Source organism: Salmo salar, chromosome ssa09 (genome assembly GCF_905237065.1).
Source record: "Salmo salar chromosome ssa09, Ssal_v3.1, whole genome shotgun sequence".
NCBI classification, from domain to species: Eukaryota; Metazoa; Chordata; class Actinopteri; order Salmoniformes; family Salmonidae; genus Salmo; species Salmo salar.
Window position 1 is genome coordinate 95,987,924 of NC_059450.1, and position 288,358 is coordinate 96,276,281.

General features: G+C 43.1%; 7 protein-coding genes and 2 non-coding genes across 24 annotated transcripts; 1 reads left to right on the forward strand and 8 right to left on the reverse strand.

Annotated features, from left to right (window-relative positions):
- Nucleotides 1-14,709: 14,709 nt before the first annotated feature.
- Nucleotides 14,710-78,312, reverse strand: LOC106612275 (kelch-like protein 4). 4 transcript variants are annotated; one of them, XM_045724248.1, is made up of 12 exons: nucleotides 78,030-78,312; nucleotides 71,769-71,851; nucleotides 37,078-37,221; nucleotides 33,731-33,819; nucleotides 32,449-32,645; nucleotides 29,459-29,671; nucleotides 25,573-25,759; nucleotides 22,358-22,582; nucleotides 20,562-20,724; nucleotides 18,732-18,944; nucleotides 17,450-17,621; nucleotides 14,710-17,300 (listed from the first exon to the last, which is right to left on the reverse strand). In XM_045724248.1, the coding sequence occupies exons 2-12, from the start codon at nucleotides 71,846-71,848 to the stop codon at nucleotides 17,241-17,243; spliced, it is 1,743 nt and encodes a 580-aa protein (XP_045580204.1). In that variant the 5' UTR covers nucleotides 71,849-71,851; nucleotides 78,030-78,312; the 3' UTR covers nucleotides 14,710-17,240. The 4 variants fall into 4 exon arrangements, with proteins under 4 accessions (XP_045580204.1, XP_045580203.1, XP_014068767.1 ...); XM_045724247.1 differs by having other exon boundaries at nucleotides 33,731-33,867; XM_014213292.2 differs by lacking the exons at nucleotides 71,769-71,851; nucleotides 78,030-78,312 and adding an exon at nucleotides 55,744-56,618.
- Nucleotides 78,313-80,962: 2,650 nt separating this feature from the next.
- Nucleotides 80,963-137,553, reverse strand: ahnak (AHNAK nucleoprotein). The gene is given in 11 exon segments (XM_045724258.1): nucleotides 80,963-91,035; nucleotides 91,337-91,726; nucleotides 91,880-93,820; nucleotides 93,981-96,377; nucleotides 96,531-98,457; nucleotides 98,575-100,470; nucleotides 100,922-101,151; nucleotides 102,835-102,992; nucleotides 104,645-104,704; nucleotides 119,138-119,191; nucleotides 137,242-137,553. Coding segments are annotated over 8 exon segments (19,011 nt in total). The 5' UTR covers nucleotide 102,992; nucleotides 104,645-104,704; nucleotides 119,138-119,191; nucleotides 137,242-137,553.
- A 33,026-nt stretch (nucleotides 137,554-170,579) lies between these two features.
- On the reverse strand, nucleotides 170,580-198,542 carry eef1g (eukaryotic translation elongation factor 1 gamma). Its single transcript, NM_001141640.1, has 11 exons — nucleotides 198,528-198,542; nucleotides 197,241-197,318; nucleotides 196,865-196,945; nucleotides 196,061-196,124; nucleotides 187,905-188,047; nucleotides 181,200-181,343; nucleotides 179,407-179,536; nucleotides 178,693-178,912; nucleotides 173,616-173,788; nucleotides 172,347-172,471; nucleotides 170,580-171,839 (listed from the first exon to the last, which is right to left on the reverse strand). The coding sequence occupies exons 1-11, from the start codon at nucleotides 198,537-198,539 to the stop codon at nucleotides 171,681-171,683; spliced, it is 1,329 nt and encodes a 442-aa protein (NP_001135112.1). The 5' UTR covers nucleotides 198,540-198,542; the 3' UTR covers nucleotides 170,580-171,680.
- On the reverse strand, nucleotides 194,022-194,094 carry LOC123724155 (small nucleolar RNA SNORD36). Its single transcript, XR_006756835.1, has one exon. It is a non-coding gene; the product is annotated as a small nucleolar RNA SNORD36 (small nucleolar RNA).
- Nucleotides 196,420-196,492, reverse strand: LOC123724156 (small nucleolar RNA SNORD36). Its single transcript, XR_006756836.1, has one exon. It is a non-coding gene; the product is annotated as a small nucleolar RNA SNORD36 (small nucleolar RNA).
- Nucleotides 198,543-198,863: 321 nt separating the features above from the next.
- Nucleotides 198,864-202,248, reverse strand: LOC106612273 (DNA-directed RNA polymerase II subunit RPB7). The gene is made up of 8 exons (XM_014213289.2): nucleotides 202,029-202,248; nucleotides 201,583-201,692; nucleotides 201,082-201,241; nucleotides 199,821-199,871; nucleotides 199,665-199,730; nucleotides 199,471-199,542; nucleotides 199,293-199,326; nucleotides 198,864-199,206 (listed from the first exon to the last, which is right to left on the reverse strand). The coding sequence occupies exons 1-8, from the start codon at nucleotides 202,038-202,040 to the stop codon at nucleotides 199,193-199,195; spliced, it is 519 nt and encodes a 172-aa protein (XP_014068764.1). The 5' UTR covers nucleotides 202,041-202,248; the 3' UTR covers nucleotides 198,864-199,192.
- Nucleotides 202,249-202,314: 66 nt separating this feature from the next.
- On the reverse strand, nucleotides 202,315-215,551 carry pld7 (phospholipase D family, member 7). 2 transcript variants are annotated; one of them, XM_014213278.2, is made up of 12 exons: nucleotides 215,161-215,551; nucleotides 213,646-213,768; nucleotides 212,142-213,125; nucleotides 211,477-211,664; nucleotides 206,751-206,934; nucleotides 206,231-206,345; nucleotides 204,855-204,982; nucleotides 204,322-204,525; nucleotides 203,988-204,127; nucleotides 203,594-203,759; nucleotides 203,318-203,417; nucleotides 202,315-203,107 (listed from the first exon to the last, which is right to left on the reverse strand). In XM_014213278.2, the coding sequence occupies exons 1-12, from the start codon at nucleotides 215,245-215,247 to the stop codon at nucleotides 202,914-202,916; spliced, it is 2,613 nt and encodes an 870-aa protein (XP_014068753.2). In that variant the 5' UTR covers nucleotides 215,248-215,551; the 3' UTR covers nucleotides 202,315-202,913. The 2 variants fall into 2 exon arrangements, with proteins under 2 accessions (XP_014068753.2, XP_014068754.2); XM_014213279.2 differs by lacking the exon at nucleotides 215,161-215,551 and adding an exon at nucleotides 214,983-215,134.
- Nucleotides 214,322-228,611, forward strand: dctn4 (dynactin 4). Of its 7 annotated transcripts, none has more exons than XM_045724249.1 (15): nucleotides 215,713-215,881; nucleotides 216,671-216,741; nucleotides 216,895-216,930; nucleotides 217,984-218,162; nucleotides 218,746-218,789; nucleotides 219,402-219,509; nucleotides 220,233-220,253; nucleotides 220,755-220,828; nucleotides 221,530-221,642; nucleotides 225,073-225,182; nucleotides 225,314-225,387; nucleotides 225,503-225,557; nucleotides 225,800-225,907; nucleotides 226,618-226,715; nucleotides 227,089-228,611. In XM_045724249.1, exons 1-15 carry the CDS (start codon nucleotides 215,747-215,749, stop codon nucleotides 227,303-227,305), a joined length of 1,443 nt encoding a protein of 480 aa, XP_045580205.1. In that variant the 5' UTR covers nucleotides 215,713-215,746; the 3' UTR covers nucleotides 227,306-228,611. The 7 variants fall into 7 exon arrangements, with proteins under 7 accessions (XP_045580210.1, XP_045580207.1, XP_045580205.1 ...); XM_045724253.1 differs by lacking the exon at nucleotides 215,713-215,881 and adding an exon at nucleotides 215,926-216,365; XM_045724254.1 differs by lacking the exons at nucleotides 215,713-215,881; nucleotides 216,895-216,930 and adding an exon at nucleotides 214,322-214,341.
- A 12,121-nt stretch (nucleotides 228,612-240,732) lies between these two features.
- LOC123744683 (uncharacterized) lies at nucleotides 240,733-264,705 on the reverse strand. Of its 6 annotated transcripts, none has more exons than XR_006771094.1 (3): nucleotides 252,499-253,051; nucleotides 242,237-244,945; nucleotides 240,733-240,773 (listed from the first exon to the last, which is right to left on the reverse strand). XR_006771094.1 is itself a non-coding variant. In XM_045724257.1 (3 exons), the coding sequence occupies exons 1-3, from the start codon at nucleotides 263,498-263,500 to the stop codon at nucleotides 244,527-244,529; spliced, it is 603 nt and encodes a 200-aa protein (XP_045580213.1). In that variant the 5' UTR covers nucleotides 263,501-263,551; the 3' UTR covers nucleotides 241,561-244,526. The 6 variants fall into 6 exon arrangements, 1 of the variants encoding a protein (XP_045580213.1); XR_006771093.1 differs by lacking the exons at nucleotides 240,733-240,773; nucleotides 252,499-253,051 and adding exons at nucleotides 262,441-262,598; nucleotides 264,664-264,705 and having other exon boundaries at nucleotides 241,561-244,945; XM_045724257.1 differs by lacking the exons at nucleotides 240,733-240,773; nucleotides 252,499-253,051 and adding exons at nucleotides 262,441-262,598; nucleotides 263,475-263,551 and having other exon boundaries at nucleotides 241,561-244,945.
- Nucleotides 264,706-288,358: the final 23,653 nt, after the last annotated feature.

Consider the following 288,358-nt stretch of genomic DNA (forward strand, 5'->3'; position numbering starts at 1 on the left):
AGCCAAAAGAACGGGGCTGAGATGTGAATCTGAGAGCCTCAAGGCTGAATTTGAAAGGAAAGTGGCTTCCCCAAGCTGAAAGCTGTGCGATATGCAGGCGTTACTCCACAACGTAGCAGCATAGCTAGAGCTCACCTGTAAAACGTGTAGTAACATCAAATGAATCTCTTAAATTGTTAACAACCGAGGTTCTGCTTTTTTTTTTATTACCAGATTCAAACAGAAGCAGGCAGGATAAGTATAAGGAGGGTTCAGGTTTTCTCCGCTGTTGGAAGGTCTACTGGCACCCACCGTGTCTGCAGTGTGGGTTTTGTCTGAGTGATGCCATTAGCCGGAGGTATAGCAAGAAACAAAATGCTCTGAAAAACTGATGAAGTCAATCCTGTGTGCTGCTGTTCAGATCCTGTAGGTACTTTTACACAAATAACCTGAAGCAAGAACACTAACTTGAGCTTGATTCAGTTTTGCGTCACCACACCCCATTCTTCGTAGTTGCTATCCTTGAAGCAGAGTTTGAAGTGTTTCTCCCCTCAATTGTAAGTCTCTCTATTATGGTATGGATGACAAATGTAGACGGCGTTGCCCTGTAGAGCTCTTCTTCCCTCAGGCTGTTAAACATGAGACCTAACCTTCCATTGAGAGGAACTAATGGCCCCCAGCTTTAATTGTCATGGCTCGTTCATCTTCACTAACAAAATCAGTAGAAAAACCATCCCAAATGGCACCCTATTCACTATACTGTATATATAGTGCACTACTGTTGACCGGGGCCCACAGGGTCATAGTGATCAAATGTAGTGCACCGTAGAGAAAATAGGGTGCCATATGGGACTCAGTCGTGAGCAATGGGTCTGGAAAGAAAGCCAACCACTCTGACAAAGGAAGTGATTAAGTTCTGCTTGGCATTTCTGTAAAAAATGTGTTGCAGAGGTGGGCCACAGACAGTGGGATGAGAAAGTGGGCTATTTTAGTTAGGTAACACACCTATGAGACGAAATTGCGATATAAAGCTAACAATGGTCTTTCTTAGTCAACGATTGAGGGAGAAGAAGAAGAAGAAAAAAAATCACAATGTTGGATTATTTGTCCTTGGAAGGAAAAAAAAATGGTGGTTATTCTATTAAGTGTACTGTACCAGGGATGGTATTGAATGGTAAGATACATTCTCCGGAAGAGGAAGTTGGTGAACAAACTGATAGGAACAGACTGGATCTTTGTAAATCATTGCAGAGCATACCCCGCACTACCATTCAGCTTTCATTACTACTATATTTGCTTCAAACTTTTTTTGTCAAGTAGAGGGAGTAGACAACATCAAACAGCAAAGCTCCATGTAGCCACCAAATGACAGAATGTCCCTCAGGAAAGTTGAGGCCCATTAAAATGATAGATTGCACTGCGTCATGGTTTATGCAAAGGGACGTTTTACACTCACAAAGCAGTCTAATTGCATTCATTCCTGTGAGAAGTCCACAAATGTTGAATTTAGGTTCTCGGGCGTATTGGCAGCAAGCTGCTTGACAGCGGCTGGCTGGAAGCTTCAAGGGAAAGGAAGAGAAATGTAAATCTTGACAAACAGAAAGCCAGTGTCCATATTATCATCTATCGCCCTGACAGGTCTCTTCCCGTGCATAAATTCAAACCGTGCCTGCCTGGATGGTTGCATGGTAAAACTATGGGGAAGGAGGATTCATTCTGATCTGACATCCATCAGGATTCATTCTGATCTGACATCCATCATGCAGATCAAATAAAATGGAATTTTATTTGTCACATGCTTCGTAAACAACAGGTGTAGCCTAATCGTGATATGCTTATTTACGGGCCCTTCCCAACAATGCAGAGAGAAAGAAAATAGAGAAATAATTACACAAGGAATAAATACACAATGAGTAACAATAACTTGGCTATATACACGGGGTACCAGGACCGAGTCGACGTGCAGGGGTACGAGGTCATTGAGGTAGATATGCACATATAGGTAGGAATAAAGTGACTAGGCAACAGGATAATAAATAATAATAATAATAAACAGTAGCAGCACAATATGTGATGAGTCAAAAGAGTTCAATGCGGATAGTCAAGGTAGCTACTTGGTTAACTATTTAACTAACTGTTTAACAGTCTATTGGCTTGGGGGTAGAATCTGTTCACGGTCCTGTAGGTTCCAGACTTGGTGCATCGGTACCGCTTGCCGTGCGGTGGCAGAGAAAACAGTCAATGACTTGGGTGAATGAGCATGGTCCAAAAGTTTCCAACAAGAGTTTCTATTGAACAAATTCAGGTATGTTTATCCCCGTTTCGTTCCGTTTGCTGCCGTTTAAGAAACGTTTTTCAACATAAACGGTGGAATCAAATTAAATCAAAGTTTATTTGTCACGTGTGCAGAATACAACAGGTGTTACAGTGAAATGCTTACTTACAGGCTCTAACCAATAGTGCAAAAAAGGTATTAGGTGAACAGTAGGTAAGTAAAGAAATAAAAACAACAGTAAAAAGACAGTGAAAAATAACAGTAGCGAGGCTATATACATTAGCGAGGCTACATACAGACACCGGTTAGTCAGGCTGATTGAGGTAGTATGTACATGTAGATATGGTTAAAGTGACTATGCATATATGATGAACAGAGAGTAGCCGTAGCATAAAAGAGGGATTGGGGGTTGGGGGGGGGCTCACAATGCAAATAGTCCGGGTAGCCATTTGATTACCTTTTCAGGAGTCTTATGGCTTGCGGGTAAAACTGTTGAGAAGCCTTTTTGTCCTATACTTGGCACTCCGGTACCGCTTGCCATGCGGTAGTGGAGAGAACAGTCTATGACAGGGGTGGCTGGGGTCTTTGTCAATTCTTAGGGCCTTCCTCTGACAACGCCTGGTCTAAAGGTCCTGGATGGCAGGCAGCTTAGCCCCAGTGATGTACTGGGCCATACGCACTACCCTCTGTAGTGACTTGCAGTCGGATGCCGAGCAATTGCCGTAAAAGGCAGTGATGCAACCAGTCAGAATGCACTCAATGTTGCAGCTGTAGAACGTTTTGAAGATCTCAGGACCCATGCCAAATCCTTTTTGTTTCCTGAGGGGGTACAGGCTTTGTCGTGCCCTCTTCACGACTGTCTTAGTGTGTTTGGACCATTCTTCAAGGAACTTGAAGCTCTCAACCTGCTCCACTACAGCCCCGTCGATGAGAATGGGGGCGTGCTCGGTCCTCCTTTTCCTGTAGTCCACAATCATCTCTTTAGTCTTGGTTACGTTGAGGGATAGGTTGTTATTCTGGCACCACCCGGCCAGTTCTCTGATCTCCTCCCTATAGGCTGTTTCGTCGTTGTCAGTGATCACTGTTGTGTCGTCTGCAAACTTAATGATGGTGTTGGAGTCGTGCCTGGCCATGCAGTCGTGGGTGAACAGGGAGTACAGGAGGGGACTGAGCACGCACCCCTGGGGACCTCCAGTGTTGAGGATCAGCGTGGCAGATGTGTTGCTACCTACCCTCCCCACCTGGGGGCGGCCTGTCAGGAAGTCCAGGATCCAGTTGCAGAGAGAGGTGTTTAGTCCCAGGGTCCTTAGCTTAGTGATGAGCTTTGAAGGTACTATGGTGTTGAACGCTGAGCTGTAGTCAATGAATAGCATTCTCACATAGGTGTTCCTTTTGTCCAGGTGGGAAAGGGCAGTGTGGAGTGCAATAGAGATTGCATCATCTGTGGATCTTTTTGGGCGTTATGCAAATTGGAGTGGGTCTAGGGTTTCTGGGATAATGGTGTTGATGTGAGCCATGACCAGCCTTTCAAATCACTTCATGGCTACGAATGTGAGTGCTACGGGTCTGTAGTCATTTAGGCAGGTTGCCTTCGTGTTCTTGGGCACAGGGACTATGGTGGTCTGCTTGAAACATGTTGGTATTACAGACTCAATTAGGGACATGTTGAAAATGGCAGTTGGTCAGCACATGCCCGGAGCACACGTCCTAGTAATCCGTCTGGCCCTGCAGCCTTGTGAATGTTGACCTGTTTAAAGGTCTTACTCACGTCGGCTACGGAGAGCATGATCACACAATCGTCCGGAACAGCTGATGCTCTCATGCATGCCTCAATGTTGCTTGCCTCGAAGCGAGCATAGAAGTGATTTAGCTCGTCTGGTAGGCTCGTGTCACTGGGCAGCTCACGGCTGTGCTGCCCTTTGTTGTCTATAATAGTTTGCAAGCCCTGCCACATAAGACGAGCATCGAAGCTGGTGTAGTATGATTCAATCTTAGTCCTGTATTGATGCTTTGCCTGTTTGATGGTTCGTCGCAGGGCATAGCAGTATTTCTTATAAGCTTCCGGGTTAGAGTCCCTCACATTGAAAGCGGAAGCTCTACCCTTTAGCTCAGTGCGAATGTTGCCTGTAATCCATGGCTTCTGGTCGGGGTATGTACGTACAGTCACAGTACGTCCTCGATGCACTTATTGATAAAGCCAGTGGCTGATGTGGTGTACTCCTCAATGCCATCGGAAGAATCCCGGAATGAATACACCCCTGATCATGCGTAAACACAGTTAACTTTCATAGCAGCCATGAATGGTGCAAAGTACAGAGAGATCATTGATGAAAACCTGCTCCAGAGCGGTCAGGACCTCAGACTAGGGTGAATGTTCAACTTCCAACACAGGGTGAAGGTTCCCCTTCCAACAGGACAACAACCCTAAGCACACAGCCAAGAGAATGCAGGAGTGGCTTCAGGACAAGTCTCTGAATGTCCTTGAGTGGCTTAACCAGAGCCCAAACTTGAACACGATCGAACATCTTTGGAGAGACCTGAAAAAAGCTGTGCAGTGACGCTCCTCATCCAACCTGACAGAGCTTGAGAGGATCTGCAGAGAAGAATGGGAGAAACTCCCCAAATACGGGTGGGCCAAGCTTGTAGCGTCATACCCAAGAAGACTTGAGGTTATATTTGCTGCCAAAGGTGCTTCAACAAAGTACTGAGTAAAGGGTCTGAATACTTACAGTATATATGTGATATTTGAGATGTTTTATTTTTAATACATTTGCCCCAAAAAATTGCTTTGTCGTTATGTGATATTGTGATGTCATTATGGGGTATTGCGATGTAATTATGGGGTATTGTGATGTCATATTGTGATATTGTGTGTAGATTGATGAGGGAACATTTTTTTTCATCAATTTTAGAATCAGGCTGTAACGTAACAAAATGTGGAAGAAGTCAAGGGATCTGAATACTTCCTGAATGCACTGTACAGGGATTACCAACTGGGGTCATTTTGACCACAAGAAGAAACTATTGGAAAAAGCAACAGTCATAGCAATATATCAACTGAATTCTTATCAAAACATTCTTACACATGTACAGGTGAAGTCGGAAGTTTACATACACATTTAAACTCAATTTCACAATTCCTGACATTTAATCCTAGCAAAAATTCCCTGTTTTAGCTCAGTTAGGATCACCACTTTATTTTGTGAATTTGAAATGTCAGAATAATATTAGAGAGAATGATTTATTTCAGCTTTTATTTCTTTCATCACATTCCCACTGTCAGAAGTTTACATACACTCAATTAGTATAATCGTAGCATTGCCTTTAAATTGTTTAACTTGGGTCAAACGTTTCGGGTAGCCTTCCCCAAGCTTCCCACAATAAGTTGGGTGAATTTTGTCCCATTCCTCCTGACAGAGCTGGTGTAACTGATTCAGGTTAGTAGGCCTCCTTGCTCACACACACTTTTTCAGTTCTGGCAACAAATGTTGTATGGGATTGAGGTCAGGGCTTTGTGATGGCCACTCCAATACCTTGACTTAGTTGTCCTTAAGCCCCTTTGCCACAACTTTGGAAGTATATTTGGGGTCATTGTCCATTTGGAAGACCCATTTGCGACCAAGCTTTGTCTTCCTGACTGATGTCTTGAGATGTTGCTTCAATATATCCACGTAATTTTCCTTTCCTCTTGATGCCATATATTTTGTGAAGTGCCCCAATCCCTCCTGCAGCAAAGCACCCCCCCCCTCACAACATGATGCTGCCACCCCCGTGCTTCACGATTGGGATGGTGTTCTTCGGCTTGCAAGCCTCCCCCTTTTTCCTCCAAACATAACAATGGTCATTATGGCCAAACAGTTCTATTTTTGTTTCATCAGGCCAGAGGACATTTCTCCAAAAAGTACAATCTTTGTCCCCATGTGCAGTCGCAAACCGTAGTCTGACTTTTTTATGGCGGTTTTGGAGCAGTGGCTTTTTCCATGCTGAGTGGCCTTTCAGGTTATGACGATACAGGCCTATTTTTACTGTGGAGAAAAAAACTTTTGTACCTGTTTCCTAAGCATCTTCGCAAGGTCCTTTGCTGTTGTTCTGGGATTGATTTGCACTTTTCGCAGCAAAATACGTTCATCTCTAGGAGACAGAAAGTGTCTCCTTCCTGAGCGGTATGACGGCTGCGTGGTCCCATGGCGTTTATACTTGCGTACTAATGTTTGTACAGATGAACGTGGTACCTTCAGGCATTTGAAAATTGCTCCCAAGGATGAACCAGGCTTGTGGAGGTCTCCAATTTTTTCTGAGGTCTTGGCTGATTTCTTTTGATTTACCCATGATGTCAAGCAAAGAGGCCATGACATAATTTTGGGGAATTTTCCAAGCTGTTTAAAGGCACAGTCAACTTAGTGTATGTAAACTTCTGACCAACTGGAATTGTGATACAGTGAATAATAAGTGAAATAATCTGTCTGTAAACAATTGTTGGAAAAATGACTTGTGTCATGCACAAAGTAGATGTCCTAACCGACTTGCCAAAACTATAGTTTGTTAACAAGCAATTTGTGGAGTGGTTGAAAACGACTTTTAATGACTCCAACCAAAGTGTATGTAAACTTCCGACTTCAACTGTAAATAATGTTACTTTGCATATTCTGTCATATTAAACTATACATTTTTCCCTTAAATAACGTGCAGCTTTTTTCAAAAATATATTCCAAATAAGTACTAAAAGATGATTTACTGTAATTTCATTGTCGCAGGATTACATTTTTAGAATTTTGAAGTGAATAAACATTTAGTGATATTTTTGTGGTAAAAAAAATTAAAATGTAAAATATACTTCATTTTAATTGACAAAAAGTAATTGATTGATTGATCTTGAAAGACAGTGACCAAAAATATGGCTTAGTTTTCTCTATTTGCTTACTCCACAGCCAGCACTTTTATTGCTGCTAGTGAACAATGAGAGTGGTAGGGCCTATGGAATGCTTAAAAAAACATACCTAAATCATCAAAGTCACATCAAACCAAATGTTATAGCAACCCAAATACAATAACAAATTGCACATAGAGCACCAGTCCCTTCTCATTCAAGGGTTTTTCTTTATTTTACTATTTTCTACATTGTAGAATAATAGTGAAGACATCAAAACTATGAAATAACCCATATAGAATCATGTAGTAACCAAAAAAGTATTAAACAAATCTAAACATATTTAATAGTTTAGATTCTTTGAAGTAGCCACCCTTTGCCTTGATGACAGCTTTGCACACTCTTGGCATTCTCTCAACCAGCTTCCCCTGGAATGCTTTTCCAACAGTCTTGAAGAAGTTTTCACATATGCTGAACACTTGTTGGCTGCTTTTCCTTCACTCTGTGGTCCAACTCATCTCAAACCATCTCAATTGGGTTGAGGTCGGGTGATTGTAGAGGCCAGGACATCTGATGCAGTACTCCATCACGCTCCTTCTTGGTCAAATAGCCCTTTCACAGCCTGGAGGTGTGTTGGATGATTGTCATGTTGAAAAACAAATGATAGTCCCACTAAGCGCAAACCAGATGGGATGGGGTATCGCTAAAAAATGCTGTGGTAGCCATGCTGGTTAAATGTGCCTTTAATTATAAATAAATCACTGACAGTGTCACCAGTAAAGCACCTCCACTCCATCACACCTCCTCCTCCATGCTTCATGGTGGGAACCACACATGCAGAGATCATCCATTCACCTACTGTGCATCTCACAGTTTAGAACCCAAAATCTCAAATTAGGGACAAAAATCTCATCAGACCAACAGATTCCCAAGTGTCTATAGTCCATTGCTCATGTTTCTTGGCCCAAGCAAGTCTCTTCTTCTTATTGGTGTCCTTTAGTATTGGTTTCTTTGCTGCAATTCGACCATGAAGGCCTGATTCATGCAGTCTCCTCTGAACAGTTGATGTTTAGATGTGTCTGTTACTGTAACTCTGTGAATCATTTACTTGGGCTGCAATTTCTGAGGCTGGGAACTATAATGAACTTATCCTCTGCAGCAGAAGACCCTGCGTCTTCCTCTCCTGTGGTGGTCCTCATGAGAGACGGTTTTATCATAGCGCTTGATGGTTTTTGCGACTGCACTTGAAAAAACTTTCAAAGTTCTTGACATTTTCCCAAATTGACTGACCTTCATGTCTTAAAGTAATGATGGACTGTCGTTTCTCTTTGCTTATTTCAGCTGTTCTTGCCATAATATGGACTTGGTCTTTTACCAAATAGGGCTATCTTCTGTATACCACCCCTACCTTGTCACAACACAACTGATTGGCTCAAATGCATTAAGAAGGAAAAAATTCCCCAAATAAACTTTTAACAAGCCACACCTGTTAATTGAAATGCATTCCAGGTGACTACCCCATGAATCTGGTCGAGAGAATGCCAACAGTGTGCACAGCTGTCATCAAGGCAAAAGGTGGCTACTTTGAAGAATCTCAAATGTAAAATATATTTAGATCTGTTTAACACTTTTTTGGTTACTACATGATGCCTTATGTGTTATTTTATAGTTTTGATGTCTTCACTATTATTCTACAATGTATAAAATAGTACAAATAAAGAGAAACCCTGTAATGAGTAAGTCTGTCCAAACTTTTGACTGGTACTGTATACAATATTGGAGGATATTACAGGAATTCGGGTATATATACTGCTCAAAAAAATAAAGGGAACACTTAAACAACACATCCTAGATCTGAATGAAATAAATAATCTTATTAAATACTTTTTTCTTTACATAGTTGAATGTGCTGACAACAAAATCACACAAAAATAATCAATGGAAATCCAATTTATCAACCCATGGAGGTCTGGATTTGGAGTCACACTCAAAATTGAAGTGGAAAACCACACTACAGGCTGATCCAACTTTGATGTAATGTCCTTAAAACAAGTCAAAATGAGGCTCAGTAGTGTGTGTGGCCTCCACGTGCCTATATGACCTCCCTACAATGCCTGGGAATGCTCCTGATGAGGTGGCGGATGGTCTCCTAAGGGATCTCCTCCCAGACCTGGACTAAAGCATCCGCCAACTCCTGGACAGTCTGTGGTGCAACGTGGCATTGGTGGATGGAGCAAGACATGATGTCCCAGATGTGCTCAATTGGATTCAGGTCTGGGAAACGGGCGGGCCAGTCCATAGCATCAATGCCTTCCTCTTGCAGGAACTGCTGACACACTCCAGCCACATGAGGTCTAGCATTGTCTTGCATTAGGAGGAACCCAGGGCCAACTGCACCAGCATATGGTCTCACAAGGGGTCTGAGGATCTCATCTCGGTACCTAATGGCAGTCAGGATACCTCTGGCGAGCACATGGAGGGCTGTGCAGCCCCCCAAAGAAATGCCACCCTACACCATGACTGACCCACCGCCAAACCGGTCATGCTGGAGGATGTTGCAGGCAGCAGAACGTTCTCCACGGCGTCTCCAGACTCTTTCATTTCTGTCACGTGCTCAGTGTGAACCTGCTTTCATCTGTGAAGAGCACAGGGCGCCAGTGGCGAATTTGCCAATCTTGGTGTTCTCTGGCAAATGCCAAATGTCCTGCACGGTGTTGGGCTGTAAGCACAACCCCCACCTGTGGACGTCGGGCCCTCATACCACCCTCATGGACTCTGTTTCTGACCGTTTGAGCAGACACATGCACATTTGTGGCCTGCTGGAGGTCATTTTGTAGGGCTCTGGCAGTGCTTCTCCTGCTCCTCCTTGCACAAAGGCGGAGGTAGCGGTCCTGCTGCTGGGTTGTTGCCCTCCTACGGCCTCCTCCACGTCTCCTGATGTACTGGCCTGTCTCCTGGTAGTGCCTCCATGCTCTGGACACTACGCTGACAGACACAGCAAACCTTCTTACCACAGCTCGCGTTGATGTGCCATCCTGGATGAGCTGCACTTCCTGAGCCACTTGTGTGGGTTGTAGACTCTCATGCTACCACTAGAGTGAAAGCACCGCCAGCATTCAAAAGTGACCAAAACATCAGCCAGGAAGCATAGGAACTGAGAAGTGGTCTGTGGTCCCCACCTGCAGAACCACTCCATTATTGGGGGTGTCTTGCTAATTGCCTATAATTTCCACCTGTTGTCTATTCCATTTGCACAACAGCATGTGAAATGTATTGTCAATCAGTGTTGCTTCCTAAGTGGACAGTTTGATTTCACAGAAGTGTGATTGACTTGGAGTTACATTGTGTTGTTTAAGTGTTCCCTTTATTTTTTTGAGCAGTGTATATATGTTATTCCCCGTAGAATAACACATTTTCTGAGAATGCTCACCAATACATCACCATCTTTTTTCAAAAGGGTATCTGGTTTCTCTATCACAGTTCTACCAAGTATTCATACCACTGACTGACTTTTATGAGCTGTTTTGACTGCATCTAAGCCTATATGTAAGGTCCTTTAGATGTTGTACACAGTCATACCGCGGTACAACCATAAGCGAGTCCATAAGGTGTACCATCTCTGCAGGGGATGTCTATCTGTTCAAAATCACTGATACAGGTCCCCCCCTTTAACCTCTGGTGACGTGTATTATATCTCTCACCGGGATAATGAGAATGTACTCGGCCAATCTACCGCCGGTTCACTTTATGGTGAGAGACATAGCTCCTATTTTTTTTCAAAGATAATGAGGTGACAATGTATTCAACCGACCTTAGAGAGAAGAGGGGGGGTGACATTCTACAGCACTTATCCACAGTCTTTGATCAGAGATCCAGCTGTCTCTCTGGGTGTCTGCGGACCATGAAAGCTGTGCCTGTGTCCCAAATGGCAACCTATTCCCTTATAGTGCGCTACTTTTGACCAGGGATCATACATGTAAGGCTGCTTTCATTAACACTATGTCCTTTTGGAGGTTGCATTGTTTCATTCTGACTGATATCCAATATGATGTGATGCTTTATTCTGACTGATATCCAACATGATGTGATGCCTTATTCTGACTGATATCCAACATGATGTGATGCTTTATTCTGACTGATATCCAACATGATGTGATGCTTTATTCTGACTGATATCCAATATGATGTGATGCTTTATTCTGACTGATATCTAACATGATGTGATGCCTTATTCTGACTGATATCCAACATGATGTGATGCCTATTCACCGTTCAAAGATTTGATGCCTTATTCTGACCGATATCCAACATGATGTGATGCTTTATTCTGACTGATATCCAACATGATGTGATGCTTTATTCTGACCGATATCCAACATGATGTGATGCTTTATTCTGACCGATATCCAACATGATGTGATGCTTTATTCTGACCGATATCCAACATGATGTGATGCTTTATTCTGACCGATATCCAACATGATGTGATGCTTTATTCTGACTGATATCCAACATGATGTGATGCCTTATTCTGACCGATATCCAACATGATGTGATGCTTTATTCTGACCGATATCCAACATGATTTGATGCTTTGCTAATATGTATTTTAAGGTAGCACATTACAGTCGGAACAGCACTGCGTGGCATCTAGGCCTCCTCCAGTCCTCTTCATCAGATGGGATTTTCTTCAAGCCCTTTATTCATGAATATGAAGATCTCCATCACATCACAGAGACCATGAATATAGATGGATTCCCCCCCATCTGCTCCATGTGTTGTGATGCCAACATGACCACCACACTCTACTCCACTGTAATTTCTTATCCTTTTACTCTCCCCCTTTTTCTTTGAGAAATAAACATGCTGTGTTAGATAGATTTTTTTGGCATTGGTCAACTGACAATATGTCAATATCAAGCTGGGCGTTTTCCCCGTTTTTATATATCATATTGACAAAAGAGTTGAAATCTGTGCTCCCAAAAAAAATCTCAAATGTCAGTGTGAATGTGTCAGTGATTTCAAAAAGCAGAATTCCCATGTCTTGTAAGGCTTTAGGGCTTAAACCCTTTCAGACCACCTGTTTGTTACCAAGTAGATTTAGAGCAAAAACATATTGTACATATTAGTAATGTCTCCATTCAACAAGATAAAGATATAGATTGCGTGCGTCAAGGATGAAGTTGGAATTAGCACTTGAAACTGGAAGCCTGTGCTAAATGAACTCAGTAAAAGCTATACAGTGTCATATCTGTTTAGGATCTCTTCCATACCGGATGTGCTAGATCCATCCAATCCAAATTTAACTTGGCTTTGAGTTATAATTCTTATAACTCAGTAAGAGGCTCATTAAAAAATGTTTAAAAAAAACTTTGCATCCAATTTCCTAATATTTCATCACAGTACCTCAATAATTATGCAGGGTTATTAGCTGAAGCTTTTGTCCTTGGTTCACTTAATTCAGGTTGACGTTTCTTGCTAACAGTAGTGGTAGACTGGGATCTTTGATTTCCCCAGTCTGTAATGGGTATGTATCAGCAAGTCCTCCACAATACAACAGTGCCATCTGCCGGTGCTTTAAAATATAACACCAACATCTGGAGAGCACTATTCATGTCAATATTACAGAGAACCACTCAATATTACAGAGAGCTCTTGCATGTGTTTACAGACAACAACAGCATCATAATAAACACCATCTCCCCAAACCAGAAGCAGTTTATTTTAAAGACAAAGCAGATAAATGGATGTCTTCCTGCCTGTGTAGAATGGTTGGTCTGAGCACATGGAGTGTTCAAATGGACAGAGAACTTCAGGAGTGCTTTCAGAGCATTTTTCATATGCAGAAATGTTGTAGAACAAATCTTGCAAACATAAATGACTGTTATCAGAGGCCTCTTTCAAACTAAAAAATACGTGACAATTACACAGATACAGTAGTCACATACATAAAGGACAATTGTTTCATTTTTCATATATTCTCATTCCTATTATGGATTGATGCTATTTTTTTGGTTCAAGTAACAGCTAGAGATCACTGCTGTTATCCTGTACTAGGGTGGTTTCCATCTAAACTTACACTGAATATACCAAACATGAGCAACACCTTCCTACTCTCTGTTTATCATATATGCATAGTCACTTTAACTATACATTCATGTACATACTACCTCAATTAGCCCGACTAACCGGTGCCCCCGCACATTGGCTAACAGGGCTATCTGCATTGTGTCCCGCAACCCACCACCCGCCAACCCCTCTTTTACGCTACTGCTACTCTCTGTCCATCATATATACATAGTCACTTTAACCATATCTACATGTACATACTACCCCAATTAGCCCGACTAACCAGTCCCTGTATACAGCCGCACTACTGTTATTTTCACTGTCTTTTTACTGTTGTTTTTTATTTCCTTACTTATCTATTGTTCACCTAATATCTATTTTTTACTTACAAATGGCATTATTGGTTAGGGCCTGTAAGTAAGCATTTCACTGTAAGGTCTACACCTGTTGTATTCAGCATTTCACTGTAAGGTCTACACTTGTTGTATTCAGCATTTCACTGTAAGGTCTACACTTGTTGTATTCAGCATTTCACTGTAAGGTCTACACTTGTTGTATTCAGCATTTCACTGTAAGGTCTACACTTGTTGTATTCAGCATTTCACTGTAAGGTTTACACCTGTTGTATTCGGCGCACGTGACAAATAAACTTTGATTTGATTTGATAATAATGAGTTTTCAAAATGGGAATTACAAACTTCAAAAGCTTTTTTAAACTTCAAATACACTACAAGGTTTACATTTCCTGCATAGAAGGAAAATTCTCCTGCAACCGGGTGATCAAATTAAGGTCCTACATTTCTACCAGAAATAAGATTTTACCCTTTAAATTGGTTTCCTTGTAGAAAGTATCGGACATAAAGACAATCACCTGAAGGGAGGTATGATTCAACTCACTGCTTGGACCCCATTTCCACTCTCCACTTACACTTTTTTGAAACACAAAAGAGGAAGAAAATGTACAACTTTAAAATGCTGTCACAGACGCCGTAATGGCACAGATACGAAGTTGAAACCTTCCCTCGGAAACATGGTTCCTACCTTGACACATAAGCATAGTTTACATCTTGCGCTAACATGTGGGTTTTCTGATCTGATAAATATGATCCAATCACTATCTGATCAAGGATTGCCACCTCTAGACATGGTATTAAAATGTGTCTCTTGTCCATTCAGTGTCCGCATTGTGACCAGATTTCCTTGTATGCTAATTATTTCGCAGGTATATTTTTCTAAATAATACTTATTTATTCATTTTTAGACATTGATGCCATAAGTCAATGGTGTCACCTGTCAATGATTTTGATAATTCCGATTTAAATGGTTTCACCGTCTAGATCCGTCTTCACATGTGGTCAGGAAGATGTGTCTGTTAATCGTTTACACCTGTCTAAAAATCTGGGCACAATCAGAATATTGACAAAAATCATGAGAAAGGAGTCATGTAAACACCAGGTATGAACGGGGTTTAAAAAATAGCAGAAACTCATATCCAGGGCAACTTACAGACACAAAAGAGGACAATGAAGTTGTTTTATTTCTAGATCTGTATGCAGTGTAAAAAATCAGGATAAAAATCTACATTTGGCCTCAGAGCACGTCAATACATTTGTAATATTCCAAGCTGAACGATCCTCAGTGTGTAAACAGAAAATAAGTAATGTTGTTTACAGATGAACTCAACAGGCCATGATGTGAAAGAGTCTGTACACATGGTGATAATGTAGTAACTCAAAGCTGTATTTAATGTTCTCAACGTCATATAGGGACGGATTCCCAGACACAGATAAAGCCTAGGTCCAGTCCTAAACAACGACAAAAACAAAATGTGTTTCATGGAGATTCTCCATTGAAAGTGTGTCTTAGTACAAGACTAGGCTTAATTCCTGTCTGGGAAACCAGCTCACAGTTTATTCATAAGTCAGTAGCAAACATGAAGTGAAATAAAGAAGAAGGGCATATTGTTTACTTACAACGTAATGTTAACTAGAATTCCAAAATATAAAACCAACATCTGGAGTTGATGGTTTAATGGTTTAGGAATGATGTGAGGTTATCAAGATGACTGCAATTTTGACAAACTTGCAAAAAAATCTTTACAGTAATGACAAATATCAATATGATATATTTATATATTCACGATTGTGTAAACTTAATTTTTTAAAACATGTACGGCACATTTTGTAAGACAGGCTAATGACTTTGGTGTAATTCATCTATAGCTTCCAAGAACAAAAATAAGAAAAAAAAACAATTTGAAAAATGTCCTTTAGATTTCTTTCCTTGCTAAAAAACTGATATACATTATGAGTAACTTCCTCAAATTGGTCTGACAAAGCATCCCGGTATTGTACTTTACAAAACTCATCATCTTCAGTATTATTCACAGTGGTCTTTCTTAAAAAACTGTTTGTCCAAGAGTAGAAATCATTGGTACACAGAGCACCTTCACCCAGATATGAAGTGAACCAGTTAATAACAGAGATGTATTCATTTCCAGGTGGCTAAAAGAGAGATATATATATTTTAGAATATAAATCAAAAAAATATTCATATGTGATGAGACAAATATAGAATGCTACTGTATAAATGTAAAAGTATCAATTAAACCCCTAAGGTCCATGTCCGTGCACCCGCGGAAATCTAATTAGCATAATACAATATCCCCCAATCAAATTCAGTCAGTTTAAGCTTGGGATATCAGGTTTTTTTTTGTTTGTTTTTTTGCATTGGATGCATCTCAATCCATCAAATCCACCTACTTCAACAGAGCTAGACTGACGCTTGTCAGACCATGAGACCCCCCCCCTCTCGCAAAAACTTGTTTTTTTCTCACAAAATCTTATGCAACTATTATGACCCCTCTATATAAGGATGAGACTCTCACCCACAAGTTTCTTGGGACTTCTCTGAACTCGGTACAGCCGATTATGCCAACTTCTGTCTGTAGCGTCCGAACAGTTTGGGCTACACACTAATATGACCCCCCATGTGGAAAGGTGAGACTCTCATGAACACGTACATGTCTCGCAAGACTCGTCTGAAAGTCCCACGGTATCAGTTGAAAATATGTATGGAAGTATACTGTATATGGAGACTGTTCAGTGCCAAAAATAAGGGGTTAAATACATGTCCCCCAAAAAATAACAAATGTTTCCTGATCTTTCTTATAGCTCAAACTTCCTTTAGATGTTTTTGGGGGTGACTATGTGTTGTTCTATGTAGTGAATCTGTTATTCAATGTTTATATTGGCTAATAGCAGTCAGGCCAAATACAAATGTTCATCAAATATTTTTTTTTACATAATTTTTTGATACTTCAAGGGGTCTTAAAATTCCAAATAAAATAGCTAAACGACCCTTGATATGACCTTCTTAAAACAATTCCATATAGCTTTGTAGAACCCCCCCTCCACCTGCTTAGACAGGGCTTAGACTGTTCAGTGTGCTAAAAATAAGGGGTTAAATACATGTAAAAAAAATTACAAACGCTTCCTGATCTTTCTTATATCTCTCAGATATAGGACAGACACTTCAAAACAAACTTCCTTTAGATTTTGTTTTGGGACTATCTGTTGTTCCGTGTAGTGAATCTGTTATTCAATGCGTTTTGTATTGGCTAATAGCAGGCCAAATAAAAATGTTCATCAAATAATGATTTTTTTATACTTTAATGAGTCGTAAAATCCCCCTTTTGACTCTTATGGGTTAAATGTAATTTCTTTCTTTTTAATCATATAGAAAACATTATTTTCTGACAGACCATTTTAACAGAGCAACCATATCAACAAGAGTTTGGCAAGGTTTCCTACTTTTTTAACCACTACTATGCAGATTGTTGATCCGTAGATATGGTAAAGTGCATTCTCATAATCAAAAAGAAAATCCTTGGATAATGAAAATCACTGTTGACAGAAACAATGGTTTGTGAGGAATGCAATATAGGTTTGCCTTTACAGTAGAAAAAAACATATTCTTAGCGACATCAGTGGTGACATTATATCCTGTTTCCTGTGTGGCATTCCAGTGGGTTGTATGGAGTTGTAGTCCTCAAGGTATTCTCACAACTACAACACAGGCTCCAGCCCTTCCAATGTTGAGATTGACCTCCTATTGGAGACATACAGTACAGGTTGATGCAAGGTCATACAGTCTGTCTTAAAAATGGATTACAGTAAGGAATTGTGCCAGGCTATTGGAATTGAGAAATTATGGTTCGAAAAGCATTGTAAGAAAATCTAAGAAAGAATTCAAGTTACCTCAGTCCATTCATTGTTCTGTGCATCATAGGACTCAACACTGTTCAGGTAGGATGTTCCATCGTATCCTCCGACAGCATATAGCCTGTCTCCTAGCAGACAGATACCTACAGCATCCCTGGGGACACTCAGAGAGGACACCGTGGTCCATGTGTCTGTTTTGGGATCATACCTGCAGTGACATACAAGGGTAAAGGGAAATACCTGAAGAAGTATATCCCAGCATCCCTGGGATATTTAAGAGATACAGAGCAAAGAGTACAACTTGTATATGGATGAATTCAACAATATCTTGTGACTTTTTTCATGTTGTTTTCAATTTAATTGTTTTGACATGATGGTATTCTGTTCATTGATAGGGTCACATGCAGTGTGTATCAGATACAGGTAGATTTTTTACAGAATTAGCCAGCAGAGGGTGACAGAAGCCAGATAATCACACTGCTAAAAAAACAACTCCCATGGAAAGAATGACTTGTATTGGGTTTGCCCTGTACTTGCAGACAGACAGAGACAACGGCCATGTTTGAGAGCATCAAAACTGTGATGCATTATGTGTAAATTGTGACTGACTGACTGATCTACAAATAATAATGAGTAGTTATTTATGATGCAACGTTTTTTTTTTTGGAGATCAGTCTGTCGGCAGTTGCCTGCACCGTCAACTGCAATTTCAAACAAACTTAATGGGCGCGTTCGACATTGCAGCCGACTTTAAAGGCGAGTAGAGACTGACTGATCTACAAATCACCTTGCATCAAAATTAACTACTCAGTCTTATTTGTAGATCAGGCAGTCAGTCTTATTTTACCCATGATACGTCACAGTTTTAATGCTCTTGAACATGGCCAAAGCCTCAGAAAAGCACCACACACACCCACAACCTAAAATGTCTCTGTGTCTCCATTTGTATAGCTATACTTCATCATCATAAAATCCATGAGTCTATAACAAGACACTTGGAAAAAACGATGTTGACTTTTTTGTTGTTGCTCTAGTACAGTACTGACATAGGCTACATTCCGATTCTCTGCCCTACTCCCAAAAGTGTGCACTTCCATTTCTGTCATGGATTTTAAAGCATTGGATTGGTGTAAGCCTAGGCTAGAGAGAGTTTCCACCATTGTTGAATGCATTTCAGGAAGTGTGCAAGTCCCAAGAATCGAAATGCAGCCATACTGTAGACTAAAGCTATGTTTTTTACCTCTCTACACAGTCTGAGAGTCTGGGAGCAGTGTTTTTTTTACCTCTCTACACAGTCTGGGAGCAGTGTTTTTTTTACCTCTCTACACAGTCTGAGAGTCTGGAGCAGTGGTTGGACGCCGGGGCATCATGACCACCCACAGCATAAAGGAAACTGTTGTACGTGGCCACACCCACCCCTCCTCTCCGCTTCGCCATGGGGGCACACATACTCCACTTGTTGGTGTGTGGATCAAAGCATTCCATCGACCGCAGACACGAGCTCCCATCCCGACCGCCAACTGCAAACAATCTGTAAGGACAATAAAAGCATTACAAATCTGACTTTGGATGCTGCTCAGAAATGATGCTCATTTCTCTTCAAGAAATGTTGTGTCGGTCATTCCTAGAAAGTATTGTCTTTTAAGGGAGGGCGAATCCCAGGTTTCCTTAGCAGAGAGGGATGGAGGGGTGGAGAAACATATTCCTTAGCAGAGAGGGATGGAGGGGTGGAGAAACATCTTCCTTAGCAGAGAGGGATGGAGGGGTGGAGAAACATCTTCCTTAGCAGAGAGGGATGGAGGGGTGGAGAAACATCTTCCTTAGCAGAGAGGGATGGAGGGGTGGAGAAAGATCTTCCTTAGCAGAGAGGAATGGAGGGGTGGAGAAACATCTTCCTTAGCAGAGAGGGATGGAGGGGTGGAGAAACACCTTCCTTAGCAGAGAGGGATGGAGGGGTGTAGAAACATCTTCCTTAGCAGAGAGGGATGGAGGGGTGGAGAAACATCTTCCTTAGCAGAGAGGGATGGTGGGGTGGAGAAACATCTTCCTTAGCAGAGTGGGATGGAGGGGTGGAGAAACATATTCCTTAGCAGAGAGGGATGGAGGGGTGGAGAAACATCTTCCTTAGCAGAGAGGGATGGAGGGGTGGAGAAACATCTTCCTTAGCAGAGAGGGATGGAGGGGTGGAGAAACATCTTCCTTAGCAGAGAGGGATGGAGGGGTGTAGAAACATCTTCCTTAGCAGAGTGGGATGGAGGGGTGGAGAAACATCTTCCTTAGCAGAGTGGGATGGAGGGGTGGAGAAACATCTTCCTTAGCAGAGTGGGATGGAGGGGTGGAGAAACATCTTCCTTAGCAGAGTGGGATGGAGGGGTGGAGAAACATCTTCCTTAGCAGAGAGGGATGGAGGGGTGGAGAAACATCTTCCTTAGCAGAGAGGGATGGAGGGGTGGAGAAACATCTTCCTTAGCAGAGAGGGATGGAGGGGTGGAGAAACATCTTCCTTAGCAGAGAGGGATGGAGGGGTGGAGAAACATCTTCCTTAGCAGAGAGGGATGGAAGGGTGGAGAAACATCTTCCTTAGCAGAGAGGGATGGAGGGGTGGAGAAACATCTTCCTTAGCAGAGTGGGGCGGGGGTTGTGGATTCTTTTTTTTTTCCTTAGTAGAGAAGAGTGGAGGGTTGTAGAAATGTCTTCCTTAGCAGAGAGGGATGAAGGGTTGTAGAAGCATATTCTTTCCTTAAGAGGAGAGAGATGGAGGATTGTAGAAAAGTCTTCCTTCCTTGTTTTCAATTTTTCACCCAGATGCAGGAAGAAAATCTAAAAAGGTTTTATAGAGTGAAAACACACCGCAAAACAGTACTTTGTTGTCTGCCATTATGTAATGTAGAGCTGTTGTAGTCTAGGCCCAGGCTTACACACAAAGAAAAGCCTTCTTGTTTTTATATACGAAGATTAGACCTTAACCAAAATGTGTTACATAACAAGAAACAGAACTTAGTTTTCCTGTTGTGCTGGTTATTAGCTTCTAGTGTGTATATACATAATACATTCTCCTTTCATTTTGTGCCTTATGTCATAAATAAGCTTGTGTTTTAGTAACAACTGTTACTGTATGCTGTCATAATGTTTTAGTACAGCCACTTACTTTCCGTTGAGTGCGGTGACTCCCATAGTGCTGCGTGGGGTGGACATGCTGGCCACATAGTTCCACTGTCTAGCCTGGGGGTCCCACCTCTCCACTGTATTCAGGTAACTCCATCCATCATGGCCACCTACTGCATACATGGGGCCCTCCAACACTGTTATACCTGGAGAGTTAGAAAGAGGGGGGAACCATCAACCAGAGCATACTCTGTGTGTGTGTGTGTGTGTGTGTGTGTGTGTGTGTGTGTGTGTGTGTGTGTGTGTGTGTGTGTGTGTGTGTGTGTGTGTGTGTGTGTGTGTGTGTCCACAAGAATAGTAAACAAACAAAAATTGGACCAACTGGGGACATTTTGTTAGTCCCCACGAGGTAAAATGCTATTTCTAGGGGGTTTAGGGTTAAGGTTAGAATTAGTGTTAGGGTTAGAATTAGGTTAAGGGTTAGGGTTAGGATCTAGGGTTTGTTTTAGGGTTAGGGTTAGGTTTTTGGGTTAGGGTAAGAGTACGGGTTAGGGGTTAGGGAAAATAGAATTTTGAATGGGACTGAATTGTGTGTTCCCACAAGGTTAGCTGTACAATACTTTCTGTCTGTCTGTCTGTCTGTCTGTCTGTCTGTCTGTCTGTCTGTCTGTCTGTCTGTCTGTCTGTCTGTCTGTCTGTCTGTCTGTCTGTCTGTCTGTCTGTCTGTCTGTCTGTCTGTCTGTCTGTCTGTCTGTCTGTCTGTCTGTCTGTCTGTCTGTCTGTGTGTAAGATGCTCAACCAGAGGCATCAACCACGATGCTCATTCTAGAACAGTTGAAGTGCTGTTAGATGAGTCACCATTGTGTGGAACTGAACGAATGTAGTCTATTCTATTCTCTTAAACAGACTTGGGATCTAGTACTATTTTAAATCATTTAAAAAATATATCATTTTCCGTTTGATTGGTTTAATGGAACCAATATAATATCCCCAAAACTACAAAACCGCCCATCAAGCACCAGGCAGGCTTGGGAAAACGTAGTATTAGAAAGATTTCAAATAGTATTTCAACACAGGGTCTGTTCTCCAAACAGAATATAAAACAACTGTGTTATTCCTGTTATTGCTGGGGTCACAGAGGGGAAAATGTTTTCCAACAACAATGAATATAAGATGTTACTGTACAACACAATAAATGGATTTATATAATGGCTGGTAATGTTCTGGTTTAGAGTACAACATTATTCTAAAGGAACATCACCTGTAAACATTCTACCTTCCGTATGAATAAAAGTTCAACTGAAATAGCCATTTTAAAAACCAGTTATTGTTGATTTGAAAATATGAATAAGTAGTTCCTTCTTTGCTGAATGCACACAGCAGGACAAAGCCTTAGCAGGGAGGCTATGTAGCTCCTCACAACTTCACAGTTAAACCGTGCTCACCACAAGCAAAGTATGAGAGCTATCTGCTACAGCCCCGATCAAAGGAGACTAGGTAATACTATTCACTGTAATCTCTAGGGCAAGCGTGATCACCCATATCTCAGAAAAGCCAACCACAGACAATTGAGATGAATACTTGACTACATCGCCTCAGTTCACAGGCATAGACCTATTTCAACTGTGAATCAAACCATTCCTCTGACATGAAACGTATGAGAAACGGCCAGGGAAAAGAGACAATCAGAGCAGGCGTACGGTAGGCTGACAAGGTTTTATATAGGAACAGCTTGTGCTACAATAGTATAGGTATGAATTGTAATCCCACTGAGTTTGTGCTACAATAGCATAGGTATGAAATGTTTTTTTTTATTTTTTTTTTTTACTGTAAACCCACCGAGTCCATGTCTGTGCGTAGACATGGGAGGCATGGTGGACCAGACATTGTTGAAAGGGTTGTAACACTCCACCATGTTGGATGTCTTCAGCCCGTCTCGGCCCCCCACCACGTACAGCTTGTCGTCGATCACTGCCACCCCAAACTGAAGCCTCCGGCCGTTCATCACTCCCACCTGGATCCATGTGTTAGTCCGCAGGTCATACTTCTCTATGGTCGTAGATCCTATAGGAACATACAAGGAGATCTATAGATCCTATTGGAACACACAAGGAGATCTATAGATCCTATAGGAACACACAAGGAGATCTATAGATCCTATAGGGACACACAAGGAGATCTATAGATCCTATAGGAACACACAAGGAGATCAATAGCTCCTATAGGAACACACAAGGAGATCTATAGATCCTATAGGAACACACAAGGAGATCTATAGATCCTGTAGGAACAGACAAGGAGATCTATAGATCCTATAGGAACAGACAAGGAGATCTATAGATCCTATAGGAACACACAAGGAGATCTATAGATCCTATAGGAACAGACAAGGACGACGCTGACGACTTCAGGTGACCCCCCCCAAAAAAAAAAAGTTTATTTGTCACATACGCCAAATACAACAGGTATAGACTTTACCGTGAAATGCTTACTTACAAGTCCTAAACCAACGACGCAGTTCAAGAAATAGAGTTAAGAAAATATTTACTACATAAACTAAAGTAAAAAATTAAATAAAAAGTAACACAATAAAATAACAATAAGGAGGCTATATACAAGGGTTCCTGGTATCAAGTCAATGTGCGGGGGTACAGGTTAGTCGAGGTCATTTGTGCATGTAGGTAGGGGTAAAGTGACTATGAATAGATAATAAACAGATACCGTAGTAGCAGCAGTGTAAAAACAAGGGCGGGGAGGGGAGGGTCAATGTAAATAGTCCAGGTGGCCATTTGATTAATTGTTCAGGGTAAGCAGGTTTAAAGAGGCTGAGCATTGAATTATATTCTGTTCTGATTCCTATTACCCTCCATATCTATCATAGTGTTTGAGAAACACCTACGTTTTAATATATTGTGTTTCTCAAACACACGCTGTAATGTGTTCTATTAACTGTATATCTAAACTGTATAGGATCCATTTTAGTATCAGCTACAGTGGGGCAAAAAAGTATTTAGTCAGCCACCAATTGTGCAAGGTCTCCCACTTAAAAAGATGAGAGAGGCCTGTAATTTTCATCATAGGTACACGTCAACTATGACAGACAAAACGAGAAGAAAAAAAATCCAGAAAATCACATTGTAGGATTTTTTATGAATATATTTGCAAATTATGGTGGAAAATAAGTATTTGGTCACCTACAAACAAGCAAGATTTCTGGCTCTCACAGACCTGTAACTTCTTCTTTAAGAGGCTCCGCTGTATTAATGGCACCTGTTTGAACTTGTTATCAGTATAAAAGACACTTGTCCACAACCTCAAACAGTCACACTCCAAACTCCACTATGGCTAAGACCAAAGAGCTGTCAAAGGACACCAGAAACAAAATTGTAGACCTGCACCAGGCTGGGAAGACTGAATCTGCAATAGGTAAGCAGCTTGGTTTGAAGAAATCAACTGTGGGAGCAATTATTAGGAAGTGGAAGACATACAAGACCACTGATAATCTCCCTCGATCTGGGGCTCCACGCAAGATCTCACCCCGTGGGGTCAAAATGATCACAAGAACGGTGAGCAAAAATCACAGAAGCACACGGGGGGACCTAGTGAATGACCTGCAGAGAGCTGGGACCAAAGTAACAAAGCCTACCATCAGTAACACACTACGTCGCCAGGGACTCAAATCCTGCAGTGCCAGACGTGTCCCCCTGCTTAAGCCAGTACATGTCCAGGCCCGTCGGAAGTTTGCTAGAGAGCATTTGGATGATCCAGAAGAGGATTGGGAGAATGTCATATGGTCAGATGAAACCAAAATAGAACTTTTTGGTAAAAACTCAACTCGTCGTGTTTGGAGGACAAAGAATGCTGAGTTGCATCCAAAGAACACCATACCTACTGTGAAGCATGGGGGTGGAAACATCATGCTTTGGGGCTGTTTTTCTGCAAAGGGACCAGGACGACTGATCCGTGTAAAGGAAAGAATGAATGGGGCCATGTATCGTGAGATTTTGAGTGAAAACCTCCTTCCATCAGCAAGGGCATTGAAGATGAAACGTGGCTGGGTCTTTCAGCATGACAATGATGCCAAACACACCGCCCGGGCAACGAAGGAATGGCTTCGTAAGAAGCATTTCAAGGTCAGGATTAGCCTAGCCAGTCTCCAGATCTCAACCCCATAGAAAATCTTTGGAGGGAGTTGAAAGTCCGTGTTGCCCAGCGACAGCCCCAAAACATCACTGCTCTAGAGGAGATCTGCATGGAGGAATGGGCCAAAATACCAGCAACAGTGTGTGAAAACCTTGTGAAGACTTACAGAAAACGTTTGACCTGTGTCATTGCCAACAAAGGGTATATAACAAAGTATTGAGATAAACTTTTGTTATTGACCAAATACTTATTTTCCACCATAATTTGCAAATAAATTCATTAAAAATCCTACAATGTGATTTATTGGATTTTTTTTCTCATTTTGTCTGTCATAGTTGAAGTGTACCTATGATAAAAAGTACAGGCCTCTCTCATCTTTTTAAGTGGAAGAACTTGCACAATTGGTGGCTGACTAAATACTTTTTTGCCCCACTGTAAATAAATAGTGTTAGTCCGTGGAATGAAAGGGTTAACCTCAGTCGTGTGGATTGAGCTGCATTACATTAGTAGCCTAATAGACCTGAAGTCTGTAACAATAAAAGCGTCGTCGTGGTCGGGCGAGATCGACGGTGACATCACACGTTAGTGGGCATCCATCTTGGTAATGAGGCTCATTGATCAAAACCTGTGGGCTTTTATTAATAGTAGCAAGCCATTAGGGTCCAATAGACATAATGGATTTACTGAGCTTTATGTCTCACACTGGGGCAAACTCCATAAAGACTACGAATGCACCTGAAATGGCAACCTATTCACTATATCGGGCTTAAGTCAAAAGTGGTGCACTATATAGGGAGTAGGGTGCTATTTGGGATGCAAAACCCTATATAGGGCACTTCTTTTGACCAGAGCCCTATGGGCCTAGTGCACTATATACATTAGGGGAGTAGGGAATAAAGTCTAGGTCTAACCCTTGGTAGCGTCCATGCCTCCCACAGCGTAGAGTACTCCTACGGTGGACTTCCTGGGTTTAGTCCTGGGGCTCTGGAACATGAGACGACGCTCCGGCAGCAGATGGTACTTCATGGCTTCCATTAGAAGCTTCTGGCATTCCAAGTCATCTGAGAACATTGTGTTGTTCTCCAGGTCAGCTAGGAGCTGGAATTAAAGGAGAGTTCAGTTCAGTTCAGTTCAGTAAATCTTCATTATCCCCAAAGGGCAATGGTGAGTGCAGCATAAAAATATGTAGGAAACAAAACAACAAGAAAAAAAATATATATATAATTATTACATTGTATTAGCTAAATGTATGTCTTTCAACCAGGAAGCAGTAACAACATTCAACCAGGAAGCATTAACCAGCTCATTGTCCCCTGGTCAAATGTAATGCACTATATAGGGAATAGGGTGCCATTTGTGATGAAGTCATTGATAACCTACTGACTGCCCACCTGTGGAGGTAGAGAAGGGTACCATTTGTGTTAAAGTCATTGATAAATAATTTTTTCTACATTTTTAATGGGTGGATCAGCTTTGCGGATTGCGGATAGATTGTTACTTCCTTCAATGTAAATGTCTGCATCCTGTCCAATCCCCCATATATTTTTGTTTAGGTAACTACAGTTGAAGTTGGAAGTTTATATCCACCTTAGCCAAATACATTTACATTTACATTTAAGTCATTTAGCAGACACTCTTATCCAGAGCGACTTACAAATACATTTAAACTTAGTTTTTCACTATTCCTGACATTTAATCCTAGTAAAAAATTCCTGTCTAAGATCAGTTAGAATCACCACTTGATTTTAAGAATGTGAAATGTCAGAATTAGTAGAGAGAATGATTTATTTCAGCTTTTATTTCTTTCATCACATTCCCAGTGGGTCAGAAGTTTAAATACACTCAATTAGCATTGGGTAGCATTGCCTTTAAATTGTTTAACTTGGGTCAAACGTTTCGGGTAGCCTTCCACAAACTTCCCACAATAAGTTGGGTGAATTTTGTCACATTCCTCCTGACAGAGCTGGTGTAACTGAGTCAGGTTAGTAGGCCTCCTTGCTCGCACAAGATTTTTCAGTTCTGCCCACACATTTTCTATAGGATTGAGGTCAGGGCTTTGTGTTGGCCACTCCAATACCTTGACTTTTTGGTCCTTAAGCCATTTTGCCACAACTTTGGAAGTATGCTTGGGGTCATTGTCCATTTGGAAGACCCATTTGCGATCAAGCCTTAACCTCCTGACTGATGTCTTCAAATGTTGCTTCAATATATCCAAATAATTTTCCTTTCCTCATGATGCCATCTATTTTGTGAAGTGCACCAGTCCCTCCTGCAGCAAAGCACCCCCACAAAATGATGCTGCCACCCCCGTGCTTCACGGTTGGGATGGTGTTCTTCAGCTTGCAAGCGTCCCCCTTTTTCCTCCAAACATAACGATGGTCATTATGGCCATTATGGACATATTTGATTCATCAGACCAGAGGATATTGCTCCAAAAAGTACAGTCTTTGTTCCCATATGCAGTTGCAAACAGTAGTCTGCTTTTTTTATGGCGGTTTTGGAGCAGTGGCTTCTTCCTTGTCCCTAACATCTTTTACTCTCTCGCAACAGTTGGGGAATACACACACACACACACACACACACACACACACACACACAACCCAACTCAAGAAAGGTCTTGATTTACAAATGCGTGTACAGTTGCAGCTGTATGAGAAGGCCAGCAAAACTGAGCAAAAAAAAGGCAGAAATGGGGAGATTTGATTAACCATTGTCAAATCCTAGGTGATGGAGGCCAGATATACACCCTACCCCTGAAACACCTGGTCCCCCGTAGTGACCATATTCCCTGGCATTTTTGTGCAGTCAGACCTTTGATTTTGTGCCACCAGGGCCACAATAATATGCCCCCTCTCTGAATGTCTGAGTGTGACCCCCTCCCCATGGGTTACTGCAGCTAGTGTTGCCAGCTCTGCCACTTCCTGGGTCGGGGCACCAAACCGGAATCCCCACCGGCTAGGTACAAGGTCGTCAAGGTTCTCATTAGCAGCTTTGAGAGTTTTCTTGTATATTATGCTCTCCCTTTAGGGGGTTTTGGCTTTGCAGGACCAACCCTGCCAAGCAGGCTCAGAATCTTGATGGGGTGGTGCTGCTCTAGAAGGTCTCTGACCACATTTTGGCTGCATACAGGCAGCTTACAGCAGGCCCATAAAACAGTTAGGGACTTCTCTTTAGTATCTGGGTCATTCAGGTTGGTGTCTAGAGTAGAGGGTAGTGGACCGTTCCATCAAGATAGGACCATAAATACATTAATTACATTTTAGAATTTATTTTTTAAATGTAGTTCCCCATGATTGGACAATAAAATACATTAGATGTATAATTTATTTTAAAATGCAGTTCCACCAAGATAGGACAATAAATAAATAAATAAGGTGTATAATTCATTATAAAAATGTATATCCCTCATCTGCACAACATTGAAAGCTCTCTCACAACCCCTGCTCACAGATACATTGGTTCTGGGATATGCATCCATTTTCTTTCTCACTCACTTATCGCCACACTTTCCCAAACACCATAAAACACACACACCACACCATCCATCTCAATACATCCACACATACTGTGCCTTCTGTCTGCTGTGTTTTTATCACCACCATGTTGCATTTGTGCTTTTGTGTTACAATCACGATAGATAGAAAAGCTATATATTTTTTGGTATCATTACGATTCATACCATGGCTAGTATTGTGTGTTTCATTATTTGCCTCCTCTATGAGAACTTTGTAATTTTTAGAATAGCCATGGAGTAATCTTTGTGTCTCTGAACAACTGGTTATTAATATATAGTTTATCGACTACTAGAGCTACTCTTTCTCCTTTCAATCTATTTTCCTTGAATATTGGATACAGAACTACAGACCTCCGTTCTGTAATTTCCTTCGGGAACTGATCATTCATGCCTATTTTTGTGCCAGCAAGTCTTTTACCCAGGCTTTTAACCATTATTTTATCTTTAAAGAAAGCAAATTTTGTAACGATTGGGCGTTCATACCTCTGCCCTCTCTATCCGAAACGACGTACCACTTCGAGTTGGATTTTGTCGATAGCTTCACGTGGGATCTGAAGAGCTGTAAGGAGGAACTCACTAACTACAGATTCAGGAACTTCTCCTTCTTTCTCTTGGATACCTGTAAGTACCAGATTCTCTCTCATGGATCTAGTCTGTATGTCAAGTAAGGCTTCTCTCAGAATGATGTTCTCCTTTTTAAGTTCATTAACTTCGGTTTTAATCTTGTTGACTGTCCCTTTCAGCTTGTTTGTATCTTTCTCCAATGTTGCAGGTTTTTGGTCACTCATCTCGAGGCCTTCAACTCTTTTATATCCTTACTGACTAGTTCTAGTATACCCAGTTTGTCATTTATTGATTTTAACAGATGCGTTTCGACCTTTACCATTCCCGGTGGTGAAAAGATTAAATCTTCTGTGTCTGTAGAAGAATCACGTTTTCGTTTTTGAAATAGGTTCCCATCTCTTACTCTCCGTCATCTTTGAGTGTTGCTTGTTTTCATAATATTTGTCGATATATTTGTCTAGCCTTATGATTTGTTTTGTGTTGTTATCCAGATTGAAGGTTATTACCCACCAGATTGTGAAGTGCTAATATTTAGTCTAATTTATCGATATTGAATATTATGTTTTTATCTTGAGGTGAACTACACTGCTGTGTTCAGTCCGCCATCTTTTCCAGTCTAGTTTTGATGAAGTCATTGATAACCTACTGACTGCCCACCTGTGGAGGTAGAAGAGGGTACCATTTGTGATGAAGTCATTGATAATCTACTGACTGCCCACCTGTGGAGGTAGAAGTGGCAGGCGGATGTAGGCCAGGAGAACCCCAAGGTCCTGCTGGCGATGCTGAACATCGAACCGCACCCACGTCATCAGAGCCTGGAAGATGGTCTCCTCATCTGGTACGTTTATGTCGTCACTGGCCAAGAGTTTGACGATCTCAGCTGTAGGAAGCAGGAGAAACTCCTGGTTCTGAATCACCTCTAGGAAGTGCTCCTGAAACAGGGATGTGACAGGGAGGAGGACTTACTGGTAAAGGGAAAATACTACAACCCAACCTTACAGATGACGGTCGGCAAAAACCTGGGCTCGTTTTCATCTGGACGTTGGGTTGCAAAATACTTACATCCAATTTTCAGGTGCTGCCTGGATAAAAAATACAATTAATAAGTGAAAGAAGACATTACTTATTGCATGTAGAAGTTAGTCATTCATTGGGTATATAAGTAGATTAGGTAGAGAAATTGCTTACGTAGATCTAGTGTAAACGTCTTACCAGTAGATGGTTTAAATGTGTTGTTTACAACAACAAATACATTTTCTATATACTGAAATCAGGAGTATGATCATACATTCTCGGACAACAGTGTTAAGAAATGGTCTGAGCTGTCTGTCTCAGGAGCAAAATATACAGTCAATACGGACCGAATGCCTCATTTGTTTCTCGGTTAATTGATTCTCAGTATTTGACTGACACAGGAAGGAATCAGTGGATAAATCGGGCGGTGAACTTATTTAAACCTAATGAACAACACATTATAACATCAATGTTGCTAACATGGGCCAACATGACAGCTAAGCCACAGAGGGGCTTCCCCTTGAAGGAACGACGGGAAAAGGGGGATACTGAGTCAGTTGTACACCTGAATGCATTCAACTGAAATGTGTCTTTCCGCATTTACCACAGATTAATCGTGTTACCAGGTCTCTATGCTAGTCGAGAACATAGTGAAAACACACTGCCAGAAATGTAATTAATAAAAATCATTGCATAGCAAGTGATTAACTGTGGTCTTAAACTTAGTCAGTATGAGGTCAAATACACAGTAACAGTCACATTGGACAATAGACAATAAAGATTATGTTCAATCTGGAGCTCGGTATACATCTTTATATAGATTCAACTTCCATTTGTTGGCCATCATCCCGGGCAATACATATATATACATATATACATACATACATACATACATACATACATACATACATACATACATACATACATACATACATACATACATACATACAGTATGGCTTTGTGTGATTGCCTCTACGAGCCTCTTCAAGGACTCTCTCTGGATAATATCGTTATAGAGATGATTCTATATAAAAGCTCTTTATGCTGCTCTGTTATGTTCAACATAACAGGGAACAAGACACTGAGCTGTTATTTATTGCACCAGCAAGAATAAACGTTGACACATTTAACATTGCTTTGGGGAAGTGCCTTACAATTATGAAAAAACAAGCATGCTATTGATCCTTAATCTGTTGCAAATTATAGTTGGCTCACAGAATCTATCACGAGTCTTGGTTTAGGATCTTAGCAGTGATAAGCCTAATGAAATGAGTCTCCTTCATTGATCTGTTCTGGTAATTCAGAAAGAGAGATCCTACTTCCTACACACTGTAGGAACATCTATACCAATGTTGTTTGACATTCATTATTTGTAATTACCATCAGCCAGAATGCTGACAACAAATTGAATACATGAATTATGCTACACTGCAGACTCTTCGATTCACAGACATTTAAAAACAAAGGATGACTCAGAAATGGCACCCTAATTCCCTATATAGTGCACTACTTTTTGACCAAAACCATGTGGGCCCTGGTCAAAAGCAGTGTACTTTATAGTGAATCGGGTGCCATTTCAGACACACCCATTCATTATACAAGAAGACAAACCTGCGGTAAGTAACTGTTTGAGAAACAAGAGCAGTGGAGAAAAGTTGTGTGTTGATCTATAGAAGAAACACAATTCCATAAGAAGATGAAGAGGTTTTGGCGAGAAAAAAACACATCATAATTCAAAATGTGCATGAGATGCTTTGATTAAGTTTGTTAAGTTGAAACAGAAATGCTAGCATGAATAATAGAGCACTAATCTGAACCGGTCGTTTTTAAAGTAGGCTAATTCTGGGAGTAGCCTACTGAAATCTAACATGAGGACTTTAACAACAGGGCTCAAAGATAGCAGGGCAAGGTTTAGGACACTTATAGGAGAAAAAAATACACTTCTCTCACAAAGGAACAGGATGTCACAAAACATAGAACATCCATCCAGCGTAAACTAGCGACAAAAATATCCTTATCAAAATAACAAGCTGTTGATTCAGAACCCAGAGGACAGTGGTACAGGAAGCTCTGTGACTCTCCGACTGCGTACAAAATGATGCCCTATTCCCTATATATAGTGCACTATGGGCTCTGGTCAAAGGTAGTGCACTATCTAGTAAATTAGGTACCATTTGGGACGCTTCCTCCATGTTCTTTATTGGAGGGATTGAACAGGAAGCGGTCGTGCTAGTGTTGTGATTAGATGAGCCTCACTGTTCTGGACAGAGCTCTATTTAAACAGAGCCTAGCAGATGTCTTTCAGGAGATAACAGCTATCTCCATAAGTTGTTTACTCCGTCAGCCGGGGACATTATCTAGCAAATACTGCATCTTCTTGATCCCGTAGAAAAAAGTGTGAAAATAAATAATTCAGCTGTATTTAAAAAAAAAACACTCAAAATGTTAGTTGATATGTCTCAACATTGATAGCCACAAAATAGCTAACCTTGACCAAACATTTTTAAATAAAATCCTAAAATGTAAAATGATATTTGCACTTTAGCTAAGCATTCAATGGTCATCCAACCCTAAAAATGTGATGTAGACCTATGGCAACCTCCAAAAGGAAAATATGCAAATAGCAACAGACCCCCCAAATAATTGAAGGTGATTCTTTGGAGTTTTGGCTGTGTAAACCTGGTTGGATTCCTACCATAGTGTAGTTGTGAGCCACGTTGAGCAAATCCATGCATCCCTGGGCGTCAGCGAAGGAGTGTATCCCCAGGCAGTTAGATGGATGGAGTTGTTTCATAAGGAAGTTACAGCAAACCTCAATGACTTGTGAGAGCTGTAGAAGGCAGGCTGCAGCCAATAAACTCTCTATGGTCTCCTCCTTCAATTCAAGGACACCTGCAACATTAACAAGATATGTTGTTACAGAGAACAATGAAAGTAGAGCATATTATGAGCTCCAAAAACATCACCATGCCTGGGGCACAGGGGATAAAATAACTAAAAACATCACCATGCCTGGGGCACAGGGGATAAAATAACTAAAAACATCACCATGCCTGGGGCACAGGGGATAAAATAACTAAAAACATCACCATGCCTGGGGCACAGGGGATAAAATAACTAAAAACATCACCATGCCTGGGACACAGGGGATAAAATAACTAAAAACATCACCATGCCTGGGACACAGGGGATAAAATAACTAAAAACATCACCATGCCTGGGGCACAGGGGATAAAATAACTAAAAACATCACCATGCCTGGGGCACAGGGGATAAAATAACTAAAAACATCACCATGCCTGGGGCACAGGGGATAAAATAACTAAAAACATCACCATGCCTGGGACACAGGGGATAAAATAACTAAAAACATCACCATGCCTGGTGCACAGGGGAGAAAATAACTAAAAACATCACCAGGCCTGGTGCACAGGGGATAAAATAACTAAAAACATTACCATGCCTGGGGCACAGGGGAGAAAATAACTAAAAACATCACCATGCCTGGTGCACAGGGGATAAAATAATAAACCATGCCTGGGGCACAGGGGAGAAAATAACTAAAAACATCACCATGCCTGGTGCACAGGGGATAAAATAACTAAAAACATCACCATGCCTTGGGGCACAGGGGATAAAATTACTAAAAACATCACTAGGCCTGGGGCACAGGGGAGAATATAACTAAAAACATCACCAGGCCTTGGGGCACAGGGGAGAAAATAACTAAAAATATCACCAGGCCTGGGGCACAGTGGAGAAAATAACAGATTGACAGATGTGGAGATTTGATGCTGCCCTTTATGCACCAGCCGGCTCCATGGGTATGACTGGGTGGATATGTTCAAATGGCATCATATTCCTAATTTAGTACATTATTTTGACCAAGCCCTTTGGGTCGTGGTCCAAAGTAGTGCACTACATAGGAAATAGGGTACCATTTGAGATACATAAATGAGTGTTTGCGAAGTACTCACCAGTGTAGGCAAAGTGGACCAGAGATCTCAAGGCTTCTGGATCCACCCCCTCCATCTTGATCTCCTCCTGTTTGGCCTCTCTCACATCGCTGGTGAACATGGCAGCAAAGTAGTCAGATACTGCACTAAGGACCAGTCTGAATAGGACAACAACAATGAACTAGTGGTCAGAGACTGCACTAAGGACCAGTCTGCACACAGCAACAACCAGCAAATAAATCAGAGGGCCGTCACAAATGGTACGCTATTCCCTATTTAGTGCACTACTCTCTGGTCAAAAGTAGTGCACTACAGTATATAACTGTAGAGGGAATAGTGTGCCATTTGGGGGACAAGTCACTGCACTGAGGATCAGTCTGCACACACAACACAACCAACAGCCTTGTATTGACGTCTTCATATGCATTGATTATCCGTTACATAATGTCATGCTGATAGAGCTGTGAGGGACCTGTGAGAGAGATGTGGCGGAGCTGAGAGGGAGATGTGAGGGAGCTGTGACGGAGATGTGCGGGAGCTGTGAGGGAGCTGAGAGGGAGATGTGAGGGAGCTGAGAGGGAGATGTGAGGGAGCTGAGAGGGAGCTGTGAGGGAGCTGTGAGGGAGATGTGAGGGAGCTTTGACGGAGCTGAGAGGCTGTCCTGCTGTACAAAGGCCAGTTTGACAAGGAATGTAACCAAATGCTCTGAGTTTGAGTTGCAAGTTTTATTGTTATACTATGGCCTGTATTTACTATCCAAATGCTGCTCCATGACAGACAGTATACCAGGTGGTATATCAGACAGACAGTACGCCAGGTGGTATATCAGACAGACAGTATACCAGGTGGTATATCAGACAGACAGTACACCAGGTGGTATATCAGACAGACAGTATACTAGGTGGTATATCAGACAGACAGTATACCAGGTGGTATATCAGACAGACAGTACACCAGGTGGTATATCAGACAGACAGTATACCAGGTGGTATATCAGACAGACAGTATACCAGGTGGTATATCAGACAGACAGTACACCAGGTGGTATATCAGACAGACAGTATACCAGGTGGTATATCAGACAGACAGTATACCAGGTGGTATGTCAGACTGACAGTATACCAGGTGGTATATCAGACAGACAGTATACTAGGTGGTATGTCAGACTGACAGTATACCAGGTGGTATATCAGATAGACAGTATACCAGGTGGTATGTCAGACTGACAGTATACCTGGTGGTATATCAGACTGACAGTATACCAGGGGGTATGTCAGACTGACAGTATACCAGGTGGTATATCAGACTGATTTGTGTGTATTGTTGTGAATTGTTAATTTCGCTACACCCACAATGACATCTGCTAAATATGTGTATGTGACCAAAACATTTTGATTTTATTAGATTTTTTTATTAAAAGGTAGAATGGCTGGCTGGCTGGCTGGTTGGCTTTCTGGGTATTGATGTTAGAACACTCAGCTCTGTGATTTACAGGTAGAAAGGTAGGCTGGGTGGGTGGGTGTTTAAGGCGATGTTGGAACACTCAGCTCTGTGATTTACAGGTAGAAAGGTTGGCTGTCTGGGTATTTAAAATGATGTTGGGACACAGCTCAGGGATTTACAGGTAGAATGGCTGGCTGGCTGGCTGGCTGTTTCAGAGGATGATGGAACACTTAGCTCATTGATTTACAGGTAGAATGGCTGGCTGGCTGACTGGCTGGCTGGCTGGCTGGCTGGCTGGGTGTTTCAAAGGATGTTGGAACACTCAGCTCAGTGATTTACAGGTAGGCTGGCTGGCTGGCTGGCTGGCTGGCTGGCTGGCTGGCTGGCTGGCTGGCTAGGTGGGTGGCTGGGTGGCTGGGTGGGTGTTTCAGAGGATGTTGGGAAACAGCTCAGTGATTAATATGTAGAATGGCTGGCTGGCTGGCTGGCTGGCTGGCTGGCTGGCTGGCTGGCTGGCTGGCTGGCTGGGTGGGTGTTTCAGATGATATTGGGACAGAGCTCAGTTATTTACAGGTAGAATGGCTGGCTGGCTGGCTGGGTGTTTCAGATGATGTTGGGACAGAGCTCAGTGATTTACAGGTAGAATGGCTGGCTGGCTGGGTGCATGGCTGGCCAGCTGGCTGGCTGGCTGTGTGTTTCAGATGATGTTACGACACAGCTCAGTGATTTACAGGTAGAATGGCTGGCTGGCTGGGTGTTTCCGAGGATGTTACGACACAGCTCAGTGATTTACAGGTAGAATGGCTGGCTGGCTCGCTGGGTGTTTAAGTGGATGTTCAGCTCAGTGATTCTCTAACCGCCCCTAACAACCCTTTGTGTTCCCCATGACTACATCCTATTTGTTGAAGCAGCATATTAAAAAAATACAAATGAAAGTATCTCATAAACAACATTTACAATTAATTCTAATAGAGAAAAGACTCAAGAGCTCTAATCATGTTTATGTCTCCGTCTGGTTTGTTTCACAAGTCTGCTAATGTAAGAACTGAAGTGGAGAGTAATCAAAATCTGCTATCACAAGGAAATGAGTTTTCTTTGAAATGTGTTATTATATGAAACAGAGGATATTATGGTCTGTCCTCAACAGAGCAGATAATAAAACTTTTGTAAATACATGTGTAATGATCGTGTCAAATTACACTTGTACTAAGTGTTTAATGAATGCTTATGGCAAGGAGTCATGACTCGTTTTTTTGTTTTTATTGCCCTGTTGAGGCTATGCAACATGTTTTATCAAAGTGTATGTTTTTCTTTTGCTTTCTTCACTCACACCCACTCAGTAAACAGTCATTAGAGCGTTGGGCCAGTAACCGAAAGGTTGCTAGATTGAGTCCCTGAGCTGACAAGGTAAAAATCTGTCGTTCTGCCCCTGAACAAGGCAGTTAACCCACTGTTCCTGGGCCATCATTGTAAATAATAATTTGTTCTTAACTGACTTGCCTAGTTAAATAAAGGTTACATATATTTATTTTTTTATTCCTCTGGATTTTCTGGACCCTCAAATTGCTATCTGAAGCAGGCCCTTCTGAAATAAGAGCAGCCCTGGTTTATTAGATAGTACTATTGATTGTACCGATAACCTAAGTCTTGTGGTGGTCTATGGTGGTAATCTATGGTGGTAATCAGTGAAAGGATTCCCACAGGTGGCTATCATAATAATATTGATCCTGATTAATCATATAGGCTGTGTCCCAAATGGCACCAAATTCCCTATATAATGCCCTACTTTTAACCAGAGTCTTATGGTCCGTGGTCAAAAGTAGTGCACTTTATAGGGAATAAGGGTGTCACTTGGGACACTGCCAGTAGAGCTCTAACCCAGTGGGCAGGTGAAATTACATTTAAGAAGAGCAGCAGGCACTGACCTGTGAGCCTGGATCTTATGATCTCCTGCTATCAAGACAACATCACACAGCTGCTTGTGCTGAAGATAAGTCTCCATCTTGCGAAAGGTCTGTTCCGCATGGTTTGTAGCCTGGAAGAACTCATCCGAGCCGTTGGAGCTCATCCTAGAGTAGGAGGAGGTAGAGGAAAAGGAGGAGGAGGAGGAGGGGGGAGGACGAGGAGGAGCAGAAGAAGAAGAAGGAGGATATGTGTAAGTAATCATGGTTATAGCCCTACATGGAAGAAGCTATATGACCATATAATGCAACAGATATCAACATTTCTGAGACCACATATGGACTGTGAATAGAACATATTATTTCATAAGTGGAACGCAATTCCCCCCCCATAAACAAAAACTGAGAGACGTACAGTATCACGTTAATGTTTTGTTTAACCAAGTATGAGAAGTTGGATACAGCATACACTCTTAGAAAAAAGGTGCTATCTAGAATCTTAAAGGGTTCTTTGACTGTTCCCAAAGAAAACCCTTTGAGTAGAACCATTTTGGTTCCAGGTAGAACCCATTTGGTTCCATGTAGAACCCTTTACACCAAGGGTTCTACCTGGAACCCAAAAGAGTTATACCTGGAAACAAAATGGGTTCTCTTACGGGGACAGACAAATAACCTTTTTGGAGCAAAGAGTGAACCTAGCAGACCTAAAAGGTATATTCTATCACAATCAAAGTAACACAATTATAGTGATTTGATGAAACACAACTTGCTATGCGGCAGGCAAACATAATTTATATTGACTAAACCGTCTTCTTTCTCCACCAGTCTGAGCCGGATTAAAAGTGTAACAACTAAACTGCGTACCTAAGTGGTAAAGAAACTGAGCGCTAACTCCAACGGGACAGTCTGTTTACAATCTGAACAAATCCGCCTCGCCTTCCAAACACATTTTTTTGAATTTTTTTTTTATAGACATGGACTAAGCAAGTGAGCTGGCTTCCCCTTCACAGTATTGTGGTGAAGCAGTATTCTGAGCCCTGCTCCCCAAAGACTGGTAGATTACATGCTGTTTTACGGAGTCAAAATAATCCTTCAGATTTGTGGCAAATACTTCAGACCAGTTACTTTAGTGTCCTTCAAGGGAGAAAATCCACTTGCTGACATTTTAGTTGTTTGTTACACTGCATAAACAATCTCAACTCTCAGGGGGAATGAACTGATCCTAAAAGCTTTTTCTATGAGGAGATTCATAGTTTTCAAAGAACAACACTGTACATGGAGACTGTAAGAAATGTCAACATCTATGACGTTATGTTATCAGTCCACACCACCATATAAAAAGTGAACAGGAACAGAATTCACACACACAGGACAACATATGGCTTTCCTCTTTTCAGAAACAAAATTCTGTCAAACTAATTTTGCTGAATGGATTTTTTTTTATACAGTTGAAGTCAGAAGTTTACATACACTTTAGCCAAATACATTTAAACTCAGTTTTTTCACAATTCCTGACATTTAATCCTAGTAAAACTTCCCTATCTTAGGTCAGTTAGGATCACAACTTGATTTTAAGAATGTGAATGATTTATTTCGGTTTTTATTTCATTCATCACATTCCCAGTGGGTCAGAAGTTTACATACACTCAAATAGTATTTGTTAGCATTGCCTTTAAATTGTTTAACTTGGGTCAAACATTTCTGGTAGCCTTCCACAAGCTTCCCACAATAAGTTGGGTGAATTTTGGCCCATTCCTCATGACAGAGCTGGTGTAACTGAGTCAGGTTTGTAGGCCTCCTTGCTCTCACACACTTTTTCAGTTCTGCCCACATATTTTCTATGGGATTGAGGTCAGGGCTTTGTGATGGCCACTCCAATACCTTGACTTTGTTGTCCTTAAGCCATTTTGCCACAACTCTGGAAGTATGCTTGGGTTCATTGTTCATTTGGAAGACCCATTTGCGACCAAGCTTTAACTTCCTGACTGATGTCTTGAGATGTTACTTCAATATATCCACATCATTTTCCTACCTCATGATGCCATCGATTTTGTGAAGTGCACCAGTCCCTCCTTCAGCAAAGCACCCCCACAACATGATGCTGCCACCCCCGTGCTTCACGGTTGGGATGGTGTTCTTCAACTTGCAAGCCTCCCCCTTTTTCCTCCAAACATAACGATGGTCGTTATGGCCAAACAGTTCTATTTTTGTTTAATCAAACTAGAGGATATTTCTCCAAGAATTATGATCTTTGTCCCCATGTGCAGTTGCAAAACGTAGTCTGGCTTTTTTTATGGCAGTTTTGGAGCAGTGGCTTCTTCCTTGCTGAGCGGCCTTTCAGGTTATGTCGATATAGGACTCATTTTACTGTGGATATAGATACTTTTATACCTGTTTCCTCCAGCATCTTCACAAGATCCTTTGCTGTTGTTCTGGGATTGATTTACACTTTTCGCACCAAAGTACGTTCATCTCTCAGAGACAGAACGCGTCTCCTTCCTGTGTGGTATGACGGATGCGTGGTCCCATGGTGTTTATACTTGCAAACTATTATTTTTACAGATGAACGTGGTACCTTCAGGAGTTTTGAAATTGCTCCCAAGGATGAACCAGACTTGTGGAGGTCTACAATTTGTTTTCTGAGGTCTTGGCTGATTTCTTTTGATTTTCCAATGATGTCAAGCAAAGAGGCACTGAGTTTGAAAGTAGGCCTTGAAATACATCCACAGGTACACCTCCAATTGACTCAAATGATGTCAATTTGCCTATCAGAACCTTCTAAAGCCATGACATAATTTTCTGGAATTTTCCAAGCTGTTTAAAGGCACAGTCAACTTAGTGTATGTAAACTTCTGACCCACTGGAATTGTGATCCTGTGAATTATAAGTGAAATAATCTGTCTGTAAACAATTGTTGGAAAAATGACTTGTGTCATGCACAAAGTAGATGTCCTAACCGACTTGCCAAAACTATAGTTTGTTAACAAGAAATGTGTGGAGTGGTTGAAAAACGACTTTTAATGACTCCAACCTAAGTGCATGTAAACTTCCGACGTCAACTGTACATAGGAGGCCGGGTCCACAGCCTATAGTATAAACATTTATTGGGATGCTTTATGGTAAATACAGCTGTAATTTATTGCCATGTCACATTTATCCCTGTCTGACTCAGAGAGTCTTGAGCTCGTTCCAAATAGCACCCTATTCCCTATATAGTGAACTACTTTTGACCAGGGACTACAGGGGACCATTTGGGACACAGCCTTTGTTGGCAACACTAAACTAGACTGAATAAGGGACTGGGGCTGTAAAACCTAGATGTATCACCTCTGTTTGGGCTCAAAGGAACGCTGTAAGGGTTTTTCATGCCTACCAATCTCCAGGACACTAATTGCTTTGGAACAGCGCTCTAGGGAGCTGTACATTTCCATGAGGTGTTTATTTTCTTTTCAGAATGGTGTTGTTCATTAAGGGCATACTCAGCCATTAAATTAGCCTCTAAACTAGGAGCATCTATTGAAAACTCTAACAATAATTTTTAATGCCACAATACCTAGGCATTGTCTCAGGTTATATGTGAGGTGGTAGCATACAGTATGTAGGCAGAAATACAAGAAAATACAATGAGGTGAGCACAATGTTCATATTACAGAGGGACAGTAAGTTACTATTACAGAGGGACAGTAAGTTACTATTACAGAGGGACAGTAAGTTATTATTACAGAGGGACAGTAAGTTACTATTGCAGAGATACAGTAAGTACCTTCGCAATAGGTCTCATGTGTCTGTATCTACCAGAGGTATCAGGTCTCTTTGTGTCTGTATCTACCAGAGGTATCAGGTCTCTTTGTGTTAGTATCTACCAGAGGTATCTGATCTCTTTGTGTTTGTATCTACCAGAGGTATCAGGTCTCTTTGTGTCTGTATCTACCAGGGGCATCAGCTATTAATGGAGAAGGATTATTGCCCCAGTATACTGTATCAATATACTGTATCAATATACTGTACCAATATACTGTATCAATATACTGTATCAATATAGTATATTAATATACTGTATCAATATACTGTACCAATATACTGTACCAATATGCTGTATCAATATACTGTATCAATATACTGTACCAATATACTGTATCAATATACTGTACCAATATACTGTACCAATATACTGTATCAATATACTGTACCAATATACTGTATCAATATACTGTACCAATATACTGTATCAATATACTGTACCAATATAGTATATTAATATACTGTATCAATATACTGTATCAATATAATGAATCAATATACTGTATCAATATAGTATATTAGTATACTGTTTCAATATACTGTATCAATATACTGTATCAATATACTGTATCAATATACTATATTAATTCACTGTATCAATTTACTGTTATCAATATACTGTATCAACATACGGTACCAATATAGTGTATCAATATACTGTACCAATATACTGTATCAATATACTGTACCAATATACTGTTTCAATATACTGTATCAATATACTGTTATCAATACACTGTATCAATATACTGTATCAATATACTGTATCTCTCCCTCCCTGCTATTATGAACCCCCCTGACTGCATCCCAAATTGCACCCTGTTTCCTATAGAGCACTACCTTTGACCAGGTACCATAGCGTCCCAAATGGCACCCTGTTCTCTGGTCAATGGAAGTGCACTGTATATGGAATAGGGTGCTATTTGAGACAACACTGTGTGTTGCAAAGCGTATCAGTAAAGTCATCTTGTCAGCGTAATGTCTCCCCAGCCTTGATACATAATGTAGGATATAGCCGGTAAGATATTGATTTATAGTACGTCAGTTCGGTTTAAATGAAGAGGCATACAATCAGACATTTATTTACATTTACATACTCATTTAGCAGATACTCTTATCCAGAGCAACTAGGGTTAAGAGCCTTGCTCAAGGGCACACCGGCAGTTTTTTTTTTTTTTATCTAGTTGACTCAGGGACTCAAACCAGCAAACTTCCAATTAAGGGCCCAACGCTCTAAACTTCTAGGTTATCTGCCACCCTTTAGAATGTGTGGTTTCACAGCCCATTCAACCGTTCATATTTACAGGGGTGTGAGTGTTCGTAGTGCTTGCTGATATGTCATATGTGTGTGTACTATAAAATATGCTGAAAATGTATTGCATGTAGAAATATAGGTTTTGCCTTTGGTAGTGAAAATTACATTCAATTCCTCAGTGAGATTTGGCATTCCACATCCATAGATTACCTATATGATCACTCTGCCAAGGACTGGGGGACTTCAGGAAAGGGGAAATATATATTTAAGTGGAAAATTAGCAGTTGTTAGCAAACCACTTCCCCTAGTTGGCAAAATATGCACAATAAGACTGTTCCTACAGGGATACCTGTTGGGATAGGTCCATAGCAACACATTTAATGTATTAGACCCACAATAAAAGCAGCTCCTACATATACCTGTTTGGATAGGTCCCTAGCAACACATTTAAAGGATATAAACATAACATTTTAATTGGAAAAGGGGGTTGTTAGATTTTTATTTTGTTGTATCTTGCAAATTCTTTAACAATTCCTTTCTTACTAGGTAATACATCCTCCTACTGCTTGCTTATTCCCTATGTTTAATGGGATCTTAACATCAGACTGGGTGTCAACCACCAACTGAGAGCCTATAAGCCATCATGAAAAACAACTGAGTTACTGCCATTGACAGGGAGATGGTGGTGGTATTTCTCTTCCAAGGCGATTGAGGGTGGAATTGAGATATCATTCATGGGAACAGCTGCTGACTCAAACCTCTTGTTAGAATGTTATAAGGAAAAGGGGTCAGGGTTTTCGATTTTTTGGGGGTTATGTCGTATATTTTCAGAGAAAGCAGGTTGAGACATTGTTTGTTAAAGCGGCAATGAGAGGATCGTTTGGATGTCAGTGATGTGGAGAAATCCAAGTCGTCCAAGGAGAAATCCAATGGTACACTGTGATATATTGGTTGGGGGTGGGTTTATTGAGAGAAACCAAGTTTGACTAATGACTATGACTTAAATGTGCTGGTGGCAAGAGACTGGAATTCATGTTTTTTGACATCCAGATTCTGATTTGGTAGATTTATGAGTTGTCCGAAATTACACGTCAACCAATTTATGATGTGAAAGGTAATTGGATCACCACCCAGATGTCAGAGGGAATCAATGTGAATATCTTTATCAAATACTACGTACATTCGGTTAGCTTTTGATGCGTGTGAAACCGATGATGGAGCGGCAGGTAGCCTAGCGGTTAGAGGCTGGTAGCCTAGTGGTTAGAGGCAGGTAGCCTAGCGGTTAGAGGCAGGTGGCCTAGCGGTTAGAGGCAGGTAGCCGAGTGGTTAGAGGCAGGTAGCCGAGCGGTTAGAGGCAGGTAGCCTAGCGGTTAGAGGCAGGTAGCCTAGCGGTTAGAGGCAGGTAGCCTAGCGGTTAGAGGCAGGTAGCCTAGCGGTTAGAGGCAGGTAGCCTAGTGGTTAGAGCGTTAGACTAGTAACCGGAAGGTCGCAAGATCAAATTCCCTAGCTGACAAGGTAAAAATCTATTGTTCTGCCCCTGAATATGGCAGTTAACCCACTGTTCCTAGGCCATCACTGAAAATAAGAATTTGTTCTTAACTGACTTGCCTAGTTAAATAAAGGTAAAATAAATGTTTATAATAGACAGATACCACTGTGCATTAAAATACATCAGAATACATCTCCAATCATCTGTTTATCTCTCCATCCTGGGATAGATGTTATTGACTTGATATTACAAGATATATTTTTTTAAAGTACATCATATCTATGTTATCTGATCTGTACCGTCAACTTGGAAGGTCATTTAATTTTTGAGTTCACTAACGGCCCCTTATCATGGGCCACTGAAGGAGCTCAATGGAATTTCATTAGAGATGATTGAGAATAGCACAGAGTAACAGGGTATTTGATCCTCATGGTAGAATAACACCGAGTAACAGGGTATTTGATCCACATGGTAGAATAACACAGAGTAACAGGGTATTTGATCCTCATGGTAGAATAGCACAGAGTAACAGGGTATTTACATAATTTAGCAGACACTCTCATCCAAGAATTTTACAGTAATGGATGCATTTTTTTATAACTTTTTCCATACTGGTCCCCCTCGGGAATCAAACCCACAACCTTGGTGTTGCAAGCGCCAGCCTCAACGAACTGAGCCACAAGGGACCATTTGATCATGTTGGAAGAATAGCATAAAGCAGCGGGAGAAAAATGATTCTGCTGTGTTTTTGATCATGCTTGACCCATTCTGTTTGAGTCCATATTATTAACATAATAACCAGTTCGTTGAACGAGCAGTTCAAGAGTTCTACAGCATTGCCTACCCAAAGACTTGACCATACTAGATATAGTTCACTTAGACCACTGCCTGCCCACCATCATCACCACAAAGACTTTTCCATACTAGATATACAGTGCCTTCAGAAAGTATTCAGACCCCTTGACTTTTTCCACATTTTATTAGGTTACAGCCTTATTCTAAAATGGATTAAATAAATAAAGATCGTGAACAAGCTACACACAATACCCCATAATGATATAGACAGAGCTTTGAAATTGAGCTCAGCTGCATCCTGTTTCCATTGATCATCCTTGAGATGTTTCTATAACTTCATTGGAGTCCACCTGTGGTACATTCAATTGATTGGACATGATTTAAAAAGGCACAAACCTGTCTATTTAAGGTCCAACAGTTAATAGTGAATGTCCGAGCACTCCACCAATCAGACATTAATGGCAGAGTGGCCAGACGGAAGCCACTCCACAGTAAAAGGCAAATGACAGCCCGCTTGGAGTTTGCCAAAAGGTACCTAAAGAATCTCAGACCATGAGAAACAAGATTCTCTGATCTGATGAAACTAAAGATTTAACTCTTTGGTCTGAATGCCAAGGTCATGTCTGGAGGAAACCTGGCACCATCCCTACAGTGAAGCATGAAGGTAGCAGCATCGTGCAGTGGGAATGTTTTCAGCGGCAGGGACTGAGACTAGTCAGGATTGAGGCAAAGTAGAGAGAGATCCTTGATGAAAACCTGCACCAGAGCACTCAGGACCTCATACTGGGACGAAAGTTCACTTTCCAACAGGACAATGACCCTAAGCACACAGCCAAGACAATGCAGGAGTGGCTTCGGGACAAGTCTCTGAATGTCCTTGAGTGGCCCAGCCAGAGCCCGGACTTGAACCCGATCTAACATCTCTGGAGAGACCTGAAAATAGTAGCTGTGCAGCAACGCTCCCCATCCAACCTGACAGACCTTGAGAGGTCCTGCAGAGAAGAATGGGAGAAACTCTCCAAATACAGGTGTGTCAAGCTTGTAGCGTCCTACCCAAGAAGACTCGAGGCTGTAATCGCTGCCAACGGTGGTTCAACAAAGTACTGAGTAAAGGGTAAATTAGGAAATATTTCTATAAACCTGTTTTTGCTTTATCATTATGGGGTATTGTGTGTAGATTGATGAGGGGAAAAAAACAATTTAATCCATTTTAGAATAAGGCTGTAACCTAACAAAATGTGGGAAAAAATCAAGGGATTTGGATAATTTCCGAAGGCACTGTAGTTCACTACATTAAACAGCATGCAGCCTGATAGAAAATTTGCTTTTAAATATGTTTTTGCTGATGATGTTTCATATAAAAAATATCAAATATTTACATTTACACTACATGTAATTTTATATTTATGTTTAATTCCAATACAACTCATCCTACAATGTTTCACTGATCGAATAAGTGCTGTACCAATGAATCATACCAACAAGTAGCTACCGGTATTCCAATTAAATAATAATTGAAAACAGATACAGAGTAATCAATACATTTTCATAGGAGGAGATGATGTAGGCTAGTGATTTAACCATTTGTCTCAAATCAAATGTTATTTGTCACATGTGCCGAATATAACAGGTGTAGACCTTACCATGAAATGCTTACTTACAAGCCCTATGTAGAGGGGGCACCGGTACTGAGTCAATATGCGGGGGTACAGGTTAGTAGTGGTAATTGAGGTAATTTGTACATGTACAGTGCCTTGCAAAAGTATTCATCCCACTTGGCGTTTTTATTATTTTGGTGCATTACAATCTGTAATTGAAATGGATTTTTATTTGGATTTCATGTAATGGACATACACGAAATAGTCCAAATTGGTGAAGTGAAATGAAAAAATAAACTTGTCTCATAAAATTCAAAAAAATTCAGAAACAGAAAAGTGGTGTGTGCATATGTATTCACCCCTTTTGCTATGAAACCCCTAAATAAGATCTGGTGCAACCAATTACCTTCAGAAGTCACATAATTAGTTAAATAAAGTCCACCTGTGTGAAATCTTAGTGTCACATGACCTGTCACATGATCTCAGTATATATATGCACCTGTTCTGAAAGGCCCCAGAATCTGCAACACCACTAAGCAAGGGGCACCACCAAGCAAGCAACATAATGAAGACCAACGAGCTCTCCAAACAGGTCAGGGACAAAGTTGTTGAGAACTACAGATCAGGGTTGGGTTATAAAAAAACATCAGAAACTTTGAACATCCCACGAAGCACCATTAAATCCATTATAAAACATTTGAAAGAATATGGCACCACAACAAACCTGCCAAGAGAGGGCCGCCCACCAAAATTCATGGCCCAGGCAAGGAGGGCATTAATCAGAGGGCCAACAAAGAGACCAATGATAAACCTGAAGGAGCAGCAATGCTCCACAGCGGAGATTGAAGTATCTGTCCTTAGGACCACTTTAAGCCGTACACTCCACAGAGCTGGGCTTTACGGAAGAGTGGCCTGAAAAAAGCCATTGCTTAAAGAAATAAATAAGCAAACACGTTTGGTGTTAGCCAAAAGGCATGTGGGAGACTCTGTAACTGTATTAATATTGGTAACTCTATTAATATTGGTAACTCTATTAATATTGGTAACACTCTATTAATATTGGTAAAACTCTATTAATATTGGTAACACTCTATTAATATTGGTAAAACTCTATTAATATTGGTAAAACTCTATTAATATTGGTAACTCTTAATATTGGTAACACTCTATTAATATTGCTAACACTATTCATATTGGTAACTATTCATATTGCTAACACTCTATTAATATTGGTAAAACTCTATTAATATTGGTAACACTGTTAATATTGGTAAAACTCTATTGACATTGGTAACTCTATTAAAATTGGTAACACTATTAATATTGGTAAAACTCTATTAATCTTGGTAAGACTATTAATATTGGTAACTCTATTAACATTGGTAACACTCTATTAATATTGGTAAAACTCTATTAATATTGGTAACACTATTAATATTGGTAACATTATTAATATTGGTAACACTCTATTGATATTGGTAACTCTATAAATATTGGTAACACTATTAATATTGGTAACATTCTATTAAAATTGGTGGCTCTATTAATATTCATAACACTATTAATATTGGTAACCCTATTAATATTGGTAAAACTCTATTAATATTGGTAACCCTATTCATATTGGTAAAACTCTATTAATATTGGTAACACTATTGATACTGGTCGCACTCTATTAATATTGGTAACACTATTGATATTGGTAACACTAGTAATGCTGGTAACACTATTAATATTGGTAACAGTCTATTAATATTGGTAACACTCTATTAATATTGGTAACACTATTGATACTGGTAACACTATTAATACTGGTCGCACTCTATTAATATTGGTAACGCTAGTAATGCTGGTAACACTATTAATATTGGTAACAGTCTATTAATATTGGTAACACTATATTAATATTGGTAACACTATTAATATTGGTAACACTATTAATGTTGGTAACTCTATGAATATTGGTAACTCTATTAATATTGGTAACACTATTAATGTTGGTAACACTATTAATGTTGGTAAAACTCTATTAATATTGGTAAAACTCTATTAATATTGGTAACACTATTAATTTTGGTAACACTTTATTTTGGTAACACTATTAATATTGTTAACTGTCTATTAGTATTGGTAAAACTCTATTAATATTGGTAATACTGTTATTATTAGCAACCGTCTATTAATAATGGTAACAGACTATTAATATTGGTAAAGCTATTAATATTGGTAACCCTCTATTCATTTTTGTAACACCATTAATATTGGTAACACTATTAGAAGTTCAGGCCAAAAAAAATGGGTTCCCTGCTGAAAAAGTTTGAATACCTCTGATCTCCAGGCATAGAAAGCCTTGTTTTGGGATCAGTGTCTGTGAAGGGCTCATCTCCTGAGTTTGCCATAAAGAGGATAAAATCCTCTTAAGGATCGTACCCTTTTTTTCAATTTTCACTTAAAATGACATACCCAAATCTAACTGCCTGTAGCTCAGGACCTGATGCAAGATATGCATGTTCTTGATACCATTTGAAAGGAAACACTTTGAAGTTTGTGGAAATGTGAAATTAAAGTAGGAGAATATAACACATTAGATCGGGTAAAAGATAATACAAACATCTTGGAAATGCAAGAGAAAGGCCATACTTTCAGATAGGAGTCTAGGTGTAATTTAGATGTTGGCCATCAGATGGCAGCACTGTGTGTGCAAAGTTCCAGACTGGTCCAGTAAAGAATTACATTACTGCGCAATATTTTGAATCAAGTTTGCCAGGAGTTTGCCCAAATGTGCCGAATTGGTCAATCGATACATTTTCAAGTACATAACTATAGAGAACATACAAAAATGCTATGGTAATAAAAAAAATTAAGTTTACACACTCCCAGGAATGTCGTACATGATGGATAATTAGCTTATACACTAACTATCACACCTCTAGATGGCAGGGCGGGGTGGGTGTTGAGCCAGAGACAGCAGTGGGGTCAAACTGTAGAACCCAGTTCCTACATTTGAACATAAAAATTGATTAAAAAAAAAACATGTTACATTTTATCTCTGGGACCCTCAGAATGTCAAATCAGAAAAAAATGTCTTCTTTTTTGTAATTTTATTTACCTAGGCAGGTCAGTTAAGAACAAATTCTTATTTTCAACGACGGCCTAGGAACAGTGGCTTAACTGCCTTGTTCAGGGGCAGAAAGAGAGACTTTTACCTTGACAGCTCAGGGATTCAATCTTGCAACCTTTCGATTACTAGACCAAAGCTCTAACCACTAGGCTACCTGCCACCCCAAGATTACTGAATGTAAGTACATTATTTACCTTCAGAGGTGAATGTATCAAACTAGTTGCCGTGATAAAAATGTTTTGTTGTTGTGCACTCTCCTCAAACAATAGCATGGTATTTTTTTCACTGTAATAGCTACTGTTAATTGGACACTGCAGTGAGATTAACAAGCATTTATAAGACATGTCTATATCCCAGAAAGTTGACTGTTGTACACAACGTCATTCTAGTCACATTAGCGCACGTTAGCAGCAACCTTCCCGGTTTAGGGACAACCAAACTTCATAGAGGATAAAGGGAAACAGATCCTCTTCATCTCTGATTGGCCTTTAGTGCTCACCTTTCAATAGCAACACCTGTTTACTTCCCTGCAACAACACAAGCAGAACAAGATATCACCCCAGAAATTACCTGGAATATAAAATGGGCTAAAAATTGTACACAACAACACAAGATAACACACCCACAAACTCCTAAGTATGTATTTGAACATGATCCTTTTATAGGTTACTTTACGAAAAAAAATTATATGCCAGAGATGAACTAGCAAACGGATAAAGCATAAAAAAGATATATGGGAGTGGGAGTTTAATATCACAATCTGAGATATTACTATGTTTCTGGAGAACAATTGAAAAAAACTATTTTCATAAGAACTGTCATATTTTGATCCTCTAGTGTGGATAATTGATATTCATGTATTTGTCCTTCTCTTTTCTCTCTCTTACTGTTCTATAAGGCTTGTCTGTCTGCCTGTATTCTCTCTTTCTCTCTCTCTTTCTGTTTTATAAAGCCTGTCTGTCTGCCTGTTACTGTGTTCTCTCCTCTCTCTCTTTCTGTTTTATAAGGCATGTCTGTCTGCCTGTTACTGTGTTCTCTCCTCTCTCTCTGTCTGTTTTATAAAGCCTGTCTGTCTGCCTGTTACTGTGTTCTCTCCTCTCTCTCTGTCTGTTTTATAAAGCCTGTCTGTCTGCCTGTTACTGTGTTCTCTCCTCTCTCTCTGTCTGTTTTATAAAGCCTGTCTGTCTGCCTGTTACTGTGTCCTCTCCTCTCTCTCTGTCTGTTTTATAAAGCCTGTCTGTCTGCCTGTTACTGTGTTCTCTCCTCTCTCTGTGTCTGTTTTATAAAGCCTGTCTGTCTGCCTGTTACTGTGTTCTCTCCTCTCTCTGATGTAATGGGTGTTCTTCCTGTAACCACTTTAACTCCCAGGATGAATACATTAAAGTGCACTAAAGTCTCTATTGCTGCTGACTGAGCTGAAGACCATGTTGAGTCAAACTGAATATATACTTTTTTATTCTCACAGGAATAAAGCAAACGGCTTTGGAAGCCTTATCTGCACAAAAACACAAAGTCGTCTGTGATACCATGCATAACGACTATAACGTCCATTGAATAATTTTAAGATATTCTAGTGGTTTGTGTATCTTTGTCCTGTAGAGTAGATTGTGTGAGTGAACTACTCTCCAGGTGAGTTATAAAGACAGCTGTACCAGTGAACTACTCTCCAGGTGAGTTATAAAGGCAGCTGTACCAGTGAACTACTCCCCAGGTGAGTTATAAAGGCAGCTGTACCAGTGAACTACTCCCCAGGTGAGTTATAAAGACAGCTGTACCAGTGAACTACTCTCCAGGTGAGTTATAAAGACAGCTGTACCAGTGAACTACTCCCCAGGTGAGTTATAAAGACAGCTGTACCAGTGAACTACTCCCCAGGTGAGTTATAAGGGCAGCTGTACCAGTTGGAGTTTAGTAACTACACAGCTAATTTAGTAGCTACTGTATAGTTAATCATGGGGAACTGCATAGTTAATCATCATGAGGAACTGTATAGTTAATCATCATGAGGAACTGTATAGTTAATCATCATGAGGAACTGTACAGTTAATCATGGGGAACTGTATAGTTAATCATCATGGGGAACTGTATAGTTAATCATCATGGGGAACTGTATAGTTAATCATCATGAGGAACTGTATAGTTAATCATCATGAGGAACTGTATAGTTAATCATCATGAGGAACTGTACAGTTAATCATGGGGAACTGTATAGTTAATCATCATGGGGAACAGTATAGTTAATCATCATGGGGAACTATATAGTTAATCATCATGGAGAACTGTATAGTTAATCATCATGGGGAACTGTATAGTTAATCATCATGAGGAACTGTACAGTTAATCATGGGGAACTGTATAGTTAATCATCATGGGGAACTGTATAGTTAATCATCATGGGGAACTGTATAGTTAATCATCATGGGGAACTGTATAGTTAATCATCATGAGGAACTGTATAGTTAATCATCATGAGGAACTGTACAGTTAATCATGGGGAACTGTATAGTTAATCATCATGGGGAACTATATAGTTAATCATCATGGAGAACTGTATAGTTAATCATGGTGAACTGTATAGTTAATCATCATGGAGAACTGTATAGTTAATCATGGTGAACTGTATAGTTAATCATCATGGGGAACTGTATAATTAATCATCATGGGGAACTGTATAGTTAATCGTGGGGAACTGTATAGTTAATCATGGTGAACTGTATAGTTAATCATCATGGGGAACTGTATAGTTAATCATGGTGAACTGTATAGTTAATCATCATGGAGAACTGTATAGTTAATCATGGTGAACTGTATAGTTAATCATCATGGGGAACTGTATAGTTAATCATGGTGAACTGTATAGTTAATCATCATGGAGAACTGTATAGTTAATCATGGTGAACTGTATAGTTAATCATCATGGGGAACTGTATAGGGAATCATCATGGGGAACTGTATAGCTAATCATGGGGAACTGTATAGTTAATCATCATGAGGAACTGTATAGTGAATCATCATGAGGAACTGTATAGTTAATCATCATGGGGAACAATATAGTTAATCATCATGGGGAACTGTATAGTTAATCATCATGAGGAACTGTATAGTGAATCATCATGAGGAACTGTATAGTTAATCATCATGGGGAACAATATAGTTAATCATCATGGGGAACTGTATAGTTAATCATCATGAGGAACTGTATAGTTAATCATCATGAGGAACTGTAAAGTGAATCATCATGGGGAACTGTATAGTAAATCATCATGGGGAACTGTATAGTTAATCATCATGGGGAACTGTATAGTTAATCATCATGGGGAACTGTATAGTTAATCATGGGGAACTGTATAGTTAATCATGGGGAACTGTATAGTTAATCATGGGGAACTGTATAGTGAATCATCATGGGGAACTGTATAGTTAATCATCATTGGGAACTGTATAGTTAATCATCATGGGGAACTGTATAGTTAATCATCATGAGGAACTGTATAGTTAATCATCATTGGGAACTGTATAGTTAATCATCACGGGGAACTGTATAGTTAATCATCATGGGGAACTGTATAGTTAATCATGGGGAACTGTATAGTGAATCATCATGGGGAACTGTATAGTTAGTCATCATGAGGAACTGTATAGTGAATCATCATGGGGAACTGTATTGTGAATCATCATGGGGAACTGTATAGTTAATCATCATGAGGAACTGTATAGTTAATCATCATGGGGAACTGTATAGTTAATCATCATGGGGAACTGTAAAGTGAATCATCATGGAGAACTGTATAGTTAATCATCATGGGGAACTGTATAGTGAATCATGGGGAATTGTATAGTGAATCATCATGGGGAACTGTATAGTGAATCATGGGGAACTGTATAGTGAATCATCATGGGGAACTGTATAGTTAATCATCATGAGGAACTGTATAGTTAATTATGGGGAACTGTGTAGTTAATCATCATGAGGAACTGTATAGTTAATCATCATGGGGAACTGTATAGTTAATCATGGGGAACTGTATAGTTTATCATGGGGAACTGTATAGGTAATAATGGGGAACTGTATAGTGAATCATCATGGGGAACTGTATAGTTAATCATCATGGGGAACTGAATAGTTAATCATGGGGAACTGTATAGTTAATCATGGAGAACTGTATAGTTAATCATGGGGAACTGTATAGTTTATCATGTGGAACTGTATAGGTAATAATGGGGAACTGTATAGTGAATCATCATGGGGAACTGTATAGTTAATCATCATGAGGAACTGTATAGTTAATCATGGGGAACTGTATACTGAATCATCATGAGGAACTGTATAGTTAATCATCATGAGGAACTGAAAAGTTAATCATGGGGAACTGTATAGTGAATCATCATGGGGAACTGTATAGTTAATCATCATGAGGAACTGTATAGTTAATCATGGGGAACTGTATAGTTAATCATCATGGGAACTATATAGTTAATCATCATGGGGAACTGTATAGTAAATCATCATGGGGAACTGTATAGTTAATCATCATGAGGAACTGTATAGTTAATCATCATTGGGAACTGTATAGTTAATCATCATGGGGAACTGTATAGTTAATCATCATGAGGAACTGTATAGTTAATCATGGGGAACTGTATAGTTAATCATCATGAGGAACTGTATAGTTAATCATCATTGGGAACTGTATAGTTAATCATCATGGGGAACTGTATAGTTAATCATCATTGGGAACTGTATAGTTAATCATCATGGGGAACTGTATAGTTAATCATCATTAGGAACTGTATAGTTAATCATCATGGGGAACTGTGTAGTGAATCATCATGGGGAACTGTATAGTTAATCATCATGGGGAACTGTATAGTGAATCATCATGGGGAACTGTATAGTTAATCATCATGGGGAACTGTATAGTTAATCATCATGGGGAACTGTATAGTGAATCATCATGGGGAACTGTATAGTGAATCATCATGTGGAACTGTATAGTGAATCATCATGGGGAACTGTATAGTTAATCATGGGGAACTGTATAGTTAATCATCATGGGGAACTCTATAGTTGTCGTCATGGGGAACTGTATAGTAAATCATGGGGAACTGTATAGTTAATCAATGGTAACTGTATAGTTAATCATCATGGTGAACTGTATAGTTAATCATCATGGGGAACTGTATAGTGAATCATCATGGGGAACTGTATAGTGAATCATCATGGGGAACTGTATAGTGAATCATCATGGGGAACTGTATAGTTAATCATGGGGAACTGTATAGTGAATCATCATGGGGAACTGTATAGTTATCGTCATGGGGAACTGAATAGTTAATCATGGGGAACTGTATAGTTAATCAATGGTAACTGTATAGTTAATCATCATGGTGAACTGTATAGTTAATCATCATGGGGAACTGTATAGTCAGTCATGGGGAACTGTATAGTTAATCATAGGGAATTGTATAGTTAATCATCATGGGGAACTGTATAGTGAATCATCATGGGGAACTGTATAGTGAATCATCATGGGGAACTGTATAGTGAATCATCATGTGGAACTGTATAGTGAATCATCATGGGGAACTGTATAGTTAATCATAGGGAATTGTATAGTTAATCATCATGGGGAACTGTATAGTGAATCATCATGGGGAACTGTATAGTGAATCATCATGGGGAACTGTATAGTGAATCATCATGTGGAACTGTATAGTGAATCATCATGGGGAACTGTATAGTTAATCATCATGGGGAACTGTATAGTTAATCATGGGGAACTGTATAGTTAATCATCATGGGGAACTGTATAGTTATCGTCATGGGGAACTGAATAGTTAATCATGGGGAACTGTATAGTTAATCAATGGTAACTGTATAGTTAATCATCATGGTGAACTGTATAGTTAATCATCATGGGGAAAAAGTATCCAATTGTCATACTTGAGTAAAAGTAAAGGTACCTTCATAGAAAATGGCTCAAGTAAAAGTGATAACCCAGTAAAATGGATAAAAAATCTAAAAGTATTTGGTTTTAAATATATTTAAGTATTCAAAGTAAATGTAATTGCTAAAATATACTTAAGCATCAAAAGTATAAGTAATTTCTAAATCCTTATATTAAGCAAACCAGGCGGCACCATTTTCTCGTTTTTTTTATTTATGGAAAGCCAGGGGCACACTCCAACACAGACATAATTTACAAATGAAGCATGTGTAGGAATGACCAGGGATGTTCTCTTGAAAAGTGTGTGAATAAGATCGTTTTCCTGTCCTGCTAAGCATTCAAAATGTAACAAGTACTTTTGGGTGTCAGGGAAAATGTATGGAGTAAAAAATACATTATTTTCTTTAGGAATGTAGTGAAGTAAAAGTAAAAGTTGTCAACAATATAAATAGTAAAGTGAAGTACAGATAGCCCAGAAAACGACATACTGTAAGTAATACTTTCCAGTATTTTTACTTATTAAGTAACTTACACCACTGGCCTACTGTGCATGTAAACAAGGTGCTAAAGCAATTACCTCTTGGAAAATACAACTGCCTCTGGCTTTACCGAACTTGGTTCTTAATCTGACTATGATTGTTTTGACTCAGTTTCATCCATACGTGTCTCTTGCGTTGCCATACCTGTGTCTTGCTTCCGCCTCCGAGGACTCCTCTACACTCTTCACATTCTCCTGGCTGCTCTTGGAGCAGTCCTCCTTCCTGGTGTTGTTAGGTGAGCTGCTGTTCTTAGGCAGCTCGTGGCCGTCATGCTGCTGCAGGTGCTGGATAATGTTCTGCTGGTGCCATGATTGATTACTGCCTCTGACATAGACAGGCGTGGGGGCCAGGATACTATGGACCGGACTGTTGCTGTTCTGCTTCCAGAGTCCCCCTCCGCTGCCACCTTTGTCCCGGGAGTGACTCTTCAGCCTGCCCTGGACTGGGGTCCCTCTGTGATCAAAGCTCTCCTGGAGGTATCCTACTCCTCCTCCTCCTCCACCTCCTCCTCCTCCACCGGCAGAACTCTGGGATGAATGACTAAACCAGCGCCAACGCAGCCTGAGGATCTGTTTCACGTCAAACTCTTTCTTCCCCGACATCCTTCTTTCTTTCTTTCTTTCTTTCTTTCTTTCTTTCTTTCTTTCTTTCTTTCTTTCTTTCTTTCTTTCTTTCTTTCTTTCTTTTTAGAGCTGAAGAAGAAGCCAGCAGTCAAATTTACTAGTGTAGAATCCCCCTAAAACATGGTGGAGGGAAAAGATAAAGGAGCCTATGAATTCAGTTCCAGTATGTTCAGTACTGTACGCCTCCCTCCTCCTTTTGTCTTCTTCCTCCTCCTCCTCCGTTGTTCTTTGAGTGGAGGGCAAGAAGGGAACAGTCTTCTCTCTCTCTGCAGCTTTTGTCTCCCTGTGCCTGGGCTTAATTTCCTCCTCCCTCCAACTCTCTCTATGTCTCTCTTTCTCTCTATGTCTCTCTCTCTCTATCTCTCTCTCGCTCTCTCTCTCTCTATGTCTCTCTCTCTCTCTCTCTCTCTCTTGCTGTCTCTCTCTATGTTTCTCTCTCTCTATGTCTCTCTCTCTCTATCTCTCTCTCTCTCTCTCTCTCTCTCTCTCTCTCTCTCTCTCTCTCTCTCTCTCTCTCTCTCTCTCTCTCGGTCTCTCTCTCGCTGTCTCTCTCTCTATGTTTCTCTCTCTCTATGTCTCTCTCTCTCTGTTTCAGCTGCTGATCCTCCTGCTGCTCCCTGTAAGCTCAGTTAAAGCGCATACATGACACACGCTCCCTCCCTCCCTCGCTTGTCTTCTTGGTCTCTCTCACTCGCTCCGTGTCCTCACTGCAAACGCACACAGAGGAACCGAAACAGAAATGCCCATCCCAGTATCCAGTAGCTGATAATGTTGGACTAGGCAGCCCCAGCCCCTCACCAAAGGGAGGGGAGAGAGGGAGAAGGGTGTGGGTATCATACACACAGCATGATGAGGTCACAGCTTTAACCAAGTAAATCATCTCTTCTCTGAGGGGAAGGGAAGAAAAGAACGACAGCACTATATCCTCCATCTCTAGTAGCAGGGTTCCTCAATACAAGCCTCACGCTATGCTATCATACAAGATGCACACACACGCACATGACCATATACACACACACTCACACACAGACACACACATACACACACACACACAAACACACATCACATCACATCTGCCTACACACTACTGTCCCCCCACGTCTCACGGCATCCCATAGGGAAAGAGGCTCTATCTCTCAATGCAGGCACTCAACCATGCAGAATAATGATTCTCTCCGTTCAGTCCTCCTCGTACTAGTAGAAACGCAGCATTAGTGATGAACCGTCAAGGTCGATAAGCTGCCACTGCTGATCACTTTTCAAAGACATCAAATTCTTACTTGTAAAATAAATGCAGATTAAAATGTAAATAAGTGATGTAAACATGTAGCCGCTTCCTGTATCACATGGTCCTGGATATGGACTCTAGGGTACGGAATAAAGAGACGGTTTGATATAGTGTGCAGGGTAATCTGAGGACAATCCAATCGGTCTTGAAAACATCCACAGCATAGGAAAATAAGAGTCCAGTATAAGTTGCAGTATGATACATTGTCCACAGTGATTCTTGTTCGCTCTAGTTATTTTATTATGGGAAATTAGAAATTAGTGGTCAGCAAAAAATTAAACATGCCCGAAAAAGGCTAGTGAAGTAATTGATTTCAATAATGAAGGAACAATGTGTAATGCCAAGTTAGATATGGACGCCACAGACAGACCACGAGCTATATAGCTCTGTAGTTGTGGTTTCTATAGTGATATGTTATTTTCGCTCGTACATTATAGTTGTTACTGTCTGGACAGGAGGTCTACTAATGACATTATCACCAAAGGACAGAACATTAAAGGGGAAATGTCGGATTCAATCAACAACAATGTAATTCATTTAGAAGTCCAAAGAATGCCCCTTTAAGCATTTCATGTGGTTTATTTTGACACAGACAGTCACACCTTGTCAACGCACTCTATGTTAATATATTGTCAACATACTGTATATATTATTACCTTGTCAACATACTGTATATAATATATTGTCAACATACTGTATATAATTATATCTTGTCAACATACTGTATATATTAATATATTGTCAACATACTGTATATATTATTACCTTGTCAACCTACTGTATATAATTATATCTTGTCAACATACTGTATATATTGTCAACATACTGTATATATTATTACCTTTTCAACATACTGTATATATGAATTTATTGTCAACATACTGTATATAATATCTTGTCAACATACTGTATTTATTAAAACTTTGTCAACATACTGTAAATATTAATATGTTGTCAACATACTGTATATATTAATATACTGTCAACATACTATATATTATTACCTTGTCAACATACTGCATTTTAATACCTTGTCAATATACTGTGTATATTAATATACTGTCAACATACTGTATATATTCAAACCTTGTCAACATACTGTATATATTAATATACTGTCAACATACTGTATATATTCAAATCTTGTCAACATACTGTATATATTAATATACTGTCAACATACTGTATATATTCAAACCTTGTCAACATACTGTATATCTTAATATATTGTCAACATACTATATATATTAATACCTTGTCAACATACTGTATATATTAATGCCTTGTCAACATACTGTGTATATTAATATATTGTCAACATACTGTATTTATTAAAACCTTGTCAACATACTGTATTTATTCAAACCTAGTCAACATACTGTATATATTAATACCGTTATATTGCATAGATTGAATAACAAATACATATGTATGGCAGTGGAGATTGTCATAAATATTTTACGCCATGAATCATAAACTGAGATCAGAAGTTATATGCTTTCCCCAAACCCATATCAATATCTGGAGATATATACTATTAAAGGTGGGTAACACTTTACAATAATCCCATATCAGTATCTGGAGATACAGTATATACTATTAAAGGTGGGTAACACTTTACAATAATCCCATATCAGTATCTGGAGATATATACTATTAAAGGTGGGTAACACTTTACAATAATCCCATATCAGTATCTGGAGATATATACTTTTAATGGTGGGTAACACTTTACAATAAGGTACCTTTTATAAAGCGTTTATAAATGGTTTATAGTTACGTTATTGACGGTTATTTTAAAAAGGGTAATTTATTGTAAAGTTTTACCTAAAGTATATAGTATTTACAGTATGCAATTTCCTTTGTCAATATGCTCCTGTGCGTTCAAATATGAATGCTTTTATACTGTACACCAGCAAAGATGAATGATTTCTTGCTCATACATGCTTCTGAGAGGGAAAGAAAGCCTGCTGAAATGTTGACAGTAGATTTCAATGTGCTGCAGCGGTGTGTCTCATCTTTCTCCTAGCCTCATGCTCTGTATATAAAGGGTTACATCCCAAATGGCACCCTATTGCCTATATAGTGCACTACTTTTGACCTGAGTCCTATGGGCCCTGGTCAAAAGTAGTGAACCAAATAGGGAACAGGGTGCCATGTTTGTAGCTCAGCCTTATATACAGAGGAGAGGAGGAATTTACAGCTCTTGTAGCCACTACACTCAATGACTTATTCATATGCTGTGAGCCATCAGTTGACCGTTATACTGATGGGCCAAGAAAATATTAAACAATTCTCTCTCTCTCTCTCTCTCTCTCTCTCTCTCAAACAAACAAACAAACAAACAAACAAACAAAATGATAATGAATCAAAGCTAAATGTAAATTAAAATGAATAAAAACTCAAACTAAATGATAATGAATCAAGGCTAAAACAAAATGATAATGAATCAAGGCTAAAACTAAATGATAATGAATCAAGGCTAAAACAAAATGATAATGAATCAAGGCTAAAACTAAATGATAATGAATCAAGGCTAAAACTAAATGATAATGAATCAAGTCTAAAACAAAATGATAATGAATCAAAGCATAAACTAAATGATAATGAATCAAAGCTAAATCTAAATTAAAATGAATAAAAGCTCAAACTAAATTATAATGAATTAAGGCATATTGTTTTAGCCTTGATTCATTATCATTTTGTCTAAGCCTTTAATATTTTATCCCTTCTAAAATATTTACTGTGGCTTCAGAAAGTATTCACACCCCTTTACTTTTCCACATTTTGTTGTGTCAGAAAGTGCGATTAAAATTGATTTTATTGAAATGTTTTGTCAATGATCTACTCAAAATACTATGTAAGGTCAAAATGGAAGAAATATTAAAAAAATTAAACACATCTTGATAAATATTCAACCCCCTGAGTCAATACATGTTAGAATCACTTTCGGCAGTGATTACAGCTGTGAGTCTTTCTGGGTAAGTCGCTTTGAGATTTGCACACCTGGATTGTAGAATGTTAGCACATTATTATTTTGAAAATTATTCAAGCTCTGTCAAGTTGGTTGTTCATCATTGCTAGAAAGCCATCAAGATTTTCAGGCAGATTTACAGTTGAAGCCGGAAGTTTACATACACCTTAGCCAAATACATTTAAACTCAGTTTTTCACAATTCTTGACATTTAATGTTAGTAAAAATTCCCTGTCTTAGGTCAGTTAGGATCACCACTTTATTTTAAGAATGTGAAATGTCCGAATAATAGTAGAGAGAATGATTTATTTCAGGTTTTATTTATTTCATCACATTCCCAGTGGATCAGAAGTTTACATACACTCAAATAGTATTTGGTAGCATTGCCTTTAAATAGTTTAACTTGGGTCAAACATTTCGGGTAGCCTTCCAAAAGCTTCCCACATTAAGTTGGGTGAATTTTGGCCCATTCCTCCTGACAGAGCTGGTGTAACTGAGACAGGTTTGTAGGCCTCCTTGCTCACACACACTTTTTCAGTTCTGCCCACACATTTTCTATAGGATTGAGGTCAGGGCTTTGTGATGGCCACTCCAATACCTTGACTTTGTTGTCCTTAAGCCATTTTGCCACAACTTTGGAAGTATGCTTGGGGTCATTGTCCATTTGGAAGACCCATTTGCGACTAAGCTTTACCTTCCTGACTGATGTCTTGAGATGTTGCTTCAATATATCCACATAATTTTTATCAACATGCCATCTATTTTGTGAAGTGCACCAGTCCCTCCTGCAGCAAAGCACCCCCACAACATGATGCTGCCACCCCCGTGCTTCACTGTTGGGATGGTGTTCTTCGGCATACAATTTTCTCCCTTTTTCCTCCAAACATAACGATGGTCATTATGGCCAAACAGTTCTATTTTTGTTTCATCAGACCAGAGGACATTTCTCCAAAAAGTACGATCTTTGTCCCCATGTTGTCACGTCCTGACCAGCAGAGGGCATTTTGCTTAGTCTTGGTCAGGATGTGGCAGGGGGTTTGTGTTTGTTAAATGTTGGGTTGATGATTGGGACTTCCAATTGAAGGCAGGTGTGTATAGTTGCCTTTGATTGGAAGTCCTATATAGGTGTGTGTGTTTGTCTTTGGGGTGGTGGGGAATTGTTTTTGCACTGCGTTTCATAGCCTGCAGAACTGTTGTAAATCGTGAGTACCGTTCATTGTTTTGTTTTCCCTGTGGATGCTTTTTTTCATTTACCAATTAAAAGAATGAGTGTCCACACTTCCGCTGCGTCTTGGTCCTTCTCTCTCCTGTCTGACATTTTCGCCGAAGAGTACGACTTATTTTGTGACACATGTGAAGTTGCAAACCGTAGTCTGGATTTTTTATGGCATTTTTTTTTTCACCTTTATTTAACCAGGTAGGCCAGTTGAGAACAATTTGTCATTTACATCTGCGACCTGGCCAAGATAAAGCAAGCACTGCTACACAAACAACAACACAGAGTTACACATGGAATAAACAAGCGTACAGTCAATAACACAATACGAAAAAATAAGTCTATATGCAGTGTGTGCAAATGGCTTGAGGAGGATAGACAATAAATAGGCCATAGTAGCAAAGAAATTACAATTTAGCAAATTAACACTGGAGTGATAGATGTGCAGATGATGATGTGCAAGTAGAAATACTGGTGTGCAAAAGAGCAGAAAAATACATTTAAAAAACAATATTGGGATGAGGTAGGTAGATTGGATGGGCTATTTACAGATGGGCTATGTACAGCTGCAGCGATCAGTTAGCTGCTCAGATAGCTGATGTTTAAAGTTAGTGAGGGAAATATAAGGCTCCAACTTCAGCGATTTCTGCAATTCGTTCCAGTCATTGGCAGCAGAGAACTGGAAGGAAAGGCGGCCAAAGCAGGTGTTGGCTTTGGGGATGATCAGTGAGATATACCTGCTGGAGCTCGTGCTACGGGTGGGTGTTGTTATCGTGACCAGTGAGCTGAGATAAGGCGGAGCTTTACCTAGCAAAGACTTATAGATGACCTGGAGCCAGTAGGTCTGGCGATGAATATGTAGCGAGGGCCAGCCGACGAGAGCATACAGGTCGCAGTGGTGGGTGGTATATGGCACTTTGGTGACAAAATGGATGGCACTGTGATAGACTGCATCCAATTTGCTGAGTAGAGTGTTGGAGGCTATTTTGTGAATGACATCGCAGAGAAGTCGAGGATCGGTAGGATAGTCAGTTTTACAAGGGTATGTTTGGCAGTGTGAGTGAAGGAGGCTTTGTTGCGAAACAGGAAGCTGATTCTAGATTTAATTTTGGATTGTAGATGTTTAATATGAGTCTGGAAGGAGAGTTTACAGTCTAGCTGACACCTAGGTATTTGTGGTTGTCCACATATTCTAAATCAGAACCGTCCAGAGTAGTGATGCTAGTCGAGCAGCTGGGTGGGGGCAGTGAATGGTTGAAGAGCATGCATTTAGTTTTACTAGCGTTTAAGAGCAGTTGGAGGCCACGGAAGGAGAGTTGTATGGCATTGAAGCTCGTTTGGAGGTTTGTTAACACAGTGTCCAAAGAATGGCCAGATGTATACAGAATGGTGTCGTCTGCGTAGAGGTGGATCAGGGAATCACCAGCAGCAAGAGCGACATCGTTGATATATACAGAGAAAAGAGTCGGCCCGAGAATTGAACCCTGTGGTACCCCCACAGAGACTGCCAGAGGTCCGGACAACAGGTCATCCGATTTGACACACTGAACTCTATCTGAGAAGTAGTTGGTAAACCAGGCGAGGCAGTCATTTGAGAAACCAAGGCTGTTGAGTCTGCCGATAAGAATACGGTAACTGACAGAGTCGAAAGCCTTGGCCAGGTCGATGAAGACGGCTGCACAGTACTGTCTTTTATCGATGGCGGTTATGATATCATTTAGTACCTTCAGTGTGGCTGAGGTGCACCCGTGACTGGCTCGGAAACCGGATTGCACAGAGGAGAAGGTTCAGTGGGATTCGAAATGGTAGGTGATTTGTATATTAACTTGGCTTTTGAAGACTTTAGAAAGGCAGGGCAGGATGGATATAGGTCTGTAACAGTTTGGGTCTAGAGTGTCACCCCCTTTGAAGAGGGGGATGACCGCGGAAGCTTTCCAATCTTTAGGGATCTCGGACAATATGAAAGAGAGGTTGAACAGACTGGTAATAGGGGTTGCAACAATGGATGCGGATAATTTTAGAAAGAGAGGGTCCAGATTGTCTAGCCCAGCTGATTTATACGGGTCCAGGTTTTGCAGCTCTTTCAGAACATCTGCTATCTGGATTTGGGTGAAGGAGAAGTGGGGAGGCTTGGGCAAATAGCTGCGGGGGGTGCGGAGCTGTTGGCCGGGGTTGGGGTAGCTAAGAGGAAAGCATGGCCAGCCGTAGAGAAGTGCTTATTGAAATTCTCGATTATCGTGGATTTATCAGTGGTGACAGTGTTACCTAGCCTCAGTGCAGTGGGCAGCTGGGACGAGGTGCTCTTATTCTCCATGGACTTTACAGTGTCCCAAAACTTTTTGGAGTTAGAGCTACTGGATGCAAATTTCTGTTAGAAAAAGCTAGCCTTTGCTGCCTAACTGACTGTGTGTATTGGTTCCTAACTTCCCTGAAAAGTTGCATATCACAGGGACTATTCGATGCTAATGCAGTACGCCACAAGATGTTTTTGTGCTGGTCAAGGGCAGTCAGGTCTGGAGTGAACCAAGGGCTGTATCTGTTTTTAGTTATACATTTTTTGAAAGGGACATGCTTACTTAAGATGGTGAGGAAATTACTTTTAAAGAACGACCAGGCATCCTCTACTGACAGGATGAGGTCAATATCCTTCCAGGAAACCCGGGCCAGGTTGATTAGAAAGGCCTGCTCGCAGAAGTATTTTAGGGAGCGTTTGACAGTGATGAGGGATGGTTGTTTGACCGTGGACCTTTGCTATTGTTCTGGGATTGATTTGCATTGATTTGCAAAGTACGTTCATCTCTAGCAGACAGAACGCGTCTCCTTCTTGAGCGGTATGACGGCTGTGTGGTCCTATGGTGTTTATACTTGCGTACTATTGTTTGTACAGATGAACGTGGTACCTTCAGTTGTTTGGAAATTGCTCCCAAGGATGAACCAGACTTGTGGAGGTCTACAATTTTCTTTCTGAGGTCTTGGCTGATTTATTTAGATTTTCCCATGATGTCAAGCAAAGAGGCATTGAGTTTGAAGGTAGGCCTTGAAATATATCCACAGGTACACCTCCAGTTGACTCAAATGATGTCAATTAGCCTATCAGAAGCTTCTAATGCCATGACATCATTTTCTGGAATTTTCCAAGCTGTTTAAAGGCACAGTCAACATAGTGTATGTAAACTTCTGACCCACTGGAATTGTGATCCTGTGAATTATAAGTGAAATAATCTGTCTGTAAACAATTGTTGGAAAAATGACTTGTGTCATGCACAAAGTAGATGTCCTAACCAACTTGCCAAAACTATAGTTTGTTAACAAGAAATGTGTGGAGTGGTTGAAAAACGAGTTTTAATGACTCCAACCTAAGTGTATGTAAACTTCCGACTTCAACTGTAAATCAAAACTATAACTATGCAACTACGGAACATTCAATGTCATCTTGGTAAGCAACTCTGTTGTCTATTTGGCCTTGTGTTTTAGTTCCTGCTGAAAGGTGAATTTGTGTCCCAGTGTCTGTTGGAAAGCAGACTGAACCTGATTTTCGTCTTGGATTTTGCCAGTTCTTAGCTATATTCCGTTTCTTTTTATCATGAAAAACTCCCTAGTCCTTGCCGATGACAAGCATACCTATAACATGATGCAGCCACCACCATGCTTGAAAATATGAAGAGTGGTACTCAGTGATGGGTTGTGTTGGAGTTGCCCTAAACATAACGCTTTGTATTCAGTCCATAAAGTAAAACATTTTGCCACATCTTTTGCAGTTTTACTTTAGTGCCTTTTTGCAAGCAGGATGCATGTTTTTAAATATTTTGTATTCTGTACAGGCTTCATTCTTTTCACTCTGTCATTTATGACTCAAATGACTCAAATGTAAATGTAAGTTAGTATTGTGGAGTAACTACAATGTTGTTCATCCATCCTCAGTTTTCTCCTATCACAACCATTAAACTCTGTAACTGTTTTAAAGTCACCATTGGCCTCATGGTGAAATCGCTGAGCGGTTTCCTTCCTCTCACGTATCTGAGTTAGGAAGGACGCGTCTATCTTTGTAGTGACTATGTGTATTGGTACACCATCCAAGTGTAATTAATAACTTCACCATGATCAAAGGGATATTCAACGTCTTCTTTTGTTGTTTTTACCCATCTACCAATAAGTGCCCTTCTTTGTGAGGCAGTGAAAAACCTCCCTGGTCTTTGTTGTTGAATCTGTGTTGGAAATGCACTGTTCGACTGAGGGACCTTATATATAATTGTATGTGTGTGGTACAGAGTTGAGGTAGTCATTCAAAAATCATGTTAACTGTATCTTTCAAGCCTCTAGTCAACAGAACTGTATCTCTTCTCATGGAGCAAGGTTGAGGTCAATTTCATTTCAATTCCTGTCAAATCAGGAATTACACTGACATTCACATTCAGATTCTCTTTAGTGCTTCTTAATGAGAAGCATTTTGAATTGGAATTTTGTTTACTTTCTGAATTGACTGGAATTGAAATGGAATTTACCCCAACCCTGTCATATAGCATAGCTCCCCTTAGATTTGATGCTACTATGACTTTCATTTCCATCATACAGTACATTTTTATTCACTTTTACACAAAATAGAAAAAGTGGTTTACCGTAAGTAGGAGCAGTAAGATTTGTTTTATATGTTTTCTCTATAATACATTGTATGCTGCATATTAAATATATGCAAGTAACAGCAGGGAGTCCAGGTCACGTGTGGAGTACAAGGATCATAATTTTTTATGTTTCTGCTTGATACCCCTTCTATCTAACTATATCCAAGGGGGCACAGATATTAAATTATTAAACAGGAATTCTCCCTCTGTAAGATATCATTGAATAACTTAAAATTCTAGACTTCATGTTCAAAAGCATTGTGCTGCGTATACTGTAACGTATTCAGAATGAAAGGTTCCACTGATGAAGTTTTCAATAAGTGTAATACTTTACAATAAGTAACACATTTACACATGTAGAACCAGTTTCACAGACAGGGCTTAGATTAAGCCAGGAGTTCGGCCTTAATGTGTACTAGTTAAACTAGGACATTTAAGTATCTTTCATGAACGTGGCTTAAATGTGGCTTAGTTAGTTGGAGACTATGGAGTCATGGAGTAAGGTAAATAAGCCTAAATGAGAACACCTATGTTAAGCCTGATTAGGTTAAGTATGAGCACACGCTGTTGGTTTCCTCTCTGAAACTGAGCAACAATGTTTGAAAACTCTAAATTGGGAGTGCATACATTGAACATTGATGGTAAACCAGTTGTTATGGTTACGGTACTCCTCAGCATCAGGAGTTGATGGTAAACCAGTTGTTATGGTTACGGTACTCCTCAGCATCAGGAGTTGATGGTAAACCAGTTGTTATGGTTACAGTACTCCTCAGCATCAGGAGTTGATGGTAAACCAGTTGTTATGGTTACGGTACTCCTCAGCATCAGGAGTTGATGGTAAACCAGTTGATATGGTTCCGGTACTCCTCAGGAGTTGATGGTAAACAGTTGTTATGGATACGGTACTCCTCAGCATCAGGAGTTGATGGTAAACCAGTTGATATGGTTCCGGTACTCCCGTCAGGAGTTGATGGTAAACAGTTGTTATGGATACGGTACTCCTCAGCATCAGGAGTTGATGGTAAACCAGTTGTTATGGTTACAGTACTCCTCAGCATCAGGAGTTTATGGTAAACCAGTTGCTATGGTTACGGTACTCCTCAGCATCAGGAGTTTATGGTAAACCAGTTGCTATGGTTACGGTACTCCTCAGCATCAGGAGTTGATGGTAAACCAGTTGTTATGGTTACAGTACTCCTCAGCATCAGGAGTTGATGGTAAACCAGTTGTTATGGTTACAGTACTCCTCAGCATCAGGAGTTGATGGTAAACCAGTTGTTATGGTTACGGTACTCCTCAGCATCAGGAGTTGATGGTAAACCAGTTGTTATGGTTACAGTACTCCTCAGCATCAGGAGTTTATGGTAAACCAGTTGCTATGGTTACGGTACTCCTCAGCATCAGGAGTTGATGGTAAACCAGTTGTTATGGTTACGGTACTCCTCAGCATCAGGAGTTGATGTAAACCAGTTGTTATGGTTACGGTACCCCTCAGCATCAGGAGTTGATGGTAAACCAGTTGTTATGGTTACAGTACTCCTCAGCATCAGGAGTTGATGGTAAACCAGTTGTTATGGTTACGGTACTCCTCAGCATCAGGAGTTGATGGTAAACCAGTTGATATGGTTCCGGTACTCCTCAGGAGTTGATGGTAAACCAGTTGTTATGGATACGGTACTCCTCAGCATCAGGAGTTGATGGTAAACTAGTTGATATGGTTCCGGTACTCCTCAGGAGTTGATGGTAAACAGTTGTTATGGATACGGTACTCCTCAGCATCAGGAGTTGATGGTAAACCAGTTGTTATGGTTACAGTACTCCTCAGCATCAGGAGTTTATGGTAAACCAGTTGCTATGGTTACGGTACTCCTCAGCATCAGGAGTTGATGGTAAACCAGTTGTTATGGTTACGGTACTCCTCAGCATCAGGAGTTGATGTAAACCAGTTGTTATGGTTACGGTACCCCTCAGCATCAGGAGTTGATGGTAAACCAGTTGTTATGGTTACATTACTCCTCAGCATCAGGAGTTGATGGTAAACCAGTTGTTATGGTTACAGTACTCCTCAGCATCAGGAGTTGATGGTAAACCAGTTGTTATGGTTACGGTACTCCTCAGCATCAGGAGTTGATGGTAAACCAGTTGTTATGGTTACAGTACTCCTCAGCATCAGGAGTTGATGGTAAACCAGTTGTTATGGTTACGGTACTCCTCAGCATCAGGAGTTGATGTAAACCAGTTGTTATGGTTACGGTACCCCTCAGCATCAGGAGTTGATGGTAAACCAGTTGTTATGGTTACAGTACTCCTCAGCATCAGGAGTTGATGGTAAACCAGTTGTTATGGTTACAGTACTCCTCAGCATCAGGAGTTGATGGTAAACCAGTTGTTATGGTTACGGTACTCCTCAGCATCAGGAGTTGATGGTAAACCAGTTGTTATGGTTACGGTACTCCTCAGCATCAGGAGTTGATGGTAAACCAGTTGTTATGGTTACGGTACTCCTCAGCATCGGGAGTTGATGGTAAACCAGTTGTTATGGTTACGGTACTTCTCAGCATCGGGAGTTGAAGGTAAACCAGTTGTTATGGTTACGGTACTCCTCAGCATCAGGAGTTGACGGTAAACCAGTTGTTATGGTTACGGTACTCCTCAGCATCAGGAGTTGATGGACACTTCATGGGAACATGACATCCATCTAACCAGCCAATCACTCCTGGGAAGTGCCCATATTCACAGAATTGCACTTTATAGTTGGCTTGGCCAGCAGCATCAGGGATATTTATTGTAGAGACTCCTCAGTTCACAAAATGGCCCCTGCAGACTTTGAACTATTCTACACAAGGTTGCGTCACTGGCACCACACAAATCACCAGTTTCATGATGAAAGATTCCAGATGCCAAAAACCTCAAAGTGATCAGAACTTGGAGAGAATTTCCTCTTTGAGACAGAGAGGAAATTCTAGGCTCAAGCAAAGATATTATCTCCAATACATTTTCTTTGTACATACGAAAGCGGTCTCGAAAAGCTATTTCATCAAAGTATAATTTAATGGATTACTCCTATTCACAAGTACTGGTCTGGCTGTCCTCTGTAGTGCGTGTTGGTCTTCATTTAGACATTACAAATAGTCCAGGCTCCCTCACAAACAGCACTAAGCAGAAGTTAAACCTGCCTTTTTGAAAGATTAATTTAAGCTTCAATTTAGTCCTAGAGTAGCTCTAATCCTCCCTCTTGCAATCGACTTTGTTTAATCCAGAACAGGCTAAATCTACGACTATTTTAAGATAAGTCTGTGCAAGTCTCTTTGAGTTAAGACAGCTCAAAACAGGCATTTTAGTCTGAGGCTTAATCCTTGTGTGTGAAACCGGCCTGTAAATCAACGGTCAGTCCTAAGCAACTGTAGCCTACTGATCTAATTTTCCGAAATAAAAAGGATGTATTTTTTGTCCACAGGAGACGTCTTAATCACGAGACCATGATACATTGTTACCCTTTCATAATTACCCCAAGTGGTCTTAGCTACAACACTAATTGATGAGATCTAATTATCAAAGGACAACACAATTAGGCTACACGCCTCCTTGATAAAATATGTTCTGAACTGACCTATTCAAAGTGATGTTTCTATAAAGTGATGTTTTCTCCACTGACTTTTATTTAACCTATATTTATTTGTATTTGTTTTCATTATGGATCCCCATTAGCTGCTGCCAAAGCAGCAGCCAATCTTCCTGGGGTCCAGTAAAATTAGGACCGTTTGTACAGTTAATACAAAATTGATACAGGTAAGTCAATCTTAGATGTTAAGTCCCCTATTTGAGAGGTTCTGGACTGGTTCCGACAGGGTTCCCGAGTGGCGCAGCGGTCTAAGGCACTGCATCTCAGTGCTAGAGGTGTCACTACAGACCCTGGTTTGATCCTGGGATGTATAACAACCGGCCGTAATCGGGAGTCCCATAGGGCGACGCACAATTGGCTCAGCATCGTCCGGGTTAGGGGGTTTGGTCGGGGTAGGCTGTAATTGTAAAATCTGAATTTGTTCTGAACTGACTTGCCAAGTTAAATAAAGTTTCAAGTGCTCTGTGGAAGTTGTAGGGTCCAGTGCCTTATAGCGCCAGGAAGCCCCACCTGTCTGCTCTCCTCCAACACTCTGTCAGTGGACCTGAATTCAAGTGCCAGGTTTCACACCCCACATTTGCGTAGGGAGAGACGTCACATTTTCTGGCCTTTCCTGACAAAACCTAGCCTGGGAGACTATATATGAAAGGTGACAGTCTAGCAAATTGTAGCGGCCGTTGAAGGGAGTAGACCAAGGCGCAGCGGGTTGAGTGCTCATTTTTAACTTTTATTGAACACGTAAACAAAACAAGAAACGAACGACAGCTTAACAGTTCCGTCAGGTACAAAACACTAGACTGAAAACAACCACCCACAAACACAAGCTGAAAAACCTCTACTAAATAGGACCTCCAATCAGAGGCAACAAGAAACAGCTGCCTCCAATTGAAGGTCAAACAAAAACCCTAAACATAGAAATAGAAAAACTAGACACGGACATAGAAATATACTAACATAGAACATAAACCAAAAACCCTGAAACACATAAAACAAACACCCCTGCCACGCCCTGACCAAACTACAATAACAAACAACCTCTTTTACTGGTCAGGACGTGACACAAATCCAGAAATCGTCGTTTCATCCTGCTGTGATTCTCCGCCGGATTTAGAGCTCTCAACATGAAAAGATATTAAATAATTTTGTAGAATTGAAATTCGATCCCTTTCTCTTGGTCAGAGAGGGATGAAATCTACACAACATTAATTGGAGTATAACGGTGACAAACGGCAGTCCCAACACCTTACCACTGCTACATCTGGCTATTAGCAGGGCCTTGTCTGGCAGTGAAACAGTTCATTCAGCCTCATTTACTGCCTTTTAAAAAACATAGCTGATATGGCTGAGTTGCTTAGACAAATGTGGTTTCTACTGACAATTGAGATGTACAAACTATGGCATAAGGGGACGACAAGTGGATAAGAGGCAAGCCATAATTTCGAATAAGTAATTAATGAGCAAGCTAGGACGGACATAGTCAATATAATTATTTGTTCAGACGTTATTACAGTATTCTTCCTGTACAGGAAGTCAGAACTGCAGGATAAATATAGTGGGCATATAAGTAGACAATGAAAGCCCTTACAATATTCAATGATGACATTTCTCTAAAACAGGCTATAGGCTACATGTGCCCCACCAAGTCAGAACAGTAGGCTAAATTATGAGGGGAAATGGGCCAAAGTATTAGGGTGTGGCACATGTGCTACTAACAGCTTAATACACAACATATACTTAGTACTACTTTCTTAGCAACAGTATACATTTCTCCCTTGCATATTACATAATTTATGCAGCAGCGTACTGTACATACATTTTTGGACTCACCTTGTTGTGCTGGGCTCAGTTGAACAGGAAGGTGGCGCAGCGGTCCTTCGTGGGCAAATGTTGTCATCAAAGTCTGGCATTCTCTGAAAAACACAAGGTCAAATCATGACGTTAGTGATCTTCAGGTCAGAGCTCTAGAAAGAGGCTCGAATTGCCGAGTTGGATGACCGTTTAAAACTTATTTGCCCAGTCGAAGCTTGTTTTTTCCCAGAGTTCCCAGTTGTCTTACATTTACATTACATTTAAGTCATTTAGCAGACGCTCTTATCCAGAGCGACTTACAAATTGGTGGATTCACCTTATGATATCCAGTGGAACAACCACTTTACAATAGTGCATCTAAATCTTTTAAGGGGGGGGTTAGAAGGGTTACTTTATCCTATCCTAGGTATTCCTTAAAGAGGTGGGGTTTCAGGTGTCTCCGGAAGGTGGTGATTGACTCCGCTGTCCTGGCGTCGTGAGGGAGCTTGTTCCACCATTGGGGTGCCAGAGCAGCGAACAGTTTTGACTGGGCTGAGCGGGAACTGTGCTTCCTCAGAGGTAGGGAGGCGAGCAGGCCAGAGGTGGATGAGCGCAGTGCCCTTGTTTGGGTGTAGGGCCTGATCAGAGCCTGAAGGTACGGAGGTGCCGTTCCCCTCACAGCTCCATAGGCAAGCACCATGGTCTTGTAGCGGATGCGAGCTTCAACACTGAAGTCTGTTCTGAGCTTCCAGGTGTTCTGAAAGCGGCAGAAGTCATGCTGGATTGACAGCATGGCCAATGTTGAATGTTTATCCTTTTAAGCTTGGAAAAGAGACCGTTAAACAGATTTGGACCACACACCCACTCCACTGAATAGCAGGCTAGTGATTGCTTTGCAATGCTTGCAGTTAGCCACTGATTCCTTCCAAACCACTCTTTGATGAATTTGCGATTTACAACTTGTTGTGTAATGTTTATGTCCAATGGCCGATGAGCACCGATACATTTTATCTATAATTTCTCTTCATTATTTCTCGTCATATGACAAGGATTGAAAAGGATTTGCCAGTAGATTGTGGACTTGATTCATGATGAGGACTGCTAGCATGCTAGCTAAGATTTTGAAAGTATGATGTTGACATGGTCGGTCCAATCAAAGCTACTGTAGATATAACGTGATATGATGTAATTTTATCTGTGGCCAATAATCTTGAGCCTTTTTGGATGGGCACTTCTAATGTAACTCTATGGCAGCACCCAAGGGGCTTGAATTTTCTCCCCGTAGATTTTACGGCGACGTAGTGTCCCTATGAGTGACAGAACACTGAGGCAATCACAGCGCAACTACAGAACATTACCAACCCCTACGCTCCGTATTTTCCGCTGGTTGCCCCAACACCACAGAAAGCACTGAGCTAGGTTGAAACACCTGCATTTTGGAGCTACATTACTCAAGAAAGCAAAAAGAGACCATATTTGTATGTGGCTTTATTAACTAATTAATTTGTCATTTTTTACATTGTTTGCAAACTGATATGTGACACGTATTAATGCCAAAACAACATGCAAAACAAGCACAAAACAGTTATTGTTTTGCTAAACAGCTGGGGCTCAAAACAGGTGGGAATCTGCCCCACCTGCCCTGAATGACAGGTTAAATCTTGTAGTAAGTTGTTTATGATTTGATTACTGTTATATTTAGAAAGCAGTTAAGTCATTTCAAGCCCATTTCCCCCACTTTTGTTAAATAGGGGGAAAAAACAATATATATATATGATGTTTTGATTGATATCTTTATTTATTTTCATATTTGTACTAAGTACTTGAGGTTGTGTCCTCAAAAGTGACTACACCTCACCAATTTATAAGATTTTTCTAGACATTTCTAGAACTATCCAGCATTACCAGTTATTGTTTATGGCCATCTCAGGAAACATAATTACTTTTGTCTATTTAGGCAGAACTATACATTTTGCCATAACATTCAAGAGGAACACATTCTTATTTACAATGACGACCTGTTACAGTACCTAGCATTAGTGACCCAACGGTAATAGAATTGCCTAAGAAAGTGTACAAGTGAGAATGTTCTCTTAAACTACATAAAACTGAAGCTGAAAACTGAATCTGAAAAAAGCAATAGACTGTAAATACAATGGATCTGAAACTGAATTGTAATGATATCACTTTATTATCGATACATTTTCCTACCTTAAAACAAACAATACCACATTCTAACAGTGTTATCTGTTAAGCTGTCAAGATAAAGAGCAGGCAAACTAATACAATTAACTCCAATGAATATATTGCACTATCCTCAATTACCAATTTTATTCCTGCAGGAGTCAAGGACGACATCTTCTCTAATCACTAGGCTACCTGGGGTGGCAGGTAGCCTAGTGGTTAGAGCGTTGGGCCAGTAACCAAAAAGAGGCTGGATTGAATTGCCAAGCCGACAAGGTAAAAAAATCTGTCCCCGGTAGACTGTCATTGTAAATAAGAATTTGTTCTTAACTGACTTTCCTAGTTAAATAAAGGTACAATTATCATTGTTTTTAATCCCCGTGACACAACACGACAGAAGTCCAGAGCTGGGCTAGCTACTGACATTATCATCCAAGATTTACCTCGATGAGCGGCTGTGTCACGTCCTGGCCAGTAAAAGGGGTTATTTGTCATTGTAGTTGGTCAGGGCGTGGCAGGGGGTGTTTGTTTTGTGTGGTTGGGTATTGTGGGTTTAAGTTCTAGTTTTCTTATTTCTATGTTTATCTAGCTTTTCTAGTTCTATGTGAGTTTTGTCAATGACCTCCAGTTAGAGGCAGCTGGTTGTTGTTGTCTCTAATTGGAGGCCATATTTAGTTGTGTTTGTTTTCACTGGGTTTTGTGGGTGGTTGTTTCTAGTATAGTCTATGCACCTTACTGGACTGTTTTCGTCATTTGTTTTGTGTTGATTAAGTGTTTTCTTTAATAAATAAGAGGATGAGCACTTTACCCGCTGCGTTTTGGTCCCCCTGCAATGACGAGCGTTACAGAACCACCCAGCAAAGAAGGACCAAGCAGCGGAGGAAGGAGCAGCAAGAGAGCTATTTGGAGTCCTGGACATGGGAGGAGATCCTGGATGGTAAAGGACCATGGCACCAGGCTGGGGAGTACCAGCGCCCGAAGGAGGAGCTGGAGGAAGCTAAGAGGGAATGACGGAGGTATGAGGCATTATATCCTCCATTTCAGCAGGTGAGGAGGCAGCCCCCCAAAACATTTTGGGGGGGGCATACGGGAAGTTGGGCTGAGTCAGGGGGGAGCCCTGACCTAACTTCCTGGGCGTACAGGGGAGAGCCGTGGAGCAAAGAGGAGCCAGTCAAGGAATCAAGCGAGGAGCTTGACGCAAGATTCCGGAGAGAGGTACTGGCGGAAAGGGCGCGAAGGAGCACCTGTGCTTACTATGGGGAGCGACGGAGCAAGCAAGCACCGTGTTATGCGGAGATATGCACGGTATCGCCAGTGCGCAGCTACAGCACGGTGCGCTTGGTGACAGCTCCTCACAGGTGTCATGCTAGAGCCAGCATTGAGCCAGGACCGGTGATGCAAGTTGCAAGCATCAGACTGCCGGTGAGGGTTCATGGCCCAGTGTATCCTGCTCCTCGTACTCTTCCTCCAGTGCATCAGCCCAGTCCAGTGTGTCCTGTTCCTGCTCTCCGCACTAGCCTTGTGGTGCGTGTTACTAGTCTGGCGCCTCCAAAGCCAGTCCCACGCATCAGGCCTCCAGTGCGCCTGCCCAGTCCAGTACATCCTGTTCCTGCTCCTCGCACTAGCCCTGTGGTGCGGGTTACTAGTCTGGCGCCTCCTAAGCCAGCCCCACGCATCAGGCCTCCAGTGCGCAGTCCCAGTCCAGAGCTTCCGGCGACAGTTCCCCGTCCAGAGCTTCCGGCGACGTCCTACAGTCCGGAACCGACAGAGATGGCCTACAGTCCAGAAACGACAGAGACGGCCTACAGTCCGGAACCGACAGAGACGGCCTACAGTCCAGAACCGACAGAGACGGCCAACTGTCCGGAACCTGCAGAGACGGCCTACAGTCCGGAGCCTGCAGAGACGCTCCTCAGCCCTGAGCCTCCAGCGACGCTCCTCAGCCAGGAGCCTCCAGCGACGCCCCTCAGCCCGGGGCCTCCAGCGACGCCTCTCAGCCCGGGGCCTCCAGCGACGCTCCCCAGTCAGGAGCCTCCAGAGACGCTCCCCAGCCCGGAGCCTCCAGCGACGCCTCTCAGCCAGGGGTCTCCAGCGATGCCTCTCAGCCCGGGGCCTCCAGCGACGCTTCTCAGCCCGGGGCCTCCAGCGACACCTCTCAGCCCGGGGCTTCCAGCGACGCCTCTCAGCCCGGGGCCTCCAGCGATGCCGCGCAGCCCTGAGTCTGCTGAACAGGAGCTACGGCCAGAGCCACCTCCGTGGTGGGAGGATTGGGAAGGGGGGGTGAAGCACAGGAACTCTTCCCTCCCTTTAGGTTTGGGGTTGTTTTTGTGTGTTTCGTTTTGAGGTGCATTCGGGGTCTGCACCTTTGGGGAGGGGTACTGTCACGTCCTGGCCAGTAAAAGGGGTTATTTGTCATTATAGTTGGTCAGGGCGTGGCAGGTAGTGTTTGTTTTGTGTGGTTGGGTATTGTGGGTTTAGGTTCTAGTTTTCTTATTTCTATGTTTATATAGCTTTACTAGTTCTATGTGAGTTTTGTCAATTACCTCCAGTTAGAGGCAGCTGGTTGTTGTTGTCTCTAATTGGAGGCCCTATTTAGTTGTGTTTGTTTTCACTGGGTTTTGTGGGTGGTTGTTTCTAGTATAGTCTATGCACCTTACTGAACTGTTTTCGTCGTTTGTTTTGTGTTGATTAAGTGTTTTCTTTAATAAATAAGAGGATGAGCACTTTACCCGCTGCGTTTTGGTCACCCTTCAACGACGAGCGTTACAGGCTGGCTGTACCTAGCCTACTCACTTGCCGTTTCTCCCAATATGCGACAGTATGAAGATAAAATGACTGTGTGTGTGTGTGTGTGTGTGTGTGTGTGTGTGTGTGAGAAAGTTTCAGCCTGGAATTCAATCCAATCTGCGTTATAGCGCATTTGACATTTAAAGGTAATATGCAGTATTTACTGTGAATGCTTCTCTGTGAATGCTTCTCTGTGGATGCTTCTCTGTGGATGCGGAAACATTGCCTTGGAAAGGTGCATAGCTAACAAAGCCAATGGAATTGAATCCCGGCCTCGGTCTTTAGTATTTGACAAAAGAAGTTGTACAGAGAAATGCTATGAATTAGCTATGATATCTAATATTTTTTACCAAACTGTAATTTCTGTAATACATGTTGTAATATATTCTCGGTATTGTTCAAGACACGTGCCATGTGTACTGTATGCTCTGGTTGAGTTCATATCCATGAAGTCCAGGCAGGTCAGACAGCAAATAATCAAAATGCAACATATTTGTAATTCACACTCTCTCTCTCTTTCTCTCTTTCTCTCTCTTTCTCTTTCTCTCTCTTTCTCTCTCTTTCTCTCTCTCTCTCATCCAATTAGTAAAGAGTACAGTTGCTTGATAGTGATCTAACAACACACTGACAATTTAAATACAAAAATCAGTCTTTTGAGGTTATTTGAAACAACTCCCAACATCGAGTCTCAAAGAAAAAAGTTAATTTATGAAAATAGGCTTCCTCTCACTGACTGAGTCACTATACTCTCTGTAGTACACTATATAGGGGATAGGGGGACATGTGGGACTCTGAACGTCAGAAGGGAAAAATGTATGAAAAAATTACATTTAATGTGCAGTTTGTGTCTGGGCCTGCATCTGAGGTTTTTCCTTGAATTAATACTAAGACACTTAGTAATATAGTTTATTCATAATGGTGGACGGCCAAGCCAAGGCAAGGACACGGGGCAATGGGAGTTTATTAATGACGGTGGATGGCCAAGCCAAGCCAAAGCAAGGACACAGGGCAATGGGAGTTTATTAATGATGGTGGACGGCCAAGGCAAGGACACGGGGCAATGGGAGTTTATTAATGACGGTGGACGGCCAAGCCAAGTCAGGGAAAGGACACAGGGCAATGGGAATTTATTTTAGGCTCCTGTCAGAGAAACCCTAAACACGATAATGATTTAAGTATTATCAGTATCCTCAGTGACAAATATTATTAGATAAAATTATAGAACGAAAGAAGTCAAGATTATCCCGGATCAGTGTTGATCTACACCTCGTGAAGCAGCTCAAGCATTACACGTCTAGTCACTAACTTCAAACAGAACATAGTTCTTACCTGTCAAAGGAATCCAGCTGGTTATTGCATCCAGACGGTCTTATTTTCCTCTCTAACCGACTATTTGGTATCTGGAAGTTTCTAAAAGTCTTGTAAACCAGTACTACTACAAACTACTACAAGTCTCCAATGAAATGTTCCGTTGTGTTTTAGTTCCCAATGTCCTCTTTAGCTGACAAATATTTTGGCTTCACAAAGGGAAAAAAGCACTTTCCTCTTTTAAAGGAAATTCCTGAAGAGTTCCTTCCTCTACGCTGCCTCAACAACAATTACATTCAAACAACCAGGAACAGGGAAGACTTCCTGTGTTCCTGCCAAAACACTGGGTGGGCAATGGTAGGCTACAGCTATACTACATACAGAATATGTCCCAAATAGCACCCTATCACCTATATAGTGCACTGCTTTTGACCAGGACCCATTAGGGCTCTTGTCAAAAGCAGTGCACTATTTAGGGAATAGGAGATGGCAGGCCTTATACATTTTACATTTTAGTCATTTAGCAGACGCTCTTATCCAGAGCGACTTACACTAGTGAATGCATATATTTCATTCAAAAAAAAATGTTTTCTCTGCTGGCCCCCCGTGGGAATCGAACACAAAACCCTGGTGTTGCAAACACCATGCTCTACCAACTGAGCTACAGGGAATTTCTTATTTCTCAATAAGTTAACCACAACTCTGACTACTCCTCTTGCCACATGTAGTAATATTAATACAGATCAGTCAGCAAATAATCAAAATGCAACACATTTATAATTCACACACTCTCTAACCCTCTGCTCTCTGTCTCTCTCTCTCTCTCTGTCTCTCTCTCTCTCAGTATCTGTCTCTCTCTCTCTCCCTCTCATCCAATTAGTAAAGAGTACAGTTGTTTGATAGTGATCTAACAACACACTGACAATTTAAATACAAAAATCAGTCTTTTGAGGTTATTTGAAGCAACTCCCAACATCGAGTCTCAAAGAAAAAAGTTAGTTTATGAAAATAGGCTTCCTCTCACTGACTGAGTCAGTAGTACACTCTCTGTAGTACACTGTATAGGGAATAGGGGATGCAGGCCTTATAAGCTATTTCTCAATAAGTTGACCACAACTCTGCCTACTCCTCTTGCCACGTAATAATATTAATACTGTTGTAAAACCATTTCAACGTCACCGTTAAGTTCTCTCCCGTTAAGTTCTCTGAAAGTGCACTACACTCCATAGGGTGTGGCTGAATTCTCTGTACTCTATAGGAGAGCCTCAGTGTGATTTCCTGAGAGCATAGTCCTTCATGTGGTATTTTCCATGTCACGTATCCGTTATATGTCTAAACACATTAGGTTGTATAATATAATTGTTTATCATGACACAAGGCGAGACCCAGATGCAGACACAGGAGGCAGATGGTTGGAGTCTTACAATGTTTATTCATCCAATAGGGGAAGGCATGAGAATGGTCGTGGACAGGCAAAATGTCAAAACCAATTCAGACTCCAAAAGGTAACAAAGGGCAGGCAGAATCAAGGTCAGGGCAGGCAGGATGACCAGGCAGGTGGGAAAGAAATCCAGAGTCAGACAGGGGTCAGAACCGGGACGTCTTCAAAGAGAGAATAGCAAAAGGAGTATGGTGAAAAACACGCTGGTTGCCTTGACTAAACATACAAGACGAACTGGCACAGAGAGACAGGAAACACAGGGATAAATACACTGGGGAAAATAAGCGACAGCTGGAGGGGGTGGAGACAATCACAGGAACAGGTGAAACAGATCAGGGCGTGACATTGTTAAATAATAGGGTGGGGATGATAAAGACGGTGATATAAAATAAAATCAGGGACAATTGGTATGTTAACCGTTTATTTGATTTATTTTGCACAATGAAACACATGAAACACAATAGATGCAAATTAATTAAAAACTCCGTCAAATAAAAGCAAATTACATTTTTTTCTTTCTTTATCTGTTATTGACATTTGCAGATATTTATTTTGCTATACAGGTACAAATATAGCATGACTCTTTTATTCATGATAGTCATACATTTTCTTTAGTACAACCAAACACCAGAGACTTACATTAAGTGAGACAGTGAGGGAGAGAAATAGAGAGATGGTGAGAGAGAGAATGTCTCCATAAAAAAAGCATGATTTGCTTCTTTACATTTCTAAATATCTTGATTGTACAAAAATACAAATGGATTCTTCAGCATATGGTGTACTAATTGTAATAATCAAATTGGATGTTAAAAAAAGAAAAAAGCCTGCTCTCTCTCAAAGATTAATAACAACAGTAAATAGAGTTTATTAGTAAACAGAAACATTGTTTTTATTTGCAATTATGGTCTCTAACTGCATTGGTATGCAGGGACGGCTTTATGTTGAGTAAATATGCTTCTGCAACGATTACATATCCAAAGTTTCATAAACAAAAGTAAATCATTTCATACATAAAAACAAAAAGTAGTTATAGCAGTTGTTGTTTTTGCTGTGTGTATAAACATACTTTTCTTAAAAATAACAATTGAATCTATACTATTTTTTGTGCAATAGAACCCTGCATATAAAAATACCACACCTAATCTTGACAAAATGCATTTTAACAGAATGCAATACAACAGTGGGACTAAACATGTGAGGCACTATTGGTATGAATTTGGTGAGATTTATGTTCAATAAATTTTGACTATGTACAAAAGACAATACTTAATATTACAATACAGATTTATCTTATTTACAGTTAAATTGTAGTCTGAACAATATCATGTACCCCATATGTAATAAGTAAAATGTGTGGAGAAAGTCCAAAGGGAATAACACGGTTTGTTACATTAAGATGAGATGTGAACTCATCTGTCAAGTTTTAAATTCTTGAGCAGATAGGGCTGTTGTGTATATGGAGAAGATAATTGGGTAGTATATGAGAGAGTTTTTATTAGCCTCAACAATTCATTCATTTCTTTGGTGACATAGAAAACTCAAGTTTTGGGAAATGGAAACCACCTCTAGACCCACTGTCGCTGCTGGAAGATGAGGCGATTCTCGACTTTTTAGAGGGGAGAGATACACCACCACTTCCCTCTACTCTCTCTTCACTATCTTCACCCAGTGTCACTTCATATGAGCCCGTTGACTTTGAGCCAAAACCACCAAAGGTGCCAAACTTTGACTTGCTCTTCTTTCCTTTCACCTTGGCCCCCCCAACATCTACAGAGATGTCGCCACCCTCAGCACTTAAGTGACTTGAGGGGGAAGATACAGACAGATCTCCCTCGTCACTCGCCACAGAGGAAGACCGATGCCTTGATTTCTTAAAAAGATCCAGTGAGGCTGACTTGCTCTTAGGGGACACACTAAGCCCAGATCCTCCCTCTACTGACAACTTGCCACTTACTAACTCTCCATGACTTAAACTCAACTCTTTGGAGCCCTTAACGCCGCCACTACCACCGGCTCCCAGTTCTGCATCCGGCCCCTGGAAGCTTAGATCCGCTGCACTACCTCCCTTTGCTTTTGACTTGCCAAAACCGAACCTTGGCATCTTCACATTCACTTTACCACCACTGTTCTTCACGTCTGGGCTGTGCAACTCCAGGCTCGGAGAACTAACTCTACCACTAACCGAAGGAGTCTGCACATCAACCTTCTCACCCCCCACTGCTAACCCTGCTCCTGCCCCTGCTTCTAACCCTGCATCAACATCTACTCCCATCTCTGGTCCATGGTACTTTGGAACACTGATTTTGGGGAATGATACATGTCCCTCTGGGAAATGTAGTCCAACGTATCCTGAAACATTTGAGTCTACTTCTACTCCTCCTCCAATATCTGTCTTAGGACCTTTAAAACCTCCTGAGAGGCTTGCCTCTCCTTTCAGATTTTGCCCGTTCACATTCACATCAACATCAGGGACATTTACCTGGGGCCCTTTGATTTTCATCCCTGGAAATTTAATGTTAGACTTAGTTTTTACATATGGGACTTCCATGTTTACATCTGGGCCCCCAATGTTGGCTTGTAGGCTCCCAGATGACAAGCCACCAGACAGAGAGTCATCACCTTTAACTTTGGGAGATTTTACATCAAATTCCACATCGGGGAAATGAAGTTTTCCAAAGAAGGGTTTCTTTACTTTTGTTCCTTTCAGGTGAAGCTCAGGAGAGTCAACATCTAAATCTACACCTGATGTTTCAAGGTCAATATCAACATCAGGTTTCTTTGTTTTCCCTTTGATTTTGGGTAGTTTGAATTTGCCTTTCTTTCCTTTGACATGAACGTCAACATCAGGGGCTTCTAGACTACTGTCAACCTCTGGCAAATGAACATCTAATTTGGGGCTCTTTCCTCCCATATGGATCTTTGGTGCATTGAATTTAGGTCCTTTGATATTTGCATCCCCTAGGTTAAGGTCAACCTCAGGTGCTTTCACATCAATCTTTCTGTGAGAAATATTCAGTTCAGGACCTTCAACTTCTGGGGACTTAATACCAAATGTGGGACCTTTGAACTTTGGAAACTTGATCTCTGGTTTTTCAATACTGAAACTGGGACTTCCCATATCAAGGGTACCACCTGACAACTTTGCATCAGGACCTCTGATGTCGAGATCTGTACGTGAAATGTCAACACTAGGTACCATGATGTCAATATCAGCTTTAGATAGGTTAAGATCGACGTCTGGACCCTCCAGTTTAGGTCCTCTGAATCCAAATGATGGCATCTTCATCTTTGGCATCTTAAATCCTCCTGAACCTTCAACATCTGGACCTTCGATGTCTACTTTGGGTTCTTTGAGGTCTCCTGACATATCAAAATCTCCCTTCACCTTTGGACCTTGCAGGTTGAAGTCCATATCAGGCATGGACATCTTTGGTCCAGATACGGAAGGCTTCTTGAATTTTGGCCCTTTGATTTTACCATCGGCGCCTTCAATGTCTAGGTTTGGACCTTTGACGTCAAAATCAGGTCCTTCAATGTTAATGTCAGCTTTAGGTAAGTTGAAATCGACATCCGGACCATCCAGTTTAGGTCCTTTGAATCCAAAGGAAGGCATTTTCATCTTTGGCATCTTAAATCCTCCTGAACCTTCAATGTCAACATCTGGACCTTCGATGTCTATTTTGGGTGCTTTGAGGTCTCCTTCGATCTTGGGGACTGACACATCTCCCTTTGCCTTTGGACCTTTCAGGTTGAAATCCATATCTGGCATTGAAATCTTTGGTCCTGACATTGACGGCATCTTGAATTTTGGCCCTTTGATTTTACCATCATACCCTTCAATGTCAATTTCTGGACCTTCAACGTTAATATCAGCTTTAGGAAGGCTGATATCAACATCTGGCCCCTCCAGGTTAGGTCCTTTGAATCCAAATGATGGCATCTTCATCTTTGGCATCTTAAATCCTCCTGAACCTTCGATGTCAACATCTGGACCTTTAATGTCTACTTTGGGTGCTTTGAGGTCTCCTGACATATCAACATCTCCCTTCATCTTTGGACCTTTCAGGTTGAAGTCCACATCTGGCATTGAGATCTTTGGTCCTGATATGGATGGCATCTTGAATTTTGGCCCCTTGATTTTACCATCTGGGCCTTCAATGTCCAGTTCTGGGCCTTTGATGTCAACATTGGGCCCCTTAATATCAATGTCAGCTTGAGGAAGGTTGATATCAACATCAGACCCCTCCACTTTGGGTCCTTTAAATCCAAAGGATGGCATCTTCATCTTTGGCATCTTAAATCCTCCTGAACCTTCAATGTCAACATCTGGACCTTTAATGTCTACTTTGGGTGCTTTGAGGTCTCCTGACATATCAACATCTCCCTTCATCTTTGGAACTTTCAGGTTGAAGTCCATATCAGGCATTGAGATATTTGGTCCTGATATGGATGGCATCTTGAATTTTGGCCCTTTGATTTTACCATCTCGGCCTTCAATGTCCAGGTCTGGACCTTTGATGTCAACATTGGGACCCTTAATATCAATGTCAGCTTTAGGAAGGTTGACATCAACATCTGGCCCCTCCAGTTTGGGTCCTTTGAATCCAAAGGATGGCATCTTCATCTTTGGCATCTTAAATCCTCCTGAACCTTCAATGTCAACATCTGGACCTTGAATGTCCATTTTGGGTGCTTTGAGGTCTCCCTCGATCTTCGGGACTGACACATCAAAATCTCCCTTTACCTTTGGACCTTTCAGGTTGAAATCCATATCCGGCATTGATATCTTTGGTCCTGACATTGAAGGCATCTTGAATTTTGGTCCTTTGATTTTACCATCATAGCCTTCTATGTCAATTTCTGGACCTTCAACGTTAATGTCAGCTTTAGGTAGGTTGACATCAACATCTGGCCCCTCCAGTTTGGGTCCTTTGAATCCAAAGGATGGCATCTTCATCTTTGGCATCTTAAATCCTCCTGAACCTTCAATGTCAACATCTGGACCTTTAATGTCTACTTTGGGTGCTTTGAGGTCTCCTGACATATCAACATCTCCCTTCATCTTTGGACCTTTCAGGTTGAAGTCCATATCAGGCATTGAGATATTTGGTCCTGATATGGATGGCATCTTGAATTTTGGCCCTTTGATTTTACCATCTCGGCCTTCAATGTCCAGGTCTGGACCTTTGATGTCAACATTGGGACCCTTAATATCAATGTCAGCTTTAGGAAGGTTGACATCAACATCTGGCCCCTCCAGTTTGGGTCCTTTGAATCCAAAGGATGGCATCTTCATCTTTGGCATCTTAAATCCTCCTGAACCTTCAATGTCAACATCTGGACCTTGAATGTCCATTTTGGGTGCTTTGAGGTCTCCCTCGATCTTCGGGACTGACACATCAAAATCTCCCTTTACCTTTGGACCTTTCAGGTTGAAATCCATATCCGGCATTGATATCTTTGGTCCTGACATTGAAGGCATCTTGAATTTTGGTCCTTTGATTTTACCATCATAGCCTTCTATGTCAATTTCTGGACCTTCAACGTTAATGTCAGCTTTAGGTAGGTTGACATCAACATCTGGCCCCTCCAGTTTGGGTCCTTTGAATCCAAAGGATGGCATCTTCATCTTTGGCATCTTAAATCCTCCTGAACCTTCAATGTCAACATCTGGACCTTTAATGTCTACTTTGGGTGCTTTGAGGTCTCCTGACATATCAACATCTCCCTTCATCTTTGGACCTTTCAGGTTGAAGTCCATTTCAGGCATTGAGATATTTGGTCCTGATATGGATGGCATCTTGAATTTTGGCCCTTTGATTTTACCATCTGGGCCTTCAATGTCCAGGTCTGGACCTTTGATGTCAACATTGGGACCCTTAATATCAATGTCAGCTTTAGGAAGGTTGACATCAACATCTGGCCCCTCCAGTTTGGGTCCTTTGAATCCAAAGGATGGCATCTTCATCTTTGGCATCTTAAATCCTCCTGAACCTTCAATGTCAACATCTGGACCTTGAATGTCCATTTTGGGTGCTTTGAGGTCTCCCTCGATCTTCGGGACTGACACATCAAAATCTCCCTTTACCTTTGGACCTTTCAGGTTGAAATCCATATCCGGCATTGATATCTTTGGTCCTGACATTGAAGGCATCTTGAATTTTGGTCCTTTGATTTTACCATCATAGCCTTCAATGTCAATTTCTGGACCTTCAACGTTAATGTCAGCTTTAGGTAGGTTGAGATCGACATCCAGACCCTCCAGGTTGGGTCCTTTGAATCCAAAGGATGGCATTTTCATCTTTGGCATCTTAAATCCTCCTGAACCTTCGATGTCAACATCTGGACCTTTAATGTCTACTTTGGGTGCTTTGAGGTCTCCTGACATATCAACATCTCCCTTCATCTTTGGACCTTTCAGGTTGAAGTCCATATCAGGCATTGAGATATTTGGTCCTGATATGGATGGCATCTTGAATTTTGGCCCTTTGATTTTACCATCTGGGCCTTCAATGTCCAGGTCTGGACCTTTGATGTCAACATTGGGACCCTTAATATCAATGTCAGCTTTAGGAAGGTTGACATCAACATCTGGCCCCTCCAGTTTGGGTACTTTGAATCCAAAGGATGGCATCTTCATCTTTGGCATCTTAAATCCTCCTGAACCTTCAATGTCAACATCTGGACCTTCAATATCTATTTTGGGTGCTTTGAGGTCTCCCTCGATCTTCGGGACTGACACATCAAAATCTCCCTTTACCTTTGGACCTTTCAGGTTGAAATCCATATCTGGCATTGATAACTTTGGTCCTGACATTGAAGGCATCTTGAATTTTGGCCCTTTGATTTTACCATCTGGGCCTTCAATGTCCAGGTCTGGACCTTTGATGTCAACATTGGGACCCTTAATATCAATGTCAGCTTTAGGAAGGTTGACATCAACATCTGGCCCCTCCAGTTTGGGTCCTTTAAATCCAAAGGATGGCATCTTCATCTTTGGCATCTTAAATCCTCCTGAACCTTCAATGTCAACATCTGGACCTTCAATATCTATTTTGGGTGCTTTGAGGTCTCCCTCGATCTTCGGGACTGACACATCAAAATCTCCCTTTACCTTTGGACCTTTCAGGTTGAAATCCATATCTGGCATTGATAACTTTGGTCCTGACATTGAAGGCATCTTGAATTTTGGCCCTTTGATTTTACCATCTGGGCCTTCAATGTCCAGGTCTGGACCTTTGATGTCAACATTGGGACCCTTAATATCAATGTCAGCTTTAGGAAGGTTGATATCAACATCTGGCCCCTCCAGTTTGGGTCCTTTGAATCCAAAGGACGGCATCTTCATCTTTGGCATCTTAAATCCTCCTGAACCTTCAATGTCAACATCTGGACCTTCAATATCTATTTTGGGTCCTTTGAGGTCTCCCTCGATCTTCGGGACTGACACATCAAAATCTCCCTTTACCTTTGGACCTTTCAGGTTGAAATCCATATCTGGCATTGATAACTTTGGTCCTGACATTGAAGGCATCTTGAATTTTGGCCCTCTGATTTTACCATCTGGACCTTCAATGTCCAGTTCTGGACCTTTGATGTCAACATTGGGCCCCTTAATATCAATGTCAGCTTTAGGAAGGTTGATATCAACATCTGGCCCCTCCAGGTTAGGTCCTTTGAATCCAAAGGATGGCATCTTCATCTTTGGCATCTTAAATCCTCCTGAACCTTCGATGTCAACATCTGGACCTTTATTGTCTATTTTGGGTGCTTTGAGGTCTCCTGACATATCAACATCTCCCTTCATCTTTGGACCTTTCAGGTTGAAGTCCATATCAGGCATGGAGATCTTTGGTCCAGTTATTGATGGCATCTTAAATGTTGGCCCCTTGATTTTACCATCTGGGCCTTCAATGTCCAGTTCTGGGCCTTTGATGTCAACATTGGGACCCTTAATATCAATGTCAGCTTCAGGAAGGTTGATATCAACATCAGGCCCCTCCAGGTTGGGTCCTTTAAATCCAAAGAATGGCATCTTCATCTTTGGCATCTTAAATCCTCCTGAACCTTCAATGTCAACATCTGGACCTTGAATGTCCATTTTGGGTGCTTTGAGGTCTCCTTCGATCTTGGGGACTGACACATCAAAATCTCCCTTTACCTTTGGACCTTTCAGGTTGAAATCCATATCTGGCATTGATAACTTTGGTCCTGACATTGAAGGCATCTTGAATTTTGGCCCTCTGATTTTACCATCATAGCCTTCTATGTCAATTTCTGGACCTTCAACGTTAATGTCAGCTTTAGGTAGGTTGAGATCGACATCCGGACCCTCCAGGTTAGGTCCTTTGAATCCAAAGGATGGCATCTTCATCTTTGGCATCTTAAATCCTCCTGAACCTTCGATGTCAACATCTGGACCTTTAATGTCTACTTTGGGTGCTTTGAGGTCTCCTGACATATCAACATCTCCCTTCATCTTTGGACCTTTCAGGTTGAAGTCCATATCAGGCATGGAGATATTTGGTCCAGTTATTGATGGCATCTTGAATTTTGGCCCCTTGATTTTACCATCTGGGCCTTCAATGTCCAGTTCTGGACCTTTGATGTCAACATTGGGGCCCTTAATATCAATGTCAGCTTGAGGAAGGTTGAGATCAACATCTGGCCCCTCCAGGTTAGGTCCTTTGAATCCAAAGGATGGCATCTTTATCTTTGGCATCTTAAATCCTCCTGAACCTTCAATGTCAACATCTGGACCTTCAATATCTACTTTGGGTGCTTTGAGATCTCCTTCAATCATTGGCACAGACATGTCCACATCTCCCTTTATCTTTGGACCTTTCAGGTTAAAGTCCATATCAGGCATAGAGATCTTTGGTCCTGATATTGATGGCATCTTGTAATTTGGGCCCTTGATTTTGCCATCAGGGCATTCAATGTCAATTTCCGGAACTTTAATGTCAACATTGGGTCCCTTAATGCCAACATCAGCTTTGGGTATGTTAATATCTATATCTGGTATCTCTACCTTCGGGCTTCTGAATCCAAATTTTGGCATTTTGAATTTGGATCCTTTGACCTTAGGGCTGGTAGCCCCAACATCAAGCTCAAGGTCTGAAACACTAACTTTCGGTCCTTTGACATTAATATCTGCTTTTGCTAGATTTACATCAACCTCAGGAGACTTGATTTTTGGCCCTCCGAATCCAAACTTTGGCATTTTGAACTTAGACTTCTTTGGTGTAATGTCAGGACTCTCAATTGAGACATCCAATCCATCAAATTCAGCTTTGGGTGTACTGATATCTCCCTCAACTCCCCCTTTTAACTTTGGCCCTTTGAGATTGAAATCAATATCAGGCATTGATATTTTGGGGCCAGACATAGAGGGCATCTTCATCTTTGGCATCTTAAATCCTACTGAACCTTCAATGTCAGCATCTGGACCTTCAATATCTACTTTGGGTGATTTCAGGTCACCTTCAATCATTGGCACAGACATGTCTACGTCTCCCTTCATCTTTGCACCTTTTAGGTTGAAATCCACATCAGGCATGGAGATCTTCGGTCCTGAAATTGATGGCATCTTGAATTTTGTCCCTTTGATTTTACCATCAGGGCCTTCAATTTCAAGTTCTGGACCTTTAATGTCCCCTTTGGGAGATTTGATGTCTATATCAGCTCTTGGTAGGTTAACATCAACATCTGGACCCTCCAATTTAGGTCCTTTGAATCCAAATGATGGCATCTTCATCTTTGGCATCTTAAATCCTCCTGAACCTTCAATGTCAAGATCTGGCCCTTCTATCTCTACTTTGGGTGCTTGGAGGTCTCCTTCTATCATGGGCCCTGACATATCCAAATCTCCTTTCATCTTTGGACCTTTTAGGTTGAAATCCACATCAGGCATGGAGATCTTCGGTCCTGAAATTGATGGCATCTTGAATTTTGTCCCTTTTATTTTTCCATCTGGACCTTCAATGTCAAGATCTGGACCTTCAATGTCTACTTTGGGTGCTTTAAGGTCTCCTGACACATCGAAATCTCCCTTCATCTTTGGACCTTTCAGATTGAAGTCCACATCGGGCATGGAGATCTTTGGTCCTGACATTGACGGCATCTTGAATTTCGGCCCTTTGATTTTACCATCAGGGCCTTCAATGTCAAGTTCCGGACCTTTAATGTCCACTTTGGGTGCGTTGATGTCTATATCAGCTTTTGGCAGGTTAACATCAACATCTGGACCCTCCAATTTAGGTCCTTTGAATCCAAATGATGGCATCTTCATCTTTGGCATCTTAAATCCTCCTGAACCTTCAATGTCAAGATCTGGCCCTTCTATCTCTACTTTGGGTGCTTTGAGGTCTCCTGACACATCAAAATCTCCCTTCATCTTTGGACCTTTCAGATTGAAATCTACATCTGGCATGGAAATCTTTGGTCCTGACATTGACGGCATCTTGAATTTCGGCCCTTTGATTTTACCATCAGGACCTTCAATGTCAAGTTCCGGACCTTTAATGTCCACTTTGGGAGTTTTGATGTCAATATCTGCTCTTGGTAGATTAACATCAACATCTGGACCCTCCAATTTAGGTCCTTTGAATCCAAATGATGGCATCTTCATCTTTGGCATCTTAAATCCTCCTGAACCTTCAACGTCAAGATCTGGCCCTTCTATCTCTACTTTGGGTGCTTTAAGGTCTCCTTCTATCTTGGGCCCTGACATATCCAAATCTCCTTTCATCTTTGGACCTTTTAGGTTGAAATCCACATCAGGCATGGAGATCTTCGGTCCTGAAATTGATGGCATCTTGAATTTTGGCCCTTTGATTTTTCCATCTGGACCTTCAATGTCAAGAACTGGACCTTCAATGTCTACTTTGGGTGCTTTAAGGTCTCCTGAAATATCAAAATCTCCCTTCACCTTTGGGCCTTTCAGATTGAAGTCCACATCAGGCATGGAGATATTTGGTCCTGACATTGACGGCATCTTGAATTTCGGCCCTTTGATTTTACCATCAGGGCCTGCAATTTCAAGTTCTGGACCTTTAATGTCCCCTTTGGGAGATTTGATGTCTATATCAGCTCTTGGTAGGTTAACATCAACATCTGGTCCCTCAAATTTAGGTCCTTTGAATCCAAATGATGGCATCTTCAACTTTGGAATCTTAAATCCTCCTGAACCTTCAATGTCAAGATCTGGCCCTTCTATCTCTACTTTGGGTGCTTTGAGGTCTCCTTCAATCTTGAGCCCTGACACATCGAAATCTCCCTTCATCTTTGGACCTTTCAGATTGAAGTCCACATCGGGCATGGAGATCTTTGGTCCTGACATTGACGGCATCTTGAATTTCGGCCCTTTGATTTTTCCATCTGGGCCTTCAATGTCAAGTTCCGGACCTTTAATGTCCACTTTGGGTGCTTTGATGTCTATATCAGCTTTTGGTAGGTTAACATCAACATCTGGTCCCTCCAATTTAGGCCCTTTGAATCCAAATGATGGCATCTTCATCTTTGGCATCTTAAATCCTCCTGAACCTTCAATGTCAAGATCTGGCCCTTCTATCTCTACTTTGGGTGCTTTGAGGTCTCCGGCCTGACACATCAAAATCTCCCTTCATCTTTGGACCTTTCAGATTGAAGTCCACATCGGGCATGGAGATCTTTGGTCCTGACATTGACGGCATCTTGAATTTCGGCCCTTTGATTTTACCATCAGGGCCTTCAATGTCAAGTTCCGGACCTTTAATGTCCACTTTGGGCGCGTTGATGTCTATATCAGCTTTTGGTAGGTTAACATCAACATCTGGTCCCTCCAATTTAGGTCCTTTGAATCCAAATGATGGCATCTTCATCTTTGGCATCTTAAATCCTCCTGAACCTTCAATGTCAAGATCTGGCCCTTCTATCTCTACTTTGGGTGCTTTGAGGTCTCCACTTGGGCCTGACACATCAAAATCTCCCTTCATCTTTGGACCTTTGAGATTGAAGTCCACATCGGGCATGGAGATCTTTGGTCCTGACATTGACGGCATCTTGAATTTCGGCCCTTTGATTTTACCATCAGGGCCTTCAATGTCAAGTTCCGGACCTTTAATGTCCACTTTGGGAGTTTTGATGTCAATATCTGCTCTTGGTAGATTAACATCAACATCTGGACCCTCCAATTTAGGTCCTTTGAATCCAAATGATGGCATCTTCATCTTTGGCATCTTAAATCCTCCTGAACCTTCAACGTCAAGATCTGGCCCTTCTATCTCTACTTTGGGTGCTTTAAGGTCTCCTTCTATCTTGGGCCCTGACATATCCAAATCTCCTTTCATCTTTGGACCTTTTAGGTTGAAATCCACATCAGGCATGGAGATCTTCGGTCCTGAAATTGATGGCATCTTGAATTTTGGCCCTTTGATTTTTCCATCTGGACCTTCAATGTCAAGATCTGGACCTTCAATGTCTACTTTGGGTGCTTTAAGGTCTCCTGAAATATCAAAATCTCCCTTCACCTTTGGGCCTTTCAGATTGAAGTCCACATCAGGCATGGAGATCTTTGGTCCTGACATTGACGGCATCTTGAATTTCGGCCCTTTGATTTTACCATCAGGGCCTTCAATTTCAAGTTCTGGACCTTTAATGTCCCCTTTGGGAGATTTGATGTCTATATCAGCTCTTGGTAGGTTAACATCAACATCTGGACCCTCCAATTTAGGTCCTTTGAATCCAAATGATGGCATCTTCATCTTTGGCATCTTAAATCCTCCTGAACCTTCAATGTCAAGATCTGGCCCTTCTATCTCTACTTTGGGTGCTTGGAGGTCTCCTTCTATCTTGGGCCCTGACATATCCAAATCTCCTTTCATCTTTGGACCTTTTAGGTTGAAATCCACATCAGGCATGGAGATCTTCGGTCCTGAAATTGATGGCATCTTGAATTTTGTCCCTTTTATTTTTCCATCTGGACCTTCAATGTCAAGATCTGGACCTTCAATGTCTACTTTGGGTGCTTTAAGGTCTCCTGACACATCGAAATTTCCCTTCATCTTTGGACCTTTCAGATTGAAGTCCACATCGGGCATGGACATCTTTGGTCCTGACATTGACGGCATCTTGAATTTCGGCCCTTTGATTTTACCATCAGGGCCTTCAATGTCAAGTTCCGGACCTTTAATGTCCACTTTGGGCGCGTTGATGTCTATATCAGCTTTTGGTAGGTTAACATCAACATCTGGACCCTCCAATTTAGGTCCTTTGAATCCAAATGATGGCATCTTCATCTTTGGCATCTTAAATCCTCCTGAACCTTCAATGTCAAGATCTGGCCCTTCTATTTCTACTTTGGGTGCTTTGAGGTCTCCTTCTATCTTGGGCCCTGACACATCGAAATCTCCCTTCATCTTTGGACCTTTGAGATTGAAGTCCACATCGGGCATGGAGATCTTTGGTCCTGACATTGACGGCATCTTGAATTTCGGCCCTTTGATTTTACCATCAGGGCCTTCAATGTCAAGTTCCGGACCTTTAATGTCCACTTTGGGTGTTTTGATCTCAATATCTGCTCTTGGTAGATTAACATCAACATCTGGACCCTCCAATTTAGGTCCTTTGAATCCAAATGATGGCATCTTCATCTTTGGCATCTTAAATCCTCCTGAACCTTCAACGTCAAGATCTGGCCCTTCTATCTCTACTTTGGGTGCTTTAAGGTCTCCTTCTATCTTGGGCCCTGACATATCCAAATCTCCTTTCATCTTTGGACCTTTTAGGTTGAAATCCACATCAGGCATGGAGATCTTCGGTCCTGAAATTGATGGCATCTTGAATTTTGTCCCTTTGATTTTTCCATCTGGACCTTCAATGTCAAGATCTGGACCTTCAATGTCTACTTTGGGTGCTTTAAGGTCTCCTGACACATCGGAATCTCCCTTCATCTTTGGACCTTTCAGATTGAAGTCCACATCGGGCATGGAGATCTTTGGTCCTGACATTGACGGCATCTTGAATTTCGGCCCTTTGATTTTACCATCAGGGCCTTCAATGTCAAGTTCCGGACCTTTAATGTCCACTTTGGGCGCGTTGATGTCTATATCAGCTTTTGGTAGGTTAACATCAACATCTGGACCCTCCAATTTAGGTCCTTTGAATCCAAATGATGGCATCTTCATCTTTGGCATCTTAAATCCTCCTGAACATTCAATGTCAAGATCTGGCCCTTCTATTTCTACTTTGGGTGCTTTAAGGTCTCCTGACACATCAAAATCTCCCTTCGTCTTTGGACCTTTCAGATTGAAGTCTACATCTGGCATGGACATCTTTGGTCCTGACATTGACGGCATCTTGAATTTCGGCCCTTTGATTTTACCATCAGGGCCTTCAATGTCAAGTTCCGGACCTTTAATGACCAGCTTTGGGTGCTTTGATGTCTATATCAGCTTTTGGTAGGTTAACATCAACATCTGGTCCCTCCAATTTAGGTCCTTTGAATCCAAATGATGGCATCTTCATCTTTGGCATCTTAAATCCTCCTGAACCTTCAATGTCAAGATCTGGCCCTTCTATCTCTACTTTGGGTGCTTTGAGGTCTCCTTCTATCTTGGGCCCTGACACATCGAAATCTCCCTTCATCTTTGGACCTTTGAGATTGAAGTCCACATCGGGCATGGAGATCTTTGGTCCTGACATTGACGGCATCTTGAATTTCGGCCCTTTGATTTTACCATCAGGGCCTTCAATGTCAAGTTCCGGACCTTTAATGTCCACTTTGGGAGTTTTGATGTCAATATCTGCTCTTGGTAGGTTAACATCAACATCTGGACCCTCCAATTTAGGTCCTTTGAATCCAAATGATGGCATCTTCATCTTTGGCATCTTAAATCCTCCTGAACCTTCAATGTCAAGATCTGGCCCTTCTATCTCTACTTTGGGTGCTTTAAGGTCTCCTTCTATCTTGGGCCCTGACATATCCAAATCTCCTTTCATCTTTGGACCTTTTAGGTTGAAATCCACATCAGGCATGGAGATCTTCGGTCCTGAAATTGATGGCATCTTGAATTTTGGCCCTTTGATTTTTCCATCTGGACCTTCAATGTCAAGATCTGGACCTTCAATGTCTACTTTGGGTGCTTTAAGGTCTCCTGAAATATCAAAATCTCCCTTCACCTTTGGGCCTTTCAGATTGAAGTCCACATCAGGCATGGAGATCTTTGGTCCTGACATTGACGGCATCTTGAATTTCGTCCCTTTGATTTTACCATCATGGCCTTCAATGTCAAGTTCCGGACCTTTAATGTCCACTTTGGGAGTTTTGATGTCAATATCTGCTCTTGGTAGGTTAACATCAACATCTGGACCCTCCAATTTAGGTCCTTTGAATCCAAATGATGGCATCTTCATCTTTGGCATCTTAAATCCTCCTGAACCTTCAATGTCAAGATCTGGCCCTTCTATCTCTACTTTGGGTGCTTTAAGGTCTCCTTCTATCTTGGGCCCTGACATATCCAAATCTCCTTTCATCTTTGGACCTTTTAGGTTGAAATCCACATCAGGCATGGAGATCTTCGGTCCTGAAATTGATGGCATCTTGAATTTTTTCCCTTTGATTTTTCCATCTGGACCTTCAATGTCAAGATCTGGACCTTCAATGTCTACTTTGGGTGCTTTAAGGTCTCCTGACATATCGAAATCTCCCTTCATCTTTGGACCTTTCAGATTGAAGTCCAAATCGGGCATGGACATCTTTGGTCCTGACATTGACGGCATCTTGAATTTCGGCCCTTTGATTTTACCATCAGGACCTTCAATGTCAAGTTCCGGACCTTTAATGTCAGCTTTGGGTGCTTTGATGTCTATATTAGCTTTTGGTAGGTTAACATCAACATCTGGTCCCTCCAATTTAGGTCCTTTGAATCCAAATGATGGCATCTTCATCTTTGGCATCTTAAATCCTCCTGAACCTTCAATGTCAAGATCTGGCCCTTCTATCTCTACTTTGGGTGCTTTGAGGTCTCCTTCTATCTTGGGCCCTGACACATCGAAATCTCCCTTCATCTTTGGACCTTTCAGATTGAAGTCCACATCGGGCATGGAGATCTTTGGTCCTGACATTGACGGCATCTTGAATTTCGGCCCTTTGATTTTACCATCAGGGCCTTCAATGTCAAGATCTGGACCTTCAATGTCTACTTTGGGTGCTTTAAGGTCTCCTGACATATCAAAATCTCCCTTCACCTTTGGGCCTTCCAGATTGAAGTCCACATCAGGCATGGAGATCTTTGGTCCTGACATTGACGGCATCTTGAATTTCGGCCCTTTGATTTTACCATCAGGGCCTTCAATGTCAAGTTCCGGACCTTTAATGTCCACTTTGGGCGCTTTGATGTCTATATTAGCTTTTGGTAGGTTAACATCAACATCTGGTCCCTCCAATTTAGGTCCTTTGAATCCAAATGATGGCATTTTCATCTTTGGCATCTTAAATCCTCCTGAACCTTCAATGTCAAGATCTGGCCCTTCTATCTCTACTTTCGGTGCTTTAAGGTCTCCTGACACATCAAAATCTCCCTTCATCTTTGGACCTTTCAGATTGAAGTCCACATCTGGCATGAGATGTCTCTTGTAAAAAATTCCCTTCATTTGGACTTTAGATTGAAGTCACATCGGGCATGGAATCTTTGGTCCTGACATTGAAGGCATCTTGAATTTCGGCCCTTTGATTTTACCGTCCTGGCCTTCAATGTCAAGTTCGGGACCTTTAATGTCCACTTTGGGAGCTTTGATGTCAATATCAGCTTTTGGAAGGTTAACATCAACATCTGGTCCCTCCAATTTAGGTCCTTTGAATCCAAATGATGGCATCTTCATCTTTGGCATCTTAAATCCTCCTGAACCGTCAACGTCAAGATCTGGCCCTTCTATCTCTACTTTGGGTGCTTTAAGGTCTCCTTCTATCTTGGGCCCTGACATATGCAAATCTCCTTTCATCTTTGGACCTTTTAGGTTGAAATCCACATCAGGCATGGAGATCTTCGGTCCTGAAATTGATGGCATCTTGAATTTTGTCCCTTTGATTTTTCCATCTGGACCTTCAATGTCAAGATCTGGACCTTCAATGTCTACTTTGGGTGCTTTAAGGTCTCCTGACATATCAAAATCTCCCTTCACCTCTGGGCCTTTCAGATTGAAGTCCACATCAGGCATGGAGATCTTTGGTCCTGACATTGACGGCATCTTGAATTTCGGCCCTTTGATTTTACCATCAGGGCCTTCAATGTCAAGTTCCGGACCTTTAATGTCCACTTTGGGCGCTTTGATGTCTATATCAGCTTTTGGTAGGTTAACATCAACATCTGGTCCCTCAAATTTAGGTCCTTTGAATCCAAATGATGGCATCTTCATCTTTGGCATCTTAAATCCTCCTGAACCTTCAATGTCAAGATCTGGCCCTTCTATCTCTACTTTGGGTGCTTTGAGGTCTCCTTCTATCTTGGGCTCTGACACATCGAAATCTCCCTTCATCTTTGGACCTTTCAGATTGAAGTCCACATCGGGCATGGAGATCTTTGGTCCTGACATTGACGGCATCTTGAATTTCGGCCCTTTGATTTTACCATCAGGGCCTTCAATGTCAAGTTCCGGACCTTTAATGTCCACTTTGGGCGCTTTGATGTCAATATCAGCTCTTGGTAGGTTAACATCAACATCTGGACCCTCCAATTTAGGTCCTTTGAATCCAAATGATGGCATCTTCATCTTTGGCATCTTAAATCCTCCTGAACCTTCAATGTCAAGATCTGGCCCTTCTATCTCTACTTTGGGTGCTTTGAGGTCTCCTTCTATCTTGGGCTCTGACACATCGAAATCTCCCTTCATCTTTGGACCTTTCAGATTGAAGTCCACATCGGGCATGGAGATCTTTGGTCCTGACATTGACGGCATCTTGAATTTCGGCCCTTTGATTTTACCATCAGGGCCTTCAATGTCAAGTTCCGGACCTTTAATGTCCACTTTGGGCGCTTTGATGTCAATATCAGCTCTTGGTAGGTTAACATCAACATCTGGACCCTCCAATTTAGGTCCTTTGAATCCAAATGATGGCATCTTCATCTTTGGCATCTTAAATCCTCCTGAACCTTCAATGTCAAGATCTGGCCCTTCTATCTCCACTTTGGGTGCTTTGAGGTCTCCTGACACATCGAAATCTCCCTTCATCTTTGGACCTTTCAGATTGAAGTCCACATCAGGCATGGAGATCTTTGGTCCTGACATTGACGGCATCTTGAATTTCGGCCCTTTGATATTACCATCGGGACCTTCAATGTCAAGTTCCGGAGCTTTAATGTCCACTTTGGGTGCTTTGATGTCTATATCAGCTCTTTTTAGGTTAACATCAACATCTGGTTCCTCCAATTTAGGTCCTTTGAAACCAAATGATGGCATCTTCATCTTTGGCATCTTAAATCCTCCTGAGCCTTCAATGTCAAGATCTGGCCCCTCTATCTCTACTTTGGGTGCTTTGAGGTCTCCTTCTATCTTGGGCCCTGACACATCGAAATCTCCCTTCACCATTGGGCCTTTCAGATTGAAGTCCACATCAGGCATGGAGACCTTTGGTCCTGACATTGACGGCATCTTGAATTTTGGCCCTTTGATGTTACCATCAGGGCCTTCAATGTCAAGTTCTGGACCTTTAATGTCTAATTTGGGCGCTTTGAGGTCTATATCAGCTTTTGGCAGGTTAACATCAACTTCTGGACCCTCCAATTTAGGACCTTTGAATCCAAATGATGGCATCTTCATCTTTGGCATCTTAAATCCTCCTGAACCTTCAATGTCAAGATCTGGCCCTTCTATCTCTACTTTGGGTGCTTTGAGATCTCCTTCTATCTTGGGCCCTGACACATCGAAATCTCCCTTCATCTTTGGACCTTTCAGATTGAAGTCCACATCGGGCATGGAGCCCTTTGGTCCTGATATTGATGGACCTTTAATGTCAACTTTGGGAGCCTTGATGTCAATGTCATCTTTGGGTAGGTTGAGATCAACATCCGCAACCTCCAGTGGAGGTCCCTTGATTCCAAATGACGGCATCTTCATCTTTGGCATCTTAAATCGTCCTGAACCTTCAATGTCAACATCTGGACCTTCAATGTCTACTTTGGGAGCTGTTGTATCTCCTTTTATCTTTTGCACTGACACATTGACATCACCCTTTAGCTTTGGCCCTTTAAGATTGATGTCCATATCAGGCATTGGGATCTTTGGTCCTGACATTGATGGCATCTTGAATTGTGGGCCCTTGATTTTTCCATCAGGGCCTTCGATGTCAAGTTCTGGACCTTTGATGTTAACATTAGGTCCCTTTATTTCGATGTCACCTTTAGGTAGTTTGACATCCACATCTCCCTCCCGTTTAGTTCCTTTGATTCCAAATGATGGCATCTTCATCTTTGGCATCTTAAATCCTCCTGAACCTTCAATGTCAACATCTGGACCTTCAATGTCTACTTTGGGTGATTTGAGGTCTCCTTCTATCTTGGGCCCTGACACATCAAAATCTCCTTTCATCTTTGGACCTTTCAGATTGAAGTCCACGTCAGGCATTGAGATTGTTGGTCCTGATATTGTCGGCATCTTGAATTTTGACCCTTTGATTTTACCATCTGGGCCTTCAATGTAAAGTTCTGGACCTTCAATTTCTACTTTGGGAGCCTTGATGCCAATGTCAGTTTTTGGTAGGTTGACATCGACATCAGGACCCTCACGTCCCGCTCCTTTGATTCCAAATGATGGCATCTTTACTTTGGGTATCTTGAAACCGCCTTCTGGATCATGAACATCAACACCTGAAACTTTAATGTCTACTTTAGGTGTTTTGATATCAATACCACCTATCTTCTTTCCTTCTTTAACATTCATAGATGGGCCTGATACATCTACATCTACTCCAGGAACCGAAACATCTACACTACACTTCACTTTCGGTAGTTTAACATCTCCATCGCTTTCTGTACCTGCAGTGTTCAGTCCCAATGATGGCATTTTGATGCCACCTTTAAGTTTGCTTTCATTTTCAATGGTTGTTCCTTTTACTGACGGTCCTTTTACAGACATTTTCACTGAGCCAGACTCCTTTATGCCTGGGGTATTGATGTCAAGTTTTGGCGCTCTTATGTCTTTTGATATCTTGTCTCCATTCAACCCTGTATCAATGCCTGGCATGCTGGGTAAGGAAACCCCACCCTGGTTGCCTCCGGAGTGACCTACGCTCCCAGACGCTTTCATCTGTTGATCACTAATGGTTATTCCCGGTACTGAACCTCCGACCCTACCCTGCCAGTCTGCACTGCCTCTACCAGGCAAATTAACGTCTACTCCTCTCACCTCCCCTTTACCCATTGCTATGGAGCTGGAGGAAATATTTGTTGTTCTTCCAGGGACCGTGACATTGACTGATCCTGCCTGGTAGTCAGCTGAGTCACCTGAAACCTGAAATCTCCCGTCTCCCTGCTGACCCTTCACCCCCGACATTCCAAAGCTAGGTCCTTTGAATCTGATCCCTGCTGCTCCACCATCTCCCCCCTCTATCTCCCTCGTAACAGTGGTGGTCTTCACCCCTCCAGTGCTCCAGTGCTTCTCAGAAGAGCTAGTTACATGCGGCCCAGTGAAGGAAACCCCATCACCTCCTAGTTCAAAATCACCCCCCTCCAATCCACCTCCTATACCTGAAGAGCTTCCGCTTCCGTGTAAAACTCGGATTTGAGACGAACTGTCCCCTTCTGACTGCTCGTATCGTTTCCCTTTGAACTCTGTGCCGGTGAGCTCAAGCTGCTCGTCCACACCCCCTGGCATGTCTACAGAGTAGGTAGTGATGCGACGGGTGATAGTGGTGATCGTGCTGCCATCAGTGCTGGTGCTGCTGTGGCGCTCCGTATGGACGTCCACGCCCTCAGCCAGATCCTCAGACTTCAGTCGGGGCTTAATCTTCTTGGAATATATTCGCTTGTAATCTTCATCATCCCCACTCTGTTCTCGTCAAAAGAAGGTGAAATCAGTAATTGCAGTAATTCATAAATTTATTACATTGAGTAATAATACTATTGTTGAAAATATACAGTATGAACATTTGATATGGAAGTAAGTATATTTGAGAAGATATGTGTATAGTCTGTATTCAAGAAGGCTGTGTTCACTAGAGTTGGGGTTCAATTCAATTTCAATTCCAGTGAATTCCGAAAGTAAACCTAATTCTAATTACAATTCTAAATGTTCCTCGTTATAAAACCATTGAAGATAATTGGAATTCCAGTGTACTTCCTGAATTAACTGGAAGTGAAATAGAATTGACCCCAATCCTGGTGTTCACATAAAAGCTACTGAAAAGTTTATTCAAATCCTGTAAAAGTCCAATCTTTGCCGCACCATCACACAAGTAAATACACTTAAAATTGCTTGCACAGTAAACATAGCTACATACCAGGATACTGTCTTGGCTGGAGCCTCCAAACCTTCCCTTCCCTTCATACGACAGTGTTCCCATTGGGGATCGGCAGGGTGACAGAGTGCCCATGGGGGAGCGGCATGGTGACTTGTCCTTGTTCTGTAGTTTCAGTCCAACCTTGTGTTTGTTTAAGGTCTTAAGGAGCTCCGCTGTCTCCTCGGAACTCATGTTGTCAAAGTAGATGGTGGCACCCACAATTTGATCACCTTTAGGGGAAGCCCACAAGAGAACATTGATACCATGTTAAAATCTGTCATGACGTTGGCCTGTGGGTAAGGTTTATGACCCCCCCCCATAAATACCTTTCTCCCTTCCCTCTCTCTCTGACTCTACTAAAGGACTCTTGAAAAGCCTTTGTTAAACATAGAGAGTCTGGGAACATCAAACAAGTGGGGGGAAAGGAACCATATTTCGGTAATAGAACCAGTTGAAAATATGCGTTGGTACTTAATGAATATGATGTCAGTTCGGTTGTCATCTGAGACATTATGACTGATGACAGGATGACATAAACTGTATCTGGGAAAGTCTACACATTATAGTTATCAGATTCACATGGAATTGTTGTGCAATTTAAAGGTTTGAATATGAAACTATTTGTGGAAAGATTAAATATAATTTTAGCTTCCAATTGAGAGAATTAGGTTTTCAGAAGGTTACAGCTCTGCTCAATCAGTGGCCCGCCCCTGTGAAGAGACATTGGTTATAAACTATGAAACACGCCCTTCTCTCCCTCCACTATATAAGCCTTGACGAAAATATAACTTTCTGTTCCGAGTCCGCTTCGCCGGCAGTCTCTGCGTTAAAAGGGCGAATAACTTTCTGTTCCGGGTACATTAGGGCGACGGTCCGATGTCAGAAGGATTCAGATAATAACTACAGAACTAAGCCAACCTCAGTGTGAGCTTTGGTTGCAAATGGTATGAACTTTGAACTCTTATTCACTACAGAAGTGATACCTCCTAGCCGTTGAGTTAGCAGCGGGGGCTAGGAACGTGGGCTAGGAAAGGACGGACGACGTATCCAGTCTAACACACAACGACGATACTACAACGTATACCATTTACCACCAGAGACATTCTTCCGAGGACAGCAAGATCTCTGTTGGGCAACACGGCCAGCATCTACGACCAACCTACCGAAGCGCAGCTCTGAGTGAATATTTATTGCATTTCCCTTTTCCAAATGGGCGGTAATTTAGAATGCATAAGATACTGTATTTACGATAGCACAGCTTCTACCTTTGTTCCTCAGTCTTCCCGCTCTTTCACTCAAACCCAACCCCCTTTCCTTTGTGTAACCAGCCGCCATGTCGGCTCCGTCCACCAGGGACGTTTTCTGTATGACATAATTTGCATTCTGTGTGTATGTAATTCTGTGTGATTAGTTAGGTATTTAGTAAATAAATAATTAAACCCAATTTTGTATTGCTGATTCAACTTGTTAGCCAGGGTTCGTAAAGATAACCAAGAATTTACAACTTTCAGATGAGACTGAAATAAGGTGACGATTAATATTGACTGCTATTGATGTAAAATATTACTAGGTCTTTAAGAGTTTATTTGGAAGATAACAGCTCTATAAACACTATTTCGTGGTGCCCCGACTTTCTAGTTAATTACATTTACATGATTAGCTCAATCAGGTAATATTAATTACAGAGAAAGGATTTTATAGAATAGCATGTCATATCACTTCATCCGGCATAGCCAAAGACACGACAAATCCGTCAGTCAAAATGGATTTTGAATACAACAAAGGTAGATCAAACAAATCTTACTGTATATCAACTTACATAAATGATATGATATCAGGAATTTAAATAACTGTAGAAATCAATTAAGTTAATGAATACCTTACAGAAGAACAATGCTAACTCCGTTACATACCCTCGTGTACTCTTCCAGTGCGTCCAGCAGGCGACTCCATTTTCACCTCTTTGACATAGATCTCTCCTTCACCTGACTGCTCAAGGGTCATTCCCTGTTTCTCTGGACCCGACCAGTCAGAGAAGAGCACCTCCCTGGTTTCCTCCTCTTCGGCCATCCTTTAATAACGATAGATGTTAATGGGGCTGTTTCAATACAAGAAGAATCTCAAAGACTCTTTGAGGAACAACAACATTAAGTTAGTTAATGGGCTGGACTTTAGAGAAGGGGGGAGAGAGGGGGAGAGAGAAGGAGGGGGAGAAAGAGAGAGAAGGGGGAGAGAGAAAGGGGGAGAGAGAAGGAGGGGGAGAGAGAGGGGAGAGAGAAGGGGGAGAAAGGGGGGGAGAAGGGGGGAGAGAGAGGGCGAGAGAGAAGGGGGAGAGAGGGGGAGGGGGAGAGAGAGAGAGAAGGGGGGAGAGAGAGAGGGGGAGAGAGAAAGAAGGGGAGAGGGGGGAGAGAGAAGGGGGAGAGAGAGAGGGGGAGAGAGAAGGAGAAGGAGAGAGAAGGGGGGAGAGAGGGGGGAGAAAGAAGGGGGAGAAGGGGGAGAGAGGGGGAGAGAGAGAGAGAAGGGGGGAGAGAGAGGGGGAGAGAGAAGGAAGGGGAGAGGGGGAGAGAGAAGGGGGAGAGAGAAGGAGAGGGAGAGAGAAGGGGGGAGAGAGAGAGGGGGAGAGAGAAGGGGGGAGAGAGAGGGGGGAGAAGGGGACAGGGGGAGAGAGAAGGGGGAGATAGAAGAGGGGGAGAGAGAAGGGGGAGAGAGAAGGGGGAGAGAGAGAGGGGGAGAGAGAGGGGGATGGAGAGAGAAGGGGGGCGAGAGAGAGTGGGGGAGAAGGGGAGAGGGGGGAGAGAGGGGGAGAGAGAAGGGGGAGAGAGAAGGAGGGGGAGGGGGAGAGAGAAAGGGGGAGAGAGAAGGGGGAGAGAGAGAAGGGGGGTGAGAGAAGGGGGAGAGAGGGGGGAGAAGGGGAGAGGGGGAGAGAGAAGGGGGAGAGAGAGAAGGGGGGAGAGAGAGGGGCACAGAGAGAAGGAGGGAGAGAGAAGGGGGGAGAGAGAGGGGGGAGAGAGAGGGGGAGAGAGAGAGGGAAGAGAGAAGGAAGGGGAGAGGGGGAGAGAGAGGGGGAGAGAGAAGGGGGAGAGAGAAGGGGGAGAGAGAAGGGAGTGAGAGAGAGGGGAGAGAGAAGTGGGGAGAGAGAGAGGGGGAGAGAGAAGGGGTGAGAAGTGGAGAGGGGTAGAGAGGGAGAGAGAAGGGGGAGAGAGGGGGAGAGAGAAGGAAGGGGAGAGGGGGAGAGAGAAGGGGAGAGAGAGAGGGGGAGAGAGAAGGGGGAGAGAGGAGGGAGAGAGAGAGAGAGCGGGAGAGAGAAGGGGGAGAGAGAAGGGGGAGAGAGAAGGGGGAGAGAGAAGGGGGAGAAGGGGAGAGGAGGGAGAGAGAAGGGGGGAGAGAAGTAGAGAGAGAAGGGGGAGAGAGAGGGGGAGAGAGAAGGAGGGGGAGAGGGGGAGAGAGAAGGGAGAGAGAGGGGGAGAGAGAATGAGGGGAAGGGGTAGAGAGAGAAGGGGGAGAGAGAGAGGGGGAGAGAGAAGGGGGAGAGAGAGAGGGGGAGAGAGAAGGGGGAGAGAGAAGGGGGAGAGGGGGGAGAAGGGGAGAGGGGGGAGAAGGGGGAGAGAGAGAGGTAGAGAGAGTAGGGGGGAGAGAGAGAGAAAACAAATCACATGAAATAGAAAATAAATGCAAACAAAGACTATAGTATTTCTTAAGGTGATTTCTAAGTAGGTGAAATACCTTTGTTTTTCCTTGTCCTTTGCCTATGCTCTGGTGTGGTCAGTTTCTGCCTTGGTTTTACTGAAAAACAAAACATGAGATAACATCAGTACTGTTGACTCATGAACATGCTTCAGCAAACCATTCACCTTCAGCAAACCACTCAGCTTCAACAAAACCACTCAGCTTCAGCAAACCACTCAGCTTCAGCAAACCACTCAGCTTCAGCAAACCACTCAGCTTCAGCAAACCAATCAGCTTCAACAAAACCATTCAGCTTCAGCAAACCACTCAGCTTCAGCAAACCAATCAGCTTCAACAAAACCATTCAGCTTCAGCAAACCACTCAGCTTCAGCAAACCAATCAGCTTCACCAAAACCATTCAGCTTCAGCAAACCACTCAGCTTCAGCAAACCAATCAGCTTCAACAAAACCATTCAGCTTCAGCAAACCACTCAGCTTCAGCAAAACCATTCAGCTTCAGCAAACCACTCAGCTTCAGCAAACCACTCAGCTTCAGCAAACCATTCAGCTTGTCACCTGTCACTCACTGCATGGTTACAACAAGTTCTTGTTATAATGCAATGGCCAAGATGTGCACATTCATCCTCTGCACATCCACCATTCTAGTGTTTTAATTGCTATATTGTAATTACTTCGCCACCATGGCCTATTTATTGCCTTAACTTACCTAATTTGCACTAACTGTATATAGACTTTTTGTTTTCTTTTGTTCTACTGTATTTTTGACTGTATGTTTTGTTTATTCCATGTGTAACTCTGTTGTTGTATGTGTCGAATTGCTATGCTTTATCTTGGCCAGGTCGCAGTTGTAAATGAGAACTTGTTCTCAACTAGCCTACCTGGTTAAATAAAGGTGAAATAAATAAAACATACAAATGTATGAAATGGCCATTAGATGGCGCTAAAACTCTGGGTAGGTGAGTCGTACTGCCTTGTCCTATACAACCACCCAAGTCTGTTCCCTCCATTTCTCTCCTGTGCTGTGTTTTGTGGAAATTGGGTTGGAGTTGGACTGAGACCACACCCTTACCCTGAGGAAAGCTGCCTGATCCTGCAGCCTACACCTCTGCTCCAATGTCAATACTGAGAACAATGATGGCTGTAGCTTCCATTCTTTAGACACACACACACACACACGCACACGCACACGCACACGCACACGCACACACGTACAGGCTTGTATAAAAAAACACACACACACACACACACACACACGTACACGTACACACACGCACACACACGCACACACACACACGTACAGGCTTGTATAAAAACACACACACGCACACACACACACGTACAGGCTTGTATAAAAACACACACACACACACACACACACACACACATACACACACGTACAGGCTTGTATAAAAAAACACACACATACACACACACACGCACGCACGCACGCATGCACACACACACACACACACACACACACACACACACACACACACACACACACACACACACGTACAGGCTTGTATGAAAAAACACACATGCACACACACACGCACGCACACACACACACACACACACACACACACACACACACACACACACACACACACACACACACACACACACACACAAAACAACGCACACGCACACGTACAGGCTTGTATAAAAAAACACACACATACACACACACACACACACATACACACACATACATAAACCAAACCTCTTGTTTTGTACACACGGCATCAGGCCCTATAGAAATAGCTCAGTCAAGGTAAGACCAAACTGTCATTTCCCATGTTTTTATGTAGCGCCCTGGTGTGACTCCTGACAGACTTATTTTCTGTCAACTATTTGTTGTGAAATTGACCTCCTCATTTGTAACTATCGTCACTTTGCTGGGCATGTTCAAGGTTTGTTCAAGGTTGTGGAAGCCTATAAATAATATGTCTGAACTGAGGAGTAAATTTAATAGAGGAGAAAAGTCTTACAGAGAAGGATTAGTGGGTCCCACCCTTTGATTTCACAGGTTTAGCAAGGCAAGTTTTAGGAAATTAACTGTGACTGCTTAACCCTGTGATGCAACAGACAAAATGCATATACAACAGATATCCAGCCTGATCTCATAGACTAGATGTAACATAGTAAAAAGTAAATCCGGGACACTCGAATGAGTATGTTACGTTTGGTACTGTTACATAAGATAAAAGTTTACTTAAGGCAAAAAATGAAAGGAAGCTGGTTGGTCAGGGTGGATGGGTAGGCGTAGAACGCAAAAACATCTAGCGACCCATAAGTTCAAAATCTCATCACAGACAAATCTTGCATTTTAGCTCATTTGCGACTTTGCAAATACTTTGCATTTTAGCTCAACCTTCCCCTAACCCTAACCTTAACCTTAACCCCTAGAGCTAACCTTAGCCAACTAGCTAACGGTAGACACAAGGTTTTCGTAACGTATTGTACAAATTGTAATTCATAACATATCGTACGATATGCAATTCATAACATACTGTATTCATACAAATTATAATTTACGTACAGAATAATACGAAATGCTCTTAAGGCCATGTTGAGATATAATGCACTTTGACAGGGAGGACAATCAAAGACATACGTGGCTTATAACTCATTATTTGCACCCTTGCTCTCCCCTTTCTTACAATGGCACTGTACCATTTGAAATGTCAAATATACAGTAGGCCTACAAAAAGCCAGCTACATCATATACAATTTGACAATATTCAGTGCTGTGGAACTAATGTACTACACATCACATCAACAAAACAGTATGCTACAAATACAACACAGCAAGAAAGTGATTTGTTTACATCATTTACTTGCCAGGGTGAGTGCCTGTCCCGTCCAACACATGCTGACAAGATCTAGCCTACACTACACAGTCCAACGCACACATTGGGGACAGACAACCCATTGTTTCATTAATGTCAACTCCTCGAACATCCCACCCCTTGTAATTACATAAGCCATGTCTGTGCTGTATCAACCTCCACCTACGCAGACAATTGTAGGCCTATGTTACACCACGCTTTAGATTCTGACAGACAATTATGTCCGTTTTCAAAGGGACCCTAATTCATCAAGAAGACTGTGTTGCTTGCGTCCAAAATTACACCCTATTCCCTACATAGTACACTACTTTGGGCCGAAGTCCAGGGTGCCATTTGGGACACAGCCTGTGAAGAAGAACTATCCAGTGTCCAGTGTTCAATGTTCATTCCTGACCTTTATGGGAAGAACGTTCTGATGAAAACTGTACTGTGAGTCAACTTAATGACAGGCAACATTGAACGTTTACTGAGGGATTGTGCTGTACATGTACATGAACATATAAACTGTAGACTTGTATGTTATACAGTGTGGCCGTATCCATTCGGGGTCCAATTGACTCCAATTGAGATACGTTCATCTAACTTAAATTAAATCAAGGCAAATCGGTTTCCTTACTTTTTTTAACATTACATTATATTTTACAGTGTAAACTTGTATTGGAAAAAAAGAGTTCTGTGGCCGTATCCATTTGGTCCAACCAATCCGTAGAACAGGGTTCCCCAGCTGGCGATGCATTTGGTCCAATCAACCCATACAGCAGGATTCAGCAGGGTGGTTGTATTTGGTCCAATCAACCCATACAGCAGGATTCAGCAGGGTGGTTGTATTTGGTCCAATCAACCCATACAGCAGGATTCAGCAGGGTGGTTGTATTTGGTCCAATCAACCCATACAGCAGGATTCAGCAGGGTGGTTGTATTTGGTCCAATCAACCCATACAGCAGGATTCAGCAGGGTGGTTGTATTTGGTCCAATCAACCCATACAGCAGGATTCAGCAGGGTGGTTGTATTTGGTCCAATCAACCCATACAGCAGGATTCAGCAGGGTGGTTGTATTTGGGCACCTATGTTTTATTTTTTACATTTTCATTGTTGGACACACACACACACGACAGAAATCACCAGGATATCAGCTCCAAGTATTTCCACGCATAATAGAGAGACACGTGATCCTATACAAATGGAAACAAGGTTTGAAATAATTATGTTTTAGTCAAATATTATATCTGTTTGGGCTTCTTGCAGTCAATTTGCAGTCTACAAATGATTTGTAATTATGTACCGGCCCCTCTGACCATGCGCTCAAGTCTATCAACAGGATATAACAAAAGCAACAGGATATGAGTCACGCCACTGAGTGACTACCTCTGTTTTCATTGAGTTGTCATAACCACAAAGCAAGCAGGGAGGGAGCCAGGGAGGTCACAACTAGGAATCCAACAAGTTTCCTCAATCTTTATCTCACAATCTTGGGATCACAATTGAGAATACCGCAAACCCCCTTTTTTTTAATTTTTTATTATCACATGGTGTTTTCTTGATTTGTTTTGTGCTATCTTTCCCCCCATTGATTTGATCTCCTTACCTCCTAATTATATTTACTGTAACATTTACTGCCACAGCACTAGAGCACTATGGGTAACTGGAGATCTAGGCAGGGAATAGGGTGCCATTTGGGACGCAGACAGAGAGTAGAGGCAGAGTACACCTCAGACACCGAAAACATTCAGAGGGAACACGTTTCATTTTTTTAAAATTATTGTTTATTTAACTTTTGTTTATTATCTATTTTATTATCTGTTTCCAAGGCAATAAAGTCCTTAAATTGAAATGAGACAGAGAGAGAGAGAGAGAGAGAGAGAGAGAGAGAGAGAGAGAGAGAGAGAGAGAACCCACTCCTTCGCTCCAAGCCCACACCCACTGTCAGATTCCTGTGGTGCTCAGATTAGACACACTAATTAAAATGTCTGTCGTCTGTCTAAGTTTCTCTAAGAAAGGAGAGGGATGGAATCCAGAACATCTCTCTGAGACTGTGTCATTGTTAACTTATTGCCGTGGGCATCATGCTTGTTGTTACCGGTCACATCTGATCTACATCTAGATATAGATAGAGTATGCTGCATTTAGTATGCTGTATTTATTATGCTGCATTTAGTATGCTGTATTTATTATGCTGCATTTAGTATGCTGTATTTATTATGCTGCATTTAGTAGTGTGCATTTAGCATAACAGCTATAGCCTAACGGCTACAGGTAACAATCTGTTATTTTAAATACTAGCTGCTGTAGTGGCTACAGGTAACAACCTGTTATTTTAAATACTAGCTGCTGTAGTGGCTACAGGTAACAACCTGTTATTTTAAATACTAGCTGCTGTAGTGGCTACAGGTAACAATCTATTATTTTAAATACTAGCTGCTGTAGTGGCTACAGGTAACAATCTGTTATTTTAAATACTAGCTGCTGTAGTGGCTACAGGTAACAATCTGTTATTTTAAATACTAGCTGCTGTAGTGGCTACAGGTAACAACCTGTTAATACTATCTGCTGTAACAATCTGTTAATACTATCTGGTGTAGTGGCTTCATTTGCTATATGGCTCCATAGATCTATGAAATAAACATGCATATGTTCTCCTGTCCATAAACTATCGTGCCTAATTCCATATTTGCATAATAGTTTCAAACTAAAAATAAATGTTTCCATACCATACTCCATACTCCTTAAACTGGTAAATCCATCAGTAGCATGAGCAGAGAGTGACTGAAGCCAAGATGATATATACTGCTCAAAAAAATAAAGGGAACACTTAAACAACACATCCTAGATCTGAATGAAAGAAATAATCTTATTAAATTCTTTTTTCTTTACATAGTTGAATGTGCTGACAACAAAATCACACAAAAATAATCAATGGAAATCCAATTTATCAACCCATGGAGGTCTGGATTTGGAGTCACACTCAAAATTAAAGTGGAAAACCACACTACAGGTTGATCCAACTTTGATGTAATGTCCTTAAAACAAGTCAAAATGAGGCTCAGTAGTGTGTGTGTGGCCTCCACGTGCCTGTATGACCTCCCTACAATGCCTGGGCATGCTCCTGATGAGGTGGCGGATGGTCTCCTGAGGGATCTCCTCCCAGACCTGGACTAAAGCATCCGCCAACTCCTGGACAGTCTGTGGTGCAACGTGGCGTTGGTGGATGGAGCGAGACATGATGTCCCAGATGTGCTCAATTGGATTCAGGTCTGGGGAACGAGCGGGCCAGTCCATGGCATCAATGCCTTCCTCTTGCAGGAACTGCTGACACACTCCAGCCACATGAGGTCTAGCATTGTCTTGCATTAGGAGGAACCCAGGGCCAACCGCACCAGCATATGGTCTCACAAGGGGTCTGAGGATCTCATCTCGGTACCTAATGGCAGTCAGGCTACCTCTGGCGAGCACATGGAGGGCTGTGCGGCCCCCCCAAAGAAATGCCACCCCACACCATGACTGACCCATCGCCAAACCAGTCATGCTGGAGGATGTTGCAGGCAGCAGAACGTTCTCCACGGCGTCTCCAGACTCTGGCACGTCTGTCACGTGCTCAGTGTGAACCTGCTTTCATCTGTGAAGAGCACAGGGCGCCAGTGGCGAATTTGCCAATCTTGGTGTTCTCTGGCAAATGCTAAACATCCTGCACGGTGTTGGGCTGTAAGCACAACCCCCACCTGTGGACGTCGGGTCCTCATACCACCCTCATGGAGTCTGTTTCTGACCGTTTGAGCAGACACATGCACATTTGTGGCCTGCTGGAGGTCATTTTGCAGGGCTCTGGCAGTGCTCCTCCTGCTCCTCCTTGCACAAAGGCGGAGGTAGCGGTCCTGCTACTGGGTTGTTGCCCTCCTACGGCCTCCTCCACGTCTCCTGATGTACTGGCTTGTCTCCTGGTAGCGCCTCCATGCTCTGGACACTACGCTGACAGACACAGCAAACCTTCTTGCCACAGCTCGCATTGATGTGCCATCCTGGATGAGCTGCACTACCTGAGCCACTTGTGTGGGTTGTAGACTCCGTCTCATGCTACCACTAGAGTGAAAGCACCGCCAGCATTCAAAAGTGACCAAAACATCAGCCAGGAAGCATAGGAACTGAGAAGTGGTCTGTGGTCCCCACCTGCAGAACCACTCCTTTATTGGGGGGTGTCTTGCTAATTGCCTATAATTTCCACCTGTTGTCTATTCCATTTGCACAACAGCATGTGAAATGTATTGTCAATCAGTGTTGCTTCCTAAGTGGACAGTTTGATTTCACAGAAGTGTGATTCACTTGGAGTTACATTGTGTTGTTTAAGTGTTCCCTTTATTTTTTGGAGCAGTGTATATTACTGTATACTGTACATTGTTATAATGGTACTAGACCACACTGCTCTGCAAGATAACGGCCTGCTGAGAGAGAGAAATAACCGAGGAAGAGATAAAGAAAGAGCTGTTTGAGACAGAGGATGTGTTCCAAATGATCCACTTCTCCCTATTTAATTAATAACTTTCCCTACGGGCCCCCTCGTCAAAAGTAGTGCACTATAAAGGGAATAGGGTGCCATTTGGGACACACAAACACAGAGAGTTTGAATCTGCGACATGTACCACTCTCCCTCACCACCACACTCATTCCGTTCCATCTTTTCAACTTATTTTACAGTACTGGTATCTGTACTGGTAAAGTATCTGGCTAACAACGGCAGGTCAAGTCTGGTGTAGTAGGTGATAAATCACTAAACATGACAGCCAATACAACATAAATATATATATATATATATATACGTTAGAAGATAAAGAAGATTAGGTTCTTCATTTCACCTGTCACATTATTTTACATTATGTTGCTAACCGGTAATACCCAGTCACATGGTGTTTGTTTACAAGCACACAACTACAGAGAGACAAGGAGCCTCGTGAGTCATGCACTATTGTGCAGCACACGCCAGACGATCTATATATTTTTATTTGTTGAGCTAGATAGTCCTAGATTTATCTCGGTCTTGTCAGCCTTTATCTCTGAAACATCAAATTCCTTATACAACAGAGCAGAACATTTGCAATTGATTTTCCCCTCAGTATTGTCATTCTATGGTCTAATTGAAGGTCAAGGTTTGGTTTCCTTTCCCTTTCTTTTTAACTAGGCAAGTCAGTTATGAACAAATTGTTATTTACAATGAGGGCCTAGCCAGGCCAATTGTGCACCGCCCTATGGGACTCCCAATCACAGCTGGATGTAATAAAGCCTGGATTCGAACCAGGGACTGTAGTGATGCCACTTCCACAGAGATACAGTGCCTTAGACCGCTGCACCACTCAGGAGCTACAGTACGGAATTCACAACAAAATGTTTGCCAGCTTGATATTATAACTATTAAGTTAACTGTCTAAAATACGCTAAATGCTCTGCAGTTGTGCATTTGGTTTACTAACTCAGTAGTTATCTAGTTGGTTAGCTTCTTGAAAAATTAAGCTTCTCTTTGTAACAGCAGAGAATCCCCTCCTGGATAAAGAACCTCACTGTCTAATATTTGTTGTGTGCATGTCACGTCCTGGCCAGTATAAGGGTTAATTGTCATTTTAGTTTGGTCAGGACGTGGCAGAGGGTATTTGTTTTATGTGGTTCAGGTTGGTGTGTTAGTTAGGAGGGCGTTTGATTTATTATTTCCGGGTTTTGAGTTATGGTCTATGTTGATGTATTTCTATGTGTAGTCTGGTTGATCTGTTTCTATGTTGAGTTAATTGGGGTGGACTTCCAATTGAAGGCAGCTGTGTGGTGTTGCCTTTGATTGGAAGTCCTATATTAGTTGGGTGTGTTTGTCTGTGTATTTGTGGGAGATTGTTTCGTGTTTAGCGTGTGTAAGCCTAACAGGACTGTCTGTAAATCGTGAGTTCGTTTTGTTATTTTTGTATGTTCGTTTTTGAGTTTATTAAATGTTCAAAAATGAACTATCACAACCCTGCTGCATTTTGGTCATCTTTTTCCGACAATGATTTCGCTATATCGTCCTCCGACGAAGAAATCCCTGACAGAATCTCCCACCAAACCAGGACCAAGCAGCAGAGGAAGGAGCAGAGGAATTTTGATTTGGACAATCGGGAGAGATGGACATGGGAGCAAGTTATGGCCGGAGAAGGCCCATGGAGTAAGGCTGGTATGGTCCGGGAACGTTTCCGAGGGACACGACTGGCGTTGAAGCACGAGAGGCACCCCCAAGACATTTTTTTGGGGGGGCACACGGGTAGTTTGGCTAGGCCTAGGAAGAGCCGGAAGCCAGCTACCCGTGGTTATATGGAGGAGCGTATGAGGTGGAGAGCGCCATGTTTCGCTGAGGAGCGCACTATCTCACCCATACGCACGCACAGTCCGGTGCACGTTATTCCAGCCCCTCGCAGGTGCCGTGCTAGAGCGGGCATCCAGCCTGGTAGGAGGATGCCTGAGCAGCGCATCTGGTCGCCGGTACGCCTCCGAGGACCAGACTACCCAACTCCCGCTCTACGCACGGCTACCATCAGGCCCCTGCACAGCCCAGTCTGCCCTGTACAAGCACCCCGCTCGTACAGGGCTACTAGTTCCATCCAGCCAAGACGGGTTGTGCAGGAGGTAAGATCAAGACCGACTGTGCGCCTCCATAGCCCTAGGTTTCCAGCTCCTGTCTCTCGTGCGGACCCGGAAGTACGTCAGCCCAGTCTGACTCGTCCTGTTCCCGCTCCCCGCACTAGCCTGGAGGTGCGTGTTCACAGTCTGGTACGCCCAGTACCAGCACAACGCACAAGGCATCTAGTGCGTAAACCCAGCCTCGCCAGTCTAAAGTCGCCAGAGCTGCCCGCCAGTCAACAGTCACCAGAGCTGCCTGCCAGTCAACAATCGCCAGAACAGCCCGTCAGTCAAGAGTCGCCAGAACAGCCCGTCAGTCAAGAGTCGCCAGAACAGCCCGTCAGTCAAGAGTCGCCAGAACAGCCCGTCAGTCAAGAGTCGCCAGAACTGCCCGTCAGTCAAGAGTCGCCAGAACTGCCCGTCAGTCAAGAGTCGCCAGAGCCGCCCGTCAGTGAGGAATCGCCAGAGCCGCCCGTCAGTGAAGAGTCGCCAGAGCCACCCACTAGTCAGGAGCTGCCAGAGTGGCCAGACTGCCCGGAGATGTCAGAGTGGCCAGACTGCCCGGAGATGTCAGAGTGGCCAGACTGCCCGGAGATGTCAGAGTGGCCAGACTGCCCGGAGATGTCAGAGTGGCCAGACTGCCCCGAGCTGCCAGAGTGGCCAGACTGCCCCGAGCTGCCAGAGTGGCCAGACTGCCCCGAGCTGCCAGAGTGGCCAGACTGCCCCGAGCTGCCAGAGTGGCCAGACTGCCCCGACTGCCCCCCGGCGATGCCAGAGTGGCCCGACTGCCCCCCGGCGATGCCAGAGTGGCCCGACTGCCTGGAACGGGCAGAACCAGAGCCACCTCCAGATATAGGTGGGTTGGGGAGAGGGGGGTGTAGCACAGTGCCGTCGTTGACGGCAGCCACCCTCCCTTCCCTCCCTTTAGTAGGGGGGGAATTTTTGTTTTGTTGTTGTTTGGGGTTGTTTTTCTTGTTTTTCTTAAGGTGCTTCCGGGGTTAGAACCTTTAAGGGGGGGGGGGGTACTGTCACGTCCTGGCCAGTATAAGGGTTAATTGTCATTTTAGTTTGGTCAGGACGTGGCAGAGGGTATTTGTTTTATGTGGTTCAGGTTGGTGTGTTAGTTAGGAGGGCGTTTGATTTATTATTTCCGGGTTTTGAGTTATGGTCTATGTTGATGTATTTCTATGTGTAGTCTGGTTGATCTGTTTCTATGTTGAGTTAATTGGGGTGGACTTCCAATTGAAGGCAGCTGTGTGGTGTTGCCTTTGATTGGAAGTCCTATATTAGTTGGGTGTGTTTGTCTGTGTATTTGTGGGAGATTGTTTCATGTTTAGCGTGTGTAAGCCTAACAGGACTGTCTGTAAATCGTGAGTTCGTTTTGTTATTTTTGTATGTTCGTTTTTGAGTTTATTAAATGTTCAAAAATGAACTATCACAACCCTGCTGCATTTTGGTCATCTTTTTCCAACGATGATTTCGCTATATCGTCCTCCGACGAAGAAATCCCTGACAGTGCAGCAAACTGTGAGATGCATTTTTTAGTTACTTGTATAACTTTATGGGCTGAGATGTTTGTCCTGCAAAACAGTTTAATGTCAGAGACTGTATAAAATGTCCGCAATGCACATGTTAGCATTTAGCTAGCATTTCCTATAGGTTTTGACATGTATACTTGTTAGCGTTGCTACCCTTAGGATTACAGAGACTCAGTGGGGTTTGAAAATAGTGCCCCTTGTGTTCAGTGCCAGTATTACTGAATATTCCGGTATGACAATCTGGATACCACCCAAGCCTAAATCACATCAACTACACATCTGTGCATCCCTTTGGATATGACACAGGCTGTGTCTGAAATGGTATCCTATTGCCTATATAGTGCACTAATTTTGAAAAGATCCCTATATGTTGCCATTTCAGACACAGCCACAGAACAGGCCACAGAGCGGGCCACAGAGCGGGCCACAGAGCGGGCCACAGAGCGGGCCACAGAGCGGGCCACAGAACAGGCCACAGAACAGGCCACAGAGCAGGCCACAGAGCAGGCCACTCTCTTGAACAAGAATGATATTAGAATAATCTCAAATAAGATGCTTAATCTCGACGATAAAAGCAATGAATTCCATCTTAAAAATACTTCAGCTAAGTGAACAGAGGATACAAGCCCATGGTTTAAACAGACTCAACAGAACGCAGACAACTTTAAAGAGATCAACGATTCAACAATAAGCAGACAGACATGCTGGAATGGAATGTATATATATTATTCTCCCCAGCTTCGGCCAATATCTCACTGTCGTCCAATTAAAACCGGTCAATAAATAGACCTTGGAATAGGGGGTCGTTTGGGACACAACCCTTGATCTCTTGTGATTGGAGATATTGCAGAATGCATGAAATCCGTTAAGGTCATTTGAAGACTGCTTTTTTTAAACAGCTGTTTGGTCACTTTCAAGAAAAAGGGGGGAACCTGGAATGATTATTCATATTTTTTTTATATATTTCTAGAAATATTTTTTATATGATTTCTCTTTATTTCTCTTTTCTCTCTGCATTGTTGGGAAGGGTCGTACGTAACAATTTCACTATTAGTCCACACCTGTTGTTTACCACCTGTTCTTTATGATAGCCACATTTGTAGTTCTTTATGATAGCCACATTAGCAGCTAATTAGCATTTAATCTTTGAGGGGTAAATACAGGCTAATATATTGATTAAAGTCACCTTGTCCTAGAGAGATTTACACAGTTATCAAAACGTCACGCCAGAGTAAGCCAATATGAAACACAGCCCTTATTTAAATGTTTTTAAAATCCCCTATGGGAAAAAGGAATGGTGGAAAAACAATTGGAACCATTTCCCTGTTTAACCGCTAGGTTTTTTGGGGCATTATGACTCGTACTACGGTGCTCTATGACATATAAGTCTCCTAAAAGCTTTCAACTCCTCCAGTAACACAACAACACAGCCAGTCCAGCTAAAGGGAGTTACTTTAACAAGGCAACGATGCAAACCTACTGAATCTGCAATGTCAAAGGGATGCATCCCAAATGACACCCTATTCTCGACATAGTGCAATACTTTTGACCAGGACCCATCAAAAGAAGTACACTACATAGGGAATAGGGTGTTATTCAACAAAGACACGTGATCTAATTAACTCATGAAGATCAAATTGCACTCAGGTCAACTGACACTGCATGCTAGCTAATAACACAATCTAAAACGGATCCTAGCTAGTAACAGGGCCCTTAGTATCGCGACCAAAAATACATTCTAAGTAAATAAGAAAAACAGAGTGTGTGTGTGCTGTGTGTGTCTGTGTGTGAGTTTCTCAAAGTCAACACGCCATGTGAGAGCCCGAACACTCCGCGCCATGTGAGAGCCCGAACACCCCGCGCCATGTGAGAGCCCAACAACCCCCGCGCCATGTGAGAGCCCGAACACCCCGCGCCATGTGAGAGCCCGACAACCCCCACGCCATGTGAGAGCCCGACAACCCCCGCGCCATGTGAGAGCCCGACAACCCCCACGCCATGTGAGAGCCCGAACACCCTGCGCCATGTGAGAGCCCGAACACCCCGCACCATGTGAGAGCCTGAACACCCAAACACCAACATATGCATTGCATTCATCCGATGAATTAGAAATCATCAATAGAGCTAAACAAAAACACCCTGCATCATGTCCCATTTCATGCTTTTGCTCTGACTGTTTCCCATGCGTTTCAGAGCTTATCTCTGTCTGCATAGAGACATTCAGGATATGAGAGACCCATGAAAACTATGCTGCCCTAACTCTCAAACAAGCCCCATTACTATTGTTGGCACTCAAGAGTTATTTACAAAAGCAGATGGAGGGAGAAACCAACAGCTCCCGGCTCGGATTATACAGCTCTCGTTATTCTTCTCTACGTCCCGCCCTCATCTCATCTCTCACATTAAAAAGTAACCTACGGCCACACCACACCCGACTCTCACTTCTATTACTCTCTATTGCTACAATAGTCCTTGAGGTTTCATAACATCAAATGTGTATTTTACTGCCCTTTCCCCTCCCCCTTTTGGAACAATGCTTTATGATCTAGAGAAGTATTTTCCTTTGACATATTCCTGGCAGGGAGTACTGGGAGGGAGAGGGAGAGAGAGAGAGAGAGAGAGAGAGAGAGAGAGAGAGAGAGAGAGAGAGAGAGAGAGAGAGACAGAGAGAGACAGAGAGAGAGACACAGAGAGAGACACAGAGAGAGACACAGAGAGAGACACAGAGAGAGACACATGGAGTTCAGGAGGGAAACTATCCTTTGAATAATTGCTGTAATGTAAAGTCAAAGGACCAGCTGGTTGAGGGGTAAAGCAAACTGTGAACAAGACTTGTTGTGTTCATGGAATCATTTGACAGACAAGCAGTGATAGAAAGCAACAAAAAAAAACAACAGTCAAACAACTTTCTTCCATTTCTGTCTCTCTGTGCCTTGACTGCAAAACATCTTCGAATCAAATTATGAGCTCATCAAAATGTGCTCAATGGAGACATGAAAGTAAAAATTTGGCCACAAAAGGATCAAAGAAGAAAATTGGGGCGGAATTGGAGGGAAGGAATGGGAAGGGGATGAGCGTTATACATCATTGTAGTTTGCTATGTAACTGTGCTATGAGAGAAAGCCTGCAGGGAACACGAGGACAGACCACCCGACCAGAAAGCTTCTGGTTTCTGACAATGGCAGCTCCTAAACAGTTAGCTAACCCGCCTTTTTCTGACCACAGAACATTTCTGTGTACGCCTCTTTCCTATCTCCCTTGTTGGCTACATTGTCTGCGTACGGTTTGGCGGTTTGTTATTCCTTAGACTTACGACACTGACTCCCCAGTTTAAAAAATGATCCTGCAACAGCTGCTACTACCAACAGTTAAACAGTGTGATCTGGCAGGGCTTGCCTGGCCATTTCATATTAACGGGGTTTACAGTAACTGATGTGTTTCGTGTTGTGTTTAGCCTGTGTCTTGTCGTCAACATCTTGGAGGACTATATCTTTGAATGAAGGACACTTACGTACTTTGGATTGCTCAAGCAAGGCCAAGGGCTGTGTCTTTTTTTGCTTCCTGTTTGTCTGTTAACAGAGGGGACACACGAAGAGAGAAGAGGAATAGGAGTTAATCACATTGATTGATCGACTAGTTAAGTTCATTCTCACGTCCACACATCTCTTTTGTATATGTTACTCACACAAGAGAGCAACCAACGTCAACACACATTCATTCATGTCTTTCACACAGACATAGAAACAAATTCATAAACTATGCCCGTACTAATATTCTACTGCTCCAGGGATATCTACAGGACTAGGTCACACATCTTCAGTGTGTTCTGATTGTGTCTTCATAACAATGCAATGGACCTTTGCCTCAGAGATAATGGGCCTTCGCCTCAGAGGGAATGGACCTTCACCTCAGAGGGAATGGACCTTCACCTCAGACAGAATGGACCTTCACCTCAGAGATAATGGACCTTCACCTCAGAGTTAATGGACCTTCACCTCAGAGTTAATGGACCTTCACCCCAGACAGAATGGACCTTCACCTCAGAGATAATGGACCTTCACCTCAGAGATAATGGACCTTTACCTCAGAGATAGTGGACCTTCACCTCAGAGATAATGGACCTACACCTCAGAGATAATGGACCTTCACCTCAGAGTTAATGGACCTTCACCCCAGACAGAATGGACCTTCACCTTAGAGATAATGGACCTTCACCTCAGAGATAATGGATATTCACCTCGGAGATAATGGACCTTCACCTCAGAGATAATGGACCATCACCTCAGAGATAATGGATATTCACCTCGGAGATAATGGACCTTCACCTCAGAGATAATGGACCTTCACCTCAGAGATAATGGGCTGTGTGTTCGATTTTATACACCTGTCAGCAACGGGTGTGGCTGAAATAGACAAATTCTCTAATTTGAAGGGGTGTCCACAAACTGCTGTATATATACTGTATTAGCTCATCTGTAAAGAGTCAAGTGTGTTTTCAACACATGTAAATACTGAAAGTGGTACTGGTGGAGCACTGGGCAAAAACTGGTTGAATCAACATTGTTAATTTTCTCAGTGCCGAAAGAAATTAGAGAGAACATTGGTGATGACGTTGAATCAATGTCGAAAACTGATTGGATTTGCAAAAAGTCATCAAAGTAAGGGCATTTCGTCTTTTTTTCACCTAACTTTTAACCTAAATCCAACGACATGGTGAAATGTTTTGTTGATTTCACATTAAATTCACGTTGGTGGACAACTCAACCAAATATAAATCAAAACTAGACATTGAACTGACGTCTTTGCCCAGTGGGTAATGTGAATTATGTGGCAGACCATACCATAGCAGGCAGCCACACCATTTTAAATATGTACCACAGATCACTCAACACAACAAGAAAGACGCAATGCATGACAGCTGGGTCATTTCATTTTCCCAACGCAACACTAGTATGTTCAAACCACAACTTCAACACATCGCTGGACTATCAAATGTCATCAAAAGAGTCTCAAACAAAAACAGTCACGAGGTATTGGCCCTTCACTTAAGACTGTTCCACGTGAGGAATCAACACCTTGGCTTGTACACAGACCTCACATACCCAGATGCTGTCTGCCGTAGGCCTAGTTCTGATGTCTGCATGTGGCTGCTAATACGTTTAGCCAAGATTCACTTTCAGTTCAGGTCTATTAACATGTTAGAAACAACTAACGACTAGCCTTAGGCTAAACGTAACAGTTAGCGTCTCGCTTGAGGTTATAGTGTCTTCAGAAAGTATTCACATTCCTTGAATTTTTCCACATTTTGTTGTGTTACAACCTCAATTTAAAATGGATTTAATAGAGATTTTTTTCAGGGGGGGGTTGTCAATGGCCTACACACAATACCCCGTAATGTAAAAGTGGAATTATCTTTTTTCGAAATCAATACAAATTCATTACAAATCAAAGCTGAAATGTCTTGAGTTAATAAGTATTCAACCCCTTTGTTAAGGGTATTCAACCCCAAGCTTAAATGAGTTCAGGAGTAAAGATTTGCTTAACAAGTCACATAATAAGTTACATAGATCCTGTTAAAATAAGTGTTTAACATGATTTTGAATGACTACCGCATCTCTGTACCCCACACATACTAACCTCCCGTTATTGTATTGGTGAGAGGTTAGCATTTTTTGGGGGGGGTCTGATATTTGTGTCTCATTCATCATTATTCACAAGTCATTCAGGATTATCCGTAACCATCCACATTAATTTAGAAGTGTTTAGAAACATATACTATTCTTATATATGATGCTGGCCTTCTTGCCTTCATTTCTCAGAACAAGAATAGACTGACGAGTTTCAGAATAAAGGTATTTGTTTCTGGCCCTTTTGAGCCAGTAATTGAACCCACAAATTCTGATGCTCCAGATGCTCAACTAGTCTAAAGAAGGCCAGTTTTTTGCTTCATTAATCAGAACAACAGTTTTCAGCTGTGCTAATATCATTGCAAAAGGGTTTTCTAATAATCAATTAGCCTTTTAAAATGATAAACTTGGATTAGCTAACACAACGTGCCATTGGAACACAGGAGTTATGGTTGCTGATAATGGGCCTCTGTACGCCTATGTAGATATTCCATAACAAAATCTGCCATTTCCAGCTACAATAGTCATTTACAACATTAACAATGTCTACACTGTATTTCTGATCAATTTGATGTTATTTTAATGGACAAAAAAAATGTGCTTTTCTTTCAAAAAACAAGGGAATTGTCACGCAGCATAGAAAGATTTTTTTTGGGGGGGGGCACGAGGGGTGGTCGGCCGAGCCAAGGAGAGAGCCAGAGCCCGCCTCGGAGTCGATGGAGCAGTGTGAGGAGGGATATCGGAGAATGACTTTGGCGAGGAGTATGCTGCAGTGCAGCGTGACACCAGTCCGGTGCCATCTGTGCCAACTCCCCGCACTCGCCCTGAAGAGCCAGAGACCATCAGGGAGGCGATGGAGAAGTTGGGAGAGAGAGAGAGAGGAGAGAAACGTTATGTAGGTGTGTTCTGCACGGCATTCGACCTGAAGAGCCTGTCAGAAGTCGGGTACGTCCTGTGCCAGCTCCCCGCATCCTTCCTGAAGTGCGTGTCAACAGTCCGGTGCCACCTGTGCCGGCTCCACGCATCAGGACTCCAGTGCGCCTCCCCAGTCCGGTACGTCCTGTGCCAGCTCCCCGCACTCGCCCTGAAGTGCGTGTCAACAGTCCGGTGCCACCTGTACCGGCTCCACGCATCAGGACTCCAGTGCGCCTCCCCAGTCCGGTACGTCCTGTGCCAGCTCCCCGCACTCCCCCTGAAGTGCGTGTCAACAGTCCGGTGCCACCTGTACCGGCTCCATGCATTAGGCCTCCAGTGCGCCTCTCCAGCCCGGAGCGTCCTGTGCCGGCTCCACGCACTCGACCTGAGGAGCGTGTCATCAGTCCGGTGCAACCTGTGCTGATGCCCAGTCCAGGCACGGTGTCCAGTCCTGCTCCAAGGCCGGAGCCTTCCTCTGCGCCGATGCCCAGTCCAGGCACGGCGTTCAGCCCGGCGCCATGGCCGGATCCGGGGTCTGGGCGGGGGCGGCGACCCGCACCGGAGCCGCTACCGACACTAGTCACCCCCCCTACCCTCCCCATTTGGTTTCAGGTTTTGCGGCCAGAGTCCGCACCTTTGGGGGTGGGGTGGGGGGGGGGGGGGTACTGTCACGCCCTGACCATAGAGAGCCCTTGGTTCTCTATGGTGTTGTAGGTCAGGGCGTGACTAGGGGGTGTTCTAGTCTTTTAATTTCCATGTTGGTGCTCTTGGTATGGTTCCCAATTAGAGGCAGCTGATGTTTGTTGTCTCTAATTGGGGATCATACTTCAGGTGTCATTGTTCCCACCTGCTTTGTGGGATATTGTTTTGTGTATGAAGCACCACTACTTTCACATTTCGTTGTTGGTTTATTGTTTTGTAGAAGTTTCACTGTTTATTAAAAGATGTGGAACTCTAATCACGCTGCGCCTTGGTCCGTCTCTCATCACGTTCGTGACAGAAATTTGTAAGTGACCCCAAACTTTTGAACGGTAGTGTATATATTTGCGTATAAAAGCGTTTCCACCAACATTTCTTGCATAATTAATTTTACCAACACAAAAAGATCCCACCTTGTCTAGCATATTTAGTTTCGTCGACATTATGAAAGTTTACTGAAAAAAAGTTTTGTTTCCATCAGGCCTGTCATGACATTTTTCATCCGACATGTACTTTATATACATAAAAAGGTTGGATGGAAAACTTTGCCATTTGTCTCGACAGTAAAAGCTGAACCTTGGTACGTTGCATGACAAATGCTTTCCATCCGGCTTAGTTCACAATTCCTATCTACGTTTGAAGGTCTCCGCTTTGACTGGAAAAGGGTACTGTGAAACAAAGAAGAGTCTTTCCTCTTGAGCAGAAACACCAACTGGTGGATTGGATTCTTCAGACAGGCATGGACTAGTGACAACCTGCCCCCCACACAGACAAATTCTTTAAAGACAAGTTGTGTTTTTTGAACAACTGTCATTAGTCTGCTGCCTCCTCCCCTTGTTGTGGTATACAGCTGAACTGTTCTTTACGTCCAAGAAAATTACAGCAAATAACTGTTTACAGACTCTTTCAGTGGCAGTTGAAAAACAGAACTCAAAGTAAAAGTTTTAGTAAAGGGTGAAAAGAGGAAAATCTTTACAGGATTTTGATTTATTACTTAAAACAGGATGAACTAGTTTGAGGATCAACTCCAAACACAAACCTTTGACACATAAAACAGTTATATTTGCATTGTGTTAACAAACTGCATCTTCACTATATTTATAGTTATGTATGACTCCGGTGTTCCCCTTTGAAGTTGCAGAAGAGCAGAAACCAATTGCGTCATAGCTACATGTTGTCTATAGCAAATAGCCACCGGTGAGTAAACAAGTAAACAACAAGGAGTAAACAAGGGTCTGGTAACGGATCCAACAAGTGTTTCTCTCTTTTCAAACCCTCACTAAAAAGGTCTTTCATCACACCACCACCAAGCTAAAAACCTCTTCCTATCCTTACTGCTTTATTGTTGGCGTAGCTAGCTAGTTGGTTATTTCTGCTTGCTAAAGGGAGTGTGGGGACTAGAATATTGATTGTACCCATGGGTGTACTGTCAAATTTTCGTAATCTTATGGGCTTTTCCCCGTTCTAGTCAGTCAAACAAATAGATTGATTTCTATGTGCCTCCAGTCTTACCACCATCTCAGTGCTAGCTTGCTTGCTAAGGGAATGGAGAAACGGGCTAGGCTACGAGTCCCACCTCAGGCAGTGCTAGCTTACTTGCTAAGGAATCTGCGCAACGGGCTAGGCTACGAGTCCCACCTCAGGCAGTGCTAGCTTGCTTGCTAAGGGATCGGCGCAACGGGCTAGGCTACGAGTCCCATCTCAGGCAGTGCTAGCTTACTTGCTAAGGGATTGGAGAAACGGGCTAGGCTACGAGTCCCACCTCAGGCAGTGCTAGCTTACTTGCTAAGGGATTGGAGAAACGGGCTAGGCTACGAGTCCCACCTCAGGCAGTGCTAGCTTACTTGCTAAGGGATCGGAGAAACGGGCTAGGCTACGAGTCCCATCTCAGGCAGTGCTAGCTTACTTGCTAAGGGATTGGAGAAACGGGCTAGGCTACGAGTCCCACCTCAGGCAGTGCTAGCTTGCTTGCTAAGGGATCGGAAAAACGGGCTAGGCTACAAGTCCCACCTCAGGCAGTGCTAGCTTACTTGCTAAGGGATCGGAGAAACGGGCTAGGCTACAAGTCCCACCTCAGGCAGTGCTAGATTTTTTACATTTACATCATTTATCAGACTCTCTTGTCCAGAGAGACTTACAGTCGTGAGTCATTTATCAGACGCTCTTATCCAGAGAGACTTACAGTAGAGTCATTTATCAGACTCTCTGATCCAGACAGACTTACAGTAGTGGGGGCAACAGGCTAAACGGCTGGGTGCTGGGCGGTGCAGTGCTGTGCTACGAGGCTGGGCCCCACCTTGCCTCAAGTCCTGTCTCAGTGAAGGTTGTTTAATTGCTAAGAGCTTGTAGCAACAGGCTACAGGGCTAGACACCCTAGCCTCTCAGCGCTGGCTAGGTTGCTAAGAGAGCAACCAATGGGCTAGGCAACAGGTCTGGGTGTTGTGTTGTGCTCTACAGGGCTGAGCAGGCCCGACTCTGGGGTGGGTGCTGTGCTCTACAGGGCTGAACAGGCCCTACTCTGGGGTGGGTGTTGTGCTCTACAGGGCTGAGCAGGCCCCACTCTGGGCTGGGTGCTGTGCTCTACAGGGCTGAGCAGGCCCCACTCTGGGCTGGGTGCTGTGCTCTACAGGGCTGAGCAGGCCCCACTCTGGGCTGGCTGCTGTGCTCTACAGGGCTGAGCAGGCCCCACTCTGGGCTATGTGCTGTGCTCTACAGGGCTAAGCAGGCCCCACTCTGGGCTGGGTGCTGTGCTCTACAGGGCTGAGCAGGCCCCACTCTGGGCTGGCTGCTGTGCTCTACAGGGCTGAGCAGGCCCCACTCTGGACTGGGTGCTGTGCTCTACAGGGCTGAGCAGGCCCCACTCTGGGCTGGGTGTTGTGCTCTACAGGGCTGAACAGGCCCCACTCTGGGCAGGGTGTTGTGCTCTACAGGGCTGAACAGGCCCCACTCTGGGCTATGTGCTGTGCTCTACAAGGCTGAGCAGGCCCCACTCTGGGGTGGGTGCTATGCTCTACAGGGCTGAGCAGGCCCCACTCTGGGCTGGGTGCTGTGCTCTACAGGGCTGAGCAGGCCCCACTCTGGGCTGGGTGCTGTGCTCTACAGGGCTGAGCAGGCCCCACCCTGGGCTGGCTGCTGTGCTCTACAGGGCTGAGCAGGCCCCACTCTGGGCTGGCTGCTGTGCTCTACAGGGCTGAGCAGGCCCCACTCTGGGCTATGTGCTGTGCTCTACAGGGCTAAGCAGGCCCCACTCTGGGCTGGGTGCTGTGCTCTACAGGGCTGAGCAGGCCCCACTCTGGGCTGGGTGTTGTGCTCTACAGGGCTGAGCAGGCCCCACTCTGGGCTGGCTGCTGTGCTCTACAGGGCTGAGCAGGCCCCACTCTGGACTGGGTGCTGTGCTCTACATGGCTGAGCAGGCCCCACTCTGGGCTGGGTGCTGTGCTCTACAGGGCTGAGCAGGCCCCACTCTGGGCTGGCTGCTGTGCTCTACAGGGCTGAGCAGGCCCCACTCTGGGCTATGTGCTGTGCTCTACAGGGCTAAGCAGGCCCCACTCTGGGCTGGGTGCTGTGCTCTACAGGGCTGAGCAGGCCCCACTCTGGGGTGGGTGCTATGCTCTACAGGGCTGAGCAGGCCCCACTCTGGGCTGGGTGCTGTACTCTACAGGGCTGAACAGGCCCCACCCTGTGCTCCAGTCTCACACATTACTTGATAGCGCTGTCAGGCCAGCTGGAACGGAGCCCAGTGTCTCCTCTGTATCTCTCCCACAGCGACTAACTCCAAAGAAATGACCTCCACTCACTCTACCAAGCCTCTCTCTGTGTGCTGCCTGCAAACCCAGAGTATGTCAGCACAGGGTCCAGCCACAAAACAAAATCACTTTTCTTTCTTCATTTGGTTGCGTCATGTTAGGCAACTACAATCATCATCACTGAATGGATCTCTGTACCTGATTGTGCCAAGGAGCCTTATAGACTCTCCAGTTTGGTAAACACCTAGAGAGTTAGTCTTGTATCTGATAAATACCTAGAGAGTTAGTCTTGTATCTGGTAAATACCTAGAGAGTTAGTCTTGTATCTGATAAATACCTAGAGAGTTAGTCTTGTATCTGGTAAACACCTAGAGAGTTAGTCTTGTATCTGGTAAATACCTAGAGAGTTAGTCTTGTATCTGGTAAATACCTAGAGAGTTAGTCTTGTATCTGGTAAATACCTAGAGAGTTAGTCTTGCATCTCGTGAATACCTAGAGAGTTAGTCTTGTATCTGGTAAACACCTAGAGAGTTAGTCTTGTATCTGGTAAATACCTAGAGAGTTAGTCTTGTATCTGGTAAATACCTAGAGAGTTAGTCTTGTATCTGGTAAACACCTAGAGAGTTAGTCTTGTATCTGGTAAATACCTAGAGAGTTAGTCTTGTATCTGGTAAATACCTAGAGATTTAGTCTTGTATCTGAAAGGATCTGTCAGTGAATTAAGTTGATTGATTGAAGACAACGATCAAGAATAGATAGCAAAGTGATCGTGATAAAGAACACTAATCATCAAACAATGAAATACTGGTGAGTGGCAAGATTTGGTTAAGGATCAATGGGCTCTGGTCTAAAGTAGTGCACTATGAAGGGCATAGGGTGCCATTTGGGACGCACTCCTAAGCTAAGGAGAATAGACATACTGAATTATCCCAATGCTATAAAACAGAATTGTCTCAATGTTTTGCTCCTCCCTTTGTTGTGGGGAGTAGTTGTCAGCAATGGGGTGAGAAAGGGGTGAGAAAGGGGTGAGAAAGCAACATTTGTTACCACTAACTGACCTGACTGGTTTACAGACCAGAGAGAAAGAGAGTGCGAGAGAGAGAGAGAGTGCGAGAGAGAGTGCGAAAGTGCGAGAGAGAGTGAGTGCGAGAGAGAGAGAGTGCGAGAGAGAGTGAGTGCGAGAGAGAGAGAGAGAGTGCGAGAGAGAGAGAGTGCGAGAGAGAGAGAGTGCGAGAGAGAGTGCGATAGAGAGAGAGAGAGCGAGAGAGAGTGCGAGAGAGAGAGAGAGTGCGAGAGATAGAGAGAGTGCGAGAGATAGAGAGAGTGCGAGAGATAGAGAGTGCGAGAGAGCGAGAGAGAGAGAGAGAGGTTTTGCGTAAGCAAACATGAAAATGTTGTAGATTGACAGAGGCAAATGTGATTCTTCTACAGCGCATGGTGTGTAAAACCTCAAATCATAGAGCATAACATTGATCAATAACTGAACTAGAAATTATTATTTCATTGATTTGGAATAAATCCTTTTATTGAAATGATTTACATTTTGTTTCCAACGCTCATCAAAATACATCAACAGATAAGGACTGCATACAAGTATTGTGTTATTTACTAAGTAGGATGTTGTTGTCTGACCCAAAGTGACAGGAACACTGTTTATTGTTTGTTGTGAATGTCACCAGTGGCTAATGGTAATCACACCCTCCATTTAAATCTTAATGGTAATTACACACTTCTATTTAAATCTTAATGGTAATTACACACCCCCAATAAAATCTTAATGGTAATTGCAGGCTAATATCACACCTCCATATAAATCTTAAAGGAGTGGTTTCCCCTGGAGCTTTGGAAATCAACATTTAAAACCTGAAACTATGAGATTCTATAGTTATTGTTGACATGAGTCATTATAATGTTTTCCAGTGACATGACATATTGATAGATAGTGTGTAACTCACCTGTAACCTTTTGACTGTTTGCAACTTTAAAACTTTCTGCACATTCCATAGGCTACTGGTTTTATTTCAGCGTTGAAGAACAGCTGTGGTTGGAAACAAATGGCTTTTAACAAGTAAAGACAAGTGCTGAGACGGAGGTAGAGAAATTACAGTTTAAAAAACACATGTGAGCCTGTATATGTTGCCAGCCAGAAAACATTGTGGCAGTGCATTATGCGCACTGCCACCCGGACATTTAGGCACTCCACTCCGAGTGCATCTCAGTGCTGGCGTCACTACCGACCCTGGTATACCCGGACCAATTTTGAAAACTCAATGCCCCCTTTGCTAAAAATATTTTCAGAATACTCTAAAATCTCAGGACATAAAATGGAACGTGGAGGGAAAAAAAAGAAATAATGACAATAGGAAAAAGATTAACTCATGATCTAAATCAATGCTTTAAGTGGACCACTAAAAATATCAAATACTTAGGAGGCTTATATAAATATAACTTTATCCCATTACTCAACAAAATGAAAGAAGATTTAATTAAATGGAATAATCTTCCCATAAATCTTACAGGTACAATTAAACCTCTTGAGAACGGCATGGCTCCAAAAGTTTTTAGATTTATTCTCGGTAATACCAATTACCCCATCCGAAGACATTATGATAAAAAGTATACTCGGTCATAACAAACTTTATATGGGCAAATAAAACTCATGGAATAAAAAGGACATTTTTACATCTTCCTATGTCTGAGGTGGTTTAAACCTTCCAGACTTGAAATTGTATCTGCTCACCACCCAAGGCTTTAACTTGCGAAACATAGTTAGTTAAATGCACTAAAGAGGAAAAATGGGTACACTTGTCTATTTTTAAATGATAAAGCTAAGAACATTACCAACTTCAAATGAAACATATTCTACAATAACCAATATCACTCCCTAAAAACACAAGCCTATGGAACAATCCTTGGATAGCTTTTGTGAATTCGCCGATAAATTGGCATATAAATGGGAAATACATTGATTTCCATGACAGAATAAAATAAAACTATTTTGGACTGACCAAAATACGGAGTGTACAAAACATTAGGAACATGACATTAGGAGGGGTAAAATGTCACCGGAGGAGATGGAGGATAAAAAAAAAAAAAGGATTTACTTCAGATACCGAACAAGGCCCAAATCCCCGTCATTCGCATGAAGGAGAGACAGAGATATAGGGGTCGTAGGTCGGGGTGCCTTGTAAGAATCCGACAGCGAGTGGGTGACCCGCCTCTACCATCCGTCCTATTAGCCAACGTGCAATCATTGGATAATAAACTGGATGATCTCTGCTCGATACTATCCTACCAACGGGACATTAAAAACAGTAATATCTTATTTTTCACAGAGTCATGGCTGAACGAGGAGGCAGCGCTCCTAGTGGCCAGGGACTTTTATGCAGAGAAACTTAAATAAGTTTTACCCTATTTCTACCAGTACGTTACATGTGCAACCAGAGGAGAAAAAAACTCTAGACCACCTTTACTCCACACACAGAGACACGTACAAAGCTCTCCCTCAACCCTCCAATTGGCAAATCTGACCATAACTCTATACTCCTGATTCCTGCTTACAAGCAAAAACTAAAGCAGGAAGTACCAGTGGCTCGCTTAATACAGAAGTCGTCAGATGACGCAGATGCTAAGCTACAGGACTGTTTGCTAGCACAGACTGGAATATATTCCGGGATTCTTCCAGATCACATTGAGAAGTACACCACATCAGTCACTGGCTTCATCAATAAGCGCATTGATGATGTTGCCCCCAGTGACCATACATACATACCCCAACCAGAAGCCATGGATTACAGGCAACATTCGCACTGAGCTAAAGGGTAGTGCTACCGCTTTCAAGAAGCGGGACTCTAACCCGGATGCTTATAAGAAATCCTGCAATGCCCCCGACGATCCATCAAACAGGCAAAGCATCAATACAGGACTAAGATTGAATCTTACTACACCGGCTCCAACGCTCGTCGGATGTGGCAGGGCTTGGAAACTATTACGAACTACAAAGGGAAGCACAGCTGCGAGCTGCCCAGTGACACAAGCCTACCAGACCAGCTAAATTACTTCTATGCACACTTCGAGGCAAGCAACACTGAAGAGTGCATGAGAGCACCAGCAGTTCCGGACGACTGTGTGATCACAGTCTCCATAGCCGAAGTGAGTAAGACATTTAAACAGGTCAACATTCACAAGGCCGCAGGGCCAGACAGATTACCAGGACGTGTACTCCGAGCACGCGCTGACAAAGCATCTTCACTGACATTTTCAACCTGCCCCTGACCTAGTCTGTAATACCAACATGTTTCATGCAGACCACCATAGTCCCTGTGCCCAAGAACAACAAGGTAACCTGCCTAAATGACTACCGACCCGTAGCACTCACGCCTGTAGCCATGAAGTGCATTGAAAGGCTGTTCATGGCTCACATCAACACCATTATCTAAAAAAAAACCTAGACCCACTCCAATTTGCATACCGCATCAACAGATCCACAGATGATGCAATCTCTACTGCACTCCACACTGCCCTTTCCCACTTGGACAAGAACACAGCTCAGCATTCAACACCACCAAAACTGCTCTAAAACCCTCTGCAACTGGATGATGGGCTTCCTGATGAGCCACACCCAGGTGGTAAGGGTAGGTAACAACACATCTGCCAAGCTGATCCTCAACACGGTGGCCCCTCAGAGGTGCATGCTCAGTCCCCTCCTGTACTCCCTGTTCACCCATGACCACATGGCCAATCACGACTCCAACACCATCATTAAGTTTGCCGATGACACAACAGTGGTAGGCCTGATCACTGACAACAATGAGACAGCCTACAGGGAGGAGGTCAGAGACCTGGCAGTGTGGTGCCAGGATAACAACCTCTCCCTCAATGTGATCAAAACAAAGGAGATGATCGTGGGCCACAGGAAAAGGAAGGCCGAGCACGCGCCCATTCTCATTGACGGGGCTGTAGTGGAGCAGGTTGAGAGCTTCAAGTTCCTTGGTGTCCACATCACCAACAAACTGTCATGGTCCAAACACACCAAGACAGTCGTGAAGAGGGCACGACAATGCCTATTCCCTCTCAGGAGACTGAGGGGAGGTAAGTGGGAAGGGGCAGGAGGGATGGGGAGGAGGGAGGGATAGGCAGGTAGGGCTGAGGAGGGAGTGGCTCTCTGGAAATCTGTGTACAATCACTCAGTCTGAAAGAGGTATTTTTAAAGAATTATTGTCATGAACATTGCTACAGTTCATTATGGCAAAATACACTACATGACCAAAAGTATGTGTACACCTGCTCGACAAACATCTCATTCCAAAATCATGGGCATTCATATGGAGTTGGTCCCCCCTTTGCTGCTATAACAACCTCCACTCTTCTGGGAAGGCTTTCCACTAGATGTTGGAACATTGGTGCAGGGACTTGCTTCCATTCAGCCACAAGCATTAGTGAGGTCAGGCACTGATGTTGGGCGACTAGGCCTGGCTCATAGTCGGCATTCCAATTCATCCCAAAGGTGTTCGATGGGGCTGAGGTAAGGGCTCTGTGCAGGCCAGTTAAGTTGTTCCACACCGAACTTGACAAACCATTTTTTATGGACCTTGCTTTGTGCAAGGCGGCACTGTCATGCTGAAACAGGAAAAGGCCATCCCCAAACTGTTGCCACAATGTTGGAAGTGCAGAATCATCTAGAATGTCATTGTATGCTGTACCGTTAAGATTTCCCTTCACTGGAACTAAGGGACCTAGCCTGAATCAAGAAAAACAGCCTCATACCATTATTCCTCTTCCACCAACCTTTACAGTTGGCACTATGCATTCTGGCAGGTAGCGTTCTCCTGCCATCCGTCAAACCCAGACTCATCTGTTTAACTGCCAGATGGTAAAGCGTGATTCATCGCTCCCGAGAACATGTTTCCACTGCTCCAGAGTCCACTCCATTCTGGCCAACACTTGTGCATAGTAATCTTAGGCTTGTGTGCGGCTGCTCAGCCATGGAAACCCATTTCATGAAGCTCCAGACAAACAGTTATTGTGCTGACGTTACTTCCAGAGGCAGTTTGGAACTCGGTAGTGAGTGTTCCAACCGAGGATAGGTGATTTCTTCGTGCTGCGCGCTTCAGTACTCGCCGGTCCCGTTCTGTGAGCTTGTGTGGCCTACCACTTTGCGGCTGAGCCGTTGTTGCTCCTAGACGTTTCCACTTCACAATAACCACACTTACATTTGAACTGACTTGTTCAAATGTAAGTGTCTTACAAGCCGAACTGACTTGTTGGAAAGGTGGCATCCTATGACGGTGCCACCTTGAAAGTCACTGAGCTCTTCAGTAAGGCCATTCTACTGCCAATGTTTGTCAATGAAGACTCAGAGAAATAAGCTTTTTTGTGCATATGGAACATTTTCTGGGATCGTTTATTTCAGCTCATGAAACATGGGACCAACACTTTACATGTTGCGTTTATATTTTTGTTCAGTGTACTCTTGTATATACAGTGTAAGTCCATGAGTCAAGAGATATTTTTTTAAGATGGGTTTACAGTTACACAGAGGGGGAGGAAAACCCCCACAATATTGGAGCATTAGTCAACAATTTCCCAAGTTGGGATCAATAATGTATTGCTGTACTACTTCTACTCCATATTTCACCAATTCAGATTTTTTTTATTACAGACTGCTTCAGGGCACCAGGTGTGAAATCTATGTGATAAATAAAATAAATGACTTAAATGTCTGAAATGATCTACAATTAAAACACTCAGGGAACAATCACACACAGAGATGAATACAAGTGTCAAAATAAAATCTCTCTCTCTCACACAATTCAATTTCAATTTAAAGGGCTTTATTGGCATGGGAAACATATGTTTACATTGCCAAAGCAAGTGAAGTAGATAATAAACAAAAGTGAAATAAACAATAAAAAGTAACAGTAAACATTACACTCACAAAATAATAAAGACCTTTCAAATGTCATATCATGTCTATATACAGTGTTGTAATGATGTGCAAATAGTTAAAGTACAAAAGAGAAAATAAATAAACATTAACATAGGTTTTATTTACAATGGCGTTGGTTATTCACTGGTTGTCCTTTTCTTGTGGCAACAGGTCACAAATCTTGCTGCTGTGATGGCACACTGCGGTATTTCACCCAGTAGATATAGGAGTTTATCAAAATTGGGTTTGTTTTCGAATTCTTTGTGGGTCTGTGTAATCTGAGGGAAATATGTGTCTCTAATACGGTCATACATTTGGCAGGAGGTTAGGAAGTGCAGCTCAGTTTCCACCTCATTTTGTGGGCAGTGTGCACATAGCCTGTCTTCTCTTGAGAGCCAGGTCTGCCTACGGCAGCCTTTCTCAATAGCAAAGCTGTGCTCACTGAGTCTGTACATAGTCAAAGCTTTCCTTAAGGGTAGGTCAGTCACAGTGGTCAGGTATTCTGCCACTTTGTACTCTCTGTTTAGGGCCAAATAGCATTCTAGTTTGCTCTGTTTTTTTGTTAATTCTTTCCAATGTGTCAAGTAATTATCTTTTTGTTTTCTCTCTCTCTCTCTCTCTCTCCCTCTTTCCCCCCTCTCTCCCGTCTCTCTCTCTCTCTCCCTCTCTCCCCCTCTCTTGCCCTCTCTCTCTCCCTCTCTCTCTCCCTCTCCTCTCTCTCGCCCTCTCTCCCCCTCTCTCTCCCTCTCTCCCCCTCTCTCCCTCTCTCGCCCTCTCTCCCCCCTCTCTCTCCCTCTCCCCTCTCTCTCCCTCTCTCCACTCTCCCTCTCTCTCTCTCCTCCTCTCTCGAATGGGCCTGTGATGAGGAAATGAAAAAAAGGAAGTGTGCGAGAGTCTGGGCTTTTTCCATCTCACACTGGCACAGTGAGAATGCCACTCCTCTCCACTGCTATCAACAGTTGGCAGGGGAAAGCTGTGGTGGCAGGTTTGGTGGAATACAATGATGAGTGTTCTATGAATTCCATGTCCACTGGATTGATAGATCACATGAGTAAATAACAATGTCAGGGGGTTGTCAAGAAAGGCTCTGTTCTGAATATGAAGTTTTCTTCAATTATGACTTACTTTATTCCAGTCCATATTTGACACTTACTATATTCTCTGTTTTGAACAAGCACTACCAAGTCAAATGAACTGTTCAAAACTCTGAATACAGACATAGGCTATACTTTTACATACCATCACAATAATAACAAAGTTTACATTTAAAGGTCTAGTACAGTCAAAAACGTGATTTGCCTGTGTTGCCATACTATGAGGTTGGAATAATATTGTGAATTTGTGAAAATGGTGAAACAGCCCTTTTAGTGTTAGAGCTGTTTGAAAAGATTGCCTGAAATTACAGCCTATTTTGTTGGGATGGCATTTTGGCCTGCCAGGTGACATCACCAGGCTGTAAATCAGTTAAGAGAGTTCCACATTTCTCTTGTCAATAACAGCTAGTTTTCAGTTTCCCCCTCCCCACTCAGACCACTCCCAGACGGACCTTGCAAAAGTCTTGCTTGAGAAATTGCTTGTGCTATCTAAAATCACAGTGAAATATATTTTCCATAACAAAAAATATAGTATTTTCAGCTGTTTTAAGCTCGTGTACAAAACCTAAAGACACAAAAACAAAACTTAAGAACTGGAAGCATAGAAATAGCACACATAGAACAGATCTACAGTTGTTAGACTTGCTTTCAAGTTGAATTATAAAAATAAAAAAATGTTTTATTTAAGTCGGTTAAGAACAAATTCTTTTTTACAATGACAGCCTACCGGGGAAGAGTCTGGTTCAGTGGCAGAATAACAGCTTTTTACCTTGTCAGCTGAGGGATTCGACCCAGCAACCTTTCCAGTTACTGGCACAACGCTCTAACCACTAGGCTACCTGCCGCCCCAATGACAGATCTACAGCACACATTTCTATGTGAATTTGGTAGGGTTGCCCAAAAAGTTACATATTGCTACTTTAATTAAGCATGACTTGACCGATCATACAGCCCATTGCTAATAGCAGCTCCCACTAGCCATCACTTCGACAGGAACAATTGGAGAAGGCTAGACTTTTACAGCTTTAAGGCATTCAGTGTGAGCTCGCTGGCTCTAGTGGCCGCCTAAAGCCAGTGTTCTCTGGGAGAGCGGAATTATTTTCCTTGCTGTTTCACAGAAGAACGTCGGCCAGGGTGTGGCAGAAGGGGGAAGGGAGAGCTTTAAAAATATGAATTTCCACACAACTCTACAAAGCATAATGTTTGAGGGATCAATTTCGCTATGTCTCTATCTATTTGTCTATTGTGATGAAGAAATAAACAGAATGTGTATGTTTTGTTTGATCATAACTCTTCAAGGTTAATACACGCCTGAAGTTACAACAGCGTAGCTGTTCTGTTATTGAAACACATTCTGTATCTTCGTTTCTGAGCTCGATAAAAAATTTAAAAAAAACGATTTCTCTATGTGCTGCAGAAGTCTTGATTATTTTCCCCTCTTTTCCTCAGACCTGGTTTCAATTAGTAAGTATTTCCTAACCACTACATTCCATTACCATACCCCACCCACCCTCCTAAATTCTCTCTCTCCACCCTTACTAGAATCCCAGGATAAAACGAATTGAGTTAAAACTGCGAGCGAGGAGAAAGTCCGTAGAAGTCCACCCATGTCAACACGTTAAACAGATAAAACGTTTTTTTGTTGCTAAATTTGAAATGTACCGTTTTTTTTAATACTATATTAAACCCGTTACTATATTATACTCTGAAAACCGTTGGTTTCGTTAAGATGGGTTATAAGATGCTGTTCTAAGACTTCTTTCTGTACATTATTGTTTTCTCTCTCTCTCTTCCCTGGGTTCGCCTCCCTGAACCAGAAGCAGGAGGGAGGTGAAGGACTTGTAAGAGAGTAGAATCCACCCAAGTCTGTAGGCTATCTTAAAACGCTTTATGGGGACCTGCCTCTACTGATCTTCTTAGCAAATAATTACTCATACTCACACAAACACTCGACTTGATAGATTAGAGGCAAATAGAACAAATATAATTTAACTTGACAGGTTTTTCATCAATGATGATGTTTGGGCGGTTTCTTTAAACAACTTTCTTTTTTTCTTTAATGCGTGCAGGGCAGGGTTGGAATAGGAGGATCAATATCCACGTTGCTGAGATGAAATCACAACCGGACTAGGCTATAAATCTGCATGGGTTTTTAAAACGTTCTTATGTTATAACACATCCCCGGGAAACTTAAGTTAGTCTGGCATGTAAGTCTTTCATGTGAGTGGCGTCGCTTTATATACCCCAGGCAGCTTTATTTTGTGCACGGTAACAGAGAGTGAATAAAGAAGTGAGACCCATGTCCCCGTTCATGTGGGTGCGGACACACACCCACTTCATCTCGTGTTCTAAATTACAGAACTTTGAACGAGAAAACAAAGTAACACCATGGGCACCACCCTTCCTCTCAGTTACTGTGATGAAAGAACGTGTCATTCTTATTTTCAAAAATGTTATGTAAATTAACCTTAAACAGCACGAGTGCCACGTCATTTAAACATATGCATTAGAACTTTTGGGAGTTTACCAGATATGATACCATCACCATTATAAACTCTTAAAATAATCTAAATTAAAATTGTGATGACAAAAGTAAATTGTTGTTTTTACCTGAGCAGTCTGAGCTGCAACAACTTCAACACAGCAACTTGAGCATCTTTGGCAGTGTTCTCTTCCCCTCCTGCTGTCCCAGCAGTCGATAAAAGCACGTCTTCTTCTTCCCAATCAAAAGTTCTTTCTCACTTCTAGAATACTTGTCTTTCTCTATCAACCCGAGTCTCCCTCCGTTTCCAGGGCGTTTTTCTCTCTCCCCTCCCTTCTCACTCTCTCCCCTTAGAGAGTGCGTGTTGCCTTTTTTTCTAGTCTGCGTGGCTGTTACTCCGGGCGATGCAGAATGGTTGGACATGCGAAAGGGTAGGTCTACTGGTCTTGGATAAAGGGAGGAATAGAAGGCGGGAGGTAACGGGAGGTGTTGAAGGGAGTGGCCGTAGTCTCCCTTTCTGTCTCTGCCCATCCAATGCAACTTGACTCAGGGGGACATAACATAGTAAACAAAATCCGGGAAATTCAAATTATACTGAACAAAAATACAAACGCAACATGCAACAATTTCACGATTTTATTGAGTTACAGTTCATATATGGAAATAAATCAATTGAAATTAATTAATTGGGTCCTAATCTATGGATTTCTTATGACTAGGCAGGGGTGAAACCATTGGTGGGCCTTGGAGGGCATAGGCCCACCCACTTGGTGTAACCGATGTGAAATGGATAGTTAGTTAGCAGTGGTGCACGCTAATAGCGGTTCAATCGGGTGATGTCACTCGCTCTGCGACCTTAAGTTGTTCCCCTTGCTCTGCAAGGGCCGTGGCTTTTGTGGCGCGATGGTTAATGATGCTTTGTGGGTGTCAGTTGTTGATGTGTGCAGAGGGTCCCTGTTTCAAGCCCAGGTTGGGGTGAGGAGAGGGACGGAAGCTATACTGTTACATTGGGAGCCAGGCCCAGCCAATCAAAATGAGTTTTTCACCACAAAAGGGCTTTATCATCAACTGTCCAGGTGGCTGGTCTCAGATGATCCCGCAGGTGAATAAGCCGGATGTGGAGGTCCTGGGCTGACGTGGTTACACATGCTCTGTGGTTGTGAGGAAGGTTGGACATACTTCCAAATTCTTGAAAACAACGTTGGAGACGGTTTATGGTGGAGAAATTAACATTCAATTCTCTGGCAACAGCTCTTGTGGACATTGCTGCAGTCGGCATGCCAATTGTGTGCTCCCTCAAAACTTGAGACATCTGTGGCATTGTGTTTTGTGACAAAACTGTACATTTTAGAGGGGCCTTTTATTGTCCTCAGCACAAGTTGGCACCTGTATAATGATCATAGTGTTTAATCAGCTTCTTGATATGCCACACCTGTCAGGTGGATGGATTATCTTGGCAAATGAGAAATGCTCACTAACAGGGATGTAAAGAATCTTGTGCACAAAATTTCAGAGAAAAACGCTTTTTGTGGATATGAAACATTTCTGGGATCTTTTATTTCAGCTCATGAAACATAGGAGCAACACTTTACAGTTTATATTTTGTTCAGTATAGTATGACATGTAACTTTTTGTATGGAATGTATTAATTTGTGGATGTCCATAATCCTATTTGTATGATATGTTACAATTTACAATTTGTATGAAATGGTACGAATTACAATTTGTATAATATGTTACAAATTTGCAATACGTATGATATGTTACAAATTCAAATTTGTTATTGCTAACTAGGTGACTAGATGTTTAACGCTAACGTTATCTAGGTGGCTAACATTAGTTAGGCTAGGGGTTAGGGTTACGGGTTAAGGGTGGAGTTAGGTTAAAGGATTAAGGTTAGGGTTAGCTAACACACTGTGGCTCAGTTGGTAGAGCATGGTGTTTGCAATGCCAGCATGGTGTGTGCAACGCCAGGGTTGTGGGTTCGATTCCCACGGCAGGCCAGTACAAAAAAAAAAAAAAATGCATGAAATGTATGCTGTAAATCACTCTGGATTAGAGCATCTGCTAAATGACTAAAATGTAAGTAGTTGGAAAGTATCTAGAAAGTAGTAAATTGTTGATGAAGTTGTCCATGATGAGATTTGAACACACAAGCTTTGGGTTGCTAGACATTCAATTTATACGTCCACCCCGACCAAAAGTAACCTTCTGTCTTATGTAACCATACGTAACGTATCATAATGATTTGATTTTAGATTTTTGTTTTGTTTAATATGTTACATCTAGTGTATGAGACCAGCCTGCCAAATGCAACAGTCAACTGCTTCAATGAATTGTAATAGGAAAACTTTTCTACAACCAGAATATGTGGTTAAAGGGGCAGTCCTTCATGGTCCAGTTCCCCAACATAATACATTTATAACAGAGTTTTAGAGAGTAAAGAAACTCAAATACATGTGTTTCAAATATACATTTTTGTCTCTTTTCCTTTGAAGAAATGCTCTCTCTTGTTTCTCTATAAACTTTTGCAATACTTTTTTGTTTGAAGCAATAGGAATTGAACAATACAGTCTTTTGTGAAGGAGCTTTGGGTGAAACTGAGCAGTTACAATTGTATTGCTTTGAATAACTGTCCAACTTTGCTCTCTCAGATTCAAGAGATCCAGTCAAAACTTGAAACAAACATTTGTTATGATATATTATAACCATCCCAAATGGGACCCTATACATAACTGGCACCAGAGTCCTGATCAAAAGTAGTGCACTATAAAGGGAATAGGGGACAGTTTGCAATACCAAGGTGGCAGGTAGCCTAGTGGTTAGAGTGTTGGACCAGTAGCTGGAAGGTTGCTGGTTCAAATACTTGAGCTGACAAAATAAAACATCTGCTGATGTGCCCTTGAGCAAGGCACTTAACCTGAATTTGTTCCAGGTGTGCTGTACTACTATAGCTGACCATGTAAAACAGCACCTATCCAGTGTATATGAAAATACTTTGTTTTGGAGGGGGCACACAGTTTCTTCATTGATATTGGCATCAGCTCCATCATTCCAGCAGTGCTGTGTCACCCAATACTGTTCTTCATACCATAGAAAATACTGTCCTTCATACAATTGCAAATACTGTTCTTCATAGCAAATACTGTTTTTCATACCATAGCAAATACTGTTCTTCATACCATAGCAAATACTGTTCTTCATACCATAGCAAATACTGTTTTTCATACCATAGCAAATACTGTTTTTCATACCATAGCAAATACTGTTCTTCATACCATAGCAAATGCTGTTCTTCATACCATAGCAAATGCTGTTCTTCATAGCATAGCCGATGCTTCACTGTATAATTTCACCCTCATTGCGGTTGGCTCATTTTCAATGCTTGTCTCACGGCAGCAACTTCAATGCTAGTCTCACTGGCCGCTCTTTCAACTGCCTCCAGCCTGACTTTGTCTACACACGTCCTAAAATAGCATTATACATCTCATCTTTGTTACTAGCATTTATGTCAAATACATCCCAAATGGCACCCTATTGCCTATATAGTGCACTACTTTTGACCAGAGGCCCCAGTACATAGGGAATAGGGTGACATTTGTGACGTAGACATGCAGGGCGTTGTCTAACTTGGTTCCAGGTAGGCTACACTTTCAGAAGTTATTGTCCTGACCTGAATACACAGGATCAGTAGGCATGGACTGAAAGTTGTTCTAGCAAAAATGTTATGTTTTATTTTTTCATGTGAAGCTGAATATGTACAGTGAATAAATAGCACAGTTAGAACAACATGACGATCCAACTTGAATTAACATCTGAGAGTTGTTTAAGTTCCTGTAGAGTTTTAGAGATTATGATTTCAGATTAGATATATATGTGCATTTTCCTCATTATGCCAACTCAGATATTGGCCTTTTTTTTTGGTCCCTTGAACCGCCGCTAGTCACACTGAATTAAACCGGATGTCTTTCTAGTCTTTACCTTAAATGTCAATCAGCAGTGCAATTGATCACTGATAAAGCAGACAATTGATCAATTGATGAACTGTTCCCAGAAATGTTCCGCTAAAATCCATAGATTCTTCAAAAAAAATTGTGTTTTCTGTGTGCGTGTGTGTGTGTGTGTGTGTGTGTGTGTATATGTAGACGTGTTTAACTATTCTTGTGACAAACCAAAAATTTGACCAACTGGGGACGTTTTGTTAATCCCCACAAGGTCAAATGCTATTTCTGGGGGGTTAAGTTTAGAATTAGTGTTAGGGTTAGAATCAGGGTTAGGGTTAGAATTAGGGTTAGGGTTAGGAGCTAAGGTTAGTTCTTAAGTTAGGAGCTAGGGTGAGGTTTAGGTTTAAGGTTAGGTTTTTGGGTTAAGGTTAAGGTTAGGTTAAGGGTACGAGTTAGGGTTAGGGAAAACAGTATTTTGAGTGGGACTGAATTGTGTGTCCCCACAAGGTTAGCTTTACAAAGCTGTGTGTGTGCAGAGCATGGGTACTTGCACTTAGGTGTGTCTATGCGGGCGTGCAGTTGTAGGTACGTGTGCTTGCCAATCCTCTCATATCCCAGGCCATGTCAAACCCATATTGACTGAGGTCAAACAGCAAACAGTCAGATGAATAGAGAGAGAGAGGCTACTTCCCAAATGGCCTCCTATTCCCTATATAGTTCACTACTGTTGACCAGGGCCCATAGGGCTAAGTTTAAAAGTAATTAACTGTGTAGGGATTAGGGTGCCATTTGGGAAGCAGCCAAAGAGCAAACAAAGAGGAAGTGGAGACTGATCCTGTGTGTCTGTTTAAGGAACAACAGGAAGTGGAGACTGGTGCTGTGTGTCTGTTTAAGGAAGAACAGGAAGTGGAGACTGGTCCTGTGTGTCGGTTTAAGGAAGAACAGGAAGTGGAGACTGGCCCTGTGTGTCGGTTTAAAGAAGAACAGGAAGTGGAGACTGGCCCTGTGTGTCTGTTTAAGGAAGAACAGGGAGTGGCAGCACGCTACTATGAGTCAAGAATACGAACTGATTTGGCATGTCCCAAATGGTACCCTTTTCCCTATATATAGTGCGCTACTTTTGACCACACCCCTATAAACCCTATGGACCCTGGTCAAAAGTAGTGCACTTCATAAAGAGAAGAGTGCCGTTTAGGAAACAGCCTTGGTCTCAGGATAGGGAACACACAGTGAAGTGAAGTACAGCTGTACTAAAGACGCTGGCTGTGTTCTTTAGAAGTAGCCTGACATCATAAACTGCTGTATAGGTTAAGGAGGTCCTAACGGGCTCAGAAGGAATGTCTGTTCCTCTCTAGGAATAGAGGAATCCTCAAAAATACATATATTTTATACATCAAACATACATGATGTTTGAAAGTATTGTAGACACTTTTCTGTATGGGGTGTGCATGTCATGCTCACACAGTTTGTTTAGCAAATTTAGAAATATGTTTTGTATGAAATTACTTTAAACTTTCAACTAACATTGTGTTATTTATTTTCTTTTTTTTTCTTTTACATTTTGTTTAATTAATCACACACAATCATATTATCATAATCAAGTCAGAACTCCAACAGCAGATACAGTATACGGTTGTTCTTCAGAATCCGTCACGTGCCAAATTATTCTGCACCTGTTTACCTGAGTATCTGTTTGACTCACTGCCACGTTGGCGTGGTCCACTTTGAAGACCAGGTTCATGTGTTGTTATTCTCACAGTCGACTGAGTCTGACTAACACTTTGTCATGCTCATTGACTTTTAAAGGGATCGCCAGTGGCTCAGCAGTCGAAGGCACTGCATCGCAGTCCTAGAGGTGTCACTACAAACCGGGTTCACTATAAAACCCGGGTTTGATCCCAGACTGTATCACAACTAGCTGTGATCGGGAGTCCTATAGGTCGCCGCACAATTGCCCCAGCGTCTTTAGGTGAGGGTTTGGCTTGGGTAGGGCTGTCATTGTAAATAAGACTTTTTTTTATTAAACTGACTTGCCTAGTTAAATAAAGGATAAATAAATATAAATGCCACAAATTAATTAAATAATTGATTAATAAAATGCAGCTAAACTCTACCTTCCAATCTGCGTCTTCTTTTAAATTTATCAACAGCTCTTTGTCATTTCTTTTGCGAAACACAAGGAATGTGTCAGTGGTTGAATGGTAGGATATGTAGGAAGCACGGGTGTGTTTCCTGGTGAGTGTACAGTACTGTAGGTGTGTCTGCCTGCCTGTGAACCAGTGCAAATAGCTGGGGCTGCAGTCACCGTAAGTCAGAGGACGAGTCCCAAATGGCACCCTATCCCCCATAGGGCTCTGATCAAAAGTAGTGCACTATATAGGGAATAGGGTGTAATTTGGAACGCTTCCAGGGCCCCGCATGACTACAACACACACAGAGCCACTGGTGCATAGAAGCAGAGAGAAGGAGGGAAAATCTTTTAGGATTAGCAGAGACGGATGACTATGTTGTGTGTGTGTGTGTGTGTGTGTGTGGGGGGGGTGAGTGAGTAGTTGTGTGGGGGGGGGACAGATCTACAAACACATTTTCAATCTTGAGTAGCCATCTTCATCCAGACGCTTTCCATCAGTTCAAACAAGAAGGTCCACCAGCCAATAATAAAACACTACAACCAAACTGATGATAATCAACTGGAATTCCAATCATACGATTGGACAATACAAGCAGTGTGTTTAGTAGAGAACAACCAGACTCTTGTCTGTTTCATAGTTGATGAGATCAGTTGATAGATCATGGGGTAGTATTTGTGATATGCTGTGTTGATGTCTTCAGTGTAACTTAGTATGTTGTGTTGTTGTCTCCAGGTAACTTAGGATGTTGTGTTGTTGTTTTCAGTGTAACTTAGGATGTTGTGTTGTCTTCAGTGTAACCTTAGTATGTTGTTGTCTTCAGTGTAACCTTAGTATGTTGTGTTGTCTTCAGTGTAACCTTAGTATGTTGTCTTCAGTGTAACCTTAGTATGTTGTCTTCAGTGTAACTTAGTATGTTGTGTTGTTGTCTTCAGTGTAACCTTAGTATGTTGTGTTATCTTCAGTGTAATCTTAGTATATTGTGTTGTCTTCAGTGTAACCTTAGTATGTTGTCTTCAGTGTAACCTTAGTATGTTGTGTTATCTTCAGTGTAACCTTAGTATGCTGTGTTGTCTTCAGTGTAACCTTAGTATGTTGTGTTGTTGTCTTCAGTGTAACCTTATGATTTTGTGTTGGTATGTGTCCTCCAGATATGGAATGAACTCCGAGGTAGACTTTAAGTAGGAAAATGTATTCTCCTACAGTCATCTTCAGATTTGAATAGGAACATGTAGTCTCCCAGTCATCTTCAGATTTGAATAGGAACATGTAGTCTCCCAGTCATCTTCAGATTTTAATAGGAACATGGTACAACGTGTATATTTATGTATCTCCTATTTTGTATATAGAGCTATTTTTGTATCCAAGGCTCGCTTCTAAAATATACTTGGGTCTCAATGTTGATTTCCATGTCAAAATAAATGTTAAATAAAAAAATTGAAAAGTGTGGTCTCACATTTCGGAGCTTCCATAGTCTTCTTTTAAAAGCAAACTTTTGAGACATTTTGCTTTCATTCAAACTTTAGTTCTAAATGTCTGCCTCTTCTTTGGTTGCTTGGAAATGTAATTCTGATCGTTTTTCTGGACCTCTTCTGTGGTAGCTTGGAAATGTCATTCTGATCGTTTACTGGACCTCTTCTGTGGTAGCTTGGAAATGTCATTCTTATCGTTTTCTGGACCTCTTCTGTGGTAGCTTGGAAATGTCATTCTGATCGTTTTCTGGACCTCTTCTGTGGTAGCTTGGAAATGTCATTCTGATCGTTTTCTGGACCTCTTCTGTGGTAGCTTGGAAATGTTATTCTGATAATTTTCTGGAGTACAATTGGAGGTAACTGGTAAAATAATGGAAACACTTGAGTAAATGAGAGCTACAAAGTATATTGAAAGCAAGGTGGGTCATTCTCACGAAACTGACATTTGACCCAAAAATTCTCAAGTGTCATTTTTCATGAAATGTCCTCTTAGATCACTGAAATTAGCATCTGTACTTACCTATATCATAATTATAATTATGTTTTTTATAAGATATTATATATTTTACCACAATTTCCACAACTACCAACGCAAAACTTGTCACTATTTGCAGCAGTTTTCAGAGTCCCAAAAATGTATAAACAATTCAATGTCTATTATTTTTTTAACATTGCTCCCCTAATGAAAAGGCCTGAGTTTAGCCTTAGTGTAGTTGCCAACAACTGGATGATACGGTTTTCAGGGATACAGCTATTTTCGACTTTGCTTCCTTTTCCGCTGAAAACCTAATGTGGGAACTCCACTCAGGCATTTCTCGCCTGCTACCTTACGTACCTTAGCCTGAGTTAAACCTAACAAAGATTTTTTTCATTTATTATTAAACTATATTTCATCATATATCTCATTATCTGAACACATAACCTATTTTTTTGTCTCTTGTGAATAGATGTTGTTAATCTTTACGTATTTGGATAAAGAACAAAAGTCGTACTATCAGATTAAGCCAAAGTTGCTTTTATTTACCTTTATTTAACTAGGCGAGTCAGTTAACACATTTACATTCTTATTCTCAATGACAGCCTACCAGGGAACAGTGGGTTAACTGCCTTGTTCAGGGGCAGAACGACATATTGTTTTACCTTGTCAGCTCGGGGGGATTCGATCTTGCAACCTTTTGGTTACTAGTACAACGCTCTAACCAGTAGGCTACCTGCCGCCCCAACCACTAGGCTACCTGCCGCCCCAACCACTAGGCTACCTGCCGCCCCAACCACTAGGCTACCTGCCACCTCTACACTCTAACCACTAGGCTACCTGCCGCCCCAACCACTAGGCTACCTGCCACCTCTACACTCTAACCACTAGGCTACCTGCCGCCCCAACCACTAGGCTACCTGCCACCTCTACACTCTAACCACTAGGCTACCTGCCGCCTCTGCACTCTAACCACTAGGCTACCTGCCGCCCCAACCACTAGGCTACCTGCCGCCCCTACACTCTAACCACTAGGCTACCTGCCGCCCCAACCACTAGGCTACCTGCCGCCCCAACCACTAAGTAGGCTACCTGCCGCCCCAACCACTAGGCTACCTGCCACCTCTACACTCTAACCACTAGGCTACCTGCCACCCCAACCATTAGGCTACTTGCCACCTCTACACTCTAACCACTAGGCTACCTGCCGCCTCTGCACTCTAACCATTAGGCTACCTGCCGCCCCAACCACTAGGCTACCTGCCACCTCTGCACTCTAACCACTAGGCTACCGGCCGCCCCAACCACTAGGCTACCTGCCGCCCCAACCACTAGGCTACCTGCCACCTCTACACTCTAACCACTAGGCTACCTGCTGCCCCAACCACTAGGCTACCTGCCACCTCTACACTCTAACCACTGGACTACCTTCTGCCCCAACCACTAGGCTACCTGCCGCCCCAACCACTAGGCTCCCTGCCACCTCTACACTCTAACCACTAGGCTACCTGCCAACCCAACCATTAGGCTATTTCCCACCTCTACACTCTAACCACTAGGCTACCTGCCGCCTCTGCACTCTAACCATTAGGCTACCTGCCGCCCCAACCACTAGGCTACCTGCCACCTCTGCACTCTAACCACTAGGCTACCGGCCGCCCCAACCACTAGGCTACCTGCCGCCCCAACCACTAGGCTACCTGCCACCTCTACACTCTAACCACTAGGCTACCTGCTGCCCCAACCACTAGGCTACCTGCCACCTCTACACTCTAACCACTAGACTACCTGCTGCCCCAACCACTAGGCTACCTGCCGCCCCAACCACTAGGCTACCTGCCACCTCTACACTCTAACCACTAGGCTACCTGCTGCCCCAACCACTAGGCTACCTGCCACCTCTACACTCTAACCACTAGACTACCTGCTGCCCCAACAACTAGGCTACCTGCTGCCCCAACCACTAGGCTACCTGCCACCTCTACACTCTAACCACTAGGCTACCTGCTGCCCCAACCACAAGGCTACCTGCCACCTCTACACTCTAACCACTAGGCTACCTGACGCCCTATAAATTGTATTTGTCCTAATATTAGTGATCTTAATGCAATTTACTAAAATACCTCTTATTTCAGTATAAGTATAAGTACTGAAATTACATTCATATATTTTCAAAAGTCAAAAGTGAATTTAAACGTAACAAAGTGACATATATATTTTTAATAATTATTGAAGGTCTCTACAGGTAATATTGGTGTATTAGGATGTGGATATTTGTGGTTATAAGGTATTTTAGATGTATCTCTGGATTGAATGGGATCTTATGGGCAAACAGAATAACACAATATGCCTATAAAGTATCTGAATATGTGATCTATGGACCAAAAACTGCCTTGGGATATTAAACAACAGTATAGGTAAGTGTGAAAACAGGAACACATGTCAACATGGGGGATATCCCTCCTTTAAGTGGTGGGGTTTCTCTTTGCTGAAACACAAACTGCTGATTGTGGCTTAAAGTAAATTGGTTTAATACCCCATATTTCTTGACAAACCCTACTTAATCAAATAACTGTTGTTTTTACAAAAAAACATATATACAATAGGTTTAAAGAATACTCCTAATAAATAAATAAAGTTACTATACATAAGAATTAGCTTATTGTCATTACCGAAATGAAGGTTCTCATGATCGGACCTTTAAAAATGACGTGGTAATGAGAAATGTGTAACGAGAGGCCCTTACTTCAATCTGCAGGTAATAGGAGTCAGCCATTATGAGTCAGAAAACAAATCCCTCTCATGCCTCCATGTTGGTAAGGTAATGGTTCTCTGACTTTTACCTTATTTGAGCTTTTTAATTCAGTAATGAGAAGACCAAGTGGAGTAAAGGGACTGTTTTGAGAATAAGAACCTCATTCTGAAGGCATATAAGCAAATGCATTAATTTAACTTGTGCTCATCTAAGGACTACTCCTCTAGACGAGATGATGCATCACAGGAACTTGAAATAAATATTATAGTCTAATGTAAACTTTAACTAGTATACTATTTTTATGATTAATTGGACAAACTACAGCAACATATTTTGTGTTTTATTAAAATAAGTAACATTTGTTTATTAATGTCACGCCGTGACCATAGAGAGCCCTTGATTATCTATGGTATAGTAGGTCAGGTCGTGACTGGGGGTGTTCTATGTTGTTTATTTCTATGTTGGTGTGCTTGGTATGGTTCCCAATCAGAGGCAGCTGTTTAGCATTGTCTCTGATTGGGGATCATATTTAGGCAGCCATTTCCCCCACTGTGTTTTGTGGGATCTTGTTTTTGTGTAGGTGCCTGTTTGCACTTCACTGTCTTCACGGGTCGTTTGATAATTTATTGTTTTTGTATTTTGCTGAAGTTTCACGTTGTAATATAAAGATGTGGAACGCAACTCACGCTTCGCCTTGGTCCAATCATTACGATGAGCGTGACAGAAGATCCCACCACAACAGGACCAAGCAGCGTGCCCAGGAAGAGAGTGTACCTGGACTTGGGAGGAGATCCTGGATGGGAAGGGATCCTGGACTTGGGAGGAAATCCTGGCAGGACAGGATCGCCTTCATTGGCAGGAGCGGCAGACGGAAGGTTATGATGGAGGACAGCAACGACGCCGGGGTTCGTGGCCACATAGAAAGCCCAAAAAACAGCCCTAAAATATTTTTGGGGGGGCACAAGGGGTGGTCGGCGGAGCCAAGGAGTGAACTAGAGCCAGTCTGGGAGAAGAGGGAGAAACTGGAGGAGAGTGAATGGAGAGAATCAGAGACCGTCAGTGACTTGAGGGAGAATTTGGAGGAGAGAGAAATGAGAGTTATTGAATTGGTGGAGGATGCATGACATTTGCCCTAAGGAGCGTGTTATCGGTTTAATGCCACCTGAGTCAGCTCTCTGTACTCGTCCTGAGGAGCATGCTATCAGTCTGGTGAAAGTTGTGCCGGCTCCACGCACCAGGTCTCCAGTACGCCTTCCCAGCCCTGTACGTCCTGTGCTAGCTCTACACACTCGCCTTGAGGAGTGTGTCATTTGTCCGGTGCCATGTGTGCCGGTTCTACGCACCAGGTCTCCGGTGCGCCTCCACAGCCCAGTACGTCCGGAGCCAGCTCCTCGCGTGTGTCATCGAACTGATGCCATGTGTGCCGGTTCTACGCACCAGGTCTCCAGTGCGCCTCTGCAGTCCGGTACGTCCTGCGCCGGCCCCACGCATCAGGCCTCCAGTGCGCCTTCACAGTCCAGAGCTTCCAGCGACGGTTCCCAGTCCGTAGCTTCCGGCGACGGTTCCCAGTCCGGAGCTTCCGGCGACGGTTCCCAGTCCGGAGCTTCCGGCGAAGGTTCCCAGTCCGGAGCTTCCGGCGACGGTTCCCAGTCCGGAGCTTCCGGCGACGGTTCCCAGTCCGGAGCTTCCGGCGACGGTTCCCAGTCCGGAGCTTCCGGCTAAGGTTCCCAGTCCGGAGCTTCCGGCGACGGTTCCCAGTCCGGAGCTTCCGGCGAAGGTTCCCAGTCCGGAGCTTCCGGCGAAGGTTCCCAGTCCGGAGCTTCCGGCGACGGTTCCCAGTCCGGAGCTTCCGGCGACGGTTCCCAGTCCGGAGCTTCCGGCGACGGTTCTCAGTCCGGAGCTTCCGGCGAAGGTTCCCAGTCCGGAGCTTCCGGCGACGGTTCTCAGTCCGGAGCTTCCGGCGACGGTTCCCAGTCCGGAGCTTCCGGCGACGGTTCCCAGTCCGAGCTTCCGGCGAAGGTTCCCAGTCCGAGCTTCCGGCGACGGTTCCCAGTCCGGAGCTTCCGGCGACGGTTCCCAGTCCGGAGCTTCCGGCGACGGTTCTCAGTCCGAGCTTCCGGCGACGGTTCCCAGTCCGGAGCTTCCGGCGACGGTTCTCAGTCCGAGCTTCCGGCGAAGGTTCCCAGTCCGAGCTTCCGGCGACGGTTCCCAGTCCGGAGCTTCCGGCGACGGTTCCCAGTCCGGAGCTTCCGGCGACGGTTCTTAGTCCGGAGCTTCCGGCGACGGTTCCCAGTCCGGAGCTTCCGGCGACGGTTCCCAGTCCGGAGCTTCCGGCGACGGTTCCCAGTCTGGAGCTTCCGGCAACGGTTCTCAGTCCGGAGCTTCCGGCGAAGGTTCCCAGTCCGGAGCTTCCGGCGACGGTTCCCAGTCTGGAGCTTCCGGCGACGGTTCCCAGTCCGGAGCTTCCGGCGACGGTTCTCAGTCCGGAGCTTCCGGCGACGGTTCCCAGTCCGGAGCTTCCGGCGACGGTTCCCAGTCCGGAGCTTCCGGCGACGGTTCCCAGTCCGGAGCTTCCGGAGACGGTCCACAGTCCGGAACCTCCTGATACGGTCCACAGTCCGGAACCCCCTGAGACGGTCCACAGTCCGGAACCCCCTGAGACGGTCCACGGTCCGGAACCGCCTGAGACGGTCCACGGTCCGGAACCGCATGTGACGGTCCACGGTCCGGAACCGCCTGTGACGGTCCACGGTCCGGAACCTCCTGAGACGGTCCACGGCCCGGAACCGCCTGTGACGGTCCACGGTCCAGAACCGCCTGAGACGGACCACGGTCCGGAACCTCCAGCGAGGGTCAACGGTCCGGAACCTTCAGCGAGGGTCAACGGTCCGGAACCTTAAGCGAGGGTCAACAGTCCGGAGCTTCCAAACACATTGTCCAGTCCAGCTCCATGGCAGGAGCTCTCATCTGTTTAGCGTTGTCTCTGATTGGGGATCATATTTGGGCAGCCATTTCCCCACTGTGTTTTGTGTAGGTGCCTGTTTGCACGTCACTGTCTTCACGGTTCGTTTGATCACTTATTGTTTTTGTATTTTGCTGAAGTTTCACGTTATAATATAAAGATGTGGAACGATACTCACGCTGCGCCTTGGTCCAATCATTATGACGAACGTGACAATTAACTGTTGCTTGTCCCATATCATGATTACCATGGTTACGACCCAAATGGCACCCTATTCCCTATATAGCACGCTAGTTTTGATCAGAGCCCTATGGTACCTGGTCAAAACTAGTGCACTTTATTGGGAATAGGGTGCCATTTGGGATTCAGACAGTGGTAATCATGATATGGGACAAGCAACAGATTCTGTAGGTCAGGACAGCGGAGTTATCAGACGCCAAAATATCTCCATGGTTACCACTGAATATGTAGTGTAAAAACTAAACAGACAAACCAGCGAAGACAGCAAGAAATATCTAACCATCTTGCAACACGCATATCATACAAATCATAACAGCCTGATTTCCGTGGTTGCCATAGTTGGGATTTCCCCACCACACTCTCACATGATTCAGAAAAGTCAGGCAAGCCTTCCCCAGAGCCTCCCCACCCCTATCCCTTTTGATAGGCTACAGAGAAGAGAAGGAAGAAAAATGAAAGCAGGGAATGAGAGACAGATTGAATTGTGGTTTACACTGCAAGTTGTGAGTCACGAACACGGGGGGGAGGGACAGAGAGGAGGCTGAAAAAAATACTATTCTGGGATGGCTGGTTGCTATAGCAACATAATAAGCAAGGGGGCAGGTTATTGCAGGGATGTTTCCATAGCAATGCCCTGTGTGTATATATAAATATTGGATGCAGAAAAGCAGTTGTAAGTGCTATAACAAACAATGCAGAAATGAATAGCTAGTCCCAAAAAAGTTTATTTATACTATCATTGCATGGTGAATAGATAGTTTGTCTATAGAACTAAGAATATGTCCCCCACTTTGGGCTTTTTCTGGGATTACCCTCTCACGGCTAACAGCTTTGGCATGTTATGTCTTGTCATAGCCGACCACAGCACTGAACAATCAACCACTTAGGGAAATAGAGTTACCTCAGCACCTTGCTCAAGGTGCGTAAACACTCCACCTAGAATTTCAACAGCCTGCGCAACAAAAAAAAGTTGATAAACCCTTTTTATTTTCTACTTGTAGAATAAAGATAATGATAGTTAGAATTTTATCAGGTGTCATCATCAAGTACTACCTTCTATTCACAGATAACCTGCTTCTCAATGCGGATGCCCGAGCCATTGTTCTTCGAGTCAGAGGTTTTTATAACATTGACCCAGTGTGTGATAAAAAATGTAAAAAACAACAACTTTGAAACAGTTTGGTGTAGCCCTCGTCGATCCTGCATTATGTTTTTATTCAGACAGATACCTTCCTGTGATTTACATTCCTCTAAAAGTTGGAAGCGTTCCAGAAGTCCAACACTGCAGTGTGGCAATGCATGGCAGTGAATTCTGTTAAAAGCAGGTGATGATGCAATATAATCTGTTGAGCGAGTGGGTTAAACCAGACTTAGCCGCCATTATCTAAGTGACTCAAACGTATGCCGAAGGAGTCATTTGGACACGACTCCCCCCCCTGGTAGCTAGACTCACCTTAAACAAACAAGTCCCAAATACACCAAGAAGGTAACCTGGTTTGACTTGAGTCTGTCTTGAGTGTATTTGGGTTCGATAGTGTGCTCACTACTACTCCCCTCTGCCTTCCCTCAGACCTCGCCAGAGAAACCTGAATTGAGAAGTATTCTATACCTCTGCAGAATGTAAGCTACGGCATTTATCTATATCAAAACAGACACTGAGGCTCACATGCTATTTATGCAATTTAACTGATGCTCGTTCTTTGATCTATATCAAATCAGAGATATCTTGTAGATTATCACAAAACAAGTTTTTATTTTAATTTTATTTTATTTCACCTTTATTTAACCAGGTTGAGAACAAGTTGTCATTTACAACTGCGACCTGGCCAAGATAAAACAAAGCAGTGCGACAAAAACAACAACACAGAGTTACACATAAACAAACGTACAGTCAATAACACAATAGAGCCTGTGACTTTAGTGAGCATTGTAGTTGTGCTTTAGAAGACGATATGAAGTTCAATGCCACACCTCCCAACTTCGGAAACATGAGCCTCGGGAACTGTGGGGCCTCAAATCCAAAAATGCAGGGGCTGCCTGTCTGTTTCCCTACTCTTTCCCTCTCTCCTCTCCCTTTCTCTCTCCCTCTCCCTCCTCTCCCTTTAACTCGCCCCATCTGTCCTCTCCCTCTCTCTCTCTCTCCTTTCCCTCTCTCCTCTCCCTCTTTCTCTCTCTCTCCTCTCCCTCTCTCCTTTCCCTCTCTCTCTTCTCCCTTCCCTCTCTCCTCTCCCTCTCTCCTCTCCCACTCGCTCTCCCACTGTCTCGCTCTTCTCCCTCTCTCTTCTCCCTCTCTCTCCTCTCCCCACTGTCTCTCCTCTCCCACTGTTTCTCTCCTCTTCCTATCTCTTTTCCCTCTCTTCTCCCTCTCTCTCCTCTCTCTCCTCTCCCTCCTCCCACGGTCTCTCTCTTCTTTCTCTCTTCTCCCACTGTCTCTCTCCTCTTCAGCTCTCTCTGCTCCGTCTCTCTCTTCTCTCTCTATTCTCCCTCCTCCCACGGTCTCTCTCTTCTCTCTCTCTTCTCCCACTGTCGCTCTCCTCTTCCGCTCTCTCTTCTCCCTCTCTCTCTTCTCTCTCTCTTCTCCCTCCTCCCACGGTCTCTCTCTTCTCTCTCTCTTCTCCCACTGTCGCTCTCCTCTTCCGCTCTCTCTTCTCCCTCTCTCTCCTCTCCCACGGTCTCTCTCTTCTCCCTCTCTGCATTCTGGTATGTAGTGATGACAAGCAGTGTTTTCGCTTCTGTTCTCTTCTTTTCTCTCTTACACAGTCCTACAGAGCAGCTAGAATGATATATGTAAGCTACCAAGAAATTAAATTAAACATTGTTTATGTACAAAATATTTTTGACTATGTTGCCGTGGCTCCCATGCCTGGTGAGTGTTGATGTCAGACAGTGTGCATCCCAAACGGCACCCTATTCCCTATATAGTGCACTACTTTTGACCAGAGCCCTTTGAACATGCTCTATTTCCATGGTCAAAAGTAGGGCACTATATAAAAACACTGTCTATGCAGACACTGTCTTCTTCCCCAGCCCCATTCAGCTATTTTACCCTTGCCACAGTCATAGCCCCTGACCTCTGACCCCCACCATTCCATTCTGATGCAAAATGACTCTGCTGCTGCATTTTAGTGCCACGGTAAAACACAGCCGTATGCCCCTTTAAGTGTACCAGCTGACTGGAGGCTGCAGGGAGGGAGACACCCACACTCACCCACCCAGGAATTTTTTGTAAAAACAAAAGATTGCAAAATGGAATTTGAAAGGTTAAATTCATATCCCACGGTAGACTAAGTAGGTTGTTTGTTGTTGTTATAAAGCAAAATAAGAGTATTAATGTTGATCAAAATTGTATTTATTTTTTAGAAAATGTAAAACAATTATAGAAGAATGTCAATATGTTAGTATATCCTTACCACTGTCTACCATACTAAATAGTATTTTCTGTCTCCTGTACTAAATATTATCTTCTGTCTCCCGTACAAAATAGTAACATTTGTACTTTTGCAAGATGTTACCAAAGATAAATATGCAATATATTACTGGGTTGTGGTTCGCTGTCTAATTTCTAAAACTGTCTGGTATTGACAATTAAACCAGTATTTCCGGCATGAATATATCAAGATGGAGAAGATCCCAATTTAGACAAAAGGTGTCTAAACCCACTTCCTCTAAAGATGCTGATATACATTGGTTGGTCATTCAACCAACGACACACAACGTTGCCTGTCCCCCCCCCCAAAAAAAAACTAGAGTAACGGAACTGGCACTCTACCATAGTAACGACACAAACAATAGAACAAGTATGACAGTGAAATAAAGTGCGTGAGTTGAAGTGAAAGATTTAGAGAACAGGGAAGTAGAGATTGGGGTGAGGTTGGTTTCTACTTCTGCTGTGTTTGTTCTCTCCAGGCCAAACCCAAAACCTTGACTACAATCATCCCACTCTCTCCAGATGTGTGGACAGAAACAGATGCCGAGCACATGCTTACCATGCCTAAACATTCACAAGGGATTGACAGAGAGACATAAAAAAATTAAATGAACAATACAGAGTTCTTGTTATTTTTCTATTTGCCAAAATCTCTTCTTTTACAGCTGCTTTTCAATATTTTTTTTTAACAAAATCCCATAAAGTACAGAAGAAGTTGTAAATGGGGGGGGGGGGGTGTTGCTGTTGGCATAATACAGAGTATTGTCTTGGGTTTGGCTTTTTTAACTCTAAAGTTACTGGCCAAACTCTTATTAAATGTACAGCCTGGGGAGACTAGGCTTGTCCGGGGGAGACTAGGCTTGTTCTGGGGAGACTAGGCTTGTTCTGGGGAGACTAGGCTTGTTCTGGGGAGACTAGGCTTGTTTTGGGGAGACTAGGCTTGTTCTGGGGAGACTAGGCTTGTTCTGGGGAGACTAGGCTTGTTCTGGGGAGACTAGGCTTGTTCTGGGAGATTAGGCTTGTTCTGGGGAGACTAGGCTTGTTCTGGGGAGACTAGGCTTGTTCTGGGGAGACTAGGCTTGTTCTGGGGAGACTAGGCTTGTTCTGGGAGATTAGGCTTGTTTTGGGGAGACTAGGCTTGTTCTGGGGAGACTAGGCTTGTTCTGGGGAGACTAGGCTTGTTCTGGGGAGACTAGGCTTGTTCTGGGAGATTAGGCTTGTTCTGGGGAGACTAGGCTTGTTCTGGGGAGACTAGGCTTGTTCTGGGGAGACTAGGCTTGTTCTGGGGAGACTGGGCTTGTTCTGGGGAGACTAGGCTTGTTCTGGGAGATTAGGCTTGTTTTGGGGAGACTAGGCTTGTTCTGGGGAGACTAGGCTTGTTCTGGGGAGGCTTGTTCTGGGGAGACTAGGCTTGTTCTGGGGAGACTAGGCTTGTTCTGGGGAGAATAGGCTTGTTCTGGGGAGACTAGGCTTGTTCTGGGGGAGACTAGGCTTGTTCTGGGGGAGACTAGGCTTGTTCTGGGGAGACTAGGCTTGTTCTGGGGAGACTAGGCTTGTTCTGGGGGAGACTAGGCTTGTTCTGGGGAGACTAGGCTTGTTCTGTGGAGACTAGGCTTGTTCTGGCTGCTGTGTGGTGTAGCTTGGTGACTGGCCCAAATAGCACCCTATTCCCTATATAGTGCACTACTATGGGTCCTGGTCTAAGGTAGTGCACTATATAGGGAATAGGATGCCATTTGGGATGCGTGCCGTGTTGGAAACTTTGCCATGTCTCAAACCTTAATAGGAAAACTGTCTGTTTGTACTCTACAATAAACTGTTTGAACCGTCCTCTTGTACTTCTTCAGTTCAAAGTTCCCTGTAGGTGAGTAGTGTATAGAGACGTTGTTCTAACTCAAAATATGTGTTTTTCTCAGAAATAGAACGAGGGAGCGGATCAACAATGCCGGTACTTTTACTGAAGGAATTGAAGAGGTTAGGATAGTGTCTGCTTGTACTATTCTATTCAAGCCATAGTTCCCTGTAGGTCTATGGCTCTACATACCAATATGTTTTATACACAGACAGAGCAAGGGAGGAGTTCAGTTCAACAATACCAGTCCTTATTGTAGGAATGGGATCAAGGAATAGGTAAACATGTTGTCTATGTTGGGAACACCCAAATTCTTGTTGCTACGGTGACTATCATAATGAATTTGGTGTGAGTAAACAACTTCTTATGTTACTGTAGGCTTTAGCCGGGATGAGTGAGTCATTCATCCGCTGTAGGACTCAGGTCTGGCACCACTGTCATAGTGTGTGTGTGTGTGTGTGTGTGTGTGTGTGTGTGTGTGTGTGTGTGTGTGTGTGTGTGTGTGTGTGTGTGTGTGTGTGTGTGTGTGTGTCACAAGCCACACATCACATGGGTCTCAGCACACAAGACAAGTTGAAAAGGTTCTAGCATGTTAAACTTGCCTTTGGGATATTTAACTTTTGGGATATTTTCCTTGAGTGTGCATCTACACTCCACTACGTATTTATTTGGACAGTGAAGCTAAAACTATTAATATGTCTCTATATTCCAGCATTTTTTGGGGGGGATTTTAGATCAAAATGTTTGATCTAAAAATGTCCCCTTTTATTTGAGGGTATTTTCATACATAAATCTGTTTTACTGTTTAGAAATGAAAGCACTTTATGTATCTAGTCCCTGCCCGCCTCCCCATTTGAAGGTGCCATAAGTATTTAGACAAATTCAATTATATGTGTCACGTCCTGACCAGTGAAAAGGGTCATTTGCCATAGTAGAATGGTCAGGGCGTGGCAGGGGGGTTGTTTTGTGTGTTTTGGGGTTTGTTTTGTCTGTTTTGGGGTTTGTTTGTTTCTAGGGGAATTTGTTCTAGTTTTCTATTTCTATGTTTCGTTTTCCATGTTTGGCCGAGTATGGTTTCCAATCAGAGGCAGGTGTCTTTCGTTGTCTCTGATTGGAAGCCATACTTAGGCAGCCTGTTTTCCTTTGGGTTTTGTTGGTGGTTATTTTCTGTTTAGTGTGTTAGTATACCTGACAGAACTATTTGGCTGTCGTTTGTGTTTTCTTTGTGAAGTGCTGTCATTAAAAGTAAAAGATGAGCACTCAACACGCTGCGCCTTGGTCTCTTCAATACGACGCCTGTGACAATATGTGAGAACAAAAATACCTTTTAATGTTCCATGAACACAACCAGTCATGATGTTTCGATCTGACTGTCAAACAAATCACTAAAATAATAGTCTACCTACGCATGTTCGGCCACTCCAAATGAATTCCAGCATCCAAACAGTGTGAACCCGCCATTTGATGAAGGGAAAGGGATATCCGTTATAAAGCACCCTTTACTCATGAAATATCACATTTACATAATTATTCAGACTCTTTACTCAGTACTTTGTTGAAGCATCGTTGGCAGTGATTACAGCCTCGAGTCTTCTTGGGTATGACGCTACAATCTTGGCACACCTGTATTTTGGGTGAGTTTCTGACATTCTTCTCTGCAGATCCTCTCAAGCTCGGTCAGGTTGGAAGTGGAGCGTCACTGCACAACTATTTTCAGGTGTTGTCGTGGCTGTGTGCTTAGTGATGTTGTCTTGTTGGAAGGTAAACCTTCACCCCAGTCTGAGGTCCTGAGTGCCCTGGAGAAGGTTTTCATCAAGGATCTCTCTGTACTTTGCTCCGTTCATCTTTCCCTTGATCCTGACTAGTCTCTTAGTCCCTGCCGGTGAAAAACATCCCCACAGCATGCTGTTGACACCACCATGCTTCACCGTAGGGATGGCATTGGTCAGGTGATCATCGGTGGCTGGTTTCCTCCAGATGTGATGCTTGGCATTCAGATCAAGAAATTCAATCTTGGTTTCGTCAGACCAGAGAATCTTGTTTCTCATTGTCTGAGAGTCCTTTAGGTGCCTTTTGGCAAACTCCAAGCGGGCTGTCATGTGCCTTTTACTGAGGAGAGGCTTCCGTCTGGCCACTCTACCATAAAGGCCTGATTGGTGGATCCTGTCTCGGAGCTCTAAGGATCATTCCTTCGAACTCATGGCTTGGTTTTTGCACTGTCAACTGTGGGATCTTATTGAGACAGGTGTGTGCTTTTCCAAATCATCTCCAATCAATTGAATTTACCACAGGTGGACACCAATCAAGTTGGAGAAACATCTCAATGATGATCAACGGAAACATGATACACCTGAGTCTCATAACAAAGGGTCTGAAAACGTATGTAAATAAGGTATTTCTATTTTTTACCTTGAATAAATTTGCTAAAATTTATAAAAACCTGTTTTCGCTTTGTCATTATGGGGTATTGTGTGTAGATTGATGAGGAAAAAAATGATTTAATCCTTTTTAGAATAAGGCTGTAACATCACAAAATTTGGAAAAAGTCAAATGGTCTGAATACTTTCAGAATGCACTGTAGATTCAATGGTTGTCAAGATGGGGAGAGGTCAATCCATAATTAAGAGATGCTCTACTTTTTTGACACCACACTCCAAAAAGCAAGTTCTGCAGGCTCTAGTTTTGTCTTATCTTGATTATTGTCCAGGCACGTGGTCAAGTGCTGCAAAGAAAGACCTAGTTAAGCTGCAGCTGGCCCAGAACAGAGCAACACGCCTTGCTCTTCATTGTAATCAGAGGGCTGATATAAATACTATGCATGTCAGTCTCTCTTGGATAAGAGTTGAGGAGAGACTGACTGCTTCACTTCTTCTTTTTATAAGAAACATTAATGTGTTGAAAATTACAAATTGTTTGCATAGTTAACTTATACTGACACACACACTTATCCCATCAGACATGCCACCAGGGGTCTTTTCACAGTCCCCAAATCCAGAACAAATTCAAGAAAGAGTAGAGTATTATATAGAGCCATTACTGCATAGAACTCCCTTCCATCTCATATCGCTCAAATTAACAGCACACCTGGTTTAAAAAAAACCTGATAAAGCAACACCTCACAGCAAAACGCCTCTCCCATATTTGACCAAGATAGTGTGTATGTATTGATACAGTTGAAGTCAGAAGTTAACATACACCTTAGCCAAATACATTTACACTCAGTTTTTCACAATTCCTTACATTTAATCCTAGTAAAAATTCCCTGTCTTAGGTCAGTTAGGATCAGCACTTTATTTTAAGAATGTGAAATGTCAAAATTATAGTAGAGAGAATTATTTATTTCAGCTTTTATTTCTTTCATCACATTCCCAGTGGGTCAGAAGTTTACATACACTCAATTAGTATTTGGTAGCATTGCCTTTAAATTGTTTAACTTGGGTCAAACGTTTCAGGTTGCCTTCCACAAGCTTCCCACAATAAGTTGGGTGGATTTTGGCCCATTCCTCCTGACAGAGCTGGTGTAACTGAGTCAGGTTTGTAGGCCTCCTTGCTCGCACATGCTTTTTCAGTTCTTCCCACAAATCTTCTATAGGATTGAGGTCAGGGCTTTGTGATGGCCACTCCAATACCTTGACTTTGTTGTCCTTAGGCCATTTTGCCACAACTTTGGAAGTATGCTTGGGGTCATTGTCCATTTGGAAGACCCATTTGCGACTAAGCTTTAACTTCCTGACTGATGTCTTGAGATGTTGCTTCAATATATCCACATAATTTTCCACCCTCATGATGCCATCTATTTTGTGAAGTGCACTAGTCCCTCCTGCAGCAAAGCACCCCCACAACATGATACTGCCACCCCCGTGCTTCACGGTTGGGATGGTGTTCTTCGGCTGTTTCATCAGACCAGAGGACATTTCTCCGAAAAGTACGATCTTTGTACCCATGTGCAGTTGCAAACCATAATCTGTTTTTTTTTATGGCGGTTTTGGAGCAGTGGCTTCTTCCTTGCTGAGCGGCCTTTCAGGTTATGTCGATATAGGACTCGTTTTACTGTGGATATAGATACTTTTGTATCTGTTTCCTCCAGCATCTTCACAAGGTCCTTTGCTGTTGTTCTGGGATTGTTTTACACTTTTCGCACCAAAGTACGTTCATCTCTAGGAGACAGAACGCGTCTCCTTCCTGAGCGGTATGACGGCTGCGTGGTTCAATTGTGTTTATACTTGCGTACTATTGTTTGTACAGATGAACGTGGTACCTTCAGGTGTTTGGAAATTGCTCCCAAGGATGAACCAGACTTGTGGAGGTCTACAATTATTTTTCTGAGGTCTTGGCTGATTTCTTTTGATTTTCCCATGATGTCAAGCAAAGAGGCACTGAGTTTGAAGGTAGGCCTTGAAATACATCCACAGGTACACCTCAATAAGCCTATCAGAAGCTTCTAAAGCCATGGCATCATTTTCTGGAATTTTCCAAGCTGTTTAAAGGCACAGTCAACTTAGTGTATGTAAACTTCTGACCCACTGGAATTGTGATACAGTGAATTATGAGTGAAATAATCTGTCTGTAAACAATTGTTGGAAAAATTACTTGTGTCATGCACAAAACTATAGTTTGTTAATAAGAAATTTGTGGAGTGGTTGAAAAACGAGTTTTAATGACTCCAACCTAAGTGTATGTAAACTTCCGACTTCAACTGTATGTATGCTGTGTGTGTCATTTTTAAATGTATCCAGTACAGTCCTTGAGCTGTTCTTGTCTATAAATGTTCTGTATTATGTCATGTTTCATGTTTTGTGTGGACCCCAGGAAGAGTAGCTGCTGCTTTCACAACAGCTAATGGGCATCCTAATAAAATACCACAAAAAAAATGTTACATTTGATCTCAAATCCAAAATTCTGGAGTATAGGGACAAATTTGCACATTTTAGCTTCACTGTCCAAATAAATACAAAGTGTATGTCCAGCAGGATGATGTGACTGCCATAGATATACAGTATAATACTAGAGTGGTTACGTGACTGCCATAGATATACAGTATAATACTAGAGTGGTTACGTGAATGCCATAGATATACAGTATAATACTAGAGTGGTTACGTGACTGCCATAGATATACAGTATAATACTAGAGTGGTTACGTGACTTCCATAGATATACAGTATAATACTAGAGTGGTTACGTGACTGCCATAGATATACAGTATATTACTAGAGTGGTTATGTGACTGCCATAGATATACAGTATTATACTAGAGTGGTTACGTGACTGCCATAGATATACAGTATAATACTAGAGTGGTTACGTGACTGCCATAGATATACAGTATAATACTAGAGTGGTTACGTGACTGCCATAGATATACAGTATAATACTAGAGTGGTTACGTGACTGCCATAGATATACAGTATAATACTAGAGTGGTTACGTGACTGCCATAAATATACAGTTTTATACGAGTGGTTACGTGACTGCCATAGATATACAGTATAATACTAGAGTGGTTACGTGACTGCCATAGATATACAGTATAATACTAGAGTGGTTATGTGCTGCCATAGATATACAGTATAATACTAGATTGGTCACGTGACTGCCATAGATATACAGTATAATACTAGAGTGGTTACGTGACTGCCATAGATATACAGTATAATACTAGAGTGGTGATGTGCTGCCATAGATATACAGTATAATACTAGATTGGTCACGTGACTGCCATAGATATACAGTATAATACTAGAGTGGTTACGTGACTGCCATAGATATACAGTATAATACTAGAGTGGTTACGTGACTGCCATAAATATACAGTTTTATACGAGTGGTTACGTGACTGCCATAGATATATAGTATAATACCAGAGTGGTTACGTGACTGCCATAGATATACAGTATTATACTAGAGTGGTTACGTGACTGCCATAGATATACAGTATAATACTAGAGTGGTTACGTGACTGCCATAGATATACAGTATAATACTAGAGTGGTTACGTGACTGCCATAAATATACAGTTTTATACGAGTGGTTACGTGACTGCCATAGATATACAGTATAATACTAGAGTGGTTACGTGACTGCCATAGATATACAGTATAATACTAGAGTGGTTACGTGACTGCCATAGATATACAGTATAATACTAGAGTGGTTATGTGCTGCCATAGATATACAGTATAATACTAGATTGGTCACGTGACTGCCATAGATATACAGTATAATACTAGAGTGGTTATGTGACTGCCATAGATATACAGTATTATACTAGAGTGGTTCGGTGCGGCCATAGATATACAGTATAATACTAGAGTGGTTACGTGACTGCCATAGATACACAGTATAATACTAAAGTGGTTACGTGACTGACATAGATATACAGTATAATACTAGAGTGGTTACGTGACTGCCATAGATATACAGTATAATACTAGAGTGGTTACGTGACTGCCATAGATATACAGTATAATACTAGAGTGGTTACGTGACTGCCATAGATATACAGTATAATACTACAGTGGTTACGTGACTGCCATAGATATACAGTATTATACTAGAGTGGTTACGTGACTGCCATAGATATACAGTATAATACTAGAGTGGTTACGTGACTGCCATAGATATACAGTATAATACTAGAGTGGTTACGTGACTGCCATAAATATACAGTTTTATACGAGTGGTTACGTGACTGCCATAGATGTACAGTATAATACTAGAGTGGTTACATGACTGCCATAGATATACAGTATAATACTAGAGTGGTTATGTGCTGCCATAGATATACAGTATAATACTAGATTGGTCACGTGACTGCCATAGATATACAGTATAATACTAGAGTGGTTATGTGACTGCCATAGATATACAGTATTATACTAGAGTGGTTCGGTGCGGCCATAGATATACAGTGTAATACTAGAGTATTTACGTGACTGCCATAGATACACAGTATAATACTAGAGTGGTTACGTGACTGCCATAGATATACAGTATAATACTAGAGTGGTTACGTGACTGCCATAGATATACAGTATAATACTAGAGTGGTTACGTGACTGCCATAGATATACAGTATAATACTAGAGTGGTTACGTGACTGCTATAGATATACAGTATAATACTAGAGTGGTTACGTGACTGACAAAGATATACAGTATAATACTAGAGTGGTTACATGACTGCCATAGATATACAGTATAATACTAGAGTGGTTATGTGCTGCCATAGATATACAGAATAATACCAGAGTGGTTATGTGACTGCCGTAGATATGCAGTATACTAGAGTGGTTATGTTTCTATGATGGCTGTTCCCACTTAATATCGAATAGGGGAAGATCGATATGCTATTTGCTTTAATATGCATGTAATTCCCTTTATCCAGGCACTGAACTGATAGCCTACAGTACAGTCCTGTCTTATTGACATTCATTTGTATGATTGTTAATCCTCTTCAGGGAATAAAGACATTCAATCAATTTAAATCAAAATGTATTTATATAGCACTCTTTGCACAGCAATCAATCAATCGCCAAAAGGAACCATGCATAACCCACTGCACTGCCAAAAGGAACCAGGCATAACCCACTGCACTGCCAAAAGGAACCAGGCATAACCCACTGCACTGCCAAACGGAACCAGGCATAACCCACTGCACTGCCAAACGGAACCAGGCATAACCCACTGCACTGCCAAACGGAACCAGGCATAACCCACTGCACTGCCAAACGGAACCAGGCATAACCCACTGCACTGCCAAACGGAACCAGGCATAACCCACTGCACTGCCAAACGGAACCAGGCATAACCCACTGCACTGCCAAACAGAACCAGGAATAACCCACAGCACTGCCAAAAGGAACCAGGCATAACCCACTGCACTGCCAAACGGAACCAGGTATAACCCACTGCACTGCCAAAGGGAACCAGGCATAACCCACTGCACTGCCAAAAGGAACCAGGCATAGCTCACTGCACTGCCAAACGGAACCAGGCATAACCCACTGCACTGCCAAACGGAACCAGGCATAGCTCACTGCACTTCATAAAGTGTCAGTCAGTTGTCCTTTGCCCAGACAGATTACCGTCCTCAATATAAACTCAGTTCATTCTTCACGGTCCCATTGGGAATACATTAATGTCAACAATGGTTTAACTCGGCTCCAAGTCACCAGCCTATTGTTATGAAAGGAGTAAAAGAACTACGGTGGGTCCATAAGGTTCTGGTCAAGAGTAGTGCACTATAAAGGGTGTAGGGAGCCATTGGAGACGCAGATGGCTTATTTGGAAGGGAACTTAATGTGGCTGAGGTTGGCACACAGGACAGAGGTTGCATCAAAGCAAAGGCAAGTTCGGGCGTGGTGGGGCTCAGAGCTTGCAGCAGGCAGGTATAAGGGCCAGGTTCGGGCAGAGTTCATGTAGTCAACCTGGGTGGTATTCACTAGGCACCAAACTGAGGAAAACAGACAAATGGGGAGGGACTAAGATGAACTTGTTTTTTTGTTCCAAGACGTTTGCTGTGCACTAATGTAAAAGACCGAGGTCAGGTGGAGATTTTGTGGCCTACCAGTACTACCTATTTGTTTATTTGGATCCCCATTAGCTTTTACCGAGGCAGCAACTATTCATCCTGGGGTCCACACACAAAAAAAACCATAAAACATGACAAGTAACAAACCACTGGTACACAGATTTTTATGCAAATATTCTAAAATCCACATAAAAAACGATATATGTATTTTCTAAAAAGAGACATTTCCATCAAATTGACTTGTTGCAGATATAAGGCTGTGTGTGATGACATATGCATGTACATACTTTTTTTGTGTGTGGGGAGGGGGGGGGGGGGGTAAATCCCCATGTACCGAATGAACAATACAAGTTAAATGGCTTTCCATGGTATTTTCAACTCTACTGATGGTAGAATGTTGCGTTATGTAGCGACTGTGCCCTCTGGTATTGGACGTGCGTTCTAGCAAGCAGTTGGCTAGAGCACAGCAATAGCCTACATGATTAGATTATTATGGATAAGAGCGAGATTATTTGTCAGTAAAATGAATTATGTGAGAAATGGCAGTGGAAACACCTCTATGAGCAAATATTGATATAGTGACCATATCTCTAGGACCATGCCTCAGGACTACCTGGCCAGATGACTCCTTGCTGTCGCCAGTCCACCTGGCTGTGCTGCTGCTCCAGTTTCAACTGTTCTGCCTGCGGCTATGGAACCCTGACCTGTTCACCGGACATGCTACCTGTCCCAGACCTGCTGTTTTCAACTCTCTAGAGACAGCAGGCGCGGTAGAGATACTCTGAATGATCGGCTATGAAAAGCCAACTGACATTTACTCCTGAGATGCTGACCTGTTGCACCCTCGACAACCACTGTGATTATTATTATTTGACTATGCTGGTCATCTATGAACATTTGAACATCTTGGCCATGTTCTGTTATAATCTCCACCCGGCACAGCCAGAAGAGGACTGGCCACCCCTCATAGCCTGGTTCCTCTCTAGGTTTCTTCCTAGGTTTTGGCCTTTCTAGGGAGTTTTTCCAAGCCACCGTGCTTCTACACCTGTATTGCTTGCTGTTTGGGGTTTTAGGCTGGGTTTCTGTACAGCACTTTGAGATATCAGCTGATGTGAGGGCTTTATAAATCAATTTGATTTGATGATATTGAAGTAAACTGGAGCCACGTGATGATCTGTTGTGTGACTTGGGAAAGCATGCATTTTATTAGGCTACAGATGAAATTAATTATGATGACCTTCACAGTGTGGTGAAAGTGCACGGTGACGAGCTTGATGCTCCTACCCAATAAATATCGAGGGTCATATTCTTATTCAGGTGACATGATCATCGATGCTTGGCTGCCGTGTGACAAAATAAAGTTATATCGCTCTTATCCATAATAATCCTACACTGTACAGTCGTGACCAAAAGTTTTGAGAATGACAAATATTAATTTTCACTAAGTTTGCTGCTTCAGTGTCTTTAGATATTTTTGTCAGATGTTACTATGGAATACTTTAGTATAATTACATGCATTTCATAAGTGTCAAAGGCTTTTATTGATAATTACATGAAGCTGATGCAAAGAGTCAATATTTGCACTGTTGACCCTTCTTTTTGAAGACCTCTGCAATCTACCCTGGCATGCTGTCAATTAACTTCTGGGCCACATCCTGACTGATGGCAGCCCATTCTTGCATAATCAATGCTTGGAGTTTGTGGGTTTTTGTTTGTCCACCTGCCTCTTGAGGATTGACCACAAGTTCTCAATGGGATTAAGGTCTGGGGAGTTTCCTGGCCATGGACCTAAAATATCGATGTTTTGTTCCCCGAGCCACTTAGTTATCACTTTGCCTTATGGCAAGGTGCTCCATCATGCTGGAAAAGGCATTGTTTGTCACCAAACAGTTCCTTAGGCAAAATTGTGAGGGAGCCCACTACCGTGGCTGAGAAACAACTCCACACATGAATGGTTCAGGATGCTTTACTGTCGGCATGACACAGGACTGATGGTAGCGCTCACTTTGTCTTCTCCGGACAAGCTTTTTTCCAGATGCCCCAAACAATCAGAAAGGCGATTCATCAGAGAAAATGACTTTACGGCAGTCCTCAGCAGTCCAATCCCTGTACCTTTTGCAGAATATCAGTCTGTCCCTGATATTTTTCCTGGAGAGAAGTGGCTTCTTTGCTGCCCCTCTCGACACCAGGCCATCCTCCAAAAGTCTTCACCTCACTGTGCGTGCAGACACACTCACACCTGCCTGCTGCCATTCCTGAGCAAGCTCTGTACTGGTGGTGCCCCAATCCCACAGCTGAATCAACTTTAGGACACGGTCCTGGTGCTTGCTGGACTTTCTTGGGCGCCCTGAAGCCTTCTTCACAACAATTGAAGCACTCTCCTTGAAGTTCTTGATGAGCCGATAAATGGTTGATTTAGGTGCAATCTTACTGGCAGCAATATCCTTGCCTGTGAAGGCCTTTTTGTGCAAAGCAATGATGACGGCAAGTGTTTCCTTGCAGGTAACCATGGTTGACAGAGGAAGAACAATGATTCCAAGCACCACCCTGCTTTTGAAGCTTCCAGTCTGTTATTCGAACGCAATCAGCATGACAGAGTGATCTCCAGCCTTGTCCTCGTCAACACTCACACCTGTGCTAACAAGATAATCACTGACATGATGTGAGCTGGTCCTTTTGTGGCAGGGCTGAAATGCAGTGGAATTTTTTTTTGGGGGGGGGGATTCAGTTAATTTGCATGGCAAAGAGGGACTTTGCAATTAATTGCAATTCATCTGATCACTCTTCATAACATTCTGGAGTATAGGCAAATTGCCATCATACAAACTGAAGCAGCATACTTTGTGAAAATTAATATTTGTGTCATTCTCAAAACTTTTTGCCACGACTGTATGTGCAAGATGTAGTTAGAGCGCATGCTCCAAGACCAGAGTGGGCACATCAAATTAAAACAAATTTTCTTAGTCACATAACACATGTTTAGCAGATGTTATGGCGGGTGTTTCGAAATGCTTGTGTTTCTAGCTCAGACAGTGCAGTAATATCTAAAGTAATCTAACAATTTCACAATATATATACACCTAATACACACAAATCTAAGTAAAGGAATGGAATTAAGAATATATCAAATGTATGGACGAGCAATGTCAGAGCGGCAAAACATTTGCTATAAAATGCAACAGTTTGTCACAAAACCATTAGTAGAGTTGAAAGCGTGATGGAAACCCATTTAACTTGTATTTTCCATTCGGTACATGGGAATTTAACCGCAAAAGTTATATGCACTACGTCATCACACACAACCTTTGATTCGCAATAAATCAGTTTGATGGAAACACATCTCTGGTAGGAAAATGCGCAAATTGTTTTAGAATATCCGCATAAAAATCAGTCCCAAATTAGATGGAAACCTAGCTAGCTATATACAAGGACAGTCACATAAATGTAAAATACAACAATATACAAACAATAATGTGCGTCTGTCTGTGCGCGTGTGTTTGTGAGTGTTTGTTTTGCTTGAATAATTGGAGACAGGAGGGAGTTCCTTGCGTTCATGGCTCTGCTGTGTTGCCGTGAATTCCGGAAACTGTGAAGACAAGACACCGCTGGTGGTATGTCTTGCAGGGTATGGGTGTCTGAGCTGAATGTTATTTGATTAACGCAGACTATCTGGAATTTTCATTACAGTAATACTTCCCATAAAAACTAGAAGAGCAGTTCATCTCGTCAGCTATCAAAAAGGAAAAACTGTCATGCATGTTGTGGCACTAGCAGTTCTGGGGGGGTGGTTCTGGGGGGGGGGGGCAATTTTGGACCCCCTTGTGGCCCCCCTAAATGTGGAGTATGAAATAATTTTTACATAACACATTTTTGCTATCGTTCTGTTTTTATACATCCGTTATCAGACAGTGGCAACGAATGATTATGAATATGGTCTTTTGCCTGCTAATGCCTGCAATGCAGTGAAGAAAACCATATGACAACAATAACGTCTAATGTAACTGGCCCCTCTAACAGTACAACTGGCCCCAGCTTGGCCCCCCCAGTTGAAATGGTCTAGAACTGGCACTGTGTTGTTGGTCTGGTAAAAAAATGCAGTGAAAAACACTCCCTGCACTGCCGGTGAAGCCTGAGGTCTTGACAATATGCAACATAAGCAAAGGATGTGTTTTGTGTTCCTCTTTATGACCATGTTATAGGAAGCTGGTTAACTAACCAGTGAGTGGTCTGGTTGTGAAGTGGTTATACTTGAGTGTTGACTGATAAAAAAAAAGGGCAATTTTTTCCCCTTCTAGGGACAACAGATACTGTATGCTCAGATGATTGAATGACATGCCTGAGGAATTTGACTGTAGACTATGAGCAGTTAATGCAATAGAGTAGGAAAAAGCCCTCCCTCCCCCCTCCCTGTTCTGGGCTGTCTTCTCAATCTCGTTCCACCCCATGCTGGTTCTTCTGGTTGCCGCTTTCATCTCCCGTTCTTTATCATAGTAAACAATTTACATTCAATGTTAGTGACATGATGGCAGGTAGTCTAGTGGTTAGTGCGTTGGACTAGTAACCGAAAAGTTGCAAGATCGAGCTGACAAGGTAAAAATCTGTCGTTCTGCCCCTGAACAATGCAGTTAATCCACTGTTCCCCGGTAGGCCGTCATTATAAATAAGAATTTGTTCTTAACTGACTTGCCTAGTTAAAATAAATAAAAAAATAGGTCTAGAATACATTCTGAATTACCAAAAACCTGGTTCCTTTCTTCTGGGGAGTTTTTCCTGCCCACTAGGATTGTATTGTTCTTTGGTGTTTGACAACTGCTGATTGTAAAATACATTTGAGAATTGTATTAGTTTGAGAATGTTAACCATAACCCATTTGAGAGCTTGTTTCTCAAAGATTAAGAAACACGTCACATGGAGAATCTTCATTGAACATTTTTAGTATAGGACTAGGCTTAAACTGTACCTTGGAAACAGGCCCTGGGTGAAAACATTCTCATTTGTTGCATGTCTTTGTTTTCTGGAGAACACAAGACTTTTTCCATTCCACCCCGTTCAGAAATATTGTATCTAATCCAAGGGTTTGTACGCCCCCTGGAGGACAAAGAAAATACTGCACCATCACCATATTCACCCACCCATCTACCCCCACCAAAAAGTATTGCTCATTTAAATACCAAAGCTGCCATTTTGTATCCTTTGTTTTGAAACTAGCTCCAGACATGACTTGTTCTTATGTTACTCACTAAGAAAATTATTTAACATGATGAAATCAAAATATTTTCCAATTTCATAGAGCACATAAAATGTATACAAATGAAATCATATGCAAATATTCTCATTCATTATGAAAAAGGCTGGTCTAGAGCCCCACAGTGGAGGTGTCCTAATACCCATAAAACCTAGTGGTCAAACAGGGAAATGGTTCCCATCGTTTATCCACCAGTTTTTCCCACAGGAAAGGCTTAACCTGGCGTGATGTTTCGATAACCATGTAAATCTCTCACGGACGAGCTGATTTATCAATGTATTTGGCTCCACATTTACACTCTGGTTAGAAAATGCTAATTAGCATCAAAAAGTAGACACGCAAAACAAAAAATCCCTGCAAGCTCCTTGTACATCATCTCTAGCGGACATCTTTGCTATCGGATATTGTGTCAATTTAAAACATGCACAAGACAGTTCACAGAATTGTCCATTTATAGACAATGTAACCCAATTTATTCATTACAGTTAATCCAGAAATTCTTAGCTTTGCCTCAATAGTGGCAGTCTCGTCCAGATCAGGCATTTGTAGTTCATGATAGCCATGTTAGCAGATAATAGGCATTTCCTGATTGGGGGGGTAAATATATGTGAATATATTGATAACAGTCACCTTGTCCGAGAGAGATTTACACTGATATCAAAACGTCAAGTCAGGGTAAGCCTACACGAAACACAGCCCTTATTTAAATGTTTTTAAAATCCCCTATGAGAAAAATGAATGGTGGAAAAATTATTGGAACCGCTAGGTTTTATGGGTATTATGACTCGTACTGTGGTACTCTATTTACTGTGATTATATACAGGACACAATTTAGGCACCCTTTATAAGGAATAGGGTAGCATTTGGGACAGAGACACTGTCACTGACTCACGGGGCCGAGGGACGGGAGAGAGTCACGGGGCCGAGGGACGGGAGACTATAGATGTAATTGTATTTATTTTTCACCACATTAAGGCTATAATGTACACAACCAATTATTTAATGGGCAGCAATCCAATTCTTTTTTACCCCATGTCCAGATTTCAGCTCCATGATAGAAACACCAAAACAATAAAATTACTGAATATTTTAACCGAATTAGCCTGGTCCCAGATCTGTTTGTGCTCTATCCAATTCCAATGCTCATTGTTAAGCCAAACATGACAATGACTGACAAGGGAGTCGGTATGATGGCTCAAACAGACTGGCACTCTGGCTAGAACTGAGAAGAGATTCAGGCTCAAGAGGTGAGGGGATACAACTCAAGGCCACAAAACAACAAAAAGAGTCAAGAAATCTACCATTCCTTTTTTGGGGGAATTCTATCACCAAAAACGGCATTGTGGAAAACATGTTTATTTGTCAACTCAAAACAAGCACTTCTGTTGGGACCATTGAGACAGAATCCACTCCTACTGAAGATCAGTTAGAGAAGGTCCAAGTGGAGTTTAAGGTGGTTGAATGTCCTTAGGTTAAGGTGTTGATGTATAGCGGCGGACGTATAGGGGTCATGGTGCCATCATCCTCCACGCTGCTCACTTGAAGCACTTGCCCTGGTTAAAGGGTTTGCCCACGTGTTTGAACTCTCCCTCCCAAGCAAAATACTCCTTGACCATGGTCTTGGTTTCGTTGCTGTCGGGGTCCAGTTTGCGCCAGGCGTAAGACTCGTAATCAATCTGCCAGTCATCAGACAACTACACAGGAGAGATGATAGGTGGTCAACTAACGGCAAGCATACAATCATTGAATTAACAATATCCCCACTATTAGGACAGAAGAATGATAAAACCTACAGGTTCAATGCTTGGTGAGACTATAACTAGATCAACCAAGTCACTTGTATATATGTACAGTGTGTGTAGATAGATATATATATACATACATACACACACACACACACACACACACACACACACACACACACACACACACACACAGATCTCCAAGGGAACATTTTCAATTCAGCCCCTGGGACCAGTTTCCCAGACACATTAAGTTCAGTCCAGAACTAAAAGCTTGGTCAATGGAACGTTTGAATTTTTTTGGTCCTGGACTACACTTAATCTATGTCTGGGAAACCAGTCCCCAGTGTCTCTCCAAGACTGTTCAGTTTAGTCAACTTTATTATCCCCCAGGGGGACTAACAGACAAGAATGGCCTAGTGAATGTCCTTCCACCCCAAGGGGAAAACAGAAACTCACAGTGAAAGCCAAGTCCTGTCCTCTGAAGATCCAGATTCCAGAAATGCTACTGTCGTTGTTCCCGCCGAACAGAATCACGCTGGCAAAGCCATTCTTGCGGAGTTTGTCAAGTCGCTGGAACATCCCTGAAAGACAAATCCTCTCTTAGAACACTGGCATTTTTACACCCTCAGACTCGCGACATTCAGTTTTTTGACAATGATCAATAGATGAGGAATCCTTGACTCTAAATACATGGCCGTAACGCTGCGTGCAAATTGAGATGGACTTGAATTTACGGTTGAGTCAGTTGTTTACATAACAGTATTGACGTACACGTGTCACTACTTTCTAAATTATTATTTGGGACTCTGATGCGTGCCGAGCCTACGGACGGCTGTGTGGATCTGTGGGTGCAGAGCCTACGGACGGCTGTGTGGATCTGTGGGTGCAGAGCCTACGGACGGCTGTGTGGATCTGTGGGTGCAGAGCCTACGGACGGCTGTGTGGATCTGTGGGTGCAGAGCCTACGGACGGCTGTGTGGATCTGTGGGTGCAGAGCCTACGGACGGCTGTGTGGATCTGTGGGTGCAGAGCCTACGGACGGCTGTGTGGATCTGTGGGTGCAGAGCCTACGGACGGCTGTGTGGATCTGTGGGTGCAGAGCCTACGGACGGCTGTGTGGATCTGTGGGTGCAGAGCCTACGGACGGCTGTGTGGATCTGTGGGTGCAGAGCCTACGGACGGCTGTGTGGATCTGTGGGTGCAGAGCCTACGGACGGCTGTGTGGATCTGTGGGTGCAGAGCCTACGGACGGCTGTGTGGATCTGTGGGTGCAGAGCCTACGGACGGCTGTGTGGATCTGTGGGTGCAGAGCCTACGGACGGCTGTGTGGATCTGTGGGTGCAGAGCCTACGGACGGCTGTGTGGATCTGTGGGTGCAGAGCCTACGGACGGCTGTGTGGATCTGTGGGTGCAGAGCCTACGGACGGCTGTGTGGATCTGTGGGTGCAGAGCCTACGGACGGCTGTGTGGATCTGTGGGTGCAGAGCCTACGGACGGCTGTGTGGATCTGTGGGTGCAGAGCCTACGGACGGCTGTGTGGATCTGTGGGTGCAGAGCCTACGGACGGCTGTGTGGATCTGTGGGTGCAGAGCCTACGGACGGCTGTGTGGATCTGTGGGTGCAGAGCCTACGGACGGCTGTGTGGATCTGTGGGTGCAGAGCCTACGGACGGCTGTGTGGATCTGTGGGTGCAGAGCCTACGGACGGCTGTGGTAGCTATCTCACCCATGATGAGGTTGCAGCTCATGAAGGTCATGGTAAGCTCCTCGGGGTATTTGTACTCGCCGTACCAGATGGAGTAACCTTCCTTGTCAAAGTGTTCCCAGAAGTGGGGCACGGCTACAGTCAGAGTGTCCTCGTTAGAGTACTTCCTCTTAAACTCGTCCATGACAAATGCACTGCAGGGAGGAGGAGGAGAGAGGAAGCAGGACACGAGGAGACTGAGTTAATAAGTGACTATGTAGTGTACACAGGTTGATATATATTGACTTTGGACCACTATAGTGAATGAGAGGTATAGAAGATTGTGTTATTAAACCCCAATCTGACCATGTACACAAACTATTGACCCAGTAGAGAAAAGAGGAGATTGAGTTATGAGCAGATCATGTAGGATACACAGGACTAAATATACCGAACAAAAATAAATATATTTTAAAAAAACTACAAAGATTTGACTGAGTTATAGTTCCTAAGGAAATCAGTCAGTCAAAGTAAATGAATGAGGCCCTAACCTATGGATTTCACATGACTGGGAATACACAGATTATATTATATATATATAAACCAGTCAGTCTGGTGTGACCACCTCATGCAGCATGACATCTCCTTCACAGAGTTGATCAGGCTGTTGATTGTGGCCTGTTGAATGTTGTCCCACTCCTCTTCAATGGCTGTGCGAAGTTGCTGGAAATCAACAGGAACTGGAACACGTTGTACATGTCGATCCAGAGCATCCCAAACATACTCAATGGGTGACATGTCTGGTGAGTATACCGGCCATGGAAGAACTGGGACATTTTCAGCTTCCAGGAATTGTGTCCAGATCCTTGAGACATGGGGCTGTGCATTATCATGCTGAAACATGAGGTGATGAGGTGGATGAATGGTATGACAAGTGGCCTCAGGATCTCATCACGGTATCTCTGTGCATTCAAATTGATGTTGATAAAAGGCAATTGTTTTCATTGTCCGTAGTTTATGCCTGCCCATACCATAACCCCAATCTGTTGACAACGTTGACATCAGCAAACAGCGAGCCCACACAACGCCATACACGTGGTCTGTGGTTGTGAGGCCGGTTGGATGTACTGCCAAACTGTCAACAGCTCTGGTGGACATTCCCTGTAGTCAGCATACCAATTTCCCACTCCCTCAAAACTTGAGACATCTGTGGCATTCTTAACCTGTTGGGTCTAGGGGGCAGCATTTGCACATCTGGATAAAAAAAATGTACCCGATTTAATCTGGTTACTAATCCTACCCAGTAACTACAATATGCATATACTTATTATATATGGATAGAAAACACTCTAAAGTTTCCAAAACTGTTTGAATGGTGTCTGTGAGTATAACAGAACTCATTTGGCAGGCAAAACCCTGAGACATTTTCTGACAGGAAGTGGATACCTGATGTGTTGTATTGACTTTAAACCTATCCCATTGAAAAACACAGGGGTTTAGGAATATTTTGGCACTTCCTATTGCTTCCACTAGATGTCACCAGCCTTTACAAAGTGTTTTGAGTCTTCTGGAGGGAGATCTGACCGAACAAGAGCCATGGAACGATGATGGCCCATTAGACACCTTGCGCGAGTTGATGTTGGGTACCCTCGTTCCAATACGTTATAAAAGAGTATGCATTCGTCCACCTTGAATATTATTCATGTTCTGGTTAAAAAAGGCCCTAATGATTTATGCTATACAACGTTTGACATGTTTGAACGAACGGAAATATATTTTTTCCCCTCGTTCATGACGAGAAGTCCGGCTGGCTTACATCATGTGCTAACGAGACGGAGATTTTTGGACATAAATGATGAGCTTTTTTGAACAAAACTACATTCGTTATGGACCTGTGATACCTGGAAGTGACATCTGATGAAGAGAATCAAAGGTAATGGATTATTTACATAGTATTTTCGATTTTAGATCTCCCCAACATGACGTCTAGTCTGTATCGCAACGCGTATTTTTCTGGGCGCAGTGCTCAGATTATTGCAAAGTGTGATTTCCCAGTAAGGTTATTTTTAAATCTGGCAAGTTGATTGCGTTCAAAAGATGTAAATCTATAATTCTTTAAATGACAATATAATATTTTACCAATGTTTTCTAATTTTAATTATTTAATTTGTGACGCTGACTTGACTGCCGGTTATTGGAGGGAAACGATTTCCTCAACATCAATGCCATAGTAAAACGCTGTTTTTGGATATAAATATCAACTTGATAGAACTAAAAATGCATGCATTGTCTAACATAATGTCCTAGGAGTGTCATCTGATGGAGATTGTAAAAGGTTAGTGCATCATTTTAGCTGGTTTTATGGTTTTGGTGACCCTGTCTTTGACTTGACAAAACATTACACACAACTCTTGTAAATGTACTGTCCTAACATACTCTAAATTTATGCTTTCGCCGTAAAACCTTTTTGAAATCGTAAAACGTGGTTAGATTAAGGAGATGTTTATCTTTCAAATGGTGTAACATAGTTGTATTTTTGAAAAATTTGAATTTTGACATTTATTTGGATTCAAATTTGCCGCTCTTGAAATGCACCTGCTGTTGATGGAGTGCACCACGGGTGGCACGCTAGCGTCCCACCTAGCCCCAAGAGGTTAACTCAATCTCTGCCTTTTGGGATACCTCCCAAATGGTACTGGGTTCCTTACGCAGTGCACAACTTCTGACCAGAGCCCTATGGAAATAGGGAGCCATTTGGGACAGCTTGAGTCTCTACACATACGGTCAAATAGTCAGCCAGAATCTTAAGCTCACCCTCTCCTCTGAAGCCAATATACACTGAAGAAAAATATTAAAACATGTAAATGTTTTGGTCCTATGTTACATGAGCTGAAGATAAAATATCACAGGAATGTTCCATACGCACAAAAAGCATCTCTAAAATGTTGTGCACAAATTTGTTTACATTCCTGTTAGTGAGCATTTCTCCTTTGGCAAGATAATCCATCCACCTGACAGGCGTGGCATATCAAGAAGCTGACTAAACAGCATGATCATTACACAGGTGCACCTTGTGCTTGGGGACAATAAAAGGCCACTCTAAAAAGTGCAGCTTTGTCACAACACAATGCCACAGATGTCTCAAGTTGAGGGAGCGTACAATTGGCATGCCGACTGCAGGAATATCCACCAGAGCTGTTGCCAGAGAATTGGATGTTTAACCTGTCAGGTGGCTGATTATCTTGGCAAAGGAGAAATGCTTACTAACAGGGAGAGAAATAAGCTTTTTGTGCATATGGAACATTTCTGTTGCTCTTTTATTTCAGCTCATGAAACCTGGGACCAACACATTTACATGTTACGTTTATATTTTTGTTCAGTATACAGTGCATTCGGGAAAGTATTCAGACCCCTTGACTTTTCACATTTCGTTACAGCCTTATCCTAAAAATTGATTCACTAAAATGTTTCCTCAATCTACACACAATACCCCATTAATGACTAAGCAAAAACAGGTTTTTAATTTTGTTTTGCAAATATAAACAGAAATACCTTATTTAAATAAGTATTCAGAACCTTTGCTATGAGACTCAAAATTGAGCTCAGGTGCATCCTGTTTCCATTGATCATCATTGAGATGTTTCTACAACTTGATTGTCCACCTGTGGTAAATTCAATTGTTTGGACATGATTTGGAAAGGCACACACCTGTCTATGTAAGGTCCCACAGTTGACAGTGTATGTCAGAGCAAAAACCAAGCCATGAGGTCGAAGGAATTGTCCGTAGAGCTCTGAGACAGGATTGTGTCGAGGCACAGATCTGCGGAAGGGTACCAAAAAATGTCTGCAGCATTAAAGGTCCCCAAGAACACAGTGGCCTCCATCATTGTTAAATGGAAGAAGTTTGGAACCACCAAGACTATTAGAAGAGCTGTCTGCCCAGCCAAACTGAGCAATAGGAGAAGGGCCTTGGTCAGGGAGGTGACCAAGAACCCGATGGTCACTCTGACAGAGCTCCAGAGTTCCTCTCTGGAGATGGGGAGAACCTTCTAGAAGGACAACCATTTCTGCAGCACTCCACCAATCAGGCCTTTATGGTAGAGTGGCCAGACAGAAGCCACTCCTCAGTAGAAGGCACATGACAGGTCGATTGGAGTTTGCCCAAAGAACTCTCTGGTCAAATGAAACCTAGACTGAAGTCTTTGCCCTGAATGCCAAGCGTCACATCAGGAGGAAATCTGGCACCATCCCTACTGTGAAGCATGGTGGTGGCAGCATCATGCGGTGGAGATGTTTATCAGCCGCAGGGACTGGGAGACTAGTCAGGATCGAGGTAAAGATGAACGGAGCAAAGTACAAAGAGTTCCTTGATGAAAACCTGCTCCATAGCACTCAGACTGGGGCGAAGGTATCCCTATGCTCACAGCCAAGACAACACAGGAGTGGCTTTGGGACAAGTCTCAATGTCCTTGAGTGGCCCAGCCAGATCCCGGAATTATACCCAATCGAATGTCTCTGGAGAGACCTGAAAATAGCGCTTGAGAAGATCTGCAGAGAAGAACAGGAGAAACTTCCCAAATACAGGTGTGCCAAGCCTGTAGCGTCATACCCAAGAAGACTTGAGGCTGTAATCACTGCCAAAGTTGCTTCAACAAAGTACTGAGTAAAGGGTCTGAATACTTACATCTGAAAACCTGTTTATGCTTTGTCATTATGGGGTAGGGTGTGTAGATTGATGAGGGGGAAAATAAAATATTGAATACATTTTAGAATAAGGCTGCAACGTAACAATGTGGAAAAATTCAAGGGGTCTGAATACTTTCCGAAGGCACTGTATGTACACGTACATTTAGCAGGAGTAGCAATGAGGTTTACATCTCTTTTATGAGGGAGCCATGCACGTACAATTTATAAATACAATATAATACAAATATACAAGATCACAAAACACACTCAAGTGTGTGTTTTTGGTTGTTTAAGTCAATTACACCAAGACCATGTCAAGCTCATCTTCCAAACAAATTAAAATCGCAATATTTAGGCAAGTTAGCTGGCTAACTCATTGATCCAGATCATTCGTGTAACCCTCAGGTCTGATGTATGTGGACATATGATGTACCTCTTTGGCAGGTGAGCGAAGGGGTCCTTTGTTTTGGGTTCTGAAGCCAGAGCTGCTTCACACTCGTCCATTTCCTCCTCAGCAGGGGCAGCTTCCTTCTCTTCCTTCTTCTTCTTCTCCTGAGGTTTGCCTCCCTCCTTTCCAGCTTTCTCTTTCTTGGGGGGGGTGTCTTTCTTGGAAAGGCCGTCTTTCTTGGGCTGCATGTCAGAGAACTTCTTGGCTAGAGAATAAAGACATTCAATAACCAATCCAGTGTAGTGTACTACACCGAGTGTATCCTTGTGTTTGCATCTTTTAACATCAAAACAAAATGCTATTACCATTTGACAACAACATTAGCATACATCAGTGCTTTAACTGGGGCGTACCTGCACCGCTCATAAAATACTAACTATTGTCCCAGGTCTTCTAGTCAGATTATTGTAGATTGGGTCTACTTTAACCTGTGCCAAAGTCCTGCGTTATTCTCCCAAGGACTAGATTTCACAACGAGGTGGATGCCTTTGTCATGATAGTACGGTCTTGGGTGGGTGACAATTACTTCATATAAACACCTTTCAATCTTCTCCATGAAAGCAAACTCCAAATACTTGTCATTTAGAAATCTATCAAAAATGTGTAAATGTGCAGAAAATACAACACTATGCTTTATAGAAAAAAGTATTTTTGGATCATGGAACTAGAACAATCCTTAACGATAAGGTTGGTCCTTACGATCAAACTGAGCCATCTTGTCGCAGAGCTTGACCTCTCCGAGCACAGTCTTGAATTGGGGCTGGTTGACGCAGGTCTGGAACCAGCGGGTCACGTTGGGGAAAGGTTGGCGGAAGGAAGGCTCAAGGACCTACAGGAGGAGAGGGTAATTTAAAACCACCGTGGCCAGCTCTACTCCACCAAACCAACCACCGTGGCCAGCTCCACTCCACCAATCCAACCACCGTGGCCAGCTCCACTCCACCAATCCAACCACCGTGGCCAGCTCCACTCCACCAATCCAACCACCGTGGCCAGCTCCACTCCACCAATCCAACCACCGTGGCCAGCACCACTCCACCAATCCAACCACCGTGGCCAGCACCACTCCACCAATCCAACCACCGTGGCCAGCACCACTCCACCAATCCAACCACCGTGGCCAGCACCACTACACCAATCCAACCACCGTGGCCAGCACCACTACACCAATCCAACCACCGTGGCCAGCACCACTACACCAATCCAACCACGTGGCCAGCACCACTACACCAATCCAACCACGTGGCCAGCACCACTACACCAATCCAACCACGTGGCCAGCACCACTACACCAAACCAACCACGTGGCCAGCACCACTACACCAAACCAACCACGTGGCCAGCTCCACTACACCAAACCAACCACGTGGCCAGCTCTACTACACCAAACCAACCACGTGGCCAGCTCTACTACACCAAACCAACCACGTGGCCAGCTCTACTACACTACACCAAACCAACCACGTGGCCAGCTCTACTACACTACACCAAACCAACCACGTGGCCAGCTCTACTACACCAAACCAACCACGTGGCCAGCTCTACTACACCAAACCAACCACGTGGCCAGCTCTACTACACCAAACCAACCACGTGGCCAGCTCTACTACTCTAAACCAACCACGTGGCCAGCTCTACTACTCTAAACCAACCACGTGGCCAGCTCTACTACACCAAACCAACCACGTGGCCAGCTCTACTACACCAAACCAACCACGTGGCCAGCTCTACTACACCAAACCAACCACGTGGCCAGCTCTACTACTCTAAACCAACCACGTGGCTAGCTCTACTACAATAAACCAACCACGTGGACAATGTATCCCAATCCACCGGGCAAGTTTGTATCTAGGGTTGATATGTGCAGTCCTAGTAGGTACTCCCTCGAGGAATGGACAGAGAAATACTAACCTTGGCCAAGTCATAGGACATCAAACCCACATCATCCGGTTTCCCGGACCCATATTAAATCATGGATTCAAAATCCTTCAATGGACTTTTCAATCTCCATTGAAAGTGTGTTGTAGTCCATCACTATGGTTACGGTCTCTGGTAAACCATCCTGAATGGAACACTAGTGTGTTCTAGTCCATCACTATGGTTACGGTCTGGTAAATTGTCCCCGTGTCAGTCCACCACAAGGGTTACTGTCTTGTAAATCGTCCCTGTGTTGTAGTCCATCACTAGGGTTACTGTCTCGTAAATCATCCCTGTGTTGTAGTCCATCAATAGGGTTACTGTCTCGTAAATCGTCCCCATGTTTTAGTCCCAAAGTGCACTTAATAGGGAGCCAATTTGAGACATATCCTGTTTGTTAATAAATACAAGGGGTTCCCTGATTCAACAAACCATTGATTAGTTATCTGAAGCAAAATGTGTGCAATCCAACAGGTACTTTGAGGAATGGATAGGGGAAACACCAACCTAGACTAAGTCAGAGACATGAAGCCCTAGGGTTTTCGCTGTCATAACAGTAAAAGAGAATATCAAACCTGTTTATAGAGCCAGATCATGCTGCAGGCCACGCTGATATCAGCCAGGCTGACTCGCTCTCCAACCAGGAAGGTCCTGGTGTTGAGGTGATGGTTGAGGACAGACAGAACTTTCTTTACCTCCTCCTTGGCCTGCTCTGTTGCCTGGAGGGGGGGGGTGATGCAATGCATTACAATTACCAATGGATACATTACATTGTACATGACTAGAGGCTACAGGGCAAGAGACATGGCACCGAATTGAGCCGAGTAGCACAGTTAACTAGAACAGATAAAGTAGCTCCTAAGACGCTTCATTAACAACTAGCCACCAAACCGCATTTCAATGAGTTGTTTTACTTACAGCGTGAAATGGATGGTCACGCTGCACATCTCAGATGATTCCTATTGCATCTGAATTAACATTCACTAGGTGTTGTGAGAGATAATCACCAGCAATACAGACGAAATAGTTATGTTTTCATTAACCACTTAGCTAGACAGCTAACTAGCTACTAAATTAGTCAACCAAATGCACAACTGCAGAGCATTTAACATGTTTTACACAGTTACTAGTTATAGGATATCTAACTGGTCAACATTTAGGAGTGATTAGTACATGTCCTACAGTAATATCCCACAGGACTAATTACAGTATTATTCATGTCTTGCAGTAATATCCCACAGGACTAATGACAGTATTATGGTCATTTATGAACATTTGAACATCTAGGCCATGTGCTGTTATAATCTCCACCCGGCACAGCCAGAAGAGGACTGGCCACCCCTCATAGCCTGGTTCCTCTCTAGGTTTCTTCCTAGGTTTTGGCCTTTCTAGGGAGTTTTTCCTAACCACCGTGCTTCTACACCTGCATTGCTTGCTGTTTGGGGTTTTAGGCTGGGTTTCTGTACAGCACTTTGTGATATCAGCTGATGTAAGAAGGGCTATATAAATAAATTTGATTATTATTCATGTCCTGCAGTAATATCCCACAGGACTAATGACAGTATTATTAATGTCCTGCAGTAATATCCCACAGGACTAATGACAGTATTATTAATGTCCTGCAGTAATATCCCACAGGACTAATGACAGTATTATTAATGTCCTGCAGTAATATCCCACAGGACTAATGACAGTATTATTAATGTCCTGCAGTAATAACCCAAAGGATTAATGACAGTATTATTAATGTCCTGCAGTAATATCCCACAGGACTAATGAGAGATATGCATTATTAATGTCCTGCAGTAATAACCCACAGGACTAATGACAGTATTATTCATGTCCTGCAGTAATAACCCACAGGACTAATGACAGTATTATTAATGTCCTGCAGTAATAACCCACAGGAATAATGACAGTATTATTCATGTCCTGCAGTAATATTCCACAGGACTAATGACCGTATTATTCATGTCCTGCAGTAATATCCCAAAGGACTAATGACAGTATTATTAATGTCCTGCAGTAATAACCCACAGGACTAATGAGAGATATGCATTATTAATGTCCTGCAGTAATATCCCACAGGACTAATGAGAGATATGCATTATTAATGTCCTGCAGTAATAACCCACAGGACTAATGACAGTATTATTCATGTCCTGCAGTAATAACCCACAGAACTAATGACCGTATTATGAATGTCCTGCAGTAATATCCCACAGGACTAATGACAGTATTATTAATGTCCTGCAGTAATAACCCAAAGGATTAATGACAGTATTATTAATGTCCTGCAGTAATATCCCACAGGACTAATGACAGTATTATTCATGTCCTGCAGTAATATCCCACAGGATTAATGACAGTATTATTCATGTCCTGCAGTAATAACCCACAGGACTAATGACAGTAGATATGTATTAATGTCCTGCAGTAATAACCCACAGGACTAATGACAGTAGATATGTATTAATGTCCTGCAGTAATAACCCACAGTACTAATGACAGTATTATTAATGTCCTGCAGTAATAACCCACAGGACTAATGACAGTAGATATGTATTAATGTCCTGCAGTAATAACCCACAATACTAATGACAGTATTATTAATGTCCTGCTGTAATAACCCACAGGACTAATGACAGTAGATATGTATTAATGTCCTGCAGTAATAACCCACAGGACTAATGACAGTAGATATGTATTAATGTCCTGCAGTAATAACCCACAGGACTAATGACAGTATTATTAATGTCCTGCAGTAATATCCCACAGGACTAATGACAGTATTATTAACCTCTCTGGGCTAGGTGGGACCTCAACAGCCAGTTGAATCCTGTGGCGGGTTATTCAAATACCTTAGAAATGCTATTACTTCAATTTCTCAAACATATGACTATTTTACAGCATTTTAAAGACAAGACTCTCGTTAATCTAACCACACTGTCCGATTTCAAAAAGGCTTTGCGGTGAAAACATAGATTATAATAATCTGAGGACAACGTCCCGCAAACACAAGCATTAGTAGCATTTTCCAACCAAGCATTAGCGTCACTAAAGTCAGAAATAGCAATAAAATAATCAATTACCTTTGAAGATCTTCTTTTGGTGATACAAAAGGCCCAATCTTCACAATAAATGGTCGTTTGTTCTATCAAATCCATTTTTATAGCATAACACGAAACATTTCCTAACCGGCTAGTGTCATGAATTCCGACTCCTTCAACTTTCGACGAAGCATTCGATGTAATTACTCCCGCTAAACACACGTTTATCCAGTCATGGTTGGCTTCATTGCAATCTCCTGTTTGCTAGTAACACAACCATACTTGATTGTTCTTTTTGCGGGACGTATTGACCGAAAATACCTGATTCGAACACACCTAACAATGACCTCATTGCGCGCCAATGATATGACCAGTGCTTCGTTGATTGACTGTATTTCGGACCAATCACCACTGATCGTCTTGAAATCTAGCTTGGCAGATAGCCAATGAGCTAAGGTAAACGGCAATATGTAATGGTAATACCCGGAATGACCAGCTCTTGAACGAAAGCCGAGCGTAACGTAGCCATTCGCCATTGAAACTTCTACCCGCAGGAGCCACATTTGTTTGCGCGCAGCAGTTGAGTCGAGATAATTTTCAGCTATTTTCTTGATAAAATTATGGCTAGTAAATCTGGAAAATCAAAGGCTAAGTCCAGGTATACAGATGTACATGACATAATTGATGAAATAGATAAGAGATAGTGAGACCGAGTTACTTGAAGAGGAGTCGGATTGTGAGTCAAGTTTGGACTCCGAGTTTGAGGAGATGTTATTGCATGGAAAGGACGCTGTTTTGGACGGGTGAGTACCTCTCATGCCGTTGTTTGAAATTAATAATATCAAATATTATTCATTTGAGTTGTTTGGAGATATATATATTATTTATTTATTTGACATATATATGTAATGAACTGTGTGAAGTACACATGGCTAAACATTATGAGTGCGTGTCTGTGTCTGTATATATTTTTTACATGTAAAAAAATATCTATATGTTTTACATGTATTTTATCTAGACATGGGGTTCCCAACTGTGTATATAATCTGTCTGTATATCTAAAATCTTTTTTTACATGTATTTTATCTAGACATGGGGTTCCCAACTGTGTATATAATCTGTCTGTATATCTAAAAAAAATTTACATGTATTTTATCTAGACATGGGGTTCCCAACTATGTATATAATCTGTATATCTAAAATATTTTTTACATGTATTTTATCTAGACATTGGTTTCACAACTCTATATATAATCTGTGTGTCTGTGTCTTCACAGTCCTTCTGATTCTGACTGGGAGCCCCCACTGCCAAGGTGCCCATCCCCCACAGGAGCTGAATCAGCTAGTCTCCGGCTCCACACCTACCCCCACCCGGCCAGATGTGAAGTCTGTGACAAAGAAACGGAGATGGGGCAAAGCTAAACCAGCAATCAGAGAGGAGGAGGGTCGTTGGCACTCTGACGGTGGAGGATGTGGGCCCACCACCTCCAATATTCAGACCTAAAAGGCCACCAGGACCTCAGCTGGACATGACCTCCAACTACAGCCCCATGCAACTTTTTCAACTGTTTTTTTTACATCTTCAGTGATTGATTCCCTTGTCTTGAACACTAATAAATATGGTGCTAAGAAGCAGGCAGGCAAAAAAGAGGCATGGAAGCCTATTTCCATGTCAGGTATTTTTTGTTATTTATCTATGGTCATATACATGGGTCTAGTGAAGCTGAAAACCCTGAAACAGTATTGGAAAACTGCACCCCTCTATCAACTGCCTTTCCCCTCCACTGTCATGTCGTGCAAAAGGTTTGACAATCTCACGGGCGCTTCATATCAGTGACCCAGAAGTTGACGGGGACAACGACAAGAAGCGAGGCACAGCAGGGTATGATAGGCTCTGCAAAATTAAACCTCTACCACAGTATGGTTGAGGCCTGCAAGACCTATTTTCAGCCCGCCCAGAACCTTTCCATCGATGAGAGGATGGTAGCCTCAAAGGCCAGAATCAGCCTAAAACAGTACATGCGTAACAAGCCAACCAAGTGGGGTTACAAACTGTTTGTTTTGGCTGATTCTGCGTGTGCCTACACGTGCAATTTTTTTGTTTATGAGGGGAAGAGCAGCTGCGGTAAGGGACTCAGCTATGATTCTGTCATGGCATTATTGGATTTTCAACTGCTGGGGAAGGGCTACAAACTGTTTGTGGACAATTTCTACACAAGCCCTACCCTGTTCACAGACCTGAAGAAGCTGGATATGTGGGCTTGTGGCACCATTCGGCCCAACAGAGTGGGCTTCCCAAAAACCAAGGAGAACGACATGCCTAAGCGGGCTGAGCGGGGTACCATGTGGTGGATCCGTGAAGATGGCCTTCTCTTTGTGAAGTGGATGGATACCAGGGAGGTGGTCATGTGCTCCAGTATCCACAAGTCCTTCAGTGGAGATCACGTCGTCAGGCGTGTGAAGGGCGCTACTGGGGCATGGACAGCCAAAAATGTCCCCATTCCTGCAGCTATCAAGGACTATAACAAGAGCATGGGGGGTGTAGACCTGTCAGATGCACTGATAGGCTACTATAATGTGCTCCACAAGACCATGAAATGGTAGAATACTTTTTTTTATCATTTCATTGACATTGCTGTTGTGAATTCATTTATCATACAGAAGGAAATGGCCAAGAGCTGTGGAAAGCCCCCCCATCTCACAGCTAGCCTTCCGAGAGCTGCTCATCCAGGAGCTTGCTGGCTACAGCAAGTCCACTGCAGCACCTTCTGTCCCCTCTACCTCTGTCCCCTCTACCTCTGTCCCCTCTACCTCTGTCCCCTCTACCTCTGTCCCCTCTACCTCTTCTGCTCCTTCAACCAGTGGTGTTCACCTGCCTAAATTCATCTCTGCAGGCATGAATGTGCCTCAGGGCAAAAAGGGCACAGTGGGGAGGCGACGCTGTGCCCTTTGTCACAGGAAATGCCCCATCACCTGCACCACCTGTTCAGTAACCCTCTGCTTTACAGCAGAAAGAGACTGCTATGGGCCATGGCACAAGCAGCACAATTTTGTGTAGAGGACTGAGGGTCCTCACAATACTGTACATTGAATGTATGTAAATAGTTACCCTTGTTATTAAACATTTTCAACATTTTATATTTGTATTTTTTTTTGTACTTTTTTTGAGGGGTGTGTTAGAATATAATTTTTGTATTTTGTATATAGTTTTTTACATCAAAATGTATCACTGGACCAATTTGGACACTTGGGTACATTTGGGTACATTTGTGTGGGACACCTGGGTGACTTCATGCTCAATGTCATGTAGCTCGCTCATTCCTGAAAATATGTTTCTGAAACTTTTCTCAGATACTGTTGCCCTCTTACATTCTGCATAGAAATTATCCCCAGCATCCTATCTGAATGTTTGGCTGTTCCTTTTCAGTTGAAAGATGGTGCAACAACAATAGAAACCAGAAAACGTATGTTTGTTTCCTTGTATTTTCTTCTACCAGATCTATTGTGTTATATTCTCCTACATTCAATTCACATTTCCACAAACTTCAGTGTTTCCTTTCAAATGAAACCAAGAAAATGCATATCCTTGCTACTGGGCCTGAGCTACAGACAGTTAGATTTGGGTATGTCTTTAGGCGGAAATTAAGAGAAGTGGGGGGGTAGCCCTAACAGGTTATTAATGTCCTGCAGTAATAACCCACAGGACTAATGACAGATATGTATTATTAATGTCCTGCAGTAATAACCCACAGGACTAATGCCAGTAGATAAGTATTACTGAACAAAAATATAGTACTATTTCTAAGTTACTATATACAGACACACACAAAGGAAATCATATTTTTTGGTGTAATAATAAAAATCATATTTTTGCTGGGAAAAATCTGACTGACTGGTAGATTTTTTATGTGGCTGGTGAAGAAAAAAAGTGAATTTCCCACCACCGACTGAGATATCATATACAGCAGGACTGGGCAACTCCAAGGCCTGATTGGAGTCACACTTCTTCATCAATAGCAAACAAAGCTGATTAATCAAATGTCATTCTAAACTGAAGATCATGATTAGGTGATTATTGGAGTCATGTGTTAGCTGGGGCCCTGGGGCCAAAACTGACAACAATCAGGCCCTCGAGGACTGGAATTACCCACCCCTGATCTACAGCATTAACTCCAATACAGAGGACCTAGAACAAACCCAGAAATAGCATCAGTGATAAACAGTACATACCTGTTTGTTGAACTGCATGATTCCCAAAGTGGGGAAGACCCACGCAGAGGCTGGAGGGATGATTTCAGCATCAACAAAGCTCACCCACTGAAGCACCTGGGACTGGGCCTGGGGACTGCTGCCACGCAGGGCCTCATTGCTCACTGGAGGAGAAGACGGTACATACGATGAGAATGTGGGCACAGATCTTAACAAGGTAATGTCGTCCCCAAAGGGCAGTGAATCCAAGCGCTTTGGTGGACTTTTCAGACCAATGGCCTTTCTTAGAAAACAGTCCAGTCGTGACCTGTATCTCAGATCAAAACCCAGATACAGTATGCTAGCAGTAGGGCTTTTCCACTGCAGTGGTACTCCTTATAAAACACCCTGGTGTTGAACCAGAGAAATTCCACTGAAAAAGGATGGAACAAGTGAATCATGTAAACCAGGGCTGTCCACCCCATGTTCCTGGAGAGCTACTGTCCTGTAGGTTCTCACTCCATCCCTCATCTAACACACCTCATTTTAATAATTAGCTGGTTGAAAAGCTGAACCAGGTTAATTACAACTGGGGTTGGAGTGTAAACCTACAGGAGGGTAGCTCTCCAGGAACAGGGTTGGACAGCTCTGATCGAAACCGTTGTCATTGAGAAGGAAAAAGATTGAGTGTTCTGTGCTCTAACAGTTTTTATTTCTCCCCCTCAAATGATTTCAGCATTTACCAACGTTTAAGAAGCTTAGAGGTTAACAAACAATTTCCTTTTGTCTTCTGTGGGAGGTTTACCTATTTGTATTTATTATAGATCCCCATTAGCTGCTGACAAAGCAGCAGCTACTCTTCCTGGGGTCCAGCAAAATTAAGGCAGTTAACCTCTTGACGGTCGCCTAGGATAGGGGGCGCCACAGCGCATTTTGAAAAAAATGTGTGCCCATTTTAAACGGCCTACTACTCAAACTCAGAAGCTAGGATATGCATATAATTAATACTTGTGGATAGAAAACACCCTAAAGTTTCTAAAACTGTTTGAATGGTGTCTGTGAGTATAACAGAACTCATATGGCAGTCAAAACCCCGAGACAGATCGAAACAGGAAGTGGAATTCTGAATTGCGGACTCAACTTCATCACGTTGCCTATTAATCACACCGTGAGCTATGGTTCATTGAGCACTTCCTATTGCTTCCACTAGATGTCCCCAGTCTTTACAAAGTGATTTGAGTCTCCTACTGTGAAAACTGACAGAATGACACGCTGTGGAACGTGGTCACACGGAGAGGGCCATCACCATTATGACGCCGGCGCCCCTGGCTACCCTCCCCTTTTGAAACGTTTATAAAGACAATGCAATCGTCCCCCTTGAATCTTATTGGAGCTCTGGTTGAAAAAGGCCCTAAAGATTTATGTTATACAACGTTTGACATGTTTGAACAAACCTAAATAAGAAAAAAATGCATTTTGTTGAAAGAATAGTCCCGCGGCCACGGAGCTTTTGGTGCAGCCTTCAGAACGCGCTAACAACAACAAGCTAATGGAACATAAAGGATGAACTTTTTCGAACGAAAATACATTTGTTGTGGACCTGGGATTCCTGGAAGTGCCTAAGGATGAAGATAATCAAAGGTATTGACAAAAGTATACAAGACTAGATTTGATATGCGATTGTTCCAAGATGGCGCTGACCTGTATTGCTAGCCTATTGTTCTGAGTATCGCATCCCCTTTTATCGCAAAGTGTGATTACCCAGTAAAGTTATTTTTAAATCTGGCATTACAGGTGCTTTCAAGAGATATTCATCTATAAATCTTGGAATGACAATATTACATTTTAAAAATGTTTTCGAATAGTAATTTAGTAAATTGTAGCGCTGTTTCATCGGATGCATTTGAGGGAAAATAGTCAATGTTACGCAACGATGTAAAATGCTGTTTTTATATATAAATATGAACTTTATCAAACAAAAGAATGCATGTATTGTGTAACATGATGTCCTAGGAGTGTCATCTGATGAAGTTTGTAAAAGGTTAGTGCTGCATTTAGCTGTTTTTTGGTTATTTGTGATGCATGTTGGAAAATGGCTATGTGGCTACTTTTACGATATACTCCTCTAACATAATCTAATGTTTTGCTTTTGCTGTAAAGCCTTTTTGAAATCGGACAACGTGGTTCGATTCAGGAGAGGTGTATCTATAAAACGATATAATTTTAAAAAATATATATTAAATTTTGTTATGCTAATGGCGATAGGATTTTTCGCTGGATGTCCGTCCTGAGGCCGCACAGGGGTTAAAAACATTACATTCAGAGATTTCACAACACACTGTGTGCCCTCAGGCCCCTACTCAACCACTACCACATATATACAGTACTAAATCCATGTGTATGTATCGTGCGTATGTTGTTATTGTGTGTGCAAGTGTCGGTGCCAATCTTTGTGATGCTTCACAGTCCCTGCTGTTCTATAACGTGTTTATCTGTTTTTTAAATCTACATTTTACTGCTTGCGTCAGTTACTTGATGTGAAATAGAGTTCCATGTAGTCGTGTCTCTATGTAGTACTGTGCGCCTCCCATAGTCTGTTCTGGACTTGGGGACTGTGAAGAGACCCCTTGTGGCATGTCTTGTGGGGTATGCATATGGGGTGTCTGAGCTGTGTGCCAGTAGTTTAGACAGACAGCTCAGTGCATTCAACATGTCAATACCTCTCATGAATAAAACCTAGAACCTTGTCATGGAGAAAACACACCAGGACCTCAAGCCATCTGTTCTCTAACACACGGTTTTCCTAAACACAGTCATGGGGTTCCCCCCTGGGAGCACGTTTTGCTTTTTGTCCCAGCTGATTCAAATAATCAAATGCTTAATGAGTTGGTTATTTGGATCAGCTGTGTAGTGCTGGAACCAAAACAAACAAATGTGGGAACCACGGGTGGGGGGAAAACACACGCTAGCGGGAACCACGGGGGGGGAACGCTAGCAGGAACCACGGGGGGAGGCACACGCTAGCGGGAACCACAGGGGGGGAACGCTAGCAGGAACCACGGGGTGGGGGGACGCTAGCTGGAACCACGGGGTGGGGGGGACGCTAGCTGGAACCACGGGGTGGGGGGACGCTAGCAGGAACCACGGGGTGGGGGGACGCTAGCAGGAACCACGGGGTGGGGGGACGCTAGCAGGAACCACGGGGTGGGGGGACGCTAGCAGGAACCACGGGGTGGGGGGACGCTAGCAGGAACCACGGGGTGGGGGGGACGCTAGCAGGAACCACGGGGTGGGGGGACGCTAGCAGGAACCACGGGGTGGGGGGGACGCTAGCAGGAACCACGGGGTGGGGGGGACGCTAGCAGGAACCACGGGGTGGGGGGGACGCTAGCAGGAACCACGGGGTGGGGGGACGCTAGCAGGAACCACGGGGTGGGGGGACGCTAGCAGGAACCACGGGGTGGGGGGACGCTAGCAGGAACCACGGGGTGGGGGGACGCTAGCAGGAACCACGGGGTGGGGGGGACGCTAGCAGGAACCACGGGGTGGGGGGACGCTAGCAGGAACCACGGGGTGGGGGGACGCTAGCAGGAACCACGGGGTGGGGGGGACGCTAGCAGGAACCACGGGGTGGGGGGACGCTAGCAGGAACCACCGGGGTGGGGGGGACGCTAGCAGGAACCACCGGGGTGGGGGGGACGCTAGCAGGAACCACCGGGTGGGGGGAACACTAGCAGGAACCACCGGGTGGGGGAACACTAGCAGGAACCACCGGGTGGGGGAACACTAGCAGGAACCACCGGGTGGGGGGAACACTAGCAGGAACCACCGGGTGGGGGGAACACTAGCAGGAACCACCGGGTGGGGGGAACACTAGCAGGAACCACCGGGTGGGGGGAACACTAGCAGGAACCACCGGGTGGGGGGAACACTAGCAGGAACCACCGGGTGGGGGGAACACTAGCAGGAACCACCGGGTGGGGGAACCACCGGGTGGGGGGAACACTAGCAGGAACCACGGGGTGGGGGGAACACTAGCAGGAACCACGGGGTGGGGGGGACGCTAGGATGAACCACGGGGTGGGGGGACGCTAGGATGAACCACGGGGTGGGGGGGACGCTAAGATGAACCACGGGGTGGGGGGGACGCTAAGATGAAACACGGGGGGGACGCTAAGATGAAACACGGGGTGGGGGGGACGCAAGCAGGAACCACAGGGTGGGGGGGAACACTAGCAGGAACCACGGGGAGGGGGGGACGCTAGGATGAACCACGGGGAGGGGGGGACGCTAGGATGAACCACGGGGAGGGGGGACGCTAGCAGGAACCACAGGGTGGGGGGGTAGCAGGAACCACAGGGTGGGGGGACGCTAGGATGAACCACGGGGTGGGGGGGACGCTAAGATGAACCACGGGGAGGGGGGGGACGCTAGGATGAACCACGGGGAGGGGGGGACGCTAGGATGAACCACGGGGAGGGGGGGACGCTAGGATGAACCACGGGGTGGGGGGACGCTAAGATGAACCACGGGGTGGGGGGGGACGCTAAGATGAAACACGGGGGGGGACGCTAAGATGAAACACGGGGGGGACGCTAGGATTAACCACGGGGTGGGGGGGACGCTAGCAGGAACCACGGGGTGGGGGGGAACACTAGCAGGAACCACGGGGGAGGGGGGACGCTAGGATGAACCACGGGGAGGGGGGGGACGCTAGGATGAACCACGGGGAGGGGGGGACGCTAGGATGAACCACGGGGAGGGGGGGACGCTAGGATGAACCACGGGGAGGGGGGGGACGCTAGGATGAACCACAGGGTGGGGGGGGGGACACGCTAGGATGAACCACGGGGAGGGGGGGGGACGCTAGCAGGAACCACAGGGTGGGGGGGGGACGCTAGGATATGGCAGCTGCACAGATCCAGAGATCTTTGACTGAAAACAAAGCAGAAAGAACCCCCGTGTCTCCTTATTAAAATCAGCCACTTCGATAACTAACAAGAAACCAAATACACAGCTGGAGACTATAGCACATCTTAAGACAGTTATAAGATACGAAACATTATGTAGTGAATTACTTCACCTCAGGTGCACCACACAACACAGACTCACTGATAAGACGTACAACACTCTATTCACCAGCTCAGGCTGTTCTGGGGGAACTACGGTGAGCTTCAATGACTAATAATGTGACAGGCAAAATGAATAACGAGATCTGTCGTTAATCTCCTGTGCGTACTGCACAAGTTGACTGCAGGTATTTACTTAAGTGTCTACAAAAGATTCAAATCTATTGAAAAACTAAAACTAAAATAGTTTGAATATTGACGGTATATGGAAACCATCCTGTGGGTATACAGCCCAAAACACCCAATGCAACCAACCAAGTTCATGATTGGCAGCTGATTAGTAGAATTAGGTGTTCAATTAGGACATTTGGAAACCAAACCCTGTATGAGGGCTGCTATGGAGGAGGGTAGCTGTCTTAAAGGATCAAAACAATTCACAGGGATGTAAACTGCTGAGGGCACAAAAAGGTCACTTTTTTTTTGCACTCAAACATGCAAAAAATGTAATATATGAAATCGCTGCTAGGGTGAAATGCAGGTTAACTAATTAAACAAAGAATGTAATCTACATGATCAGTCTCTGTGTGTAAAATAAAAAGTGGTTCATGTGAACCGAGCTCACAGCAAAAAAATGTAACAAAAGCAATCTAATGTTATTTGTTGCCAAGACATTACTGCAAATGACATAACAGGACGCTCGTTACCACGACAGCCTTTATAACAGGACGCTCGTTACCACGACAGACTTTATAACAGGACGCTCGTTACCACGACAGCCTTTATTATAGAACTGTTGTTACCACGACAGCCTTTATAACTGAACGCTTGTGACCATATGCAAAGTCATTTATTTGATTAGTTTGAGTATTTTCAACACCTGTCCCTAGACGGGCGACAAGAACCATTTTGTCTTCTTTATGGGAAAATACAGCATTGATATGAAACTCATGTTCAATCTAGCTCGGGCAGCAGTCTGTGCCATCGTGCCACACCTTGCCGTGTTTGGCATGACGAGGAATTGATATGACAGCACATATCTGGGATCAGGCTACGTTCAACCCATAAGTCTTAAAATAGTCTGTTTACATCTGATGCTCAGGGTTAAAAAGCTCAATAAAACTTCATGATTATTTCAGGTGAAGAAATTCAAATCATCATTGCATCATACAAACTATTTTAGGAATATAAGCCTACTACCACAGACAATACAAAATATTATCGTCCAAGTTCAAGGATATGTACACGGTAAGCAGGTAGCCTAGCGGTTGGCCAGTAACCGAAAAGTCACAGGTTCAAATCCCTGAGGTGACTAGGTGAAAAATCTGTTTATGTGCCCTTGAGCAAGGCACTTAACCCTAATTGCTCCTGTAAATTGCTCTGGATGCGCTTCTGCTAAATGACTAAAATGGAAACCATGGTAGTATGCAAAGTCACACCCTATTACCAGTATAGGGTCCTGGTAAAGTAGAACGCTCGTGACCACGACAACCTTTATAACAGAACTCTTGGAGAAAAGAACATATTTAAGTAGAAATAGAATGAAACTAAGAGGGATTAAAGTAATCCTTCTAACCCCCCCCCTTAAAAGATTTAGATGCACTATTGTAAAGTGGTTGTTCCACTGGATATCATAAGGTGAATGCACCAATTTGTAAGTCGCTCTGGATAAGAGCGTCTGCTAAATGACTTAAATGTAAATGTAATTGTTGTTTTATTATAGTGGCCACTATAGTAGACATTGATCAAGTGCACAAGGCTACATGTGTGCAAAAATAACATTCACTGAGTAAAACATGGAATAATCCCCCCTCACTCACACGTGTTACACTGTCAAATTCAACACAACTAAAACAATATATTTGGGCTACACTGCACATTATTACATTGTACACTTTCTGCCTGTGGACATCTCTACTATGTTCCAGCACAGCATGATACCCATTGTTGGCATAATTGATCTCTTTCAGGCAGAGTACACCTGGCATAGCCCTTTTTATTGAAAAGGTGAGAAAGGGAAAGTGCGTGGTGTTCCTTTCACCTCTATAGTGGAATCCATCTTATTAAGCCAGGCCCAGCTCCAGCTACACTTGATCCCTGAATCCACCTGTTTAACAAGCAACACCTCATTTTCAACTAATTCTCTCATTCTGAAAATTAACCACATACTTTAGAGGGAAAATATTAGTTCACAGATAGTAGTTAGTTCGTTAGCAACTAACGCGTTATAACTTGAGGAACGGCAAGGAGTCGCATAGCAGTTAATACTATAGCGAATTGGTCAGGTTACTAACGTTAGCTCATCTGATGTTGTAATGTTAGCTAGCTAACGTTAGCTGTCTGACTTTATGAGCCAGATAATTTTCACACCATAAACTCAATTATTTGATCAGTTAAGTTGGCTAATGTTGCTCAACATTTCTCTGGCTAGCTAACGGCGAATTCGATCCAGCTAGCAAGATACTTCAAAATGCTAACAATACTTGTTCCACCACTGTCTCCCTCACCTCAAACTTCCCAAATGCCAGTTATTTTTTGGCGGTTACAGCTCATGAAGTACTGCTTCATCACCTTCTCACCCCGGTCTCCGTGGTCAGGCCTGTCACCTACCTCTTCGTTAATCTTCAGGGGACGCACTGCTGTAACTGACAAACTGCCTTTCCACTCTCCTACTGTCTTTCCATAGCGTGTGCTGATGCTGTAACTAGCAAATTGGTCGTCTCTTCTCTCTTCAGTCGTGTGCTGCATTCTGTTATGTCAAATGATTGACTGAGCCTTGGATACAGCCAGTATTGCTCCAAACGCACATCACTTGTTCGCTTAGAGCCAGTAGTGATCCACCCCCGAAAAACTTTTCTCATCGAATCTACACAAATCACGTAGGTCACCTATTTTGGATTCAAAACTGTACATTTTACCAAAAGGTGACTAGTTTGCATCCCCGAATTAATCTTCAGACACTTTCAGTCCACATAAAATGCAGAAGGGCTAGAGTCCATAATGCCACCATATTCCCTATAGTGTGCACTACCCTATGGCCTCCGGTCAAAGATAGTGCACTATTGTATATAGAGGATTGGGTGCCATTTGGGACGAACACAGAAAAGGATGGGATGTGAAACGCAGACTTACGGTAGTGAGCAATGGCATTACTCTCGAAAAGACAGAAGCCATCATCGCCCTGAAAAGCTGGAACCTGTTGAGGTGGACAGTAAAAACAAAACAAAAACAAAAAAAATCAGTAATTTATTTGATTAGTTTGAGTCTATTTTCAACACCTGTCCCTAGACGGGCGACAACCACCATTTTGTTTTCTTTATGGGAAAATACAGCATTGATATGAAACTCATGTTCAATCTAGCTCGGGCAGCAGTCTGTGCCATCGTGCCACACCTTGCCGTGTTTGGCATGACGAGGAATTGATATGACAGCACATATCTGGGATCAGGCTACGTTACACCCATAAGTCTTAAAATAGTCTGTTTACATCTGATGCTCAGGGTTAAAAAGCTCAATAAAACTTCATGATTATTTCAGGTGAAGAAATTCAAATCATCATTGCATCATACAAACTATTTTAGGAATATAAGCCTACTACCACAGACAATACAAAATATTATCGTCCAAGTTCAAGGATATGTACACGGTAAGCAGGTAGCCTAGCGGTGGGCCAGTAACCGAAAAATCGCAGGTTCAAATCCCTGAGGTGACTAGGTGAAAAATCTGTTTATGTGCCCTTGAGCAAGGCACTTAACCCTAATTGCTCCTGTAAGTTGCTCTGGATGCGCTTCTGCTAAATGACTAAAATGGAAACCATGGTAGTATGCAAAGTCACACCCTATTACCAGTATAGGGTCCTGGTAAAGTAGTGCACTGTGTAGGGAATAGGGTACCGTTTAAGACGCATCCCAGTACAAAATGGATGCTGAAACTGACCTTGCCCAAGGGGAAGTTGTTGAGGAAGGCAGGGGTACGGTTCGTCTGCCCAAAGGTGAAGGCAGGGGCGCTGCTGGCCACCTTAAGAGAGACGAGATGATACTTTATTAATCCCAAGAGAAATTAGACTGCATTTACTCAGGCAGTCTAATTCTGATTTTCTTTCCTCCCAATTATGGCCAAAATAGCTGATTGGTCAAATGACCAATTAGTGGAAAAAGATCAGAATTGGGCTGCCTGTGTAAACAGAGTAAGTTTGTCATCGTTACAGCCATAGTAAAAAACAATATAAATACATTTAAAAACAAATCACAGGACAATAAGAATAAATACATATGATAAGGCAGGTTAAACGTGTAGGTTAAACCTGTAGTACCTTGAGGCGTGCACCGCTGTACTGGGCTGCAATCTGAGCCTTGAAGGCTCTCCAGTTCTCTGGATATGTGTACAGAGTCTGTGGAAGGGAGAAAAGAGAGAGAACAATCACAACTTAATTAAAAATGGGAAGGAAAACCATGTACACAGCAGTGCTTCTAGATCCAGGTGGTGGTGGTTTAGGAAGGAACTAGACGAAGCTACACAACTATGGGTTTCTAACAGTAGGCTATATAGGGTGTCCAATCAAAACCACCTTTTAACCAATAGGTCAAATAATATAACAAAAGTAATTGAGTTTTTACCCTTTTAGGATTAGGGTGACTTAATAATCAACGGAGGCCAGAGAGAAATAAAGTGGTCAACAACAACAACAAAACATTTGGAAAATAGCATAGCGTCAGCGAGGCTGGGCTGGAGTTAAGGCTAACTGACAGGCTCACCATTTAACTCTACATCTTTCTTCTCGAATCCCACAGACATAAAAGAGGTAAGACATACCAAACAAAATTATAAACAGACAAAAAAAATCTGGCAACAGCTCTGGTGGATCCCTGTAGTCAGCATGCCAATTGCAAACTCTCAAATCTTGAGACATTTGTGGTGTGTATCAAAACAGCACATTTTAGAGTGGACATTAGCTTGTCCCCAGCATAAGGTCCACCTGTGTAATGATCATGCTGTTTGATCAGCTCCTTGATATGCCACATCTGTCAGGTAAATGGATTATCTTGACAAAGGAGAAATGCTTACTAACAGGAACGTAAACAAACGTGTGCACAACATTTAAGAGAATTCCGGTTTTAGGGCGTACGGAAAATGTCTGGGAACGTTTATTTCAGCTCATGAAACATAGAACAAACACCGTACGTTTACATTATTGTTCAGTTTAACGTTAGTCACAAGTAAGCTACCAATAGACTCCGGATGGCAATATTTGGATGCTTTGATCAGAAAATTAAAGTTGTAAATATGCCTTGACACGCAGAAGGTATACATTCGACTGCAAGGAAATATCATTCATTCGTCACGGACTCTGAAAAAAACCAACGTGGCATAAGGCACGGAAAGAGGCGTCATTTAACCACCACCCAAGCTATTATGCTGCATCGTCAAGAAAGACTGAAAAGGGGTACAAATAAACATGGCAATATAGTTTAAAGGGCATAAATATTTCAGATGCACTAAAAAGTAGCGGAGACGTGGATGGATGGGGCTGATATTGTACAGATGGTTGTTAAAACGCAAGTAATAATTGTGTGACAAGGCACCTCTCCAGTTCACTCACCCCTGCCGCCATCTTTAGGACGAGAGAAAGAACGTGGTCGCGCACCAGTGACGTATGTACTGCCAGTTCGGGCGCGTCGCTGAAATCAAACTTTTAACTGAAAAGAAATAATTTTTTTTCCCAAATAAGAAAATATGGGCACGACTTTACATTTACACAATAAAATTATTACATTTTTCTACGTAGGTTTCAATTAATTTCCATTGATTGAACATGATGGATAACTATTCTATTTGTTGTGTGCATTATCATTTGAAAAAGCACAACACATACAAAATGGAGCAGACCAAGGCAAAAGCATATTTTACAATGACAGAACACTCAATGGAGACAAGGTTCACATTATCAAAAAAAACACGTTTATTTCAGTTGTCGAAATACAATATAAAACAGCAACTGAAGGGTAACTCAGACGATACAGTAGCGTTTAATACGACAACATAACCACCTGCTTATCACCAGGCTCTGTGGTTTCAATAGTACGTATTCATACTGTGTCAAAGGATCATTGATCCTTCCCCATTAACTACAGGACTTGACTATGTGCAGCAATAACACATGATCAACCTGGAAAAATATTTGTACTGACAATACTGTATTGTAGGGGCATTTACATGAAATATAAGAGATGTATGTTGATAAACCAGCATAGCACTGCAGGGACATCAGCTGACAAGACCTGAGAAACAGAGAAAAAACTAAATTGCAGATCAATTCAATCATTTATTTGACACCTATGAAAGAAGACTAATAACGCCAACATACCCAGGTAATCGTCCATGAGGGATCCAATGGCAAACTGAAACAGAAGAAAGCAATTATTCCAAGTTACAACTCGCAGGTCTCTTTAGATAGCCAGAGGTGGCTTGCAATCTGTGAGGATTTTTTTGGGCCTATCAGGTAGCAGCATCCTTAGTTTATGGTGATTTGACAGCGTACTCACAATGTCGTTTTTATCCACTCTTGTTCCCACGATTTTCAACCGAATCTCATCATCCTGTTGGATTACAATGTCCTAATGGGGAGAAGACAGAATCCTTAATAAGATGACGTGGCCAAGAGTTGTGTTTACTAAATATTCATTTTCAAATGACGACCACAATTTTAGTGAAAAGCAGGGCTAGTTTTAGGTCTCACCTCATCAGTGGTCTTATAACAGGGAGGATTTGAGTTGGGGTCAAACTCCATCTCTGAGGGAATGGACTGCAGAAACAGTAAGTAACCATATTGACATTAAGAGTTTATCAATAAAAACATTCAACAACAACAAGAAACATTTCCATGTGGACCTACGTGACGAGAGATGAAACAGGACATGGGACCGATCTCTGTGAAAAGGCCAACCTGAAAAGAACAGAACATTTTGTATAAAATTTCAACACACCATGAAAACAATATGATCTATTCTAGTCAGTCCTTATTCAGATGTTAATAAGATCAAATAAGATTCGGCTGTGTCCCAAATGGCACCCTATTGGCTCTGGTCAAAAGTATGGCACTATAAAAAGGGAAGAGGGTGTTATTTTTCAAACAGTCTTTGAAAAACTTACCCCTTCCACTCATATTTTGCATAATGCTTATAATAGTTAAATTAACTGTCCCATTCTTTCAGAGTGCTCCACACCACATACAGGTATCATCTAATGGACGCTCAGATGTTCTCTCCACCATCCTCTCTGTCATTTGTCCCCAGAAATATGTCCACATCTCAGTCATGGACCATCTTCCACTGTCCCAGTTCAATGAACTACTCCAGTGTCTGTCAGCATTCAATGTTTTCATGCAACCTCTAGTTATTCTCATTAGGACATCATGTAGGTCTAGGTACAGTAAATGTTTTGTATTTTTTTTGTACCTAGAACATTGAATTTGGCCCACGGGTAATTTCACTCCCCCCAAAGTTACATTTTATTTCACCTTTATTTAACTAGGCAAGCCAGTTAAGAACAAATTCTTATTTACAATGACGGTCTAGGAACAGTGGGTTAACTGCCTTGTTCAGGGGCAGAACGACAGATTTTTACCTTCTCAGCGCAGGGATTTGATCTTACATTTACATTTTAGTCATTTAGCAGACGCTCTTATCCAGAGCGACTTACAGTAGTGAATGCATACATTTCATACAATTTCATACATTTTTTTTGCTGGCCCCCCGTGGGAATCGAACCCACAACCCTGGCGTTGCAAACACCATGCTCTACCAACTGAGCTACCTTTCGGTTACTGGCCCGACGCTCTAACCACTAGGCTACCTGCCGCCCCTTTATTATTAATTGTTGGACATAAGAATGTAAAAACACCAGCAAATCAAGTGATTGGAACAGATTTACAAATTTACAAAGTATTCTCACGCATAATAGAGATATGTGGTCGTAATTGGTTGGTTTAGTCAAATATATCTGTTTCATTTAGTCAATTTGCAGTCTTCAAACAATTTGTAAATTAATTTTATATATATTTATTTTAAATCTGTCCACGGCTGAATCTAGTTGAGGATCCCCGATATAGGGAATACGTTTCCATTTGTGACATAGCCTTTATTTAGTTTCCTTACTTTGTTGACCTGGGTGACCACGGCATCTACCACCTCGCCTTTGAATGGACGGAAGACAATAGCCTTGTACTTGACAGGGTAAAGCACGAATCCCCTGCCTGGTTGGATGACACCTGCACCAATGTTGTCAATGGTGGTCACCGCAATGACGAACCCATATCTGGAACAGAGAGTCAGTGTCATTAAGTACAACAACAAAAAATACAAAAAATGCATGAAATGAAATGTATGAAATGTATGCATTCACTACTGTAAGTCGCTCTGGATAAGAGCGTCTGCTAAATGACTAAAATGTAAATGTAAAAATTAACTGAGCAAGCAAATCAACTTGTTACTGGTCAAAACAACCTACCCAGTGTTGTGAAACTGTAAACTGTTTCGTCTTTATTCTACTTTGAAATTTAGCCTGGAGTCCACACTGAATATCACTACACTCAGCAATACTGATTTATCGGTTCCAGGCTAATGAAAGGAAAGCCGCACTGATACAATGCCACTCACTTCCCTGTGCATGTTCCCTCCACTTCTGTGAAGAGCTTCTGTTTCACAGTGTTCAGGAGATTGGGACCAAAGTAGCGAGGGTGGAGCAGGATCTCATGCTCCAGGGAAATCTGTGAATTTTATACGTTAGTGTACAGTTTGTTTTACAATAGTACTAAATTACTGTACCTATTGCTGAGAATGCTAGCACTTACTTTCATTGAGTTTAAGAACCATGTAGATATCTGATTCATAGCTGGTTTTAACAAATTAACATCACCAGACAGGTATAAACCCATTAAATATGCAGAACTATTATGGACGTTGATTTGTTTTCGTTTTGGCAAGATTTCGTTAAGAGAGCAGTTAGCTAGCCAACCGGTTAACAAAGCTAGCACCAGAGATAGCATAGTTAGACATGGTGGTGCTTGTTATCGTCACAATATCATACAAATCTAACTACTTACGTGATAAAACATTTTTCCCCGCTCACTCTTTCTTGATTGTAGTCTTCTGTTTAATTTATCAGAAAGGAATTAATCGTCTCTAAATGATTAAATCCAGCAGCAAATCACAGGAAGGTGGTTATATTCAACTTCTGGGGGGAAAAAAGTTTTTACTTCCGGAGCAGAAGATTTCAAAATAAAAGCCCTGTGTATATTTCATCGGCTTAAAACAGACTGGAAGATCATTAGCTTTTTTGGTCTCAATAATGTGATCGCTGATTATGATAAAAGACAAGGATTTGTTGACTTAAAAATAATAACAAATATTTAATTTCAAGAATAAGAATGAAGTTGAAACATCTTTGGTTAAAAAAAAAATGTATAAACATATGATATAACACAAAAATGCACCTGGCATGACAAAGGTCATCAGTCTTTTCCCTTATAGACAACACATGCCTTGCGTCACTGACAGCATCAGTCAGTCAAAGAAAAGGAAATTCATCAAAAACAGAACTTCAAGATTCATTCAATATTGACACTTCCATTCAGAAGGGGGGAAAAAAGTTACAGCAAATAACTCAAGTAGAAAATATGTATACACCAAAAAATGGCAAATATATACAGTCAAATGCTGCATGTAACAACAGAATTGTCAAATGGGAGTGGTAAAAAAAAACAAAAAAAATAAGCAATGCAAGGTAAGCATCTTATGATAGGCAGCATACTGAGCGCCGGTGAAAGTAAATGCCAAAACAATTATCTAAAACTGATATGGGTCTGTGTCCCAAAATGGCACCCACCCTATTCTCTACATAGTGCACTATTTTCTCTGGTCAAAAGTAGTGCACTATATAGGGAATAGGATGCCATTTGGGATGAAGTCCCGAGTCATCACCATTAGCATCATCTACCACAGTGTTTGACATCGTCATTGGAAAGGATTCGGGTGTATTGAGATGTCCAGTCCCTCATGAAGACTTCTTGTAGCTGGACCTGTAAACTCCTCTGGCCCTCTCCCACCACAGAACCTGTCTGGTTCACCACCAGCCCAATACCTGCAGTGTGGGTGAAATAGTTCTCTGACCAGTTGGAGGTTCCTGTGATCACACAATACAAGATACAAGTTAGTGTATTTATACAGCAGGTCAAAAAAAGTTTCTGTGTACAACAGAACGCTATGTGCAATGTAATGTTTATATTGAAAAAAAAAAAAAAAAAAACAGTAGACATTGGTTTTGCAGCAGAATCAAATCCATAAAAGCAACAAGACATTTTGTCCAATGATTAGTGATTGTGATGTACAGTACCGATATAGACGACTCTATCGGTCACCATGTACTTGGCATGGTTCACTCTTGAGAAAGGGATCTTCTTCTGCTCTGTTGTCGAAGGCACCTCAAACACTTTCTGTTGGACACATCATGGAAATAGGACATGAATTTCAACAACCAAATGCAAAACTAGAAAAAAAGATACATTTCATGAAGAAAATTGTGTGCTTGCTTCAGCTGTCTACAAGTATTTTTTAATGGTATTCTTCCCCCCCCCCAAAAAAAACGGAGAAATTAAAACAGCATACGTACCACATTGATGTTGCATCCCAGGGGAGATCTGTTGAGGACAGTCAGAGACTGTAGGAAGAGGAACATGGAGCCTGGAGAGTGTGACCAGCAGCTCACCAGTAGATTGACCTCCACACCTCTAGTACACGCTGCTTCCCGTATGGCTGAGTCAATCGCAGGCCAGAACCTAATACATAAATGGACCTGATTGGTTAGACGTTTAAAACATATACACAACACACATCCAATAAAATGTCTTCATGAAAAACAAATCTGATCCAAAGTTAGAGAATCATTAAGGAGTGAATCTTAACTTCCACTTAAATTGAATTTTCACTCCAGCATTGATGTCAATGGGAGAAGTGAAAATTCTACTTAAGTGGAAGTTACGATTCAGCCGAGTACGGACAGTCACCTGAGTGGCTCAGTGAACTGGGACAGCGGAAGATAGTCCATGACTGAGATGTAGACATGTTTCTGGGCATCTGCGATGACAGAGAGGATGGTGGATAGATCGTCTGAGCGTCCATAAGCTGATATCTGGGGTGGAGCGCTCTGAAACAATAGGACAGTTTGTTTATTTAACTATCAGTAGCATTATGCAAAATGAGTGGAAAGGGTTATTTAATCAAAGACTGTGTCCCAAAGGACACCATTTTCTCCTATAGAGCTCTGGTCAAAAGTAGCGCACTATGTAGAGATATACGTTGCCATTTGGAATGTAGCAAAAACTACAAGATCCAACTCACAGAGAGATATACTTGTGCAGGGACTCCATTGAGTTTGAGATTCAAGGGGTGCTTGGAGCTAGAGAGGGCAGAGTATCGGGCAGGCCAGAAGGGGGGTAGGGAGCCATTTTTTTGAGCACCAATGTTCCAATACACCCCGAATATCCTTAATGCATCCTGTGCCAGGCAGCTGCAGTCCTCCACAGAAACTCCCACCTCCTTCACCTGAGATGATCAATCAATCGTGAAATCAATCAATCATCGATCAATGCATTGATATATGATGAGACACATCAATTGGTAAAAAATAAAAGAATATATATATTTTTAAGAAATCTTTTTTTTATACAAAAAAAAAGATATAAAAAAAATAACAAAAAAAATATTTAAAAAAAAATTAACAAATAAAAATCGCTCATATTTTATACAGCCTGGACTCCCAACTAACATACGGTTTCATCAGTTTCCCCGTTCAACAGTTCAGATTATGTTTTCTATAAAAAACTAAATGAACTAGAGAGGAGGGTATTTTATATCAGTACTTCAGGAAATACCTGTGTGAGGGACCGCCAGTCCATGTTGGCACTGCCCAGGTAGAGGTGTTTCTGATCCACGACCCACAGCTTGGTGTGGATGATACCTCCCGTCACTGAATGGAGATCCACCTCCCGTACCTCTGCACCTGAACACAGAAACAAAGCAGGAGGTTAGACACAGTCAACTAAAGGTAGGACAGACAACCACATATCACAGTCAACTAAAGGTGGGATAGACAACCACATATCACAGTCAACTATTGTGGGATAGACAACCACATAGCACAGTCAACTAAGGTGGGATAGACAACCACATATCAGTCAACTAAGGTAGGATAGACAACCACATATCACAGTCAACTAAGGTAGGATAGACAACCACATATCAGTCAACTAAGGTGGGATAGACAACCACATATCAGTCAACTAAGGTAGGATAGACAACCACATATCAGTCAACTAAGGTGGGATAGACAACCACATATCAGTCAACTAAGGTGGGATAGACAACCACATATCAGTCAACTAAGGTGGGATAGACAACCACATAGCACAGTCAACTAAGGTGGGATAGACAACCACATATCACAGTCAACTAAGGTGGGATAGACAACCACATATCACAGTCAACTAAAGGTGGGATAGACAACCACATATCACAGTCAACTAAAGGTGGGATAGACAACCACATATCACAGTCAAGTAAGGTGGGATAGACAACCAGATATCACAGTCAGCTAAGGTGGGATAGACAACCACATATCACAGTCAACTAAGGTGGGATAGACAACCACATATCACAGTCAACTAAGGTGGGATAGACAACCACATATCACAGTCAACTAAGGTGGGATAGACAACCACATATCACAGTCAACTAAGGTGGGATAGACAACCACATATCACAGTCAACTAAGGTGGGATAGACAACCACATATCACAGTCAACTAAGGTGGGATAGACAACCACATAGCACAGTCAACTAAGGTGGGATAGACAACCACATATCAGTCAACTAAGGTAGGATAGACAACCACATAGCACAGTCAACTAAGGTGGGATAGACAACCACATAGCACAGTCAACTAAAGGTGGGATAGACAACCACATATCACAGTCAACTAAGGTGGGATAGACAACCACATATCAGTCAACTAAGGTAGAATAGACAACCACATATCACAGTCAACTAAGGTGGGATAGACAACCACATAGCACAGTCAACTAAGGTGGGATAGACAACCACATATCAGTCAACTAAGGTAGGATAGACAACCACATACAGTCCATTTGAAAGTAATTTACAGAATACATGCATAACGTGAAGAACAAAATTCCATGCAAGCAGGGCCAGCTGTGGTAACAGTGACAGATGTGCAAGCTGCTGCATGTACCCGTTCTGGTTAAATCAGCCGCGTCTCGAGTATCAGTCTGAGGACCATTAACAGCAATCTGAAGTTCCACTCCTTTTGCTTCAAGTTCCATCAGCTGCTTGAAGACCTGTTTACCCTGTAAAAAAAAAACATGCATGTCAAAGTGACGACACATAAAAAAAAAAAAATAAATGCTGTGTGTTATACACACACACACACACACACACACACGCACACGCACACACACACAAAAATAGAACTGGTCGGTGAGAAAACAATGTACAAAAGAGCTCAACGGTACAGCTATCCTAAACATCCACCGGTAACCTTGGAATGGGGAAGTCATTTGAGATTTGTTATGATGATTGTGTGATTCATTTGTATATTATCACCAAAACACAAAGGAATAGATTAAAATGTTTTCCTTTAAATGTATTAAATGGTAAACCCCCCACAATGTGTTAAAAATACAAATCAACCTTTTTCTCCTCCTACCTGTACATAACTAGGCTCTGTGAGTCCCAGGTCAGTATTCTCCTACCTGTGCAGCACTAGGCTCTGTGCGTCCCAGGTCAGTGTCTCGGAGGGTAAAGTAGAAGGCAGCTATGTCCACAGAGCTGTTGGCCCTGGTCAGTAGGTTCGTCCATGTATCAGAGATGCTTGGCAGGGACGAGGAATCCAGTGGGTAGGATAGACCTTCAGGGATGCTCTCCACCAGGCTCACACTGATTAGAGAAGAGCAATTCAATTCAAACAATGCTATTGGTCCTCTGAGAGCAATTCTATTAGGGCTACAGCAATGTACCAGACACATGTCAATTATATTAAGTCTACACACTACATATACCCACACACCTGCATACTGACGCCACACACCGCTGCTAGTCACTTTACCCCACCTATATGTACAGGTACTGCTACTCCCTGTATACAGCCACGTTATTACCTGGTACTCCCTGTGTATAGACACGTTATTACCTGGTACTCCCTGTATATAGCCACGTTATTACCTGGTACTCCCTGTGTATAGCCACGTTATTACCTGGTACTCCCTGTGTATAGCCACGTTATTACCTGGTACTCCCTGTGTATAGCCACGTTATTACCTGGTACTTCCTGTGTATAGCCACGTTATTACCTGGTACTCCCTGTGTATAGCCACGTTATTACCTGGTACTCCCTGTGTATAGCCACGTTATTACCTGGTACTCCCTGTATATAGCCACGTTATTACCTGGTACTCCCTGTATATAGCCACGTTATTACCTGGTACTCCCTGTGTATAGCCACGTTATTACTTGGTACTCCCTGTATATAGCCACGTTATTACCTGGTACTCCCTGTGTATAGCCACGTTATTACCTGGTACTCCCTGTGTATAGCCACGTTATTACCTGGTACTCCCTGTGTATAGCCACGTTATTACCTGGTACTCCCTGTATATGCATGCATGTATGAGAACAAGTTCTCATTTACAACTGCTACCTGGCCAAGATAAAGCAAAGCAGTGCGACACAGAGTTACACATGGAATAAACAAGCGTACAGTCAATAACAAAATAGATAAAAAGAAAGTCTATATACAGTGTGTGCAAATGGCATGAGGAGGTAAGGCAATAAATAGGCCATAGTAGCAAATTAATTACAATTTAGCAGATTAACACTGGAGTGATAGATGAGCATATGATGGTGTGTAAGTAGTGATACTGGTGTGCAAAAGAGCAGCAAAGTAAATAAAAACAATATGGGGATGAGGTAGGTAGCTTGGGTGGGTTATTTACAGATGGGCTATATACAGCTGCAGCGATCGGTTAGCTGCTCAGATAGCTGATGTTTAAAGTTAGTGAGGGAAATATAAGTCTCCAGCTTCAGCGATTTTTGCAATTCGTTCCAGTCACTGGCAGCAGAGAACCGGAAGGAAAGGCGGCCAAAGGAGGTGTTGGCTTTGGGGATGACCAGTGAGATATACCTGCTGGAGCCATATAGCCATGTTATTTTCTACTTCCTGTATATAGCCATGTTATTTTCTACTTCCTGTATATAGCCATGTTATATTTCCTCTTTATTCACTGTCACTATTTCTATTTTTTAAATCTTTAACTCTGCATTGTTGGAAAACGACCTGTCAGTAAGCATTTCACTGCAGTCTACACCGGTTGTCAATTAAGCTTATGACAAATAAAATGTGATTGGTTGATAGAACAAACAGGCAGAGACATTAAATAACACATTGAACAACAAAGTGGGTTTTTATCTTGTCAGCTCGGGGATTCAAACTTGCAACCTTTCGGTTACTTGTCCAAAGCTCTAGGCTAGCGGTTAGAGCGCTGGACTAGTAACCGAAAGGTTGCACGATCGAATCCCCGAGTTGACAAGGTAAAAATATGTCGTTCTGCCCCTGAACAAGGCAGTGTTCCTTGGCCGTCATTGAAAATAAGAATTTGTTCTTAACTGACTTGGCTAGTTAAATAAAAGGTAAAATAAAATAAAAACTGTGGGCTGGAGACATTGGATGTGTCCTATTTCCATGATGTGTCCTACCGAAAGTGTTAGAGATGCCTTCAACAGCAGAGCAGAAAAAGATCCCTTTATCAACAGTGAACCATTTTTAAAAAATGTTTAATTTAACTAGGCAAGTCAGTTAAGAACAATTTCTTTTTTACAATGACGGCCTACTTCGGCCAAAGCCGGACGATACTGGGCCAATTGTGCGCCGCCCTATGGGACTCCCAATCACAGCCAGATCTGATACAGCCTGGATTCAAATCAGGGACTGTAGTGACGCCTCTTGAACTGAGATGCAGTGCTTTAGATCGCTGAGCCACTCGGGAGCCCATGCCAAGTACATGGGCTCAGACAGTGTCTTTTATATTGGTACTGGACATTGCTACTCACTGGACTTGGTTCACAAAAGTCCACTGACACCTTTAACTTCATTGTGCAGACTGTTAAGACATTATGACATGAGAAAGCTGTGACCTGCTAGCCTGGTCCCAGATCAGTTTGTACTGTATAGTCAAAATGACCATAGGAGTTAGCTGTACAGCACAAAGGGAAATTGAAGCAGGCTCGTGACTGTTCTTGTGTTGGGTGAACACAGTAATCTCCAACTGCAGACATTGGGTTGGTGGTGAACCAGACAGGTTCTGCGGTGGGAGAGGGCCAGAGGAGATAACAGGTGTTGGGCTGGTGGTGAACCAGACAGGTTCTGCGGTGGGAGAGGGACAGAGGAGATAACAGACCCAGCTACAGGTCTTCTTAAAGAGCCACTGAACACACCGATTGGCTAGTGTGTTTTTCTGTTACTCATTAGAAAAAAAATGTGATTTCAGTCTTGGTGGAGAAGGTGTTTCCTGACCAATTTTGCGTTTGGTAAATGATTGTCCCCGATGAGACACTGTAGGAAGTCTATTTCACTTCCTATAAAATCCCCAGAATGAATCTAAGATAAAAATCGATTACAGATATCTTGAATTGACTTTTTTGTAGAATATGTTTTTTGTTGAGCAATTTTACATCCAACTAAGGTGTTTGGTGCTGTATTTCTAAAGTAAAAAAACAAACATGTGCCGTGTTGTTTTATGTCAATAGTCAGAGCTGCTGGACATGTCTGTCGCACTGTCTATGCTACTGGATAGAAAGCAATCATCACAGCTGTTCACCCTGCTACATTCACGTTTTTAAGTATCCCTATCACCCTGTTATTACGGGGCTATCACCCTGTTATTACGGGACTATCACCCTGTTATTACGGGACTATCACCCTGTTATTACGGGACTATGACCCTGTTATTACGGGACTATCACCCTGTTATTACGGGGCTATCACCCTGTTATTACGGGGCTATCACCCTGTTATTACGGGGCTATCACCCTGTTATTACGGGGCTATCACCCTGTTATTACGGGGTCTATCACCCTGTTATTACGGGGCTATCACCCTGTTATTACGGGGCTATCACCCTGTTATTACGGGGCTATCACCCTGTTATTACGGGGCTATCACCCTGTTATTACGGGGCTATCACCCTGTTATTACGGGGCTATCACCCTGTTATTACGGGGCTATCACCCTGTTATTACGGGGCTATCACCCTGTTATTACGGGGCTATCACCCTGTTATTACGGGGCTATCACCCTGTTATTACGGGGCTATCACCCTGTTATTACGGGGATCACTCTTATTAGTACGCCTGCGCAGCAGTCTCGTTGTTGATGAACCTGGCCTCAGTGCTAATGGCAACCATGTAGTGTGCTAATACGGTTTAGTAAACGTTGTTAAACTGGAACCTTGTCGTTGTGTCATTACGAGTTAACACACCCCACATTAGTGGGCAAATGAACATCGTCAAATCAAAACCCAACCTTCATTTACCCGTTGTGACGCATGGATGTTACGAGCTCCGTTTTAGACGAGATTGACTTTCTGACCAAAATTATCCTTTTACACTTTGTAGTCAATTGTAACACTAGAATAGCTGCTTCTGGCTCATATTAATGCCATACAGGCATTTTTTTCCAAAGGGATTTGTTGCTTTTTAAAAACAGTCGCTCTTTAAGGGGATTAAGGGATTGGACATCTCAATGACGATGTCATTGTGGTAGATGATGCCAACGGTAACAAACCCATGGCTGTGTCCCAAAATGCCACTCTATTCCCTAGAATACATTTATTTATTTTGCTCCTTTGCACCCCATTATTTGTACTTTGCACTTTCTTCCACTACAAATCTACCATTCCAGTGTTTTACTTGCTATATTGTATTTACTTTGCCACCATGGCCTTTTTTTGCCTTTACCTCCCTTATCTCACCTCATTTGCTCACATTGTATATAGACTTATTTTTCTACTATATTATTGACTGTATGTTTGTTTTACTCCATCTGTAACTCTGTGTTGTTGTATGTTGTCGAATTGCTTTGCTTTATCTTGGCCAGGTCGCAATTCTAAATGAGAACTTGTTCTCAACTTGCCTACCTGGTTAAATAAAGGTGAAATAAAAAAATAAAATAAAAAATAATGTGCTCTGCTTCTTACCAGAGCCACCCATAGGGTACATCCCAAATGACCCCAAAGGGTTCTGGTCCAAAGCAGTGCACTAAATATTTAAAAAATAAAAGTCTAGATCTGTTCCCCATGCCAACATCCACCAAAAGCTGTGAAACAATTAATTACTTATAAATGACATATAAAAACATGTGAATAGATTTGTTAAGGGGCAAATAAAATATGTTACAATTTATCTTGTGTCACACTTTTTTCTTACCGACAATCTGAGTTACAAGGCTTGTGTGGCACCCACAGTCCCTCCAGCCAGTGCAGCTCCAACTGTCCCATCAACTGTGACACCGACAGAGGCATCCCATAGTGCCATACGTGTTGACCGAATCCCCCAATCACAAGCAGAGTGGACGGGAAAAGGCAGAATAGTACAAAGCTGCAGCACCACGACGTCTACAAATTTAAGAGAGTGAGATTTAAACATGAGAAAGAGAACAGATCTTGTTAACTATTACAAGAAGGGATTGTTTATATGTCGTTAAGGTTAGGCTGCTAAGACGTCTGGATGTCGTTAAGGTTAGGCTGCTAAGACGTCTGGATGTCGTTAAGGTTAGGCTGCTAAGACGTCTGGATGTCGTTAAGGTTAGGCTGCTAAGACGTCTGGATGTCGTTAAGGTTAGGCTGCTAAGACGTCTGGATGTCATTAAGATCAGGCTGCTAAGACGTTTGGATGTCGTTAAGATTAGCCCAACATAAGATAATGACTATCTCCATGGGGTCATTGTGTCTGCGGCTCTGTGCATAGCCTACAATCAAAACAAAGGAAATATACAATTGCAGATAAAATAAATACAATACAGATGATGCCGATGGTGTGGCATACCAAGATGGGTAATATCAAGAGAAAGAACTGGTATCTAGACACCTCACCTTGTTTGACTGACTGGATTTAGTTGTTCTACGAGGCACTGCTCTGTTAGAGGGGACTGCGGTATCAGCGTCGGTTGTATCCTCTAGGGTTTTTGACCATTTCCCAGAAGCCTTCTCCTTGTTGGCAGACTTATCTTGATTCTCACGAACAACCTCCAATTTCCTGAAGCTCTCAGTCTCAACACTGGGCTTCTCAAGCTCCTTCTCCTCCAGCAACGGGGAGGAGTCCAACCCATCTCCATCCTCTTCTAACAGAAAATCAATCTCCATGGCTTCAGCCTCACAGGGAGTTTCCTCATCATCATCATCATCATCATCATGCTGATTCAGACCAGTCTCATCCTCCTCACCTTCATCTGTCTCTAGGGATTCCTTTTCAGCATGACCAGAAGGGACGTCGCCACTATCCATTCTAACCTCAGCCTCAAACTCTTCCTCCATCGCCTTCTGTGCAGCTTCAGTGGTATGGAGTGGTGGTTCTCCCGGGTCATCGTAGTCCCCTGCTTCAGCCCTGAGGGCCGGTCTGAGGGTTGCTGTCATGGGATGGAGCTGCTCCTGATCCCCCTCAGGTGGAGTAATATCCAGAGAGCTGGGGCTTTGCTCTGAGGAGCTAACAGCATGAGACAGGGTCTGAGGATTGAGTTTATGTAGACGGACTGTAGGAAGAGGGAGACCTGTTTCTCTAATACTGGGCAGTTTTGATCTTGACATTTCTCCACTGTTGCTTGTTGAAGCTGCAACGGTTAAAGCTGCCTGGTTAGAAGACTCTTTGCTGGTAATAGATAGGGCAGGTGGATCTGAGCGTTGACTGCTGCTGCTGGTGGTAGGGCGTTTTTTGGCTAATGTTTTGTGAAAAGCAGGAATTCGAGACGCATGTTGTTGTTTCCCAGTTTTGCGTGCGTCTTCTTTTTCTTCATCCTCTTTCTTCTCAGAGTCTTCCTCTTGGTCTAACCGGTTCAACATTACAGTCCAATTCTTAGCTCCCTGTTTAAAAAATAATTTCCCCACGGGGTCAGGAATGGAAAGAATGTCAGAAATTAATAGTTTAAAAACAGGAAAAAAACTAATCTTAGGTTGCTTGTTGCAAGGTGTGTGTGAATCATTTGAAGAGATGGTAGATAATAAAAAGTGACAGGGGCGAGAGCAGAATACAAGTCTTTTCATTTAAAATGAATCATTTCACAGTGTACTACCTACAGTTTCATCAATGTAAAGTAACAGAAAGGAAATGATCGATACATACTTAAAGACATTTATGATTTAATTTGATGTGAAGAGTAAATCATACGGGACAAGGCCAACGTTTAAAAAGTGTCTCCACTACAGTTAGTTTCTTTCATGCAAACAGTAAGAAACTTTAAATCAAGACACGGTCATAGAGCTTTAAATGTTTTCATTTCCTGTGAGGAGTAGGCTAAATTATACAGGGCAAGGCCAAGTTGTGTATACGGCAAAATAAATAATAAAAAAAGAAATAAAAAAAAGATGTATAGTTAAAACCTACCATCACTTCCGGGTGGGAGTCCTCAGACCGCGTTATGGTGGCATCATCTTCTGACAGGGCTGGAGAATGATCATCATCCATCATAACTTGGTTCTGAAGCTCTTCTGTATCTTCCTCTGTATCCTAGAATGAGTCACACAATCAAGTCGGTGGTCATTTTGCACATGACACTACTGCAACTCCTAGTTCCAACGGATACAACCAACGTGTTCTGAGCATTTTGTATAAATTATTTATGTAAAATCCGAGACGCTCCATTTAGTGTGATATGTTACGTTTTCATATGGAATGTGTTAATTTGTGGATGTCCTATGGGCCCATAATCAACTGGCGGACTACAGACTGGATCCAGACAGGGGTCAATATGGACTGTGGGGTCCAGAAAAAGAAATATATGTATTATTTATTTTTTTACTAAGCCGTGCTTCGACCACAGGTATCATATAAAGACACATAAGAATGCGTAGAATTTCAGGATAGTAGCTTTAAAAAGAGCAAAAACAATCTCTGCCACATGCAAAATGTGTAGAATTGTGGATAATTTGTTTTAAAACTGCGAAATGTTCTCTCCAACAAGGAGTGTGAACAGTTTGGGATCACGAGGTGGGTGTTTGTTATTATGCTGATAAATTACAACATCCATCTGTACTTTTGCCACCATGGATATTTTATGACTGGACCTTCTCTTCTACTTAAGTACCCTTGTTCTATGACATGTAGTAATTTGTGGTTGTCCATCATCCATTTTGTATGATATGAATTGCAATTCGTATGATATGTTACGAGCTGCCAAAATATACAATATGTTTCGAATTTGCAAAACGTATTTGTTGTGGCTAACGTTAGCTAAGGGGCTAACGCTAACTGACGTTAGCTGGCTTAAGTTAGCTCTAGGGGTTACGGGTAGGCGTTAGCTAAATGGGTTAGGGTTAGCTAACATGCTAAGTAGTTACAAAGTAACTAAAAAAGTAATAAGTAACAGTTGTAAAGTTGCTAATAAGCTTCAATTGTCTGTGCTGGGATTTGAACAAGCAACCTTTGGATAGCTAAACTTCCGCGTTATACACCCACCCATCGTCCTTTCGCTTTAACTTCAAGTAATCTTCCATCTTGTAACCATAACAAACATAAGATACTAATTTGAGTAGCCCGACTTTAGTTTACGATGTTACGTCTAGTCTATGAGACCAGTCTGATCCAACAGAAACGAAGTTAGAAACTCGAAGGGGAAACTATTACCTAGCTTTCAAAGCTTGAAAACCTGGCGTCTAATATAGTGATTCACCTAAAGCTTTGAATGTATATTCAAGGATTTTAGCTTGGTAGTTTAAACTTACCAGGAGTTTATCGCAGCCAGCTACAATCAAACCAGCTGAACGTGTTGTACTCTCGCACTTCTACACTAGTGTCAACCTTGTTAGCTACGTGGCTATGAAAAGTCGGATGAGGAAGAGAGAGGAAGGCGGAAAAACTAACTCACTCAATTCCCCCCCCCAAAAAAAAAAAATCACCCACCTCTAAAAATGTGCTGGTATTTTTTCTGAGACGGGTCGACCTTTTGACTTGCATCCCAACTCGAGTAGATTTCCTTCGAAGCTCCATCTTTCAAGTCGCTACAGCCTCAGAGCGGGCCAAGTCACAAAAGTTAGCCTAGCTAGCTAACGTTAATGTTTTCGCGCGCGCGCAAAAAAAAAAAATACTATTAGAAAGTCAACAAACGTTTGTAAATTAACAAAAAAATAACTAGCTTGTAAACTATCCTACTTGTGACAGCTACGCATTGCACCCGACGGTAACTTATTTTTGTTTCAACATTTAGGTTTGTTAGCTAAACTTAAAAGACACCACACTTACAAAACAATACAATTGAAGTAACCGCGATTTCCTGTCTTTGATGATGGTTGGTGGTTGCCACAACAACAAAAAAGCATTGACGAATGCAGGCATGGAGATAAAGCTGCCCCGCCCCCTGTTGGTAGAAAATAAAACTTCACCTGACCGAAAATGTCCAATATCATAATCCACCACCTGGGGGCGACATCGAGCAAACGACAACAGTAGGTAACCGTGACGGCGACGCGAGAGGATTCAGTCAGAAAAGATGGCGTCCCTTTTGCAGCCTGACAGGGTTCTCTATCTTGTTCACGGAGAGAAAAAAATCCGATCGCCGTTGTCTACACTGTATTTTTGTCGGTATTGCAGTGAATTGCGTTCTTTAGAATGTGTGTCTCACGAGGTATGTCAACACTACCGTGGCTAGTTATTGCTATCGTAGTGTTAAATCTAGCTAGCTTCGTAGCGTTAGCGGTTTTGGAGAGTTTGGTTAACCCAGGTCCAGCCCCTGTACAATAACAAAATATGTATTTGTCATACCGCACGTCAATCAACATTTATTCAACAACCCTGTCGTCTGATTGGCCGTTGCCGTTTTTACTTCCGTCCTACTTTCAAATTTGTGTACGTTTTATCTAGCTACCTAAGCTAAAGGTTAACAAGCAAGCGAGACAGCTAACCAAACATCATAATCATATAGTGTTTATTTGGTCGGTGTTCACTATGGGCTTCTTTTCTCCAATTAACAGTGACACAAATTCCCACTGGAAATACAACTAAAACCTAACAACTGTTTGAAAAACCTCCTAGTTAGCCAGCTAACAGCAGACTAGCTAACGTACGCTATTCATCACCACACCCAGGCAGTGACCGCATGTCTTATTTAGGTAACTAAATTAAAAAAAAATTGTTTGTAGCTATCTAGTTATCTATTTTGATACGTGCCACGTCAGAGAGCTTTGATTCTTAATTTACACAGCCACACAACGAACAGTGACCCTTGCCCACAGAAACTCACTTTTATTACTGAAGCTGGACCAGTATCTGTTAGCAGTCAAACGCACACTGGTATATTCTGAAACAATAATTACTTTCTGCCGTTATAACTACTAGCTAGCTACGAGGGATAGCTATGCACATGCATGTATTTCCACAAACAGATTGTTGAATGCTGCCTCTTTTTGGTTTCTAGGTGGACTCCCATTACTGTCCAAGCTGCCTGGAGAATATGCCTTCAGCGGAGGCAAAGCTGAAGAAGAACAGGTGAGAAACATTTGCAACTGAGCATCAGTCTAGACCTGTTATATACGGTCTATGGCATAGACCTATTCTTTACTGTGTAGCCATTGACAATGGTCACTGCATGACTTCTCACTGCATCCAGCCTACATTTCCCAGCTCTCTGTTTTGTTCTAGGAAGAGGATATTCAACCAGCTGAACGAAAACTTCAGGTTAGGCATAGAGGTTAAGCTTAGGGTTATCTATAATTAATGTTTATATTCTATATTAGGGATGGGAATTGCCAGGGACCTCACAATACGATATTAACACAATGCTTAGGTGCCGACACGATATGTATTGCGATTCTTACAACTCTCACAATTCCATATGTATTGCGATTCAATACTGTGATTTTTATTGCGGTTCGATGTTCCTAACATATTGCTCACCATATGTCTGCTGCAGAGGGACATGGAGAGCAAGGAGAAAAATAGTTTGGATGAGTCGTGGAAATGAAAATGTTAAAAACAAATTGGCTCCCTATTTAAAAAGAGGATGGAGAGCAAGATATGAAGAAAAAATACTGCAGTTTTGGTGCAGGTACAGCCAATTAGCCCAAAAAGTATACTGCAATATTGTCAAAACTATATGATATATCGTCAATTAATATCCCGATATGTAACTATACATTTTTCCTCCATCACTATTCTATATGTAATTCGATGGGGTTGAATGTTACATTAAAGTTAGGTATAGCCTAGTTTACGTGAGGTCAGGGTGACCTGGGGCGGCAGGTAGCCTAGTGGTTAGAGTGTAGGGGCGGCAGGTAGCCTAGTGGTTAGAGTGTAGGGGCGGCAGGTAGCCTAGTGGTTAGAGTGTAGGGGCGGCAGGTAGCCTAGTGGTTAGAGTGTAGGGGCGGCAGGTAGCCTAGTGGTTAGAGTGTAGGGGCGGCAGGTAGCCTAGTGGTTAGAGTGTAGGGGCGGCAGGTAGCCTAGTGGTTAGAGCGTTGGGCCAGTAACCGAAAGGTTGCTGGATCTAATCCCCGAGCTGACAAGGTAAAAATCTGTCGTTCTGTCCCTGAACAAGGCAGTGTTCTCCGGTAGGCCGTCATTGTAAATAAGAATTTGTTCTTAACTGACTTGCTTAGTTAAATAAAGGTTTGAAAAGAAAAAGGAAAGCCATAAAAGCTAGCATTGGGTTTGAGTACTGCGATTGTTTACTCCGGTTGAAGAACAAAGGTAGTGTTTATAACTAGCTATACCTTCTTCTTCTGCGTGCCCCAGATGTGCCAACTGCTTCGACTGCCCATGCTGCATGCACACCCTGTCCACCCGGGCAACCAACATCCCAGCCCCTCTTCCTGACGACCCCAGCAAGACGGCCATGAAGAAGGCCTACTACCTGGCCTGTGGCTTCTGTCGCTGGACATCCAGAGATGTGGGCATGGCTGACAAGTCTGTGGGTGAGTGACAGGCCTACCTTACTGTTGATGATGAAAGGGAGGTATTGGGCTATTGACTATTTACATTGGGCCAGTGTTAGGCATGGCCAACTATTCCGTAGCTGAGTGAGTGTGAGAAGTAGCTTCAACCAAATCAATCGCAAACCTTGCTAGTGATCATAGTTACAAAACTATTGAATGAAGTGCCCCCTGCACTGGTGATGAGGGGGAGATATGGGACTGACAATAGGCCATGTTAGAATGGTTCAAATGCTAAACTCAGTTGGTAGAGCATGGTGTTTGCAACGCCAGGGTTGTGGGTTCGATTCCCACGGGGGGCCAGCACAGAAAAAAATGTATGAAATGTATGCGTTCACTACTGTAAGTCGCTCTAGATAAGAGCGTCTGCTAAATGAGTAAAATGTAAACTAATTCATATCTGATGTATGGAGCTTTGTTTGGATTTGTTACTCTGAATAGAGATGTGTCCCTTATCATGTACATGACTAGTAGCCTTACATGTCTGTTGTGTGATTGACTTGTTGGGTGTTTTCTGGAGTACTATTTCACTTCTTTAATTTTTTTGTGTGTGTCTTCACTTCAGCCAGTGGAGGATGGCAAGAGCCGGACAACCCTCATACTCAACGGGTGTGTTGCCTTCCTTTGGTCTGATCTATTTTCTCTCTCTCAAGTGTTGCTCACATGGGGAAAGCTTCGGTTGAGCTAGACAACCCCTAGGCTGTAGAATGCTATGACACAGGGAAGTTGTCTATTGTAATTGATTCTGTATTACAAAAAAAGCACTGTATGATCAACCACAAACAGCACACTCCTGATACAGGCTCCAGGCCTAAATGTTGGCTTTATGACTGTGCTTTCTGCTATTTATTTTCCTGCTGGTAATATACATGGTATGCTGATGATACATCTTGTATACATGGTTCTCTGGACTATAATTTCCACCTTTCTGTAAGTATAATAGCACTGCAGAATATTAGTTGGCAGTCAGACTCGTGCAGTCAGATTTTCTAAAGTTGAAATGTTATGCTTTCTATTTTCTTGATGTGAGAGGAATATGCTGTATACATGGTTCTCTGTGTAGGCCGATGCTTTCCCCTTCTATAAGAATAGTAGCACTGCATGGGGCTAGTCTATGACATTCTGACTCATGTTATGTGCAATCTTCCTCCAGATACTCATGGTATTTTTGGGTATTCTTCCTCCAGATACTCATGGTATTTTTGGGTATTCTTCCTCCAGATCAATAAACTGATAGAGTATTACCAGCAGCTGGCCCAGAGAGAGAAACTGGAGAGGGACCGGAAGAAGTTGTCCAGGAGACGACCCTACATGCCACTGGCCTTCTCGGTACAAACGCACATCTTTCACACACACACACACTCCGGCAGATAACATGCTAAGCCTTTGCACTTCTCTCTGGAACACGGTAACCTCTCTCAATAAGCCCGGCTCCCACCTTTTATAATGACACAAGTCATGCTTTTCATATTTATTTGTTTGTGATGGTTATTGCTGTGTTATTAACCCTGCTGAAATTAACAAGGCAGCTATTTCTGAATAGCGTACATTTTTACATTTGTACTGTAATATTTTGTTACAGTATGTTGACATTGATTGACATGCATGTCTAGTTAATGTGTATAGGCAGAAGGATTGGTTTAGATTAGAACCTGGGGCATACTGGAACATTGATTTCAGACCCTGTGATTGGTGAAGAGTCACTATAAGCTAGCTGTGTGCTAGCTAGCTATATAGTAGCAACTGCAGCTGAATAGTCACTAAGCTAACTGCTAGCTGTGTGCTAGCTAGCTATATAGTAGTTACTGCAGCTGAAGAGTCACTATAAGCTAACTGCTAGCAGTGTGCTAGCTAGCTATATAGTAGATACTGCAGCTGAAGAGTCACTATAAGCTAGCTGCTAGCAGTGTGCTAGCTAGCTATATAGTAGGTAGTCACTATAAGCTAGCTGCTAGCTGTTTGCTTTAACTGCTTTGATTTTACTTGATACGTTCTTCTTTTTCTTTGCTTCTGCACGCTGATATGTTGGTTTCTAACCCCTCCCTCCCCCAGCAACACACTATTCATGTGGTGGTGAGTTGTATTTTTCACAACTTTAATAGTCCAAACACTGTTCTCTCTTTCTCCCCCCCCCCCCATCAGTTCTCCGTATCTAATCTGTAACTGAGTGATCTCCCTGATCACATGAGTGTCCCCTCAGGAGAAAGATATTACCAGGAGCACAATTGGATCCTTTATGTTGACTGGAGGGGAAGAGAAGCAATAGGATGCATTCTATGCTGTTTTAGCCTGTTGTATAGTAGAGAGTATTAATTATCCCTAGATTTGGTTTATGTCTTTGGTTTTGATCCCAATTCTATTTTTTGCCATTTATGTTCATGTTTTCCTAATTTGATTTTTTGAAAGCGTCTTATTAGGAAAAATTGCCTCTCTTTTCCCAAGTAAAGGAAAAAACATAAACATTTATCAGTCATCAATAGAAATGCCAGTGTTTCCTCTCCCTTAAGTCTACCACATGGTGGTATGTCTTGTCTGTGAGTTAGTTGACATTTGTGGTTGTGTTGCTCTGTAAAGGAGAAGTATGGTCTGGGTACCAGACTACAGAGACAGAGGCCTGGAGCTCCTATCACCAGTTTGGCTGGTCTTTCGTGAGTATTACATGAATATACAAAAACGTTACTGTTCATAAAGTATGAGTATCACATCCTCAGATAATACTATACTGTACCATTTTATTTATTGTACATTTTACGTGACAAATCATGTTGATGTTAGCACATCACAAATAGCCTATACAAGGACTGAGTCCCAAATGGCACCCATTGCCCATTGTAGTGCATTACCTTTGTATAGGCTATTTGGTCAAAAGTTGTGCACTAATTAGGGAATGACGTGCAGTTTGGGATAAAGCCACTGCCTTGTGTTAGAGTTAATAAATACAGCTGTCCCTGTCTCCTATAATGGCCCTCAACTGTGTCTGTCCCCGTCTCCTATAATGGCCCTCAACTGTGTCTGTCCCCGTCTCCTGTAATGGCCCTCAACTGTGTCTGTCCCCGTCTTCTGTAATGGCCCTCAACTGTGTCTGTCCCCGTCTCCTGTAATGGCCCTCAACTGTGTCTGTCCCCGTCTCCTGTGATGGCCCTCAACTGTGTCTGTCCCCGTCTCCTGTGATGGCCCTCAACTGTGTCTGTCCCCGTCTCCTGTGATGGCCCTCAACTGTGTCTGTCCCCGTCTCCTGTGATGGCCCTCAACTGTGTCTGTCCCCGTCTCCTGTGATGGCCCTCAACTGTGTCTGTCCCCGTCTCCTGTGATGGCCCTCAACTGTGTCTGTCCCTTTCTGCTATTCCAGTCTGAAGGAAGGTGAAGACCAAAAGGAGATTAACATAGAGCCAGCCCAGGCCTTAGATGAGGTGGAACCACTGCCTGAAGACTACTACACCAGACCAATCAACCTACCTGAGGGTAAGATCTATCCACCCCTAAGCCAAACACTAACACCTGACCTGGAACACTACACTATTCCCCCGACCTGGAACACTACACTATTCCCCCCGACCTGGAACACTACACTATTCCCCCCGACCTGGAACACTACACTATTCCCCCCGACCTGGAACACTACACTATTCCCCCCGACCTGGAACACTACACTATTCCCCCGACCTGGAACACTACACTATTCCCCCGACCTGGAACACTACACTATTCCCCCGACCTGGAACACTACACTATTCCCCCGACCTGGAACACTACACTATTCCCCCCGACCTGGAACACTACACTATTCCCCCCGACCTGGAACACTACACTATTCCCCCGACCTGGAACACTACACTATTCCCCCGACCTGGAACACTACACTATTCCCCCCGACCTGGAACACTACACTATTCCCCCCGACCTGGAACACTACACTATTCCCCCCGACCTGGAACACTACACTATTCCCCCGACCTGGAACACTACACTAACCCTACACCAGACCCATCAACCTACCTGAGGGAAACAATGACCACTACTTTTTAAAGCTAGAATCCTTAATTGAAACGATAACAAACCATACTCCCCACAGCTTTTTAGTAAAACATTGAAGAGAAGGGGCTGGAGAAATGTAACAACTCTCAAATTAATGAACAGAGCTATGGATGAAATAACTGACCATCCATGATATCAACATTGTAGTTTTAACCATGTTATGAGGCTATTCAGTGTTTACATTTACATTGGAGTAAAACAAGGTTCTATTTTAGTTTGTGATTGGTAAAGACTAATGAACGAAGCTCATGAGGCATTTACAAGTTATATTCCTCATGAATCAATGGGTATAATCACATTCATTTAAGTGATTCATGAAAAATATAACAAAAAAATATCTCATTCATTTATAAGTTATATTTTTCATGAATCACTTAACTTACAAATGAGTGAGAGACCCATTGATTCATGAAAAATATAAATGGGTTTATCTCATTAATTTATAAGTCCAACATGGATGTAGCAACTAATTATTAGCTTTATACACAACTTTTACTGAGAGTTATGTTCTAATATTGAAGTCTACAGTTATATCAGGGATATGGTAAACTTTGGTTGTTTTGCAATCTGCTGTGTTGTGTTAACTCCCTCTGTTGTCTAGTTGACCATGTTGTGTTAACTCCCTGCGTTGTGAATAGAGGTCGACCGATTATGATTTTTCAATGCCGATACCGATTATTGGAGGCCCAACCGATTAATCGGCCGATTTTTTTTAATTTATTTATTTATTTGTAATAATGACAATTACAACAATACTGAATGAACACTTATTTTAACTTAATATAATACATCAATAAAATCAATTTAGCCTCAAATAAATAATAAAACATGTTCAATTTGGTTTAAATAATACAAAAACAAAGTGTTGGAGAAGAAAGTAAAAGTGCAATATGTGCCATGTAAGAAAGCTAACGTTCCTTGCTCAGAACATGAGAACATATGAAAGCTGGTGGTTCCTTTTAACATGAGTCTTCAATATTCCCAGGTAAGCCGTTTTAGGTTGTAGTTATTATAGGAATTATAGGACTATTTATCTCTATACGATTTGTATTTCATATACCTTTGACTATTGGATGTTCTTATAGGCACTTTAGTATTGCCAGTGTAACAGTATAGCTTCCGTCCCTCTCCTTGCTCCTACCTGGGCTCGAACCAGGAACACATCGACAACAGCCACCCTCGAAGCAGCGTTACCCATGCAGAGCAAGGGGAACAACTACTCCAAGTCTCAGAGCGAGTGATGTTTGAAACGCTATTAGCGCGCACCTGCTAACTAGCTAGCCATTTCACATGGGTTTCACCAGCCTAATCTTGGGAGTTGATAGGCTTGAAGTCATAAACAGCGCAATGCTTGAAGCACAGCGAAGGGCTGCTGGCAAAATGCGCGGAAGTGCTGTTTGAATGAATGCTTACCAGCCTGCTGGTGCCTACCATCGCTCAGTCAGACTGCTCTATCAAATCATCGACTTAATTATAATATAATAACACACAAATACGAGCCTTAGGTCATTAATATGGTCGAATCCGGAAACTATAATCTCAAAAACAAAATGTTTTTCCTTTCAGTGAAATACGGAACCGTCCAGTATTTTATCTAACGGGTGGCATCCATAAGTCTAAATATTCCTGTTACATTGCACAACCTTCAATGTTATGTCATAATTACGTATAACTCTGGCAAATTAGTTTGCAACGAGCCAGGCGGCCCAAACTGTTGCATATACCCTGACTCTGCATGCAATGAACGCAAGAGAAGTGACACAATTTCACCTGGTTAATATTGCCTGCTAACCTGGATTTATTTTAGCTAAATATGCAGGTTTAAAAATATATACTTGTATATTGATTTTAAGAAAGGCATTGATGTTTATGGTTAGGTACAGTCGTGCAATGATTGTGCTTTTTTTCGCAAATGTGCTTTTGTTAAATCATCCTCCGTTTGGCGAAGTCGGCTGTCTTTGTTAGGAAGAAATAGTCTTCACAGTTCGCAACGAGCCAGGCGGCCCAAACTGCTGCATATACACTAACTCTGTTGAAAGAGAAGTGACACATTTTCCCTAGTTAAAAGAAATTCATGTTAGCAGGCAATATTAACTAAATTTGCAGGTTTAAAAATATATACTTGTGTATTGATTTTAAGAAAGGCATTGATGTTTATGGTTGGAGGAACGTGTACCTAAGCGATTATATGCAACGCAGGACAGGCTAGATAACCACACATGGTTGACGATATTACTAGTTTAACTAGTGATTATGATTGATTGATTGTTTTTTGTAAGATAAGTTTAATGCTAGCTAGCAACTTACCTTGGCTTCTTACTGCATTCGTGTAACAGGCAGGCTCATAATTTTCATAAATTTCTGCATTTGAGATCATTTCCACACTGCCACGTAGGGCTGAATCCCCGAGCTGACAAGGTAAAAATCTGTCGTTCTGCCCCTGAACAAGGCAGTTAACCCACTGTTCCTAGGCCGTCATTGTAAATAAGAATGTGTTCTTAACTGACTTGCCTAGTTTAAATAAAGGTGTAAAAAAAAAAAAAAATCGGCGTCTAAAAATACCGATTTCCGATTGTTATGAAAACTTGAAATCGGCCCTAATTAATCGGCCATTCCGATTAATCGGTCAACCTCTAGTTGTGAACTCCCGTGTTGTCTAGTTGACTCCCTGGGTTGTCTAGTTGACTCCCTGGGTTGTGAACTCCCGTGTTGTCTAGTTGACCGTGTTGTCTAGTTTACTCCCTGGGTTGTCTAGTTAACTCCCTGGGTTGTGAACTCCGGTGTTGTCTAGTTAACTCCCTGGGTTGTCTAGTTGACCGTGTTGTGTTAGCTCCCTGGTGTGTGTTATGTATTACAGTGACCACCTTGCGTCAGCGGCTGCTCCAGCCTGACTTCCAGCCTGCCGGAGCCTCTCAGCTCCACCCCAAACACAAACACCTGCTGATCAAGCGCTCTCTGCGATGCAGGGTTGGTCATGACACAGTACTTTACACCACACTACCCTTCTCAGGAAGGGCGTTTTACTACTATTTTACTGTTGTTGTTTGCTGCCTATTTCTCTTGATTTCTCATGATAAAAATGTTGCTTTTCTTCCTAGAAATGTGAGCACAATCTGAGCAAGCCAGAATTCAACCCAACCTCAATAAAGTTCAAAATCCAGCTGGTGGCTGTGTAAGCATTGCTTAGCGTCTCCTCCGTACTGAACCCATTCACCTTGTATTCTACTCTGATTATTGGTGTTGATGTATTATTTCTCAGTAAAGTGATGTTATTTTCAATCCTAAAGGAGTTACCTCCCTGAAGTCAGAATAATGTCCATTCCAAACCTGCGCTTCCAGAAGGCAAGTCAATTATTCAAGTATTGGAACAGGCCCCAAAACATGTTTGAAGACATCCTGTGTCACATTTTGTCTGTAGGGTAGCAGAATGATTTACAGTATGAGTGGTATCATGTCTGTAGGAGAGCAGAATGAGTGGTATCATGTCTGTAGGAGAGCAGAATGACTTACAGTATGACTGGTATCATGTTGTCTGTAGGAGAGCAGAATGATTTACAGTATGAGTGGTATCGTGTTGTCTGTAGGAGAGCCAGGTGCTGCTCACCCTGACCAACCCAGTGGAGAACATTACCCACGTCACCCTGGTGGGCTGTGAGGAGGGAGACCCAGAGGACATCAACAGCACTGCTAAGGTAATACTGACTCGGGTTGCAAAGCTACCGGTAATTTACCAAAGATACCAGAAATCTTCAGTCATTTTTGTAATTAACTGATTGCCATAGATTTTCTCACGCAGTTTTGGTAATTTATACTTGAATAAATAATGTATTCGTGTGTGTGTGTGTGTGTGTTACTTTTTCATGCGTGTCCACACGTTTCTAGTAGAATGACCATATGATTCAAGAGAAAAATAGTGTAATTAATGAAAAAAACATTTAATCAACAATTACATTATTTTCTCTCAGCCACTCTTCCGACTATTGACTTTTTTTCACAACTGTGACCAATTTGGCCATAAAACATTTAACAACAAATGCAAATGAACATAGTAAACAAACCCCCAAAAATGATATTTCATGCTGAACCCCTCATATTAAACACCGTCGTTATTCACTAAGTAGATGTTTTATATTTAAATGTTTGACAACTTTGTCATTATGTTTTTTTCCCTATTTTTAAAATCATCTTATTTAATTATATTGTGGTAAGGCCACACGGAGGGCCAGACAGCTACCCAAAAGTGCCACTTGATGTCTTGTTATAGATGACAGAAAATCCTTGAACGATACCAACGTTCTGGTGGTTTACTGGTACATTTAAGAAGTTTCCGGGAATATACCCTTCCTTTAACCCTACTGCTGACCTCTCACCCCTGACCTCTGTTGTTTATGATGTTTTATAGGTGATGGTTCCAACCAAGGAGTTGGTCCTGGCAGGGAAGGATGCTGCAGCAGAATACGACGAGTTGGCTGAGCCTCAGGACTTCCAGGACGACCCAGAGTAAGACACACACTGGTACACACACACACACACACACACACTGGTACACACGCACACACACACTGGTACACACACACACACACACGTATACACACACACACACACACACACACTGGTACACAGACGCACACACTGGTACATACACCGTTATAAGTGACGATATGGTCAGAACTGAGGAGAAAGGACATCAGCTCTAGGTTAAAACAAGTGTACGTCATGGGGAATATAACCTTCCCTCTCTGGCCCTCGTCTCCTAACCTTCCCTCTCTGGCCCTCGTCTCCTAACCTTCCCTCTCTGGCCCTCGTCTCCTAACCTTCCCTCTCTGGCCCTCGTCTCCTAACCTTCCCTCTCTGGCCCTCGTCTCCCCTCCAGCGTGGTGGCCTTCAGGAAATCCAATAAGATTGGTTTCTTCATCAAGGTGGTCCCTCAGCGCGAGGAGGACGGTGATGTCACGGTGTCCTTTAAGATTCGCCACGACTTCCGGAATTTGGCGGCTCCCATAAGGCCGAGCGAGGAGGACGATGTCCCCACCGAGGCAATATGGCTCACACACCACGTAGAGCTCAGCCTGGGGCCGCTCGTAGCGTGAAGTTACACACACTGAATACACACACACACACACACGTTAACACAAAATGCATATATACACTGAGTATACAAAACATTAAGAACACCTGCCCTTTCCATGACAGACTGACCAGGTGAATCCAGGTGAAAGTTATGATCCCTTGTTAATGTAACTTGTTAAATCCACTTCAATCAGTGTAGATGAAGGGGAGGAGACAGTTTAAAGAAGGATTTTTAAGTCTTGAGACAGTTGAGACATGGATTGTGTATCTGTGTCATTCAGAGGGTGAATGGGCAAGACTAAAGTTCTAAGTGCCTTTGAACAGGGTATGGTAGTAGATGACAGGCGCACCGGTTTGAGTCAAGAACTCCAACGCTGCTGGGTTTTTCACACCCAACAGTTTCCCGTATGTATCAAGAATGATCCGACACCCAATGAACATCCAGCCGACTTGACACAACTGTGGGACTAGAGTCAACTTTGGAGTTCATGACCTGACGAATTAAGGCTGTTCTGGTGGCTAAAGGGGATGGGTGGGGGTTGCACCTCAGGTTCCTAATGTTTGGTATAGTCATTATATATTGTAGAGCAGTGTTGAGAGTGAACACACTAACAGACAAACACACACACACCGTACATGCATTGGATCACATATCTCGTGCACACACGTACTCGACTAGTAACACTTCTCTGTACCACCAAGCAGTTCCAGAGACCCTTTCCTGCTTCACGCTTCAACTTAGGCATTATCTTCCTTCTCCTAAGGATGAAGAATATTTACCTGCATGCTATGCCAGGCTACATCTTATCTACTAATAAATGTCTCTTAGGTGATGTCATTACTGTAACTCCTCTCTGGGTTGAAGGTAGGGTGAGACTGTCATTACTGTAACTCCTCTCTGGGTTGAAGGTAGGATTAAACTGTCATTACTGTAACTCTTCTCTGGGTTGAAGGTAGGGTTAGACTGAGGAGTTAGGAGTTATTTTGCTGTTGTCTTCAGTACTGAAGTCAGTCAGTTGTTCTATTAGCAGTATTGAAGTAGTGAGATCTGTAAACGTGTCTGTCTGAGGTAAGATACATTACCTAAAAACACTATCGATCAATCGTACATTTTCATAAAATGTAAAGTGTGTGTATATATATTCATTGGATGGTTTGTACTGAAGATCTGACCAACAGTGGCTGGTTGCTGTGCATTGTGGTTCACTGGCACTCATTTTAATTTGTCTCTGTGTGAAGTCTAGAAGGAATTCCTCGGGTTTGTTAGACAGAGCCTTTACAACACGGTTAATCTGTACTGGCTAATAAAATAATGTCAGAAAAACACCTTGTGTTTAATGTGTTATTGGAGAGGTATCGAAGGCACCAGGGCTCAACCTCCGAGAGACGAGGACCAACCAACCAAAAAAACCCAAGATCACAACTCTCGCTCACAATTTAAAAACTTGATACTTTTATTTCTACAATTTGAGTTAAAATCATTACTTTTCGGCAGTCAATGGCCTTTAACTGAAGCATTCTATTGTGTTTTTACCTTTTTGATTCTTACATTTTATTGTTTTTCTTCAAGAAATTTGGCTGTCATTTTAGTGCATGTAGACTATGCCACCACAAGGTGAAGCTGTGGGCTTTTTTATATATATATGTGTATGTAACTACATCCTGTAGGTGGCAGCCTCGAGTCACTGTCAACAGTGTGACTGGTATATCAACTGTTTTGACAACTACATTAGAGGGACAGTTATCTAGGGTTAAAGTGGGACTCCAGTTTCCTTTTCACCTCATTTTAACTGGCCCCTCCCACACAAGTGGGAGGGGGGTCTCTATTGCTCCTCTTTTGTGTACAGCCTTCCCTGTGGCTCAGTTGGTAGAGCATGGTGTGTACAACGCCAGGGTTGTGGGTTTGATTCCCACGGGGGGCCAGTACAATTTTATTTATTTTTTTAAATCATGAAATGAAAATGAAATGTATGTATTCACTACTGTAAGTCGCTCTGGATAAGAGCGTCTGCTAAATGACTAAAATGTAAAAATGTGTGTCTTTCAGAGGGGTTGGGTTAAAAGCAGAAGCCACATTTTCGGTTGGACCTTGTGTGCAATGGATTAAAATAGTGACCTTATTGTTCCTGAAGCAAAGAGGGAGGCCGATGACGTGACGGATTCCCATCAGACAAACTCCTTGAATGTCCTACTCTTAAGTTTGCGGATGTCTAAAAAATAACATTATTATTGTATATATTTTTGTGTGTGTATTTTTATATTTGGAATATTGCTTTTTAAAAGTAAAAAAAGGGAGGATGTTTTAAGTGAAATGAACAATTTACATTTGAGTCATTTAGCAGGTTCTCTTACTCAGAGCAATTAGGGTTTAGTGCCTTGCTCGAGCACATTGACAGATTTTTCACTTAGTCGGCTCGGGGATCCTAACCAGTAATAATTTGGTCACTGGCCCATCACTCTAAATGCTAGGCTACCTGCCGACCAATATAGGTATCCTCCATGATGTAAGTATCCATTCTCTCTTGCTTCTCTATAAATAAACTGAAAATATTATGATACAAGTTTTCTTAGCAGAAAATAGTCCTCACGGACAGATTAAATATGAATTATTACCGAAAAGGATTTGAGGTCGGTGCTGTTTGTAAATGGAACACACTTTACGTTTTTGTGGGGAAAAGACACTTTGGAGGAGATGTTGCTTCACTAGAAGAAAAACATCCAACTAACACACACACTCACAGAGAGAGAGCTGCTGATGATAGAGGCCGTTGTATCCCTACTGTAAATAATGACCTAACGATCTCACATCTGGTAGAGTAAATGTTCTGTAAACTAATTTCGGTAAATGGAGCCAGACTGAGCCAGGAAGGCAGGCAGGTTAACATGTGGGTGGCTGAGCTGTGTGGTAGTTGCGTTTTTAAGACTCAGTAGTAAAACTACTATATTATACTACTACTGTTACTGTTCTAGTACTATAGAACTACTTAAGGCTGTGTGGAATAGTGATCTGTCAACATCAGGAAAACGTCAGTCAACAACCTCACATCAGGCAGCGTCTAGACTACAGAGAGACATGAGAAAACCCCAGAGATGACTGCTAACCCAAAACAGGAAGCTGAATGTCAACTAGACTACTGAGAGACATGAGAAAACCCCAGAGATGACTGCTAACCCAAAACAAGAAGCTGAATGTTGTGTGTGTGTGACCCAAATGGCACCCTATTCCCTTTACAGTGCACTACTGTTGACCAGGGCCAATAGGGACACACCTGTGGCTGAGCCTGTAACCTATCAACAGATCCTCTTGACGTGCTGCTGAAAACCACAGCTTAAGACATTCCTCTACGTGTTCCTTTCCACATCATTCCTACCCTCACCCCCTTTTTTACTAAGCCAATCCCTGACACCTCTCTCCCTCTCCAACGCTTCTCCTATGTCCTTCTCTCCATCTCCCCTCCTTTCTCTCCAACTCTTCTCCTCTGTCCTTCTCTCCATCTCCCCTCCTTCCTCTCCAACTCTTCTCCTCTGTCCTCTCCATCTCCCCTCCTTCCTCTCCAACTCTTCTCCTATGTCCTTCTCTCCATCTCCCCTCCTTCCTCTCCAACTCTTCTCTGTCCTTCTCTCCATCTCCCCTCCTTCCTCTCCAACTCTTCTCCTCTGTCCTTCTCTCCATCTCCCCTCCTTCCTCTCCAACTCTTCTCCTATGTCCTTCTCTCCATCTCCCCTCCTTCCTCTCCAACTCTTCTCCTATGTCCTCTCCATCTCCCCTCTCTTCCTCTCCAACTCTGCTCCTCTGTCCTTCTCTCCATCTCCCCTCCAACTCTTCTCCTCTGTTCTTCTCTCCATCTCCCCTCCTTCCTCTCCAACCTTTCCACTAAGGGGCATCTAGACTCCCCAGACAGCCATACTGCAGTACAATAACAGACACTTGAGCCCTGGGGTCTCCAAAATGGCTCCCCAGTGGCGTCTCCTCTCTGTGGCACTGGCCAGAGCTGTATCTGATGTCACAGTTGTAGAGGGTAAGGGTGAGAAGGGCGTTGAGGGTGAGGGAGGAAGCGTGGGTGGGTGGGTGGGTCAGAGTTCCTTTTCACTGCAAGGTCCACAAAGTCAACAATGGAAAGAGAGGGGGAAAGAGGCAGAGAAAGAAAGGATGACAGAGAAAGAGAGGAAAAAAGGTTGATTTATTCCAGAGGTTTGTCAGGTTGGGCCAGGTTCTAGTCAGAACAGGAGACCCTGAGGACTGTCTGTATCCTTCCATCTGATCCAGACATCATATATTACCTGTAATTAGCATGGGGATGGTCCGCTGAGCAGAGAACAATGGTGATTAATCAGACCCTCCTCTCAACCTGAAGGGGTTGTGTATAAAAACGTATCCTGGTATTTTGTGTAACCCCCCCCCCCCCCTTCTCCTCCTCCTCCTCCTCCTCTCTCTGGTTGGTTGGCCCCAGAGGTAAGGTGATGTATCCAGGCCATCACCAGGGCCCTGTGGGATATCTAGTGGCCCACCTGACAGCTAGGTTACGACCCAAATCCCACCCTATTCCTTCCGTAGTGCACTAATTGAGTATCATTTGGGCCACTACCATGGCTCTCTCTAATGATTTCTATTAGTGGAGAAAACATACCCGTGTTCGGTGTGTCTCACAGTATACTGTATGCTGCTGTACATTTGATTTGTGAGGGGGGATATGACTGAATACAGCAGTCACAGTGGTACTTGTCGTCTTCCCTGTCTATGTCCAGGCTCTTCCACAGATCCTGTCTAGATCAGTTCCCTGTCTATGTCCAGGCTCTTCCACAGATACTATCTAGATTAGTTCTGTGTGTTTTACTGCCTTCAGGTGTGTTATGTCTACCTTTCCTTATTGTTATTTTACTGTGTTGTGCAGCATAGTCTGGTGGTGAGGTATGGGAGTGAGGGTTGGGTTACGTCCCAAATGGCACCCTATACCCTGTGGGCCCTGGTCGAAAGTAGTACACTATATAGGGAATAGGATGCCATTTGAGATGCAGTCATTGTGAATGACATAATTGTGGACAGGAGAGGTCCTGGCCGGGTGCAGTCAGTCAGTCAGTCACACAGACAGACTTATATTTTGGTAAATCTATATATATATAAAGAGGTTAGAGCTCTCAGAAACTGCTAAGTTTATTTTTATTTTTACACATATTTAACCCTTTATTTTTGTTGGCACAAAACTGAGGAAGGCACAGTGATGCCGAAGCGTTGGTAAATACCCATTTTATAGGGCTAGGTGTCCCGCTAGCGGGATTTTAAACATTTACGTACATATAAGTGTCTTATATTGGCTGAAAGCTTAAATTCTTGTTAATCTAACTGCACTGTCAGATTTACAGTAGCTATTACAGCGAAAGCATGCCCTGTGATTTTTCCACCGGCACAGGTTTCATACATTCACGTATAACGATTATATATTCACTTACTTTTTGAAAATCCTCCTCTGATTTGTCATCCAAAGGGTCCCAGCTATAACATGTAGTGTCGTTTTGTTAGATAAAATCTTTCTTTATATCCCAAAAAGTCTGTTTAGTTGGCGCCATCAATTTGAGTAATCCACTCGTTCAACTTGCAGAGAAAGGAATCCAAAAATCTACCCCTTGTTTCAACAAGTGAAAATACGTTTCTATTTACTCCTCAGATACCATAAAATGTAATCAAACTATAATATTTCTTTCGGAAAGAAGTATGTTAAATAGGAAACCGATTTTAGCAGGTGCGTAATGGAAACACGAATTTCCAAGACTGTGTCCCTCTACGAAAACGGATATTTCTTATTCGTTTTTGAAGTTACAAGCCTGAAACCTTGAACATAGACTGCTGACACCCTGTGGAAGCCATAGAAATTGCATCCATGGAGCTACATTTCAATATGACCTTTCTCTTGCATTTGTAAGAGGATGGTCTCTCAAATTTATTTTATTTCCGATAGGTTTTTCTTTGGATTTTCTCCTACCATATCTATTGTGTTATATTCTCCTACAGTTTTTTAACATTTCTACAAACTTCAAAGTGTTTTGCTTCCAATAAAACTACTTATATGCATATCCTGCCTTCAGGGCCTAAACTACAGGCAGTTTACTTTGGGCACATCATTCCGACAGGAAGAGGAGAAAAAATGGGCCTAGCCCTAATTGCTGGGAGATTATAAATGGAGTGTGCGACTTTCTTTATTTTGATAGTTTATAGATTATTCGCCGTTAGTCAGCACCTCCACACAAACACATTTTTCTGTGTGTGCGCCAGCTCATGTTTTTTAAGGCACAAAACTACCTTCATACTTCCATTCGTTTGTGTTTATTTACCTTCAGACGAATCCCCTGACAGTGGTGTTCATGAGAGTCTCCCCTTCATGGAGTGTTCATATTAGTTTTGTAGGCCAAACAGCCTGGTCTCATAGACTAAGCATAACATAGTACATGTAAATCCAGGGACGTGGGTGGGTGTATAACGCAAACGTCTAGCAACCCAAAAGTTGCGAGTTTGAATCTCATCATGGACAACTTTAGCATTTTAGCAGCTTTTCAACTACTTACTACTTTTTAAGCTACTTTGCAACTATTTAGCATGTTAGCTAACCCTTCCCCTAACCCTAACCCCTAGCCTAGCTAATGTTAGCAAGCTAACGTTAACCCCCTAGCTAGAATTCGTAACATGTACGTTTTTAGCAAATTCTATTATATACATATTGTACGTTTGCTAATTTGTTTGCAAACATATAGCATGTGAAATGGGCGATTGGCATCCACAAATTAATAAATGTCATACTAGTGGCGGCCATGAGGGATGAGGATACATTGTTTTGGCCTTATTTCTGTTACAGCATATTGGATGACTTGTCATTCATATTCCATTCACCCAGTTCAATGTAACATTGATAGGTTTAGGCTACTACATGATACTGAAATGTTCCCAAATACCCATCATGAGGTTGATACAACCTAGCCTATGAATTCAAGTTTACAACGTAGGTGCACAGATCGAGAGAAATTTGAGTAATCAAGGTGACAGACAGTGACACATTCATTACCGCCATGCACACTCTTGCCTGCATCTAGCTGATCTATGGTGTAATCATTAGTCAGTTGCAAATGAGAATTTGATCATTGGATTATTCCTTCTCGCATCTACGTGCTCTCCTCCTCTCACCTTTTCCCTTCCATTGTGGACTTCAGTGCACAACACATTTGCTGTATGTGACCAGGCGAAAAAACCTTTCCAAGCCAAACCTTCATAACACTACACACAACCTACATCACTGTCACCATATTAGGTAACATCAAGTCAACATAACTAATGCATTAATAAACCTGATACAATCATGCACTACAGATTACAGTTAGCAAGCAGTTTAGCAGTTACACTAACGGGTGCCGGTGGCAATAAATGAATACATCTAAAAGCTTACCTTTGGGCGGCTGGTAGCCTAGTGGTTAGAGTGTTGGGCCAGTAACCGAAAGGTTGCTGGATCGAATCCCCAAGCTGACAAGGTAAAAATCTGTCGTTCTGCCCCTGAACCCACTGTTACCTGGTAGGCTGTCATTGTAATTAAGAATTTGTTCTTAACTGACTTGCCTTGTTAAAAAAATTAAAACCTCGACTTGGAAGAGTTCAAGTGTTGGATAGCTATAGCTAGCTCTATGTTTGAGCTGGGTGTTTCAGTGGGCCAAATTAGCTTCTCCTTCATTTTTGAAGTAATTAATTAACTATTCTCTCTTTGAGTCAACTATTCACCACATTTTATGCACTGCAGTGCTAGAAAGCAAGCTGTAGCTTATGCTTTCAGTACTATATTCATTCTCTGATCCTTTGACTGGGTGGACAACGTGTCAGTTAATGCTGCAAGAGCTCTGATAGGTTGGGGGACATCCTATGGAAGTTGTCATAATTACTGTGTAAGGGGGTGAGAACCATGAGCCTCCTAGGTTTTGCATTGAGTCAATTTACCCAGAGGAGGACAGAAACCAGCTGTCCTCAGGCTACACCATGGTGCTACCCTACAGAGTGCTGCTGAGGCTACTGTAGACCTTCATTGCAAAACAGTGTGTTTTAATCAATTATTTGGTAACGTGAATGTATTTAATACAGTTGAAGTCGGAAGTTTACATACACTTAGGTTGGAGATATTAAAACTAGTTTTTCAACCACTCCACAAATTTCTTGTTAACAAACTATAGTTTTGGCAAGTCGGTTAGGACATCTACTTTGTGCATGACACAAGTAATTTATCCAACAATTGTTTACAGACAGATTATTTCACTTACAATCCACTGTATCACAAATCCAGTGGGCCAGAAGTTTACATACACTAAGTTGACTGTGCCTTTAAACAGCTTGGAAAATTCCACAAAATGATGTCATGACTTTAGAAGCTTCTGATAGGCTAATTGACATAATTTGAATCAATTGGAGGTGTACAGTTGAAGTCAGAAGTTTACATACACCTTAGCCAAATACATTTAAACTCAGTTTTTCACAATTCCTGACATTTAATCCCTACAAAAATTCCCTGTTTTAGGTAAGTTAGGATCACCACTTTTTTAAGTATGTGAAATGTCAGAATAATAGTAGAGAGAATGATTGATTTAAGCTTTTATTTCTTTCATCACATTCCCAGTGGGTCAGAAGTTTATATACACTCAATTAGTATTTGGTAGCATTGCCATTAAATTATTTAACTTGGGTCAAACGTTTCGGGTAGCCTTCCACAAGCTTCCCACAATAAATTGGGTGAATTTTGGCCCATTCCTCATGACAGAGCTGGTGTAACTGAGTCAGGTTTGTAGGCCTCCTTGCTCGCACACACTTTTTCAGTTCTGCCCACAAATGTTCTATAGGATTGAGGTCAGGGCTTTGTGATGGCCACTCCAATACCTTGACTTTGTTGTCCTTAAGCCATTTTGCCACAACTTTGGAAGTATGCTTTGGGTCATTGTCCATTTGGAAGACCCATTTGCGACCAAGCTTTAACTTCCTGACTGATGTCTTGAGATGTTGCTTCAATATATCCACGTAATTTTACACCCTCATGATGCAATCTATTTTGTGAAGTGCACCAGTCCCTCCTGCAGCAAAGCACCCCCACAACATGATGCTGCCACCCCCGTGCTTTATAGTTGGGATGGTGTTCTTCGGCTTGCAATTTTCTCCCTTTTTCCTCCAAACATAACAATGGTCATTATGGCCAAACAGTTGTATTTTTGTTTCATCAGACCAGAGGACATTTCTCCAAAAAGTATGATCTTTGTCCCCATGTGCAGTTGCAAACCGTAGGCTGGCTTTTTTATGGCGGTTTTGGATCAGTGGCTTCTTCCTTGCTGACCGGCCTTTCAGGTTATGTTGATATAGGACTCATTTTACTGTGGATATAGATACTTTTGTACCTGTTTTCTCCAGCATCTTCACAAGGTCCTTTGCTGTTGTTCTGGGATTGATTTGCACTTTTCGCACCAAAGTACCTTCATCTCTCGGAGACAGAACGCATCTTCTTCCTGAGCGGTATGACGGCTGCGGGGTCCCATGGTGTTTATACTTGTGTACTATTGTTTGTACATATGAACGTGGTACCTTCAGGCGTTTGGAAATTTCTCCCAAGGAGGAACCAGACTTGTGGAGGTCTACAATTTCTTTTTTTGAGGTCTTGGCTGATTTCTTTTGATTTTCCCATGATGTCAAGCAAAGATGCACTGAGTTTGAAGGTAGGCCTTGAAATACATCCACAGGTACACCTCCAAATGACTCAAATTATGTCAATTAGCCTATCAGAAGCTTCTAAAGACATGACATCATTTTGTGGAATTTTCCAAGCTGTTTAAAGGCACAATCAACTTAGTGTATGTAAACTTCTGACCCACTGGAATTGTGATACAGTGAATTATAAGTGAAATTATCTGTCTGTAAACAATTGTTGGAAAAATTACTGAACAAAGTAGATGTCCTAACCAACTTGCCAAAACTATAGTTTGAAGAACTTTGTAGTGGTTGAAAAACGAGTTTTAATGACTCCAACCTAAATGTATGTACATTTCCGACTTCAACAGTACATGCAACAGTATCTATAGATAATCTAGCCCTACATGGAACAGTATCTATAGATAATCTAGCTCTACATGGAACAGTATCTATAGATAATCTAGCCCTACATGGAACAGTATCTATAGATAATCTAGACCTACATGGAACAGTATCTATAGATAATCTAGACCTACATGGAACAGTATCTATAAATAATCTAGACCTACATGGAACAGTATCTATAAATAATCTAGACCTACATGGAACAGTATCTATAAATAATCTAGACCTACAAGGAACAGTATCTATAAATAATCTAGCCCTACATGGAACAGTATCTATAAATAATCTAGCCCTACATGGAACAGTATCTATAGATAATCTAGACCTACATGGAACAGTATCTATAGATAATCTAGACCTACATAGAACAGTATCTATAAATAATCTTCTTTGCACTTTTGACAATGATTTCACGAGGCCTAATTTAAACTGCATGATTTGCCCTTAATAACCACTAAGCTAATAAATAAATCACACATTTTTTTTATGTATTATTTAATTAACCTACATCATGTTATCACTGTGGAGCGCAATATCACATTGATAAAACGGACATAGTCTACATAGAGCAGGAATACATTACACCATCTGTCCTGGAGGTTGAGGGTCTCTGGTGGTACTGGGTCTGTGGTGGTACTGGGTCTGTGGTGGAGGTTTAGGGTCTGTGGTGGTACTGGGTCTGTGGTGGAGGTTTAGGGTCTGTGGTGGTACTGGGTCTGTGGTGATTCTGGGTCTGTAGTGATTCTGGGTCTGTGGTGGTTCTGGGTCTGTGGTGGTACTGGATCTGTGGTGATCCTGGGTCTGTGGTGGTACTGGGTCTGTGGTGGTACTGGGTCTGTGGTGGTACTGGGTCTGTGGTGATACTGGGTCTGTGGTGGTTCTGGGTCTGTGGTGGTAATGGGTCTGTGGTGGTAATGGGACTGTGGTGGTAATGGGTCTGTGGTGGTACTGGGTCTGTGCTGGTAATGGGTCTGTGGTGGTAATGGGTCTGTGGTGTGGTTTCATCCTCCCCTGCGTGTGTTCTTTATTACATGACCCTATTACCAGTTTAATACTACTGTGATACTACAGACTCCCAGCAGACAGCCATGCTACCAGACTAAACATACATTAGTTGTTTGTTAGAGAGGTCTGTGGGTCTCCGTCTGGTTTCCTTCTCTCAGCATTCCCCAGGCCTTCATCCAAACCCCACAACACAACTTATTCTACCAGGTTTATTCTCTTGGAAACTGGTCGTCTCTTTTTTTTTTGAGAGAGAGACCTGACCAAAAATAACAACAGACATTACAAGGGGGGGGGGGTGAAGTAGACCCCATGTTTATTTTACTAAAGCATGAAACACAGAGAATCTGACTGCTGATAGACTCCCTATAGGTACAAATCAAAGTATGAGGCCGTTCCTTCTCTTGCTAGAACAAAAAGTGGTTCCTGCTGCGTAACCGACGAACCTGCCGTTTCTACTTGTAGAATCGCAATGCTCCTCTGCGGCCGACAACTTGACTATGAGCCAAGCAGAGAGCACGAACCTCCAAGTGGGGTAGCCAACGGGATTGACAACAAAAATCCAGCCCCTTTTCATCAGAGAACGCAAAGAAAGATCGAGAAGAAAAACGGGAACTTTCCGGTGCGCAGTATTGAAATAGACAGAGAGAGTGCTAGATGCAATGGGTCTATGCTCTGGTTAACCTGCTGGTTAACCTATTGGGGAATGGGGTTTATAGTTTACAGTGTGTGCAAGGACCACAGTCAGTAATCAGAATCACTGAGGTCAAGTTAATTAGCAGGTTAACTGGACACAGACCACTGCATCTATCACTCTCTATCTCTCCCTCTCTCTCAATTAAATTACAATTCAATACAATGGGCTTTATTGGCTTGGGAAACTTATGTTTACACTGCCAAAGCAAGTGAAATAGATAATAAACAAAAGTGAAATAAACATAAAAAATTAACAGTATATATTAAACTCACAAAAGTTACAAAGGAATAAAGACATTTGAAATGTCATATTATGTCTATATACAGTGTTGTAACTATGTGCAATTAGTTAAAGTACAAAAATAAGGGTTGTATTTACAATGGTATTTGTTCTTCGATTTGCCCCTTTCTTATGGCAAATGGTCACAAACCTTGCTGCTGTGATGACACACTGTAATTTTTCACCCAATAGATATGTGTTATAAAAATTGGATTTGTTTTCAAATTCTTTGTGGGTCTGTGTAATCTGAAGGAAATATGTGTCTCTAATACATTTGGCAGGAGGTTAGGAATTGCAGCTCAGTTTCCACCTCATTTTGAGGGCAGTCTGCACATAGCCTGTCTTCTCTTGAGAGCCAGGTTTCTCTCACTCTCTCTTTCTCTCTGATTCTCCCCCTCTCTCTGATTCTCTCTCTCTCTCGCTCTCTCTGATTCTCTCACCCTCTCTGATTTCTCTCTCTCTCTCTCTCTCTGATTCTCTCTGATTTTCTCCCTCTCTGATTCTCTCTCTGATTCTCTCCCCCTCTCTGATTCTGTCTCTGATTCTCTCTGATTCTCTCCCCCTCTCTGATTCTCTCCCCCTCTCTGATTCTCTCCCTCTCTCTGAAACAGACAGTGGCTATCCTGTGGCGTTCACTAACCAAGCTTTAAAATCTAATCTCATGATGCTGTAGCTCCAATGGTGAGTGAATGTTAGTTAGTTATTCCACCCTTTGGCTGTGACTACTGTAAATATGTGCTGTTATATTGATGTGGATCTCAATGAGACTAAACTATGTCATAACCCTGGTTGTGGTGGGAGAGGTGAGTGGTCTTTAAGGATGGGCTTTGTAGTTTATGGCATGTGGAGGATCCACGAAGGCCAAGTTAATTAAATCAGCAGGTTAATATGGGGTGTTGGTGGTTGTGAATTAGTCTGTGAATCAAATCAAATCAAATCAAATGTATTTTTATATAGCCCTTCGTACATCAGCTAATATTCTCAAAGTGCTGTACAGAAACCCAGCCCAAAACCCCAAACAGCAAGCAAAGCATGTGAAAGAAGCACGGTGGCTAGGAAAAACTCCCTAGGAAAAACTCCCTAGAAAGGCCAAAAACCTAGGAAGAAACCTAGAGAGGAACCAGGCTATGAGGGGTGGCCAGTCCTCTTCTGGCTGTGTAGGGTGGATATTATAACAGAACATGGTCAAGATGTTAAAATGTTGAAATGTTCATAAATGACCAGCATGGTCAAATAATAATAATCATAGTAGTTGTCGAGGGTGCAACAAGCATGTCCGGTGAACAGGTCAGGGTTCCATAGCCGCAGGCAGAACAGTTGAAACTGGAGCAGCAGCACGGCCAGGTGGACTGGGGACAGCAAGGAGTCATCATACCAGGTAGTCCTGAGGCATGGTCCTAGGGCTCAGGTCCTCCGAGAGAAAGACAGAAAGAGAGAATTAGAGAGAGCATATTTAAATACACACAGGACACCGGATAAGACAAGAGAAATACTCCAGATGTAACAGACTGACCCTAGCCCCCCGACACATAAACTACTGCAGCATAAATACTGGAGGCTGAGACAGGAGGGATCAGAAGACACTGTGGCCCCATCCGATGATACCCCGGACAGGGCCAAACAGGCAGGATATAACCCCACCCACTTTGCCAAAGCACAGCCCCCACACCACTAGAGGGATGTCTCCAACCACCAACTTACCGTCCTAAGACAAGGCCGAGTATAGCCCACAACGATCTCCGCCATGGCACAACCCAAGGGGAGGGCGCCAACCCAGACAGGAAGACCACGTCAGTGACTCAACCCACTCAAGTGACGCACCCCTCCCATGGACGGCATGGAAGAACACCAGTAGGCCAGTGACTCAGCCCCTGTAAAAGGGTTAGAGGCAGAGAATCCCAGTGGAAAGAGGGGAACCGGCAAGGCAGAGACAGCAAGGGCGGTTTGTTGCTCCAGCCTTTCCGTTCACCTTCACACTCCTGGGCCAGACTATACTTAATCATAGGACCTACTGAAGAGATAAGTCTTCAGTAAAGACTTAAAGGTTGAGACTGAGTCTGCGTCTCTCACATTGGTAGGCAGACCATTCCATAAAAATGGAGCTCTATAGGAGAAAGCCCTACCTCCAGCCGTTTGCTTAGAAATTCTAGGGACAATTAGGAGGCCTGCGTCTTGTGACCGTAGCGTACGTGTAGGTATGTACGGCAGGACCAAATCGGAAAGATAGGTAGGAGCAAGCCCATGTAATGCTTTGTAGGTTAGCAGTAAAACCTTGTGAACAGTGTGTGTGCGTGCATGCCAACAAAGCTGTAGACGCTAATTGGAGAGTCAAAGCTAAAAATCAGCTGCTTGTAGCAGAGGAGACGGATGTGAGATACCACAGGATATGCGGCAGAGGAGACGGATGTGAGATACCACAGGATATGTGGCAGAGGAGACGGATGTGAGATACCACAGGATATGCAGCAGAGGAGACGGATGTGAGATACCACAAGATATGTGGCAGAGGAGACAGATGTGAGATACCACAAGATATGTGGCAGAGGAGACGGATGTGAGATACCACAGGATATGTGGCAGAGGAGACGGATGTGAGATACCACAGGATATGCGGCAGAGGAGACGGATGTGAGATACCACAGGATATGTGGCAGAGGAGACAGATGTGAGAGACCACAGGATATGTGGCAGAGAGAGAATAGAAAGCATATCATAGGAAGGCGTAAGCTCATTCCCAAAGAATGCTAGAAAGATTATATGTTGCTGTAAAGTGGTCATCAGAAATATTTTGTGTGAAAAATACTTTAAATAACCAGAAAGTAAAAAAAAATACATTATTTGAAACAGGTACTATTGTATCATTATCATCATTACCCTTCACTCCATAGATCCTTTGGATTTGGGTTTGGATTTGGGATCTTCGAGGAGGGAGGGCTGGGAATCAAATGTACTAAATTACATCCTATTCCTCTATAGTGTGCTACTTTTGAATGGGGGCTGTGAGGCTTTATGTAGGGAACAGTGTTCCATTTGGGAACAAGACAGAGTACAGGACACACCCCTCATAAGAAGACCAGCTTTGGACAGCAGTCCTAGATTCAAATAGTATTTGTTTCCTTTCAAATACTTTTAAGCGTTGGATTGAGACTGCATGCAGGGCCAGATGGGCAAGGTTTGAACTTTTGAGACTATCCCGGTTGGTTGTACTGCAGCCAGGGAAGCTCGATCAAGTGCAGCAAAGGCAGTTGAAAGAAAACAAATACTACCTGAACCCATGTCTGTTGGACAGACGCTTCAGCCAGCTGGGGACAAAACTCCTCGCCAGTCAACTGAAAACAAGGATCAGGATGCAGTGGCAGGAGTTTAATTCCAATTCCTGCTCTGAACTGACTATCTAAGTTACTTTCTCGTGTCAGCCAAGACACCAACAATGTCTTTTCGAGTATCAGCAAGACAAAATTGATAATTTTAGGATGTTTGGCCGTTTACATGTTTTCAAAAACAACATGAGATATCAATAAAGGACTGGAAGATATTGCTGAGGGGGGAAGATGGGAGACAGCATGATACAGGAGTCTAGCAGCAGGATACAATGGCCTCCATGATTCTCAATCATATATGTACTGTTGGAAGTCCTGTATAATATATATTTTTTAAATTATGTATTGTCACATACATACAGTAGTTGCAATGAAATGTTGTGCTCAAGGGCAGATCAACAGATTTTTCACCTTGTCAGCTCGGGTATTCGAATGTGCTTGTGTGTATGTGTGCAAGAATGTCCCGTGGCGGTGTTGCCAGGCTGAAACCTTAGTGGACGTTGGCTGGGAGACTCTCTGTGTTGCCAGGCTGGAACCTTAGTGGACGTTGGCTGGGAGACTCTGTTTTGCCAGGCTAGAACCTTAGTGGACGTTGGCTGGGAGACTCTCTGTGTTGCCAGGCTGTAACCTTAGTGGACGTTGGCTGGGAGACTCTCTGTGTTGCCAGGCTGGAACCTTAGTGGACGTTGGCTGGGAGACTCTGTTTTGCCAGGCTAGAACCTTAGTGGACGTTGGCTGGGAGACTCTCTGTGTTGCCAGGCTAGAACCTTAGTGGACGTTGGCTGGGAGACTCTCTGTGTTGCCAGGCTGGAACCTTAGTGGACGTTGGCTGGGAGACTCTCTGTGTTGCCAGGCTGGAACCTTAGTGGACGTTGGCTGGGAGACACTCTGTGTTGCCAGGCTGGAGCCTTAGTGGACGTTGGCTGGGAGACTCTGTGTTGCCAGGCTAGAACCTTAGTGGACGTTGGCTGGGAGACTCTCTGTGTTGCCAGGCTGGAACCTTAGTGGACGTTGGCTGGGAGACTCTCTGTGTTGCCAGGCTAGAACCTTAGTGGACGTTGGCTGGGAGACTCTCTGTGTTGCCAGGCTGGGCCCTTAGTGGATGTTAGCTGGGAGACTCTGAGAAAAACTCTGGGAGTGGAATTCTGATGTTCTGGTTGTCCATGGGCTTTTATCTAAACCATGTTGTTATCTTTGATTCCCTTTTGAGGTGGCTAGCTGGATGTTTGATTTCCTGTTGAGGTGGCTGGCTGGAGGTCTGATTTCTTGTTGAGGTGGCTGGCTGGAGGTCTGATTTCTTGTTGAGGCGGCTGGCTGGAGGTTCGATTTCTTGTTGAGGTGGCTGGCTGGAGGTCTGATTTCTTGTTGAGGTGGCTGGCTGGAGGTCTGATTTCTTGTTGAGGTGGCTGGCTGGAGGTCTGATTTCTTGTTGAGGTGGCTGGCTGGGAGGTTTGATTTCCTGTTGAGGTGGCTGGCTGGGAGGTTTGATTTCCTGTTAGGGTGGCTGGCTAGAGGTTTGATTTCCTGTTGGGGTGGCTGGCTGGAGGTCTGATTTCTTGTTGAGGTGGCTGGCTAGAGGTTTGATTTCCTGTTGAGGTAGCTGGCTGGAGGTCTGATTTCTTGTTGAGGTGGCTGGCTGGGAAGTTTGATTCCCTGTTGAGGTAGCTGGCTGGAGGTCTGATTTCCTGTCTGTGAAAAATGATCTTGTCATCAATCTGCCGACCAGGGGCAGAATTTCTCTCTGGTTAGCTAGCCTGGCCTACCCTCCTTCTCTTCCTCCCTCCAATGGATTCTTGCCACTTTGGATTTTCTTGCATGAAAGTATGAAATTTCATTTTGGAAGATTATAGGGGTGGGAGGTAAGGAAACAGAGAGAGATAGATGGAGGACTCTGCCATGTGTTGGAGGAGTGGAGGACTCTGCCATGTGTTGGAGGATGTGGAGGACTCTGCCATGTGTTGGAGGAGTGGAGGACTCTGCCATGTGTTGGAGGATGTGGAGGACTCTGCCATGTGTTGGAGGAGTGGAGGACTCTGCCATGTGTTGGAGGAGTGGAGGACTCTGCCATGTGTTGGAGGAGTGGAGTACTCTGCCATGTGTTGGAGGAGTGGAGGACTCTGCCATGTGTTGGAGGATGTGGAGGACTCTGCCATGTGTTGGAGGATGTGGAGGACTCTGCCATGTGTTGGAGGATGTGGAGGACTCTGCCATGTGTTGGAGGATATGGGTTCTCTTCTCTGGCAGCTCCTTCCTGTAACATACCCTTTATAACAGGAGAGAGAGATGGGAAGACAGAGAGAGGAGAGAGAGGGGAGAGTGTAGAGAGGGGGGGGTAGAGTGAGGGGAGTCGTACAGAGATATACAGTATATTCCATTTCACTGTTCCTGTCATGACAGTAGACTAGTTTCATGACAGTAGACTAGTTTCATGACAGTAGGCTAGTTTCATGACAGTAGGCTAGTTTCATGACAGTAGCCTGGTTTCATGACAGTAGCCTGGTTTCATGACAGTAGCCTGGTTTCATGACAGTAGACTAGTTTCATGACAGTAGGCTAGTTTCATGACAGTAGGCTAGTTTCATGACAGTAGACTAGTTTCATGACAGTAGACTAGTTTCATGACAGTAGACTAGTTTCATGACAGTAGACTAGTTTCATGACAGTAGACTAGTTTCATGTGAAGTCTGCAATTTACTATTCAGCCATAAAACTGATTTAAGTTTGCCTGCATTAAAGTTCCCAGCCACTAGGATCGCTGCTTCTGGGTGAGCATTTTCTTCTTTGCTTATGGCCTTATAGAGTTGGTTGAGTACGGTCTTAGTGCCAGCTTCATTCTGTGGTGGTAAATAGACGGCTATGCATAATATAGATGAGAACTCTCTTGGTAGATAGTGTGGTCTACAGCTTATCATGAGGTACTCTACCTCAGGCGAGCAATACCTTGAGACTTCTTTAATATTAGACATCGCGCATCAGCTGTTATTGACAAAAAGACACACACCCCCACCCATCGTCTTACCAGACATAGCTTCTCTGTTCTGCCGGTGCATTGAAAATCCCTCCAGCTCTATATTGTCCGTGTTGTCGTTCAGCCACAACTCGGTGAAACATAGGATATTACAGTTCATAATGTCCCGTTGGTAGGATAATCGTAATCGTAGGTAATCCATTTTATTTTCCAATGATTGCATGTTTGCAAGTATAATTGATGGCAGTGGGAGTTAACTCTTCTCGCCTACGGATTCTCAGAAGGCAGCCTGATCTGTGTCCTCTTTTCCTCCGTATTTTCTTCAAGCAAATGACGGGGATCTGGGTCTGTTCCTGGGAGAGCAGTATATCTTTCTTGTCAAACTTGTTAAAGTAAAAAGCTTCTTCCAGTCTGTGGTGAGTAATACCACTTCTGATGTCCAGAAATTATTTTTGGTCGTAAGAGACGGAAGCAGCAACATTATGTCAAAAATAAGTTACAGACAATGCAAAAAATGTATTAAAAATAGCACAATTGATTACGGGCATGTAAAACGTCAGCCATCCTCTTCGGCGCCATTTTAACCATCAGACCCAGATTTAATTCACCCTCATGGGGTCAAATAGTCAGACTCCCTCCTTTAGCCCCTGATATAAGACCCAGAACCCCAGCCTTCATTCCCTAAAATAGGACGCAGAACCCCAGCCTTTATTTGTCACATTGATGACGCTGGAGAGACAAAGCAGGTGCGGGGAGTCAAACATTTAATATAGAACGGACATATAGGACCCAGTCTCCAGCCTTAACCCCTAATATAGGACCCAGACACCAGCCTTTATGCCCTTCCCCTGCCCCCCCTGCTTATCTTATATGCATAGTCACTTTAACTATACATTGATGTACATACTACCTCAATTGGCCCGACCAACCAGTGCTCCCGCACATTGGCTAACCGGGCTATCTACATTGTGTCCCACCACCCGCCAACCCCTCTTTTTACGCTACTGCTACTCTCTGTTCATCATATATGCATAGTCACTTTAACCATACCTACATGTACATACTACCTCAATAAGCCTGACTAACCGGTGTCTGTATATAGCCTTGCTACTCTTATTTTCAAATGTCTTTTTACTGTTGTTTTATTTCTTTACTTACCTACTCACACACCTTTTTATTTTATTTTATTATATATATTTTTTTGCACTATTGGTTAGAGCCTGTAAGTAAGCATTTCACATTTCACATTTCACTGTAAGGTGTGCCGAATACCTGTAGTATTCGGCACACGTGACAAAGAAACTTTGATTTGATTTAATATAGGACCCAGACCCCAGCCTTTATTCCCTAATATAGGACCCAGACCCCAGACTACAAAAGAGTCCTCTGAAGGGGGAGCCCCAGACCTTCGGTCCCCAGGACCTAGCCCCAGCCCCATACGTTAGCCCTTAGAACACTAGTATCCCTCCACCCTTATGGGGTCAAATCTCCCTGCAGTCAGGCCTCAGAACCAGGCCTCCAGACACCCCTGGGACTGCAGTGCTGAATCCATTAGAGACGTCTTACTCCTGGCCTGGTTTACATCCAGTCCCATTAGAGACTTGGTCTGTCTGTTCTAACCCTCTACCATAGTTTTAGTTGGTTTGGCCCTTCTATCATGGTTTACATCCAGTCACCTATTCATTTTCCCATGTAACTTATCCAGTAACAGGAACCTGATAGAGCCAGATGGCTGTGTGTGGGTATATGTTGGGTGTTTGTGTGAGTGAGTGAGTGCGTGCGTGCGAGTGCATGTGAGTGCCTATGTATGAGTGCGTGCGAGCGCATGCGTGCGAGCTTGTGAGCTGAGTGGGTTCTACAGTTGGAGTGTATTTCTGTCCGTTTATGTCTCTCTCTGTCGTCATGGAAACCCAGATGTTTCAGATTACTGGTATATTAATATCTGTTGTGTTTACAAACAACTCAGCACTATGTAGGAGGATTGTACTGTTATTGGGACTCCCGAGTGGCGCAGCAGCAGTCTAAGGCACTGCATCTTTGTGCAAGAGGCGTCACTACAGTCCCTGATTCGAATCCAGGCTGAAACACATCCGGCTGTGATTGGGAGTCAATACGGAAGTGGTCAGATGATGCGGATGCTACGCTACTGGACTGTTTTGCTAGCACAGACTGGAATATGTTCCGGGATTCATTACATGGCATTGAGGAGTATACCACCTCAATCACCAGCTTCGTCAATAAGTGCATCGACGACGTCGTCCACAATGTGACCATATGTACATATCCCAATCAGAAGCCATGGATTGCATAGTGGAGAAGGTACGGTGGGATTCGAAATGGTCGGTGATCTGTTTGTTAACTTGGCTTTCGAAGATTTTAGAAAGGCAGGGCAGGATGGATATAGGTCTATAAGAGTTTAGGTCTAGAGTGTCTCCCCCTTTGAAGAGGGGATGACTGCGGCAGCTTTCCCAATCTTTGGGGATCTCAGATTATACGAAAGAGAGGTTGAACAGGCTAGTAATAGGGGTTGCAACAATTTCTGCGGATAATTTTAGAAGGAGAGGGTCCAGGTTGTCTAGCCCAGCTGATTTGTAGGGATCCAGATTTTGCAGCTCTTTTAGAACATCAGCTGTCTGGATTTGGGTGAAGGAGAAGTTGGGGGTGGGGGGTTTGGGCAAGTTTCTGCAGAGGTGCAGAGCTGTTGGCCGGGGTAGGGGTAGCCAGGTGGAAAACATGGCCAGCTGTAGAAAAAGGCTTACTGAAATTCTCGGTTATCATAGATTTATCGGTGGTGTCAGTGTTACCTAGCCTCAGTGCAGTGGGCAGCTGGGAGGAGGTTCTCTTATTCTCCATGGACTTTACAGTGTCCCAAAACTTTTTGGAATTAGTGCTACAGGATGCAAATTTCTGTCTGATAAAGCAAGCCTTAGCTTTCCTGACTGACTGTGTATATTGGTTCCTGACTTCCCTGAAAAGTTGCATATCGCGGGGGCTATTTGATGCTAATGCAGTACGCCACAGGATGTTTTTTTGCTGGTAAAGGGCAGTCAAGTCTGGGGTAAACCAAGGGCTATATCTGTTCTTAGTTCTACATTTTTTTAATGTGGCATGCTTATTTAAGATGGTGAGGAAAGCCCTTTTCAAGACCAACCAGTCATCCTCTACTGATGGGATGAGGTCAATATCCTTCCAGCATACCCGGGCCAGGTCGATTAGAAAGGCCTGCTCGCTGAAGTGTTTAAGGGAGCGTTTGACAGTGATGAGAGGTGGTCGTTTAACCGCGGGCCCATTACGGACGCAGGCAATGAGGCAGTGATCGCTGAGATCCTGGTTGAAGACAGCAGAGGTGTATTTAGAGGGCAGGTTGGTCAGGATGATATCTATGAGGGTGCCCATGGTTACGGATTTAGGGTTGTACGTGGTAGGTTCCTTGATAATTTGTGTGAGATTGAGGGCATCTAGCTTAGATTGTAGGACGGCCGGGGTGTTACGCATATCCCAGTTTAGGTCACCTAACAGTACGAACTCTGAAGATAGATGGGGGGGGCAATCAATTCACATATGGTATCTAGAGCACAGCTGGGGGCTGAGGGGGGTCTATAACAAGCGGCAACGGTGAGAGACTTATTTCTGGAAAGGTGGATTTTTAAAAGTAGAAGCTCGAATTGTTTGGGCACAGACCTGAATAGTATGACAGAACTCTGCAGGCTATCTCTGCAGTAGATTGCAACTCCTCCCTCTTTGGCAGTTCTATCTTGTCGGAAAATGTTGTAGTAGGGGATGGAAATTTCAGAATTTTTGGTGGCCTTCCTAAACCAGGATTCAGACACGGCTAGGACATCATGGTTGGCGGAGTGTGCTAAAGCTGTGAATAAAACAAACTTTGGGCGGAGGCTTCTGATGTTAAAATGCATGAAACCAATGCTTTTACGGTTACAGAAGTCAACAAATGAGAGCGCCTGGGGAATAGGTGTGGTGCTGGAGGCTACAGGGCCTGGGTTAACCTCTACATCACCAGATGAACAGAGGAGGAGTAGGATAAGGGTACGGCCAAAGGCTATATAAACTGGTCGCCTAGTGCGTTGGGAACAGAGAATAAAAGGAGCAGATTTCTGGGTGTGGTAAAATAGATTCAGGGCATAATGTACAGACAAGGGTATGGTAGGATGTGAGTACAGTGGAGGTAAACCTAGGCATTGAGTGATGATGAGAGCGGTTGCATCTCTGGAGGCACCAGTTAAGCCAGGTGAGGTCTCCGCATGTGCGGGGGGTGGGACAAAAGAGCTATCTAAGGCATTTATGGTGGGGCTGCGGGCTCTACAGTGAAAGAAAACAATAATAACTAACCTAAACAGCAGTAGACAATGCATATTGAAATTAGGGAGAGGCATGTGTAGCCGAGTGATCATATGGTCCAATGAGCAGCAATAGGTGAGTCAGGAAGCCGTTCGGTAGTCGCTACTACGCTAGGCAAGCTGGAGACATGGCAATTCAGAAAGCTAGCGGGCCGGGGATAGCAGGTGGGTCTTCGGCAACGTCGCAACGGAAAAGCCTGTTGAAACCACCTCAGACGATTACGTCGGCAGACCAGTCGTGATGGATCGGCGGGGCTCTGTGTCGGCAATAAAGGATCCAGGCCAATTGGCTAAAGAGGTATTGTAGCCCAAGAATTAGCTGGTAGACCTCTTCGGCTAGCTGGGAGATGGGCCTAGCTCGAGGCTAGCTCAAGGCTAACTGGTGCTTGCTTCGGGACAGAGGCGTTAGCCAGGAGTAGCCACTCGGATAGCAGCTAGCTAGCTGCGATGGTCCTGTGTAATGGTCCAGAGTTTATGGTAGGAATACGGAGATGTGGTAGAGAAAGCAGTCCGATATGCTCTGGGTTGATATCACGCTGTGCAGACTGGCAGGTATTGACCGAGCTGAGGCTGGCTGGTGTCTGAGTTAACAGTGAAGACCACTAGCAGTGGCTAACTGACTACTAGCTAGTTAGTAGCTAGTAGCTAGTTAGCTGGCTAGCTTCCGATGGGGGTTCCGGTTCTAAAGTATAATAATAGCAGATCCGTACCACATTGGGTGAGGCGGGTTGCAGTAGAGTATACTCAGTCCGTAGATGGAAAATTAGATTAAAATATATACAAAAATATTCGAAAAAAATTAGGAAAACTATTATTTACACGGGGACAAGACAAACACACATCTGACTGCTACGCCATCTTGGATACATAGACCACCCCCCCCTTTGTTTTTACACTGCTGCTACTCGCTGTTTATTATCTATGCATATTCACTTTACAAATTACCTCGACTAGCCTGTACCCACACACATTGACTCGGTACCGGTACCCCCTGTATATAGCCTCATTATTGTAATTGTAATTCTCTTCATTAATTAATTAATTAATTAATTTTTTAAAATGTTATTTATTGAATATTTTCTTAACATTATTTCTTGAACTGCATTGTTGGTTGAGGACTTGTAAGTAAGCGTTTCATGGTGAGGTCTACACTTGTTGTATTCGGCGCAGGTGACAAATAAAGTTTGGTTTGATTTGAAATATTCAGACCCTTTGCTATGAGACTCGAAATTGAGCTCAGGTGCATCCTGTTTCCATTGATCATCCTTAAGATTTTTCTACAACTGGATTGGAGCCCATCTGTGGTAAATTCAATTGATTGGACATCGTTTGGAAAGGCACAGTTGACAGTGCATGTCAGGGCAAAAACCAAGCCATGAGGTCGAAGGTATTGTCCGTAGAGTTCTGAGACAGGATTGTGTCGAGGCACAGACCTGGGGAAGGGTACCAAAACATTTCTGCAGTATTGAAGGTCCCCAAGAATGCAGTGGCCTCCATTGTTCTTAAATGGAAGAAGTTTGGAACCACCAAGACTTTTCCTTGTGCTGGCCGCCTGGCCAAACTGAGCAATCGGGGGAGAGGGCCTTGGTCAGGGTGGTAATGTTTTGCAGCAGCAGGGACTGGGAGACTAGTCAGGATCGAGGGAAAGATGAATGGAGCAAAGTACAGAGAGATCCTCGATGAAAGCCTGCTCCATAGCGCTCAGGACCTCAAGCTGGGGCGAAGGTTCACCTTCTAAAAGGACAACAACCCTAAGCACACAGAAAAGACAACACAGGAGTGGTTTCAGGACAAGTCTCTGAATGTCCTTGAGTGGCCCAGCCAGAGCTCGGACTTGAACCCGATCGAACATCTCTGGAGAGACCTGAAAATAGCTGTGCAGCGACGCTCCCCATCCAACCTGACAGAGCTTGAGAGAGGATCTGCAGAGAAGAATGGGAGAAACTCCCCAAATACAGGTGTGCCAAGCTTGTAGCATCATACCCAAGAAGGCTCGAGGCTGTAATCGCTCCAAAAGGTGCTTCAACAAAGTACTGAGTAAAGGGTATGAATACTTATGTAAATGTGATATTTAATCAATTTTAGAATTAGGCTGTAACCTCACAAAATGTGGAAAACGTCAAGGTGTCTGAATACTTTCTGAAAACGCATCTGTTGTTTTTAATGTTGGGGCTTGTCTTCCATTTCTGGAAGTGTCACACAACCCAAAGTGTTCTTTAACTTCTTTGACCTTGTAATTACGCTCTGAGAGAATTACAACAAACATAATGTTATAGTGTCTGCATCATAATGGTTGAACCATCTGTCTCCAAATATCCATGGCCTTTGTGACTAACGTGATAAACTTCACAAAAAGGCTTCAACATTTTCCTCTTTTTTCAGCATCCTTTACCTACTGTACTCAATACTGGTATTCTCTCTCCATCTGGAATGAAAAAAATCATAAGCATCAGTGGATTTGAATACATTCTAGACCCATGGTTTTCCTCTTACCTTGGATGGATGGATGTAAAAACACGTCTCTAGCGGACGGTAAATCCCGGGTTATTTCCAGTGTTGACTCAGAATGTGTTTGGCAGATTTAGGAGCGTTAGGTCACTGCTTTTCACTAATAGAGCCTGTAGCCTTGGACATGCCTGAGTGGAACAATGACTCAGAGAGAGAGGCAGGGGGGAGGGAAGGAGAGAGGGAGTGGGAGGGAAAAAGAGAGAGCGCGAGAGAGAGGGAGGGAGATAGGCACAACAGGAGGGAGAGAGGGAGTGGGATAGAGAGCAGGAGTGAGGGAGAGTGAGCAGGAGAGAGGGGGGAGAGAGGGAGAACAAGGGATTTCCCCCCAAACACAGGACAGAACAGCTCTTTGCTGCAGTATTCACACTAAAACAACATGTCTGGGAGCAGAGGGTAAAGGAAAACTCCATGTAGTGCCAAGCTCCTACACACACTTCTCTTCATAGTCCATCTATTCTGGGTCCTCACATCATTCCCTACCACCAAGGGACTAGAGAGTCATCTGTCCAAATCATTCATCCACCTCCACCTACTGTATCCAGCCAACTATTCTGCCTCAGTTGTATCATCCATCCACCCACTCAACCCATCCTCCCTTTATCCACCCACTCAACCACCCTTCCTGTATCCACCCACTCAACCCATCCTCCCTTTATCCACCCACTCCGACAGCTAAAGCGGTATGGAGCAGTATAGAGCAGTAGAGAGCAGCATAGAGCAGTAGAGAGCAGTAGAGAGCAGTAGACTAGAGCATAGAGCAGTAGACTAGAGTATACATTTACATTTACATTACATTTAAGTCATTTAGCAGACGCTCTTATCCAGAGCGACTTACAAATTGGTGCATTCACCTTATAATATCCAGTGGAACAACCACTTTACAATAGTGCATCTAAATCTTTTAAGGGGGGGTTAGAAGGATTACTTTATCCTATCCCAGGTATTCCTTAAAGAGGTGGGGTTTCAGGTGTCTCCAGAAGGTGGTGATTGACTCCGCTGTCCTGGCGTCGTGAGGGAGCTTGTTCCACCATTGGGGTGCCAGAGCAGCGAACAGTTTTGACTGGGCTGAGCGGGAACTGTGCTTCCTTAGAGGTAGGGAGGCGAGCAGGCCAGAGGTGGATGAACGCAGTGCCCTTGTTTGGGTGTAGGGCCTGATCAGAGCCTGAAGGTACGGAGGTGCCGTTCCCCTCACAGCTCCGTAGGCAAGCACCATGGTCTTGTAGCGGATGCGAGCTTCAACAGGAAGCCAGTGGAGAGAGCGGAGGAGCGGGGTGACGTGAGAGAACTTGGGAAGGTTGAACACCAGACGGGCTGCGGCGTTCTGGATGAGTTGTAGGGGTTTAATGGCACAGGCAGGGAGCCCAGCCAACAACGAGTTGCAGTAATCCAGACGGGAGATGACAAGTGCCTGGATTAGGACCTGCGCCGCTTCCTGTGTGAGGCAGGGTCGTACTCTGCGAATGTTGTAGAGCATGAACCTACAGGATCGGGTCACCGCCTTGATGTTAGTGGAGAACGACAGGGTGTTGTCCAGGGTCACGCCGAGGCTCTTAGCACTATGGGAGGAGGACACAAGGGAGTTGTCAACCGTGATGGCGAGATCATGGAACGGGCAGTCCTTCCCCGGGAGGAAGAGCAGCTCCGTCTTGCCGAGGTTCAGCTTGAGGTGGTGATCCGTCATCCACACTGATATGTCTGCCAGACATGCAGAGATGCGATTCGCCACCTGGTTGTCAGAAGGGGGAAAGGAGAAGATGAATTGTGTGTCATCTGCATAGCAATGATATGAGAGACCATGTGAGGATATGACAGAGCCAAGTGACTTGGTGTATAGCGAGAATAGGAGTGGGCCTAGAACAGAGCCCTGGGGGACACCAGTGGTGAGAGCACGTGGTGCGGAGACAGATTCTCGCCACGCCACCTGGTAGGAGCGACCTGTCAGGTAGGACGCAATCCAAGCGTGGGCCGCGCCGGAGATGCCCAGCTCGGAGAGGGTGGAGAGGAGGATCTGATGGTTCATGGTATAGAGCAGTAGACTACAGTATGGAGCCGTAGACTACAGTATGGAGCCGTAGACTACAGTATGGAGCAGTACACTACAGTATAGAGCAGTAGAGAGCAGTATAGAGCAGTAGGGAGCAGCATAGAGCAGCATAGAGCAGTAGACTACAGTAGAGCAGTAGACTACAGTATAGAGCAGTAGAGAGCAGTAGACTACAGTATGGAGCAGTAGAGAGCAACATAGAGCAGCATAGAGCAGTAGACTACAGTATAGAGCAGTAGAGAGCAGTATAGAGCAGTAGAGAGCAACATAGAGCAACATAGAGCAGTAGACTACAGTATGGAGCAGTAAACTAGAGGATAGAGCAGTAGAGAGCAGCAGAGAGCAGCACAGAGCAGTAGACTACAGTATAGAGCAGTAGACTACAGTATAGAGCAGTAGAGAGCAGTAGAGAGCAGTAGATCACAGTATGGAGCAGTAGAATACAGTACGGAGCAGTAGACTACAGTATGGAGCAGTAGACTACAGTATGGAGCAGTAGACTACAGTATGGAGCAGTAGACTACAGTAGAGAGCAGTAGAGAGCAGTAGACTACAGTATAGAGCAGTAGACGACAGTATGGAGCAGTAGATAGCAGCAGAGAGCAGTAGAGAGCAGTAGACTACAGTATAGAGCAGCAGAGAGCAGTAGAGAGCAGTACAGAGCATAGAATACAGTACAGAGCAGTAGACTACAGTATGGAGCAGTAAACTACAGTATGGAGCAGAAGACTACAGTATGGAGCAGAAGACTACAGTATCGGGTAGTAGACTACAGTATAGAGCAGTAGACTATAGTATAGATAAGTAGACTACAGTATAGGGCAGTAGACTACAGTAGAGAGCAGTAGACTTCAGTATCGGGCAGTAGACTACAGTATAGAGCAGTAGACTATAGAATAGATAAGTAGGGGAAGGACTGCCCGTTCCATGATCTCGCCATCACGGTTGACAACTCCATTGTGTCCTCCTCCCAGAGTGCTAAGAACCTTGGCGTGACCCTGGACAACACCCTGTCGTTCTCTACTAACATCAAGGCGGTGACCCGATCCTGTAGGTTCATGCTCTACAACATTCGCAGAGTACGACCCTGCCTCACACAGGAAGCGGCGCAGGTCCTAATCCAGGCACTTGTCATCTCCCGTCTGGATTACTGTAACTCGCTGTTGGCTGGGCTCCCTGCCTGTGCCATTAAACCCCTACAACTCATCCAGAACGCCGCAGCCCGTCTGGTGTTCAACCTTCCCAAGTTCTCTCACGTCACCCCGCTCCTCCGCTCTCTCCACTGGCTTCCTGTTGAAGCTCGCATCCGCTACAAGACCATGGTGCTTGCCTACGGAGCTGTGAGGGGAACGGCACCTCCGTACCTTCAGGCTCTGATCAGGCCCTACACCCAAACAAGGGCACTGCGTTCATCCACCTCTGGCCTGCTCGCCTCCCTACCTCTGAGGAAGCACAGTTCCCGCTCAGCCCAGTCAAAACTGTTCGCTGCTCTGGCACCCCAATGGTGGAACAAGCTCCCTCACGACGCCAGGACAGCGGAGTCAATCACCACCTTCCGGAGACACCTGAAACCCCACCTCTTTAAGGAATACCTAGGATAGGATAAAGTAATCCTTCTAACCCCCCCGTCTGCTAAATGACTTAAATGTAAATGTAGACTACAGTATAGGGCAGTAGACTACAGTAGACAGCAGTAGACTACAGTACAGAGCAGTATAGAGCAGTAGAGTACAATATACAGCAGTATAGAGCAGTAGACTACAGTATAGAGCAGTAGACTACAGTATAGAGCAGCATAGAGCAGTATACTACGGTAAAGAGCAGTAGAGAGCAGAAGACTTTAGCATAGAGCAGCAGAGAGCAGTAGACTACAGCAGAGAGCAGTAGACTGCAGCATAGAGTAGTAGACTGCAGTATAGAGCAGTAGACTACAGTATAGAGCAGTAGACTGCAGCATAGAGCAGTAGACTACAGTATGGAGTAGTGGACTACAGCATAGAGCAGTAGACTACAGTATAGAGCAACATAGAGCAGTAGACTACAGTATAGAGCATTATAGAGCAGTAGACTACAGTATGGAGCAGCATGGAGCAGTAGACTACAGTATGGAGCAGTATATTACAGTATAGAGCAGTAGACTACAATATAGAGCAGTAGACTACAGTATGGAGCAGTGGACTACAGTATAGAGCAGTAGACTACAGTATAGAGCAGCATAGAGCAGTAGACTACAGTATAGAGCAGCATAAAGCAGTATACTACAGTAAAGAGCAGCAGAGAGCAGTAGATTTAAGCATAGAGCAGCAGAGAGCAGTAGACTACAGCAGAGAGAGGTAGACTGCAGCATAGAGCAGTAGACTACAGTATAGAGCAGTAGACTACAGTATAGAGCATTATAGAGCAGTAGACTACAGTATGGAGCAGCATGGAGCAGTAGACTACAGTATGGAGCAGTATATTACAGTATAGAGCAGTAGACTACAATATAGAGCAGTGGACTACAATATAGAGCAGTAGACTACAGTATGGAGCAGTGGACTACAGTATAGAGCAGTAGACTACAGTATAGAGCAGCATAGAGCAGTAGACTACAGTATAGAGCATTATAGAGCAGTAGACTACAGTATAGAGCAGCATAGAGCAGTAGACTACAGTATGGAGCAGTATAGAGCAGTAGACTACAGTATAGAGCAGTATATTGCAGTATAGATCAGTAGACTACAATATAGAGCAGTAGACTACAGTATAGAGCAGTATATTACAGTATAGAGCAGTAGACTACAGTATAGAGCAGTATATTACAGTATAGAGCAGTATATTACAGTATAGAGCAGTAGACTACAGTATAGAGCAGTAGACTACAGTATAGAGCAGTAGACTGCAAGTTACAGAGAATGTTGTCTGGTATGTCCCAAATGGCACCTTATTCCATATTTAGTGCACTGCTTTTGCCATAGCGCTCTGGTCTAAAGTAGTGCACTATATAGGGAATAGGGTGCCACAGGGCCCTGTTCAACAGTAGTGCACTATATATAGGTAATAGTGTGCCACGGGGCTCTGGTCAAAGTAGTGCACTATAGGCCTCCCGGGTGGCGCAGTGGTCTAAGGCACTGCATCGCAGTGCAAGCTGTGCCACCAGAGACTCTGGGTTTGAGCCCAGGCTGTCGCAGCGGGCCGTGACCGGGAGGCCCATGGGGTGGCGCACAATTGGCCTAGCGTCGTCCGGGTTAGGGAGGGTTTGGCCTGCAGGGATATCCTTGTCTCATCGCGCACTAGCGACTCCTGTGGCGGGCCGGGCGCAGTGCACGCTAACCAGGTCGCCAGGTGTACGGTGTTTCCTCCGACACATTGGTGCGGCTGGCTTCTGGGTTAAGAAGGCATTGTGTCAAGAAGCAGTGCGGCTTGGTTGGGTTGTGTTTCGGAGGATGCATGGCTCTCGACCTTCGCCTCTCCCGAGTCCGTGCGGGAGTTGTAGCGATGAGACAAGACAGTAATTACTAACAACTGGATACCACAAAATTAGGGAGAAAAAGGGGGTGCACTATATAGGGAATAGGGTGCCACAGGGCTCTGGTCAACAGTAATGCACTATATAGGGAATAGGGTGCCATTTGGAACACAAGGGTCTGACATCATGTCCAGATTCAGTCTAATGCGTTCATTCGGCGATGGTTCTTTTCATGTTCCTCCTCTAGCCTTGATCCCAGATGCAGAGAATCAAATCAAAGCGTGTCTGGGGTGTTTGATGAGAGGCAGGGACGTGGGCCAAACCCCAGTCACAGCCCCGCGGGGAGAAATGGACACAACGATGACGATGAATGGATTGTTGATGTTTTCGCAACCATGAAGAAAACTCCCCATGGCAACAGCATACTCCTGCTGACATTTTGTTTTCATATCACTCACACACGCAGTCACCCACCCACCCACACCCGGCACACACACGTCACTCATCAAAAAGCTTGTGGTCTCGTCTCTGGCCCCCAATTACATAATCGAACAGCATTGTAAGCCCCTCCTTGCCATCATCAAATTCAACTACATTATCTGTCCTGTTTTAAACGATTATACTCCACTTCCCATAATTGACTGTCATGACTAGTTTGTCATTGAGAGAGAGAGTTGATCAGGGTGGTTCGTCTTCTTCTCTTTCCACGTATTTATAGTGGCTTGTTTGAAGATGTTGGCCGATCTCATCGGTCACGGGACAAAGAAATGTCAGTCAAAAGAAGCTATAATTCATAACCTTCATTCAGTTGTTGAGATCTACATTACTTCCCAGATGGCCCCCTATTCCCTATATAGTGCACTACTTTTGACCAGAGCCCTATTCCCTATATAGTGCACTACTTTTGACCAGAGCCCTATTCCCTATATATAGTGCACTACTTTTGACCAGAACCCTATTCCCTATATATAGTGCACTACTTTTGACCAGAGCCCTATTCCCTATATAGTGCATTACTTTTGACCAGAGCCCTATTCCCTATATAGTGCACTACTTTTGACCAGAGCCCTATTCCCTATATAGTGCACTACGTTTCACCAGAGCCCTATGGACCTTGTTCAAAATAAATGCATATGGAATAGAGTGCCATTTAGGAAGCCTTGATTCTACAGAAAAGAGAGAAGAGAGGAATCAGGAAGTCAACATCGGGAAGATAGAGAGGACTCAGGAAGTCAACATCAGGAAGATAGAGAGGATTCAGGAAGTCAACATCAGGAAGATAGAGAGGAATCAGAAAGTCAACATCTGGAATATAGAGAGGACTCAGGAAGTCAATATCAGGACTCAGGAAGTCAACACTTGGCTGACTGCATGATACACAACAACTATAGTTCTTATATTTCATTACATCCAGATTACAGTCTTATAACGCTTTATCATTGACTTCAGGACTTTAGCAGGACTTCATGGAGATGTATCTGTATGTGTCTGGGGACCTGCTCTGTTGTTGATTACTGCAGCATCATTTGATAATCAACTGTGGCATTCACAATAACCCAGCAGGCCTCAATGATCACAATGAGTTGTCTCTGTTGGTTAGCTGTAGCATCTATGCTAGCTCGACTGGGAGAGTGATTTTATTTTACAGCCAGGAGGGGTGGGTGGGTGTAAACCAAGATGTTGAAAGTGTTAAGATTTAGTAGCCTGCATCCAGTAAGTCACCCTCCCATACCAACACTCTCTACCCCTCCCATTGTCTCCCTCACTGCTCTCTCTATCTCTCTCTCACTCTCTCCTCCGCTTCTCCCTCCCCTCTCTCTCCCTGCCTATTCTTCACCTCATACATCTGTAACAGCTCAGGGTCCAGTGGGTTGGATCTGAACACTATGACAAGAAAAGAAAGAGCTGGACTGAGCCATAGACTGTTAGAGTGTAGCAGACCAGAGTAGGACAGAGTGCACCTCTCTAACCCACAGCTCTGTCAGGGCAGCAGGTGGTCTGGCTAGTGGGACACTCTCAGTAAAAAAAGGTTACACAAGTGTTCTTCGGCTGTCCCTATATGAGACCTCTTTTTGGCTCCAGTTAGAACCCTTTTGTGTACCATGTAGAACCCTCTGTGGAAAAGGTTCTACATGGAACTCAAAAGGGTTCTACCTGGAACAAAATAGGGTTATTCAAAGGGTTCTCGTACGGGCACAGCAAAAGAACCCTTTCAGGTTCTAGATCGCAAAAATGTTTCTAAGAGTGTTCTGTAGGATTGTTGGCTGGTTCTGTTCACTTCAGAAGGCCTGAATGTGTGATTTATCTGTGTGCGCTGACGAGTAGAATCAACAGCATTGTTCAGCATCAACAACAATGCCACTCAAATCCTAAATCAAATCACATACACGTGTTTAGCAGATGTTATTGCGGGTGTAGCGAAATGCTTGTGCTTCTAGCTCCGACAGTGCAGTAATATCTAACAAATTACACAACATTTACCCAATACACACAAATCTAAGTAGGAATGAATTAGGACTATATACATATATGGACGAGCGGTGTCAGAGCAGAACGGACTAAGATACAGTACAATAGTATAGAATACAGTACCGTAATTTCCGGACTATAAGCCGCAACTTTTTTCCCACGCTTTGAACCTCGCGGCTTAAACAATGACGCGGCTAATATATGGATTTTTCCCGCTTTCACATTTTTTTTTCCAAAAAAAACACACATTCTATGATGTGCTCAGTTTTTTGGCAGCATGAAGCTTTCATTAGACCAATGAAATTGCCGAACGGGTTAAGGTCAAACAACTTTTCTGTTTACTGTTTAGATTAAATCGAGCGCGCTCAAACTTCCTATCATTCTGATTACAGTAGTCATTTTGTCACCCTGATTCCTGGGGGCACAACAAAGTATTTGCAGCCACTCGACATCAGTGTAAATCGTGCATTTAAGTTGGCACTCCATGTTCAGTGGGAGGCTTGGATGACAAGTGGGGAGAAATCTTTCACTAAAACGGGCCGCATGCGAAGAGCAACTTATGGTCAAGTCTGCCAGTGGGTCCTGACAGTGTGGAGCATTGTCAAAAAATCCACTAACGGGTTTCGAAAGGCTGGACTGCTGCATGTTGAAGAGGGCTCAGCGGGGGATTTGCCTCTGGATGAAAGTGACGAGAGCGACAATGAAAACGATCCAATATCGGATGAAGCAAATCTGAGGCTATTCAACTCCGAGTGGTTTCAGTGGTTCAGTGGTTTCAGTGCACAGGAGGAGGAAGATAGTGACCAATGACTTTCTTGGTAGGCTACTGTTTACTGCACTTTTTTTTTTTTGTTACATGCCGTGTTTCGATAAAGCCTATTTATTTTTGTTACAAGCTGTCACGGTTGTCGTTGGTAATGGAGGACCAAAATGCAGCAGGACTGTGTTTGTTCATTTTGAACATTTATTAAATCAAAATGAACACAAAAACAACAAAACGAACTCAAGATATACCGACAGTCTTGACAGTCTTCTCAGGCTCATACATGCTCATACATGCTCATACATGCTCATACATGCTCATACATGCTCATACATGCTCGACAAGAAACAATCTCCCACAAATACACAGACAAACACACCCAACTAATATAGGACTTCCAATCAAAGGCAACACCACACAGCTGCCTTCAATTGGAAGTCCACCCCAATTAACTCAACATAGAAACAGATTACCTAGACTAAACATAGAATTACATAAACAAGGAACAGTGCCCAAAAACCCCGGAATACATAAATCAAATGCCCTTTTAGAAAAAACACCACCCCGAACCACATAAACCAAATACCCTCTGCCACGTCCTGACCAAACTACAATAACAATTAATCCTTATACTGGCCAGGACGTGACACAAGCCGTGTTTCGTTAAAGCCTATTTATTTTTGTTACAAGCCGTGTTTCGTTAAAGCCTATTTATTTTTGTTACAAGCCGTGTTTAGTTAAAGCCTGTGTAAAGTTCATTTGTTTCAATGTACCGGTAGGCACCTGCGGCTTATAGACATGTGCGGCTTATTTATGTTCAAAATAATATATATTTTTTTAATTCAGTGCGCTTAATAGTCCGGAAATTACGGTATATACATATGAGATGAGTAATACATAGACTAAGATACAGTACAATAATATAAAATACAGTATATACATATGAGATGAGTAATACATTGACCAAGATACAGTAGAATAGGATAGAATACAGTATATACATATGAGATGAGTAATATCAGATATGTGAACATTATTAAAGTGACTAGTGTTCCATTCCTTAAAGTGGACAGTGATTTCTAGTCTATGTATATAGGCAGCAGCCTCTAATGTGCTAGTGATGGCTATTTAATAGTCTGATGGCCTTGCGATAGAAGCTGTTTTTCAGTTTCTCGGTCCCAGCTTTGATGCACCTGTACTGACCTCGCCTTCTGGATGATAGCGGGGTGAACAGGCAGTGGCTCGGGTGGTTGTTGACCTTGATGATCTTTTTGGCCTTCCTGTGACATCGGATGCTGTAGGTGTCCTGGAGGGCTGGTAGTTTGCCATTTTCTATTGGTTCCCTTGAGTTTTCCAAAGTTCTAAAAGCATTGAGGAAGGTAGAGAAAATAGGCATTTGTTTGTTATTAAAACTTCTCTAGGATAGGTGGGACGGTAGCGTCCCACCTGACCAACATCCAGTGAAAGTGCAGGGCGCCAAATTTAAACTACAGAATTGTAAATATTTAACAATCTTGAAAATACACATGCAATATGTCAAAATAAAGCTTAACTTCTTGTTAATCCAGCCGCGGTGTCAGGTGTCAGGCTTTACGGCAAAAGCAAACCGTGCGATTATCTGAGGACAGCGCCCAGCACACAAATGCATAACAATCCTTTTCAAGCAGGCAGGTGGCGACACAAAAGTCAGAAATAACGATATAATTCATGCCTTACCTTTGAAGAGCTTCTTCTGTTGGCACTCCAAAAGGTCTCAGTTACATTACAAATGGTCCTTTTGTTTGATAAATGTATTTTTTATATCCATAAAAACTCAGTTTAGCTGGCGCGCTTCAGTCAATAATCCACTCTGTTCCATCGGTCAAAATGTATACAAAATGAATCCCAAACGTTACCAATAAACTTATCCAAACAAGTCAATCAGCATTTATAATGTTGACATCTAGTGGAAGCCCTAGGAACTGAAATCGGGCACGATTTCACCTTATTATAAGAATGTGCCAGCCATTGAAATCAGTGGTAGGATGAAAAACATTTTTTGGGGGATGGTTTGTTATCGGGGTTTCGGCTGCCATTTCAGTCCTTTTATACTCACAGACATTATTTTAACAGTTTTAGAAACTTTAGAGTGTTTTCTATCCAAGTAGCAGACAGTTTGCTTTGGGCACGCTTTTCATCCGGACGTCAAAATACCGCCCCCTATCCCAAAGAAGTAATCACAAAAGTGGTTTTCAAACCTCTTTCTACATCTCCCAGAGTACATCTTGCTGGCTTCCCCTCTCTGTCCCTCCGTTTCTCTGCCAGTGTGCGTCTCTGTCTTGCTATCTTTTTGCATCTCCCTCCGTCTCTCTCCCTCTCTGCTCTACAATATGACACCATGTGTTTTTAATTATTATCTGGACAGGTACCTCAGATCAGCTGTTAGATATGGAGCTGGTCGCTGAGGGCAGAACTGTTCTACCTTTTACATTACCACACGGTTGTTTTACTTGGACCTAATAGCTGCTCTGACATGTCTCAGACATACAGGAAACAGGGACTTGTAAAAAATACAACCAGCATTATTATTATTATGACTCATTGATTAAAAACCCTGTAGCTAACTCTGCAAAACTGGATGGGAGGGGTTGAGGGACGGGACTGGATGGTGTTCAGAGATAGATGGGAGGGGTTGAGGGGAACTGAAGTGTGATCCTGGATGGTGTTCAGAGATAGATGGGAGGGGTTGAGGGTAGCTGAAGGATGGGACTGGATTGTGTTCAGAGATAGATGGGAGGGGTTGAGGGTAGCTGAAGGCTGGGACTGGATGGTGTTCAGAGATAGATGGGAGGGGTTGAGGGGAACTGAAGGGTGATCCTGGATGGTGTTCAGAGATAGATGGGAGGGGTTGAGGGGAGCTGAAGGATGGGACTGGATGGTGTTCAGAGATAGATGGGAGGTGTTGAGGGGGGCTGAAGGGTGGGACTGGATGGTGTTCAGAGATCGATGGGAGGTGTTGAGGGGAGCTGAAGGGTGATCCTGGATGGTGTTCAGAGATAGATGGGAGGGGTTGAGGGGAGCTGAAGGCTGGGACTGGATGGTGTTCAGAGATAGATGGGAGGGGTTGAGGGTAGCTGAAGGCTGGGACTGGATGGTGTTCAGAGATAGATGGGAGGGGTTGAGGGGAACTGAAGGGTGGGACTGAAAATAAACAAAAGTTAACTATTGTCAAATATACTGTGTCTGTAAAATGTCTACAGTGCCTTCGGAAAGTATTTAGACTCCTTGACTTTGTCCACATTATTTCTTCATCAATCTACGCACTTTACCGCATAATGACAAAGCAGAATCAGGTTATAATTTTTTGCAAATGTATTAAAAAAAAAAACTGAAATGTCACATTTACATAATTATTCAGATCCTTTACTCAGTACTTTGTTGAAGCACCTTTGGCAGCGATTACAGCCTCGAGTCTTCTTGGGTATGACGCTACAAGCTTGGCACAGCTGTATTTGGGGAGTTTCTCCCATTCTTCTCTGCAGATCTTCTCAAGCTCTGTCAGGTTGGATGGGGAGCATCGCTGCACAGCTATTTTCAGGTCTCTCCAGAGATGTTAGATCGGGTTCAAGTCCAGGCTCTGGCTGGGCCACGCGAGGACATTCAGAAACCTGTCACGAAGCCACTCCTGCGTTGTCTTGGCTGTGTGCGGCCAGCTCTAGGAAGAGTCTTGGTGGTTCCAAACTTCTTACATTTAAGAATGATGGAGGCCACTGTGTTATTGGGGGACCTTCAATGCTGCAGACATTTTTTTGGTAACTTCCCCAGATCTGTGCCTAGGACACAATCTTGTCTTGGAGCTCTACAGACAATTTCCTCAACCTCACGGCTTGGTTTTTGCTCTGACATGTACTGTCAACTGTGGGACCTTATTGAGACAGTTGTGTGCCTTTCCAAATCATGTACAATCAATTGAATTTACCACAGGTGGGCTCCAGTCAAGTTATAGAAACATCTCAAGGATGATCAATGGAAACAGGATGCACCTGAGCTCAATTTCAAGTCTCATAGCAAAGGGTCTGAATACTTATGTAAGTAAGGTATTTCGTTTGAATTCCTTTTTTAAATTTTGTATACCTGTTTTCACTTTGTCATTATGGGGTAATGTGATGTCATTATGGGGTATTGTGATGTCATTATGGGGTATTGTGTGTAGATTGCTGAGGACATTTTTTTTATTTAATCCATTTTAGAATAAAGCTGTAACATACCAAAATGTGTAAAAAGTCAACGGGTCTGAATACTTTCCCGAAGGCACTGTATAGTGTGTATAAGCTGGAAGTAGAAGCCTAAGTGTTGTTGTTTATTAGTTTACTCCAATTAGGGGAGGGGTGGTAAGGGTTAGGGGAAAATAATAAAGGAAAATATATTGAAAAATATAAAACATATTTGTGGCTTCCATCAATCTGTAATATTGAAGCTGATCTACTCCATAACAACAAAAACATATTATCTGGTGTTCTTATTGTCTTGGCTTGATATTGTGTTTCATAAAATGTTGATGAATGTTGATAATTGAGGCTGATGAAAGATAAGGGAAGATGGATATTGATGTATTTTTGAAACGGCACTAAAGTTTATTTTGCAATAACACGTTGCTTTCCACTCCCTTGTCAAGTTGTTTTGCCTGGAATTCTTCCCTCTGATTCTGTCACACTAAAAGGTTATTGTGGTTAATGGATGCTCTGTGAAGTACATTTTTGGGACATCATATTTACCTACCTTAGTGTCAGTTGTCAGAGGATCCAAAACGCCTGGTTGTGGCACGCACGCACACACGCACGCATGCACGCACGCACACACACACACACACACGGTGTGCAAAGCTGTCAAGACAAAGGGTGGCTACTTTGAAGAATCTCAAGTTTAAAATATATTTTGATTTGTTTAACACTTCTTTGGTCTCTACATGATTACATATGTGTTATTTCATTATTTTGATGTCTTTACTATTATTCTACAATACAGAAAATAGTAAAAAATGGGAAAAACTCTTGAATGAGTAGGTGTGTCCAAACTTTTGACTGGTACGTTATATAGACAAAAACAACTTTCCTGACCTGATTTCATGCTTGCTATCCCACCCCAGTGTACACAACAACCTTCCTCACCTGATGTCATGATCGCTATCCCACCCCAGTGTACACAACATCCTTCCTCACCTGATGTCATGATCGCTATCCCACCCCAGTGTACACAACAACCTTCCTCACCTGATGTCATGATCGCTATCCCACCCCAGTGTACACAACAACCTTCCTCACCTGATGTCATGCTCGCTATCCCACCCCAGTGTACACAACAACCTTTCAGAAGAACAAAAGGCCCCATTTTGCATTCCCCTCCTCTCCTGGCTTCACTCTAGGCAACAAGACTTTAGAGAAGGACATACTCAACTCTCTGAAAGGATGCAAGCTGCAGATGTATGTTTATCGGCAGAACCAGGACAATGTTGGCAACGTGATGGAATGACAACATGGCTGGGCAGCTGGACACACACACTGATCAGAGTTTAACCAGCCCAGCACCAAGGACAGAGTGGTGTCAGCAGCTGGACACAGACAGGATGTGGTGTCATTGTGACTTCCTGTTAATCAAAGTTAATCACATATAGTTACATGCGCCACTGCTGTCTGATCCATGTGATCCACTGTGACACACAACACAAGACTCACTAATAGAACTGGCCTGGACAGAACAGGACAGACTGAACACTGGCCTGGACAGAACAGGACAGACTGATACTGAACACTGGCCTGGACAGGACAGGACAGACTGAACACTGGCCTGGACAGAACAGGACAGAACACTGGCCTGGACAGAACAGGACAGAGTGATACTGAACACCGGCCTGGACAGGACAGGACAGACTGAACACTGGCCTGGACAGAACAGGTCAGACTCATACTGAACACTCGCCAGGACAGGACAGGACAGACTCATACTGAACACTGGCCAGGACAGGACAGAACAGACTCATACTGAACACTCGCCAGGACAGGACAGGACAGACTCATACTGAACACTGGCCAGGACAGGACAGGACAGACTCATACTGAACACTGGTCAGGACAGAACAGGACAGACTCATACTGAACACTGGACAGAACAGGACAGACTCATACGGAACACTGGCCAGGACAGACTCATACTGAACACTGGCCTGGACATAACAGGACAGACTCATACTGAATGCTGAACAGAACAGGACAGACTCATACGAAACACTGGCCAGGACAGACTCATACTGAACACTGGCCTGGACATAACAGGACAGACTCATACTGAACGCTGAACAGAACAGGACAGACTCATACTGAACACTGGCCAGGACAGAACAGACTCATCCTGAACACTGGACAGAACAGAACAGGTCTGACTCATACTGAACACTGGACAGAACAGGACAGACTCATACTGAACACTGGACAGACAGGCTGACTCATACTGAACACTGGCCTGGACAGAACAGGTCTGACTCATACTGAACACTGGACAGAACAGGACAGACTCATACTGAACACTGGCCAGGACAGAACAGGACAGACTCATACTGAACACTGGACAGAACAGGTCAGACTCATACTGAACACTGGACAGAACAGAACAGGTCTGACTCATACTGAACACTGGACAGAACAGGACAGACTCATACTGAACACTGGACAGACAGGCTGACTCATACTGAACACTGGCCAGGACAGAACAGGACATACTCATACTGAACACTGGACAGAACAGGACAGACTCATACTGAACACTGGACAGAACAGGTCACGTCTGACTCATACTGAACACTGGACAGAACAGGACAGACTCAAACTGAACACTGGACAGGACAGAACAGAACAGACTCATACTGAACACTGGACAGAACAGGACAGACTCATACTGAACGCTGGCCAGAACAGGGCAGACTCAAACTGAACACTGGACAGAACAGGACAGACTCATACTGAACACTGGACAGAACAGGACAGACTCATACTGAACACTGGCCAGGACAGAACAGGACAGACTCATACTGAACACTGGACAGAACAGGACAGACTCATACTGAACGCTGGCCAGAACAGGACAGACTCAAACTGAACACTGGACAGAACAGGACAGACTCATACTGAACGCTGGCCAGGACAGAACAGACTCATACTGAACACTGGACAGAACAGAACAGGTCTGACTCATACTAAACACTGGACAGAACAGGACAGACTCATACTGAACACTGGCCAGGACAGAACAGGTCTGACTCATACTGAACACTGGACAGAACAGGACAGGACAGACTCATACTGAACACTGAATACTGGACAGAACAGGACAGACTCATACTGAATACTGGACAGAACAGGAAAGGACTGACTCATACTGAACTGGACAAGACTGGTCTTTCCCAGGCCTTTCCCAGGTCTTTTCCAGGCCTTTTCCAGGCCTTTCCATGGCATTTTCCATGTCTTTCCCAGGTCTTTTCCAGGTCTTTCCCAAGTCTTTCCCAGGCCTTAAAACTCAAGGAATTGTTGTTATTGTTATGGCTACTATATTAAATCTGAAGACACATATATTTTAAGAAACATTACATAAGATGTTCTCTTCATCTCGTTTCCTTGGCAATTAATACCTATTGATACCATTTGTTATGTGTTATTATGATCGTGTTCTGTTGGCCTTATGACAGAGACTGAGTATGCTACTGTTTTTACTAATTCAAAGTGTATACTAGTGTCCTGTACATGGGTGTCCATCAAAGCTGCCTGACACTACAGAAACAGGAGATATGCTCCTGCCCTATGGTCCATTCTGGCTTGGACAAGGCTTACTGCTGTTACCATCCTCTTCTTCACTCCAACCTCCACTCACAGACAGACAGTTACAGCTACTGTTCCCTCTCTCTGTCTGAATTATAATTTCTTTTAAGTCCAAGTGGAAGGATGGATGAAAAAAATGACAATAAAAAAAGACAACTTTTCCATGGCATTCCGAGATGGAACCTGGATCCTGTTGTGGAAGTTTTAATGTGAATCAGATGTGGTCCTAATCATGTGGTCCTAATAAAAGGAATATGGTTGGAAATGTAACAGAGGCCAGAGCACAGAGAAATTGGACTGCAAGGCTTCGTCTCAAATGGCACCCTATTCTCTAAACAGTGCACTACTTTTGACCAGAATCCTATTGGCCCCGGTCAAATGTAGTGCACTGAATAGGGTGAATTATGTGACCTCAAGAAACTGAGATAAGACTCAAACAACAGTAACAAATTCTCAGTGAGGCCAGGACAGTGATTTCAATATGACCAGATTTGGTATTTCCTTACTGTGGGAGTCAGTGTGTGTGTGTGTTTGTCTGTGTCTGTGTGTGTGTGTGTGTGTGTGTGTGTGTGTTTCATGGAGCAGACTGCCAGTTATGATCAGCTGTTCGGTGTAAGAAGAGACATACATGTTGGCATGACAACCATGAGACTTCTGATGGTTTATAATGTTAACCTGTCAGTACATGTTGGCGTGACAACCACGAGACTTCTGATGGTTTATAATGTGAACCTGTCAATACATGTTGGCATGACAACCACGAGACTTCTGATGGTTTATAATGTGAACCTGTCAATACATGTTGGCATGACAACCATGAGACTTCTGATGGTTTACAACGTGGTCCCGTGTGGCTCAGTTGGTAGAGCATGGTGTTTGCAACGCCAGGGTTGTGGGTTCGATTCCCACGGGGGACCAGTACGGAGAATTTCTTTGTATGAAATGTATGCATTCACTACTGTAAGTCGCTCTGGATAAGAGCGTCTGCTAAATGACTAAAATGTAAATGTAAATGAACCTGTCAATACATGTTGGCGTGACAACCATGAGACTTCTGATTGTTTATAATGTTAACCTGTCAGTACATGTTGGCATGATAGATGTTTATTTGCTCTATATAAATGATGATTTATGAGACTGGAGCAAGGCTTTCCACCTGCTGTTTAATACATTTGAAACATGACTGGTATTAGAAAGGCCTCATGCTGAAACACATAAACAGCCTCCATTATATCGCCTTGCTCTTGTTTTTCTCACACTTACTATAAAAAAAATGTAATTGTGCGATGTGAAGTAGAACAGAATGGATCTCATCCTTTCCACCTACTATTTTACAGAACTCCCACTGTGCTATGATTTCACTGGTCTTTTCACACATCATTCATTAGAATGAGCAAAGGACACATCTCACATCAAATCAACTGATAATGCTGAGCTGCCAGCCTGCAGCCTGTCACTGTGTGGGTTTTTGAGTTCTGTCATCAAGATCCTTTCACTGTGTCAACACTATGTCCTATTTCCTCTCTCTGTCCTCTCTCCGCTCTCTGTCCTCTCTATCCTATCTCCTCTCTCTGTCCTCTCTGTGTTTTGATATGGAGCTGTTGGTCTGATCTCCACAGTGGGCTCTGCTCTGACTACAGAGACTGCATCCCAAATAGCATCCTATTCCCTAAATAGGGAATTACCTTAGACCAGAACCCTATGGGCCGTGGTCAAAGGCAGTGACCAATGTAGGGAATAGGGTTCCGTTTGGGACGTAACCTGTGACTGCAGCTGAGCAGTATTTTGTGAAGCAGAGGCACTATGCTGTTAATACCAGGCGGTGGTCTGCCTGTCTGTCTAACAATGACATACCACTGGCATAATGACCCACTACAGTCTCTCTCTCTCTCTCTCTCATACTATTTCTACAGCTTGTTACTACAAATCTGTCATTGCTTCGATGTTGTTGACTCTTACAGAAATGTAAAATGTGTGAGTGAAGAAAATATAAAAGCTAAATATCCCTTACAGTGTCATTAAATATTATGTAGCGGAGGATACATCATATCCTGTTGATATAAGCACCTGGTCATGCCCAGTTAGACCCGGCCAGCGCCAGCCAATTGTGTGCTAACGGAACCATGATGTCAGAGAGGGATGAACGCTCACCAAAGAGGAACAAACTTAGGCTGTTTTATCTCCTCTTTCAGACCGCAAGTCCCTTTCTGCTGGTAGAAGCAGACTAAACACACACAAACACAAAAGTTTTAGAACACCTACTCATTCAAGGGTTTTTCTTTATTTTGACTATTTTCTACATTGTAGAATAATAGTGAAGACTTCAAAACGATGAAATAACACATATGGAATCATGTAGTAACCAAAAAAATTGTTCAACAAATCAAAATACATTTTTATATTTGTCAGGTCCTGAACATAGAAGCTTTTATTTTATCAAATCAGTCAGACATACATGTATACTGCTCAAAAAAATAAAGGGAACACTTAAACAACACAATGTAACTCCAAGTCAATCACACTTCTGTGAAATCAAACTGTCCACTTAGGAAGCAACACTGATTGACAATACATTTCACATGCTGTTGTGCAAATGGAATAGACAACAGGTGGAAATTATAGGCAATAAGCAAGACACCCCCAATAAAGGAGTGGTTCTGCAGGTGAAGACCACAGACCACTTCTCAGTTCCTATGCTTCCTGGCTGATGTTTTGGTCACTTTTGAATGCTGGCGGTGCTTTCACTCTAGTGTGGCTCAGTGGCTCAGGTAGTGCAGCTCATCCAGGATGGCACATCAATGCGAGCTGTGGCAAGAAGGTTTGCTGTGTCTGTCAGCGTAGTGTCCAGAGCATGGAGGCGCTACCAGGAGACAGGCCAGTACATCAGGAGATGTGGAGGAGGCCATAGGAGGGCAACAACCCAGCAGCAGGACCGCTACCTCCGCCTTTGTGCAAGGAGGAGCAGGAGGAGCACTGCCAGAGCCCTGCAAAATGACCTCCAGCAGGCCACAAATGTGCATGTGTCTGCTCAAACGGTCAGAAACAGACTCCATGAGGGTGGTATGAGGGCCCGACATCCACAGGTGGGGGTTGTGCTAACAGCCCAACACCGTGCAGGACGTTTGGCATTTGCCAGAGAACACCAAGATTGGCAAATTCGCCACTGGCGCCCTGTGCTCTTCACAGATGAAAGCAGGTTCACACTGAGCACGTGACAGACGTGACAGAGTCTGGAGACGCCGTGGAGAACGTTCTGCTGCCTGCAACATTCTCCAGCATGACCGGTTTGGCGGTGGGTCAGTCATGGTGTGGGGTGGCATTTCTTTGGGGGGCCGCACAGCCCTCCATGTGCTCGCCAGAGGTAGCCTGACTGCCATTAGGTACCGAGATGAGATCCTCAGACCCCTTGTGAGACCATATGCTGGTACGGTTGGCCCTGGGTTCCTCCTAATGCAAGACAATGCTAGACCTCATGTGGCTGGAGTGTGTCAGCAGTTCCTGCAAGAGGAAGGCATTGATGCTATGGACTGGCCCCCCCGTTCCCCAGACCTGAATCCCATTGAGCACATCATGTCTCGCTCCATCCACCAACGCCACATTGCACCACAGACTGTCCAGGAGTTGGCGGATGCTTTAGTCCAGGTCTGAGAGGAGATCCCTCAGGAGACCATCTGCTACCTCATCAGGAGCATGCCCAGGCGTTGTAGGGAGGCCATACAGGGACGTGGAGGCCACACACACTACTGAGCCTCATTTTGACTTGTTTTAAGGACATTACATCAAAGTTGGATCAGCCTGTAATGTGGTTTTCCACTTTAATTTTGAGTGTGACTCCAAATTCAGACCTCCATGGGTTGATAAATTGGATTTCCATTGATTATTTTTGTGTGATTTTGTTGTCAGCACATTCAACTATGTAAAGAAAAAAGTATTTAATAAGATTATTTCTTTCATTCAGATCTAGGATGTGTTGTTTAAGTGTTCCCTTTATTTTTTTGAGCAGTGTATATTCCATAAATATCTATGGCATGGAATGTTTGTGATGTCTGCTAAATTGGCAAATTACCTGCCAGGTGACATAGTAATGAATTAGGAATCACAATCTTACCAATCAACCAATCAAGTTTGGAAGCATATATGTGGAGCTTTCCCATAGCACAACCATTTTTGAACATGGAGAAACATCACAACCCTGAACAGCAGCTACATGCTCGTGGAAGAGAAATAAGAAGATGAGTCAGAATGCGTGGGGGTGGTGGTGGTGTTAGGGGAAGACATAATAGAGGAAGATGTGTCAGAATGTGTGGGGGTGGTGGGGGTGGTGGTGGTGTCAGGGGAAGACATAATAGAGGAAGATGTGTCAGAATGTGTGGGGGTGGTGGGGGTGGTGGTGGTGTTAGGGGAAGACATAATAGAGGAAGATGTGTCAGAATGCGTGGTGGTGGTGGGGGTGTTAGGGGTGGTGGGGGGGGTGGTGTTAGGGGAGAGAGAGGAAGATGTGTCAGAATGCGTGGTGGTGGTGTTGGGGGTGGTGGGGGAAGACATAATAGAGGAAGATGTGTCAGAATGCGTGGTGGTGGTGTTGGTGGTGTTGGGGGTGGTGGTGGGGGTGTTGGGGTGGTGGTGGTGGTGGTGTTAGGGGAAGACATAATAGAGGAAGATGTGTCAGAACGCGTGGGGGTGGTGGTGGTGGTGTTGGGGATGGTGGGGGTGGTGGTGGTAGGGGTGGTGGGTGGTGGTGGTGGTTGTGGTGTTAGGGGAAGACAGAGGAAGATGTGTCAGAATGCGTGGGGGTGATGGGGGTGGTGGTGGTGGTGGGGGTGGTGTCAGGGGAAGACATAATAGAGGAAGATGTGTCAGAATGCGTGGTGGTGGTGGGGGTGTTAGGGGTGGTGGGGGGGTGGTGTTAGGGGGAGACAGAGGAAGATGTGTCAGAATGCGTGGTGGTGGTGTTGGGGGTGGTGGGGGAAGACATAATAGAGGAAGATGTGTCAGAATGCGTGGTGGTGGTGTTGGTGGTGTTGGGGGTGGTGGTGGGGGTGTTGGGGTGGTGGTGGTGGGGGTGTTAGGGGAAGACATAATAGAGGAAGATGTGTCAGAACGCGTGGGGGTGGTGGTGGTGGTGTTGGGGATGGTGGGGGTGGTGGTGGTAGGGGTGGTGACGGTGGTGGTGGTGGTTGTGGTGTTAGGGGAAGACAGAGGAAGATGTGTCAGAATGCGTGGGGGTGATGGTGGGGTGGTGGGGGGGTGATGGTGGTGGTGGGGGGTGGTGTCAGGGGAAGACATAATAGAGGAAGATGTGTCAGAATGTGTGGGGGTGGTGGGGGTGGTGGTGGTGTTAGGGGAAGACATAATAGAGGAAGATGTGTCAGAATGCGTGGGGGTGGTGGTGGTGTTAGGGGAAGACATAATAGAGGAAGATGTGTCAGAATGTGTGGGGGTGGTGGGGGTGGTGGTGGTGTTAGGGGAAGACATAATAGAGGAAGATGTGTCAGAATGTGTGGGGGTGGTGGTGGTGTTAGGGGTGGTGGTGGTGTTGGGGGTGGTGGTGGTGGTGGGGGGGAGACATAGAGGAAGAGGTAGAAGGCAAAGAATAAGAGTCCCTGATGAAATCCGAGCCACAATTGTGGACCGTGCCATAAACCATGGTCTTACAATGGAAGAGGCTGGTCGTAGAGTACAGCCTTATTGTAAACAGTTTCACAGTGTCATAAACCATGGTCTGACAATGGAAGAGGCTGGTCGGAGAGTACAGCCAAATGTAAAACAGGTCCACAGTGTCATCAATTGTGCAAACATTCCGTAGGGAAAACATGCAAATATGTACTCGTCCTTTACTTTTGTTACAGCATTTCATTCACAACAATACAGCAACTATTGTAAAGGTAAATGCAAGTCTGAAAATCACAATGTACCGTAAGATATGTATGAGGAATTTACAGTTATACAGCACAATTTTAATACAATGTACTATCTGTACCGTGATCTATTTGTGAATTCTACATGTCATTTATAGGACTGCACAATGACCTCATGCTGGTAGCAGAGCAGCAGTATTCAGCCATCAGCAAGAACAAGACATTTTCAACATGGTCATAGCTAACAACGTGGTCATAGCCAACAACGCGGTCATAGTGTAATTGTCCCGTCAGGTACTTAGACTAGAACAGAAAACAACCACCTACAAAACCCCATGAAAAACAGGCTGCCTAAGTATGGCTACCAATCAGAGACAACGAAAAACACCTGCCTCTGATTGGAAACCATACCCGGCCACAACATAGAAAATACAACATAGAACGACAATCTAGACAACCCACATAGAAAACAGAAAACCCAAAATACATAGACAAAAACACCCCTTTGTCACGCCCTGACCAATCAACTATGGTAAAAGGACCTCATTCTAAGGTCAGAACGTGACACATAGCCAACAACAGGGTCATAGCCAACAACATGGTCATAGCCAACAATTCCATCAGGCTAAGAGATCCGAAGTGTAATCATAAATAACAACAATATCTTCACAAATATCAATTCTGTCAGCATTTCCACTATAGACAGAGTTTTGAAAAACAAAAATCTAAAAAAAAAATCATTTGAGAGGAATAGTGACGGAGTGAAGGAGCTGCGGTACCAGTATGTCCTGGTAGGAGCTGAGGTACCAGTATGTCCAGGTAAATCACTGGTGTGAACATGGTATATTGTACAGGGAGTTTTACTGTACTTCAATGATGCCTGTATATACTTCTTGAAGTTGTAGATAACCATAAGAACAGAAAACATTTCTACTTTACTAAACTGTCTGATTACAGAATAGGCTATGTAAAACTAACTTTATATTTAGTTTCTGTGTTACTATATATAGAATGATGGAGCTGGAAGGACATGAAATGACCCACATTCTTGTTTTTGTTGGACGAGGCTGGGTTCAATCTGGCCAAAGGCAGGAGACGTGTCCGCAATCTCATTGGACACCGAGCCACAATTGGCACACCAGGTCAACGTAGGGAATGTTACAATGTGTGCTGCCATTTCTGAGAATGGTGTGAGCACACATATTCCACACATTGGGCCCTATATCACCCCAACTTCTCCTGGCCTTCCTAAATACACTTTACAGAGACCTAACACCAGAACACCAAAGAGGTTTAGTTAGACCAGATTTGCCAAATTATGCAATTGTGTGGGATAATGTCAGGTTCCACCGAACCAACATCGTTAGGGAATGGTTTGCTGCTCGAGAAAGGATAACCATGGAGTTCCTTCCACCATCCTCCCCATTCCTGAATCTGATAGAAGAGATTTTTGGTGGAAAGTATATGACTATCGGGCACAAGATCAGATGTCTCTGTTCGATGCCATGAATGCTGCTTGTGAGGACATCACAGGCGATCATTGCAGGGGATGGTTGCGCCACGCAAGGATTTGTTCTCCCCGGTGCTTCGCAAGGGAAAACATCAGATGTGATGTTGTCGAAAATCTGTGGCCTGACCAACAAGAGTGACAGGATGTCCACCAAGAAGATGGGAACTTGTAGTGTTACGTACTGTGAGGAGGTACAATTTATTGTTTTTTTTACAGAACTACCGCAGGTTTTTTCATTGTTGCAGGTTTTTTAGTTTTTTGTTGCATGGATGTCATTTTGTGACAAATTTTCATGTAAGAAATATGTAAAAATGGACATGCAAATGTGAATTTTCTGTTTACATGTAACACATTGCTACAAAAATAAATGTACTGTATACATACAAATGTGCATATCCTTTTTCTGTCTAGTACAGTATTGACTTTTCCCAGTAAACTTTGACCTACTGTTGAAATCGGTACCTAAAAAGCTCAGTGTGATACACAATAGCATTCAGCTAGAAACAACTGACCTTCTGGTATAGCAGAGTAAGCAGTCAGTGTCAACTGTAGAACAAAACTGAAATGTGTACATAAAACATTTCCAGGGTTGACTGCCATGGTGAATAAACATCTAAATATTTTGACAAGTACGGCTCACACGATGACAAAAACTTAAAATGGGAGATTAAATTGACTGGCTGGGATGTGGGACAGTGGAAGCAAATTATTAAATCTAATAGAACTGTTCACAGGTATTACCTGAAGAATGCAGGGATTGTGGCACTATTTTTTTATTTTTTTAACCTTTATTTAACTAGGCAAGTCAGTTAAAGACAAATTCTTATTTACAATGACAGCCTAGGAACAGTGGGTTAACTGCTTTGTTCAGGGGCAGAACAACAGATGTTTTCCTTGTCGGCTCAGGGATTCGATCTAGCAACCTTTCGGTTACTGGCCCAACGCTCTAACCACTAGGCTACCTGCCGCTCCTATTTCGGTGGCATTGGCCAATTTACTGACACAATAAATTGGTTTTGAAGCATGAATGAAATGTTTTGGGTGAGTTACTACATTTTTGCAGACATGCAATAGAGTTGTGATGTCCCATTAAACAGCTGTGACAATTGAACTTACAGTTTAGAGAATGTTAAGACTGTTTCAAAAAATGAGCCAAAGCGATTGAGAAAAACTGTAATAATAAATTAAACATGGAACAAAACTAGAAACACGAGTTGTGTACCGACATGAAACATCAATAACGCCTTGGGAAAGAACAAAGGGCGTGACAGATATAGGGAGGAAATCAGGAAGGTGATGGAGTCCAGGTGAGTCTCATGAAGCGCAGGTGTGCGTAACGATGGTGGCAGGTGTGTGTAATGATGAGTAAACTTGTGACGTTGAGCCCCGGAGATGGGAAGCGGGAGTAGACGTGGCAGTACCCTCTCCCTGACACGCGGCTCCAACCGCAGGATGACGCCGACCAGAGGGACAGTCCCGAGGACTAGGAACTGGCCGGTTGCTTCTGCTGAGGCGCTGGAACGTGTAGAGCCAGCTGAGGCATGGAAGCCTGATGAGCCAGCTGAGGCATTCCCGGTTGCTTCGGCAGCGGCACTAGGAACCGACGTCACCAGTAAAAAAAATAATCCCTGTTGCTTCCCTTTGGTGAGGCATTATTCTGTAACGTGTACTGTACGCTGGGAGTTGGGAAGCAAGTACAGGGAGTGAATTTAATAATAAATGAAACAAGGAACAAAACAGGAAACACGAGTAGCGTACAGACATGAAACACAGTAACATAACCAATAACACCTGGGGAAAGAACTACAGAGTGTGACAGATATAGGGGAGGAAATCAGGAAGGTGATGGAGTCCAGGTGAGTCTCATGAATCACAGGTGTGAGTAATGATGAGTAAACTTGCGACTTCGAGCGCCAGAGAGGGAGTAGACGTGACAAGGTCTGCCTTCTTAGAAGCTAAAGTTGGAATTTCTTTCCTTCTTAATGCGTTTGAGCCAATCAGTTGTGTTGTGACAAGGTAGGGGGGTATTCAGAAGATTGCCCTATTTGGTAAAAGACCAAGTCCATATTATGGCAAGAACAGCTCAAATAAGCAAAGAGAAACAACAGTCCATCATAACTTTAAGACATGAAGGTCAGTCAATCTGGAAAATTTCAAGAACTTTGAAAGTTTCTTCAAGTGCAGTTGCAAAAACCATCAAGCGCTATGATGTCACTGGCTCTCATGAGGACCGCCAAAGGAATGGAAGACCCAGAGTTACCTCTGCTGCAGAGGATAAGTTCATTAGAGTTACCAGCCTCAGAAATTGCAGCCCAAATAAATGCTTCACAGAGCTCAAGTAACAGACACATCTCAACATCAACTGTTCAGAGGAGACCGTGTGAATCAGGCCTTCATGGGCGAATTGCTCCAAAGAAACCACTACTAAAGGACAACAATAAGAAAAAGAGACTTGCTTGGGCCAAGAAACACGAGCAATCAACATTAGACCGATGGAAATGTGTAATTTGGTGTAATGGTATGCGTGAAGGGCTGTAGGAAGTCAGGCGCAGGAGAGCAGATAGTTTGTAGCAAAACGGAGCCTTTTATTTGGCGACCCATAAGCACACGGAACAAACTAACACGAAATACAAATACGGGTTAAACATAACCCAGTGTAACTAGCCTAATGTGCGCATGCATGAACAGATAAACAATCACTCACAAACATGGGGAACAGAGGGTTTAATAATGAACAAGTAATTGGGGAATTGAAACCAGGTGTGTAAGACAAAGACAAAACAAATGGAAAATGAAAAGTGGATCGGCGATGGCTAGAAAGCCGGTGACGTCGACCACCGAACGCCGTCCGAACAAGGAGAGGGACCGACTTCGGCGGAAGTCGTGACATTTGGTCTGTAGTCCAAATGTGCGATTTTTGGTTCCAACTACCATGTCTTTGTGAGATGCGGTGTGGGTGAACAGATTATCTTAGCATGTGTATATTCCACCGTAAAGCATGGAGGAGGAGGTGTTATGGTGTGGGGGTGCTTTGCTGGATTGAAGGAAAAGCAGCCAACAAGTTATCAGCATATGTGGGAACTCCTACAAGACTGTTGGAAAAGTATTCCAGGTGAAGCTGGTTGACAGAATGTCATGAGTGTGCAAAGCTGTCATCAAGGCAAAGGGTGGCTGTTTAACACTTTCTTGGTTACTACATGATTCCATATGTGTTATTTCATAGTTTTGATGTCTTCACTATTATTCTACAATGTAGAAAATAGTAAAAAATTAAATAAAAACCCTTGAATGAGTAGGTGTTCTAAAACTTTTGACTGGTAGTGTACGTGTCATTCTCCCACCAGATGATGAACAGCTACAGTATTTCTGTGGTAACTTTTCTCTGAAAGACGCTGTGTTCGTGTGGGTAAATCTCTGACACAGACAACCACAGAGCTCTGAGGGAGATTACATCAAAACCAATTAAATAAAAACCCTCTCTGTGTGCATCCCAAATGACACTCTATTCCCTATAAAGTGCACTACTTTTGACCAGGACCCATAGTGCACCAGGGATGGCATTTGGGATGCACCCCTAAGATTATACATAGAAAGACCTGTCGAGCTACTGGGTGCTTAGTTTTGAGCTTTTAGATGACTGACAGACTGACAGACTGACAGACTGACAGGCTGACAGGCTGACAGGCTGACAGGCTGACAGGCTGGCTGACTGACTGACTGACTGACTGAATGGCTCGCTGGCTGACTGAATGGCTGGCTGGCTGACTGTCTGACTGACTAGCTGACTGGCTGACTGGCTGACTGTCTGACTGACTGACTGACTGGCTGTGTGACTTCAGGGGAATAGAGCAGAGAGCTGAACAGCAGGGCTACATAGTCAAGGCCATTTCTGCTGCTGCTCTGTTTTCTCTGCTGAAATTATGTGGTGGTTGGCTGGGGAACATCTGTGGTCTTTAGAAGCACTAATAAACTGGGTGGGATGGGAGAAGGCAACAGAGAAGGCTACAGAGGAGGCAACAGAGAACTAAAAGAAGAGTAGATAGAGAGAACGAAGGAGAGAGAAACAGAGAGAAGAATGGGACTTTGTAGCCAGCTTGTTGAAGCATGTATTGTCTATTGACAACACACACACACACACACACGCACGCACGCACGCACGCACGCACGCACGCACGCACGCACGCACGCACAGCACACGGTGAGACAGTGTGTTATTTGGTTAGAGTGCTGGTATTTGAGATGAGTGTATTTCATTGGAACTGATGTGTGTAGTGAGAGATTCCTCGTGTTACCCCATGCTACTAACTAAAGCCTAATATGGTAATTTATCATACAACCCTTCATTCCACATTCCATCCTCCCTGAGACAAACCCAGTGGGTCTTAGGTCAGAGTATTCAAACACAGATCTCTCAGACAGAACCAGTGGGTCTTAGGTCAGAGTATTCAAACACAGATCTCTCAGACAGAACCAGTGGGTCTTAGGTCAGAGTATTCAAACACAGATCTCTCAGACAGAACCAGTGGGTCTTTGGTCAGAGTATTCAAACACAGATCTCTCAGACAAAACCAGTGGGTCTTAGGTCAGAGTATTCAAACACAGATCTCTCAGACAGAACCAGTGGGTCCAAGGAACAAGTCATCTTCAAGCAAGTCATCTTTAAGCACAAAACGCACGGGTGAATGAAAGAATAGGGAGAAATGACCTTAGATCAGCATCTAGGGGAAACTTCACCAACTAAGTGGTGATATTTCTGATATTAAATGGTTTTCTGAGGCATCATCACCCAGGTGGCTGCTATAGCCTCCAGATTGGTAGTGGATGAGGGTTATCTTCCATCCTAGCCATTTAAAGTGAGCATTGGAGAGAAGAAGAAAAAAAACCACTCTAAACCAATCCATCAACATGTGTGTGTCATGGGAACAATCCCTTGACTGCTTATTGTAAAATATTCAAGGCTTTTGTTTGATGACCATATGCTGAGCAGATGATCAGTGAAAACATCAAATACCCACAAAGCAGATTACAAACACCATGGATGATCTAACCTATGAATCCTATCAACCCTAATGAGTTCACCACCTATTCCTTATGTAGTGCAATACTTTGGACCAGGGCCCATAGGGAACAGGGGGGCCATTTGGTACACAGTCATTCTTCTAGCTGCTTAGTGGCTGGCTGGTTGGTTGGTTGGTTTGGATGTTGATATCCTGTTTGAGGATCTGGGCCAAGTGCCTCCTGGGTGCGAGGTACACGACTAGGGCAAGGGGGAAGAAAGGAAAGAGGGATGGAGGGGTTAGGGAGGAGAAAGAGGGAGAAGGATGATGGGAAGAGACAGTGATGTCATATAGGAGTGTGTGTCTGTGTGTAACGTGTGCGTATCTTCTTCAGGCATCTGCGGTGAGGACACGTCTGCAGTCCAAGGAGTGGAGAGGTGAAGAACACGACCTACAGTACCAGTCAAAAGTTTGGTCTCACCTCCTCATTGAAGGGTTTTTCTTTATTTTTTACTATTTTCTACATTGTAGAATAATAGTGAAGACATAACTATGAAATAACACATATGGAATCATGTTAAAAAGTGTTAAAAAAAATCAAAATATATTTTAGATTTTAGATTCTTCAAAGTAGCCAATTTTTACCTTGATGACAACGTTGCACAATCTTAGCATTCTCTCAACCACCAATGTAGAAAATAGTAAAAAATAAAATAAAAACCATTGAATGAGTAGGTGTTCTAAAACTTTTGACTGGTACTATAGGTCCGTCTGAACACACACACACACACACACACACACACACACACACACACACACACACACACACACACACACACACACACACACACACACACACACACCTGATCTGAATCATACCAGCACATTACGTAGTAACCCACAGGCACGTTGTGAAAATCATCAGTGAGGATGATGACAGAGTCTCAGACCCAGACAGACAGATGTTCCATCTAGAACAGGGATGGGCAACATTGAAACAACAGCAGCAAGAACTCTGAGCTCATCATGAAGGGCTGCAGTTGCTCGCGGGTACTGGGCAATTGTTTTTCATTTTTTTGTGAGCACCGAGGAAGGCATATATATCGAAATTTCACATGGTTCTATTCTAATCGTCTGAGATCGAAGTCTATTTCTAGTGACCAGGCTGGTATAAATAGTTTCATCATCTGATGATATACAGGAATGTTTTCAGATCAGTCTCGCTCCTTATTGAACAGAACCTCTTCATAATGTATTACTGATAGAGACAGATAACACAGTGGAACAGAACCTCTTCATAATGTATTAGTGATAGAGACAGATAACACAGTGGAACAGAACCTCTTCATAATGTATTACTGATAGAGACAGATAACACAATGGAACAGATCCTCTTCATAATGTATTACTGATAGAGACAGATAACACAATGGAACAGATCCTCTTCATAATGTATTACTGATAGAGACAGATAACACAATGGTACAGATCCTATTCATCAGACCAGCCTGTTTATCTGAGTCCCAAATGGCATCCTTTATTCCCTATAGTCCACCTACAGGTCTCTGGTCAAACGTAGTGCACTTCTGTCTGTATATAGGGGGAAAGGGTGTGATTTGGGCCATATGTCCACCACCGTACTGCTTTCTCTTTGTTCCCATAAGTCATGTGACCGCAGGGAGAGGAGAAAAGAAAAGCTCCAGACAAAACGCAGGTGTGCGTACTAGTTGTGGAGGTATAGCTGCCGGGTAGAAGAAGTCAACTGTTCTGCATTGACATGAATAGGTTAGTTAACCTCTGCTGTTTGAATCACATGCAAACATCTGGTTTGAGTTTGAATGACTAACTTTGATTAGTTAGTTCAACCAAAGCCTGAAGCCTTTGAGTTTTCGCAGTCAGGATTTACAACGATGCATGTTATAAATACAACGCCCACTCTGGTTGAACTGGTATGTTGCTTCAGAAATACCCAGGATGTAGAAATACAATTAAAAACAGCTAATGAATTACATTAACATTCTAATCAGACGTTTTCAACAGTAACAGAGCAGACGACCAATAGACACAAACAGAGCAGAATATAATCAGTTCACAGAATCACATACATACCCATACAGTGTTCAGAGAGCTGGCTTGGTCTCCCAGGCCTTACACAGGATACCATTAAGGAAGAGGTGGGTAGCCGCATGGGCGAGACCCCTGTCAACAAGTGGTAGACTTGTCTACATCACACTGGGTCAGAGAGAGAGAGAGAGAGAGAGAAAGAGAGGGGGAAGAGAGAGAGAGAAAGAGAGGGGGAAGAGAGAGAGAAAGAGAGAGAGAAAGAGAGAGAGAAAAAGAGAGAGAGAGAGAGAGAAAAAAAAAGAAAGAGAGAGAGAGAAAAAGAGAGAGAGAGAGAGAAAAAGAAAGAGAGAGAGAGAGAGAGTCGGCCTGTGCTCACCCTAGAGAGGAATTTTCTTTCTTTCAAAGAGCACCGGGGACTAAGGGAGGGGAACGGAATGGTGACCTCGCCACTTTGGCCTTTGACATTACTGGACTGTCCTCTAAAAATGTGGTCATTTCTGAGGGCGTAACTTTTTCATTGTGGAATAGCAAGCTGCTAGTACGTAGCCTGAACATGTTGTTTGAATTTAGGGGCATTCCATTATTAGAGGAACAGAATATAGTAGAAGAAGACTTTCAACATTAAACGTTTGTGACGGTAATTAACTTTACTTGCGGGTATCTGAACGTACGTCAGGACTTTCCCTTACGTAACAGCTGCCTTGTAACGTCCACATCAGATAGTCTTTCCTATGATTCTGAGGAGCTCTCTGATTTTTTAAAATTATTTTTTTAGTTATTTCACCTTTATTTAACCAGGTAGGCCAGTTGAGAACAAGTTCTCATTTACAACTGCGACCTGGCCATGATAAATCAAAGCAGTGCGACACAAACAACAACACAGAGTTACACATGGAATAAACAAACATACAGTCAATTATACAATAGGAAAAAAAGTCTATATACAGTGTTTGCAAACGAGGTAGAATAAGGGAGGTAAGGCAATAAATAGGCCATAGTGGCAAAATAATTAATATTTAGCATTTAAACAATGGAGTGATAGATGTGCAGAAGATGAATGTGCAAGTTGAGATACTGGGGTGCAAAGGAGCAAAATAAATAAATAACAGTATGAGGATGAGGTAGTTGGGAGGGCTATTTACAGATGAGCTATGAACAGGTGCGGTGATCTGTGAGCTGCTCTGACAGCTGGTGCTTAAAGTTAGTGAGGGAGATATGAGTCTCCAGCTTCAGAGATTGTTGCAGTTCGTTCCAGTCATTGGCAGCAGAGAACTGAGGAGGAATTGGCTTTGGGGGTGACCAGTGAAATATACCTGCTGGAGCGCCTGCTACGGGTGGGAGCTGCTATGGTGACCAGTGAGCTGAGATAAGGCGGAGCTTTACCTAGCAAAGACTTATAGATGACCTGGAGCCAGTGGGTTTGGCGACGAATATGAAGCGAGGGCCAGCCAATGAGAGCATACAGGTCGCAGTGGTAGGTAGTATATGGGGCTTTGGTGACAAAATGGATTGCACTGTGATAGACTGCATCCAATTTGCTGAGTAGAGTGTTGGAGGCTATTTTATAAATGACATCGCCGAAGTCGAGGATTGGTAGGATAGTCAGTTTTACGAGGGTATGTTTGGCAGCATGAGTGAAGGATGCTTCGTTGCGATATAGGAAGCCCATGCTAGATTTGATTTTGAATTGGAGATGCTTAATGTGAGTCTGGAAGGAGAGTTTACAGTCTAACAAGACTCCTAGGTATTTATAGTTGTCCACATATTCTAAGTCAGAACCGTCCAGAGTAGTGATGCTGGACATGCGGGCAGGTGCGGGCAGCGATCGGTTGAAGAGCATGCATTTAGTTTTTATTGCATTTAAGAGCATTTGGAGGCCACGGAAGGAGAGTTGTATGGCATTGAAGTTTGTTTGGAGGTTAGTTAACAGTGTCCAAAGAAAGGCCAGAAGTATACTGAATGGTGTCGTCTGCGTAGAGGTGGATCAGAGAATCACCAGCAGCAAGAGCGACATCATTGATGTATACAGAGAAGAGTCGGCCCGAGAATTGAACCCTGTGCCACCCCCATAGAGACTGCCAGAGGTCCAGACAACAGGCCCTCCGATTTGAAACACTGAACTCTGTCTGAGAAGTAGTTAGTGAACCAGGCGAGGCAGTCATTTGAGAAACCAAGGCTTTTGAGTCTGCCGATAAGAATGTGGTGATTGAGTCGAAAGCCTTGGCCAGGTCGATGAATACGGCTGCACAGTATTGTCTTTTATCGATGGCGGTTATGATATCGTTTAGGACCTTGAGCGTGGCTGAGGTACACCCATGACCAGCTCGGAAACCAGATTGCATAGCGGAGAAGGATGAGGGAATGTTGAATCTGTTTTAGTGCCACAGACCACTGTTGAATAAGTCAATGTGATTACGTCCCAAAGGGCACCTGTTTACCTATATAGGGCACTACTGTTGACCACGGCTCATAGGGTGGACTTTATAAGGAGCAGGGCGCCATTTGGGATGCATCCTGTGTGATTGCACAGCCTGATACCTGAGGGCAGTATAAAATCATATGACTCATGAAGCGTGTTGTTAATCAATGTGAGGCTTCTGGAGTGGAGTGGCTAAAAACCTATAACTTCATGTCAGTTCATCTACTGTCACTGTCAGGAGACCCACAGGGAGATTTATGCTCTATGGCCTAACTCTGGTTGCATCCTGATTCTACATCCTTGGGACATAGTCCAGGGAGACAACCAGGGGGGGAGGCCCTTGGGACATAGTCCAGGGAGATATCCAGGGGGAATGCCCTTCAATACAGGGAGATAACCAGGGGGAAGGCCCTTCAGTCCAGGGAGATAACCAGGGGGGAAGGCCCTTCAGTCCAGGGAGATAACCAGGGGGAATGCCCTTGGGACATAGTCCAGGGAGATAACCAGGAGGGAATGCCCTTGGGACATAGTCCAGGGAGATAACCAGGGGGGAATGCCCTTGGGACATAGTCCAGGGAGATAACCAGGGGGGAATGCCCTTGGGACATAGTCCAGGGAGATAAGCAGGGGGAATGCCCTTGGGACATAGTCCAGGGAGATAACCAGGGGGAAGGCCCTTCAGTCCAGGGAGATAACCAGGGGGGAAGGCCCTTGGAACATAGTCCAGGGAGATAACCAGAGGGAACGTCTCCCTCTGAGTAACAAATTAAGGTAAATCAAATCAAATGTTATTGGTCACATACATATATTTAGCAGATGTTATTGCGGGTGTAGCGAAATGCTTGTGTTCCTAGCTCCAACAGTGCAGTAATATGGAGAGAAGAAGAAGAGGAGAGAAGACTCCGACTAACTTGACTTACCCCCTTTGGGAGCATGGGTGTCCACCATGGCTCCCTACCTCACTCCCTTCGGTGTCAGGGCTTATTCCTCTAGCCAGGAAATTCCACACTTTGCTCCGTTGTTGTAGAGTGGAAGAAAACAATCCACTAGTATTTTTCAGTGTTCTTCAGGCTTGTGCATGCTGATTGAACTCATCAATATTCATCAAGTCCTTTATTGAATGGTGTGTGTGTTAGAACTGGCCTGTCAGTCAGTCAGATATTCAGTCATTCAGTCAGGCATCTGGAGGACACCTCCTGGCTATTTGGAGCTTGGCCACAGTACCTTATTACGACCCTGTCTGGTCTTCTGGCAAACCTTTACAAGATGACCTTGTGGTTGAGATGACGTTGAGTACATCACTGTTAGCCGGAGCTCACCGTTCATCATTTTGAGTTTCCCCCCTCAATCAGTCATTTCTACATTAACTCAGGAAATCTTGTTAATCTGTTTCCACGCGAGAGAGATTAAAAAAACCTTTCCACCAGAATGTTCCTTGCGAGAGACCGTGAGAATTAGAGAAAAAAGGAGAGATGAGATAAGGACCAAAGGACCAAAAAAAAAAAACTATCCAATGAGAATACAAATACCTTGAGCCTCAGGAAGGAAAATATTTGACCTGGCCTCTTAATTCAGGGAATAAAATGTAATAAGGCCAGATGGCAAGTACAGAATTGAATCACTCCCAGATAGACCTAACAAGACCAGTGGGGATAGGTACTGTAGTTGAACAGACCTGGGTCTAACTAGGGGGATAGGTAGATAGCAGAACAGACCTGGGTTTAACTAGGGGGATAGGTAGATAGCAGAACAGACCTGGGTCTAACTAAGGGGATAGGTAGGTAGCAGAACAAACCTGGGTCTAACTAGGGGGATAGGTAGATAGCAGAACAGACCTGGGTCTAACTAGAACAGACCTGGGTCTAACTAGGGGGATATGTAGATAGCAGAACAGACCTGGGTCTAACTAGGGGGATAGGTAGATCGCAGAACAGATCTGGGTTTAACTAGGGGGATAGGTAGATAGCAGAACAGACCTGGGTCTAACTAGGGGGATAGGTAGATAGCAGAACAGACCTGGGTTTAACTAGGGGGATAGGTAGATAGCAGAACAGACCTGGGTTTAACTAGGGGGATAGGAAGATAGCAGAACAGACCTGGGTCTAACTAGGGGGATAGGTAGATAGCAGAACAGACCTGGGTCTAACTGGGGGATAGGTAGATAGCAGATCATTCATATAAATCAGAAATAATGGAAGTCCAGGAATCGATCCCAGTGGAACACCACATTTGGATGTTCCACTGGGATCATGACGAAAAGTATGTGGACACCTGCTCGTCGAACCTCTCATTTCAAAATCGTGGGCATTAATATGGAGTTGGTCCCCCCTTTCCTGCTATTACAGCCTCTACTCTTCTGGGAAGGATCTTCACTAGATGTTGGAACATTACTGGTCCCGTGTGGCTCAGTTGGTAGAGCATGGTGTTTG

Excerpts from the sequence above, each read along its gene's own strand:
- LOC106612275 (XM_014213291.2), bottom strand. The coding sequence starts at position 56,201 with ATGTCGGGGAAGAAAGAGTTTGACGTGAAACAGATCCTCAGGCTGCGT. Across the intron at positions 18,945-20,561 it reads GTCACCGCACTCAACGGAAA|ATTGTTTGCAGTTGGCGGTC; the intron begins GTAAGTGGCTGT and ends TTGTCCTTACAG. Across the intron at positions 17,301-17,449 it reads AGAACAATGAATGGACTGAG|GAGGTCAATCTCAACATTGG; the intron begins GTAACTTGAATT and ends TGTCTCCAATAG.
- eef1g (NM_001141640.1), bottom strand. Across the intron at positions 178,913-179,406 it reads CAAGATGGCTCAGTTTGATC|CCAAGAAGTTCTCTGACATG; the intron begins GTAAGGACCAAC and ends TTTATTCTCTAG. Across the intron at positions 171,840-172,346 it reads GACAGGACTTGGCTTTCACT|TTGTCTGATGACTGGCAGAT; the intron begins GTGAGTTTCTGT and ends TCTCCTGTGTAG.
- LOC106612273 (XM_014213289.2), bottom strand. Across the intron at positions 199,872-201,081 it reads TGGTCACCCAGGTCAACAAA|GTTGGCCTTTTCACAGAGAT; the intron begins GTAAGGAAACTA and ends TGTTCTTTTCAG. Across the intron at positions 199,327-199,470 it reads GAGTGGATAAAAACGACATT|TTTGCCATTGGATCCCTCAT; the intron begins GTGAGTACGCTG and ends CTTCTGTTTCAG.
- pld7 (XM_014213278.2), bottom strand. The coding sequence starts at position 215,247 with ATGGAGCTTCGAAGGAAATCTACTCGAGTTGGGATGCAAGTCAAAAGG. Across the intron at positions 213,126-213,645 it reads ACTCCCACCCGGAAGTGATG|GGAGCTAAGAATTGGACTGT; the intron begins GTAGGTTTTAAC and ends TTTTTTAAACAG. Across the intron at positions 204,128-204,321 it reads CTGCACAAGTATATCTCTCT|AGCGCTCCACCCCAGATATC; the intron begins GTGAGTTGGATC and ends CTATTGTTTCAG.
- dctn4 (XM_045724249.1), top strand. The coding sequence starts at position 215,747 with ATGGCGTCCCTTTTGCAGCCTGACAGGGTTCTCTATCTTGTTCACGGA. Across the intron at positions 218,790-219,401 it reads ACAACCCTCATACTCAACGG|ATCAATAAACTGATAGAGTA; the intron begins GTGTGTTGCCTT and ends TTCTTCCTCCAG. Across the intron at positions 225,908-226,617 it reads ACATCAACAGCACTGCTAAG|GTGATGGTTCCAACCAAGGA; the intron begins GTAATACTGACT and ends GATGTTTTATAG.
- LOC123744683 (XM_045724257.1), bottom strand. The coding sequence starts at position 263,500 with ATGTACTCTGGGAGATGTAGAAAGAG. Across the intron at positions 262,599-263,474 it reads TCTGGGAGATGTAGAAAGAG|AACTTTGGAAAACTCAAGGG; the intron begins GTTTGAAAACCA and ends CAATGCTTTTAG. Across the intron at positions 244,946-262,440 it reads GCTATCATCCAGAAGGCGAG|GGTATGTTACAGGAAGGAGC; the intron begins GTCAGTACAGGT and ends CCTGTTATAAAG.